The following is a 288,358-nucleotide window of genomic DNA, read 5'->3' as shown; positions in this document are numbered from 1 at the left end:
CTGCCCCTGGTGATGTCACAGATCACGTGATCAATCACATGGGTTACACGACGCACACCGCACTGCTAGTTATCAGCAATTCCCCTTTTTGCTTTATAAGATATTGTGTGAGAATCTTTCCATTGGGACCCTTTGTGTAATTGTGGGTTTTACTAATTTTGGCCAGCTACTAAAATTTAGCCCAGAAAATGCATTTGCATGTTGTTGGAGAAGGTGGTGGTGACATATGATATGGTCCGGTTTGGATAAAGTGGATACACATGTACATCCATCCTGGTTTGACATATGTAGCAGTGCAATAAAAACTCCATTCATCTACATGGGAGACAGACATTGTTATGTACACACAAAGCCAATTTGAGCAGTGACATATTTTTTCAGGCAAAAGCTCATCTAGTGGCATTCTTAAGCCCTTCAAAGTGTATGCTAGTCCAGACATGCACTGTGTGTATATAACATTCACAGTTCTCCATATAGATGAAAGATGGATCTCCTTCACAAGCAATGGATGTCTTACTATTAAGTGACAAGGGTGACAAGTGTCAAGTATGAAAATCCGTCAGCATACAACGTACACCATCCCATATTTCTGCAACAGACCAAAACATTGCTTGACACAGTCATAAGGTTTATGTATAGGCACCAGCTCTGTCTCAGAGCTCTGTGTTGGAGTATATATAAGAGTGATTATATAAAACAGAGAACTAACACCAAAACACAAGCCTAATGAGATCATACAAGTCCACAAAATAACAAAAGACCACCTACCCTTTTGAAAAAATCCATACATGCCAGTCTAGGCCTATATTTAATATCAGTGCATATTAGGACAACTGAATTTTTTTTAACTCATTAATTTTGGTATGTATTGCTATACACAAAAACAAAAGGAAATAGAAAGACACTAATCTGATCAATTAAACGTGTTTAAAAAGCTTAAAAAGCTAATTAGAAATTTCCAGATGTCACAGCTGTCAGTTAATAAAAAAAAACCCACAACAATAACAACAAAATCTAAACATATTTTAACATTTTGTTTAAATTTTGTTTATTATTAATAAAATATACATTGCCTGTGAAACAATATATATTTTTTGTAACATGGATTTATGTAATAGCTAAACAGTTTACCAGGCTACTCCGGATGAATAATTACATTTATTATTGCAATCAGTTTGTAAGGAAATGTGATCTTGTTCCGTCATAAATAGATCTTGTGTTTAGAGAATAGTTGCCATCTATAAATCAGTTTTTTCATGCATTTTAAACAGTGATAAATCCAATTTGTGTTGTCTATGCAAAGTTCACAAGTTCACATGAACTAATAAGCAGCCATTACATCAGTTCCAGAGGCTGTTATTCCAGATTTACCTATTTAATTTCAGAGCCGGTGCTTTTTCTGGAAATGTGATGCTTTAAAAACATGGTTAACCGTTCATTGTCTGAATCCTTTCTACCCTTATGTTAGGAGATTTTGGGGGATTGTTGTTTACATGGTTCCGTTCAGTCATCTGACATGCAACATTAAACATACAGAGAATAGGCAGCCACTTGAGAATTTAAGCATCTGTCTACATGTATTTATAGGTGAAATCAGGGAACTGATGGTTTCTGAACATGCCATGTTTTTATAATTAGACATTTACTCTTTATATTGCTGTAAGAGGAATCATGCATAAATATAGCAATAACTTTTGACACAGTGATGCTTTGTTGTAAGTAATAGCTAATATATTACAGAGAATAAAACAAGGTATAATACATTTTATTTACTGAATTGTAATTTAGATGTACTGATGAATGAAATGATTGAATGTGTTTTAAACAAATCTGAATTCCTTTCAAAGGGAAGAATCAGTTTAATTTGATGAATATAAAAAAAAAATAAAAAAAATGGTTAGAGATGAATGTGGAAAGTTACTGAATCATTTAAAAAGCAACAGTTTTTGTTCTAAGCCAGTGCCCTGCATTAAAGGAAGTGGCTTTGTTTGACACCATGTACTGTACTGTATCAAAACTCTTTGTAGCACCTCATTACAAGCTTACTAGAATGTTTGGAGGAGTGCATTCTGGTTAGCTTGGGCATCATGGAATAGATAAGAACTGTGGCCTGAAGATAAGTCTGTTGCTAAAGACATCAAAAGAAGAGAGATTAAAGTGCATGCACATTTACAAAAGATAGAACACTCTACCAGATTCCAACAATGTAATATTTGCTGACCATCCAGTATATATCATAAAAAATATTTTACTGTTAGCACCTTGAAGAAAAAGTACCGGTGCCAAGGACCATTAAGCAATTTATAGCTAAATATGTATATGTATTCAAAATGACCTTTGTAAACAGACTTGGTTGCCTAAAAGTAGTCTAATTTTTTTTCACAGCACCCCAGGAACCTGGAATATGGAACACTCTATTATTCATATACAAATGAGGCTTCTTAATATAGTACTGGGCCACATGGGGAGTTATGGCAGTTTAGTGGCAAAGTGATGACTTCTTAGCTTAATTTGGTATTTGTATACAATAATGTTTTTATTTAAGTGCTTCTGGAATGCCCTAGAAAAGAAATGTTATACCTGCAAACGCCTCTTATTGGATCAGGAGTCATTTTACTAAGGTCAGTTTGACATTAATGCATGATTACCCTTTGCCCCATGCAAAGAAATTAGGGAGAGTTAATTATGTCATTCAGTCAAGAAGGTCACAATAGCTATTATAATTATTATTAATAATGTTACCAAGGTGGGCTATTCACTAATTCTTCAATTACTAAATTGGCTACTTATGAAATGGAGAACAAATATCAAATATATCAAATACACTTTAGTTTTATTAACTGTTCCTTCAAAAGTTTAGTAATTATAGTTCAATTCAGCTGGTTTAATTTACTGAAATGTATCTTTATAATAAACTATCGTACTCCAGAAATTTGCAATAAGGCTTGTATTGGAGAAGAACCTTCTTTCTAAGTAAAGGCAGGGCTCACTTTAACTTAATTATTCAACTGTTACCAGTCACTGGCTGGTCCTTTTGTTTCCCTGTTAAACTTATAGTCCAGATGTTTAGTACATGTTTTGTAAAATTCCTTGAAAATCATTACAAGGTTCTCTCATGCTGGTATAAAGTCCCATTGATTGTTCATAATTTCTGGCCATCTGTGCCTAACCTATGTTGGAGATGCAGATTGGAACCCAGCTCACTGTTGCACATATGGTGGATGTGTCCTATTCTCCAAAATGTCTGAATTGAGGTTCAACGCGTGATTAATTGATTATCTACCTGCACTTTAGACTTCACTCCTGCCTAATTCCTCCTACACCACACTGCCTTACCTGGATGTCATCATCTAGCATGGATAACTTCTCCAAATTTATCACATTTTGGTCCTGCTAGACGCATTTTCAGACCATGACAGAATATGCCATTATAATGGGTGCCAACCTTGGTCAGTCCATGTAGGATAAGAGATCTCTTCTTTGCATGCCACCTCTACTGGCTTGAGGTCTTTCCTGCCCTAACCATGGTGGTCCATGGTGAGGAGGCAGAGGAGGGGATGAGGAGAGTCTCTCTCCCTACCTCATGCTCTCTCCCTCATCCCCTCTTATTATCCCCCTCCTTCCCTCTCCCATGTCCCCTCTTTCCATCTCCACCCCTCCACAACCCCTTCCAGCTCCCTCACCTCCCCCTCCTCCTTCACCTCCTTCCCTTTTTTCTTTTCTGTTTGGCCTCTTCTTTATATTTTTCGCTTATGTACAACCTCTTTAAACTTCAATAAAAATTATTTGAATTAAAGAGTTGGGTTGTAAGGTTAACAAGAGAAAGGCCTTCAGTTTACAAATAGTTTGGCAGCTTAACTGAAAATTGTATAAAAAAAAGACCATGAGACCATTTGCCATGAGAAAATATACTGTAGAAATGTTACCATGTTTATTATAAACAATACTTGTACTAGAGCAGGGATTGAAATTTCCACTTGCCTGCTTGCCAATGACGAGTGGAAATTATATTGTGTCCCCCAGGGCCGTCTTGCTGAGCAGGCTCGGAGCTCAGGCAGTATCTGTCATTGGCACTGGGAGCCGTCAGACTGCTTAATAGCTGAGTGTAGTGAAAGCAAAGCAAGGAGTGTGTGCTGTGCTCTCTGCCTCCCCCTAGAGTGCAGTACCCGGATCTGTGAGTGAACAACGAAGTACTGCAACTTTTTATGGGGGGGGTGTACGTGTACATGTGTGTGTGTGTTTGTGTGTGTCTGTGTATGCATATACAATTGTACATGTGTCTGTGTGTATGTACATGTGTGTATCTGTACATGTGTCTGCGTGTATGTACATGTATGTGTGTGTGTGTGTACATATGTGTGTGTGTGTGTGTGTGCATGTACATGTGTGTGTGGGTTTGTGTGTATGTACATACATGTGTCTGTGTGCACATGGTCTGTGTATATATGTACATGTGTCTGTGTGTATGTACATGTGTCTGTGCATGTGTATTTCTGTGTGTGTACATGTATCTGTGTGTATGCGTGTCTGTATGTGCCTGTGTGTTTATACATGTGTCTGTATGTGTGTGTGTACGTGTCTCTGTGCTTGTGTGTACATGTTTCTGTGTGTGTGTGTATGTACATGTCTCTGTGTGTGTACGTGTCTCTGTGCTTGTGTGTACATGTTTCTGTGTGTGTGTATGTGTATGTACATGTCTGTGTGTGTGTACAGGTGTCTCTGTTTGTGTGTGTTTGTTGGTGGTGAGTAACTCTAAGGCCTGGCTAGTAGCTCAGGCCTTGAAATTTTAAGCCCTGTGCTAGAGAACTCTGGAGAGAACACTGATGACATTGAAAAGTGGGTACATAATATTCATGTGTTCTGCTATATAGTTTTTTTTTAATTAAACCATTAACTCATGGCAATCAGTAATATTTTGTCTTTTACTTATGTGACTTCAGTAAACTGGAACCTGGAGGTAGAAGTGAAAAGAATGGAAATAATATATTTATAATAAAAATAATGCATATATTAATATATTCAATTTACACTATTGTATGAATTGTTTACATTCATAAACAGTTTGTTTTGACACCTCAGTGTAAATGTTGTTACTATAAAAACAGGCAGTACTGCATTGAAATGCATGAGGATATTATTGACAGAACATAAACAGAGTGTAAACCGAAACCAAAACTGCCTAAGAATGAAACAAAATGCATTCACAAGACTATCTGTCTACATCCAAACAGATGATCATGGTAAACATCCAGAATAGAAGTTCAAACAACCACTTCAAAAACATCCAGCTAATGTGCCATTAAAGTTCAATCAATTCATCTGTGAATTATTTAGTCCTGGTAATTGATTCAAATAGGCTGGATACCTGGACTGTTTATGGATTTCCCAGAACCTACATGAGGACCTCTTCCCAGGATTAGCAAGCTCATGATGTATGTTTGAGGAACTGATTCAGATTCCTGTCATTCTGCACATGTTCTTCCTAGCACTCACGTGATGAACTGTGAGCTACTCCATTTAAGATACTACATTTTTACTAAGTAATTCCCAAAGGACTGCAAGCAAATCCAAGAACTATCAAAGAATCCAGGGAATCCATGAAAAGAAAAGTGACAACAAAAAGTCCAAAAAAACCCTTTGAATTGCGTATTTGTATCAACATTAACCACTTGAGCCCCACGGCAATTCTGACATGACTTACATGTAAAAATCAACATTTTTTTGCTAGAAAATTACTTATAACCAACAAAACAGTATATATATTTAAGCAGAGGTCCTAGAGAATAAAGTGGTGGATTTTGAATTTTTTTTATGTCACATGACATTTGCACAGCGTTTTTTCAAGTGCATTTGCGAAAAAATACTTTAATGAATTTTAATGCACAAAACAGACTATAATACCCAATTGTTTGGTAAAATATAAAAGATGTTGCACCAAGTTAGTAGATACCCAACATGTCATAGTTGAAAATTGTGCAAGCTTGTGGAATGATCACAGACAACAGTACTTAAAAATCTCCATAGGCATCGCTTTAAAAGCCTCCATAGCTTACCAGTTTAGAGTTACAGAGCTTTAATTATTGCTCCCACTATAACGTTCGCAGAGATACTTCACATGTGAGGTGCAAACATCCTTTATATATGCATGTGTGATGTATGTATGAGTTTGCATGCGAGCATGGGAGAATCAGGGTGCTTTACTTTTTTTTTAATTTTATTATTTTTTATTTCATTTTTTAATCACTTTTGTGGCTTTCACAGGGGATGAAAAACATCCCTTGTGATAGCAGAAGCAGTGACATGTCCCCTTTATGATGAGATCTTGGGTCTATTAGATCCCAGGTCTCTCCTCAAAACATGAGATCAAACTCAGGTTGGTTTGATCTGTTGCTTCCACAGGCTGGAAAAGGTCTGTTTATATTAGATTGAAAACAGAAGTGACAAAATACTTGTCGTGTCCGGTTTCATAGACCCTAGAGATGATTGGGGATATTAAGGTCCTCAGTCATCTCTAGGGTTCGCTGGCATAACTGCTGGGTTCAATCCCAGGTTCCCTGATGGGATGGGACAGTTTGGGAAGGAGGCTGAAGGCAGCAGGAGGGGGTAGACCCCTTCTGCAGCATGTAAAATCAATCCAGTGGCTAATTATCCACTTGGATCACTTTTACTTTATTCAGCATCACTAACTAAAAAAAACATGGCAGCCACTGTGATATAATCACTCAGACTTAATGACTTACAGGTACATTGTTGGATGACAAGTTGTAACAGATAAAATTAAGCTAATGTAAACAAATTTAGGTAAAGAATCACATTAATTTTATATTATCTCTGACTGACAAGTTTTTCCTGTGTTTATTCCTAAGGATAAAGGATTTTTATTTCCTTGGCCTCTTATAGAAAAAAAATCAGCAGAACATGTACAGCATGAATGTAGAAAAAAATAACTCTATAAATACTCTAGCCTTTGTTAAGTACAATTATCAGTACAATTATCTAATCAGGGTCAAGGTAAATATCTATCTTTCTTTCTTTAATCACATTATTGGGTATTTGATGTGAACATATAACAGGACAAATAAATTATCCACCAAGTGAGAATGCTTAGATAGAAGATATCTTTGAAATGCTTTCTGCTGAGCACTATATAGTGATAGCAAAATATCTCTGGTACATTGTGTTTTGGCTCTGTGACCTTAGCATCACATCAGCAATAGTTTTCCAGTGTTAGCACATACAGAAAGATTCCATGCTGACACTTACAGCATACCCACATCGAAATGATGCAGCATTTTGTTCTCTGTGCTGGAAAATAATATTTGAATTTTTTATTTTTCAAATTTTTTTTTAATCAACTGTTTGTTGAGGGTCCTATATTATATCATATCCAAAATTTAGCTTGATACATTTTGTAATTTTCTATAATTGCCCCTCCAAATAAAAACATTATGGCTCTATCCATTTTAACCATTAAGCATATGTTCTATAAATCCCAGCACAATGGTCATTCTGGTAAACATATAATAATTACAGAACTTGGATGGGCTTATCATCATGTACAAACCTCAAGACCTTTTTAAAGTTTTCTGTTCCTTCTTATCCTAATGTGATTTTGAGCCTCACTTTCTCCAGCCCCTAAATAGCTGCCCTCCCCAAGTTGATGCATTTGCTAACTAGTGTTGATTATGTATGCAGAGAACAGCCGTTTCATGATCAACCCTCACACTTAAAATCTTTTTTAATGTGATATTGAGCCTCACTTTCTCCAGCCCCTAAATAGCTGCCCTCCCCAAGCTGATGCATTTGCTAACAAGTATTGATTATGTATGCAGAGAACAGCCTTTTCATGATCAACCCTCACGCTTAAAATCTTTTAAAATACTTGTTTTCTGGTTTTGACATGAAAAACATTTCCAATCACTTCTGTTCATCGATTGTTTATTATTCACTTTTCATAGGCAAGCACAAGTTTTCTACAAACATTTCCCAGAACTAGACAGAAAGGGATGGTGTTAAAACTCATGGGCTAACTACCCTATAAAAGCGAGTCCACTAGAATTCAGAGTACAAATAGGACAACTTTAAATAGAGCTACACAGTGTATGTGTACAAAAAGTGATTTACAGATACAATATAACAAGTAAATTTTTTTAAAGAGTTTCTTTTTTTTCTTTAAGAAGGAAGGATTTTTTGCATAGCAATTTATTTTACTTTTATATTGGTCTGACTGCCAGTTCTAAAAAGGCAAACCTTTTAAATTTTCTGAAAGAGTATATATTTTCTCATAAGCAGAAGTCATTTTTAACTTCAAATAGTTTTTATTGAAAGGTTTTTACACAAATGCAGTAATATATAACGTAATACACTGTGGTTCACATTAGAATGAGGTGGTACATAAGGTATGTATAACCTGAGGATGTATTTCCCCACCAGTTGGCTGGGGAAGATGTGGACCTGTTTTCATATTATTGGTAGACAAGAATAAACTAATGTGAATCTAGTGGTTTCGGAATACATTATGAATGGGGTCGGATGGGGATGAAGGAAGGGAGGGGGGGGAAAGGGGGGAGTACCAGTCAAGCGTTATGTACTTAGTAGTAATGATATTATATGGATGTCAATTAATAGAGCAGTTAGGGTCATTGAGCCAACGAGACCATTGGAATTTATGGTATGTGAGGTTTCGGGATGCTGTTCTCTTTTCCATTTCACATTGGTAATTTAGGTCATTGATAAGGGTTGAGAAAGCAGGGATTTTGGTGGACTTCCACAATCTGGTGACATTATTTTTTGCCTCTGCCAGTATGTGGATTATGATAGTTTGTGTGTTTGGGGGAAATTTGTCTATTCCTATATTTAAAAGGGCTAGGGCTGGATTTGGGGGGATGCGGGATTCTGCTATTGAAGAAATTAGTTGAAACACTTTATTCCAAAATGATGTAAGAGATTTACATTGCCATAGTGTGTGAGTGATCGAGCCTAATTCTCCGCAGTGTCTCCAACATTTAGGTGAGTGTTGGGGGTAAAAAAGAGCGAGTTTAACTGGTGTTAGGTACCATTGGTGTAATGTTTTTAAGTATGAATCCCAGTGGGAGCTACACTTGGAAGCTTTGTATGTAATGTTGAAGGTTGCAGAAGTCATTTTTAATATGAAAAATAACTCCATACAAAGTCTACTTTATTTATGGGGCCCACACATGGAACATTTATAGAATTTATATTGTTACGCAAAAAATTGCAAGCTTTTTGAAATTTTGCACACAAGGCTATTAAAATGTGCATTGGTGTTTATTGATATTACAACAAACACAGTGGGGTAGATTTACTATAATGCACTTAGAATCTAGTGCAGCTGCACATGATAGTCAATCAGCTTCTAATTCAGCTTGTTCAATTAAGCTTTGGGAATAAAACCTGGAAGCTGACTGGTTACTATGCAGAGTTGCACTAGATTTTGAAAGCTCCAGTTTTAATAAATAACCCCCAATGTTATTTAGCAGACAATCTTTTACCTTGCAATATTGCTACTAAACAAATCTTTTCTACAATCAAGGTCCTTAAAGGAAAAGACTTGTGAATCTCTGGGATGGTGACATCTTAGAAAGAAGACAATCAAACTCAGGTATTCCAGTCTAAGAAAAGATAATAGAGGTGTGACTAGAAGGTACCCTACCCTACAGCAAAATGTTTGCAAAGTATGATTACTTCTGTTTGTCTTAAGGAGGTCAGTTCATTTGAAAAACACTCTGATGAAAGACATTGTGAGAACAATGATAGACATGCACTGAATTGAAAAAAAAAAGTTGCAGAGGCATTTCTAACAGGCAGTTCATCAGTCCACAGTAAAATAAGGCATTTACTCTTTGCTTAATGATTGCGGTGAAGCTCTTCTGATTTCCATCATCCAATAATGTGCAGACAAAAATACCATTTTTTTCATTTCCCTTGGGTATTCTTTGCAAACTGAGTTTTCACATTATTCACTAACCTATGTTTCCCTTGCAAAACTAACAGACTATTTGCCTTTAGTAAATTAAACCCAATGGAGAAATAAATGAAGGAATTATAATAAAAAGATAAATATCACTTCTGAAACTATGTCCTGTTGACAAAGCAGACAACACTTGAACTCTTTTACTGAAATGCAGAACAAACTTGATGGAGGGAACATTGTGGTTTAGGGTTGCTTTTCTGCCACAGGCTCCACTCAGTTTGATATGATAGGAAACAGATATTTCAGAATTGCATAAAACAGGTTAAAGTAGAATTTTAGGATAGCTTTTAGTTTCCTAAAGTGTAATAGAAGTTGGTTAATGCTACCAGAAGAGGACATAAAACTCCTTAGAAAACAACAACCAGAAAACAAAATAAAACATAATTCTGCAGTCAGAATATACAGCTCATCACAAATGAGATACTGTGGTATGACCCCTTTATTCAAGGAATCATAGAAATGTCAATGAACTGAAACAGTTATATAATGAGGAAAAACCTAAAATTGCTCTTGGTATTAAACCACCACATAAAAAATGTAAAAATGGCCATCAGGAGTTTTATGCTATAATGTGCTAGCATGCACTGTATATTAGCACATAATGACAGACTTACTTGCCACGCAATCTTCTACATGACTGTGATGTCAGTGCTCTCTTCTGTGACAGGTGCTTCCATTTTCTCCCAATCTTTTTTCCGGGTTCAGACTCTCTGGCTGCTTGATTGGCTGGGTCACGATGGCATTACTTCACACGTGCAAACAAGAGTCACGTCTTCATGGCACAGTGTGGTGCTGTAAATGTACACATAAATAAATGCCAATAGGCAGGGGGAAGGGTTTATGAAAGAAAAGGCCAATAGGCTTCTATCATTAAAATCCTACCTGTCAGCTATTTTTTTTTGTTCCAAAAACATTTTTTTAAAGTCAAAGAGCAATATCCGGCTTATAACAGCTTTGCAAATGCAATAAGTCATAAACCATGAAGTCAATACAAACAATAGCATAGACAGAGAGTGTCAGCAAGTGATGGTTCTGATCGGCCGTACAGGAAAATATGATGTGATTAATAGCTACCAAACCCATGTGTGGGTCAGTTACATAACAGTAAGGTATCTGGAGCCTTATTGTTGGAAAAAGGAGAATATGGAAATGTTTAAGGGGTTCTTCAGAAGGATGGAGTTGTTAACTGAGGGGGAACCCTCTAGATCGTGGTTAGTTCATGGAACTTAGTCTGACCTGTAGCCAAGTAATTGAAATCTAGAGTGGGAACATAGAAGGGGGAAAAAAAAGGGGAGGGAAGATAATGGGGGGCAGGGAGAGGAGTGGGAAGGAAAGAATGAATGAGTGGGGGGGGCTTCTTAATCTCTTAGGACAGCAGGTTTTCTTGGAGGCCAAATACTTTGTTTCATTAGGAAGTGCAAGATAGGAAGAAGCAATACTTTGAAAAATCCCCTCAGTGTGCATTCCCTCTGCTCGGCCCCCCTGGGAAAGAGAATAATTTAGATAATTTGGGCCCTGTGCCATTCTTACAAAAAGAGCCGCTTAAACAGAGGCATTGTTCTTATGCAGCAGGCGATTAAGGGGTTACATCGGGTATTTGTATTGTGCAGTTATTTAGAAATGATCTGAGCAGGTCCAGGTGTTTGAACATTTTTAAGGGGAAAATGCGATATCAATTAATTCTTCCATCTCCTTAATTTTACATAAGCAGATGAGTCAGTCAGACACGGACGGGAAGTGGGGTGTACCCCTGTTCACTGGGATGCAAAGTTTAGATGCATTTACTATATTCATTGCCAAAGATTTAAGATAGGTCTTGACGGACAAAGAGGAGTGGTGCAAGAGGAATTGTGCTATACGAATTGTGGGTATAGTCTAGGGTGTACGTAGAAACTGTTAGCAATTTTAATTTTTAAAATTAATTTTTTCAGTTTAATTCTGTTTTGACCCTTGTGTAAGTCTTATCAGAAACGATGAGAAGACCTGAGCTTAGGTTGTTGCTGCTAAATGCAATGGGTTTGTATACCTTGACAGCCTAGACTGTGAATGTTTAAACAATGTGTTCAATAAAAACATGAAACAACAATTGTCTGTATCTATCTATCTCTTTACATATATTTTTTTTCTCGCCTTTTTTGTTTCCTAATAGTAGAAAGAGAAATTTCAAGAAATTAAGCAGAAGGGGATGACTTTAAAACTCATTGAACTAAGATGCATGTTTGATTAAAAAAATATCAACTAATAGCTCCCCTCATGAGTGCAGTTTAAAGAACTCTCTGTTCTGTATATATCTCTGGAGGAATCACATGAAAATTCTGTGTGTCTCAGTTTCAGTAAACGTAAGATGATGAAAGTGCTCTGAAGTCGAGGTTTGTTTTAGAAAAGATCACTGTTTGTTCTTTACTGCTGTGCAGGTTCTAGACAGGGACTTCTGTATCTAGTAACAAAATTGTGCGAGGAGTGATGTATTTTACAGGAGTCACCGCGCAGAGCTTTGTACAAAACTCAAGAAAGCATGGTACACAAGTTCACTATTTCCTTTACAATCTGTCCACATCATGCTTCAAATAACCTCCTGCAGTTTCAGCCTTCAATATTATTGACGGAAAGCTCTTCTGCTTTGGGCAAATCCTCCAGAGGACAGTATTAAAAATACTATGGAATGTAACTTAGTTCGACTAACAAGACTATGAGATCAGAATACAAATGTGCATTCAAAAATAAATTCATTCATTGACATTCACAATTACATTTATTTTACATGTGTTAGCATTTCAGCATTTAACAGAAAATAAAATGTGAATAACACACTTAACACTGCAATATGGGCAAACAGCAAAAAGTATAGTGGAAATAATTTTATAATTTCTGTTTTACCTGGTAAATGATATGTAATTCTTTACAACCAATCCTTATCACACTTTACCCCTTCACCCCCAGAGTCATTTTTTTTTTAAATTTTCACACACTATACATCCCATAGTACATACAGTATTATTATTATATTATACAGTATTTATATAGCGCCAAAAGGGTTTGCTCGGCGCTGTACAATAGCGAGGGGGACAGAACATGAGACAATACAGTAACAATACAATACACGAGGGGTTCAAGGGCCCTGCTCTTTCGAGCTTACAGTAGTCCCTAGCAGGGGCGGACTGACCATTTGAAAATTCGGGCACTGCCCGAAGGGCCCGGGGTCAGTAGGGGGCCCCATGAGATGCCCCTGGTACCTTTTTCATAGGCTTTTTTGAGTTTGGGCAAGGACACAGGGGCCCCATGATCCCCTATTGCCCGAGGGCCCCATGAGTTGTCAGTCCGCCCCTGGTCCCTAGTCCATCCCAGGAGTTAGCAAGAGGGGGTGGCTGTGTTCCAACAAACAGTTGGACTATGGAGAACAAATTTAGCCACCCATTAACAGGAAATTAGATCACAGCAGAAACAAAAAAGGAATTTGGAGATCTGAAGGATGCTGAGAGCAATAGAAAGAACTTTTTGAGTTAAAAATATATAATTGAATAGAATTTTTTTAAACCAGAGTTTGGTGTCACTTTAAGGAGACGTCAGTAGACTTCAGGCCCGTGTTGTCACCCTTGTAGTCTGCCAAATCTCAGTGAGCAAAGATTGTGCTGCTAACCAAGCCAAAGCCATTGAGTTTGACAGCTCTGAGCATGGAAGTGCTCAGAGCTGAGCGCTTGCAGCTTTAGACTAGAAGGGGAAATCAACAAATGATTCTTCATTGGTTCCATGCTGTTCTCCAGCCTAACATCCATCTTGAATGTTTTTGGCACTCGGAGGGATGTGTAAGCCAGGGACAGATATAGGGTAGGTTAGGCAGGAGGTGGCAATTTCACATACATAAAGAATTCATCGGGCAGCTTGTAGTCACCGATATTACTTCTACAGGAAAGGTGGCAGATTGCTAAAAAAAAACCCTCTAGGCTGCTGTAGCAGCCATAAGATTGTTTATATACTGCTGCTGTAGTAGTTATGACAATAGCAACAAAGGGTTGAAGAGACTCTGTCACTAAGTTAAAAAAAGGTTAAACCATAGATAAACAAAGTGAAAATCTTACCGTTGCTAATTTTTCAAAACAATTTCTAAACTCCTGCAAGTTACTTTAGAAATGGATTGAGAATTTGGCTGCTGTTGGAAAAATCTATTTTCTAGCTTCAGTCCATCTCCCCTTACCCTCTGTTCATGTCATAGTTCTCTCGTGTGACTCTGGCACAGGTTCGTGTGATTTCCACCCAGAGCCTCAATGCAGCATATGAGAACACCCATAAAGAATGCCACTGCCCTACAGGAAAGAACTTCAAATTGGGGTTGATATACTAAAACTGGAGAGTGCAAAACCAAGTGCAGCTCTGCATAGAAACCAATCAGCGTCCAGGTTTATTTGTCAAAGCTTAATTGAACAAGCTGAAGTTAGAAGCTGATTGGCTACCATGCACAGCAGCACCAGATTTTGCACTTTCCAGTTTTAATAAATCAACCCCCCAATTTTGTTTATGGAGCTGCCTGCTCCTTGTCTCCGACTCACCACTGGCTCCATTTGCTTTAGAAGTCATGCACTGCTTTGTTCACACTTCTTCAGTCATTGGTCATGTGACTCAAGAAGCCATGTTAAAATGTCAACAAATATCACCTTTCTGGTATGAATGCCTGAGAGCAGCGCAAAGGGACTCCACGTGCAATGTCTGACCTCAAAGACAAAATGGCGTCACAAATCAGTGAAAACAAGTCTTTAGGAGTGCACATAAAAGAAAAGACTGTGAGACACATGGGGGTTTATTTACTAAAGCTGGAGAGTCCAAAATCAGACTCCCTTCTGCATAGAAACCAATCAGCTTCTAACCTCAGCTTGTTCAATGAAGCTTTGGCAATGAAACCTGGAAGCTGATTGGTTTCTATGCAGAAGGGAGTCTGATTTTGGACTCTCCAGCTTTAGTAAATAAACCCCATGAGGTCTGCAGAATCTACAAATATAAAGTAGTAAAAAACAAGTACAGTACATATATAATACTTAACATCTTGCAAATGGGCACTATATATATATATACAGCCATCTGTACAGTCTAGTTCCCTATTGCTCCAGTAGAAAATACCATAACATCTTCACACATCCAAATTTAAACCAGAGCTAAACTTACCTTTTCTTCAATGATCCAAGTCGCTGGCCAGTGCTGACATCTTCTGCTGGGTGCAGGTCTTCAGCCATATTTATAGGCCAGCACGGGATGATGTCCCTCCTACACATGTTCAGGAGTGCAGTCATTTTGGCATACAGGCGTTGTGCCTGAATACAAACTGAGCTGCACTTGTGCTTGTGCAGCTCAGTGTACATTCCAAAGAAGACTGTGAGCAAGCAGATAACTATTATTGCAGCAGAGAAATTACATGTCTCTTTTTCAATAACGAGCCTGCCTGCTTGCAATTTTGACAGCGGAACTTTATTTCTACTTTAATCATCTAAACCTTTGGTTATTTGTCGATGTGGCCTCGTTGTTATCTTCTGAAATACTGTACGGCTTAGCTAAACATCCCTCTTCTATAGTGACTGAAATGTAGAACTATCCAAGCTTTAAACGTCAATTATTCCTGTTTTATAACCATATTCCTGTTCTATTCTCTCTTTGCAACAGTTATTGCAGGCACTACCATTATGTTCCTTATTTGAATTTTTTTAGCAGGAGTGCAGGAGATGATGAGTTTAACATAAGAAGGATTACTTATTGCATGAAGTACAGCTTCAAAATAGGTTTAACAAGCTTACGCTGATAATCATATAAAAGGATTAAAGTGAGCCTGTCTAAAGTGTGGACACGAACATTACTGATATAGTGCAGGTACCTTTCTGTGCCTGAGATATCTGCCCTTGTCAATAAATCAGTTCCTTTGTGCATGGGGAAGAACTTAGATGCTGAGTCCAGGCTGTATGGAGTGCCTTGAATATTTTCAATCTTAGATTTAAAATGTATTTCCAATTTTGAAGTCTAATTTGAGAAAACTCCACAATTTCCTAGATTGTAAGCTCCAAGGAGCAGGGCCCTCCTATACCTCTTGTTTTGAAATGTATTGTTGCTGTATTGTCTCCCGCTATATTGTAAAGCGCTGAGCAAACTGCTGGCGCTATATAAATCCTGTATAATAATAATATATTAGTTATGTGTTTTCATTCACACGGCATACCTACTTTTTTTAATGCATATTTCTTATCCTTTATGTTTTTAGGAGAAGATGTCATGGCAGACTACAAGCATTTCTCAACTTTAGTATGATCTGTCCCAAAAGAAAGGTTTAAGGATGGGTTGAGTTCCTTCTCATTATCATACAATGAGGAAACCCGACTTGTAAATATTTAGAGGATCAAAAGGATTTACAAAAATACAGAAAATGTATGCTGATCTTGCCAGTCACTTCCCGTGAGCTGTACTGAAGAATATCTTCCTTCTTACCTATCTTCTGTTAACTACCACATGCCTTACCCTTAAATGTAATGGAGATGAAGAGATGCAGACATATAGACAGGTGCAGTTAGCCACTTTGTCATTAGATGACTCTGTGCCAGAATAGTGTCTAGTTACAGCAGACAGTGTCATAGGTGCTAGGACCCTTTTAGGTAGCCCAGGGGCAGACTGACCATTTAGGCACTCGGGCACCGCCTGAGGGCCTGGGGTCAGTAGGGGGCCTCTGGTACCTTTCATAGGCCATGAGATGCCCCTGGTACCTTTCATAGGCTTTTTCGGGTGTGGTTTGAGTGTGGGTGTGGACAAAGGGGCCCCATGATTTCCTTTTGAAAGGGGGCCCCATGAATTGTCAATCCGCCCCTGAGGTAGCCCTCCTGCAGTGATATCAGGGGTGAGTCTGCAATCATATTTAAATTTTCCTTTGGGAGTATCTCACCAAAAATGACATTTTTGCAGGGGATGCTAAAAATCTGATTCCTGTCTTGTGCAGATTTTTAGGAAAATCTGTAACCCAATCACACAAGCAGGAAATTAAATTTCAGGGGGGCTGTTGGACGGAGATTCTGTATACCATCTGTGTACAGAATGCCTCCAAGTTGCCATACTACATTGAATTTTACAGAATATTGCCGTGCTGCAGATTGACAAGGTAAGGTAATTTAACATTAAAACATTAAATTACAATATTGTGTTGAAGTTGTATATGCTTTCATTTTTTTTATTTGTCTTTTTCCACAAAAGTGTAGGTACCCTTTGAGTCAGGTGGGGAGTAGCATACATACACTTGGGTCATGGTTGCTGAACTCCCTACACCTATGTGGATGTAGCCTGTACACATAGGCACTGGACAGGGCAAGAGGCTGGGTGGAGTAAACCTGTGCACAGGCAGTGGGAGCTAGGGCGAATTGCAAAAGCTTTTTAAGCCAGGTCAGAGATCTCTGGAGGGTTCCCCGGAGAAAAATACCTAGCAAGCAGATTAATACAGAGAGCACAGTCCTGTGAGTACTAATGACCTTGGGCAGAGGAGAGACTGTAAGAGATATGGATGCTGAGGTGCTACACTTGCTTTCACTTGTGACTACTGTGGGCTATCCACCAAATGTGTTTGACTGTGTAATGTCAAGAGACTCCAGAATGTATGTCCTTGTGATGTGACTGTAATGCCGTTTCCTGAATACCACCAGTAAAGTGCAGCAAAACTACTTTTTGTGTGAACATTCCTTCCTTTGGGATACAATGACTAGGAATGTTATGTGGAGGCCTACGGCAAGGAGCAGGGCAAAAGATGGTGGAGGGTTTGACCTCAACAGGAGGGGCAGTGTTCTAACAGAGCTAGAGTGGAGATAGGGACTTGTGCTTTGGAGCCAAATTCAGCCAACCAAGAAGCCCCTCTTACAGACATGTGTATAGTTCATATAAGAAAATCAGCCTAGGATGACCATCATGGCTTCCTCCATAGATGCAATGGAAAATACAGGTACAGGAAGTGTGCTATTTACAGGATTGTCAGGTGAATATAAATTAAGAGACTTGGAAAAAAACAAATGCAGCCATCACACCAAGGACTAGTAGAATACAATAAATTATTTTTTTTGTTTTGAGTTTAGATAAACTTTAACTCTTTGGTAGGACACACAGTGTTCAAATCTAGTTTGACTTGATATCTGCCAGTACAGTACAGACAAAGTTACTCATGGCAAACCTAGCTCCCCAGCACCCTCATAAACAAGGCGGACTGACCATTCGGGCACTCAGCCAGTATGAGGCCCCATGCATAGGTCCCAAAGTGCAGGTGGGGCCCCTGCAGTCCCCCGCCCAACTGGGGAAATCATGTGTGGAAAGCCAACATCTCCTGCTCCAGCTGCTGCAGTAAGTGCCACCAAATATTGTTTTCAGTTATTTCCCCACCCGCTGCACTGATCACCCACTCTATCCACACACAATCCCCCCTGATTTTCCACACCCCAGTAAATCCCTCCCAAAATACTGAAAGCATGGTCAACATGACAATAAGACAGGTGGCATTTGTAAAATAATACCTAGTGAAGGTCGCCTCTATGTATCCCTTTGATAAGATACTTTGGGAACCATTCACACCAATGTATTGCAATAGAGAGGCAATGCGCCATGCATGCAATAGTGCACATTTGTGCTATTCATTTTTCAATGCACCTCTGATGCCCATGTGTTACAGCAAACCTTAACACATAGTAAAGCACTACCATGTGTTGCCATGTGGTGTGTTGGAACAAATGGTGTCTGTGTGTCTTTATATCCATTGTGGCGCATGGCAGCCAATTTAAATGAATAAGCAATTTACTTTAATACACATGTGCTAATGCACCACAAACTGGCAGTGCCAGGTGCAGTCTAGACATTGCACAGAGTAGCTGGGACTGTACTGCGGCATAAAAGAAATGAACACTTTACAAAGCACTCATGTTTATTATATTGTCTAGTTGAATCAATACAACCTTTTAGGCCAGCATGGGCACATCATAGGAATACATTTGATAGCCCTACTAATTGGTTAGTTAATGTATTTTTCCTGCTGGGAATAAGACTTACCCCACCCTTTCTTAAACAGGGTTCTAGGGAACCCTAGTCTTCCTCCTGTGGTTGCTATAGGTTCCTTAAGCAGTTAACAGATTGATCTCCCACCTTTGCTGACCACCAATGGGGCAATTTTCCACTATCCAACAAAGTAGGGAGTCACTTCTGTAAGGACCAGTAAATGTAAAAGGACATCACAATTTTTACTGCCTGTGATTACTTTTGTGTTTTTATTAATCTTATCATTATACCCCTTCCCACCGCCACCTCCTGGTCCTTTAACCCCTTGGAGCCAGCCCTTTAAGGGTTGCCGAAGCCGAGAGGCGGGGCGGGGTTTTAAGGTCATGTGACCACCGTGATTCGCCGTCACAGCGGTCACATGATCAGGAAAGGTCCCAATCGAAAGAGGAGATCGGGACCTTTCCATGAGTACCAGACATGTGTGCTGGGAGCACGCAGGGCGCGCTCTCAGCACATATGTTTTTGTTAATTAGATGCAAATGTGCGGCCACTTGACATCAAGGCCCAGACGCCGGGAGGCCACACGCAAATTTGAAGAGGTTAAGAGGTTCTAAATGCCAAGATATGGAGGCGGGCATTCCGATTATGTGACCACTGTGATTGACAGTTACAGCAGTCACATGATCAGACAGCTCCTGATTGCAAGTATGCATTGAGAGATATGCAGCACAGGAAACTATTTACATAGGGATGCATATATGCGGCCTCTCGGCTCTAAAGCTCACCTGTCAAGAGGCTGCAAATATGGGAACCTTCAGCAGGAACTGGTTAAGATTGTTACTGAAACAAATTTTGTTGTATAGAGCAAGGGGGTGTTAAATCATCTGCCCTGGGTATCAAATACACTAGGTATGCCAAATTATTTATTATTTTTATTTTTACATTTTCTACAATTAATTGTTTCTGCTAAAGTTCCAGTAGCTGTAGTTATCATTTTTAGCAGGAGTTCCTTGAGTCCTGAAAATTATTTCAAGGAATTCTCCGAGGTTGTGAAAGGTTGTTCTACTTTGATATAATATTCCCACTTGTTAACATAGTATCATTTAACTGTTGTTACTCCTGTTTTACAACAGCATCCTAATAATCCACAACATCCTAAAACATTTTTTTCATAAAATAATCTTTTCTTACTGCCCAGTAACCTCCCTTCATTCTAAAATGTTATTGTTCTAGCAAAGTAATTTCCATCTAAATGGATTAAATAACTTCTGACTGAGGTTAACAGTTTACCTCAAATTATGTTTAGGAACTGTAATTTGTTAGAAGTTAAATTTAATCTAGCTTCTGTCTATCATTTGCAATTCAGTGAATACAGTAGAAGACTACATCAAATGAACTACCAGTACAAGTTTTCTCAATTTGCCACCGAACTGAATCACTTTTGATTTACATATCACAATGCACAGCATTTCCCTTTATGGTTCATCTTTATTCAAATGATGCTTTTACCGTTGACCTTGTTATGCTATTTTCACAATCTAAGAGATTCAAGGAGCCACTGACAGAGCTGGACAGACACATTGATCCACATTCATTGATCTAGGTTGTGTAGAAAAAAAAAAAGAAACCTCAAGCACATCTGCCCATGAACTCGTTAGACTGAGCTTCAAGGTGAGAAATGAAGTTGCTTTCATTAATAAGTTTTTTTGTGTGATATCATTTCTTTAAACTGCAAATTTGATTGAAGAAAACCCCTAATATACAGATTGGATAACTTAAAGTGCAACTCCATTTTTGTTGAAAAAAAAAGTCTAATGTAAGTGTCACTAAACCCACATCATCAAAAACTATCAATAAATGCTGTAATAAATTCTGTTCATACAGACTCAGTCACTATGGGATTCCTTTTCTGTATTCTGCAAAAAAATCTGGTTGATCCTGCTATTCTCTAGCTCCCCCTTCTGTCCATGTCTCCAGTACAGCTGGGGATTTTGCAGACTAGTGTTGGCAGCTACTGCACATGCTCAGTTTTCAGTGAGTTTATATGCTGAGCATTTCCTCTCTATCACATCTGAGTAGCCCATGTGACTATAGAGTCACACATGTGGACTTATACACATGTGGTAATGACACTCCCCTCCCTTCTCCTCCATCTCCACTAACCAGCTAAACACAAATGGGGTGGGATATTACATCTTGATTGACAGAGGCTTTACCTCCCTGTTATACTAAGACACAAGCTTGGGGGGAGACACAGCCTGTGACTGGCAGAAATCTGCCCACACCATGTTATTGCCAAAAAATAATAAATATTTTATTTCAAATATATATTTGTATGATGATTTAAAATAGTTATTGATATGATCAGCACAGTGGCTAAATGGTTAGCACTTTCACCTGGCAGTACTAGGGTTGTTGGTTCGAATCCCAACTAAGGCATCACCTGCCTGGAGTTTGCAAGTTCTCCCTGTGCCTGCGTGGGTTTCCTCTGGGTACTCTAGTTTCCTTGCACACTCCAAAGACATGCTGGTAGGTTAATTAGATCTTGTCTAAATTGGTCCTAGTGTGTGAATGTGGGTAGGGACCTTAGATTGTTCACCCCTTGAGGGTTAGGGACTGATGTGAATATACAATATACATGTGAAGAGCTGCATAAAATGATGGCGCTATATAAGTACCTGTAATAAATAAATTATTTATTTTCACTCTGTATACCAAAGGCTTTTTTTTTATTTTGAACATGTGACCAGCAGCAGAGGGCTGGAAGCTCCTCCTGCTTATGTTTCTATGCAGACAGGCTGAGAAAGAATAGGGTCAGCTGTGTATTGATTAAAAAGATAGATTTTTTTTTCTAAATAAAATACTTACAGTGCCATCATTACATACAGAAAGAGAAGGGTGTCGCGATGAAAAAGCTGCAATGTTTGCAGTGTCTGGATCGCTTTAGAGGTGAATAAACCTTAAACTCAATCTGTGCCCAGATTATGAATCTCTAAAGTGGAACTTCACTTTCTCAATCATCATTGACTTTTTCATCCTTATTCTGCTAGCCTTAGTAAATAGATAGGAAAGTATATTATATTTGTTTGTTTAAACTTTTTTTTTTATTCCAACAATACTTTATTGGAAACAAATAGAACATGTTAAAATGTCAGTATATGGCAGACAAGGCAGTACATAAAGCATTAACTTTAGAATCAGAATATTTGTCAAATGACTTCTGATCAGCAATAGGTCCTTACATCCAAAGAGAACACGTGGTAGCATACGTGGAACAGGTCAGACATAAATGTGATTGGTAAGAACAAAATGTTTGGCAAAGGCTGGAGTCTCATTCCTGTAATGGAGGGAAGAGTGGCTATATGGAATGAGATACCTGCTTGTTCAGGCATGGGCCAAGGAGGTGAACTATTTCCTATGCTTAGAGGGTTCTGCAGGACAAGGCCTAAAGCCAGCGTATGGTATGGAAAAGGGAGAGAGAAAAAGAAAAAAAAATAAAGGGAGGGGGGTTGATGGGATAAAGGTAAAGGGGGTGGAAGGGAGGGGCAAACCTCCTCAGCCTCCTATCCCAGTAGAGAGGAAATATGTTTTGCACTAAATACAATGTATCAGGGATACCTGATTGTCTCCTAAGCCCATATTTAGGACCTTCTCTTACCAGCCCCAAAGGTGGGGGAGTACGGCTGCTAACGCCAAAAAAAGTGTTGTAGGGATGTATTGTTTTTTTCCAGGTTAATGGACAAGCAAGGTGCCTGTTTAAGGGGCAGATCTGACAAAGATTTATACCTGTCCCTGGTGTGGAAGTGAGTCCGACAAGCCCAGGTGTGGGAACATATGGAGGGAGTATCTTTTTTGCTATGCAGATCAGTTCCTCCATCCTTATTTTCATTTGGTGATCTAGCCAGTAAGGCTGTTGTTTTTCATAACAAGCTCCCTTGTAGATGAAGCAGTTAGAGGGATGAGACAAACCATTTATCACAGGCATGGGTACTTACAATGATCATATTTTATTTATTTATTTAAACCTTTATCCCAAAAGGAAAACAAAATTGTTTGCTGTAACTGATTATAAAGTGCGAACTGGAGTTTGGCTTCAATTTGTTAGTGTATCTAAATCTGCTAATATATGTAACACTCCACTCCCTCCATACTGACAATGCTGCTGTCTTCTGTGCCCCCTATGCACTTTCATCCAGAGTGGTGTCTCTTTAATACAGGAGGTTTGTTACTGGCCAGATCACCAGGTGAAAACACTAGGAAAAGCCTAAAAAAGACAACAAATGCAGCTACTACATCTACATTTACTCTGTGTATGTCCAGCTTTACTCTGATTTCACTGTACACGGTGAGCTTCTTACAGTGTGCGTTGGAGGCTGCATCCAGTCAGATAGACAATGGTGGTAAGTATTTGGCACACAAAAAAGAGAGCCCTGTAATTCACACGGAGCAGTCCATATCTAAAACTAATAGCCCTCATATGGATGATCCATAAGGGAAATTCAAAGTCTCTAAGTAAAAAGTCTCTGGATTGGAGTGTGAATATCAATTTGCCAGCAATATAGAGCATCCAGTTCCAACAAGCTAAAAGAGACTCTATAGGGAATGGAAACACAAAGGAACAGCACATCTAAGTGTAGCAATTAGGAAACACTTTAGAGCTGATTCACACATGTATGGTGTGGATTGAAGCTCAGGTTTCACAGCTAATTGATACAGTAGTTGTTCACAGGTTTACGTCAGGTTTACATCAGGTTCAGAACAGGATCAGCTCAGTATTTTATCCTGTTCACACATGTCAGGTTTAGAAACTGTTTCCATTGAAGTCAATAGCCTGTAATTCACACCTGAACTAGACCACACTGCTCAGAAATTGGACATGACTCTTTTTAAAACCGCACTGAATCTTCATGCTAAATCGTGCACTGGACATATGTGAACAGGCACCATAGGATGCAATGTTTTTTCACATGTCATGCGGATTGGATGTAATTCAAACAGCATTTAATCTGCATATACTGTATGTGAACAGGCACTTAATGGTCAAAAGTAAGCAACTGACAGAAATAGGATGAGATTGTGCATATATTGATGTAAATTGTGCAGTGCAGTCTCAGGTGGACCCAATGGGGGTCTCTGCTGCCAAACAGGAGAGCCTGTGGATTCCAGTGTTCCTTGTAATGGTCTCTAAGGCCGAGAGTTGCCGCTGGTCAAGTGATGTCATCACTTCCAGGTCAGCAAGCAAAGGGGTTGGCATGCATTCGGAGTATGCATGTTCCTTCTTCAGGCCTGAAGAAGCTGAAGGAGTTTTATGAGTGACGTCATGCCCCCAAGAGGCTGGAGCTGTCTTAAAGGGGACATCATGGATTCCTACAAGGCATTTTTTACTGCTTATTATTTGGCAGTCATTCTTCTAGTGAGTTTGCATTCTATCTGGTGACTGAAGGTGCACAACTTCCTGGTTGATATCCTGCATGACGGTGAAGGATATCATGGGTATTACTTTTTTTGTTGGCACATTCACTTTTATTATTCAGTAATCAGTATGTGTAAATTGTTAGCACTTACTTGACATAAATACCACCTTTTTTTGTTCTCTTATGTGAGGTTTGTCTTTATGGCAACCTGATACAATACTATCCTTATCTGTTGAAGCCATAAACCTAGAGGAGCTGGACAGAGGCTGGAGTGGATTTAAAGGGGAACCCTACCAATCACTGTGTTTTGTGCTGCCAGTGGTTTTGGCAGCCATTAATTCTGGTGAGTTTGCAATCTGCCGAGTGATTGAGGCTTTGCGGATCTTTAATGGACACACATTTAATTGGTGACAGAGAAACACATTGAAAATGACTTGTTGGCATATTGTATTTGATTTGTTTTGATTTGTTTTCAAATAATAGGGATAATAGGCAAAGGGGTGTCATAAAATAGCATGGGGTGCTGTGTGTTTGTGTGTTTGTGTGGGGGGGGGGGGGGGAACATGTACCAATGCAAAAAACAATAAAACAAAATACATTTATCTGGGAGCAGTGCATTTTTAGCATTTTTAGCACTGTCGTAAAGGGGAAAAGAGTTTTAAATTGAGTTTTAAACAGCCAGGAATTACACTCCAAATAGTCAGTGATTGGTCTGAACTTACATTTGGACTGAACCCTGAGCTCATCCCTAGAGGTGACTGGACCATAGGGATTCACAGAGCAAGGAATCTTGATGCACAGAATCAACACCAGGAAACCCAGGAAAGATTTTGTGAAACCACAAACCTTGTGAGCTGCTATGTTGAATATCTAATGCCCACACCCTCACATAATGTGTTATGATACCATATTTTACCTAAAGAAAAGTGCCGCACTTCATTCTATACAAAATACAGAAATTTCATAACTAGTACATAAAAAGTGAAATTGTATTAAATTAAATTATAAGTGCTCAGTCCAGTGTCAGTCCTGTATGTACATCCATCCACTTTACACCTAAATCACAATCTTCAGTGAAATGTTGATAAGCATATCTTCTTTAATCGCTTGGTCACCATATCATGCTCATATATTATAAGCGATGCGAATACCCTCCACCGGATGTACTCTCACCTGGAGTATATGACCGAACAGTTAAATAAGGTCGTATAGCACTTGCGGCCCTCATGTAGGACTCATAGTAGCATTCCCATTTAGAATAGATCAATCGACTTCTTCTCTTTTGGCTTTATGTACTCCTATGTTGTTCGACCTCCACTCAGCATTCCTCCTCAACTGCACATAGAGAGAGGGAGACCACCAAACATGGCGCTTATCCTTTTAAAACTATTTATTGCCCATTAAAACATACTTCCAGTTATGCACTTACATTTAACAGGTGCCTCAGCGCACCACACTGTTCCACAAAGGTTATATTCAGCATCGACACCGATTGGTATATTTAGCTTTTAGAACTGTATAATTACCACACTGTACCGTGCTGTGAACATCATGACGTCATTCAGCCCCTCCCCTAGGTTCATATTCAGTCCTGAACCTTAGAATAGCACAAATATTTCATGAGATCATGGAAAGATTTTGGTAGGATGAATGGCCAGTTTTTAGTTGCAATTTTCAGGGTTTTACTGAAATGCATAAATGATGTAAAATTTACTTTGTTGACTACAGTAGAAAAGGATGAACAAACTTCGTATTTGTTTGACAGCATAATATACTATTTGCATTCAATGCATGTAAACAAAATGATGATAATCAAAATCCCTGCTTTTTTTTCATGGAAAAAAAAAAAGGAGACAGAACCTATATCAAGTGATGTGTATATAATAAAGTATTCAGCTTAGAATACTCAGGTGCATTACCTAGTTCTACTTTCATCTAAAATCGGAAATTCTTCCACTGATAATTTCCATTTCACTGTATGTTTCCTGTTCAAAATCCCAGCTCAAGTGTGTTGACTTTAATAATTAAACTACAACAACGTATTGCATAACCTTGAACGGGCCAATGAAAAACCAAAGTGAAAAATAACATTTCGAATCCAGGCTTAGATAAAGCAAAGATACATTAAAGGATTTTATGGGTCACTCAAATTTACTTGGTATCTTTGCTAGCGATGAAATATGTCTCTGTGTATTTGTGAAATGATGTAAAAGAACCTAGCTGTAACTCTTTGTAGAGATGCTCACTGCAACTTACAGTATATAATATTTTAGCCCAGTAATACTGAGCTGTTTAGTCTCTTGATGTAATTATGCAGTAGTTGTGGTCCTGGAAATCTAGAGAAGAATTTTAGTGGTTAAAACATTGGAGCAAAACTTAAGCAATAAATAAATAGAAAAACAAATTGCTCTTTATAAGATAACAGGAAAAAACTGATTTTGCTTCAAGGTTCATCTTCAATCCAGAACCTTAGAGTAACACAAATAAGTGCATTTAAAGTACTGTCTTTCAACATTCAAAAAGAATAAAGTGTGCAGAATTAATAAGTATCACAAGCATCTGAATTTCTTAATTGTATCTACTTGCAAAAAAAGATTCTATGCAAAACAGTAAATTAGTGTCATAAACTAAAATAAAGAATGGACATGGTGGTACAGTAAATAGGCACCACCAATAATTATTCTCTTAAAAGTACAAAATAGTTTATTGAATGTACAAGACAAATAAAGAGGAATCACATCCAACACCCACATAATTAAAAATACAGCATCATATATCCCACTAACATTCCCCTCCCTCTAAAGATCTATATATTTGGGTTAGAAATAATGCCCATATACTGTATCAATAAATTACTTAGAATACAAACAATGTTACTCCAATTTAAAGACCCTCGGGACCAATAATATCTTTATGGATCACTAATAAATACATGTACTGTCCATGGACTGTACTCATAGTTTCCACTCCTATGCTTTTGCATCATATCTATATTTGCAATTGTTTGGAATATCTGGCACTTAGGATGCCATTTATTCTGCTCCATATGCAAGTGCAGATTTATAAAAAAAAATGGATCGTATAACATCTTCTTTCCACTCATTATTGGATTGTTCCATTTGTGACTGGCAATATGATAATAATTTTTTACAGACTGACACGTGCAAACAGAACTGATATCTTCAAAATGAATAATAATTGCTGGTAGTAGTTCAATTTTTTTTTATTTTTGCTTACTGCTTATAGTACTAAAATTATTTTTGTGTCATTCCACTAAAAATGCAATTGTATATATTTCAAGGACATTGTCAATGTATGTTTGTACATCATCTCTGAACTAAGGGCAGCGGATTGACTTTTCTACAACTAGCCTATTGAGTTTTTCCCAAACAATCTGTGCCACTGCTATAGTTGGCAACACTGATCATTGTAATCTGAAGGTGGGGAAGTCTCCCCACTATCAGAACACAATAGCACAGTGGGAGGGATTCTCCCATCCACCTCAAATGTATGGCTGGGGGGAACTGAATCACTAACGAAATGTTCATTGTATGGCCAGCCTAAAGAACTGCACATATATTTATTAGTGATCCATAAGAGTATTATTGGCACTAGGGGCCTTTGATATGAGGAATCATTGTTTGTATTCTAAGTATTATATTGATATATGGGAATTGTCTCTTACCCCCATAATTGATTTTTGAGGGGTGGGGGGAATGTTAGTGAAATAAATGACAACATTGTCATATTTTAATGGAATATGTGTTGGATGTGTTTCCCCTTTTTGATGTGTCTTATATATATTTAGTACTTTCAAGAGTATACGTCTTGAAAGCACCTATTTATCAACACTTCCAATCTTTATTTGCGGTATGTGTTTAAAGTGAGGGCACCTTCCCAAGGTATGTGATTTGACCTCTTAAATTTTCAAATCATTTCACATTTTTCCCCCTGTTATTTTCCTTTATAAGTTACTATGAACTAAACCACTTTCCCTTCCATTAAAGAGAACCTGGTATGTCCCAAGAAACACCTAAATGAAAAGTAAAATTGGATTGCAGACAGAAACTCTGTAGTACCTGTGGACACATGTGTCAACAATAAAATATATGTATTGTATATGCGCTAATAAAGCTGTCACATGCTGATCCTAGACTGTACTTAGGGCTTCAACTTTTGGTCAAGCCAAGTCTAAGCCCTGCCCTTGGTACTAATCCAAACCCTACCATTCAATAGTCAAATTGCAGAGCTTGTTCTGGCAATAGAATGTACACCATATTGCCAAAAGTATTGGGAAGCCTGCCTTTACACGCTCATGAACTTTAATGACATCCCTGTCTTAGTCTGTAGGATTCAATATTGAGTTGGCCCACACTTTGCAGCTATAACAGCTTCAACTCTTCTAGGAAGGCTGTCCATAAGGTTTAGGAGTGTGTCTATGGGAATATTTGACCATTCTTCCAGAAGTGCATTTGTGAGGTCAGCCACTGATGTTAGACGAGAAGGCCTGGCTTGCAGTCTCCACTCTAATTTATCCCAAAGGTGTTCTATCAGGTTGAGGTCAGGACTCTGTGCAGGCCAGTCAAGTTCCTCCATCCCAAACTCGCTCATCCATGTCTTTATAGACCTTGCTTTGTGCACTGGTGCGCAGTCATGTTGGAAAAGGAAGGGGCCATCTCCAAACTCTTCCCACAAAGTTGGGAGTATAATGCCTTGGTATGCTGACACCTTAAGAGCTCCCTTCACTGGAACTAAGGGGCCAAGCCCAACCCCTGAAAAACAACCCCACACCATAATCCCTCCTCCACCAAACTTTACACTTGGCACAATGCAGCCAGGCTAGTACCGTTCTCCTGGCAACTGCCAGACCCAGACACATCCATCGTATTGCCAGACAGAGAAGTGTGATTCGTCTCTCCAGAGAACATGTTTCCACTGCTCTAGAGTCCAGTGGCGGTGTGCTTTACACCACTGCATCCGACACTTTGCATTGCACTTGGTGATGTAAGGCTTGGATGCAGGTGCTAGGCCATGGAAACCCATTCCATGAAGTTTTCAGCGCACTGATGTTGTGCTAATCTGAAGGCCACACGAAGTTTGGAGGTCTTTAGCTATTGACTCTGCAGGCAGTTAGTGACTTATGCGCACTGTGCTGACCCTGCTCTGTCATTTTACGTGGACTACCACTTTGTGGCTGAGTTGCTGTTGTTCCCAGTTGTTTCCACTTTGTTATAATACCACTAACAGTTGACTGTGGAATATTTAGTAGCAAGGAAATTATATGGATGGACTTTTTGCACGGGAGGCAACTTATCACGTTACCAAACTTGAATTCACTGAGCTCCTGAGAGCGACCCATTCTTTCACAAATGTTTGTAGAAGCAGTCTGCATGCCTCAGTGCTTGATATTATACATCTGTGGCCATGGAGGTGATTGGAACATCTGAATCCAATGATTTGGAGGGATGTCCCAATACTTGTGTACTTGTTGTGTATGTGTACATGCATGTTATGCATGTGTATATAGAATCTATACTTTTTTCTTTTTTTTTACTGAACTACATTTTATTTTTCCTTTTTTGACTTTAAAGATGTTATAAAAAAGGAGCACATGTGACAGTCTTATCAGAAAATCCTCATAAGATCCTCATGAGAATCTTTATTCATTTAATTCCCTTCAATTATACAATCATGTTATAAGAAATCTTCTTCCTATTAGTTTCATCTGCACATTATTGAGTATACAGCTATAAATTACTGAGAGAACATTATCAACTCCTTTAAAAATGCAACCTAACTATTTCTGCTGCCGTTAATAGCTGGAAAATTTGCTGGTACTCTAACAGTTAACCTAAAGTAAAAAACACAAAACACGTAAACGACCAATCTTAACAGCTTCATTAAACCTGAAGCTGCTAAGTACTGCATAAAAAAACTACATTTTTGTGTAAAATTTCTTGATGGTGATTGGCAGTATCTTGATCACTTCCCCAGGAAATTCACAATCTTAGAGATTAGACTACAAACTGATCATAATCACTTTATATAACAAGTCAGAAAGTTGGTGTAATTGTAATATGCAGGTTTCCAGGTGATTGGACAAAGTTTATGCACATCTGATACCAGCATGAAAATATCTGGGTGCCCTATTTTTAAAAAAGAGTGACTTATAGCAAGCAGCTTTAACTGTGTAGATCTTTACTGTATTGGAAATCTTGTTCAAGAAACAGCAGCAATATCACTGTGATGCACAAAATTCCTGTATCATGGTCCTAAACCCACAAGCAGTGCTTATCTGACAAATAATAATCACATAACCTCTAAACCTGAGCATGCAGCTGCACAGGAAATCTTCGATCCTTTAAAGTGGAACTTTACCTACAACAACTTGATAAAAAATAATGTTCTTTAGCAAGGAACATACATTCCACATTAATAATTATGCTAACAAAATTAGTGTGTGCTATAAATTGCCTCCAGCATTGTTCTTGTTTCTTCTTGCTGGAGACTGCCACTTTGCTGAAGCCCAGAACCCCTAAGCAGCAGTAAATCTTTTGACTTTCAGCAGATCAGCCTCTACATTTTTGGCACAGTGCAAAAAACAAATAATGAGCAACTGAGCATGTGCAGAGCAGGGTGATAACATGTATTACTGGATTTTAAACAGTATAGGCACTTATGTTTATTGTTTTATATAGCTACAGTATACTTGGGAAAAGGGCCAGCATGAAGTAATCTAGCTTCACTTTCACTTAAAATGTTTCTAAACCCAGGACCATACATTCACTATACCTGGTCTCCCACAGTACACAGAACATGGAAGTGCAATTATTTTAGTAAATATAAACTGCTAAATACCTTTTCTCATCAGCAGTTAGAAAAGTCTTGAGACTTCTATCAGTGTTCAGTCGAGCACTGGTTAAAAATTGTAGGAGGAGTTTCCTTTCTGCTCTAGGAGGATGCAGAACTCCTGACCTCTGTCTGGACAGTGCTGATTGTCCCTGTGCTGATCACATGCACTCTCCCAAGAAAAAAAAACTTTCTAGCAATACATGCCAAACTGAGCTTGTGCAGAGTATCTCCACACAATATGTCTTATCAAGAGATAAGGGGGGGGGACACTGGAAGAAGGATCAGAGCAGTCAAGATCAAACAACCTTTTTACACTATGCAGGAGATTAACCCCTTAGGTTCCACAGTGAGTATAACAAGCATGCTTTACTGCACATACTGATTTTACTGTTGTCAGTTTAGTAACACTTTGAGTTTCACTTAACCACTTGCCATCCTGAGGATTTACCCCCCCCTCCCTTAATGACCAGGCTTCTTTTTGCTATTCGGCTCTGCACTATTTCAACTGATAATTATGCAGTCATGCAATTCTGTACCCAAACAAAATTTACGTCCTTTTTTCACACAAATCAAGCTTTCTTTTGGTGATAACCTTTGATCATCTGTGCGCTTTTTATTTTTCGCGCTATAATCAAAAAAAGATGAAAATTTTGAAGAAAAATGATATTTTTTACTTTCGGCTATAAAAAATATAGAATAAACTCAAAGTTAGTTATAAATTTGGGCCAAAATTTATTCTGATACATGTTTTTGATAAAAAAAACTCAATAAGTGTATATTGATTGCTTTTTATGAAAGTTATAGCGTCTACAAATTATGGTATAGATACTGCAATTTACACTTTTTTTTTGCTATACAGCACTGCACTAGTTTAACTGACAAATGCACGGTCATGCAATATGGTACATAAATTAAATTTACATACTTTTTTTCACACAAATAGAGCTTTCTTTGGGTGGTATTTTATCACCTGTGTGCTTTTTATTTTTCACGCTATAAGCAAAAAATTTGTAAAAGTTTTTTTTTTAAAAACTATATTTTCTCATGTCTGTCACAAAAAATATAAAAAAAACTAAAATTTCATCATAAATTTAGCCCAAAATGTATTCTGCTACATGTTTTTGGTTAAAAAAAATCCCAATAAGTGTATATTGATTGCTTTGTGTGAAAGTTATAGCATCTACAAACTATGGTATAGAGAATGGAATTTACACAGCTTTTACTTTCTGACTGCCCATCACATTTCATGAGGTGCGTGCTAAAATACCAGGATAGTACAAACACCCCCACATGATCTCTTTTCAGAATGTAGACATGCTAAGCTATCTGCTGAGAGGCATATTGAGTCCATGGAAGATTTATTTTTTTTTCCACAAGTTTTTGGAAAACGACCAAAATATTTTTTTTTACACAAAGTTTTAATTTAAATTATATATTTCTCACACAAGCCATGGATATATGTGAAATTATACCTCAAAATACATTCTGCTACTTCTACCAAGTATGGAAAGTAGACACCCCAAGGAATTTAAAAAGAGGCATGGTGAGTATTTTGCAGATCTCATTTTTTTCTCACAAGGTTTTGAATTATAAAAAATTTCATTTTCCAAAAACTTGTGGCAACAAATGAGATCTGCAAAATACTCACCATGCATCTTATCAAATTCCTTGGGGTGTCTACTTTCCTAAAAGGGGTCATTTGGGGGGGGGGGGGTTGGTGCTATCCTGGCATTTCAGGGCCTCCTAAACTGTGATGGGTAGTCAGGAAGTGTAATGAGGAAATAAAGCCCTTTAAAAGCCCGAAGGTGCTTATTGGATTTTGGGGTCCTGTACTTGGCTAGACTGCCAAAAAGTCTTTCACATGTGGTATCCCCATACTCAAGAGAAGCAACAGAATGTGTTTTGGGGAGTAATTTCACATATACCCATGGCACGTGTGAGCAATAAATCATTTAAGTGACAATTTTGTGTAAAAACAATATTTTTTTCTTTTTTAATTTTCCAAAAACTTGTGGTAAAAAATTAAAGTCTTCTATTGACTCAACATGCCTCTCAGCAAATAGTTTGGGGTGTCTACTTTCCAAAAAGGGGTCGTTTTGGGGGGTGGGGGAATTTTATGCCCAGCATTAGTTTATGCCACACATCATTCACTTTTCTAACCACCTGAAGACCAAGCCTTTTCTGACACTTTTTGTTCACATGAAAAAAATCTGTATTTTTTGCTAGGAAATTGCTTTGAACCCCAAAACATTATTTATTTTTTAAAGCAGACACCCGAGTGAATAAAATGGTGGTTGCTGCAATTTTTTATGTCACATAGTACTCGCTCAGCGATTTTTCAAACGCAAATTTTTTGAAAGAAATACACTTTTATTATTTTTAATGCACAAAAACACAATATACTGGCCAATTATTTGGTAAAATATGATGGTTTGCCAAATAAATAGATACCAAACATGACATGCTTTAAAACTGCCCTGTGCAATGGCGACAAACTGCATACATTATTTATATCTATAGGCAATGCTTTAAAAGCCTTTACAAGCTGCCATTTTAGATTTACAGAGAAGGTCTAATGTTAGAATTACTGCGCTTGACCTGACATTTGCGGCGATACCTCACATGCATTGTGCAACCGCTGTTTACATACCAGCACAGGGTCAATGCTCGTGCATGCAGGTGCGTGCGGGGGAAGGGGGGCGAGGGTGCTTTTTTTTTAAGTTGTTTTGATTTTTTTTATTATTTTTACATTGTCCCTTTCATTTTTTTTTTATCACTTTTAATGCTATCACAGGGAATGCAAATATCCCCTATAACTGCAATGCGCATTGCCATATATTCTTTTTTGAGAAATCTGGGTTCTGTCAGACACTAGATATCTGCTCTGCCCTTACATTATCTAATCTCACCAAGATCAGTGTGATTAGATGCTTTCCCAATTTACAAATGGTGCTCTTTATATCCTGCGCAACTAAAGTGATGAAATGCTTGTAGCTTCTGATTTCTTAGGCTATAGGGATGATTGGCACCATTCCGGTATCCAATTAGCTCTATGGTCAGCTGGCAGAAACACCGGCTGCATTCTCAGGTTCCCCTGATGGAATGCAACTGCCCGAGAAGGCTGTGGAAGGCAGCGGGGGAGGGGGAGCATCGTCTCCCGCTACTTGTAAAAGCAATCCTGCAGCTATTTAGCCACTAGGATTGCTTTTACATGAAAGCCAATCGCTGGCTGAAAACAACAATACCAGGATGATGCCTGCAGCTGTAGGCATCATTCTGGTATAACCATTCAAAGTCCAGCGATGGACTTGTTGGGTATATATGCTATGTTATTTTTTTTTGTATGCAGCCTGTGGGCTGAATGAAAAAAAGAGAAGAAATTTCTGCCAGAAAAAGTGTGTGGTATGCCCACCATTAGAATATACTGCCCTGCATCCACCCACTTCTAATGGTGGGCACACATTAGGTCAAATGGTACCACATGCGCCAATTCCAAGAATGTACAAATATCTAAATAGTGGCACGCTTGAATAACAATTGTCCACATATAAGTGGTACCCCATATGGAAAAAGGATGACACCAAGTCCCAAACAATCTTGCCACTACTCCCTATGTAGTCTGGGCATCTGGGGGCTCCACGTGACTATCTTTTCCCTTGTAAATCCGAAACTTATATGTATAGCCTTTTGCCCTCTCACAGGTCTTATACATCTTGACCCGATATCTGGCACGCTGGCTGGGGAGAAATTGTTTGAATGCAAGGCAGCCAGAAAAATTAATGAGGGACTCATCAATGCAGATTTTTTGCTGGGGAATACAGACATCTGCAAATTTTTGGTTAAGGTAATTTACGAGGGGCCGAATTTTGTAGAGATGATAAATTCAGGGTCACCCCTAGGATGACAGAGTGTATTATTATTGAAATGCATAAAACACATTATACTCTCATATCTATGCCTGGTTATGGCAGCAGAGAACACGGGCATATGATGAATCGGGTCTGTGGACCAATACAACTGCAATTCATTTTTTTAGTAAGGCCCATGTTGAGGGTTAGGCCCAAAAAAAATTTAAACTCGGAAACCGTAATGGGTTTCCATGCGAATGGTCTGGCAAGGTTTGAATTTGGGTAAATTCTTGTGCATATAAATTGCTTTGATCCACAATCAATGCATACAGATCTTCCGTGAAAAACAGCATCCAAAAATCAAGGGGAGTAGTTAAATGTGCTGTTTCCGGGTTGGGCAGTGAATTGGGGAAGTATGGGTGCTGCAGAATTTGTGGGCTGCCAACTGGGATTTGCAAGCACATCCGGAAGGATACTAGGTGCTCTACGGGCCTGTGCGCAAATTCTTGGTGGTTGCGGGACAATACTTATGCTCTCCACCGCACCAGCTTGTACTGCACTTATGGGACTTGCCACATCACCAAGTGATACTGCAGTGCTAGTATGTGAAAGACCAGGATGCACTAGGCCTCTGGTGATCGCCAGTTCACCAAAAGGTAGCGCGGCACTAGTACTGGCATTCTGCTGCATATGAGAGTCCTCAAAATTTAAGCAAGTGTTAGCAGAGATCAGGCCTGATTCTGCAAACACTGGGGTTTTGTGTGCAATGTATCAAGTGACAGTGACCTGGCACTGCACTTGCAAGGGGAGAAGTGGGTTTAAGCGTAGGGGCTAAACGCAAGTTCTGGCAGGTTCCGGGGCTGATCCTGCTAATGCTGTGTTTCTGGGGACACTATACTAATATGAATGCTGGTATAGTGATGATCTGATCAAAGATATTGATCCGTTCAGACACTATACTAGCAATGGAGGTTTATTGTGTATGAGTGTGTTCCTGGCAATCAAGGAGTTAAATGTGATTACTGGTGTACTGTCGGGCAATCTGACGCTATCTGGGAGGGGCATGAAAACCACGGGAGCGTGTATACATGATTTTGCGCACCCGTGCCACCCTGTAGCAGTATTTCTGCTATAGGGCAGTCAGAAAGCTGCTAAAGATGCGGTTTGTGTTATGGCACTGCCCTACTTTAATTGACAATTGCGCAGTCATGCAACGCTGCACCCAAATTGTACGTCCTTTTTTTCCCACAATTTGAGCTTTCGTTTGGTGGTATTTTATCGCCTGTGCGTTTTTAAATTTTTTGCGCTATGAAAAAAAAAGCCCGACAATTTTGAGAAAAAAACAATATTTTGGACTTTTTGCTATTAAACATTTCCAGTAAAAAAAAAAATTGAAAAATCAAATGTCATCATAAATTTAGGCCAAAATGTATTTTGCAACATGTCTTTGCTAAAAAAAATCCTAATATGTGTAAATTAATTGGTTTACGTGAAAGTGATAGCGTTTACAAATGGCGATATAGATACTGAATTTTTTTGTTTATACTAATAATGGCTGTGATCAGCGACTTATGGCAGTGATCATTGACTTATAGCAGGACTGTGGGACTGTGGCGGGCATTCTGACACTGGGGGGGAACTGACTTGGTGTTACTGACATCCTCAGTGACACCAAAAGTGATCAGTGCTAAAAAAGAGCACTGACACTGTACTAATGGCACAGGGCAGGAATAGGTTAACATGAGGGGCAATCAAAGGGTTAACTGTGTGATGGGAGTGTTTTATTAGGGGGCGTGGTGGTGCTTCACTTTAAGCACACTGCTCTGGATGGCTCTGCTTAGCTATCTAGAGCAGTGTGCCCAAACTGACAGGGAGGAGGACTGTTGGTAAACGGTGCAGCCCTCCTACCTGTCGGTGATCACAGGTAATCACCGGGCACCGACGAGTAATCAATGGCCGGGACCCAGTGATTGACACCAGGGGCCGCAATTGGCAGGCACGGGTAGGGCACGCACCCCCTACCCGGAAATGCAGAATCATGTATATATGTGATCCTGCACACAGGGTCCGCCCTGTAGCAGTAAATCTACTATAGGGCGGTCCTTAAGCAGTTAACCTACACAAGCACAACACTTTGAATGTTTTATCTTTGAGGATGTGCTATCTCTGTGTTTAGTATGTATATAGAGTTTTGCTGTCCAATTGGATCAACACCTTGAGGTAATTACAAAAAAAAACTATGCCCCAATTCTGGTGCACAAGATCACATAATGAGAGGACAGGTCTTTCCTTGTGTTTTATGGCCGTATGGCTATGTATCAACCACTGCAAAGCAAGCTCCAGTTCAGTCTCTTACACAATTAGCCATTATCAGTATGCTATGTGACATAATGAAAGGCGAGGTGATTGATGGAAGCCACATATCACCTTGCATGCTTTCATATGTAGGAAACTAAGGTGGAATGCAGTCTGGGTTTTCCGGGTCACCTTGGCAGTGTGGGTTCCTAACCAGATTTTGCTTTTATCTTGTGACTAGCAGCAGGTGGTATAAAAAAGTAAGGAAGAACTGGAGCAAATGGTTTTTCTGGCCTGGGGCTTAGAGCTAATACCTGAGGGAGCTACATGTGGAAATTGCTCTATAAAAGAAAGGAAAAGGTTTACAAAACATTTGTTTATTTGTGTTGGTGACTGGGTGAAGTTCTTCACCTGTGAGGTAGGAACTTGCACTGTTTAGTTAGTGCCAGGATGGAAAGGATTTATTTTCTGCTTTGTTTTGTTTGTTTGCTGTGTGGCCTTTTAATTAAAACTGACTACAAGTCACAATTTTAAGAATAGTCCTGCTGTTTGGACTCCCTTTTTCCTAAGAAAGGTGATCCCCACGTGAGCTAACCCTCACAGCTGCTTCTTATGTACTACCATAAAAGTTACTGCTCTGCAGAGTTTTAGACTCTTAACCATTTGCCTACTGGGCACTTTTACCCCCTTCCTACCCAGGCCAATTTGCAGCTTTCAGCGCTGTGGCACTTTGAATGACAATTGCGCGGTCATGCAACACTGTACCCAAGCAACATTTTTGATCATTTTTTTGAGACAGATAGAGCTTTCTTTTGTTGGTGTTTAATCACCACTGGGTTTTTTATTTTTTGCTAAACAAACTAAAAAAGACTGAAAATTGTGAAAAAAAAATTTTTTTCTTAGTTTCTGTTATAAAATTTTGTAAATAAGTAATGATTCTCCTTCACTGATGTGAACTGATGAGGAGGCACTGATAGGCAGCACTGATGAGGAGGCAATGATAGATGGCACTGATGGGCATTGACAGGTATCACTGGTGGGCATTGACAGGCATTACTAATGGGCACTGAAAGGCAGCACTCACATATGGCACTGATAGGCGGCACTGATAAGTGGCACTGATAGGCGGCACTGACTGGCACTGATAGGTGACACTGATTGGAACTGTTAGGCAGCATTGATGGGCAATGATAGGTGGCACTGACTGGCACTGATAGGGGGCACTGATGGGCACTGATAGGAGGCACTGATGGGCATCACTGACTGGCACAGATAGGCAGCACTGACTGGTACTGATAGTTGGCACTGAAGGCAGCTCTGATGGGCACTGACAGGTGGCAATTAAGGGAACTGAAAGGCAGCACTTCTGGGGCTACACTGATAATCAGGGCACTGATGATCAGTATAGATGTCCCCTCTGAGGAATGCAGCTTACCGGCTCTTCTTTCCTCATGCGCTGTCAGCTTGAGGAGAGGACACAGCTGATCACATGATAGAGCCTGTGCCATTGGCTCTTTACTGCGCTCTGTGATCCACTGCGTCACAGGGACACAGCACACCACCGATCCCCATGCCATGAGCCCTCCGGAGCGTGCATGCGTGGCTAGAGTGGGAAGAAATGATATAACATCCTCCCAGAATGAGAAAGCTGCCGCCCTCCCATCATTTCCTTATATGCCGGGTGGGAGGCAGATAAAGTGGACCTGTACTCAAACAGGTAAAGATTTGTTATCTCATTGGGAGCATTTATTGTAAAATGAAAATGTCCTTTTACCTTAAATTTCTCCTTATAAATTGCATTACCTGACTGTTTCTGTATCCCCCAAGCTGCTGTGTGAAATCATGTAAGGCATACTCCTGTCTCTGCTATGCTCACAAAATGTTGAGTGCGATTTGATCATTTTACTCTTGCGATGTCTGTTATTCTTTTGAGAGCTTTCTGAAAAGTGCATTGTACATGAGAACCTACAGTGTAAGTTTCTTCCTGCTTCTTATTCATTAGTTCTGCAAATCTGCAGACATCTCTTGCTGTTTCTTAAATCATTATGCTATCAGTCAGCCGGAGAGTGGGTCTGACATCAGGAAGAATAGTCCTGCTGTTCTACCATGACTGCCACCTGCAAACAGAAAAAACAGTATGGCACAAGGCATGGTAAATCAGCCCTGGATAAAAGATCAACTGCAGGAAAACTACAGACTAGTCTGCTAACTAGTCCTTTGGAATTTGAAGGCACAGCTTCCATGGTATAGGTGATATTTAAAGAGTAATTCCACTTTTGTTGAGAAAAAAACAGAGAGAAAGAGAGAGAGAACACATGGACATGACCTCAAACTAGCAGGAGGAAAGTTCAGAATTAATCTTAGAAAGTATTATTTTGCTTGGAATAGACTTCCAGCAGAGGTAGAGAGTCAGTTGCCAGTAAGTGGATTCAGACATGCTTGGGACAAACATAGATCAAAACTCAGGCAAAAAAGTAACAAAAAAAGAAAGAAAATACAAAAACATGTATATATTATAAAAAAAATAAAAATAAAGGACATATTTGATTGACCACTTGGTCATTTTTCTGCCCTCGCTTTTCTATGTTTCTAAAAAAATCATTCTACTCTGGGTGATCAATGAGCATTGCAAGTATTTTAACAAACTTTGGTGTCCTTTCATCATGCAGCGGTAAATGACCGCTGCTCAGTTCTCCAGCATTCTCAGAGAAGACAGTTCTCCTCTGAATGCCTTTTTATGAAGCTGTGTAGATCACTTCTCCGAATGAAGGGAGAAGCGATCTACAGACACTTTCAACGCTGGAAAACGGCTGCTTTTACTATAATCTCGCGAGATTACAGTAAGAGATCAGTCAAACACCGTTTACTAAGCAGCGGTAAATTACCACTGCTTCGTTTGCGGTTCCCCCAATTCTCCACCTCTGGGCTGGAGAATCTGGGGGGAGAACACAGATCACCAGTGAAGGGCTAACATCGCTCCTTCATACACTGGCCATCTGTGTGCTGAGATGATCAGCGGAGAACATGTTCTCCGCTGATCATCTGTTTCCTAAACCACTAATGATCAGAGATCAGCAACGATCCTCAGGATCGCCGCTGATCTCTGTTTCATAAAAGGACACCATAGTTGCAGATTCCTATCAGTTTCTACCAGTTTTGTTCCAGTATGTCCTTTGGATACTGATTCTGAAGGGCGTCTTTGTTAAAATCAGCTGGTGTACTCTTTCTGTTCTAATGAGAAAAGCTACAGGGTCTGCATTACTTTTGATGTATTTAACCCTTGTAGAGTATCTCAGTATAACTAAAATTTCTACTGCAGAGGATGCCTAAAAAATCAACATTGTACAGAGTGCCTCCAGGTTGCAATATGCCCTTTGGATACTGATTCTGAATGGGAGAGAATGATTTTTTATAATCAACTGATGTACTCTTCATGTTCTAATGAAAAAGGCTGCTGGGTCTGCATCCCTTTTGATTTATTTAATTGTTATAGAAAATTTCAGTAAAACTAAAATTTCTATTGCAGAAAATGCCTAAAATTAGACTTTTATCTTAGCGCAGACCTCTGGGAAAAAACGTCAGCCAGTCACTTAAAGTGGTTGCAAACAGACGAACTATGAACCAAGCATATCCTAACTGTGTGAGCTGTGTGAAAGGTGTATCTCTTCTCTCCAATCAGCTCTCAGAGTTTTCCTCAATCAGCTCTGTAGAGTGTAACTTTAGCTCTCCACCCCCCCCCCCCCTTTTTTTCTGAACTCTGAGACACTCTTATAAATAGAGCATTTTGAATGGATGTAGAGAAGAGAAGACTGCAGATAGACAGGTACAACTTATAGGAGGATTTGTTTCATCTCTGTGTATCACCTGAGGCTAGCCACTGCACTGAGTATATGCCAGGCTTGGTTTACACTATTGCGGGTTCTTTGCTCAGGCATGGCAGCCCATTCATTTGAACAGAACCGGTGCATTCAAAGATGCGGCCGAAGGGGAACCGCAGAGTGTAGACCTGGCCTTAGGGTTTTCAACTACTTTAAGCAGGAAATTACATTTCATGGGGTGTTCTGTACATCAGCAGTGTACAGAGCACTTCCAGGTCTCATATTGCATAGTGCCAAATTGCATTGAATTTTACAGAAAATTACAGCTGCTGCAGATTGAAAGGGAAGATTTTTTAAAATAATGCTGAATTACAAAATGCCTTGTGCACAATTGTATATGTAATAATTTTTTTTTTTCATTTTAGAGTGGAATTACCCTTTAAGGGTGGTACCATCTAACTTTGATTACTGTATAAAGCCATAAACTAGCTGCTATGTGGCATTGTATATAAAGGATAGCAGTGGCTGCATAGATTTACTATTATTTCAATTATTAAAACAGTTTCCATATAAGTAGTTCAGCCTTGTCTTTGGCTGTTGTCAGTATTACTCATCCATTAGAATGAATGAGGACATAACGCATACTGTATGGACAACCAGCACACATGGCATCTTAAAGTGGTTGTAAAGGTACAGTTTTTATTTATAAAAATAAAAAGTTATATTTACCTTTTCTGTGCAGCCCCGATCCTCCTCTTCTTGGGTCCCCTATCAGTGCTCCTCTCCCTGCTGAGTTTCCCCATAGCTAGCCACTACTCATGCGTGCTCACTCCTGAGCCGGCTCTGTGCGTCCATAAGGCACAAAAAGTGTGGCTCACTGGCTCTCAATGGCTGTGATTGACAGCAGTGGAAACCAATTGCTGCAGCTGCTGTGTCTGAGCCAAAAAAGAGAGGGAGAGCCGAGAGAGCTTCTGCTTTCAGGTATGTTGCTGGATCAAAATCGGGCTCAGGTAAGTATTTAGGGGGGAAGCTGTTTACAGAAGGTTTTATACCTTAATGTATAGAATGCATTGAGGTAAAATAAAACCTTCTGCCTTTAGAACCAATTTAATCACATAAAATCACGTACCACAAAGAGATGAAAGCAATGGACCACTAAGTTTAAGATTGAGCCCAGATCATATTAATGCCCAGCCACCAGTATTTACTCCATTTATCTGGTTTAATTTTTTCACTGTTGTAAAACAAATATAAAGATTTCAGCAGCTGCTCCTCTGCCTCTGTGTGCAACTTGTGTCCAGGAGTTAGGTTATTACTTCATAGAGGTAAGCATAGAAATGAGTCTATCATAGCTCATGTCCACTCACCAGTCACCGCACAGAACATGTTTAAGTAAAAGACATATTTAACAAACAAAAAGAGAAATGAACATAAACTTTGTTCTCCTTACTATAAGTAATGATCACAATGTTCCTTTGACCCACATGCAGTCCACTTTTTCTGTAAAACATTCACTCATACCTCAAGAATACTCACCTGCTTTACATGTGGCTGGGTATTTTTTAGCTCTGCTTGTTAGTAGCGGCCAATAACATTTAGATACTGGAGCGCAAAAGCATTTTAAATCCTCTTCATCTGTGTTTGTACTAACCTCAGTGGATATCTTACCAAGTGTTTGAATTTGATGCAAGCCAACTCCATAGAGGGAATTCCTTATGATTGCAGCTGAAGGCCAACCACAGCAACAATTGCTTGCTATAACTGTGCAGAATAAAGAGTTATACCATCTTAAAGCCTACATTTAGTAAAAAAAGAAAAATCTAAATATCAATACAAGGGACATTACTTACTATTAATCTGATGTGTCCCTTGTGGTACTGACTCCTGCTTTCCTTGAAATGTTCACCCTCAGACCCCCGACTACACATGTCACCATAATCTTTCAGTGCAGAGGGGGTGTATAAAGTTGAGGGAGTTTTGCCAAAAACTCATCAAGAGTGCCTGACTATGCTTACCATTTCCACCCAGCTTCTCCATTCCCAGAAGCCATACTACAGCTTCTCTTCTCTCAAACATAAACTATGGATAGAGGATGGGCGCTTACGTATATATCATTTATGGGATACATTCTTTTAGTTGTCCTGTCAATTAAGGATGATGTGTAATACGACCACATTTATACTGATGTAGCTGTGTATCCAGATTTATATTGATGTAGCCTTAATTATCTTTACATATTATGTGGCCTCACTAGCTACCATTATTTTTTATGAGCACAGTTGCATTTTCTAGCATTTGTTTCAGTTAAGAAGACCATTTTGCTTGACTGCAGATGAAAATCAATGTAGCTCATTACTCGAAATGTGTTTTGAACAGGGAAATAGTTAATATGCAGCATCTGATGGTCCTGTTTCAAAATCATTGCAAGCACCGCTGTCAGGAAACAAACCAATAAACGTAGCATATAGTGAAGTTAAACACGTCAACCGGGAGAGCTGAACCTTAAACATGCCTAGCTTAGAGAAACAGCAGACCACTTAATTTATTTGGTTTCTCAAGTCTATCACACTAAATTTATATTAGAGAGGTAGTATAGCCAAAATATGAAATACCATTCTCACTTGGATGTACATGACTGAACAAGGCAACAAAGCTGATTATATTAGATTTGACCGTGCATATATATTCATTGATCAAGCAAAGATTAGTGGAAAGAAGAAATAAGTTAAAATGTATGTAAATTCTAACAAGGAAACTCGTGTTACCCCTCTTTTGGTCTGTTCATTATACTATCAAAAGCATTTTGGCATACCATATCTGTTATACAATAAAATAAATGCAAAACAATAGGTGTTGATCCTGCCATAATTCCAGTGAGCATGTTTCTTCCTGTGTGGTTTACTTCTACTTCACCAAAATTATCCCTGCTTAATTCACCTTTGTGAACTACAGGATTCTTCCACACTATGTTACGGAGATAAAAAGAGAGGGAGGTAACCAAAATCAGCAAAGGACCTAGGGTGACAACTCTGCTCCCTCCATAGACACAGTATACAGTACAGTGAGTGAGAATTGGACCCTAAGACATGAAATGTGTTCTCCGGGTAAACATAAATGGAAAAAGCCTGAAAAAAAAGAATGCAGTCACCATGTCCAAGGACTGGTAAGCTGTAAATTTTGTTCTTGGGTTTACATACATTTTAAGCTATAGACTTGCATTAAATCTCATAAGTTACAATTGTATTTTTGCTTTTGATCCTTAGGCATGCTTCAAAATATCTCCAGTCCAATCAATATTCTAAGACCTGGCCTGCGCTATGTTTCTCTATTGTTAGGTGTCAGGTGCAAATCATTTTATGGGGATATCTCTAATACTCAAGGAGTGGGGACTGAAACTGACCATACACTAGTAGAATTTCATGTTTGGAATGTTCATTTTCAATTTATGGGGTCAAATTATTGCTTGTTTTTGACTATAGTAATAAAACGAATTCGAAAGAGTAGGATAGGACTTTTTCTCAAATGAACAAAATTCTTACTGTGAATCCAGTTTTCATTTGGTAGAATCATACATATGATAACAAAACCTGTTTAATATATCTGGGGTTCCATTCAAACAACAGGTCTGGATGAAATTTTAGGGGTTTTTAAGCAAAATCAGTTGATCCAATGATGGCAAGGAAGAATGTTCAAATGAAAATTTAAAGTGTTACTAAACCTACAACAGTAACATCAGTCTGTATATGCAGTAAAGCATGCTTGTTATACTCACTGTGGAAATTAAGGGGTTAATTCTCTGCATTGTCTAAAAACACTGTTTAATCCTGACTTCTTTGATCCTCCCCTTCTTTCAGTATCTCCTGATAAGACATATCGTGTGGAGTCACTCTGCACATGGTCAGTTTGGTGTGTATTGCTAGAGAGGTTTTTTTTTTCTTGGGAGGGTGCATGTGATCAGCACAGGGCCAATCAACACTGTCCAGACAGAGGTCAGAGGTCCTGCATCCTCCTAGAGCAAAATGAAACCTCCTCCTAAACATGTTAACATGTGCTTTGCTGGACACTGATAGAAGTCACTTGACTGCTCTAACTGCTGATAAGAAAAAGTATTTAGCAGTTTATATTTACTAAAATAATTGCACTTCCATGTTCTGTGGGAGACCAGATATAGTGAATGCAGGGTCCTGGGTTTTGTAACACTTTACCTGTGTATGGTCAGATTAAGACAATTGCTGTAAATCATGGAAGTCACTCAGACCAAAGTGATTACCAATAACTCATCTTTAAATATTGTCTAAAACCTTTGCTAAATATGTATATTTATTTTTCATCTAAAACCACCTGCAAAAAGTGAAAAAAATATCCACAGATTTTAATTAATTTCTATAGCAAAAAATCTCTGCAAACCAATATACTACAGGTTGTTGGTCACATAAAGATAGCACAGAATCCACTGACCACAGGATAATTTTTATGAAGTTTAAAACATTTACAAAACAAACTGCAAAACGTGTATATCCTATAATTTTGTATTTTGTTATCAATAAAAAAATGTGGAAAATTATAAGTAAAGATAACTTAAGTCAATACAGTATATCTAAATTCTATTGTTTTTTTTTCCTTTATTGCAAAAAGGCTAATTAATTTTTGAATGATGTCACTAGTTTTAGGTATAATTTGCAAATAACTAAGACATTATTTAACAAGTAATTGCACAGGACACATAAATACAAGACAACAGAGCTGGATATAGTAATCAGTTGACAAGCCTAAATACTATTTTTAGTTAAAGTGGAGAAAATAAACCTGTATAGGCAGGAAAAAGCAATATTTGGTTGTTCAAAGAAAAAAAAAAAGACACCGATGGTAACCCCTGGAAAAATTTATCTGCAAGAGGTTTATATATACAATAGATTTAGGCAACCTAAAATTCAATGAAAAAAAAATATTTTAAATGTAAACCTTTGTTTTGTAAAATTATCACCAGGAGTTCAGGACATACTATTCTCACATTATCTGGCTATGTAATAGTTCAGATTATAAACACATCTAAGAGAAATGAGTAATTAGTAAGAAAGCAGAACTGTTATTTCAAAATATTTTTTACTTTTAGTTCTAGAAAATCTGAATGTGATTAGTAACTCCACTTTTGTTGAGAAAAAAACAATTCCCCTGGGTGATCAATTTACATACAGTGTTTTAAGATATGGATTCTGAATGGGAGAGTCTGGTTTGTTATATATCAGCCAAAATACTCTGGAATGTCTGCATCCCTTACATAGTATAGTGTTTAAGCCTCAGGGAGTATCTCACCAAAGCTAAAATTTCTATTGCAGAGGATGCCTAAAATGTTACTTGTATTTTGGTGTAGACTTCGGGAAAATCAGTCAGCCAATCAAACAAGCAGGAAATGCCATTTCCTGGGGAGTTATGTACACCAACAGTGTTGGTTAAATTTAATATGGCTTGTGTAACAATTCTGTATGTTATATAATTCAGTTGCTATATTTTTTCACGAAAGTGGAGTTATCCTTTAAAGCTTAATTATTGATTATACCTGCACCACTGTAATTTTTTTTATTCTGCTGTTGGTAGTATAGTTTTTAATTTTATTTTTCAATGCCAAAAACCATTAAATGTCATATAAATATTTCAAATAAAACTATTAAAAAACAAAATTAAATAAAAATACGAAACTCTAAACTTATATTAGCCTAGGAGACATGTAAATTAGCATGTCGCAAAAGTAGCATGAAAAAGAGCTAAATATTTGTAATACAGCAATGTAGATTTAAATAGAGAAAAAAAACATATGAGTTGGTTTATGCACATAAAAAAATACATGGTAATAATAATAATAATAAACATAAACAAATATGATTTAAATATATGATGAAAAATGACCTTAAATGTTTATCTGCCTATAGGAATTGAAACATAAATACTACATATGCACATATAGGTAAATTACTCAAAAGCAGAGTAAACAAAGTTTAAAGTATATATCAACTGAAAACAAATTAGTATTTTTGTAGCTTCCCAGTCCTTAGATGTTGTGGTTGTATCAGTTTTCACATTATAGGCTAAAACATTTTCACCAAGCACAGAAAATGCCTTTTGATCTTGCCAGAAATGTGGTGTCCTCACTTAAAAGAATGCACAAAGAAACTTATTTTATTTTGTAATCTATTACTTCCATCAATCCACCATATAATGGGATTACCCTACCCTGGTTCATTTAGCCAAAGGTAAGTTGAATACTCATTGAAATTCGGTGAAAACAAACTTACTGTAGTGGTGAATCTTACTGAAATCTATAAAAAATGTGAATACTTACCTTTTGAGTTTGAAAAAAAAGTCTTTCTTCAGGTAGTTTTAGCAGTGACACATACTTTTTCAGCAAGCTACAATAGGCTCACTTTGACTAGCAGACAGAAAATTGTCCATTACCTATCTGAAGCTGTCTCAGTTCTCGCTGATGCAAAATGTTCCAGTAACAGGAAATTTTCAATCAAACTCTCATTATTAATTAAGAGAGAACATATGATACAGCAGTGTAAAATTTGATAGCAAAATTATTTTTGTTTTTTAGGGAGAATTGGCTGAAATGTGCTAGAAAGAAGAGTGCAGACATGTGCTTTACATTAAGAGTTAAGAGACAGTAACAACATTTCCAGCAACAGGACAGTTTGAGTCAGTGAAAATAGGCCTAACCAATGTATGCCTAACTTTTACTTTTTCTATGAGGACAGGGGGTGCAGTGAATATGACTGATATAATTTGAGGTGGTTTAGGTGCACACTGTTTTTGTACTTTTTTAATGATGAGGTGGTATGCTGTGATTAAAGCTCCAAGAAAGGATGGTAAGTAGTAAGTGAATGATGTACTTTAAAACTTAAAAAAGCCATATGAACAAATAATAAAAATCAAAAACCCCAAAAGTAATAACAACTCCAAAATATTTTACCTAAAAAAGCCTGCATTTGTTAAAAGGAAGCCTTGCAGAAAAAAATTAACCTAAAAAAAATTTCATATTTACAATGAAAAACCATTTTTTTTCGGAGGGGTTGATTTACTAAAGGTAAATAGGTTGTTCCATTTGCAAAAGAATTTTCCCCAGAGCTTAGTGGATGTGGGGAATGTTCACTTTGATCAAAATACCCAATCATATACAAGGAAAAAAATAAACAGCATTTTGCTTGCACATGATCAGATGATGGAAGTCAGCAGAGCTTCACCTCATTCAGGCATACAACTCTGGGAATAATTCCCTTGCACAGTGATCATTCTATTTGCCTTTAGTAAATTAATCCCTTTTCCTTTTAAAATAAATGAAATCCCCCAAACATTATCCTTTGAAACAAAAGCCTGAGAAGCTGAAATAAATGTTTAACCTAAAATAAAGGCCCTATTACTATACAATAATAAAAAAAATTATATACCCTTAAGATTGCCATATTGCCCTCCTAAAACGAAAGCCGTATTGCAAAGAATAAAAATCCTATGGATGAGACAGCAGCTGAAAATGACAGCTGATTATCACATAATAAATTATGACAAAAGTCCCCAATAATAAGATCGAAAAGGCAGCAAAGGAGTGATTTCCAAAGAGGCAGCAAACATTAAAATACAGTTTCCTAACACTGTGATCTATTCCTATGCAGTTTGTCAGCTTTCACTATTGTTTCCATATAACAGCTTCCAAAGCACTGACTCAAAACTGACCCAATTCCCCCATCCACACATTCAATGTGGATGGGGGAATCCTCCACGCTGTATCTTTGTATTCTGACAGCAGAGAGACTTCCCCACCATCAGATTACACACAACAGCACTGCAGTCTATTGCCTATTCTATTGAATTATGTTTTTCCAACAGGGCAGTTGAACAGAAATCTATCAGTAGATCAACTTCTGTTTGACCACAGTGGCCATATATGGATTGAAATTCAACTGGTCCTTGCTGAGCTGGCTGAATTTTGATTCATGTATAGCCAGCTTAAGCCTGCTGGCCATGCAGTGCACTATGTTTTAAAAACAAATCCCAGATGAACCCACACAATCTCAAACCCACATGATCTGCCTCAAACCCGTGGTAGGAAGCAAACCTGAACCTCATTCCTAAAGAGGAACAAAAGCAGACGTGTTTGAAATCCATCCTGTGTGACAACTACGGCTCCTTTTAAAGCGGAGATGAGGATAGACATGAAAATACAGAAAATGTGTTATTCACAGGATTAACAGGTGATAATAGTGGTAAAAAGCCTGAAAACAGAAGCCAGTGAATCTGAGAACTGGTAAGCTGCAATATATGAAACTATTGTTTTGTAGTTTATTTGCTGCAAATTTCTGTTTACATTGGAAGTCAGTAGATTCAATGACTCAAAAGGTCTGTGACAAATATAAACTACCTACCCTTTTTAAAATAATAGAAAATAAAATGAGTGACATAGAAAAAAAGAGAAAGACTAACTGGGATGGCAATATACTGTTTTTGTATAGGGCGTACAGAAAAGTGATTTTTTTTAGCACCTACACTGTCAAAGAAATGTACTATTTATGTACTCTAGTAAAGTGCATTGTAGTCCCCTGTAGACCTAACAAGAAAATGCAATTCTCTCTTTGCAGAAGTTTCCCTACCACTATGCAATTTTGGCACTGTTGTTAACATTTACTTTGGGTAGCATCACAAAGCTTTCATTGTGTAAAGGAAACATATAGAGGTTGATTTATTAAACTGGAGAGTGCAAAATCTGGTGCAGCTCTGCATACAAACCAACCAACTTCCACGTTTTTTGTCAAAGCTTAATTGAACAAGCTGAAGTTAGAAGCTGATTGGCTACCATGCACAGCTGCACCAGGTTTTGCACTCCCCAGTCTTCGTAAATCAACCGCATTACATTTTTATATATTTTTTTTTTTTTATGTCCAGAACTAAATATACATTTTAAAGATATCTTTCTTATTTGTTTTTAGTCAGGTTAAAATGAAATATAACATAGCAAGTATAGCTCTAGGCTCCCAGTACCAACCTTAGCAGCTTTGCTTTAATAAAAAGTGCACAACAGCTCAGCTTGGAGTCATATAGATTTTCACTCACAAAGAGGGAGTCTGAATGCCAACAGCTTCTGCTGTGCTCTCTTTAGAAACCCCCCAAAGTTCTGTGAATCATGTGGCAGGGGTTCACCCTGTATTTCTTTTAATTAGTTTATATACATAGTAAAAATAAATTGTGTGTTTAAAAACTGAAAAGCTAAAAAATAAAAAAATAAATTGGCCAAAAACCATTATGCTTTCCCTTTACCTAATAGGTAACTCTGATCAATGCGGCATGTTGATAAGGAACCCTACCTGACAGATGCCTTTAGGACAACTATTAAAGTCAAAAGATGCTTGTATGTTTAAAGTGATGACATGAAGAAAAAATGTTACCTTCCTGGCCAATCACAAAAATGAACTTCTAATTATTTACATACAACCTGTACAGTCATACTGATGATAGGTTCTTTTTGCTGGAAGTTAGACATTGTCAGCTACTCTAATTGTTACATTTCTATGATAGGCATGAGTTTTTGAGTCTCTGTTGTAGGATAACAAATGAGACAGTGTGCTGCACAACAAATTATAACCACACATAAAATCATGTCTACCACATTATAGCTGGGCATTTTTGACTGAAATATAAACAATTTTCAGAAGATGATTAGAATGAGAGCCAGACTGACATGTAGACCATTTAAAAGTTTGTTCTATGTGCTGTGATATCTAAATGATATATAAATGGTCATGTGCAGCTACATATTGATAATAAATATGCCATTTCAAATAACTGAGTTTAGTCAGTTCAGCAAATTTACGGAACACAAACTAATTGTAAACAAGTTAATTTAAATAAATTTGTTTGCAGTAGATGGATTGCTTAAAAATGGCAGAGACATTCTTATAGTCAGCTTACTATTTTTGATAAATTATTGACCGTAAGTAGGTTCTTATAAAGTAATATTTTTTGTAATGGCTTACATGGCGGCAGGGGTATCAGAGTGTGCCAGAGTTCACACTCCATTAAGGTAGACCCTTATGTTCTAGAGCCATCCACAGCAGTAATAAAATTTAAGGTAGTTAATTAAATAGGGACTCCAACATTATGTATAACATAAAGAAACCATATTACATAAAGCTGGCCCCTACTCTCTTACAGTTTTTTTGGTCACACAATTTTTTAAAATACAATATCTAGATCTTCTTATAGGTACAGTATGGCAGGATGGTTATAAGCACAAAGGGTATTGTAAGATACATATTATACACATATTACTAAAATATTATTGTCTACTTAATAAAAATAATTTAGTTTAATGAAAACCAACATATATCAACTATAACAGGTTTCTTCAATGGGTAATCCAACAATTGCTGCTCTTTTATAGTGTTATGCACTAGCTAAATTTTAGGTGACCAAACATGGTACAGCAAGGTTGAAAATAACTAAATTGTTATATGGATTTCTGAATACAATAAACAAATGGCTTACCATACTCTACTGCAAAAAGAAGTCAATAAGAGTCTATAAACATACTCTGCACATTATCAAGTAACACTTTCTGTATTAAACCAGTATCTGTTTAATCATTCAATAAGTGCTTATGTCAGTTGTTTATTATTTTACTCATTGGATTGCAATATCAACTTTGGTGGATGAAATGGTCATTCATTCTCTACATCTTGCACACCACCTATCTGATTTCTGAGTAATAGCCCCAAAATAGACCTATTTGTATATAGCCAAATTAAGTTAAGCGATATGTCCTAAAACTGAGAAAATAAAAGAAAGATGCTGGTTTTAAAAGCCTGAGCTACTTGCTCACTTATTGAATTAATGCAATAAAGATCCAAACAAGTAACTAAATTTAAGCTATTGCCTTTTAAAATACATTGTGTTTGGTTTGACATCTAGCAAATGACAATTGTTCTGATACATATAAAAAAGTAAACTCTGGCAAAAATTACAACAAACACACTTGAATATGAAAAAATAAAATAAAAATAATAACATTTTAATAATTTGATGATATCTGAACCTTTTGACATGGAAGTAAAAATTAAATTTAAAATGATTGTCCTTATGAGCCACTTGTCTTTAATAAAACATATTACTCTTCATATATATATATATATAGATATATTACAATTTTACCATGAAAAAATATTATCATACACACAGGTAATATTGAAGTGTTTAATATGTGAAATGGTCCTAACTTCAAATCTTGCTGTGTAAAAAATGAATTTGAAAACACTATGTTTCATGATTCGTCTATTAAAAAACATTTCTAGGCAAGATTAGAAGATATATATATATATGTATATATTTCAAGTTTCCACAAAACTATGCTAGAGAAAGATACGTGTAAGTTATATGATTTGGGGCTAGTTTTTCAAAATAGTAATCTTCAGATACATATTTTACAATTTCAAACTGTACAGATTAACCAGTGTTGTTTTTAACAACATTTACAGATCAAATCCTATTTTTAATTTTTTTTTATAAAACATACTTGTAAAATTAAAATCCACAGGATAAAATAAGGAAGATCAAAATATGCCTTAGTAGGTCATAGTGCTCAATCTTGAAAGCTGCATCTTTGGTATTTAGAGTTCCATACAAATTGATGTAGCCTACAGCTTCTTTTGACATGGAGAACAGGAATTGGTCCAGATCTATAATTATGAAACACTATTTAATAATTATATTAACAATAAATAATTTAGGACCTGAATAAATTTTCTTATGTTTTCATCACGTGGGCGGTGTAAATCATTTATAAATCAACTAAATTGTACCACTTTTTCAGAAAATTATATAATATATATATTTTATATTTATTTAGAAGCTTTGAAATAGTACAGTAAACACTTTGCAACACGGTGTATAAACTACAGAATGTCTTCTGAGATTCCATGGGTCTGTGGATAAACAATATTTTTTCTTTTTTAATGACCCATGGGTGAAAAAAACATGATCACAATCTTTCTTGTAAAGTTTGGATAATTTGGGAAACACTTGATCACACAAAAATAATATAAAACAGTCAAGTTTAAAACAGTGATATTGCATTTGTAATGCAGGTTTCTATCTGTACGATTGGCTTCTTGTGGTGACTATAAACATCTAAAGGGCTCAGTGATGTTTTGGAGAAAGAAAGATATATAGTGCTGTAAACAGGCACACACTGATAAGTGAGGCAAAGTCCGTCGCCTCCACAGTTTCAACAGTTCTCCTTCACATTTCAACTCATTTCTCAGGCCTGCTGAGAGCAGAAAGGTCCTTATATTGGACACGTCTTCAGCAGCAGACTTATAATCCTTCTGGGATTCCACACTAGATGGCCAGGATAATGATTCTGTTAAGTTGATGCTTTTGTTGGTCAACTTGTGCAAATCATGCTGCTTCAGTCCAGTAGAAATGACTAGCATATCCTTTTTCGTGCTATGAAAACAAAAAGATAAAGGTCAAAATTCGGTACTCCATCGTGAACACACATTAGATTCAATTTACTAAAGGAATAGAGAACTCTGACTTGTCATAGCTAAGCAGTCATTCACTAGAGTCTAGTGCATATACAGAGGCTATGTTTACTATAGATTAGACATGTACATTTCATTTTGTAAAGAATCAATATTCACCAAAAATTTGATTTTTGGAGATTAGGATGTAAATGACTCTCCAAATGGACATAGTCATGAATGTAAACAAATCCAAAAAAGTTAAAACAAAAGTACTAAATGCATTGGTTTCATTTGGATGATGTGACATGATTGGATAATGTTTCAGACATATGGAAAAAATTAATTCAGTTTTCAAATTTGTTCGATAATTCGGATTTGAGTAAATTTGTGATTTAAATTGAATTTGTATTTGTCACAGTAAGTCAGTTCAGCTCAACAGTGTAATGCAATTCACCGGTTTTAAACATTTTGGGCTGACAAATTTTGCATTATTTATTCTGTTGCATCTGAAAATATTGAACTGTTCAAAATAGTTTTGATATATTTATATCGAATCCACCTGAAATATGTAGAAATCTTCCAAAAAACTGCAAAATGTTTGAAATCTACCCAGACCAAATAATATGCTAAACAAATGCCAAATATAATGAAACAAATCACAAAAGCGAATCAGTTCAACATAAGGAATATTATCAAATGAAAATATTCAATAAACAAATGAATCTGAAACAAAACAAAATGAAAATTTCTGGCATGCACATGTCTGCTATAGATATCCAGCAATGTAAAGAGAAATGGAACAAAAAAGGACTTCATGATTGAATGACCAAAGTGAAATCAGTTTTGCTTTATTCATTAAGCTATGTGGATATTTTCTACTCCCTTAGTAAATCAACCCCAATATGTTACATGTACATGATGTGGTGTTTGACACTGATGAGTTAATATATTAAAAAAGCAATTCTGATATTTCTGTTAAAGTAATTAGGTGTTTCTCAAGAGCATTGTTTATTGGGCTTGTGTAAAAAGAATGCCATTAGTAAATCAGCCCCAGGTTGATTACGAAAGTGCTAATACACAAAAATAGCTAACGCTTTGCAGCAGACTTTTTATTGGATAAAATAAACCACACGCAAAGAATCATATTTATTAAGCAGTGAATGTGACAATCACCACACAGTCATAAGTGGTTATTTATTCTCTGTAATTTAAAACATACACCAAGAATATTTATCAGCCTTGAACATTTGGTGAATATCATATTCATTGCTTTATAAATATGCATTAGACAGAGCAATTTCACTAATGTGAATTAGAATTACATACATTTTAGGAGCACCTATAGGTAAAAATATTGGATGAAATCCTGAGTCACAGGGACAATGGAATAATGAGTTACATTGTGTAGTTTTCCTCCAGTCAAAATTTCAAACATTTTCATTAATTATCTTGATTTTGTTTTTTCATCTTGATAGACTAATAAGACACCCAGGAGGGAGGGAGCCAGCATTATTCTAAATATTTTTAAATAACATGCTAATAGGTCTTTATGGCTTCTGGACATACATACTTTATTTGTGGGTCAGTCTTCTCAGTATATCATGTTATGGTTTATTACACAAATTGCTATTTGTATTCAGCAGAAATAAAACAGTATTTTGGACACATACATCTCAATACAAAGTTTTTTTGGAAATAACTAAAAGCTACCATATTAGTGAAAAAAAGTCATAGTTTGCCCATCACTTTAGAATATGACTTTTTAATATATCTAAAAAAAGGAAATGTCTGTTTTACTTGACAGTGACTAGTATATGATCATTAATTCTAAAAAAAAAATAGGTCTAATCGGAGGTATTAATTGTTAAAGAGGATCTTCATTCCCCTCCAAAAAATGAAAAGTTAGCAGCTACAAATACTGTAGTTGCTGATTTATAATATAAGGGCTTTTACCTGTCCAGGGATCCAGCAATGTCCTCACCCAAGCTGATTCTTCAATCAACTTTGGGTGAAGATGTTAGCATCTTAGGTAAGTTAAACTGGCAGTGAAGTTTTCCAGCTTCACATACAGTTTCCTACAGTACATACGTAACCCATGCTGCAATTTGTGAATGGTCCCACAATCTTGTGGGACCTGTGATGTGTCCCAGAAGGCTGTGGGGGGAAGGAGGATGGGGGAAGTAGTAGCTGGTACCTGTCAAAACCAGGTACCCTTTTCCTCCCCAAAAAGTGGCAAATGTGACAGTGGAGGAGGCAGGATGCAAACAAGCAAGCAGAACTTTCCCTTTTGGGTGAAGTTCTATTTTAAAATGGAACTTAAGTAAATGAACCACTTTACCTCTCACACCTGTACACCTACTATGGACCATAACAATTTTTTTACTTTCTGCTATGACCCTGTTTACAGTATTCAGCCAGAGCTCTGCCATTAATTAAGATAACAAAGTAATACATATATTGTTTTTTTAAGGTCAAAGAAGGATTTCTTTTTGTGATTTTGTCTTGCAAAAACTTTTTTTCTTAATTATTAGACCAAACAGTAGCAAAATTTACAAAACAAAATCTAAAAAAAATCAGTACATTTAATTCTGTAATTTGTCCTCTTTTAAAATTACACTAAAATTATCATTCTGATACAAAGCATTGCAAAGTTTTTTTACAAATGAAATGTGTTTTTTTTTTAATTTTGCACTCTTTTAAATGTGACACTAAAAAAATTAACAAAACAAATGAAAACAAAGAAATTAAAAAAAAAATAGAAATGAGCAAATAAAAAAAAAATCAGCAAGAAAACACTATTTGAATAGAGAAGGAGAAGGAAAAGTTAATTAGAGCCGATTAAGATTATTAAAGGGTTAAAGACAGGCAATTTTTATTTAAAAAAAACCTTTTTTACTTGTCAGGTTGCTTGATATGACATCATCTGCAGACCAAAGCTCATCTATTTGTTACTCTGTATATTTTTATTTCCTGTCTGAACAGTGTTGATAAACACTGAGTCAGACAGCTTTTCTTTTGACAGCAGCAGCTGCTAGAGCTGCTCTATGTACACATCAACTCCCATATTTGATTGATCAGAGCAGAAACGTTCTGGAGGAGGAAGGGGGTTGAGGCAGCAGAGCAGAAGGACTAGAAGCACTACAAATGTCCTATTTATTATCATTACTTTTTTGAGGGCCTGTGCAGAATGTCCAGTGTCCAAAATTAGTTTAAAAACTGCAGAAAGGAAATTTTCTATTGCAGAAGAGATTCTGTATGGCTGATTTAAGTAAGCATTTGAGACTCTTTACTAAAAAAGGGTGACTATTCATTTTAATCATCCAGTCCAGTCATGTAAAATAAGTTTTCAGGAAGTTGCTTTTGACATGACTGGATAGCAGAAATGAAGATTCTCAAATTTTTTAGTAAATCTCCCTCTGTTTGTTTCTTCTGACATAAATGCATATCTCCCTTGACTGCCAGCTCAGAGTACAATCTAAGCATGCCTTGGGTGCTGAGGTAACATTCCCATATGTGAAGAAGTTATGTCATCCTTGCCCAGAAAATCTGGAAGACCGAAGACTCTAAATCCCCAAGATGAATGGGAAAAGTGGAAGCACCTGCAATGGAGTGACAAGAGGCCTGTGGACATAACAACTCTGGAGGGGGACACATTGCAAGGTAATTGTGCCATAATGTGTATTATGCTGGACATTATGGCAAGCATTACTAGGACCCCTAAGATTTGCATATCGCTTAGCTCAAATTTAATAAGAACTTACTTAAAATGTATCAAAGCCAAAACTTTTTTTAGTTTGTGATTGGTTTTCAATTTTTAATGGTATGGCGCTAGAACCCTTGCCATATTTTTAATGCTGTCTGGGTCCTTGTTGGGGAGAACCACCTTCTCTATTTGTCTTGGTGGCCACTGTCACTGGAACTAAAAATACAATAAAATCTGAACTGTTTAAGAGGCCTCAATTTGGAGAGATTATTTCTTATTGGGTTTACAGGATAGTGGACATATACATATTCCCAATGAGCCACAAATTGTGGAAAAGGGGTTTTACCATTCCTCACATTATATAAAGTTAAAAGCATTTAGCTTTACATATATTTTAGCCATAAGCATAATTTAAATCCTAGTATTGTTCTATGTATGCTGCTATTTAAAATATAAAAAAAAATAGCACCATTTGGATACCACATACAACAAGCTAAATGCATGCTCAGAGATAGATAGATAGATAGATAGATAGATAGATAGATAGATAGATGAACCCTATATAGTATATATACACCCTGATCTCTATATATTGCAGGAATTAAGGCAATCAGTTGAAGTTTTGTTTTGTATTATATACTCAGCAAAATTCTCTTACGAATATCTATAAGGCAAATATGTTAAATATATATTAAAAAAAGGTGACTGAGTTTAGTTGTAAGCGTAACAACATAACAAAACTGTGTTCAATTAATGGTACAACAAAGGAATTAAGAGACAAATCTGTACACGTACTTATATGTACTAGTCATAAATTGGAAAAATGTAATTTACAATTTAATAATTGAATGCTTGTATCAAGGGCTAATGGCTGAAGCAGAAGTTAAATACTATAAATTAATTTTACTCAACTTATCAGCATAAAGTTAGCAGGATAAATAAGTTGTTATTATACAAATATAGTATTTTAATATGGCCAGAATTAGGTTACTGAGTGCTGCAGTTACATTTTTAAAGATGGAATTTGCGTTCCTCATGCACTTTTTTCCAAGGTTGTGTTACGCTAATTAAGACTGTGTTTATGCAAACTGATTCCCAGGTGAGTTTTGTAAGGAAGAAAAAAAAAAATCCTACAAATAGGCTTGTGGAAATGCATATGAATTAGGTATGGCTACAAACAATTACACAAAAATCCAGTCTGTTCATTGACCCTGCTAGCTAAACACACAACAGACAGCAAGCATGGAAAGTGTTTTGTTTGGGAAAATCTGGCTGTTCACTGGCGGGCTTTAATAACGTTGTGAAAAGAGCAGCAGGATGTATCAATTCATTGGAAACCAATCAGTTTTCTCCACTCAGAAAATCAAAGTTGGACAACAATTTTGAAACAGACAACAAGTAGACAATTGCTCTTTTGTATTGTGTTATTAAAGCCGACCTTTAACTAAAAAAGCAAGGTTTCTTATTTACTTTGCTCCCCTACCCTTATATCAAAGTGCTGCAAAAATAAGAATGAAAAAACCTGTAAAGAAAAATGTATTTAATATACTTTTTGTCCCTCTGGCTTCTGTCCACAAGGGTAATGTCATGCCCCATCCAGCGAGATCTTGGGAAATGCTGAGTAGCCCATATCTCATGAGAAAAAGTTTCTGCACTGTGTTTGGGCATCATTACTTGTCATCACCCCTACCAGTAGACCAGTAGGGAATACACAGAAAGGTAAATATATTTATTAACCTTTTTTACAGATTTTTTTTTTTTCTGCTTTGCAACACTTTGGCATGGGGAGGGAAGCAAATGTATTTATTACTACTACTAGTATTACCATTATTACTATACAAAGTTTATACAGTGCCATCAGTTTGCACAGTACTTTACAAAATTAGAGTAGACAATACAGTTACAATTTTTTATGTGACCTTTAACATAAACACGTGCGTGTGTGAGGATCTTTAAAAATATGAAAGAATGTCAAATGCACTCCACTTAGCTCCTCCTTTTTTTAACAAAATTAATGAATTGACTACATATAGTAATGACTCCACCCAAAAAACCAACCTTCCTTGATGCACTTTACCACTCCTAGTTTGCTTACAAGTATATGGGATAGGGGACTTCCCCTATCCTTGTGAGCAAACCAGGAGTAGTGAAATGCATCAAGGAAGGAAAGTTTAACATGGAGGCACTACTGTACACAGACGTTCTTTCATATTTTTAACGAAGAGTGGAGATGGACTACAATGGCCAGCACCCAGGATGTCCATGTACAAGAGAAGCCAGTCTTGAGTGGAGCTATGATTCTGTGAATATTTCTGTGAGGATCTTTAGTTTTAGTTTCTGCTCTTTTTGCATTGTATTTCACAGATGACAAAGCAAGTGCCTGTTAAACATGCATACACTAAGTTCTACTTTAAGTAGATCTAAAATACATGTGGTTGAATTATAATTTTCTTTAAAAGATATTTAATTTAAAGCACTACTAAAGAGCTGATAGGGTTACATTTGTTTATTAAACCCTGTTCAAAGCTTCAAAATCATTTTTTAAAAATGTATGAACTTCAGATTCGCAGTGACGTGCAACCTTGCAAAAGAATATATAATCAATAGTAAAAGTGTTTTTAGCCATGCCAAAGGCATCTTCTTGGTGCAGACATTAGAGCTCTTTTGCAATGAATCTGTCTATTATCTTTCATCTTCTTGGACCCAGTGGAGTGTACTGTGATGTGGGATCATGCAGCTGAGTTTTAACAAGTACCATCACCATGTATGACTGTTTCCAAAAGAAAGAGCACAAAAGACATGTGACTGGCAGCAGGACATATTAATCATTACTGGATGGATGCAAGCAAGCAGCTGCATACTGCTGGATTATCATGTATCTCAAGAAATATACACAGTAAATAGTTGGTTATGTTATCTATACAATGAGGGTTCCTGATCATTTCCACAGAGGGGTCTAGAACCTCAAATGATTGTAATTTTTCTCCAACATGCAAGTTCACTGAAATGTAAATTCTCCATTGATTGTCCTATTCAGTGAGAATACAAAAAACACCCTCCCCACAGAGATGAAGGAAATTTTAAGTGGTTTAGGTGCAATTTACCTGTCACAGTAACTGAGGTGCCCCAGCCAACTGCAAAAAGTTGATTATTTTATTCTGCAAAATAAAATTGTTAATGCGGTGGGTTATGTTTTGTTTCATACAAAGATTTATTTTTTTCATGTAGCATAAATGTTTTACAACTGTATTGTGAACAATAGAGAATTAGAAGTATGAAAGAGTCTTTGGTACTGTGTTATTACTTTATGAGGGGGCATTTTCAATAGAAATACTGGAAAAGGTGAGGCATCACCAAGAGCAAATTTACCCTATGCCACAACATTTAAAGTGAAACTATAATGGTTTGTTCAATTTTATATTAGTTTTTTTCCAGATATGTCAAATAAACCTAAACGTCTACCTTCTGTCTTGCATACAGAATTCAAAGTGCTAAATTGCAATATTTCATATTTATTTTAAAGAAAAAATTGTCCTAATCATACTAAATAAATAAAGAATTAGGTATAAAACCACAAAACATTCCCTTAAAGTGGTTGTACAGGGTCATGTTGTTTTCCCTTCATGCATTTTATGCATGAAGGTAAAAAACCTTCATTGTGCAGCTTTCCCTGCAGCCACCCCTAATACTTACCTGAGCCTGAGCTCAATCCAGCGATGTGCATAAGAACAGTGGTTCTCCTGGGTCTCTTTCTCCTCATTGTCAATCACAGACATTGAAGAGGGAACGGGGGGCGTGACTGAGCCACACAATGTGTGTCCCATATACAGATAGAGATGGCTTGGGATCAAGCATGCACAAGTATCCCCAAAGCAGGGGTGGACTGACACCTCATGGGGCCCCCCGGGCAATAGAGGATCATGGGGCCCCTGTGTCCTTGCCCACACTCAAAGCACACCCAAAAAGCCTGTAAAAGGTACCAGGGGCATTTCATGGGGCACCCAAAGCTTTATTGTAGAAATCAATTATAAAAAACATGTTAACAGCTCCATAAAGACAGGTATAGGCATTAATTCCTGATGATAGATTTTCTATGGTACAATAAAGCTTTGGTTCTTCAGCAACTTGGAGTGTGGTCATCCATTCTCTTACAATAGTACTTTGGCTGCTTGCTCTGGGGGCACTCAGTGAGGGGGAGGGACCAGAAGCACTGGTGGAGGACCCAAGAAGAGGAGGATCAGGGCTGCTCTGTGTAAAACCATAAATAGCAGGTAAGTATGATGTGTTCATTATTTTAATGAAAAATATATGTACCTTTAGAACCACTTTAACTCTTAATCCTTGATATTGATCCTCACCCTATCATGTAGCACTAAATTTAATGCCTAATTTTAGCCCTTTATGTGTATCCTCACTTATGAAACCTAAGGATGTATTCACAACCTAACTGTAACCCTAAAGGACATGTAAAGACATGTTAGATTTTGGACAGAGTAAAGAATGGTTAAAGCCACACAAAAAATAATTATTCAAAGTGTGGAAATCCCCTTTTAAACAGTAATCACTAGAAAAATCCTCAGTGGATGTTTTCTGCACTTTTTTCATCTTATGACAACTCAAAATGTTAGATTTTCCTCACTTACAATCCCGGTGACAATTGTTTCCAGAACTATCATGCTACTGGGGCGAAAATCCCTAATGGACACTTAGAATGCAAAAAAAACCTAACAGGGGTTGTAACTCCTCACCACTTCATCCAAGCCAGAGCTAACAACTATTTGCTGAACAAAACTAATACCAAGGACTACTTGGAACAAGCATATTTATCTTAAAGAATACATGCTTTAAATGATATGAAGTTTAATTATCAAAGATACATTCCCTATTATATAATATAATGAATGTATTTTTAAGGTTTTTATTGTTATTATTAATATTATTTTGGCTAAATTTCCAAAATATTATATAACTACTCTATCATTCTCCCTCTGAATGCATGCAAAAAAATTAAATTGTATGTTGCTTTAAAAATAAAATCTCATCAAATAAAATGAATGCCTTCCTTGTTGAAATAGAAACAGTTAAAATATCATTCATTTTTTCCTGCATTGCTTCTATAGCATTTCAGCAATAAAGCCTATTGTATTATGTGGAAAGTGAGAAATCACCAGTGCTCAGATTTTTGTTTTCAACATTTATTTTCCTCTAAATAGTTTTATGCATGTGTCAGGAAATCCATTTTGCTTTAAAATGTGTGAAATAGATGAAGACTCCATGCTGCCTAAGCCATCAAATTCATGTTGTGACAGAACCAGGGAACTTTCATAGCAATAATCCGTTTAAAAATCCTGACTTTAATGTGCAATAATGTCTACGACCACTGCATAGAAACTGCATCGAAACAAATTCCCTTAGATAGCCAAGCTTCAAAGAGAGCAGAAAATCTCTGTACCCTTCTAACCACAACACAAATTTAATCCTGGCATGGCACATTAGCGAGGATTTCCTTACATGGAAATCAAATGTAAGACCTTTCTGTGTGGTGTTACTAAAATACTTTAGGCATGATTTCTACAATCTAAAGCAGAAGAAACATTGATTTGGGGCTCGGAGCAACCAATCAGATTTCAACTTTTGTTTTTTAACCAACATTGGGAAAATTAATCAACAAACTTGACATGTTGTCTTTTGTCACCTTTTGGAAAGCCTTAGGACTGTTGTCAGTGAAAACTTTATGCACATACACTCCGGGTACTTTTAAAATAAAGCTGGCTTCAGAAGTGCCTACAGATTAATCTACCATCTTGGGCATATAGCCATCTACTGACAATGAATCAACGGAAAAATAAACTTCCTCAGTTTTCATATTTAGCATTTAAATATACACTTTTAATGATCAAATATATATGCTAATGTTTAAGGAGGTGGGGGCATGGGAGATCAGTCAAACTCTCCGGGGGATGGTCCCATTCCAGAGGAAACAATAACAGCTGCTGTAATAATTTCAACCTGAAACAGCTAGGGTGGCTTTCTGATTTCTCTTGCTACTACTAGACATGAAGGTCAGAATTTAGGATAATTAGAATTAGAACACCCTTTATCAATTTATCAAAAGTGATATATTAATATGTTACAAAAGGGGGTTTATTTCACCTCTCCCCCCAACATCTGAAAAATTGTAACATGGTTCCAGAATCCTACACTACATAGTACATTTTCACACTACTGTAATACATTTTTGGAAAGTCTTAAAAAATAGAAAATGGTTATAATATACTGTGTATATATATATATATATATATTAAAATAAATAAACTACCTTCTTAAATGTATTTTAAGTGGTATATATAATCCCAAAGAGTGGGTGCCACTTATGGGTCTCGAGGGGTGAAAACACAGTGAAGAATTTATTTTGATGTTTCGACGAGACACAAGCTCATCTTGCTTAAGTTCTGAGGAAAACGAAAATGTTCCTCATCAAAATAAAATCTTTACTGTGTATTCATCTCAGGACCTAAGGAAGATGAGCTTGTGCCTCACCGAAACGTTGAAATAAAATCTTCACTGTGTGTTCACCTCTCAAGTTCCACTCTCTCTTTTTGATTATATGCACTACAGAGTTTGCAGCACACCCGGGACAATTTTTTTAATCTCTGATATCTGTGCACTGAATTATGTAGAAGTGGTATATAAATATGTAACAAAGTGTTTTATTTAACCCCCCAACTTCTGAAAAATTGTGACATTTCGAGAATCCCACATTACAATAACTTTAATACATTTCTGGAAAGTCTTAAAGGGAAGATATAGTGACCAGTGGTAAAAAGGAAAATCTTAAGTAGGATGGAGAAGATAAAAGATGACAGAAGGTTTGTGGTATTTATTAAAAAAAAAAAAAAAAGTATATGGAATTAGAGATTTTTATTTAACCCTTTCAAGATCATTGAGCTGTGGATGGCCAGACCAAATTTCGCAAGGTTAGTGTGTTATGGTTAACTTCATGATCACTCTATGACTAATTTGCCTACCTATATCATTTTCATACATTTTTAAGAGCATATTAGGCTTTATAAATACCTTGTTAATTTTTTTTTTGTAATACCTGCAAAAATTTTTTTTAATGTAATCTTTATAATGATTAAATCATAAATAATCATTATTTCAGTTTTGTTAGTATATATGAAAATAAAAGTTTTAAACAGATGCACACTGCCATCTTCTGACTGGATAGTTTTGTTTGCATACAATCCTCCAACCTGCATGTGATCACCTGATTGGATGCTTTGTTTATCACATGATTAGAAATCACAGTGAATGATTTTAACACATTAAACAATAAATTAATTAACAACTTATCTTAAAAATGCTTCCTTCCCTGTCCCTGTCCTCACATCTTTTTTTGACTAACTTGTGTAATAAAGAGCTGTATACTTACCTATTTTAAGAAAAAGCTGGTCTTGTCACGTGATGTCACCTGTGTCAGTCACAGCCGTTGCAGGGAAGATGAGAGAGCACTCAACAACACCTGGAAATGCCTGGGAGTGATGACATCATACATAGGCTTACTATGACCCATCCATTGTTGGTGTTCCCTCCTCTCCCCGGCAGCTGCTACTGGCCAGCTGCTACTGTAACCAGGGCCACACATATTTGTGTTAAGCTGTTGGATTGTATATATAATGTATACTCCCCCACCCATTCGCCTTACCCCACTCTCACCCCTTCGCTTCCCCTACCCATGATGGTTTCTAATGTTCTACGATTGTGCTTCCTGTAATTTGTTTCTTACCTATCTGGTATACTGCTTGTTTTTGCAGGTTGCACTTATATTTTCTTTTGCTACTAACAAGTTCTGTTTGCTGGAGGTACTTTATATTGGAATAGAATATTGAATGGAAAAAAAATATAACAGAGAGCTCACACGCACATAACGATATCAACCTAAGTGCTTTGGTGTGCTTTTAATATTATTCCAAAAGGGAGTGCATGTTCTTGTTTTTGTTTAAAACAATATATTATTAGTAACAAAATGGCTCGTGAATCAGCATAATAAAATCGGAAACTGAGAACAGGACACATTGGAAGTTAGCTCTCCAATAGTGATAATGTTCTCTTTTTTGTGCATTACTTCTGGATACCCATACACAGTGGTGTATTTACCACAAGGCAAACAAGGCATTTGCCTAGGGTGGCATTTTTCAGGTGGGCAGTGCTGCCCCCAAAAGAAGGGACACACGCAGCACGGGGACCAAGTGGGATCTGAGAGAGGCTGCAGGCTGCTTGATGGTGTACGTAGAGCCTGAATCTTGTTCCTGGGGATGTCCAGAGCTGTGGAGGTGAGTGTCTTATCTCTTGCCGGGGTGGGGGGGGGGAAGGTTGCCAGTGTATGGGGGGCTGGGGCGCTGTTGGTCAATGACATGCTCTCTTTGTGGGGGAGGGAGGTGTTGTCCTGTGTCAGGGTCTCTTCATGGGGGGGGAGCAATTTTTGTGTTGCATAGGGCAGCACAAAACCAAAACACACTGCCCATACACAGTGGGTTAATGTATTAAAGACAAAAAAGCTAACTTTGCAAAGGACATTGCATTTTGCAAGGGAATTATCCCCAAAGCTTAGTGAATGAGGTGAAGTGCTGCTGATTGCCATCATTCAATCGTGTGCAAGCAAAAATGCTGTTTTTTTTCCTTGCACCCTTGGCAACATATTACATTTTACACCTATATGTAGGGTGTAACATTCATCATGTTGCTAAGTACACTCCTCACCCCCAGAAGTCCCCAACCTGTGACAGCATGAAGTGGTTCCTCCACCCTGCAGCTGCTGTAACTTTTAAAATCAGCCTGAAAAAAAGGAATAATTTTATTCACAGAGATCTGTGAATTAATAAACTACAAGTCCTGTCGGCCATTACAACAGATGAACTTGTAGTTGTCAATGAAATATGAGTGTGGTATTGAGCACACTCATAGTCTATTGACTCTTCCTCCAGATTTCTGATTAACTGAAAGCCCTATAGAAGCACAGGCAGAAAGATAGAGGAGCAGTCTGCAGGAGCCTAGCATTACACCCATCATTCACAGATTGTGGGTGCAATGTTTTGCAGGCTCCTGTGACAAAAAATAATAAATGCACATTTTTTTCCCTCCCAAAATATGTGCATTTACTAGTTTTTTCTTTAAAAGTCAACTTAGCCTTTAACCAATTGAGCTCCAGAAGATTTTATCCCCTTCATGATTAAGTAATTTTTTGCTATTCAACACTGGGCTACTTAAACTGACGACAGCACGGTCACGCAATGCTGTACCCAGACGAAATTTAAATAATTTTTTTACACAAATTGAGCTTTTTTTTGATAGTCTTTGATCACCATTGTTTTTCTTTACACTATAAACAAAAAAAGACAAAACATTTTGAAAAAAAAACATATTTTTTCATTTCTGCTATATAACAGATATAATAACATAAAAAAAATCTAATTTCTTCATAAATTTTGTCCAAAATGTATTCTGTCACATGTTTTTGATAAAAAATTCCAATATGTGTATATTGATTGGTTTGCGTGAGAGCTATAGCGCCTACAAACTATGGTATATATACTAGAAATGTTATTGTTTAATTTTTTTATACTCTGGTGGCGATCAGCGACTTATAACAAACTGGGATAGTGTGGCAGGCAATCTGGCGCTAGCGGATGCTGGCTGGGAGGTATACTAACTGACACTGACATCACCAGTGACATTAATACAGTGATTAGTGATAACCTTATACTCTGTCACTATACTAATGACACTGGCTGGGAATGGGTTAACATCAGGACAATAAAGGATTTAAATATCTGCCTAACTATGTGTAATATGTGTATAGTGTGCTGCTTTGCAGGCATGAGAAACTGACAGTTTGCTCCCTTGATTCAGAGCTCTTTGTTGGTTATCAACACAAGAACTCTGTGCATGATTGCACACAGCTGAACAGTAGCTCCCGGCTGTGAATCATTGGTCGGCACTTGCTGACAGGCTGCCACTGTGTACAATCACAGCTGGTGCTGGGCGGGAGGCGCACACACATGCAACCCAAGCCTAGAAGTAGGCGGTGCATTGCCTACAGCCAGCTCTCGCCTGCAGTACAATGTGGCCAGGCGGTCAACAAGTGGTTAAGTTATGTAGAAAATTCAGTTGTAAAGTGCATCTTCCCTTACAAAATTAGCTGCCTCTTTCGCTTTTGTAAATCAACCCAACCCAAATTATTCCAAAGCAATGTGTGACAATGTAACCACACATGAATAAAAAAAGATTATTAGGTATAACTATCAGGGCATAAATTAGATGGACTGGAAAATCCAAAGGAATACAGTTTCTGAATAAAATAAACTTCAAAACCTGCCTCTCAGTGGGGAGCCACAAAAAAAGCATAGTGCATATTAGCAACAAGTGATCCTTATTAACCACTTCCTGTCCGGCCCATGTATATAAACAGCCGGATGGGAGCAGGGGAGGGTTGCCGTTCATAAACGGTGCCCGCCATTTTGGCCTGCATGCTCCCGGGGAGGGCGTGGCACCACGATCCGGTGCCCGCTGTGTTCTCCGCACCGATCGCTGTACGGGGCCTCTGTGTGAGGTCCCGATCATGTGATCACTGATTGGCCAATCAGTGATCACATGAACAGTAGTAAACAAGATGTCACTTCTGACATCATTGCTTACTACTAGTGAAATCTGTGAATGATCACAGAGATCACATGGTACAAGGCTATTCACAACAGCCTTGTACCATGTGACAAACTGTGACCAATCACAGCTCACACAGCCTTTCTCAATGGCTGCAAGAATGCAGCCTGAAAAAATAGAAATGATTGCTTTCACAGCCTTTATGGGTGTAAAAGCAATCAGTGTAAAAAAAAAAAAAATCTTCAGCACCCCCCACAAGTAGTACAGTGTCACTATGGTGACACTGTACTGCTAGGGTGACAGTATGTTAAGAAAAAAACCAAAAAAAAAAAAACAAATAATAATAATATAAGAAAATAAAATAAAATAAAAATGTAAACTTTTTTTTAAAATTATAATTTGTGATTATAAACTAATTTGGGTTATTTTTTTTTACTAAAAAGATAATTGACTCAATTTTGGCCAAGATTTATGAAGAAAGATTATTTTTTTGCAAAATGTTATAAGGAAAACACTTTTTTTTCAAAATTTTTGGACTTTTTCATTTATATAGCAAAAAAATCTCAGCGGTGAATAAATACCACCAAAATAAAGTTTTATCTGTCTAAAAAAAATGCTTAAAAATTCATATGGGTACAGCGTTGCATGACCGCACAATTGTCATTCAAAGTGTGACAGCGCTAAAAGCTGAAAATTGGCCTGGACAGGAAGGGGGTAAAAGTGTCCGGACATGAAGTGGTTAAGGAAATACTCAGACGCCCTCATGTATTAAATGTATGTATTTTTTTAGGGAGAGTATCCAGTGTCCTCTCATTTTTGAGAGGGTTGTTTTAAAGAATTGTCTGCACTACCCTACAAACAACAACATCCATATTTTCTTTTCCCAATTTTAACTTTGTAAAGTTTTATGGAATACATTAATATTAATAAGGCAACAATGTAGTTTAGTATAGTTAGGGACTATGTAGATGGCCTTTTGTTTGTGTGAGATGGGTTTTGCATTCTCATACAAGTCTATGGGACTGCAAATCCATTTGAAGCAGGTAAAATAAAGGTCAGAAATAGGTACATTTTTAGGTCAAATGCACTTGCCAATAAATAGTGAAATATCTTAGAAGAGTCTCAAACTGATGCCATTAACAAGAGCCCTGAATTCATCCACACGAGCCCTTATGCACACTATTTAAAGAGGAGTTCCAGGCTCCCCCCCAAAAAAATTAAATTAGCAGATACTAATGCTATAGCTGCTGACTTTTAATATAAGGACACTTACCTGTCCAGGAATCCAGCACTGTTGTCACCTGGGCTAGTTCTTTCCAGTGCTGGCACTACAAGTAAGGGAAACTGAAAATGAAGAGGGCTTCCTACTGCACATGCGCAAGTTGTGATGTGCATTGTGACTGATACCGTAGTCTTCTGGGACCTGTGGAAAACTGAGGCAGAAGTGGGAGCGAGTTTCTTTCAAAACCAGGTACCCCCTCCCCTAGAAAAATGCCAAACGTGGCAGTGGAGGGTGCAAACAAGCGGAGCTTCTCCTTTTGGGTGGAGCTTCACTTTAACATGGCAAAAAACTCACTACAATAGCACATAGATTTCACAATGAAGTACACCACAGTAACATATAAAACATTTTCCAGCACATCATTTAAAGTTTATCTTTTAATATGTACATAATAAATAATAAAAAGAAAATGCCTGATATTTTTACTCTCGTATCATGTAAAATAAATAGAGAAAGACTATAGTTACAGTGAAAAGATTTGCATTCATTTTTGTTTACAAATAAAAGTGCCCTCACCGTCTGCACAAATGTACAGCAAATATGTAACATTTAGTGCTTAGCTAACAGTTAGAATGTGACAGTTTCTTTGTAAATTTCTATAGATGCCCATGTCCATATGTGGGGGGTGGTGAATAGATTCACTAACAAATGTAAACTTACACTTTAATCATTGAGCACATTAGACATTTGTCAGCAGGTAATTGAAGAAAAAATGTGTGGTCCTGTCTGATGATTCACCCAGCAGAGGAGCAATACATCTAAATAATCATGATCCAGATCAAGTAGGATTCATACCTGGTAGACAGGCTCCTGACGCTACTAGACGAATAATATCGCTGCTGCATCACCTTGAATCTGAAAATCGTCCATCCCTCCTCCTATCACTAGATGCGGAAAAAGCATTCGACCGCATTCACTGACAATTTATGACACTCACACTCCAAAAATTCGGCATTACAAACTGGATGCTTTCAGCGATTCTATCTCTCTACTTCAAACCTACTGCCAGAGTACTAACTAATGGCACACTCTCCCAGCCCTTCTCCATAACCAATGGAACTAGACAGGGCTGCCCCCTGTCACCTATTATCTTTGCCTTACTTATCGAACCGTTAGCAGCCAACCTCAGAGATGATCCCCAGTTCACAGGTATTAAATTTCTTCACAACAAACACAAAATTAGTCTCTTTGCAGATGATATTATTTTAATGATAACAAACCCATACAAATCACTCCAAGCGATACGCGCACATATCCATTGTTATGCAGCGGTTTCATATTACAAACTTAACAAACCTAAATCATCGATATTAAACCTATACACCCCCTCAGCAATGCAAAACCTACTCTCTCAACACTTCCCATTTAAGTGGGAAAAGCAAAATATCCCCTACCTAGGAATTAAACTATCTGCCAATGTTAGCCAACTATATACGGCTAATTACAAACCACTACTCGAAACCATCCCACAGGAACTTAAGAGCTTATGTACAACTAACTTGTCGATGCTAGGCAGAATAGCAACGGTTAAAATGTGCATACTTCCTAAAATACTCTATATTTTCCGTACACTTCCAATCCCAGTACCCTACACCTTCTTTTCTAAACTCCAAATGATGTTGAACAAGTTCATATGGAACTCGAAAAGACCTAGATATACCACAAATCTCCTAATACGCCCACCCTCCAGAGGTGGAGCCGGTCTTCCACACCTAAAATCATACTACCAAGCGGTTCTACTGGACCAACTCTTCTACTGGTGGCACCCCACCGCTGAAAAAGTTTGGACTGTCATGGAAACCTCCATGTACCTTCCACATAATATAACTGACTTACTATTTATACCCCGATTGGCTCAAGCTAAGACTCTACATAAGCATCCCTGCATACAAGCTTCTCTAATAGTCTGGCATGATTTTGCCGCTTATAACCGACTACATAAAGCCAACTTACAAGCTTCTACTCCACTCTCATCTCTCCATTTTATCATTCCCCATTTAAACCTGACAAAATGGGAAAATCTCGGCATACTCCACATTCAAGACATTTTCACCTCTTCTAACCTAGACTCTTTTCATGCCATTCAAAGGAAGTTTCAACTCCCCAATACGGAACAATTCTCCTATATGCGCATAGCCCATTTGCTCCATAAAACTAATATACCACTCAAAATGGGAATCCCTGCAACCGCATACCAATTTTTTCACAGGACCACCTACCCTAAGAAGGGAATCTCAACTTTTTACACACTTATTACTGACACACAATATGCTACACATACTTCGTCTCTAACCAATTGGCGAAAATACTCTCTTTCAACCGCTAGCTCCGCATATATGGGAAAAGACCTTTACCATCACTTTCAAAGCCTCGAAATGCTCTTCCCATTGGGAAACATACCTGAAAATTCTCCACCAAGGGTATTTAACCCCTGCTAAATTATCCCAATTCTACCCGCAACAATCACGGGAATGCTGGAGACTCTGTGGAGACACAGGCACACTTCTCCACTTAATCTGGGCATGTAAATCACTCAAATCCTATTGGAACAAAGTTTTCCAAATAATCACCTCAATTACGGAAACGCCTGCAACCCCAAATCCCGCCCTAGCTCTTCTACACATTGGCATTGAAAAATTCCCCACAAACTCACGTACCATTATTATACATATTTTAGCAGCTGCCAAACTCAATATTACTAGATTATGGTGCTCTACTACTACTCCTTCATTTACCCGCCTCATATCAGATCTTAATCTCCAATGTGAGATGGAAAAACGAATAGCCAGCCACAGCTCCTCCTACCACAAATTTGTGATCCATTGGTCCCGATGGTTAAAAAACCCAAATTGCATAATAGATTTATTACAGATACATACCAAATTAAATTACTCTAATCCATACCACACCGGTGCCCTCCTTCCATTACCCTCCCCCCCCCTGTTCTCTCCTATCTCTTATCCTTCCCCAATTACACATATCCAGTTCCCACTAAAGTTCACAAGACATCGAGTATACCTCTCATGTAAATACAATCAAACCCTATAGTTTCCCTAGCCAGTTGGTGGGGATCCTTCATTCTCGTTTCTCCCTATGTTATGTAATGTGTATATCAAATGTGAACCTTCAAAATTTTCTTCTCATGTCAATGCCTATATACCCTTTTTTCCCTTTTTTTCTTCTGTATGTTAGAACTCCTCAATAAAGACTATTTGAAATAAATAATCATGATCCATTCATGTCTGAGCTGGTTAAATCTTAGGCAGACCATACACGGAGCAGAAATTCACTCAATTCCTGTCTGAGGAATGCCTCTGACCGAGTCACTGTATTCTCCCGGTGGGGGATGTGGAGCCGTCCCCGCTGGGAGAAGACAGTGATTATTGCTAGGCTATACCAGCCACTAGCAATAATTGCATGGAAAATCCATTCAGCCTGCCCATGCGTGGTTTGAATTTCAGCCGGTTCAGATTTGAACTCTCTATAGCCAACCTTAATCCGTGTCTTTGGTTTGGAGATATATAATTGCACATATCTACTGCTCTCTAAAATGCACTCAGGTATGCTAGTTCCCAGATCTTGAAGCCATTACTTTTCAATGCAGTGTTCCTGGTGCCAAGAACAAGCATTAATCACCCTTTAACACCTTTCCTCTTGCTTGAACCCTTAACACATAATCTAAACTCAAAAATAAGCTCTAAGCTTTTAGCAACACTCCTCAAACACTTAATCTTTGATATCTGCCTTAAAGTTAAAATGAAATTAGTGGATAATTTACATGTTATTGTAGTGATTTATTTTTAGGTTATATATTTTTTAAACCCAAAAATAACCTCCAAGCTTTTAGCAACACTCCTCAAACACTTAATCTTTGATATCTGCCTTAAAGTTAAAATAAAACTAGTGGATAATTTACATGTTATTGTACTTGAGGTGATTGTAGCCGTATTAGTGCATTTGCGACAGAAACAATTGAGTACTGTCCGTGATACTTTTTTTATTTGCACTAACATACAATTTTGAGGACAAGCTTTCGGGGAATGTCCCCTTCTTCAGGTCCAAGCAGTACTGATCACAATGTGTTAGCAGAATGTTGGAAGAGATGTAGGAGATGGGAAAAAAATAAAAAGAGAACAGAGATAAGACACAGCTAAAGCAAAGTCTGGGGGGGGGGGGGGGGGCAACACTCACAGAGGCAGTCATGCTTGAGGTTGAGGTGATAGTTATAAAAATGTTGGATTTTCCTCACTCATTATCCAACAGTTTTATGACTATCACCTCAACCTCAAGCATAACTGCCTCTGTGATTGTTGTCCCCCCCCCCCCAGACTTTGCTTTTGCTGTGTCTTATCTCTGTTCTCTTTTTATTTTTTTCCCATCCCCTACATCTCTTCCAACATTCTGCTAACACTTTGTGATCAGTACTGCTTGGACCTGAAGAAGGGGACAATCCCCGAAAGCTTGTCCTCAAAATTGTATGTTAGTGCAAATAAAAAAAGTATCACGGACAGTACTCAATTGTTCATGTTATTGTAGTGATTTCTTGTTTAGGTTTTATATTTTTTTTAAATGTTGTTTTATGTCTGTATAAAGAATTTACCATGAAGCACAGTAGGTCTAGTCCTACAGATACAGAGAGGCAAAGGGCAGGATTTGCTTTGTATAGTTAAAGTCCACACATGTTTTGTGTCATCAATAGAAACATAATAATTTCATATATGTAAGCACTAGAAAAATAAGGAATTATGCAAAGAAAAAAAAGTGAGCTCAGGTAAAAGGTATTATTTTAGGTGCCAAAGTTTGTGTGCTTAGAGGCTACAGTATTGGAAATTTAGCTCTGCCGTCTGCTAATTACTTTGGTTGAGGGACATGCCCCATGTTGGCAGGGATATGAATTGTTCTTTAGTCCAATTGCAAGGGCAATAGCAGTCAGTATTCCTGGTGCACTTAGCTGGTCTTGTTTTCTTCCCTTCTTCAAATGATAATTCAAAAAACATGAAACAAGTTTAGCAATGAATCGGATGAATGGCTGGAAGAGCAGGCTTTTCCTTTACTCCCATTCTTGCCATGTGATAAGAATTTAGTTATCAAGAGGTTAATTACCAGCTCCTTCTCTTTGCTGCATAGAGTATGTCTTTGTATACCTTCTTTTAATTTGATATCTTTATTGCCCCTTACAGATTTAGCTGAATTTTGTGACTACTGTTTGTGAAACCTATTGTCTTATTGGACTTGAGAATTTACATTTTTATAGATAGTCATAACTTTTTACAGACAAAGGTGAAATAATATGTAGGAATACATTAACTTAGAGAAATATACTAGAAATTAAAGATTTTATGCTTCAATTTAATGGTTCACATGCAACCTCTTATATACGGTTTTCAGCTATTTTAATGGTTTGCAGTATTATTACAATTCTCCTGTTCTTATATAGCCAAGTAAAGGTTATTTGTTGCAGGTTACTGAATACCACAGCAATACAATTTTGTTCATTTAACTGTTTTATCCATGTTATAAATCTAGAAGCACACAAAAATGTTTATCAATTTATTCCATGAAGTATTTCACTACTAGAGTGATGGCATTCCATTCATCTGCGAAAATAAACAGCTACCTATTCATTTGAAAAGGGAAGGCACATCTTAGTTATAACAACAACTGCTCAGCTTCCTTTGTATAGGCTTATAAGAGTGTGCATGATTAGTAACCTTAAAGTAAACCTTTACGTGAACCTGTGTCCACCCTATGAACATGCATGTATTTACAGATTGTTAACAAATAATACATTAGTATAAAATAGAAATCTATGTTTAATGGACCACATTCTCCCCCTCCTTGAGGCCCTTTGTACTTTGAATAGTATACATTCTTTTTTCCAAGGGTCTCCATGGCCGGCATGAACACATCAAAGGTCTGGCAGTGACAGTCATTGGACCTACACCAAAAAACCCTTAATGACCTGTGAGTGCAAAGTAGTGTGGTATTACCCCGGGGGGGGGGGTGTTCATGATAGCTGAGACTCACAAGAAATGGGTTGAACGATTTAATCAGCAGGAAAAGGAGCGCAATTTGGCACACATTGGTGGAAGAGTGGACCTTCTGCTCAGGACAGGGCCAGGTTAAAGGTAAGCATGGAAATGAAAATAGGACTTGTTTTAAAACCTATATACTGTTCATCGAGAATATGTAAATATTTGAATGTCCATAACTTGGCCTTTAAAGCTGGCCATGCAAGGCCATATCTTGCCACAATTATATGGTGAAACTTGTTGAATTTTCTAGTGACACTAGTGCTCATCATCGTTTTCAAACCCTAATTGTACTGATATCTACAGGATATGCAAGTACCTGACCACTTATGGCCACCTGTAGTTACCCACTATGTAATGCATGAGGTGACACTTCTAGGACAGGTACAGGCAGTTCCCTATGACAGTAGTAGAGGTAGATGAATAAAACTCATCCCTTTGGTAAACCTTGACAATGTGTGGCATGTCCTCCTGTCTCTCCTCCCATGGCCTAAACAGGAACTCTCATATGTCTCAATCATTAAATTCTGTAGTTTATTTTTTTACAGGTACTTATATAGCATTGTCAAGTTACACAGCACTTTAAATATGTATATTGTGCATTCACATCACTCCATGCCCTCAAGAAGCTTACATTCTAAGGTTCTTAACTTGCATTCACACATACTAGGGCCAATTTAGACAGGAGCTAGTTAACCTACCAGCATGTCTTTGGAGTGTGGAAGGAAACTGGAGTAGGAGTACCCAGAGGAAACCTACATAGACACAGGGAGAACATGCAACCCCTAGGCAGGTATAGTTGAAGCTGTGCTTGAAGAATTTGAGATACATTTTATTTGTGATTTCCACATTCAATCATCCTCTAAAGTCTATGTCCTGTTTTAGTGTGCAGGGCTTCGAAAAGTGGACCCTAGATTAGTTGAATAATATTTTTACTTTTGTAAACATTGTTTACTTTTGTACTTAGTAGTCCCTTAAGAATAAACTTGATAAGACGTGATTGCTTCACACCAGCTGACTCAGGAATACTGAATGACCCAGGAGTTTAGATCTTAATGAATGGTCATTTACGTTAATAGCTGCAAATGTGACCTGCTGATTTGTGATCAGTCTTGGAAACATCTGGATCATCAGCTCAGAGAACAGAAATTGTAATGTGTACTGCTCTGCAAAGGTTTTGTATATTCTTGTGATGAGGAGGCTGCAGCTCAACACATGGCACCACCACTCTATGAAACAGTGCCCCTGGGGAAGTTGCCCCTCCTGCCCCTCATCCCAGCCCTGATGGTCTGTGTCCCCTGCAAACTTTCTGCATTATCTCAAAAGCCCTCCAACTTCTTCAAGACTACAGAATGATTAGCCTTTATGTTTTAGACATCTAATTGTGGGAAAGGGAAGGATAAACACAGAGCAATGTGCATATTTTGCAGAGATGTACAGCATTTTATTTTCAAATTTGCCTTGAAAAAAAATACTACTACAACATGTATAACATTGTTGTAAAAGACTAATGTGCAAGTTTATTTAAAATAATAAAATTAATCAAGCAAATGTTCAGTTGAAGATCCACTTCTAATGACATATTGAATAATATGTCATACAGTATTCACATACCACTACAATACAATGTGGACACTTTTAGGTCTAGTTATCTCTGCTATTTTTACTATAATGTTACTAGGTACAAAATACTGCTCTGCCTTAGATAGGATCTATGATACAACAGAACATATCTTTATTCTATGAATGGGCACTCTTTTGTCAGTTAAACTAAATGTGGATGTCTGAAAACTAAAGTTCTAGCTTTTAGTACTCTTTCGGCTAAAAAAGACACTTTTACAAGCAAACATAGCAACAATGGTATTTTTGTTGGACTTTATTTGCTTGTCACAAGTAAGAACATATGACTGCTGTGCAAGCATGTTGTATAATTCCGAGAAATATTTTTAATGTGGTTTGCCTTTCTCATTCCCCAACAAGAATAGTGTAGCACTGTGGGGATGCTGAAATTTTACTCTAAGTTGTTGACACCTTCTGCCAAAATCAACACTTCAATAAAAAATCTGAAGAAATTGAAAATGGCTTGTTTCCTGCTTCAACATTGATACTGACTCTACCACATAAGAGGGACACTCTCCATTGAATTAAATGCACACACGTTTTACTGACCTTATGTCTTATCCCCATAAACAAGACTAGGATATAAACTGGCCATTCGCCAGAATCATTTTGTTAAAATATTTTAATTTCAGGAACATTTGTTTGTTCTTCAGATTATTAGTGGGGTCAAGTTGATGTTCATTTTTGACTGCAGTGAAGAGAAAATTTAAATGAGCAGGATGGAACATGGCACTGAATGCACTAGTGACATTTTTTGTTAATGTTTGTTAATGCCTGGACAAAGGACAGAGCTACAATCTCTATTGGCATCACCAATTAACAACAATACTAATAATTCAAGTTTAGTTAAAGCCTCCATGCATAACAACTCTGAACAAGAATGCCAGAAAGCAAGTTATAGCATGATTAATGTAATTATATGGTGATATCATCACAATTATACTGGGACTCAATGTATCCTTTCCACAGATCACTTATAATTCTGCATGGCCATATACGCAAACATCGCTGAATCAAAACCTTTTTTCTTCCAAAACATCATTAGTCATGGACCAGAGCCAAACTGATTTATGTTGCAATATATATCATAAATGTTCATAAAGATATAGAAACTTAAAGTGTCATTAAACCCAGACTATGAACAACTCTCGTTACATGTTATATTCTGTAACAGAGTGTTCATGATCATAAAACCACTAAAACATTTGTTTTGTGTAGAGTAAAATATACCTGGTCAATCCTGCCTTCAGCTGTCCCTCTCCTCTTATCTGTGTCCCCACTGCATTCTGATATTGTGTAGACCAGCTGTTGTCATCTACTGAGGATGCTCCAGTTTTAGTTCCCTTTTAATCTCTTCATTTACTCCTTTTTCTTATCTGTGCAGCCCAAATGACTATAGAGTCAAACATGTGGGAGTATACCCAGTGGTAAATGACACTCCTCTCCTCCTCCCCCATGTCCTCCTATTGCTAAACACTATTGGGGCAGGAAAAGAGTATGCTGATTGATTACATTAACCACTTCCCCTGCAGAGGATTTACCCCCCTTCCTGACCAGGCCATTTTTGCATTATGGCGCTGCGTTACTTTAACTGACAATTACGCGGTCATGCAACTCTGCACCCAAATGAAATTTACGTCCTTTTTTTCCGCACGAATACAGCTTTCTTTTTGTGTTATTTGATCACCTATGCATTTTTTATTTTTTGTGCAATTAAAAAAAAAGAACAACAATTGTGAGAATAAAACAATATTTTTGACTTTTTGCTATTAAACATGTCTAGTAAAAAAAATTAAAAAATCTAATTTCATCATAAATATAGGCCAAAATGTATTCTGCTACATTTCTTTGCTAAAAAAAATCCCAATACATGTAAATTAATTGGTTTCCGTGAAAGTTATAGCGTTTTCAAATGGCGGTATATATACTGGGATTTTTTTTTTTACTAGTAATGGCGGCCAACAGAGACTTATAGCGGGACTGTGGGACCACGGTGGGCATTCTGACTCTGGGGGGAATTGACTTGGTGTCACTGACATCCCCTGTGACACCAATGCAGTTATCAGTGCTAATAAAAAGCACTGACACTGTACTAATGGCACTGGGCAGGAAGGGGTTAACATGTGGGACGATCAAAGGGTTAACTGTGTGTTGTTTTACTGTGTGCTGTGTGTGCGCTTTAAACTGTAAGCACATCGTTTTGCATGGCTCTGCAGGATTGTGCAGGAGCTGACAGGGGAGAGAACTGTATTATCTACATACAGATCTTTCCCTCCATCAGTAATGCTCCTTAATCACCGGGTGTCCGCAAGTAATCACCTGCCACGACCCAGTGATTGACAGAGAAAAGCGGAAAGCGGTTCATTAGGAAACTCATAATAAAGTTTTGTTGTAATATAAATCTGCATTATATATAAAAAAATGTTATTGCTAATAAGTGTAAAGTAAAAAAGAGCTTTGGATGCAGATGCTTTCTGATCAAAATGAAAGCTAATGTCAATCATGTTTGACTCCGCCCACACCATATTAATGCACAAAAAAGTACACATTTAATGTGTAATAAAGATTTATAGGGAGCTGTAAAGCAGTGCATTGAATTGCTCTTCTGAAACGGTTTTTTTCTTTCAGTCATTTGACTGGCACAGCACCAATCTCTGGGCTGTGCAGACACAGGATCATACAGTAGAGAGCATCAGCAGAGTCATAGAATCATCTCCCAAAGATCTTTCCCTGCAGACACCAAAGAGCAGGGAAAGATCATTTGACCACACAAAAGCGCTGCAAGAATAAGGTACTTAGAGGATTAAAAAGAAAAGAAAAGAAAAAAAAAACAAAGCACATTGACATAATATATAGATGATTTGTGTGGATGCATAATGGCAATTAACACTTTGCTGTTTGTTATCACTTTAAAGTATAACTAAAGACACTTATTTTTAAGCTTTGGATAGAGAAGTCAGGTTTAGAACCACTATCAGATTTTTATTTGCTGCCTGTGTCCCCTATCACCAGGAATAAAAATGATGGTGAATTTAAAATGTTAATTTTCCATTATAACAGGTTGAGTCTACAGGACAGGAAGTGAAGAAAACTCTCTCTATTGAGACACGAATGATGAAAAATAAAGACAGCGATTTTAACCCTACTCTATCCAACATAGAATAAAAACTGTTTTGGATTTATATATACGTGAAAGCTGAACTTACAGCATAGTGGTTCCTTGGTACAGAAAAAAAAGTATATATTTAAAGTGGTTGTAAAGGCTCAAGGTTTTTTACCGTCATGCATTCTATGCATGAAGGTAAAAAAGTATTTTCTGTGCAGTAGACACCCTAGCTCCCCCAATACTCACCTAAGCCGCCTCTCAATCCAGTGATGTGCACTGGAGTCTCAGCAATCCCAGGACTTCCTTTTCTCATTGCCATTGGCTCCCGTTGCTGTCAATCACAGTCAGTTAGCCATGCAGAAGAGAATGGGGGTGGGGCCAAGCCACGGCTCCATGTATGAATGGAGTAACGGGTGCCCCCATAGCAAGCAGCCTGCTTTGGGGGTACCCAACAGGAGGGAGGGGCCAGGAGCACCGCCGGGAGACCTACGAAGAGGAGGATCTGGGCTGGTCTGTGAAAAACCACTGCAGAGAGCAGGTACATATGATTATTATTATTATACAGGATGTATATAGCGCCAACAGTTTGCTCAGCACTTTACAGTATAAAGGGAGACAATACAGCAATGATACAGCTCAATACAAGAGGGTTAGGAGGGCCCTGCTCCCTGGCGAATATGATGTGTTTGTTTAAAAATACAAATAAATAAGCCTTCAACCGCTTCTGTGCCGCCCTATAGCAGAAATACTGCTACAGGGCAGCACGGGTGCGCAAAATCACGTATATATATACAGGCTGAGGGGGCACGCACAAGCCCTCGCAGACCTGTGGGTGCTGTGATTTGATCCCCAAGGGATCAATCATCTGATTTAGGCCAGTGATGGTCGGCCTAAGTCGGATAATTGATCCCTGTCCTTTCAGGGATCTTCCTGTACCTGTGTTTGCAGTTACACAGGTACAGGAAGTGATGACATCTTCTCTCTCTAGGCACACAGTGAGTAAAAGCAGCACTTTTTTCACAGTTAGAACACTTTAGGACACATTTAACCCCTTGATTGACCCCCCCCCAGTTAACCCCTTCACTGCCCTGTCATTAGTGCAGTGTAAGGATTTTTTGCTGATCACTGTATTAGTGTCGCCGGTGATTTCAGATAGCATTAGCGTCAGTTAGCACCCCTCCTAGATAGCATCAGATTGCCCATCAGTACAACAGTAATCACATTTAATCCTTTGAATGCTAGGAACATGCTCACATACACAATAAACCTCCATTGCTAGTATAGTGTGTCTGCACGGATCAATATCTTTGATCAGATCAGCATTATACCAGCGTTCACATTAGTATAGTGTCCCCAAAAATGCAGTGTTAGTGTGATGAGCACCTGCCGGCACCTGCGTTTAGCCCCTACGCTTACCCCCCCTTCTCCCACAGCAAGTGCAGTGCCAGTAGATCACGGTCACTTGAACACACAAAACTGCAGTGTTCGCAGAATCAGGCCTGATCTCTGTTAGCACTTGCCGATAAATTTTTTTGTAGTGGTTCAAGCAGTCCTTGGCAGCCAGGTGCTCTTTTTCCCATGAGTCCCTAGAATCCATCCGGATGTGCTTGCAAATCTCGATTGGCAGCCCACAAATTCGTTAACACCTGTACTTCTCCCATTCACTTCCAAATCCTTAATTCAGGTGGAAACAGCAAATTTAAATACTCCCCTTGATTTTTTGGAGCTGTTTTTCACGAAAGATCTGTAGGCATTGATTGTGGATCAAAGTAAGTTATATGCGCAACAGTTTATCGCCGCCAACCCAAATTTAAACCTTGCCAGACCATTTGCATGGAAACCCATTACTTTTCTGAATTTAAAGTTTTTTGGGCCTAACCGTCAACATGGGCATTACTAAAAAAAAAAAAAGAATTACAGTTGTATTGGTCCACAGACCCAATTCATCATATGCCCGTGTTCTCTGCTGCCACGGCCAGGCATATATATGAGAGTATAATGTGTTTTATGCATTTCAACGACAACACACTCTGTCGTCCAAGGGGTGACCCTGAATTTGACCGGCTCCACAAAATTCGGCACCTTATAAATCACCTTAACCAAAAATTTGCAGATGTCTATACTCCCCAGCAAAACATTTTGCGTTGATGAGGCCCTCATTAGTTTTTCTAGCTGCCTTGCATTCAAACATATTCTCCCCAGCAAGTGTGCCAGATATCGGGTCAAGATGTATAAGACCTGTGAAAGGGCAACAGGCTATACATATAGGTTTTGGATTTATGAGGGAAAATATAGCCCCCCAGATGCCCAGACTACATGGGGAGCAGTGGCAAGATAGTTTGGGACTTGGTGTCATCCTTTTTCCATATGGGGTACCACTTATACATGGACAATTTTTATTCAAGCATGCCACTATTTAGACATTTGTACAATCTTGGAATTGGTGCATATGGCACCGTGCGACCTAATCTCCGTGGCTTCCCCCATCGGCTTGTAAATACCCCTATATATATCTTAGAAAGGGAGAAAAAGCCTGCTTGAGAAATGAGGAACTGCTTGCAGTGAAGTAGAAGGACAAACAGGATGTTTTCGTCCTGCCTTCCATTCACGCAGACACGACCATCCAAATTGCCATGGCAGCTGGTCTTGTTGAAAAGCCCCTCTGTGTCCATGACTATAACCTTAACATGGGAGGGGTGGACTTCAATGACCAGATGATGAAACCATACTTATTTTCCCAAAAAGTCAGATGCTGGTACAAAAAAATGTCTGTTTATTTATTTCAATTGGCTCTGTATAATGCTTTTGTGCTTTACAAAGCAACTGGATGAAATGGATCCTTCCAAAAATTCCAGGAAGAGATCATCACGGCCCTTTTGTATCCAGAAGGTGGCTGTGGCTCAAACCCCCAACATATATGCAGTTAGCCGGCTGCATGAGAGGCATTTTCTGGTACCCCAACCAAAAAGACACCCCAAAAAAGATGTTGGGTCTGTAGCCGACATAAAATTAGGCATGACATCCGCTTTTTTTTGTCCCTCTTTTCCTGGCCAACCTGGTCTCTGCCTCAAGGACTGCTTCTATCACTACCACACACTAGTGGACTATTAGTATAGGGTACAGCATGACACAGTTCAGGGCACATATTTACACAGGGTCTCGAAAGATGTTAGGTAGTCAGGAAAATTGCATTTTGAGAGACCCTACAATCTGTTTTAAAAAGTTAAAGCTTAAAAAAAAAAAAGTAAAAAAAAGCATAAAAATAAAAAGTACAAATCCCCCCCCCCCCCCAAAAATTAAAATGTTTAAAAATCAAGACTAGGTATAGTTTTTTTGTTGTTGTCGTTGTTGTTACCATTCTACTGTTACAATTTTACTGTTTTCTTTGCAGGAATGCCATTCAGCTGCAGCACTGACTTGTTTATTCTGACAGAAACAGGGCCTTGCTCTCAGAATATACAGTACATAAGTCAGTGTGGGCAGTGCTGTTGGGTGAGATTTTTCATCCGCAGTTAAAAAAGATCATATATGCCGAAGCATGGGGGCCTGGGGTGGCCAGTGGGTGGATGGCCCCTATGCTTCAGCATATGTATTTTATAATATTTGTTGGCACATTTCATGTGTGATCATTAGAAGAAGATGGATGCAGGGAGGTATATTCTAATGGTGGGCATACACTTTTTTTTTAGCAGAGATTTCTTCTCTTTTTTTTCATTCAGCCCACAAGCTGCATACAAAAAAAAGGACATAACATATACACTCAACAAGGACCAGCAACATATTGGTACCTCACTGGACTTTGAGTGGTTATACCAGAATGATGCCTTCAGCTGCAGGCATCATCTTGGTATTGTTGTTTTCAGGCGGTGATCAGCTTTAATGTAAAAGCAATCCTAGTGGCTAATTAGCTGCAGGATTGCTTTTACAAGCAGCGGGAGAAGATGACCCTCCTCCCCAGCTGCCTTCCATGGCCTTCTTGGGGAGTTCCATGCCATCGGAGGAACCTGAGAATGCAGCTGGTGTTTCTGCTAGCTGACCATAGAGCTGATTAGAGACTGGAATGGTGCCAATCATCTCTATAGTCTAAGAAATCGGAAGCTACGCAGGATAAACAATGCCATTTGTAATTTGAAAAGCATCTAATCACACTGATCTTGGTGAGATTAGATAATGTAAGGGTAGAGAAGATATCTAGAGTATGATAGACTCCAGATTTAAAAAAAATAATATATGACAATGCCCATTGAAGTTATAAGGGATATTTGCACTTCCCTGTGATAGCATTAAGAGTGATAAAAAAATTAAAGGGACAGTGTAAAAATAATAAAAAAAAACAAAATAACTTAAAAAGCACCTCCATGCACGTTCGCTCCTGTGTGCGAGCATTGACCCCGTGCTGGTATGTTAACAGCTGTTGCACCATGTGAGGTATTGCCGCGAACATCAGATCAAGGGAAGTAATTTTAGCACTAGACCTACTCTGTAAATCTAAAATGGTAGCTTGTAAAGGCTTTTAAAACGTTGCCTATGGATATTAAAAATGTATGCAGTTTATCGCCAATGCACAGAGCATGCACAGTTTTAAAGCATGTCATGTTTGGTATCTATTTACTTAGCATACCATCATCCTTTATATTTTACCAAATACTTGACCAATATATTGTGTTTTTGTGCATTAAAAGTAAAAAAATGTATTTTTAAAAACAATTTGCGTTTGAAAAATCACTGCGCGAGTACTATGTGACATAAAAATTGCAGCACCCACCATAATATTCACTAGGGTGTTTGTTTTAAAAAAAAACATATCATTTTTGGGGGTTCAAAGGAATTTCCTAGCAACAAATACTGATTTTTTTATGTGAACAAAAAGTGTCAGAAAAGGCTTGGTCTTCAGGTGGTTAAAAGAGTGAATGATGTGTGGTATAAACTTTTAATGCTGGGTATAAAATGCCCCCACCCCCCAAAATGACCCCTTTTTGGAAAGTAGACACCCCAAACTATTTGCTGAGAGGCATGTTGAGTCAACAGAAGAATTCATTTTTTAACCACAAGTTTTTGGAAAATGACAAAAAAAATATTTATTTTATACAAAATTGTCACTTAAATGATTTATTGCTTACACATGCCATCGGCATATGTGGAATTACTCCCCAAAATACATTCTACTACTTCTCCGGAGTATGGGGATACCACATGTGAGAGACTTTTTGGCAGTCTAGCCAAATACAGGACCCCAAAATCCAATAAGCACCTTCAGGCTTTTAAAGGACTTTATTTCCTTATTACACCTCCTCACTACCTAACACAGTTTCGGAGGTCCTGAAATGCCAGGATGGCACCAACCCCCCCCCCCCCCCCACTCCCCCCAATTGACCCCTTTTTGGAAATTGATAGGGAATCAATCAATCAATCAAGGAATTTGATAAGAAGCATGGTAAGTATTTGACTAGGCTCCCAAAAAGTCTTGCACGTGGTATCCCCATACTAGGTAGAAGTAGCAGAATGTATTTTGAGGTGTAATTCCACATATACCCATGGCTTGTGTGAGCAATATATCATTTAAGTGACACCTTTGTGTAAAAAAAATAATGTTTTGGTCATGTTTTGTCCAAAAACTTTTGGAAAAAAAAAATCTTCCATGGACTCAATATGCCTCTTAGCAGGTAACTTAGGGTATCAACTTTCCGAAAGTAAAAGCTGCGTAAATTCCATTATCTATACCATAGTTTGTAGATGCTATAACTTTCACACAAAGCAATCAATATACACTTATTGGGATTTTTAACCAAAAACATGTAGCAGAATACATTTTGACCTAAATTTATGACGAAATTTTAGTTTTTTGGATATTTGTTATGACAGAAATTAGAAAATATCAGGTATTTTTTCAAAATGTTTGGTCTTTTTTTGTTTATAGAGCGAAAAATAAAAAGTGCACAGGTGATCAAATACCACCAAAAGATAGCTCTATTTGTGTGAAAAAAGGACGTAAATTTTGTTTGGGTACAGCTTTGCATGACCGTGCAATTGTCAATTAAACTAGTGCAGCACTGTAAAGCAAAAAATGGAGTAAATTGCAGTATCTATACCATAGTTTGTAGACGCTATAACTTTCACACAAAGCAATCAATATACACTTATTGGGATTTTTTTTACCAAAATCATGTATCAGAATACATTACGCCCTAAATTTATGACTAACTTTGAGTTTACTATATATTTTTTTATAGCTAAAAGTAAAAAATATTTTTTTTTTCAAACTTTTTGCTCTTTTGTTGTTTATGGCGCGAAAAATAAAAAGCGCACAGGTGATCAAATACCAGCAAAAGAAAGCTCTATTTGTGTGAAAAAAAAGTACATAAATTTCATTTCTCAGTTAAGTTAGTGCAGTGCTGTATAGCAAAAAATGACATAAGTTGCAGTATCTATACCATTGTTTGTAGATGCTATAACTTTCACACAAAGCAATCAATATACACTTATTGGGATTTTTTTTACCAAAGTCATATAGCAGAATACATTTTGGCCTAAATGTATGACTAACTTTGAGTTTACTATATATTTTTTATAGCCGAAAGTAAAAAATATAATTTTTTCTCCCAAAATTTTCAGTCTTTTTTTGTTAGTTGCGCAAAAAATAAAAAGTGCATAGGTGATCAAATACGACCAAAAGAAAGCTCTATTTGTGTGAAAAAAAGGACATAAATTTCATTTTGGGCACAGCATTTCATGACCGCACAATTACCAGTTGAAATAGTGCAATGCCGAATAGCAAAAAAAGGCCTTGTCAAGAAGGGGGGTAAATCCTCAGGATGGCAAGTGGTTAATATCACTTTAAACTTGCTTACTTTTGACCAAACTTCCCTTTTAAAACCCAGTGACATCATCACTGTAAACAGAATGAGTCTGCTATGCCCATGCACAGTGAGGAGGGAATATCAGAAGTGGTGATGTCACTTCCTGCTAGTATTCATCACCCTTCTTTGAGACTACAATTCCCATTCTAGCAATTTGTGTGCTCAATGGGCAAATTTGTAGGCGGGATTGTGGGCATGTTTTTGATTAGATGTGTGCTACTCATAAGCTTCTAACTGCCTATATCGCCACAAGGTGCTCTGCAGTCCCTTGTTTATACATAGGCGGTATTAATTATTCGTACATCAAAACAGGTTATATAAAGCTTTTTTTTAAGTCATTTTTTAAACCCAGTATTCGAGTTCCCTAAAAGAGCACATGCATTGAAGGCAGTTACACATTTTATATCATTTTATATTTACTTTCCAAAATGTCTTGCCTGCTCCTTGCAGCTCGATATTGCATTTGGCTTTGAGGTGAGGTACTTACACTCAGCCATATGGCCTGCCAATTTCAGATGTGGATGAGGGTAAAAGACAAGTAGTTCTGTCAGCCAAAATGTATGAAATCATAGGGAACTGATGGACCAGGAGTTTGTCAATCAAACAAAGCAAGTTACAGCAGGCAGATCAGACCAGGAGTAGGAGACTTCCAGGTCCTCCCACTAACACAAGGGTCAATGCAATTATGTCACTGCAAAAAAAACTACATGGGGGGTATTACAAGACCAGTGGCTGGGGTAATAGCAGGCATGGCAGGCTCTGATCTTATTAAATGTAGACGTATTAAAGGGACAGGGGCCTTTTTTATAAAAGAAGAAAGAAAAAAGAAGAAAGAATGAAGCCTTCATTTCTCAGTGCCTGGTTAACTGTACATTGAAACTAGATGAAATTCCTTAAAGTTAAGGAAGAAACTTTTACACACATGTAATAACAATTTCTGCCCAGAGTTCAAGGTAATTTTACAAAGTTATTAAACTGGACTTTTAGACATGTATTGATATACAACTTTCTTACCCCTATTATGTTCCATTTTTCCATAATGCACATACCATCCAAAGACCAATTAGCAAAGTAGACTCCAAAGATTAAATACGCACTTGCCAGGTGCTCTTATTTTATGGCTACTAAAGGACAGAAACTGGTTAATTTCCAATAAATGAAACAGTGCTAAAGAATTTCATAATCATTTAACCATAGCCTCAAAGAACTGCATACCACCATTCCTAATGTGTAACTGGCTTCAGTGTGTGTGTTCCTTTTAGTGAACTTGAACAGCCAGTTGGAGGTTACTTCTATAAAATTCTGGATCTCATCACAGACAAAAAATGCTGATGAATATGTGCTACAACCAAAAAAGCTTTTGAACCTTCTGTGAGAGTTGTGAAGATTGACCTTAATGTTAATGTACAATTTAATATGCATTATAGATTTTAATGCTTAAGTTTGAGAACCAGCTATACAGCCGATGACATCATTTTGTAGAGGTTCATTCTACTATAGGGACCAGTAAAGCATACAAAACTAAAAAAGAACATCATGACTTATTCCTAACCGAAGTGATTTTTCCAGAAAGGTCTATAGCCTAATTATTTATTGTAATGGGAAGGATATACTAAAACTGGATCATGCAAAATCTAGAGCAACTCTGCATAGAAACCAATCAGCTTCAGGTTTTATTCTCAAAGCTTAATTGAACAAGCTGAAGTTAGAAGCTGATTGGCTATTATGTACAGATGTCCCAGATTCTGAGAGCTCCAGTTTTAGTAAATCTTCTCCAATGTATACATACGAGTTGTAAAGCAATGTACAGACAATAATGAAAAGTACAATGCACACTCTTAAATTTAGAAGAAATGCAATGATACATATTAGGTATGAAAGCAAAAAAAATACCCAATCGCTGCTCACCATACAAAGCTGTCCATTATGTAAGTGATAGCAATCTCAGCCAGATTCAGCCATGACCCTGATGCATTTTTCCCCGCCTCTGGGGCTTACTCATGGAGGTGACCACTTCCATGAGAAAGCCCTGGAGAAAGGGAAAAATGTGTCTGGTCGTGGCTTAGATGGAACTGGCTGAGGCTGGCATCACTTACATAATGGACAGCTTTGTATGGTGAGCAGCGATTAGTGTATTTATTTCATAGCTTGCATAAAGTTGAGACCCAAATCTCTATGTAGGTTCACATTACATACTAGCAGGGCTGTGGACACGGGGGTACCACCAAGCCTCCTGTACAGGGCCCAGGCCAACAGGGGAGCCCAGGCAGCTGGGTGAATCAGATGTGGGCAGGAAGGGTGATTGGCATGGTGGGGGGAGCAATTACTGGAATAATCCCATGTATGGCTCTTTCTGGAACTTCTTCTCCACTCCTTTCCGTCGGATTTTAGCTGTTGGAGGGAGAGCCATACAGGGGATTGGTTCCTGTAATTGCCCCCCCTTTGCACTCATCACCCTCTTTGTGCATCATACATTTCCCCTGCTGCTCAGGCACCTCTGTATGCCCCTCCCCTGCAGTGCTTCCAGCTTCCCTCCTCTCCTTCCCACCAGCAAGCAAACGATAGGATCCTTCAGGATGGAGAGTGGGGGAAGGGTCCAGAATATATATTATTATTTTACAGGATTTATATAGCTCCAACAGTTTGCTCAGCACTTTACAATATAACGGGAGACAATACAACAACAATACAGTTCAATACAAGAGGGTTAGGAGGGCCCTGCTCCTTGGAGCTTACAATCTAGGATCACATTAACCAGCTCCTTTCTTTCCCAAATGAACAAAATGAGTGATCAGTACCAGTCACTCACTGTGCTCATTCATAACTGAAGCATAACAAATTGTTTTCCTTTTGGGGGGGGGGGGGGGGCTATTAGGTTGGCTGTTTGGGTCCCCGTGGTTTCTAACAGCAGCCCTGCATACTAGGTATTAAAATGTATGTTAAGGTTGTATATAAAATGTAGGCTTAAAAAAACTACATTTATCCACAGATTAATGTATAAATTAATACATGCCAGCAATTTACTCTGTGCCCTTGCTTTTTCAGTATATAATCTTTCTACACTAAAAAAAAACAAAACACAGAACAAATCATTCTATCATTCTAACAATCATGACAATTGAAGGTTATATTAATATACTGTACAAGCATCATTTTATATAATCTTTATACATTTTTTAGGACATCAATTCCCATAAATGCACCAAACGTATTCTTTAAATTGTCAGTACATAACTTATTGTCACACGTTTTCCTTTTACCTGTTTTACATGCTTTATATGCAATATTTTATAGTTAAACAGCTAAGGCAAGCAAGGTAGGCTGAGCTAAGAAAGTTATAAATATTGAAACTTTCATAATCAGATTCATAGAAATACATGTAAAACAGATACAACCTATTTCATAATAAATACCATTATCTTTTATGGGGGATAGCATTATATTCATTAAAACCTGTGAGTGCATTATGAATTGATTGCATATTTTAAGCCTACTGTATATATTTACCTTAAAACTTGTTATATTTATGAAAATGAAATATGAACATATGTGCCGAAATTTAGATTTATTATCCTGCAACCTAAATCTGTGATTGCAACAGAAGTGTAAATATTGCTTGTGTAGCCTGATCAAGCTTTAAGCAGAAGAAGAGAGAGCGGATAAAGAGACTATACACTGATCTGAAAAATGTGTGTCTAGGTGCTGCATAAACAAGATTGTACCCTCTGGATCTGAAACCTCACATCTATATATGTTTGTGGGCCATCTTTTTCCAAAACTGTGAGCATTAATAAAAAAAGTATCACTACAATAAAAAATCATTGTTGCATCTCCCAGAGAGCCGGGTGCACACAGCCCTTTGTCCTATGCAGATTGGTGCTCTGGTTGGAAAATAAAAGCATATTTGTATTTTATGTTTGTCCTGACTGTAGTTCCACCCAGGTCGATGCCCAATTTATGGGAATTCCCAGTTACAGACAGCACTGAACTCCCACCTCTAAGTATGTGTTTGTGTATGTATGTGTGTATCCAATGAAGGTGCAACAGGAGGCTGCTGAGAGAAAGGGATGTTGTGCATTTCTGCTTTGCTTTCAGTTCTTCTGTAGGACAGACAGAGCTGAACTGGATAAATAATAATAGTAAATCCATAAAAGGAAACCATAAAACAATGATATGTTCTAGTGTCCTTCCATAACTCAAAAAAGAAAAAAATCAAGAACCACAAAGGCCATATCTAGTACTGAATAATAGTAAATGATCATTCAGTGCTGGGATAGCTGTCTGATTGATTTGCAGCTGGCAGATAGCTCATACAGCTCCTCTAGTGCTGAATTATTGTTTACTATTGGGAATAAGCTGCAAACCACCAGAAGGATTGGAAAGGAAATAAATGCTATACTTGTGCTACAAAGGAGAAATAGAGTTTCCTCTATTCCTCCCTTGTGTTTATAGCAGCCTTCAGTCCTCTGGGAAGGCTTTCCACAAGCTTTCAGCATGTGTTTGTAGAGGTCTTTGCCCATTCACCCAAAAGAACATTTGTAGAGTCAGACACTACTGTTGGGCCAGAAGAGCTAGTTCACAATTGGCCTACCAGTAGATTCCAAAGCTGTTCAGCAAAGTTTTGGCCATTGTCCTGTGCATTTACCTGAGATCTTTCACATCATACTCATCAAACCAGATATTCTTTGACATGGCTTTGAGCATGGGGGCACAGTCATGCTAGAACAAAAAAAAGGCCTTCCCCAAACTTATCACAAGGTAAAATGCACTCAGTTATGTGCATTATCACTGGAAATACACAATGATTTTCAAGATTATCCACATACTCATGTAATGTAGGTGTGGTTGTCAGGTATTCACAAACTTTTGGCCACATGGTTTTGTACAACAAAATAGTGGGGATTAATTACTAAAGCTGGCGAGTGCAAAATCAGGCTCACTTCTGCATAGAAACTAATCAGATTCCAGGTTTTATTGTCAAAGCTTAATTGAACAAGCTGAGGTTAGAAGCTAATTGGTTACTATAAAGAAGCAAGACTGATTTTGCACTCTCCAGCTTTAGTAAATAAACCCCATCAAATTCTGGCATGAGAGCATACGCTAGGCACAACATTAAAAGCTGTTACAAGGAGCATTAAATTAATTTTCTATACAGATGGCCTCTGCAACCTATACTTGCCCAAAACATTATCTTGTCAATTTCTTTTCAACAATATTATTAGTTTACACATAGCAGCAACAAAAGACTAGGAAAACTGTGGAATAATGCAATGAAAAGTTGTAGACAGTGATGCTTCTCTACATTTCTCTTCCACTGTATTGAACAACATTGCCTTGGGTGCACTTGTTATAACCAACAATACGCATGTACTTCTATAGAGAGGCTAGTTATATTTCATTAAGTTCACTCTAAAAGCTGGGCTGGCTCAGCTGCTAATTGATGGGATTGCTTTCTGTGAACTATATTTTGACAAGTCCTGTCAAAAATAGTTTATTTAGAATTTAATGGATTGTATTCAATGTGAGCTGAAACTTCCTATTCTGTTAGCATGTTTATACTGCAGGGCGAACGTAAGGCTTTCCAGACCTATTGCTTACAATGAATAAAGGCATTTTTTTCTTTTGTAAGGAATCACAGTAAAGTGATAAATTAACTTCTGTCTGTTCAGATCATGAATATAATTCTACAGCTACCTCTCCTTCCTTTAGATTGTAAGCTCCATGAGCAAGGCCCTCCAATTCCTTCTGTATTGAACTGTATTGTAATTGCACTATCCCCCTTTAAAGTGCTGCACTATAAATCCTGTATTATAATATTTTAATTAAGGCATTCATGTATACATTCCATACAACACTAAAGCAAATTAAAAATATCTAGAAATGTGTATTAATGTTTAATAGAATGACCACATTCATTCGCAATCTGCTAATTTTATAGTGTACATATGAGCCACAATTCATTTATCCTCTTAAAGATACTTCTGCCAGTTTGGCTACAACCCAAAAATCATGATCATCCATGAATCAGGCAAACTGGAATTTAAACGTTTAAGCAGCTTTACCTGTGCCCATATAGGGATTGATTTATTAAAATGGTATAGGCTGTTCACTTTGCAAAGTGATTGTTTACCTAGCTTAATGAATAAGGTAAAGCCATATTCACTTTAATTATCCATGTAAATGCTAGCAATTACTATTTTTTTCCTTACATATTATTGTGTATTCAAAGTGAACTCAGCTTTACCTCAATAACTAAGGTGAGTAAACATTCATTTTGCAAAGTGAACATGCTTTACCCCTTTAATAAATCAGTCCAATAGTTTTTCTAACATGGCAGCCAATTGTCAGAAAGGGGAATCAGATCAGTAATCTTTGGATATAAAAGTAATAGGCTAGTGTACAAGTAAAAAACAAGACATATAATACTGTATATGAAATATCAATAAAATCACCTTTCAGATGAAGAGATAGGAAATAATCTGCCCACAGTCAGTCAATGGCCCTCATTACGACTAAGTTCCCATTCATACTGTTGCAGTCTGGTGCTTTACATTAATATGCATTGCTGGCAGCTTATTTATTGGGCTTGGCCACACCTAAAATTGGACATGCACCATTTTATGCAATGCAGAATATCACAATGCATGTAACTGTGTTAGAAACGCTGGGGTGCCATTAAAACTTTATGGCCCAGCACCACACCAAGACACATAAGATACACTATGTTGCCAAAAGTATTGGGACGCCTGCCTTTACACGCACATGGACTTTAATGGCATTCATGCCTTAGTCCGTAGGGTTCAATATTGAGTTGGCCCACCCTTTGCAACAATAACAGCTTCAACTCTTCTGGGAAGGCTGCCCACAAGGTTTAGGAGTGTGTCTATGGGAATTTTTGACCATTCTTCCAGAAGCGCATTTGTGAGGTCAGGCACTGATGTCAAATGAGAAGGCTTGGCTCGCAGTCTCTGCTCTAATTTATCGCAAAGGTGTTCTATCAGGTTGAGGTCAGGACTCTGTGCAGACAGGTCAAGTTCCTCCACCCCAAACTCATTCATCCATGTCTCTTTGGACCTTGCTTTGTGCACTGGTGTGCAGTCATATTAGAACAGAAAGGGGCCATCCTCAAACTGTTCCCACAATGTTGGGAGAATTAAATTGTCCAAAATGTATTGGTATGCTTACACCTTGAGAGTTCCCTTCACTGGAACTAAGGGGCCAAGCCCAGCCCCTGAAAAGCAACCCCACACCATAAACTTTACAGTTGGCACAATGCAGTCAGGCAGGTACAGTTCTCCTGGAAACCACCAACCCAGACAAGTCCATCGGATTGCCAGACAGAGAAGTGTGATTCCAGAGAAAACATCTCCACTGCTCTAGAGTCCAGTGGTGGCATGCTTTACACCACTAAATCCGATGGTTTGCATTGCATTGGTGATGTAAGGCTTGGATGCAGCTGCTCAGCCATGGAAACCCATTCTATGAAGCTTTCTACACACTGTTGTGCTAATCTGAAGGTCACATGAAGTTTGGAGGTCTTTAGCTATTGACTCTGCAGACAGTTGGTGACTTCTGCGCACTGTATGCTTCAGCATGCGCTGACTCCAATCTCTCATTTTACGTGGCCTACCACTTCATGGCTGTTGTTCCCATTTGCTTCCACTTTGTTATAATACCACAATCAGTTGACTGTGGAATATTTAGTAGCAATGAAATTTCACGGATGGACTTTTTGCACAAGTGGCAACTTGTCACGGTACCATGCTTGAATTCACTTAGCTGCTGAGAGCGACTCATTCTTTCACAACTGTTTGTAGAAGCAGTCTGCATGCCTAGGTGCTTGGTTTTATACCCCTGTGGCCATGGAGGTGATTAAAACTCCTGAATGCAATGACTTGAAGGGGTGTCCCAAAGCTTTTAGCAATATAGTGTATATTTGCAGCTTTTGGTCACTGGTTACTGCACTGAAACAGTGTAAATAGACATAAGGGCATATTTTGTAAAGTAGTGAATGTGACATCCTTTTTAACAATCACAGGTAGTAATCATTCTCTTTAAAGCGATTGTAAAGCTTACATTTTGTTTTAAATAAAAAAATAAACATGCTATTGATGGTATTGCACAAAGTGAATTCGAACTAGTGCTTCTTGGACCCCCCAGCACGCTTGGCTCCTAATCTTCTTGGTTCCCCACCATACGAAGCTGCTTCCTATGGAGGCGCACCTGCAGACTCCCTCTCAAGGAAGGCTGCATCATTAGACACACTCAGCAGGGCTTGGCCCTGCCCCTTACTCCCTCCTCACAGGATTTGATTGACAACAGCAGAGGCCAAAGGCTCCCACTGCTCTCATTTAGTCCTGTGAAGAGAGGAAGAGACAGCAGCACTACTGCACTTGGGCACAGCACTGGATTGAGATAGGGCTTGGTAAATATTTAGGTGAAGGGGTGATGCAACCAATGAGACTTTTTTTTACCTTAATGCAGGAAATACATTAGGGTAAAAATGTCTTACCTTTAGAACTTTAATTTAAAACATGTACACTAGACAGATTCACCTACAGTGATTTTTTTATGGTGAAACTCACATTCAGTGCTTTATAATTATAGAGTAATTCTCTTACTTCCTAGGTAAGCATTACATACACATGTGTGAGCGCCCTGCCTATTGCAGATGGAGGTCTATGTGCGCTTGAGTTGCCAATGGTTGAGCATACTTGGCCATGAACACATAGTTATATTTTAAACATATTTGTCCATCTGCACATATAAACAGCAATATGGAGCATATATCATTACAGTCAACTCGATAGAATCGCTGCCATCTGTTTCTCCCACTACGAAAATGTGTAAACCATATTCACAAGCAAGTTTAGAACACATTTTTGTGTAGGTTGCAGGAACGTAAAACACCTGTTCAAGAACTAGACGAAAAAAGAAAACATTGAAAGGGGGTAAATTATTGAAGACAAAAGCTTGGTGCAATTGATTTTATTATCAGGTTAATAAAGTATTTAAAAATTCTTCTCACAATCTAATAGTGGTGTCACTAATGAGCACAAATCATTAGCAATTAGACATAAATGGATTCAATCATTCTATAGTATTTTCTAGTATATACGGTATATATATATATATATATATATATATTTATTTATAATTTCTCAAATAGGAAGATTGTTAACCTCCCTGGCGGTATTCCCGAGTGTAGCTCGGGGTAAAGTTTCAGTACCACAAGCGGTAACCCCGAGCTACACTCGGGAATAACATGCGGCGCTGCTCCGGGATCCCTTCTGCGCTTACCTTGTCCTGCGCTCCCGCGGTGTCCCTCCTGCAGCGTCCCCGGCAATGTAATCCGGCGGATGCCGGCATCTGTCTTCTGGGTTCCATCCCCTGTGAGCGTCGGAACGTACGGGGGATGGAACGGCGGGAAATTTGAAAATGACAAAAAGCGACATTCACTAAAATCACATAGTAAAACATTACTGTATCAAACCATTTCACATACATTTTGTCCCTAGTGCTTTGTCCTGTGCCCTGCCTGCATTTTTACTGTTCTTATTGCCTGGAAACTGAGAAAAGTCCATGGTGTCCAAAAAGCGTCCCTTTAGGTCAAAAGCAGTTTTAGACCAGCTAGAGAACAGTGATAGTAAATCAGAAACACTTGCAGAATTAAATGATAATGATTCATGGGAAAATTCGTCATCAGACACTGAAAACAATTTTGCGACTTTGCTCAGTGATGTGCGAACTTGGCGCTATATTTCAAATTTCAGTGTTTTTGGTTTGATTATATTATTGAATTAAATTTATTATTATTATTTTTTATGATTATTTATTAAATTATCAAGTTTTATCATACCCGGGATGTTTACTAGACTCTTTTTCAGACAGATTTCAGTGAGTTATTCCTAAGAATTACAGGCCTACAATATAAAATGCCAAATTTCCATGCAAAATAATGGTACCACTTTCAGCACCAAAAATTGGAAAATATCATACCGCCAGGGAGGGTAAAACTAAGACATTATCGCATGTTAAAATTGTCACATTTTATGGTAATTTCCTCCAGTGTTTCTATTATACAAGACTGTCTAGTGCCTTTAAAGTAAAGTACAGTTGAGATATGTCTTTTTACCTGCCAAATGGTAATATGGTTCATTGGTTTAAATATTTTTTGCTTGTACGAACTGCAAGATATTCAGCCTGCAGACCTTGTTTAAATTTCAAACCTAATTGAAGTAGACTGTAAAATGAAACCTGACTAAAAGCTATGGTATTTTTCAAATAAATAGGCTTAAAAATGGAATGGAAATGAAACCATCAGTTATCAGAAAAAAAATGAATGGAAAAAGGTTAGCATGGTCTGAGTTTCACCAATACAACTGTGTTCTGAAATAAGGCTATCCTGTATATTGTGCAGAGATATACCAAGCAAGTTGCAAAGTAAATCAGGTACCTACTGTATCAAGTGTTTTTCCAAGGGGCTTGTTATACCCCTGATGCTCATGACCAGTCTGTGGAGTAGATGAATTAATTAAAACTGGAGCACTTAGAATCTGGTACAGCTGTGCATGGTAGCCAATCAGCTTCTAACTTTGATTTATTCAATTAAGCTTTGACAATAAAACCTGAAAGCTGATTGGTTTCTCTGCAGAGCTGCACCAGATTTTGCACTCTCTTTTTAGTAAGGCTCAGTTCACATTAGCTTTGTCAGCAGGCGTCAGACAGGCATTTGGGAAGCGTTTTTAATGCTTCTCAAATTCCTATGAAAATTCTGCACATGGCAGCACACAGTGCTGTTCACACTGAAGCGTTAGCATCGCGTCGCGTCAAAACTGACGCCCTGTGTCCAGTCAGGAGGAGTTGAAGCCTCCCATTCAAGTCTATGGTGCTGCTGTGTGGTTGCAAAGTGGTTGCGAGGCGGTTGAAGAGCGTTAATACCATTTAACTTCATTATAGGCATTTGTGGTGCGGTTTTAACGCTTGGCAAACGCCTATCAACCGCCTCAAAACCATGCATAGGGCGTTTGGGGAGCATTAAAAATGCTTCCCAAATGCCTGTCTAAAGCCTGTGAAACGCTATAGGGGCGTTTGGCAAGAGTTCAAAATAAAGTCAAGCGTGAACAAGCCATAAATCTCCCTCTGTGTCAATTGTCAATTTCCTGTTTTGCCTTGCCTTCTCCACTCCCACATGGCTGAGCTTTCAATCAGGTCACTCCCTCGCAACTGATACCGCTTTCCAGTAGGTAGGAAGACAAATTATAAAGACATTAGTAAAAACTAAAAGATAACCTTTTTTTGCACAGTTTAAATAGACATATGTTAACTGTCTTATTTTCCAAAAGATTTGTTCATTCTGTATAGCCATTTTGGGGTTTGTATGTCCAAACAGCACAGCCATACAAGTTTATATGATAGTTTTAGAGAGGTGTCACCTCTCCATCCACAGACTTTTTGTTGAACACTGAGAAGTTAAATTTGCTCACTCTTTTCTCCCCTTGAATGACATCTGGTGCTGCCCCTCTCTCTCCTAGTCTGAGTGCTGCTGTGCAGGGGATGATAGGAAGCTGATAAGAAGACAGGCTCGAGTGCTTATGTTAAGTATAGATACATTTAGTTATTTTTAAATGAACAACTACATAACTCATCCTCTTAGATTGTAAGCTCCCAGGATCAGGCCCTCCTTTCCCTCTTGTATTGAACTGTATTGTTGCTGTATTGTCTCCTGTTATATTGTAAAGTGCTGAGCAAACTGTTAGCGCTATATAAATCTTGTATAATAATAATAATAATTTTCTATATGAACTTTGTGCTTAAATTTAACATAAAGAAAGATAGATTGATGAGAAAAAAAAGTGGCATATTGAATATTTCCTTACACTTTATAGGTCTATTTACTAAGAAAGCATATTCTCACCAACAGTTGAGTATGCAGTAAATTAAACTTACAACTAATTGCAATTACTTGATTTACAATTGTAATTTGATAAAAGAGTGACAATTGTGCTACATCAATGCAACAAAACTCTTTCTTGTATAGTCTACAGCTGTCTGTATACAGGCAGACTGGTCCAACTAACAAGTTGGGGACAATCCACAATAAAAACAGCTTTAAAGAATTTTATAAGGCATAACTGGTAATTAATATACTAGTGCTTCTCTTATATACATAGCTAAAACATCATAAAATATATCATCTGCGCCTTATAAAAAAATCATAAACATCAGTCCAAATTATAGAAGAGTGAGAAAACCCTCATGGTTCAAGAATACCACCTGATCCATTACCGATTACTTTTTTTAATTTAATTTTAATTAAAAAGAATAGACTAGTGAGCTATGAATATGTAAACCCCCACCATTCTAATGCCATCCAAGATGGCCTTTAGTAGGGTAGGTCCTTTAAGGTAGAACAAAATCCTCCTATTCTTTTGTAGCCACAATAGAAGCATTCTAGGCTCTATTTAGATCTGCTGTACATGTGGCTATGATACCAGCCATTTAAGGGCTTGAAAACTCGTTTAAGAGATGTCAGCTGTGAAAGATGTAACTAAATACATATCTTGAATATAGAATACACTTTACCTGCCTTAGAAGGTAGACAATAAATTAAAACACTGCCCAAAACTGCATTGGTATGTTTGTGCATGGAGATAGAGGATACGTTCACCTTTAGTAACATGTTACATGTTACACCATTATTTAGAGAATGTTGCTTAAGAGCACCTGCCCACCCCCCACCTCCTCCCATTTAACAGTGGGCAGGGGACCGAAAAATCTAAAAAACAGCATGACTGTGTGGGGCTCCACTCACACAGCCACATCATTCATTCACAGAGTTTTGTGAATGAATGAACTACAAGTCCCATCTTCCACTGCAGCAGATGGCTTTTAGTTCTCAATGGACTATGAGGGCACTGTTGAGCACTCTCGTAGTTCATTGACATTGTCTACAGCTTTCAAACAGAAAGCCTGTACAGGGGTATGGGCCAAAAACTGTAGGCAGTGTCTGCAGGAGCCTGAGATTGCCCTCATGATCTGCTGATCACGGGTGCAATGCTCTGCAGACTCCTAGAAAGTGAAAAAATAAATAAATGCACATTTTTTGCCTGCACAATATGTGCATTTATTATTTTTTTAAAGGTGAACTTAGCCTTTAATAAGATTTGCTGAACATTTCTAACTTGAGCTTTCTTTTAAGAAACAGATAAATTGGTGGGGTTGGTTTCGCTAGAAGAAATACCCTAAAAATAAATATTTTGTAGCATTGGTGCTCCAGGTTTACAAAAAGGGAAAAAAACACAACCGCATTAAATACCAGAATCTCTGCACATTTTAATTTAGCAGATGGGAATCACAGGAATAGATTGGGTAAACTGCTGAAAACAAAGTTTCTTAAAATTTCTACTCTATTCCATATTTGGGCCATTTCTTTGGGTCAGGACAAAAAAGTAGAATAAACATAGACCTGCCCATAGCAACCAATTACGATTCTTGTAGATTTTTCCATAAAAAGGACAAAGCTTGATGGGTTGCCATCAGAAACCTTTCAAACTTTGGTTTATTGCTTCACCAATTGAATGCATCATCCGCATTATAGAAAATCTATGTCCCCAATCCAGTGCTCATTTTCTGTTATATTTTTCAGGACAATGGAAAGTCCAATGAAAGGGGAGCAATTGTTAGAATCAGATTCATCTGTCAGCCTCCAATACATTTGTCTGTCGCTCTCTTTGCTTTCAGTAATAAAATGGTTGCAAACTTTAGCCTGTTCTACTGAACAGATGATTCTTAATAGCATTTTCAATGTTCATTTAGAAATTGTACATATGCTAGAATTGTGAAAGGTGGCATGACATCTACAGCTGTATTTCATGAAGCATCACAGACATTTGTTTTCAGCACAGTCTTTAGTAGTCCTGTTCATCTGAAACACATAATACAGCATATTTACACAAAGGGATTCATTATTATCATAAAGGACGCATCTTACTCCTCTGCCAGGGACAAAGCTAAAGATGAATGCGGTGTTTATATCTCTGACTAATAATGGCAATGAGACATACACAATAAAGAACAAACAAAGTGATTGAGAGGGGGACTAAGGACAAAAAGTCCAGGTTTGTAGAAATTGTAACACTGTGGATAAAAAAGACTTTTAAACTCTGCTGTGCTCAAAGTATTTGTTGAATTCAGCAAAGCAAACAGGATTAAGAAGAAGCTGTTATATAAGCAGAGCCTAAATGCAAAATAAGCGAACCGCACAAGATCGTGACAAGGAACAAAAAGACAATCCTAAAATGGCATTGACCTAACCTTATGTATATTACCACCATTTATGGGATTCTTTAGAAATTCTTTATATACACACAAACATAGAAAATCTCAGCTTACATGCACTGTACTTTCCTTCTTTATTAACAGCCTTATCATTATCCCTACTGAAGGTTACAAATAAGATGCTTAGAAATGATGCACAATATTTAGAAATATTAATTTCTCTTCCAAAATAGTGGTTTAATTTCCAATTTATTATAGGATTTTATGATTGTCTTGAGTCCTGTAAAATTCATATAATTGTTGAAATATAAGTTGCATTGTGTTATTTTAGCTAGTTAAAAAATGAATGTATGTGCTATTTTATTTCACTTATTCATTTTCACACGGAAATATTTTCATTTGCACATTTATTCAATGAATAATAATTTGTACGGAGAATGTGTCTGCTCGTGCTCCCTCTGCTGGACATTTTGATGTTTATTCCTTTGCAGTGTTCAGGATTATAAAAGGAAAGAGTGCCTGGGGAGGATTAATCTGTAGAGAGCTAATAAGAATCATTTTCAGTTTTATTGGCTGGTGGGTATAGTGTTCCTGAGAAATAATTTTGTGAATGTATAACAGTTGTATTTATGGCTGGCGCTAGCTGAAATTGTCACTCATTTTTGTCTTATTTTTTCCTATTATTGTTGGTTCAAATATCAGCAATTGAATGTTTTTTTTTGTTTTTTTTGCAAATGGTAAACAGCTTACTACTATTAATATGCGTAAATCCACCAGAGTCAGATTGGAGGCAGTAATGTGATCTCTAAAATATGTTATGGGATTTAATATTATGCATGACAAAGGCATATGAGAGACATGCCCGAAGGGGAGGTCATGCTGCTAATAGCTACAAGGCAAAATGTGATTCAGAGAAAATATAGGACATAAGGCTTGCCAAGATTTAAAAGGAGCCATAGACAAAAGAAGATATAGAATGTTAAAGGAAAATTATAGTATTGTGGAATATAGACCCCAGAGTGCAAGGCTACTCTGAAATGAATGCACATATTTATTTCTGTAGAATATCGTACACATAGGGAGAGGAAGAAAAATAAAGAAGGAGAAAGATAGAGAGAGAGAGAGAGAGAGAGAGAGAGAGAGAGAGAGAGAGAGAGAGAGAGAGAGAGAGAAAGAGAGATTAGGGAGACCATATTTTTATAAGTGAACCTCACGATTCAGGAAATGCTTATGAAGATTGGGAACTCCCCAGAGGGTGATAATGAGTGCCCCCGGACATCAGAGCTTGTTGGATGTCTATGTGAATGTGCACCAATCCATAAAACATAGTGCAGATCAGTATTACCCCACATGCACTGCTGTCATTTCCATCTAAGTATCACAGTGGATCCACTGTTCCAGTAACACAATGCACGGCAGACAGATGTCCCCTCGATCATTCCTAAGGAGACCTCTGTGCCTCTATGGCCACTCCAAGAGACAGATTGAGATAAATAGAGAGAGACAGAGAGAGAGAGAGAGAGAGAGAGAGAATGACAGAGAGAGAGAGAGAGAGAGAGAGAGAGAGAGATTGATTGATAGATTTGCTGATATATGAATAAGCATTAAATAAAAAAAAAGTATATAGTGGAGTTATAACATGAGTGTACAAATATATGTAATGTGCTGTGTAAATTGACAACGCTATACAAGTACCTGTAATGAATGAATGAAAAAATGAACACATTATAAGCCCAATATAATAGATCTTTCCCCGGTGCTTCTCGCATGCAACATACAAAATTAGTGCTGAACATAGACAGGCATAACTAGGACAACAGTGTACTTTATATTTTTAAAGTGCTGTTTTTGGACAAAAGGCCCCAGGGACATAACTACTGATCAGGGGGCTCCATAACATAATTTTGATGAGGCACCTCAAGGACATCTCTACTGTCATTTAAATTAAAGTGGTTGTAAACCCTTCCATATATCCAGTGAAGTAACTGGCCCCAGGTGACGCACAGAGATGAAATAAATCCTACATATGTTGTACCTCTTCTCTACAGATGTTCAAAGTGCAGAATTTATACAGCATACCTGAGCTTCCAGAAAGCAGGGGGTGGGGAGCTCAGGTTACAGTCTGCAGAGCTCAATTAGAACTGATTGGATGGAAGGGACGAATCCCCTTCACACAGCACACAGGAAGAGAGCTGAGACTGTCAATCACAGGCTGTGTGCTGAAGCTCCATCCCCTGTCAGCTTATTGCCTCTTGATGTCAGGAAATCTTATCAAAAGTGACTCTTGCCGATAGCAGAGGAACAAGGCATCAGAAAGAAATGACACGTAGTTCTCTTAATTGAGACAAGTACACATTATAGAGGGATATGCATTGTTTATATTTCATGTCTGAGTTTTACAATCACTTTTAAAATAAAAAATAACATAATCACTATATGATCTACTCCCACACAATAATCACATTTTATATTGTAATAGTAGCTTGCTAGCACTGTCATGTGTTTCCAAATTGAATCATATATACAGGCGTACCTCAGTTTACGAACGCCTCGGTTAACGTAATTTTCGGTTAACAAATGAAAATCTATTGAAAATGATGCCTTGGTTTACAATTTTTTTTCACAATGCGAACGGATTAATTGGTTTTCAATGCATTTACGATTTTTTTATAAAATCATGTCCCTGTACAGTACTATGCCTTTAAAGTGCACTTTATAAAGAGTTTTGAACAGATAAAAGACTTATTTTTAACTTTTTTTCTGACCTCTGGAACGGATTAATTGGTTTTCAGTGCATTTCCATGGGAAAACCGTGCGGTTTACGAATTTTTCACAATATGAAAAGTCCTGCAGAACACATTAAATTCGTAAACTGAGGTACACCTGTAGCCCTAAATACAGTGCAACACTACTTCACACCGAAATACTTCCTGTCTTTGAAGGAAGGGACTTTTGTTGGGTAAATATCCTTGGAATATGCGTACTTCTGCACAAGTCACACATGCAAATATTGCATTTTTTTTTTAATGGATGTTTTTTTTTTCTTTAACCTATGCTGAAAACTATTAAAACATTTTGTTAAAAAAAAAACATATTGTTGACTGAAAATTGGAAATTTGGAGAACTCATAGGCATTTACTATCTGACTAAGGTCCACTCATATTTTGGTTGATTGAGTAATTTTCTTGGTAGCTATATAGCTCTGCCTATCTTTCTACCTATATTGCTCATGTACTTAATTTCTTTTCTCTTTCTTTCTTTTTTTACTTTGCATGGTTGTACCATTTGAAATATACATTACAGACATTCCTTGTTCCTGTTGTATATCTTACTTGATGTTGTACTGCCATTTTGTAGTCTCTTGACAAAAAAACAAAATAAAAACATTTGTAAACAAAAAAAAACATAGTGTAACTAAATCATTCAAAATTTCAAAGGGAAGTGAAAAAAATCTCCAGCATGAAAGTAATTTAAATACAGTTGATTTGCAGGGATAATAATTCACCAACCCTGAGAAATAATGATCACATAAAATCCAGAGAAAGTCCCATAATGGTGCTCCAATATTGTGTTGTTTACAATTGCAAACACAACTTCCATGTCTCCCTTATGTGAGCCCCCCCTGTACACTCTATGTTCTCACCTTGAATGTTGACTCACAGGTCATATAAGTCAAAAACAGCCTTCCCCACCAGGGGGAACAATGCTTTAGGTTTCAAAAGTTCCTCCTTCCCTCCAGTGGTCTTCTATTTGGAATGCCTCCCAATTCCTCTGGTTCCACTTACATCCACTCAGAATATAGAAATGGCTTTCATAATGCTACTGTTAAACTATTACTTTAAAAGAAAAAAAAAAACATAAAAGCACTCACATTTTCATGTGAACCAATTCTCCGATAACATAGATAATGTCTCCTTATGAGACATAATAATCAGTGCACAACGCTGAGCCTGTGCACTTCCTAATTGTTGCGATGACGTCACAAACTCTGCCCTACATGTTGCGTCACACCCACATGACTTCTTTAGGGAATCTCTGCATACAACACAAGTGTATTCAAATTACCTTAATGCTGAGGATTTTTCTTTGAAATTTTGTATGATTTAGTTATAAGAAGTGTTTTGGTGTGAAGTAGTGCTGCACTATATTTGGTATTATTAACATAAATTATGTCTAGATCAAGGACATGTAGCAGGGGAGCTATCTGCTTACTGAGTACATTACTAAGGACATTAAAAAATTGTCATGGAAGAGGGGGGCACCAGTGCAAGAAATTAACTATTAACGTTCACTTACCAGCTAACTACTCTGTCCTTAGTAGCTTACTAGCCTGTTTCAGCATCCCAGATATCAGGACCTCAGTGTAAATTCTAGACTCCCCCACCCCTTCCAACATCATAGCAATCAAATGCTGAAAGAAGTATAGTCATCAGGAAAAAAAAAAGTTGAAGTAGCAATGATTATGACCATTACAATATTTTATAAGTAATTTTTAGCAGCCCTGCACACAATTTCTCTGGAACCCTGATACTAACTTCTTTAGTCCTCACACATGCAGACAGAAAAAAAACAATGTGTTTAGATCTGCATGGATTTATTTTTTTCTGGATCTGTCTATCGAATCCAATACTATATGTCCCTGTATATGGAGGTGTCTTGATCTGTTTATTAAAGCAGAGTTCAGGGCTGCAATCCTGAAATGCCCAAGTTGTGTAATAATAAACAGTATTTTGCCCTTTTCATCCTGCATGGATGTAAACTTTTGTGTTACTGTTTCCCTGCATATAGAATGCAGCACAATACACTCTATTGGAGAAACAAAGGGCACTAGGTGGCAGAAACTAGGAGGCAAGCTGTCTAGTATCCTTTTGTATCTAGGAGGCAGGCGACACTATTGACCGCCACTTTTTCCTGCATGTAAATTATAGTTTGTAATCAGCGAATGCCACCACTGCTTGCTACACACAACTGTTTTTGCATGTCAGTCCTGAATGAATGGATCACTCATATGGCAGGGCCTGTCATTCTGTGCATGCACAGCAGCCAATAACTCATTCAGAGTTGACATGTCAACACAAGAGGGTGGAGCCTAGATGGTTCCCAATTAGGTTCACTCTGACAGCCGGTGGAAGGAGTCTTTTACTGTCTGTAAAAATTACAGACTGGGTCAGCACAGTGGCTAAATGGTTAGCACTTCCGCCTGGCAATACTAGGGTCGTTGGTTCAAATCCCAGCCACTGCACCATCTGCCAGGAGTTTGCATGTTCTCCCTGTGCCTGCGGGGGTTTCCTCCAAGTAATCTGGTTTCCTCCCACACTCCAAAGACATGCTGGTAGGTTAATTGGCTCCTGTCTAAATTGGCCCTTGTATATGAATGTGAGTTAGGGACCTTAGATTGTACGCCCCTTGAGGGTTAGGGATTGATGTGAATGTACAATATATATGTAAAGCACTGCATAAATTGATGGCACTATATACAGTAAGTACCTGAAATAAATACATAAATTAGATTGTAAAGGTAAGAGCCAGGTGGGGCATTGTGGGAAGGGGCAGGGGGCAGCATGGTTGCATATTGCAGTTCCCCATCAGATCTGCTCTGACAGCCAGTGAAAGGCGCTGTTTCTGCTTACAGGATGTAAAACTGTATTATCAGTAATACAACCCTGTATACAGGATTTTGCTATCAAAAATCGGCAACGTGATCCAGCACTAACAGGCCTGTTTTATAATACCCTGTGCATGAGCCCTTAAACTGTGAGATTTTGCAGAAAAATAAACAGCTGTCAGTTTATAGCTGATAAGACAGTTTTGGATATTTATAGCCTGATAATGACTGTGTTAGGAATACTGCATTAGTTTCAGTGCTACCGGCTGACTTCTGTACAACTAGTCTGTCAGATTCTCTCTGCTCGATCAGTGCTGCCCTCTACAGTTAGCAGCTCTGATCAGTGTATTCTGACGGCGGGGTAGTCTCCCCACCATCAGAATACAACAACCCAAGGGGGAAGATTTCCTCCATTCCTATGTGTGGATGGGGGAATCGAGGTTGGTTGAACATAAAAAAAAGACTCGTCTATGGGTTGCTTAAAGTTACAATAAACACACATTGTTTAATATACATTATCCCTTCTATTTTGCATATGGATGGCGGCACTGTAATTATTTTAATTAAAACAAAACATCTAAGTACCCTTTTCCTAATCTATATACAGCTGTCACATGACCCAGCTCCTTCCCAGTCTGTCTGCAGGGAAACATAAGCAGAAGGAGATCCTAGTTCTCTGCTGCTGGTGACATGTTAAAAAGTAAAAAAAAATAGCCTTTGGAATACAGTAGTATTGGAGTAAATATAAATAATTCATATCTATAAACTGTTTTAAATTGTCATTCACATACAGTATATACTTAAAATCAAATCTTTATTATTTTCTGGCAAGAACATGATGGGGGCATCTTTCTGCCAGTCACAAATTGTGTCACACCCCTCCAGCCAGTGTCTTCCCACATGGAAGAAAAACATGTTTTAAATATACTTTTAAAATATTCTTCCCAAATATATTGGCATATATTTGAAATACTACAATTTTGGCCATATTCAATCTATTAAAAAATAAATAAATACATTTTATATTATTAAAATATATATGAAAAATATTTTTAAAAATACATTTTCAAACATATATCTTGGAAAATACATTTAATCTACATTTTTGGAATGCATTTATTTCAAATATAAAATTACTTTTTTTATATGTTAAAAAAAATCTGAAGAATATATTTTAAAAATATATATTTTAAAATATATGCCGATAGAAAATATATTTAAATTTACATTTTTTAGAATACATGTTAAAATATATTAGTGTAGGCCAATATATTGTAAATATATGTCACATATATAATTTTTTTTTCTAAATATATTGGAAATATATTTCTCTGCCATTTGGTTTAGAACAAGAGGGGGGGGGGTGAAGTCTCCATCAATCAAGATGTAATATCCCTCCATCATTGTGTTTAGCTGATTAGTGGAAGAGTAGGAAGGGAGTGGGCTGTCATTCACCACTGTGTATACACCAACATGTGAGACACTATAGTCACATGGGCTGCTCAGATGTGAAAAGGAGGAAATGCTCAGCATAGAAACTCATTGAAAACTGAGCATCTGCAGAGCTGCCAACACTGCTCTGCAAAATCCCCACCTGCATTGGGGCAGAATGGGGAGATAGAGAATAGCAGGATCAACCAGTTTTTTGCAGAATACAAAAAACAAATCTCATAGTGAGCAAGTATGAACAGCTTGTAATACACCATTTATTGATAGTCTTTTATGATGTGGGTTTAGTGACACTTTTAGGCTGTGTATATCAACCATTGATCAGTGTGTGTGCTTAGGCCAGAAAACATCTAGCCTCCAGCTGAATGAACCTCAGGGGCGTATTTACCATAAGGCAAACAAAGCATTTGCCTAGATCGGCATTTTTCAGGGGGGCAGCAGCATCGTTCAGGGGGGCAGCAGCATTTTTCAGGGGGGCAGTGCCACCCCCCAAAGGAAGGGATGGAAGAAGGGATACATGCAGCATGGGGAACAAGTGGGATCTGAGAGAGGCTGTAGGCTGCTTGATGGTGTATGCAGAGCCTGACTCTTGTTCCCGGGGATGTCCAGAGCTATGAAGGTGTCTTCTTTCTTGGAACATCTGGGGGGGGGGCATTGCCAGTGTATAAGGGAGGTGGTAGTGGAAGGTAATCTCGGGTGGGGTGTTGTTGGTCAATGTCAGGCTCTCTTTGTGGGGGAGTTGGGTGTTGTACAGTGTCAGGGTCTCTCTGTGGGGGGGGGGGCAATTTTTGTGTTGCCTAGGCCAGCACAAAACCTAAATAGACCATTGTTCCTTATGGTGATATATGCATTAACTACTAGTTTGATAGCAAGTGCTCTAATTTGCTTTTTTTTTGTGGTGAACTATTACTGACATAAAAGTTACAGTATCTTCTATGTTCATTCTATATATATACTTATCACATACATCCATATGTAGATGGGAACAATGACAAAGTATAGGCACCTTGACTAAAATGACATAATCTTCTATGCAGCTAGTGAACCCTTAATCCTGGGTACCATCCAGGGGCGGACTGACAACTCATGGGGCCCCCGGGCAATAGGGAATCTTGGGGCCCCTGTGTCCTTGCCCAAACTCAAAAAAGCCTCTGAAAAAGGTACCAGGGGCATCTCATGGGGGCCCCTACTGACCCCGGGCCCTCGGGCAGTGCCCGAGTTTCCAAATGGTCAGTCCGCCCCTGCATCTATACACAAAACTTGGTATTCTTGAAGCTAAGCTCGTCGCTCCCATGACGCTAACCCTGTACGTTCACTAATTAACATTCAAATATGAAATATTATGTTGGCTATTCAAGGGCTTCATCAGAGCAAGTATTCAGCTTTTGATCATATTGTCCTCAGACCACTTGTGAATGAAGATTGTCATATCTAATGCAGATGTACCTCTGAAAAGATGTTTTGGCCAAGCTACTTGTGTAATGAGACCTTTGGACATATGGCATGCCTTCTTAGTACAGTAAATTGGGGAGAAGCTTGATTTAATAGCATTAAAGTAAATCCAGTTTGCATGGAAACTGATTGATACAGCCTTTATATTCTCTTAAAGCAATTCACATTACTATACATATATGCAACTGTTTTAACACAACCATGGCTATATTAAATCAGAATTCCATCTCAATTGGTTGAGAAAAGTATAATTTTGCAGAATCCATTTACATTTAAATCTGAATAAAATAAGCTCTGTGAAATAAACTTTACATAATTCAACATTTTGCTTAGAGATAAACTTGGGTTTTTATTGAGTTTTTTAATAAGGGTGGCACAGTCTGTTCATTCACTGTTACGTACAATAGCACAAAGAGCCCATTTTTATGTTTGCCGTAGTCATAAGAGTCGTTTGACATGTGATTCTGAAATAACATGTTCCGAATCAGCAGGAGCTGACATATAAGTCTGGGTCATGAGTCACGCAACAAAGAGAAGCCATTTCCTATTTATACAGATCTGATATAACAAATAAGAAAATTAAATTATATGGCTGCTTAGTCATAAAGTCTGACAATAATAGAAGTCCATCAAGTTCAACCTTTCACAGATCTTTTTTTTTTCCTAGCTAGTACAGAAGAAGTTGAAACACCTTCTGCAGCCATTACCAAACTGCCTCAAAGGGCAAACATATCTTCCCAACTTGAAAATGTCACTCGGCACTCTCTCTCGAATTCTGACCTGTTCTTAATATATACTCCTAGATATTAAAGGCCTCCCGACTCTATTATTCACATTTAATGATAGAAGCAGCCACAGTCTATTAGTTGAATTTGGAGTTGTATTATGGGTTACATCAAGACAGTTACAAAACAATACCCGTAAACAAAAGAAACATCGATTCTCAAACTAAACTGCATTTAAGAAGAAATTCCACCCAAAACAGAATAGGAATCCCCCATCTGCAACCCCGGTCAGGACTGTAATTGGCTGAGATTCCTAAGTTGCCATTTTTGAGTTTCTGTTTTTTTGGAGTTGTTCCATCTTACACCTGTACTAAAGATGAAAAGGAATCTCTCTGCTGCTATTTCGAACACTACTCCAACCTACATGGAGGAATGGAATCAGAGACTCATTCCTTCTCTTTCAAAAGAAGTACTTAAACATATTGTAGACACTACAAAACTGCTCGTACAGCAAGAAAAAATTGTATAATGAGGTGGAGTTACTAAAGGCAAATAGACAATTAGACAAAGTTTTCCCAGAACTTAACCACTTGCCCTCCAGAGGATTTACCCCTCTTCCTGACCAATCCATTTTTTGTGATACGGCACTGCGTAACTTTAACTGCGCGGTCATGCAACACTGTACCCAAATGTCCTTTTTTTTCCCACAAATGGAGCTTTCTTTCGGTGGTATTTGATTGCCTCTGTATTTTTAATTTTTTGCGCTATTAGGAAAAACCGCCAATTTTGAAAAAATAATAAAAATTAAACACATCCAGTAAATAAATTTGAAAAAAAAATCAAATTTCGCCATAAATTTAGGCCACAATGTATTCTGCTTTTTTTTTATACCAGTAATGGCGGCAATCAGTGACTTATAGCGGGACTGCGGGGGGGGGGGGGGGGGACTGGCCAACTGTCACTGATATCCCTAATAAAAAGCACTGACACTGTACTAATGACACCGGGCATGAAAGGGGTTAACATCTGGGGTAATCAGAGGGTTAACTGTGTGCTGTTTCACTGTGTGCTTTATACTGCTTTATACGGTAAGCACACGGCTTTATACTGTAAGCACACTGCTTTGTATGGCTCTGCTATACAGAGCCATACAAAGCAGCGTGCAGGAGCTGACAGTGGAGATATCTCTATTGTTTACATACAGGTCTATTCCCCGTCCTTGGCACATGGTGATCGCCAGGTGCCAGCAGGGAATTACTGGCCGGGATTGACGTGGGGTAAGGTGCATGCACAGCTCATGCATGCCCTCTACCCGTAAATGCGAAATCACATATATATATGTGATTTTGTGCACCCATGCCGCCCTGTAGCAGTATTTCTGCTATAGGGCGGCGGGAAAGCAGTTAATGAATGTGGTTTCACTTTGTATAGAATACCCAATCTGCGCAATGAAAATAAAAAAACAGAATTTTTGCTTACACTTGATTAGACGATGGAAATCAGCAGAGCTTCACCACACTCACTAAGCTCTGATGAAAACAAGTGCAACTGTACTTGGAAAGTGCACAGTCTATTTACCATTAATAAATCAACACCAAGGTCTTAAAGAGCATTAAAAAATATATATTTTTACATACTTCCTACAGACATTCCTATATGTTTAGTTTTTTTTTTCCAGTGTAATCACTGACAATAAAAAGATGTCTGCCACAAGTTACTCAGGAAGTTTTGAGTCATATTATAGAAGTAAGGAAATGGGGTACTGGGCCACAATGTGATGCCTCAGCACTAATTGAGTAACTTTAGAGAATGTTCACTTTCCAAAATGTGTGTCACCTTAGCTTAAAGCGGTATTGACCCTTCAGTGTTTTTGTAGCTTAACACATTGAGAACACTAATATAAACATTCTCCAATAAAGTATTTGTTAAAATTCTTACCCAAGCACTTGCAGTTCACACCTTTCAGTGCTGCTTACTCCTGTTCTTTTAATGCTACTTTGCTAAACTTCACAGGAAAGAGTTAACGGTGGACAGTGCAGTCTTGAGCCAGTCCGCTATTGTGGAAGAAGCAGAGGCGTGCCTTGCCATTCCATGCTGTGTGTTTCTATTGATGCACACAGTCAGGGGTGGACCGACCATTTGGAAACTCGGGCACTGCCCAAGGGCGCGGGGTCAGTAGGGGGCCCCATGAGATGCCCCTGGTACCTTTTTCATAGGCTTTTTTGAGTTTGGGCAAAGACACAGGGGCCCCATGATCCCCTATTGCCCGGGGGCCCCATGAGTTGTCAGTCTGCCCCTGCACACAGTGTACAGAGACTCAGCTCTAGTCCCTGCATGCCAGTGGTGTATTTAGGTTTTGTGCTGCCCTAGGCAACACAAAAATTGGCTCCCTGACACTGACCAACAGCCCCCTAACCCACGAAGAGAGCCTGATATTGACCAACAACAACCCAGCCCCCCTGAAAAATTCTGCTGCCCCCCTGAAAAATGCTGCCCTTTAGCTTCTGGTAAGTACACCTCTGCTGCATGTAAGGGTGGCTTTATCAGATGCTTCAATAGCAAGCAGCCACCCTGGAACAGAAGACCTGGGGCTGCAGTCATGGGCCCAGCTTAAACAGAAACATAGACAAGGATTAAAAGATAAAGAAGCTGCATACTCAGTAAGTGATTCAATCAGCTGACAAAAGTGCCTACAAATTTGGGGTTTAATATCACTTTATGGAATAATAAAATGTGTGTGTGTGTGTGTGTGTGTGTGTGTGTAAAGGTATGGCTTTTTTTTTACTTTGCTCCATGCAAGGCTTTAGCCATTCTCACTCATTTTCTAATATGAAGGTCTGTGGCCTCCTTTGAATATTCTCCCATTACTTACATTTCAAAAATATATAACAACTGAGAATAGTGTTTCTATTATCTCAATATCATATTTTCTAAGACAGTTATCCAAAGCTAGTCCAAAAGCCAACTATAGTACCGTACTTCAGCCAGGCCACAGAATATTCCATCTCTTCCTTCTTGTCTGCATTAATCCATGTGAATAGTTTTATCTTTAATAACTTGCTATTACCAAAAAATGTATTTGTCTTTTATGTAGTTAGTACATGTAATAATATTATTCTGTTTATGGATTCCTTTTTATTTTATATACCTTTATTTGTTACCAAGTATACATGCAGACCTAGCTGTCCAGCTGCAGGGCTTGGGACAAGCTCATGCACACTTGCACACTTGACATTTTTACAGCTGCTGGTTTTGGCTTTTGACATTTTTTTCTACAGCCAGTAAACTCCCCAGCATGTTATCATATGTGTCCATGCACACATAGATTGTAATCAATGTTTTTTTGGCAGGGACATTTTTTTGGCTGGAAAAAACCCCAGAACTAGTGGATTTCTAGAGGATTTTTTTAACTGTAAAAACACTTTAATGCTTAAAAACGTGACAAAATGCGGTAAACCACTGCAAAACCGGCGTTTTTGGAAGGTTTTTTGACCAAAAAAATGTAATAAACTAACAATAAAAAACTCAAACACAGAAAAATGCCGCTAAACCTGGCAAAACGCCACTAAATGCTAATTCAAAATGCTAAACAAAGCTGAAAAACTAACGTTTTTAACATGATTTCCACAGCTAACGTTACCAGCGTTATCAAAACGTCCAATGTGCATGAGGACTAACACTATCAGTTTCAGTAGTAATTGCATCAGTATATATTTTTGCAAATGTTAAAAGCATAAGAATAAAGTGTGACCATTGTGTGCATCTTTTGCAGTGTAATAGTTTGTCCCAGGCCATTTTACTAGGGGATCATATATTGAATATTGTCAGTATTAAAGTGTTACTAAACCCACAACAGTAAAATCAGTCTGTATATGCAGTAAAGCATGCTTGTTATACTTACTGTGGAACCTAAGGAGTTAATCCTCTGCATTGTGTAAAAAGACTGTTTGATCCTTTCTTCTCTGTTCCTCCCCTTTTTCAAGTGACTGCCTCTTATCTCCAGATTTAACTGTAGGCATGCACATGCTAAGTTTGGTGTGTATTGATAGAGAGGTTTTGTTTTGTTTTTTTGGGAGAGTGCATGTGATCAGCACAAGGCCAATCAGCACTGTACAGACAAAGGTCAGGGAATGTGCATCCTCCTACAGGAGAATAAAACTCCTCCTACAAGCTTTAGCTAGTGCTGGGCTGGACACTGATAGAAGTTACAAGACTGCTCTAACTTCTGATGAGAAAAGGTATTTAGCAATTTATATTTACTAAAATAATTGCACTTCTGTGTACTGTGTACTTTGGGAGACCAGATATAGTGAATGCAGTGCCCTGGGTTTAGTAACACTTTAACCACTTAGGCTGCTTTCACATGGATCCATTTTTCTACCACTTTTGCATAAGAAAGAGCAGAAGAAAAACGTGTGACCATGTATTCCTATAGAACTCAAAACACTGGTCAGTTGTGGATCCGGTGCATTTTTCAAAAACCTGCTTGCTGCATTTTTGGTGCGGTAAAAAAAAAACGCATCAAAGACACTCCTCCCCTTTGAAATCAATGGAAAAGGTGGCGAAAACACATCACAAATGCACCTGCATTGTGTTTTTGGTGTGACTTTTGAGTCACATGTCCTTTGCCATGGATCAGTGTGAAAGTAGCCTCATAGTTATTGGAATAAAATATTTTTCATGATGGTGCACCTTAAAGTAGTTAAGGAATCACAACCGACTGCCCCCCGCATAAACATGCTGTGCCAGGGCTCATGATCGTCATCTTTCCAACCAGTATATAGACTAAATTTTTTTGAAAAAAAATAAAAATAAAATAATAAAAATCACCCGAATAGTTTTTGTGCCGATCTTTGGGTCCCTGGCACAGCATGTTTACAGATGGGAGGGGCAGTCGGTTGTGATTTTTCGCCGGTCTTTGGGTCCCTGACACAGCATGTTTACAGGGGGGGGAGTCTGTTGTGATTTTTTTGCCTTTTTTTTGGTCCCCAGCACAGCATGTTTATGGGGGGGGACAGTCTGTTGTGATTTTTTTGTTGGTCTTTGGGTCCCTGGCACAGCATGTTTATGCGGGGGGCAGTCGATTGTGATTCCTTACAGCTTTACAGAGAGCTACCCCTTGTGCATGTGTGGGGGGAAGAACTTTTGGTGGATCGTCATGGCGATCTGAATGGACGTGGGAGTGGGTACCCCCCAAAAAAAAGTGCCAATGCAGAACAGGAGGGGTAAGGAGGGCATTAAGTGGAACTTCCGCTTTAAGGTGAAGTTCTGCTTTAAAGACTGCACTCTAAAGACTAAATAGGCTCATGATCGTCATCTTTCCAACCAGTATATAGACTACATACACTCCATCAATAGTTATAAGCCAACTATTGGCACGTTGTCTAATATCACTATTATTTTGCATAGAGTAAAACCAACATTTTTTTAATAAAGTGTTCCTAGGTTTGTAGCATTATCTAAAATATCCAGTTACCAGCTCAAGTCACTCTGAGTATTATTTATGAACTAGGTTTCTAAAAACAGTTGGGAACACCAGTTCATTTTCATTCCACAATTGTATATTGTGACAGGCCACCCTTCAACACCCATCACAACATCTTGGAAGAGAGGAGGTGGGGGTCAAAGGAAGGAGGCGGTAGAGCGATATTCACACATTCACATGTCACCTGACACATAACAACTCTTATTTATGTCTTACAAGTAGCAACTATTACAAGGAACATTTGTTGTTCTTTATGGTGTTTACAATATGTTTCATCGCATTATTTTGTGCCTGCCAGTCCATCATTTAGAGGATATGCATCCATTATATGTACTTTCCTCTAGTACTGTCGCTTGACCTAGTCAGTGTCTTGTTTCCTCCCAGCAGTCACTGAATTCTATGTTTAGAGCACTATGGGTCAGAGCGAAACACACCAGTACAATGACTGTAAATCAGAAACACAATGTTTTGCAAAATGTATACAAACCATTAGTAAAAGAAAACAGACAGAAATGTATAAATGTTATGTTCCTTCCAAATACAATTCAATTTGAGTTAAAAATTATATTTTTCTAATTAATGGGCACACACTGTATAAGTCAGGAGCAATTATAAATATATACATATATATATATATGTAAAGTTTAACATCTTTTTAAGTCAGATAAATAAATGTTGTATATAAATATTCTTTGTTTTCTGTTTTACAGGTAGCAAATGCAAGCACAGCGCACCAGGGATTCAGATAGCTGGATTACTGCAGTACTCTGAACAGCAGGATTTCAGCTTATGAGTCAGCTAAGTGACTCAGAGGAGGGGCACAGTTCCACTTTTCTGAGCAGAGAAGTTGCCATGTAGACTTAGTGCTGAGCTTTCTTATTAGACAGCACAGCATGCACTACACACACTGAACCATTGAAGCACTTTGTATTAAATGTTTTAAAGTTTGACTTTTTTTTTGTAATACAATTCATGTTTTATTAGTAGCCTGTTAATAAAATTAGAGCAGAATATTTTTTATCATTCATTAAACGTTGGTGGTAAAATGTTTGTGCTTGAATTTCCAGACCTGCACACATGCCACTGGCACTATGGGAAATCCCAATTTTCCTATTGGTGTCTGAAACTTAGCTCAGCAGTCACTGTCTGTACTTAAAGTGATTTCACACCTCAGACATGAAATATGAACAAAACATATCACTCTATAGTGTGTACTTGTCTCAATCCAGAGCACTAAGTGTAATTTCTGCTTCCTGCTTCATTCCTCAATCAGCATGAATCAATTCTGACAAGCTTCACTAAGAGAAAAAAATGTAACAGGGATCTCCAGCACACAGTCTGTGATTGTCAGCCTCTGCTCTGTTCCTGTGTGCTGTGTAAAGGGGGGCCCTTACCTCCAATCAGCTCCCAGAGCTCTTCTCACTGAGCTTTGCAGTGTGTAATTTCAGCTCTTTGCCCCATTTTCTGAAAGCTCAGACAAGCTTTTTTAAATCCTGGACTTTGAAGGGATGTGGAGAACAGAAGACTTCAGATAAACAGGTACAACTTATGAAAGAGGATTTGTTTAATTTCTGTGTACCACCTGAGCTTAGTCACTTCCCTGGATATATGTAAGGGTTTACAGCCACTTTAACACCTTCCCGCCTGGCCTATAACAGATTGACAGCTAGGCGGGACACTCCTCCTTGTGACTGGGCATCATATGACGTCCTGTCAAAAGGAGCCACTCATGTGGCCGAGGGGCCGTACAGCGGTGTGATCTGTCACCAGCTGTGACCACGGGACACAGCCAATTACATATCACTACATCGGCCTGTTGCCAGTTTCATATGACCTCTGTGACCAATCACAGCAGATCACATGTCAATTGTATACAATGGATGCTTTCCTGCCATGCCATCCATTGTATACAATTGTGTTGTTAGCTGTGATTGGTCAAAGCAGTCACATGATACAGACAGGGCCAATCAAAGCCCATCTGTATCATGTGATGAGCTTTGCCCAATCACAGCTAATCACAACAAAAGACTGGATGAATCAGTTTCATTCAGTAACAATGATTGCAAATATCAATGAAATACATTGATATTAGAAATCATAATGTGTAAAAAAAAAATCCTGATCACTTGCCCAGAGTAGATCAAGGTTACTATGGTAGCATTGTATTGCTTTGGTCGCAGTGTGTTGAAAAAAAAGAAAAAATAATGTAATAAAAAAATAAAAACAATAAAAAAATTGAAAAAAAAAAATTATAATTATTTTTATTTTTTTTACATACTGTCACCAGTTAGTGCCCCTGATCACTGCCACACCAGTTATATAATAATTCTGTACTGGACTGGTAACATATGTGAAAAATAAAATTGTTCTTTTACTTTTTTTTTAATTTCTACATTTTCCAAAAAATTGTTACAAAAAATGACAACCTCCAAAAAACTCACCATGCCTCTTACTAAATACCTTGGACTGCCTATTTTCCAAAAATTGATAATTTGGGGTATTTGTTATATCCTAGCGTTTTCAGGCCTCAAGAAATAAGTTGGGCCGTCAGTACATCAGGATTGATCAATTGCCAGATATATATACCATGGTTTGTGGATTCTATAACTTTCCTACAGACTAAATAATATACACTAAATTGGGGTATTTTCACCATAGAAATGTAGCAGAATACATTTTGACATAAATTTAGGAAGAAATTTTATGTATTTGAAAATTTTATAACAGAAATGAAGAAAAAAATTTTTTTTTCAAAAGTTTCAGATTTTTATTGTTTATTTAGCAAAAAATAAAAAACTCAGTGGTGATTAAATACCACCAAAAGTAAGCTCTATATGTGTGAAGACAATGATACGTTTTTTATAGGTAAAGTATTGCATGACCGCACAATTGCCATTCAAAGTGCGACAACACCGAAAGCTGAAAATTGGCCTGGGCAGGAAGGGGGTAAAAGTGCCCGGTACAGGCGCGGACCAACCATTTGGAAACTCGGGCACTGCCTGAGGGCCCGGGGTCAGTAGGGGGCCCCATGAGATGCCCCTGGTACCTTTTTTCATAGGCTTTTTTGAGTTTGGGCAAGGACACAGGGGCCACATGATCCCTTATTGCCCGGGGGCCTCATGAGTAGTGAGTCCGCCCCTGGCCCGGTATTGAAGTGGTTATAGTACCTTAGATTGTACGCCCCTTGAGGGTTAGAGACTGATGTGAATGTACAATATATATATGAAAAGCGCTGCGTAAAGTACCTGAAATAAATAAATAAAGTGGTTGTAAACCCAGTGAAGTAATTTGTCTACACAAATTGTACATGTTTATCTGCAACCATCTCTCCTGTACTGTGTCCTAAAACACACAGATCAAAGGCTATTTTTCAGCAGTAGAAGGCAGAGGGCAGGGATACAATGTTGCACACTGCACAGCTCAGGTAGGAGAGATTTGATTGGAAGAAAGGGACACACCCACATCTTCATAGCACACGGGAAACATGCACAGCAGAAATGATCAATTGTAGGCTAGGTGATGGAGCTCTCCTCCCCTGTCCCCCTCCATGTCTTGGGAGTCTGGGAAACCTTTCAGTAGTAAACCTTTCAGTAGTGAGTCATGCAGACAGCAAAGGAACTGGACAGCAGAGAGAAATGACACTCAGTGCTTTGGGCTGAGGCAAGTACACACTATAGACGGATATGCTTTGTTAATTTTTCATGTCAGTGCTTTACATCCACTTCAAAATGTCACTTTTGGATAGACTGGTCCTTCCAAAATAAATGTGATCACAAAATACTAAAATGTAAACAGGTTTGTGTTACTAGGTTTTAAGAGAGGTGCAAATGTGATCTAATCATGTGCATTTGAATAAAATTTTGATGTGTTAGGATGTGATGTTTTTATATTTGCTGTTTCCAAGGATACCTCAGGTGAAAAACACCCGACCAAGACGTTCTTCATAACTCCCCCATCAAAAGTGCAGGAAAACATGTTAGCATATATTTATACGCTTTTCTTTGTGCTTTTGATGTGTTTTCATACATACTAGTACAGTCAAACTGCATCATGCAGAATTCTTTTTTAAATGCAGCGTGAGCCAGCACACCTAAAGAGAGACATCTGAACAGATCTGTTGACAGTAAAATCCAGACAAAATGCACTGGTGTGGAGAGAGTCTCAGTATATCACTCATTTAACACAAAACACAACAAAATATTGCCTACTCAAATCCAATAAAAGCACATTAAGTCAGAGTAAGGAAAAATGTGGAGATAGGAGGAACAAGAAGGACTAAGGATGAAAAGGGCACCAAGGAGGGAGGTAGAAAGTGAAAAAATGGGAAGAAGTTATGGTACAGCTTTACTTCTAAGAAACAGAACAAAAGACTGTGTGGTACAAAAGCATCCTATGGGAGGAGAGTGATGAAATCCAAATCAGTACTTTACGAGACAGCCCTGAGCAGTGTGTATTGATGGAGACAGATAAAAGGACTGTCAGCAGGCCTGAAAACACTGAAATCACAAAAGCAAAAAAATAAAAGACAGAGACAAAATAAGGGTAAAATGCAATGGGCCACACTTTGACTGTCACAATGAAACAAAAAGATGTGAATTTGACAATTGTGTTTATTATTTTCTGAAACAATAAATATATGCACTATGATGCAAATGTCTTCAGTGCTCACATCAAATTCTCACCATTCAAAGTAGCACAAAAAAAAATGACCAATAAAAATAACTATATACATGATCCCCCACCCCAAATACAAAAAATACATATTATAAACATAATAAAATAGAAATATTAATGCTTACAACAATCTAAAAAATCCTACACATGTACAGAAATTGTACAAAACATATTTGCTTTTGCTTTGGCAGCATTAGCAAGTTAGTCTGTAGTGTATTACAAAACAGTTTCTCTACATTCAATTGTTTCAATCTAACTGAAAAACATTTTGATGGTTACATACATAGTATCCACAGTTTTCTTTGATTGCTTTTGATTTTAAAGTGATCAAAAAAGGATTTTCTTTTAACATTAAATAGGAAATGTAAGTGAATTTTATTCTGAGAACAAAGCGAATTGCAACTAAATTTCATTGGCTTCTTTCAGGAACAAAAAAATGTATATATATATATATATATATATATATATATATATATATATATATATAAAATATGTTTTTTTTTCTCAGGAAAAAGGGAACAGAACTCCTCCTTTTGAGTCACCCCCTTTTTCCACCACCTACCCACCTCCAAGCACCATCCTTTGGTCCTCACCCCAACCTCCATGTACCACCCCTTTAGGAGAATACAGAATCAAGTATTATGTTGTGATGGTAAATAATTTGTTAATTATAAGCTGTAAATTATATCCCTTGCAATCAGCAACAATACACCCCCTTTCAACAATAGACCCCCCTCCCCCAGAAACAATAGACCACCTTAGCAACAAGTTACCCCCTAGCAAACATAGACCCCCACAAGAAATTACTCCCCCTCAGTAATAGACCCCCACCAGCAGCAAATGATCTCTGAGCAGTCAGCATGAATAGACCCTCCAGCAGCCAAAAACAACAGACCCCTACTCAACAGTAGATCCCTCCCAGCAACAACTGACACCCCTAACAAGATATCCCTGTTCAGCCTACATCAATCGACCCTCCAGCACACCTCAGCACCCCTTGCCATTCCATACATTCAGTGCTGGAGGTGCCGGAACCGAGTTCCGGCACCTGTATATACTGCGCGTGTGTGTGTATATGTATATATATATATATTAAAGTGCATATTTGTGACGCTATAATGCAAAAAGTAGACAAAATATTTATTTGCAAAAAACGGATTATTCATACTGTACATTTTTTTACATGGATCTTTTGAGAGCTCTCAAGAATTTTAGGATGAACACACAAATCTTGACTTCGACAAACAAAACATATGGCATCTGATCAAATGTAAATACCTATAGTGGGGTATCTTTTAGATTTAGTGTGACAGGTACAACTACTGTTCTCTAGCATGTCAGATAAAAAGACCAATTACAGCTAATATATGTTCATTGAAAGAATCAGAACATCTATTTTCATTATTGCAAGAACCTGGTTTTACCTTGTGATTTGTCTGATTGCCTATAGATTGGTACTCTGACTGGGCAAGATAGGGCAAATGCTCTGCACCAATCAGAGCTATGCTGCAGTGCACATGTGTGTGCTAAACAGGGTACATGTTGATAGGACAAGAGAACAGAGATGCTTAAGTAATGATTTTCCAGGTTACTGTTGCTGCCCTTTCTACTTCTTGATGGATCTGTGCTGTAGCAGAAGACCTAGCTGCACTTTTTTTTGGCTGAGTTGCCTAGATTACCAACATGGTTCAACAGAATTGAAGGCCAATCAGTAAGTAAAATAGTTCCTATATATTGTATATATTTCAACTGCTTATTTAGCTGCTTGCCCAAAAGTCAGCAAGGCAAGGGTTTTAAAGTACCCCTCCCAAACCCCCGAAATTTTATCACATTAAAAAACAAAGGTTATGTCTATATTCCTAATCCTCATTTGCAGCAAAGTATTGTTATCCAATACTGCAGGCATTTGCAAAGGTGTCCAGTAATCCATAGCAAGATCAGGTTTCAGCGGATACAGATGTCAGACTAATTAAAGGTTTTTGACCATAATATCTGGCTGTTAGAAATACTGCACTTAACATATTGCTCTTTAAAATTAAATAAGGGCCACTAAGAATCCATGCATAAAGTGTTCTTACATCTTTTTCAATGTACATTGAATAGAATCCATTTTTTTTTCATTACATTTTGGGACATGCAGGTGCAGTGGAAATTTAAGACTGTAGGTAGATGCAAGAATATAAAAAATGTGAAGGTTGTCTCCCATGTATATACAGCGCTGTGCTCTATTTACTGAGATTCACAGAGATTATGTATTCTGTACAGATTAATTGTCTGCCCTATGCTGGCTGGCACATTTAAGACATTTACTGCAATCTGATTTGCAAATAGGCACAGCCTAATTTTTCTATAGTAGCCCCCATCATTTACTTCTGTTAGATCCTTGCTACGACTGTTCCAGTATTTAAAAAAAAAACAAATAAAATTACATGGTACCTGTTTGAGAACCCTGTGCATAAAAAAAATAATAAGAAAATATTATAGCAACTCTGGCACAGGTAGCCAGATGTGCCTGCAAACACCTGCAGCAGCCTACCATAACACCCAAATATCGGGCTGTTCTGAAAGACAAAACTCTGACACTTCCAGAATAGTTTCTAATTTGCCCACACCCAGGGCCCATGCTAGACTATTTTGTGCCCTAGGCACCCTAAGCAAGACCAGTGACTTGTGCCCCCCCCCCCCTCCAAAAAATAAAAAATAAAACTTCAACATTTTTTAAAACAGTAGAGAATGATCTAATATAACATACTACATGCATTCTCCATACACTCTCTATACTCACAGCACACTCCATGCATTCCCCATACACCCCCTATACTCACAGCACACTCCATGCATTCCCCATATACTCTCTATACTCACAGCACACTCCATGCATTCTCCATACACCCCCTATACTCACAGCACACTCCATGCATTCCCCATGAACACCCTATACTCACAGCACACTCCATGCATTCAGTAGCCTCCATTCTAATTTTTTCCAGGTCTCACCATGTCCCACCCATATATACCATTGTGTTCCTCATCCTCTATGATATCTGGGATGTAGTAGCTTTCCTCTGACATGTGACCCACCTGTCACACTCTGACCTTCAGCTTTCGGAATGTTTTCTGGTGCTTGAACAACAACTTTCCCCATACAAACACTTGCATTCTGGCAATTGTGCCGGCCACCCCTACACAGGGGACGATGCTGGCCATGGAGAACTACATCCCAGAGTGCAGTGCATGGCCCCATGTTCTGCATTAGGCACTGACTGGCTGGGAGAGAAGTCAGTGCCTCTGTGCCGGGATGGAGTTGGATCCTCTGCGGGTTCCTCTGCAATGAAGCTGTTGTGCAGAGCCAGACTTCAGCTTTTCTCTGAGGGAGAACCACCGAGACCAGACAAGGTCCGCTTTCTCTGGAGGGGGAACCCAGGACAGCAATGTTGAGATCCTGTTTAGTGTGATCTGTATACCAGTGGCCATTGTTGCACGCTAGGTGGCAGTGTGCCCTAGGCAGCTGCCTAGTTTGCCTATTGGCAACACTGACCCTGCAAACACCTACCCCTCCTCCAAACTTTCCTTAGTAGTTAGCATTCCTACCTTGCAGCACTAGGGTCCTTAATTTGAATCCTGGTCAGGAAACTATCTTCATGAAGTTTGCATGCTTGCCCTATGCTTGTGTGGGTTTCCTTCGGGTAACCCAGGTTCCTGCCACACTCCAAAGACATACTGGTAGGCTACCTGGCTCTTGTCTATAAACTGTCCCTACTGTGCCCAAGATGGCCTCCTCACCATTTATTCCAAACAGCAGATGAAGTGCTTTGAGTCCCAGTGGAAAAAAAGCCCTACAGGAAATATTAATTAATATTGGCCGATCACTATGATTAGGGGCATGAGGTAGGAAGGGGTGTGCAGGCCTAAACACTACCAAAAAGTATCAGAGATTTGTCTGTAGGAATAGCCTAACCTTTAGGCCCCATTCACACCCATACAACGTGCTTATGCAAAAGTAGCTCCTGTACCTTTTTTTTGACAGTGAGCCTCATGCATCTTTGTAATGCATGTTTTGGAGCATTCTGTTTCTTGACAAAATACGTGTCAGCTAGCTGTTTCTGGGGTGTCATTAAGCAATAATATTTGCACCATAAGTGAAATGTGCATTTTGGCACCTTAACGGGAACACATGCAAACATGCCCTAGATTGTAAGCTCCAAGGAGAAGGGCCCTCGAACCCCTCGTGTATTGTATTGTATTGTTACTGTACTGTCTCGTGCAGGGGCGGACTGACCATTTGGAAACTCGGGCACTGCCCGAGGGCCCGGGGTCAGTAGGGGGCCCCATGAGATGCCCCTGGTACCTTTTTCATAGGCTTTTTTGAGTTTGGGCAAGGACACGGGGGCCCCATGATCCCCTATTGCCCGGGGGCCCCATGAGTTGTCAGTCCGCCCCTGGTCTCGTGTACTGTCTCCCATTATAATGTACAGCACTGAGCAAACCGTTGGTGCTATATAAATACTGTATAATAATAATAATGATAATAATGTTCATTTCTGCATTCATTCCCAGAACACGCAAGTGTGTGAATGGGGCATTAGGCTTATGAGCAGGAACTTGGAGACTGCTGCAGGTATGTGCAAGCACCTCTTGGTCCCTGGGCTTTCTACCTGAACAACAGGTTATTTATTTATTTTATTGCTTTATTGCAATTGCTTTATTGCTTTATTCCCAACTTTTTATAATGCAGAAGTATAGTTAAAAGAATTTTGATAACATAATACAGTAGGAAACACAAAAAGCATGGTAAATGTATACTAATGTTATAAGCTGCAATCATTTTTATAATTGCATTAGAAATGTTAGTGATTTTGTAGATATATTAAGAGTCTGGTATGCATTTTCTCAATCTCTCTCTCTTTATTATTATTATTGAATAAATGGAATAAATAATTTAATACTCTTAATAAAAAAATAATTGTACAAAAGTGATTCATACTAAATATACAAACAGATTTGTGTGCATAGCCTCCTTATTTCACAAATATTACAGCACAGATGAACTAAAAAGGAAACATTTCTGAGATTTTGTAGAAGGTGCCTCACTTTTCTGGTACCACTGAGAACTGCCTGCACAAAACATCAAGTGAAAACCGCGTCAGAAAATAAATTAGCAGAGTTAAAGGTTGATGTTTCTTAGTAGTAACTTAAGGAAACAAAGAAGACTTTACAGTGGGGAGCTACGGTACTTATTTCAAAGGTGCTAAATTTGTAACAATGTAAATGCAAGATGAGATAATTCCTTCTGAAGTGCTACAACGAACTCTTCAATATGTTATAACGGGCACACAGCAATTTTGATTGCAGTGGCTTTATCACAAAAGGATGGTTTTAGATATAAGCAACTCTTTTCTTTCTAAAAGGATCACTAAATTACAAAGCAAATAAAGTGCAAAATATAAGCAACCCCCAAAATCCAGGTCACTTTGATATACAAACCTTGACTCAGGCTTGGCAAAAATTATGCAATTTTCTTTTCTTCAACCTCAAGGTGAAGGAAAGCAAATCAATTGATTTCAACACTTACTGGGGCAATTCTCTCCATCAGAATTCAATGATCACTGCTGCTGGCTGTAACCAGCGACAGTGATCCTACGAAAAAAAAAAAACAACAACATGCTGGTTGTACTAAAGTCAATCGATAGATCGACTTCAGTACAACCAGCCTGCCCATAGATGGATCAAGATTCGGCCAGTTCCTTCTGAACTAGCTGAATTTTGATCTGTCTACGGCCGGCTTTACTTGTCTAAAGATAAGAGCTGGACTAGGACCCCCTGATCTCCCACAAGTTTTTGTTGGACACTGAGGCTGCCCTTTAACTGGAAACCCAATGGGGAGTTGATGGCCAGCTTTTGGCTTTTTTCCCAAGATAGGTTAAATTTGCATACCAAAGCATCCTAGGTTTCTGGGGTCCTGGGGGCTTGTGAAATAATAACACATATGTGCAGCAACGTGAAGAAGCCTGTACTTCATTTACACATTCATCAATTAGTGTAAATGAAGTGCAATCCTTTTAACACTGAAAAGGGTTGCTTTCAGATAGTTAATAACAGGTTACAATTTTCAGCATACAGAATGGTTGTATTTTTAGTTCAAAAGCAACTTACTTTATTGTTACCTTCAACTACTTTTATTATCATGCTATCAGTCTATACACATGTAAACATACCTGTGGCTTACACTCTTTCAAATTACTTTAAATTTTAAAATCCTAGTCAGTTTCCACCTAGAAAGGGGGTGAAAATGCATACTGCCATCATGATGGAGGCACAACAGTTAATTGCCAAGATGTGTTTTATTTTACCATATCCCCTTCCTTTAAAATACACAGGGAATCATTTTGCAAGTGGTCATGCTGATAAGACACTGCTGAGCTAGTCACTAGTGAACATGATTCAGTGAGAAACATGGACGAAGCAGGTATGTAACAATAAAATAGAATTCCTTTATCGCTTACTGTGCCACAAAGGAGTACTTGTGGCATGTACTCTCCTGGTCCCCATCTTTGGTACAGCTCTCTTGCAGTGCAATGAATGGATTGGGACTGTTAATTGGCTAGATCAACTATAATGCAGGCCATAGAAGGCTCAAAAACCGACTGTGTTTTTGTCCAATAAACAAAACATCAGTCGCTCGTTAAACCGACGTAACCACCAATTATTATGAAAATCGGCCGACCAAGTCATAAACTTCACCCCATATAACAGGCAAAACTTCTGTTCTTTCCAGGTCACGGCTCATGTGTATATTTTTTTCGTAAAAACGATCGTACGATTTGACCATCATTGATGCGAAAATCGGTAGTTTTCCACGAATTTTACAACATGACCGATAATCCAAAAGTGGAAAAAACATGAAAACTGGCCGACGAAGTAACCCACCAACAGTGTGAAAATTGGCCGATTAATCTTTCAGATGAAAAATTGGCCAATTTTGAAACAGTCTATGGCCGGCATAAATAATGTTGTACCAGATTAACAAAACACTGTTCCTATCACAATAAGAATTATGTTAAAGAATATGTAAACCCAACATGTCATATTCCTGATATATGCCTTCTATAATATGTATGAAAAAATATTGTTTATATTGCTTCCTTTGTGTGAAATTCCTATTGTTCCTGCCAGTGCTTTCCTATTAAAAACTGATCACACTAGGCAGGAGAGCAAACCATGGTCAGTTTTTTTAGCTGTGCTGGAACTCAAGCTGCTCTCCTCCAATGATCAGACGTGTACTGACATGCCCCTTCTGCACAACCACTCACTGGGAAGACCAATGTGCTGCTGTTTCTCCTCCCCTAACTGTTATGCAGTGAAGAATAGAGGGTATGTGATCTTTTTTAAAAGAGAAGGTAAAAAAAGAGTATTTACCATGTTTTTGGTATCTATACATAAATGTGTTGCCTTTCCTTTCTATTTTAAATGGAATAAGTGGTTTTACAAAGTGAGGGTTTACCAATTCTTTAAGACTATTAAAGATAGTTATCTTCTCTTTGTTATAACTAGTGCCTATAGGCCAATACAGTGCAAAGTTTGCTAGACTGCCTTTAATTAGAAAACCTTTGCTAACCTGATTGTGTGGCCTACCACAACCTCAATCTATTAAAACTTGATTTATTTCCTCAGATATTGTATTCTCCAAATGATATATCTCATATTTGTATCAAATCAATGCACTTCATTTTAGGCTTCCAGCAGAGGTAAGTCTATGCAGTAAGACAATATTTAAGGTGCTCTTTTAATAAAGGTATTTAAGAAACTAGACTATCCAGGAGTACCTGTTTAGAAATACAATAGGTTGGTCTATTCCTTAACAATGGTGTACAATGGAAAGGTAAACCTATTCTAAGTTGATTAACTTTGTATCTGTACACATTCTTCCACAGATTTTATGTTGACATTTCTGGTATCACTTGGATATTTGATATTCATATATAGATATGACATTCATGAAATTCAACTCTTGGAAAAAAAAGAGGCATAATTACATTGGCTTTTGAGCACTGACTACATTCCATTGTGAAACTTTTCTAGGTACAGATCATTGTTGTCTCCTCTCAGTGCTAAAAGAGAATTTAAATGACTAAGGTAAAAAGATAATTTGGAGTTTGATTATTATCTGACATTGCCTATAAGTACCATTTGATGAATACAATTTATGCAAGCATGTTTCTTTCATACAATGTGCATAGATATCTTTTTTTGAGATGACATGCAAAGTACTTACTCAGATATGGTGGCTTGTAAGGCGCTCTGGTGCCAGAGAGTAGGCCATCCAGCTCCTTCCTCTCCTGCGTACTACCTCCTCCATTCCCATTGCCCACTCCCGACAGCCCTTGTAATGCCTTCTCTTTGCCAAATGTGGAAAAAGATCTCTCCCCTCCTGGAGGCACCTCAGGTGCTTCAAACACTTCAGTGTCCGGAACTGAGTCCATGCCGGGCACATGAAGGTTACTGCGGTAATCTGCCGCCTGGCGGCCATCACCGGAAGGTACAAAAGAAGGCATCCAGCAGCGGTCCGAGTGGCCCAGAGCTTTGCACTCTTCTGTGCAGTTGGAGAACAAGTCAGCACCTGTAATAGTTACAAAACATGGTATTAGTAGGCATCAGAAACAGGTTTTCAATTATATTGTGCTTAGAAAAGCAATTGAACCAAATTTTCCAACTCCAGTAATATATTTGCATAGTGTCCTTAAGTTGAAAGTGGGAAACAAATGTGCACATTGTGAATTTTTATAAATAATTGCTTTACTTTTTTTAAATCCCATTGGATGTCATGGCTTTGCAATGGATTACAAAGTGCTGGTAGGGAAAATGTACAATTGGATAACTTGGGAATTCCAAGAGCACTGGCTTTCTACTTAACATCAGCTCCATGAATGCTGTGTAGTAACCTTTAATTAACTGATTTTCCACTGTATGTCACCAAATCAGATAATGCTAATTTTTGCCCAGTGCAGCAGTGTCTTAATTAATTGTAAATAAAAGCAAGAATACAGTGTGCCAAAATGCATTTTCATTTTAAGGTCTTGGTTAAGTCTAGAATAAATACAACATGATGAAAACTCAATCTTTAGACCTCCAGAAAGGTGACAGTGAAAATCAATTAATGAATGGCAATTTCTGAGTGTTTAACACGTATACTCAACAACTAGAGTATTGATAGACATGAATAAAGAGTTTTCATTATGTGATTGCCCATAATCTTTACTTTGATGATATTTTTTATGGTTTGAGTGAGAAAATTAGCTATTAGCTATTGCATCTGCTGTATTCAAGGTACATTTGTCGCATTCTGCATATGTCTCATTGCATGATGCGTATTGTTATATAACATGGACTTTGAAAATCATAATTAGCTCATTCTACACTGCTGTCTTGAACAATGTGTCATGGGATGCCATAATTCAGTAGAGATAGTAGAGAGTCACGCTCTCTTGAAAGTGTTCTCGCCGGGCCGGAGCCTCAGCGCACCAAAGAGGTCAAAGCTAAAAGCTGATGTATTCATATTTACAGCAGACGTCTGGTGTGTCCATATGGGGAGAACAATGTGTAAAATGCCAAGGATAGGATGTCTGCGGAATAGTCTATACAGCATGTCTGTGTGAAAATGCAAATATGTGAAGAAGACTCATTTTGATTTTTTTTCATCTAAATTATATAAAGAATAGCAAAATGACTGAAATGACCACAGGCAGCTGTTTAACCACTCATTTGCAATTTAGTCTCATTTGACAGCATCTTTTTATAACTGCAACTAGCATATATTTAAGCAGATTTCTTTCTTTTTTTCTTTCTCTCTTTTCCATTCCTCTCTTCTTGCTACCTTAGCCTTACTTTTTTTCACCTTACTACGTTACTTACAATCTTTTTACTACCTTCTTTTCTTTTTTTCTTTCCCTCTTTCTTTTTTCTTTATTTCTTTCCTTCTTTTTCATTCCTCTCTTCTTACTACCTTACTTACAATTTTTTACTACCTCCTCTCCTTGCTACTTTACTTACTACCTTCTTTTCTTTCTTTCTTTCTTTCTTTCTTTCTTTCTTTCTTTCTTTCTTTTTCTTTCTTTCTTTCCTTCTTTCTTTTTCATTTCTCTCTTCTTACTACCTTAGCCTTACTTTTTTTTTTCTCTTTACTACCTTACTTACAATTTTTTACTAGCTCCTCTCCTTGCTACTTTACTTACTACCTTCTTTTCTTTCTTTCTTACTTTCTTTTTTTTCATTCCTCTCTTCTTACTACCTTAGCCTTACATTTTTTCTCTTTACTACCTTACTTACAATCTTTTTGCTACCTCCTCTCCTTACTACTTTACTTACTTACTTACATTCTTTTCTTTCGTTCTTTCTTACTTTCTTTCTTTCCTCTCTTCTTACTACCTTAGCCTTACTTTTTTTTCTTCTTACTACCTTACTTACAATCTTTTTACTACATTCTTTTCTTTCTTTCTTTCTTTCTTTCTTTCTTTTTTTCTTTCTTTCTTTCTTTCTTTCTTTCTTTCTCTCTCTCTCTTTCTTTCTTTCTTTCTATCCTTCCTTTTCATTCCTCTCTTCTTTCTACCTTAGTCTTACTTTTTTTCTCCTAACTACCTTACTTACAATCGTTTTACTACCTTCTCTCTTTACCATCTCCTTACTACCATCTCTCCAGAAAAAAACATTTATATAGAGCATTTTTGTGCATTTTTAGGAGAGTTAAGCTTTTTTTTCTGCCTCTAAACACTGAGCTTAAAATATGCCTCTAAACATACTAATGTGCATGTACACATAGGAAAATTTTAGTTTCTTCTACAGGCAAAATGCTAACCTTCTCTAGAAGCAGCATTTTTTAAGCCAGTGTGCATGGACCTTTAATATTTTTCCATTTTTTCTTTCTCTTCTTATTTATATCAAGATACCCATATACACATTTTATGTATGTATGTATGTATGTATGTAATCTGTCCTTCACTCTCCCCTTTTTTTTATTATGTATCTCCTAGATTGTATTGAACTGTATTGTTGCTGTATTGTCTCCCGTTATATTGTAAAGCGCTGAGCAAACTGTTGGCGCAATATAAATCCTCTATAATAATAATAATATTTGTGAAGAATGCATGTGTGGGATTCTTTCTTACTTTTCAGATTTTAATTGACACTGACCAAAGTGATAAAATTGTAGGAGCCACCTACCTCTACATCGGACTTTCCTAGTGAAGGGTTCATATATTGCTTTGTTTTCCATACACCTAACATTTGCAGCACATCTTCTGTTATTGTGATTGAGCGAGTTCCTGTTGCAAATGACCATGATTAGCTAAATTCAGTGTTCGTGTAAGGTGAGATGTCGATGCTGATACTATTGACAGATCTCTAGATCTCTTCCTGAAAACACTTGTGCTTAGCAACTCCTGGCAGCTGTTCTCCCCCATGTCCTTTAAACCTATTAAGACATTTTAAGCGACAAGCTGCATTCTGAATGATTGATTTCATTCTGCCTTATATAATTTGAACAATGTGTCTATTAAAGATTACAGACAGTGCATTATTCCACTGTGGTGCAGATACATACTCATTTGTCCTATCTTCCTAATGATGTTTGCGTATACTGATGCAATATACTATGTATCTGGAGGAAAACACAGACAATGCACCCAGGAGTTTGTTTTTCACATATCTAACCTCAATTTGTCACTGGCTTCAAACATTTGCTAGCTGAAAGCACAGTGATGAGATGTTAGGAGTGCTGAGGCTTATGGCTGCTGATTGATTTGCACAAAGACATGCACTGTGGGGTTGTTTATAAATCGGGACTGTGCAGTAATGCTTGTGTACACAATACCATATGTATGCTAATGCGCCTTCCCATGCCAACTGTGTATACAGAGCTTTACATAAATATTATACAAGGCACAGTACAAGGTAGGGGAACCACAAACAAACATTGCTTTGTTTGTTCCAAATAGGAAAAGCGAAAATAGATTGAAAGACCTTTATTTCTTATTTTTTAATCTGTATTTAGATTTTCAATTTATTAGGCATTAACTTGCTGCTTTTTATCACTATTATTAATCTATTTTATCATGCAGCAAATAGTTTGGTTTATTCTAACACAAACTGCAAGCTTCCTTATGTCAACAAAGTTTTCATATTTATGAGGGTTGCATGAGGAATAATACATTTCAATTCACAGTTCCTTTCTGTCCAGGAATCCCATGAAACACTGTTGTCAAAAATAATATAGTTTTGTGTACTTTTAAATGTGAAGCTGAGCATGTTATAAGTAGCAGGTTAACATCATATGACTTTTGCTTTTTGCGGTCCATTAATTAATTTTTTTAGCTTCTTGAAACAAAAAAAAATTCTCCCTTGGTGGTAGTTGTGCATTAAGTAATGCCTCTCTAGCTGTTTGCTCATGATACCTACTTAGTATTCCACCAGTGCTCCTTTTTCTAATTAGATTCATAATGTTAACTGTCCTGTGTCATCCGTGTGCCATAAATGCACTATGTAAAAATAAAAAAAAAAGAGCAGAATCATCAACAAGTGGTAAAGGGCAGCAAATGGAAGAGCTTTTATTACAGATTAATCTCACTTTGTAATGACTTTTATTTTAAATTAAGCAATGTAGCACATAGTAAGTCTGCCTTGAATTCTAACCTTCCATTGATAATAAGTATTCAGAAGTCTGGAAATAAATTACTGATCAGTGAGCTGTTGAAGAATGCAGACGTGAACTGCAGCTGGGATTAAAGAATCGGAGAGGAGTGGGGAGAGGGGGGAGCATACAAGGAACATAAAGCATTTTATACAGAAACCGACAAGTTCAATCTTTTATACTTTGTGGTGCAAATAAAAATAATAAGAAGAGAAGGTATAAAATAATTGGAGAGGTTTTTTTCCCCATCTAATCCTTTCTTATAAATGATCATTGACTGTGCTTCACGATTAACAGTTTTTTGACAATTTAGACATGGGCTTGAAAGAAATATCAGTATGAATTATGAGGAGCAGAGGGTTACAATAAAAAAAAAAGGGATAACTAGACAGGCACATCTGAGAGATGCAAAGAGGTACAATATGTACTCTAGATAATTAGGATATATAAGCATTATAGAAAGAAAGAAAGAAGGAAGGAAGGAAGGAAGGAAGGAAGGAAGGAAGGAAGGAAGGAAGGAAGGAAAGAAAAAGAAAGAAAGAAAGAAAGAAAGAAAGAAAGAAAGAAAGAAAGAAAGAAAGAAAGAAAGAAAGAAAGAAAGAAAGAAAGAAAGAAAAAAGAAAAAGAAAAAAAAAGAAAGAATAGATACATATTGGATGGATAGATAGATAGATAGATAGATAGATAGATAGATAGATAGATAGATAGTTTATGATTACCAGCTGTCAGGTTTTATTAGTTTAACAGCAAAGGAAACAAGGTCTTTAAAATAAATTACAGATTTTAAATCAATGTCTGCAGAATAGAAATGTATGCAACCAGTGACATCTATTCATGAGACATTGTTCCCGCTCCCTGAGAGAAGGGCAAAGGGCTTGAATCTGCTGGTAGGGAGAGGGTGGGAAAAATGGCTTGCGAACAGACTGAGAGATGCATCCGCTATACATCGGGTGGCTGCTGTCTAGATCCTAATCTAGAATCCAGCTACTTAAAAGGCTTCATTTAATTCATTTAATAACTTGGCCCAAAGAATAGTGATGGCATAATGCACAAGCAGCTAGTCACAACAAACCCAACTAATTTAGTAAAAGGCGATTTGTAATCGATTGCTATGGGTAGCAACACATTAGTGTTATCTGCTGTAAAAATTAATAAGACTATTAGCCCGCATATTATGCCAATAATTTATAATGATATAAAAAACTGAAATATCTAATGCTATTTCATCGAATTGTTTCACTGCTGTGCAGTCAACTTCAGGGACAGATGCCAACACTGATGCGATGCCAAGGGGTCATGACCTGTAGTCAAAGGGTCAGACCATGGCCTTATAGACATAAGATGAATGAGGCTATGTCATTTAAATCTCAACCAATCTTATAGTGCCAGATACAGCTAGTATACTGATATAAGTCACAGTTGTGTGAAGTAAATTGGGTGCTGACATTTTACTAAGCTCATTAATAAGAGAACTAACAATTACCAATCAGTAATGAGTTCATTGTCATTTATTTGTCTTTAATTTATATCACACACTTATGTGGACTACGGAGTTAAAAAGGGAATTAAATAATCATATGAAGTCAGCGGAGTAGCTTAGCAACTGCTATTTTATAATTAATTCCCCCAAATTATCTTTCCCTCAGTGCAATTCACTTTACTGCCTACAGATAACTAACCATGTCTGTTAGTGATTGCCATCAAATGTGTTTTGGTTTCCTCATTGATAAATGATTGATATTATGGCTTTATGGCCTTGCAATTCATAAACTCTGATACCACATTATGGAAATCACTTGCATGAGCCTGCGTGGCGAAGCAGGGCCGATCAAGCTGCTAAGCTCAGCCTAAATTATTTCCAAATGAGTTGTCTAACTCAATCATTTCATTATGGTGAAGGTATTTAAACTGAAACTCTATTCGCTCCTATCACAGGAAGATAACTCTAGTCATACTCAACATTCCTGAATTGTAGATTCCCATACACCGTGTGGGACTGAAAGCATGTCTGATTTAAAAATCACACACCATGATGCTCAATAAGCCACTGAAATGTTGAACATATTAAACCAGAGCTCTAGACCACTGACCAGAGAAATTGAGAGACTACCATAGACAAGGTATAAATTAATGTCCACTCACTAAATGGACCATAAAATTGCCAAGATGAGCAAATTATCTGAGATCAATGACAATATAGGTGCCATATTTCTCTATAGATATATATGCTAAGTTAGAGCAAACATCACTGCTTCTCTAGAAGCTAGAAGTCATAGATTTTACAATAGTATGCCAGAGTCAACCACAGCTGGGGATATAGCTGGCTGCATGTCATAAAACAGAAGAGCAGTGAGGCTAATATCACTTGTACCCACTTAACACAACTGGTATACCATGTTACTGGTACTTCCTAGAAGAGCCTGTAAGGGAGCCGAGGCAAAGCACCTGTGGCTCTCTCTGCTTACTCAAGGAAATAAATATGTTAGGTATTATACATTTACTGATCTTCAAATGCTTCACAGGTTATGCATTAACCACTTATGTTCCAGTAAGGGAAACAGCAGAAAGGGAAGACGTATGCAAAGCTCATTAGTGGTTGCCTAAAGGTTATCACTTGCTTATATAAACAATAGTAAAAGAAGCAACAAATGACTGACCACAGGCGATGCTTTGGCTGATTATTCACCATTTGGCTGCATTTTACCTTTTAACTTTTTCTTTTTAACTAAAAGCAACAAAGAGCAGGCAACATGCACCTTTTATCTTTGTTTCCTTTCTTTATCTCAGTATGTATACGCTGACCTCAGTTTGGCTTTTCTGTCTCTGTAACATCTTTCCTTTATATATATTTTTTTCTTTTCTTTTCTCTTTTCTTTTCTTTCTTCTCCTTTCCTTAACTACATATCAGAAGCACCAGACAATATCAGGGTATAACTTATCAAAACTTGCAAAGAACAAAATACCTAATACTGGTCGTAGTAATAACAATACCATAAAAATTCTACTAATAACATAAAAACACGCGTGGTTTATTTTGTATCATAAAAACTCTATTTACAAGACTTGTGTCGTTCTTTTGTCTGGGTATGATTCAAATAAATACTCACTGTCTACAGGTGAGTGAAAACACAGCATACATCTAAAGTGTCTGTTCAGAAGCTGTTAATGGTTATTCTGCTGTTTATTGGTTTTGCCTTCTGGGAGTTTTAACATGAATAAATAACACCTATATTCAGCTTCAATGGGGTGTTAACATCCTCCCTAGTGTCTTCTTCCACTTCATTTCTCTTCTGATGAGTCTGCAGTTTCTATTTGCATACACTAATCTGCTGATTACATTTTCTTATATTTTAAGTTATTTTAATATCTCTATCCATGTACTACCCTTATAATGACTTGTTGCCTATTAAGGCATCTGGGAGCCAGGCCTGCTTACGTTTAATTGCACATTTTTTAATTAGTCGGCTGCATATATTTTCTGTGTATTGTTGATCTGCATAACAGATGCCAATTAAATATTGTACGCTCCTTAATTACAAACTATTATTCTGGTAAACTAACCCCTTTTAAGCTTCGCTGGGTTACCAGCTTTGAAAACCTGAGAGAAAAAACGTAACAAAGTCCGACTACTGTCTGCTGCTAAATCCTATTCAAGCTCTTACATTAATAACCGGCTTTATAATAAAATAGGTCGAGACAGATCTCTTTAAGTCAAGACAACAATAAATCAGAGCCCCACATATAGGGCCCAAATAAAGGATTCTCTGTGCTGAATGTAAACTTCTGGCAAGCCTTAGTTAGTGTGCAGTTTCCCAGACACTAAATAGACGCTCTGTTCACTTTAGCATGAAGTCCCACAAGGAGCAGCGACCTCCAGGGATTCTTGGCTCTCCTGAACTCTCATTAGGCCTGCATATTAATGACTTGTAAAAATAGAAGGGGGCCTGGAGTGTAGCCTTTTCTATTCAAAGGATTTCCCATCATTGGAGCTCACATACAATGCAGCAAACTGCACACAAGGCAAAGGCCAAGACACAGGCTCTCATATCTCCAGCAACGTCTGCTTCATAAACTCAGCCTGGTGTCTGCTACTAGCCAGGGGTAATAGTGTGGATAACACTGCACTGGGTGGAAAGGGGAGGCGAGAAAGGGGACAGCTGGAGAGTGCATTTCTATAGACACTGGCTGCAATTATCAGACACATTCAGGATCATGGGAGAGAAGGATTCGGAGACATAATCCTCAAAAGCACCATATCGAGAGTGCACACAAGACAAGCAAACCTGTTACGCTATTGTTGAAATGACAGCCACTAATTATTTGACATTGCCCTAGCTAAATATAGTGTCAAATGTGCATACAGCTGATATCTATCTATCTATCTATCTATCTATCTATCTATCTATCTATCTACCTATCTATAGATACACATACAGATTGATATATAGATATGGATAGGTAGCCACCTAGACTTATCAAAAACAAAATAATTAGGACATGGAGCAGGTGAAATTCTTCATAATATACTGTGACAGCTCTGCATATGACTCTGTTAAAGAATGACTGGCTAATCCAAGATTAGCTGGATAATGTGGATAATGCCAAATCAATCTTATAGTATTAGCATTAGCATTAATGCATCAAATTCAGGAATCACTTATTTGTGTGTGCTTATTTTTATATATTAAAGCTGATTTGTTATAACCAGAAAAAAAAAAGATGTAATGCCATTGCTCATGGAAACCAACACAAATCCATATACCTGTTTCTCAAGTTAAAGCCAAAACATCCTGGGTTACAGTTTTAATATCCAGTGTTTTTACTGAAATTGTGTTTTTTTTTTGTTATGTATAGAAAACTTTGACTGGTATACCATATGTATTTATGACACTTGATGTGTGTAAGTCTTGCAATGGAGGGGATAAAGGACCAATTTTGATTTGTACTCTCATCAGACTTACCAGAGGATTGACCTCGATTAGTGGCGTCATGATCACTGTCTCCTTGTTCACTGTCTCCGTGCCCACTATCCTTAGAGCTTACTATGTCTGCTTCCTGGAATGCAGAACTGCAAACACAAACAGCACAGCATTGAGAAGAATGAGCAAATCAGATATTCTTCTGCCATCCTATGGACATTTTGGGAGCTGCACTGAATAGCTGTTTAGATCTACAGTATGCTAGCAATACAAGTGTTACTTTCCCCCTCAACAAGATGACACAGACAGGATATATCACAAAACAGCAAGGCAGGTGAGGGCAAAACAGCAGAGGAAGTGTAATATTTCACACAGCTTGTCTGTTATTCTCTGTCACTTCTAAACCTCCACGCCACCAACTCAGGAATCTGCAGGAGTTCTTTGGGGCAGCACTGAAATATTTATCCTTGAATCTAGGACTCATTAACCTTGGTGTTCTGGGGATGACCTTATATAAATGGAAATTTATTTTTATTGACAAAATGATTAATACCACGTTACTAGCCACACTAATGTCCACTGTGCAGAAATAACACAAATGAATAAAAAAAAAAAAATGACACGCCCAAGTATATTCCATACCTGTTTACCCGTCGTGGTCTGTCAACTAGATAACTGAGTTCAGTGCGTTGATGTTTATTCTAAAAAATAAATGAGACACAATTGGACTCTAAATGTCACCGCAATATGGAATATGAAACAGCTCGGAGCTACTGGGTTGGATGATTGATTAAAGAGTATACAGAGATGTCTAGGCCCCCAGCAGTTGGAGCATATAAAATATTGAAAGTGCTTCTTTATTCAGTGAGCTGGGTTCAATGGCAGAATATATACAAACATAAAAGGGCAGCCGCATCACCTAACGTCCCCCCCCCCCCCCTTCTACTTTTCCCTCCCCTTCTGGAATAACCAGAAGTAATGGCATTTCTTGAGCCCATGATAGACACATGCACTTATTACTGTGCTCACAAACTGGGTGGGGATTACAGCAGACATACTGTACAAGTCTCCATGTACCAATATCAATGATTGCAGGAGATGAAAGGTTTCCATATATAGCATCAATGCTAAGGGCTTACAGAATCAAAATAACTCATCTATGAATATATTTATATCAATAGAATGAATATAACAATTCACATCTCCGACATATGACGGAATCATTAAATAAACGCTTTGACTTTTTCTTATATTTTATGATGCTCATACACTGTTCATGTGCCACAGATTAATATCAGCATATATCAGTGATCTGCTGCATAAATATTCGCACAGGATTTTACAGAGATTACTTATGAGCAGCAAGGAAAAGATTTCCAATAAATCAATCAACAGATGAATCCACAAATGGTGATCAGTTTAAGGTGTCCCTGCGCAGACAGATAGCTCTCTAATTTCTCAATGCCAGGCTGGGCTCATTCACATTCAAGCAGTGTGAGCTGCGCCTGCAACAGTTTTCTAAGGGAATTCTAATGGCAGATCCTGATGGAACAAGAAATCATACAGCACAGCCAGCCACATTCCAGCCATACCAAGTCACAGTTCCTGCTAATATATTATTATGATCATCAAATGGGCAATTCTAGCAGCAGTAAAGGCTGCAAAGATTTAAGATGGACTATGCAGGGGTTTCTAGAATGAATCAACAACATCTAAAAAGGCAAAGTATGACAGGGACAAGCCATAAAACAAGGGGATTTGGGTGGATTTCTAAGAAAGCAGATGATGGGACTCTAGACAGAGATGTCAGGGATTTGATCTTGGTAAAGGGGATTTGCAGATAACCAAGGCTCAGTAACATCTGGTTACAAAGAGGAAAAGTTCTGTAAGGCGTTAACCTATTAAGAAGAGAGGGAAAGCAATGGGTGCAGAAGAAATGGACGTGACATAAATAGGAAAGTAAGTGGCTTACCTCACTGGACAGGATGCTGCCATTAGAGATGATATCAGGCTGTTGGTCAGCATAACCTGTGACTATAGCCCCGCAGGGGTTGTGCTCGGTGTCTGTGCTCCTGGAAGGACTGCAGGGCTTGAGGAACATGAGGTCGGTTTTGGCAGACTCTGGGGTCAGGCAGACCTGGTAGCAGTAGTTCTGGTTATGATGGTGAGAGCCGAAGCTGCCAGACTCCTCCACTGGCACTTGGGTAGCGCTGGGCACGTTGGAGCTCTGCACCAGCATGATGTCTGACTTGCTGAGCTTTTTCTTGCGAGCCCTGGCTTGCCTGCTACAGCAAGAGCAGCAGCACATACAACAGTCACTGGCCAGGCAGCTGTAGATGTTGAGTTTCTTCTCCTTCTGACACCTGATGGCCAACACTATCATGGCCAGGAGGAAGATGAAGGAGACTGAGCCCAGGGCGATGATGAGGATGAGGGTGAGGTCTAAGGCTGTGTCATTGAAGCGGCTGCTGGGCCTTTGCTCCCCACCTTGTCTCTCTACGGAGCTGTCCACTATCTGGACCTGAATGAGGGCGGTGGAGGAGAGCGGCGGCTGTCCATGGTCCCGAACCTCCACCACCAGCTCGAAGGGTCTGTGGGGATCCCTCTTGCTGGTGATCTTCCGAGCGGTCTTTAGCTCCCCGGTCCTCCAGTCCATGCGGAACAGACTCATGTCATTGCCCCTGAGGATGCTGTAGGTCAGCCGGGCATTTTCCCCTTCATCGGAGTCTACAGCCACCACACGGGTGAACAGGTAGCCGGGCTCGGCGGTTCTGGGCAGGAGCTCCTTGGCAGTGCCATTGCGACCTTGGGGGGACACTATGGAAGGAGCATTGTCGTTCTGGTCTACTATGACTATGTTGACGGTGGCATTGCTGGCCAGAGGAGGACTTCCCCCGTCTCTTGCCTCCACCATGAAGCTGAAGTCCTTCAGCTGCTCGTAGTCAAAGGTGCGCAGGGCATAGAGGTAGCCGTTCTCCGAGTTGATGGACACATAGGTGAAGACGGACATGCCTTGGATGTCACACTCCAGGATGTAGTAGGAGATGTCGGCATTGTCCTCTTCATCCTTGTCGGTGGCGCTGACCGCTGAGATGTAAGCCCCCGGGACGTTGTTCTCGGTGACATAGACGTTGTAGACCGCCTGGGTGAAGCGCGGGGCATTGTCATTGACATCGGCCACCTGGACCTGGATGGACTTGGTGGAGCTGAGCGGTGGAGAGCCCTTGTCCCTGGCCAGCACCGTCACCGTGTAGGCAGACACCAGCTCCCGGTCCAAGGTGCCATCGGTGACAATGGTGTAATAGTTCTTATAGGACAGCTTGAGCCTGAACGGCACGTCCCCCAGGATCTCACAGTGGATCTGCCCGTTCTCCTCCGAGTCCTTGTCCGTCACGCTGAAGAGGGCCACCACCGTGCCGGGAGGGGCCCCCTCGCTGACCGCCTCCTTCACCGTGCTGAAGCTGATCTCGGGTGGGTTGTCGTTGAGGTCCAGCACCTTGACCAGCACCTTGCAGTGAGCGGGCACGGCGTTCGGCCCCAGGTCCTTGGCTTGGACGTACACCTGGTACATGCTGCTCTCCTCGTAGTCCAGCTCGCCCGTGATCTCCATCCGACCCGTCCTGGGGTCAATGCTGAAGATCTCCCTCACCCTCGGGCTGTTGTGGCTGCTGAAGGAGTAGACCACCTCCCCGTTCTGACCTTCGTCCAGGTCGGTGGCATTGAGTTGGATGACCAAGGTGCCCGGGGGGGAGTTCTCGGGCAGGGGCACGGTGTAGATGGACTGATCGAAGACCGGCACGTTGTCGTTGGAGTCCAGGACTTTGATGGTGAGCAGAGCGGTGCCGGTACTCTGAGGGATGCCACCATCCATGGCCGTCAGGACGTACCTGTGTAGGGCTTGCTGCTCCCGGTCCAGCTGCTTCTTCAGCACCAGCTCGGCGAACTTGTTGCCGTCGCCCTGGGTCTGCACGTCCAGGGTGAAGAAGCTGTTGGTGGTCATCTCGTAGGTGCGCAGGGAGTTGTTGCCCACGTCCGGGTCGTAGGCGCTCTCCAGAGGGAAGCGGGTCCCCGGGGTGGCGCTCTCCGAGATCTCCACTTGGATGTCGCTCTCGGGAAAAGCCGGTGGGTTGTCATTGATGTCCAGCACCTCGATCTCCACTCGGAAGAACTCCAGAGGGTTCTCCAGGAAGACCTCCAGGTGCAGCAGGCAGCTCGGGCTCTGCTTGCAGATTTGCTCCCTATCAATCTTCTCCTTGACATAGAGCACCCCGTTCTCCAGGTTCAGCTCCAGGTAGGGGCTCCTGGAGTTGGGTGCAGTCTGGAAGCGCCTGCTGGACAGCTTTGTAATGTCCAAGCCCAGGTCCTCAGCGATATTCCCCACGAAAGTACCATGGTCCCTCTCCTCCTGAACCTTGTAGGCGAGCTGGCACAGCACTCCATCCACCATGCACGCCAGCAACAAGAAAACAATCATCTCCAGGACCAGAAAAACAAATCAAAAACAGATGAATGGAAAAGTAAAAAAGAAAAAAAAAAAAAGAAAAAGGAAAAGTGCACTTGTTTTATTCCTCCCACATCCAGCCTGTGGTCAGTGTGCAGCAGATGAAGTGAGACATCCCCTCATCAGGATTCAGTACAATCCCCCTTGTTTTATTCTCCTCTGCCAACCATAAATCCCAAGTCAACAGTCCCGGCTGAATGTTCTCACATAGTCCTTTCCATGACAGATCCGCACATGCTGTCTCTGCTACAGATTTTTAATCATTGATGAACATCAAGATTCAAATTCAGGAATAGAAAAAGACACCAAAAATGTGAAAAAATTAAAAAAAAAGACTGAAAAGGTGTCCCCCTTTTAATTCCTGTAGTCCCCCAACTCCATAGATTCCATAGTGATCCTGGTGAGTGGTGTGACTTTTCTTTTTATTTCTCTATATTGGGAACCTGTACTGAGCTGTCCCTGCTCCAGCTTCTGTCATCTCTGCTGCCAGTGTCTGAGCGCCCAGCTCCCAGCTTAGCTGTTTTTGCGCAGCGCCCTCCTCCTGCCAACCAATGGGAGGCCGGAGATGACCAGGGAGGCGTGGTCTGCTCCCGGCACGTCACTCTATTAGCAAAGCGGCGTCATACGAAGGACTGTGTGTGTGTGTGAGTGTGTGTGTGAGTGTGTGAGTGTGTGTGTGCGAGTGTAGAGAGGCCACTCTTTGCCTCCAGGGGTTGACATTAGGAGAGCGGGGTAGAATGGAGAGGACGGGGACTGGGAGCCTCTGATCATCACTCTCGAAAAAGTCCTCCCCCCTCCTGTTCTCTGATGGGAAGGGGAGCCGACTGCTGGAGGACCCAGCACAGGAGGGACAGGGGATCAATGACCTGTGTGCGGGATGGGATGCTCCCATAGACCGTGGCCACGTACTCTGAAAGTTAGAAGGCGCTCAGGCTTCCATTCCCTGCACGCTGTAATTACAGACACAGGCAGGTATCACTCTACACGCCATGGTCTACGTTACCGCTACTCCTCTACAGCCGATCATACGTTATCTGATGAGGAAAGTGACCTGTCTGCACCAATGACTGCTCAATCCTCCTTCTAGCATCATCGCTAAACCTCCTTCACCCATCGTCTAATGTACCGTATATGTGGGAACATACCGATCATTTATCTACCTGTGTGTCACATGATCCATCCATCCATCCTCTATCCATCAATCCATCCATCCATCCATCCATCATATGCAACTACATTCATCATCTAACATTCAGCATTTGTTATAATATACGGCTCTGTTTATCTATGTGTCTATCAAACCCACCCATCCATCCATCCATCCTTCATATATAACGTTCCTTCATTCATCATCTAAGATGCAGTATATGTGAGAACATACCGATCTGTATATCATCCATCCATCCATCATATATAACTTTCCTTCATTCGTCATCTAAGATACAGTATATGTTATTACATACCGATCTATTTATCTACCTGCATATCATCCATCCGTCCATCCATCTATCCCTCCCATATAACTTCCACACATTCATCATGTAAGATACAGTATATGTGTAAATATACCAAAATATTTATCTACCTGTATACCATATCTATCTATCTATCTATCTATCTATCTATCTATCTATCTATCTATCTATCTATCTTACCTATAATTATCTTTTTCCTTTCCCTTCCCCTTCCTTCCTTCCTTCCTTCCTTTTTCTTTCTTTCTTTCTTTCTTTCTTTCTTTCTTTCTTTCTTTCTTTCTTTCATCTATCTATCTATCTATCTATCTATCTATCTATCTATCTATCTATCTATCTATCTATCTCACCATTATCTATATATCTCTTATATCTGTCAATTTATAAATCTAGTATTTACCTTTCTTTCTTTCTTTCTTTCTTTTCTTTCCTTTCCTTTCCTTTCCTTTCCTTTCCTTTCCTTTCCTTTCCTTTCCTTTCCTTTCCTTTCCTTTCCTTTCCTTCCCTTCCCTTCCCTTCCCTTCCCTCCCTTCCTTCCTTCCATAAATCTAGTATTTAGCTATCTTTCTTCCTTCCTTCCTCCCTTCCGTTCCCTTCCCACCTCCCTCCTCCCTTCCCTTCCTCTCTTCCTTTCTGCCTTCTTCCTCAATCATCTCCCCCTCCTCTCCCCTATATATATATATATATATATATATATATATATATATATATAAATAGCTGGAGGCAGCTCACGTTTATCTTTCGGAAAGCACACGAAGGCAGCCCGGGACACAGGGGACATTGCTGGGATTTCTCAGCACCATGGTGACATTGCACTTAGGACATTAAAAGGTGTAACACTGTCACTTGTTGATGTGAAAACATCCTCCGAGGACACATCTGAAATAGAGACCTGGGGGAGGCCAGCTGAGATGTTACATCACGGGAGGGAAGCCTTCCTCTCCTCCTGGGGATGATGGCTGGCACATCGCACGGGGAAGCACCGAGCACCAGCGCAGAGTCGGGGGAGCCGAGTCATGGAACACACGTCATCCAGAGGGCACAGGGCTCTATACCCGCCACCGGGGAGCAGGGATCCCTCCACTACTACCAGCCAGGGGGTGGCTGAACCACACACGCTCCACATATATATATATATATACATACATGAAGCTCATTGCTGTGGGTTCCTTTGCTGTCCAAGCAGATCCTTCGATACTTATATCAATCAGATTATTGGTTGGATGGTTATAGTGCTGTAGCTAGAAGCAGTAGCACATTGAAGCTGTGCATACACTATGCAATCTGATTGTACAATCTCCTTTGTGCAATAGGTGGACACAGTTGAGCAATCCAATCAATAAGGGTTGATTTACTAAGGCTCCTTTCAAACTGATCAGTTTTACTTCCAGTTTTGCTTTAAAAAAAATCAGGGAAAAAAATGCATGACCATTAAATCCTTTGGAACTCTTCACACAAGCCCTGCTTGCTGCATTTTTGCTGTATGTTTTGTGTAATAAAAAAAGCTCACCAAAAACGCACCCTTCTTTTGAAAGGAATGGAAAATGCATCAAAAACATGGCAAAAATTCATTAAAAACGCAGCTCCCCATTGAAATAAATGGAAAAATGCACAAAAAACACCGGAAAAAAAAAATTAAAAAAACGCACCCACTATTGCATTTTTGGTGCATCTTTTGAGCCACATCAAGTGAAAAATGTACCAGAAACGTGGCAAAAACACAAATGCATTTTTACTGCATTTTTGCAACCCAGCAGTATGAAAGTAGCCTAAAAGAGAAGAGTGAAAAATCTGGTGTAGCTTTGCACAGAAACCGTTTTTTTTTCCGTCAAAGCTTAATTAAACAAACTTAAGTTAGAAGCTTGATTGGCTACCAAGGTGAGCTGCAAGAGATTTTGCATTTCCAGTTTAGGGCTGGATTCACACTATAGGGGTGCGGGAAATCACATGTGCTTGTGATAGGAATCACACTGCATTCCTGTTCAAATCACATGCGATTCTTTGCAGTACATTCATTTTTATGGGCTAAATTCGCACTGCACACACATGTAAAGGGTGCAGGAATCTTTTTTTTTGCCACACAGGAATTGGAAAGCATGAGTGATCCAATTCTTGCAATCACACTGCGTTTTGCGATCCTTTGTGGGGTGTCATTATTTAACATTGACACCAGTGGCAGATCGCATGAACAAGATGTGATTTCAATGCTGTGCGGGAAACACTCAGGATTTGCTGCATTTCCCACACTGCATATAAGGCTAGGTTCACACCTATGCAGTTTGCGTTTGATGTGTTTTTGCAGTGCTTTTTGCGGTGCATTTTGCATCTTTGACATGCATTTTTGACACGTTTTTGCTGTGTTTTTGCTGAGTTTTGAGGGGATTTTTTCAGCTTGTTGCTGAGCAGAATAAAACACAAAATGCACCAAAAAGCACACTACATGCTTTTCTTCAGCATCTCCATTGAAGTCTATAGAACAAAAAATGCAACATTTTGCATTTATATTCACATTATAAACTCAGTCCAGATGTGTTCCGGATTTGTTTCTGCATGTGCGTTATTTCCACATTCTGAGTGTGTTTTTTTATGCATTTTTATGCGTTCCAGTGCATTTTTTAAGCATTCCAGTTCTATTTTTCCCCTCTCTTTTTCTTCATTTTAACCTCTTGGTGCTAGCGCCTCCCGGCCCTTTAAGAGTTTCAGAAGCCGGGAGGCAGGGTGGGGTTTTAGGTTCATGTGACCACCGTGATTCACCGTCACAGCGGTCACATGATCGGAAAAGGTCCCAATCGAAAGGGTAGATCTGGACCTTTCCGAGAGTAGCGGACATATATGCTAAGAGCGTGCAGGGCGTGCGCTCTCAGCACATATGTCACTTTTAATTGCACGCAAATATGCGGCCACTCTGCATCAAGGCCCAGATGCCGAGAGGCCACATATTTGCGTGCGATCGACGTCAAGGGGTTAAATTGGGACATGTGCATTCCAGTGTATTTTTGATGTGTTTTGGTGCGTTCTAATGCATTCCAGTGTGTTTTTGATGCGTTTTACCGCGTTACAGTGCAGTTCTGTGCAGAAAAAATGCAGCATGTTCTACTTTTTTTTTCCACAACCAGAACGCACTGGAACTTCAAGCACTGATGTGAACCATGACACTGACAACCATATAACCTACTTTCTGTGAATTTTAGATGCAGGAAAAAAAGCAACTGAAACAGATGCAGTGTGAACTGGCCCTGACCCTTTCCAAAAAACACACCAGGTGAAAACGCAGAGATGTGAACCTGTTCTATAGCAAATCATGTTAAATGGACTGCTGTACGTTTCTGCAAAGCGCAGCGGAAAACACATAGGTGCAGGGGCGGACTGACCATTTGGAAACTCGGGCACTGCCCGAGGGCCCGGGGGCAGTGGGGGGCCCCATGAGATGCTCCTGGTACCTTTTTCATAGGCTTTTTTGAGTTTGGGCAAGGACACAGGGGCCCCATGATCCCCTATTGCTCGGGGGCCCCATGAGTTGTCAGTCCGCCCCTGCATAGGTGTGAACCTAGACTGAAGTAAATCAAACCCAGGCAGGTAGGTCCTTGTATTATGTTTTTTAATGCTTTTTTATTTTCAATATTTACTACACTTTTTTTTACAAACAAGCCACTTAAAGCAGAGTTCCACTCAAAAGCAGAAGCCTCCCCCCCTCCACTGTCATAAATGGCACCTTTTGGGGGGGAGCGGATACCTGTTTTTGACAGGTACCCACTCCTACTTCCGACTCAGTTCACCACAATAAAGTGAGCCGGACGTTCAGCCCCCTCCTTCCTCTTGCAGTCTTATGGGAACTTTCACAGGTCCCAGAAGACTGATGGACCAATCAGGAGGCTCAGCGTGACTCGTACATGCGCAGTGGGCACCCGGCTGTGAAGCCACAAGCTGTCACAGCCTGGTGCCCACAACTGAGATGCCGGCGCCGTGGAGGAGAGAAGGAATGGAGCAGGTGAGTACACCACTGGACCCTGGGACAGGTAAGTGTGTGTTTATTAAAAGTTTTAGTAGCTGCTGACTTTTAATAATTACAGAATCGGCTGGAAGTCCACTTTAATAACAAAAAGGGAGAATAAACAGCACAGTGTTCATCCTTGCAGGACATAGTTGAAGGTAGATCTGAAGGAGATTGTGCAATCAGATAGTACAGTGTATGACCACCTTTAGATGGGCAGACAATCTTCTATGATCTAGATCAAATCATCATTCATGTCATGGATGACACCTAGTAAGTGCACATTCTCCATTCACTGACAATAAGCTGTGATGGTAATGGCACACATGCTGTACAAATCAGTCACAGCACAGTGGAAGTCTAGGAGTCTCCTGTTGTGTTCTGCTGCTAAGAATCACATCCTTGTCACCTTGCCTGCAGGGTGCCATGGGATTCCCTGTGTGCCAAGCCCTGACTATTATGGGATGTCAGTGGCAAGCAGACAGGGAGGAGGTATAACCCAGCCAGCTATGATCTGTCTGATGGTGACTCAGAAGGAGGACTTGGTAGCCGCTCTCACCAATGCCACCCAGTAAAACAAATAAATGTGTTTAAGGCATGTTAATCGGTGGGCGTCATTTTTTCCGCATCAAAAATCTGTCTTGAAATGAATAGAAATGCACTTAGTAATATCTGAAAGTCTGTAGAGGAAAAAAAGACTAGTTATTTATAGAATACACTTTGTTAAACATATAATAATACTGTAATAATGGGCTGTGCTGCTGTCACCCAACCATACCCCTCATGGGAAAGTCTGATTACATTCATACATACCTGCCTTTTATTACACCGGCCCATTTGGCTTCAATAGGGAGCAGCAGGGACACGGCTTGTATTATTTCATATTCTTTACTACATTGAGTAAAATATAAGGCATGTCTGTCAAGTGAAATCACATTGTGTGCTTGGTTTTCTCCACCACCCCAGCAGCAGCAGGAATGGCATTGATATGAATAACCCCCAGTATAGTCATTAGGAAAGAGGGGACAGAGCTTGGAAAAACTCTACCAAGGATTCATATTAAACTCTCAGTTTTTTAAGCAGCTGGTTTAATCACATAGGCTAGGTTGACATTACTGCATGCTGGCAATGCGAGTACAATTACGTGTGTCCCCTGTGTGCAAGTGAAATTTAGCAGGCTCATAGGGCGCCATTAATTCTTTATGGCACCCCTACGCATCAGCAAAGCACCATGCCGTTCTGTGAGACACAATTTTAAATGCAGAGTTGGGGACTTCTTTCCTTGCATTTTTTTGGCTAGGACAGTCTATTTATTTCAGTGAATGCAGAGCGCAGCCTCACAGGTGTGACCACATCATACTGAGTATGCAAATTCTTTATTTGTTAAACCTTGCCTAAGTTCCAGTTTCAGATGGTGCCATGCCCACTGTCCTGGTTTCCAGTTTTGGGGTGGCTCTTTTCTCTTGCAACAATCTATGGAGTCACCCTTGCATCCAGGGACTGACGTTGTGTCTCTCTCTACACCAGGGGTCTCCAAACTTTCTAAACAAAGAGCCCATTTACCATCCTTCAGACTTTAGGGGGGCCAGACTGTGTCCAGTAGGAGTGAACAATGTCCCATCTTTGGTTCTCCATCGTTGGTGTCAGTTGGAGGAATAGTGCCTCTTTATTGGTGTCAGTAGAAGGAAAAGTGCCTGATTGTTGGTGTCAGTGAAAGGAATTATGTCTCATTGTTGGTGTCAATAGGAAAGATAGTGCCCTGTGGTTAATATCAGTGGCAGGAATTATGCCCCATCGTTGATGTCAGTGGGAGGAAGATATAGGCCAGATATAGGCAAGCAAAGGGCCACTTCCGGCCCCCAGGCCACAGTTTGGAGACCACTACTCTACACTGTGTCTATCAAAAGAAACACACAGCCCTGGAGCTTAGGATGGCAAGGCACACCCCTGCTCTTCATTCCTTCACCCCAATCTTTACTTCAAGCTAATAGACTGAATGGAGACCTGCACTGTCCACTGTTAAGGCTTGATTCACACCTGTGCGTTCGGTGCATTTGCGCAGGCACATCAGCCTATTTCGCTTGAATGGGCTGCTGTAGCTGCAGGAAAAATTGATTAACTGGTGCACTTAGAATCTGGTGCAGCTGTGCATGGTAGCCAAGCAGCTTCCAACTTCAGCTTGTCCAGTTAAGCTTTGGCAATAGAACCCAGAAGCTGATTGGTTTCTGCGCAGAGCTGTACCAGATTTTGCACTCTCAGATTTTAGTAAATAACCCCCTATTGTTTATATGTATGGGGGTGCCATTACGAACGATTGGCAGCCCAGCACATCTGCCCTGACTTTTGCCTGTGGGTGGTTGCAGGTGCAGGAACAGATGTAATTCCAACACCCGAATAAGTGTGAACCTAGCCTAACTCCTTCCTGTGAAAACAGGAAGTTCAGGGAAGCAACACTGAAAGAGATGATAAACACTGAGGGTGTATTACAAATGTAAATAATGCAGTTCTGCATTATGGTTACAGAATACTATGTCACAGGGGCGGACTGACAACTCATGGGGCCCCTGGGCAATAGGGGATCATGGGGCCCCTGTGTCCTTGCCCAAACTTAAAAAAGCCTATGAAAAAGGTACCAGGGGCATCTCATGGGACCCCCTACTGACCCCAGGCCCTTGGGCAGTGCCCGAGTTTCCAAATGGTCAGTCCGCCCCTGCTATGTCATGTAATACATCAGCTTTCTTCAATAAATTGCTGCTGTCGACATTCTCACAAGACCTGTCGGAAGGTGTCATTCTATAACAAAGATCCAGCGGTAGTGTAAGGAAAGTGTGCACTTAGGCTGACCATACACTATACAATTTAATTGTACAATCTCCTTTATATCTACCCGCAGCTATGTTGTACAAGCAACTGCCTGGTTGGACACAAGCCAGACAGATTGTTCAGGCTTATGTTCAAATTACATAGTTTTGGTAAATCTAAAGGAGATTGTACACTAAGATTGTATACTGTATATACTGTACAGGGGTGTCCCTAGGGTTGGTGTCACCGGGTGCGATAACACTTGGTGACACCCCCTCCAACGATCCCCGCAGAATGGATCGGATCTGTGGATTGAGCATAATAGATTGGAGTCCGATCCATTATGCTCCCCAATCTGCAGATCCGATCCATCCTGCGGGGATCGACGGCTTGTTTTACAACTTTCCTTTTTGTGGAGCAAGTCTGGTGTCACCCCCTAAGGTAGGTGTCACCCGGTGCGGCACACACCCCCTGCACCTGCCTTGGGACGCCACTGATACTGTATACATGGGTGGACTGACCATTTGGAAACTCGGGCACTGCCCAAGGGCCCGGGGTCAGTAGGGGGCCCCATGAGATGCCCCTGGTACCTTTTTCATAGGCTTTTTTGAGTTTGGGTAAGGCACAGGGGCCCCATGATCCCCTATTGTCCGGGGGCCCCATGAGTTGTCAGTCTGCCCCTGACTGTATAGCAATCCTATTTCATCTTGGGGGCGACTAGCTACTGTACATGCAACCCTGGTGTTTTAGTGCTCCCGAGAGTACAGGTGCAGTGCCCAGCACTACTGCATGCAGCTTGTCAAAGTTGATGACAGGTTGAAATAATAAAAAATATATATGAATAAGCTACAAAAACAGCCTATAGCCCCGTGCTTTGAATGATGGAGAAAGTGAAATCCCAACAAAATATATACATAAAGTGTAACAGAACTTTCATTTTAAATAAAAAATAAACAAATATATGAGTAATTAAAACTTCCTCATAACAGCACTCAGTTAAATTAATTTTACCCAAAGCAACAAAGGATCATATATAAATCAATAACACATAAAGAGAAAAGAAATAAAGAAACTTCCACTAAAGTGTGCAAAGTGTGAAATAAATTTCAGTTAATTTCATTGCTGTGATATTCCTTTAAGGTTGTTCAATTCACCATCATTGTGATCCTCCAGTGACTAACACCCCATCAAATTGAACACTCACAAGATACTAATGAGTAACCAGCAGTGGAAAATCAAACTCCTTGGTGCTGAATGATTACAGGACTGACAGTGGGCTATTCCACCTCAGTATCACAGAACAAGATCACCATCCATCCAATAAAGTATTGATCACTCTTCTTCTGATCTCATCATCATCAAGATTAATCTTAGTAATCCCCAACACTCTTCTGAATAGGAATCCCGCAGCAACGGTCATGTGATCCGGCCATGTGGTGCCGGCGTTCATGCTGACAGCACAGATGGTCAAGATCTGACGCGGTTCATCATTCCGTCTTCCTCCTAGAGGAAGTTGGAATGGCGAAACGCGTCCAATCGTGACCATCTGTGACAGGGATTACTTGAAATAAGACTGCTGATTGGTTGTTCTGGATCACTGAAGTATGTACTTTAGTAAATGCTTTTCTTCTTACTGAATAGATCAGAATGAATAAGATCCTCTGGGATTTTAACTCATTACTACTTAGTGAGCACAAGTGTCTTTACTAAATCAAACTGCAGTAACCCATAGCAACCATCAGATTGTATTTCCCTAGCTGAAAAAGTATTGTTAATTGGTTGCAGTGTGTTACTGCACTGTGCACACCACCCATTGCTCTTGGGTAATTAAGCAAGGTAGTATACTGCTCAAAACAATTAAAGGAACATCAGATCTCAATGGGGAAAAATATCATGCTGGCTCTCTATACTGAAATGGACTGGGAAATGTGTTGCGAACGTAAGGATGCCCCATCATTTGATGGAAATGAAAATTATCAACCTACAGAGGAATTCAAAGACACCCCAAAAATCAAAGTGAAAAAATTATGCAGCAGGCTAGTCCATTTTGCTGAAATTTCATTGCAGGAACTCAGAATGGTACTCAGTAGTTTGTATAACCCCCACGTGCTTGTATGCATGCCTGACGTTGGGGCATGCTCCTAATGAGATAATGAATGGTGTCCTGGGGTATTTCCTCCCAGATCTGGACCAGGGCATCACTGAGCTCCTGGACAGCCTGAGGTGCAACCTGGCGACGTCGAATGGACCGAAACATATCCCAGAGATGTTCTATTGGATTTAGGTCAGGCGAGCATGGGGGACATTCAATGGTATAAATTCCTTCATCCTTGAGAAACTGCCTGCATACTCTCGCCACATGAGGCCAGCATTGTTGTGCACCAGGAGGACCCCAGGACTCCACCAATGTAGGGTCTGACAATGGGTCCAAGGATTTCATCCCAAATGCCTAATGGGAATCAGGGTGCCATTGTCTAGCCTGTAGAGGTCTGTATGTCCCTCCATGGATATGCCTCCCCAGACCATCACTGACTGACCACCAAACCAGTCATGCTGAACAATGTTACAAACAGAATAACATTCTCCATGGCTTCTCCAGACCCTTTCACATCTGTCACATGTGCTCAGGGTGGACCTGCTCTCATCTGTGAAAAACACAAGGTGCCAGTGGTGGACCTGCCAATTCTGGTGTTCAATGGCAAATGCCAACCAAGCTCTATGGTCTGGGCAGTGAGCAATGGGACCCTTAGAAACGCACCCGGTGAAAAAGCGCAGATGTGAACATGTCCCATAGGAAATCATGTTAAATGTATTGTACTGTGTTTCCGCAAAACGCTGCAGAAAATGCTTTGGTGTGAACCTAGGGTAAGACCTTATGGGATTCATTCTTTTTAAGAGCTGCTAAGCACAGACTTATTTGATAAGACACTATAAAGAGATATAGGGGTTGATTTACTAAAACTGGAGAGTGCAAAAACTGGTGCAGCTATGCAGCCAATCAGCTTCTAACTTCAGCTTGTTCAATTAAGCCTTGAGAAAAAAAAATGGAAGCTGACTGGTTTCATCGCAGAGCTGCACCAGATTTTCTTGGCTTTCGGCAGTTGGAGTAATAGAAAAAGATTGCCAACTGGTGGCTCAGGGTAAACACACTTTACAGATCACTCATTGGAGTGAACTTATCAAAACTGGAGCAGAGAGAACAGAAGCAAGTGTTCATGGCAACCAATCAGCAGTTATCTTCAGCTTGCTCAGTTAGTTTTTGGAAATGAAAGCTAGAAGCTGATTGGTTGCCATGCACATCTGCTCCAGATTCTAATGTCAAATATTTCATATGGTGAGATCAGGCTTCACACTCTACATTCACATCTGAGATGCGGGCTCAGCTCATCTCCAGCAGATCAACAAATTGTACTGACAACAAGAACGCCATACACCATGATACAAAAAATATTTTTCGCTTTATTAATATATCCTGCAGGAGCAAATTCTATTCTAAATCAGCCCATAGATTATACAATTTCCCTTCCTTCCATCCATGGTGGAAGGAAAAAAAAAGATTGATTCTCCCATCAACACAGTCATTGCTGATGGGGAAATCCTCACTGCACCGCTATTGTGTTCTGCAAGTGGGAAGCCTTCCTGTCGGCAGAACACAAAGATCACTGCTGGTAGCTATAGCTGTCGGCAGTGATTGCATGCAAAAAAATCCGACAGGCTGATTGTACTGAAGTTGATGGATGGATGGATGGATGGACTTTAGTACAACCAGCTTGCTCATAGATGGATCAGCATGAACCGGATGAGATTTGATCCATCCATGGCTGGCTGTGCTAGGCACATTGCTTTCAGTGATTGCTCCCGATTCTGGCCTCTCCAGTGTTGATACATTCCCCTCATTGCTATTTGTTAAAAGCATGTATAAGACTTTATGGGATCAGTTCTTTAGCTGCAAAGCTGAAGTTTAGGTATGACATTTTATAGCATAGTTACATTCAACCAGCTTGGACCAATGCAAGTCTTTTACCCTGGGATCTGTGTGAAAGGTGGAAATCACTGTAGTAGGCACCACTGCTAGAGTGATTGCCACTGCCTCCCGCTCCCATGCCCCTCACTCAGCATTGGCACCATTCACAAAACGCCATGCATTTCTCTTAATGACTGCAAGGAATTCTCTGAATGGATGAAGGTTGCGAAGCTGGATGGTGACAGCATGATCTCCACCTAATCCGAACAGAGAACACTTTGCATTCATTGAAAAAAATGCAAGGTGTTCTGGAAATGGTGTCCATAAATGAGCTGCTGTGATCACTATGTGAGCAACAGGACAGAGACACAGGACCCAGGAGCGGTGGCCACTACAGTGATTTCAGCTTCCATAGAGATCAGCCAGGTATGGTACAGCTGAACCAATGTACTTATGTTAGAAAATGCATAGCTAAACTTCAGCTTAAATTGGATCTAAACATTGAGTTCTGTGGAGAGCACAAGCAACTGTGACAGTTATTAATCATAGCATGCCTTGAACTGTTTTAGGGCCAGTTCACACTACATGTGTTTTACTGTGCTTTTTTCTGCATCCAAAACGCACAGAAAGTAACTTTTATGGTTGTCAATGTCATAGTTCATATCAGTGCTTGCAGGTTCAGCGCATTCCGATTGCAGAAAAAAGTAGAACATGCTGCATTTTTCCTGCACAGAACTGTACTGAAACGTGGTAAAACGCAACAATAATGCACTAGAACGCATCAAAACGCACCAAAAACACACTGGAGCGCACATGTCCCTATTTAAATTGAAGAAAAAGAGAGGGGACAAAATTAATTGGAACGCATCAAAAACATACCTTAACGTGTCAAAAACACATCAAAAACGTAAAAAAATGTGCAGGCAGAAACACATCCAAAACACATCTGGACTGCGTTTCTATAGTGTGAACTGACCCTTAGAGAACAGTTAAAGTGGTTCTAAAGTCAATGGGTTTTTTTTACCTTCATTGATTTATTATTATTATAAAGGATTTCTATAGCACCAATGGGCGGCACAGTGGCTTAGTGGTTAGCACGTCTGCCGTGCAGTAAATGGGTCATGGTTCAATTCCCAACCATAGCACCTCCTGCATGGAGTTTGCATGTTCTCCCTGTGCCTGCGTGGGTTTCCTCCGGGTACTCCGGTTTCCTCCCACACTCCAAAGACATGCTGGTAGGTTATTTTGGCTTCTTTCTAAATTGTCCTAGTTTCATCCCTTGCCATGCGGGATCTCCTGCATGGTAGGGGTTGGGGAAAGACCTGGCAACCTACCATGTAAAATAATTGCAAAGAGAATTCCTGGAAAAAGTCACTTACGAGTGACGGTCCATGCAATCGCCAAGGGTTGGATACGACTGAATGGATAGATAGAGAGAGATAGCACCAGCAGTTTGTGCAGCACTATATATACAGTACAGTGTCTGTGCCTCCCCCCTCTGCTTAACACTTCTCTGCCACACCTCTCTTTCCCCTCTGGCAGCCACGCTCTCCTCTCTACTTGTATTCACAGGCTTTACTGAGCGCAGAAGGTGAGAGTGGGGGTAAGGCGGACTGTGTGTGTCTGTGGATGCACACAGCCCATTTTGAGAGCACACTTGCATGGGTGTAGGGACTGATGTGAATGTACAATATATATGTGAAGCACTGCATAAACTGACGGCGCTATACAAGTACTTGTAATAAAAAAAAAATAAGATACACCTCCTCTTTATTAAAATTTAAAAAAAATTACTTTACAACTGCTTTAACCCCTTCCACCCATACCAGCAATCCTTTAAGTAGTTCGGAATGCCCGAGGGGATTGGCATTGGCAAGATCATAAACTGGTCTGACTGGTTACTGATCTGTAGCCTGGACCGAGGCACAGTCTGGCTCGGCCCTGCCCTCTACTCCCTCCACCCACCCATCAGTCCTAGTGCTGAGAGTGTGCAGTGAGTGTGCTCTCAATGTATAAACAACACCCACCCAGTGACGCATGCATGGGTGCATGGGCGTATTTATCACAAGGCATTTGCCTAGGGCGGCATTTTTCACTGGGGCAGCACCGCCCCCCTGGAAGAAGGGACGGAAGAAGGGACACATGCGTTTTCGGAACTAGTTGGGGTCTGAGAGAGGCTGGGGGCTGCTTGAATCTCGTTCCTGGGGATGTCCAGAGCTGTGAATATGTCTTTGGCTGGGAGGGGAGAGGTCGGTGTATGGGGGTGATGGTAGCGGAAGGCTCTTTCGGGTGTGGGGGGATGGGGTGGTGTTGTTGGTCAATGTCAGGTTCTCTCCCGGGGGCAATTTTGTGTTGCCTAGGGCAGCACAAAACCTAAATACACCACTGAATGCATGTGTGGAGCATGTGGGGGCGCAAATGTCTAGCTGATACACATATGTGTCAGGCGTTCGTAAAGGGGTTAAATGGGTGGGTTTGAAGGTACATGTGACATTGGAAAAGGGCATCCATTCTACAAGCTGCGATCATCACATTCGTTTGGCTCTCAGTCTATCATTTCTAATTGCTAGCTCTTCTTCACATCAGCATTTCCTATGATGTCCCCAGGCAGAGGGGTCCCTGTGCAGAGCAGTCAGTGTGTGTGCGCTGCCATCTGATGATCAGACATGATTGGAAGGAAGCCTGGTGATAGATGCCATTTACTTTGGAGGAGATTTCAGAGGCACAGCAGATCATGGAGGTGATGAGCCTTGGTGCAGGTATGGCCATAGGGAAGTTTCATTAAAAAGCTGGCTGCTCCTTCCTCCTGCTGGGGACACTTCAGATAACAATTTACAGACATTGCGACATTTAAGTAAACAAGATTGAATCAATTCCTTGATATTAAAAAAGGCACGCTTTATGAACGCAATATGCTGTGAAATCTACCTTCTCCCTCTAGTGAATATCTCATATTGGCTGCAAATTCATACAATAGATTCAATTGATTGGAGATTATCATTGTATCTGCTGGAGCACAGCTATGGCAGAGTTCTGCAATCGTGGATTTAAAGCGCCCTCTAGCGACCACTCGAGTGCACTGCAGAATGCTTTTTTCTTTCTCTTTTTTTTTTTTTTTTATTCTTCCCCATTTTTCATTCTAGAGATCATTTTTACTGCTGCTTCTCTTCCAGCCTTCCTCTAGGGCTTATGTAAATGCATTAATCGGTTCAGGTGAGCTTTATCAGCTATAAATCCACCTTTCTTTTTTACTGTAAAATGTATGGGCTGGCTAGGAATATCATAGATTTTATTTTTTTTTTTATATCAACTGTCAGTAGAATGGATTATTTTCTTGGAATGTACACAATGGGGCTAATACTAATACTAATTTACTAAAACTGGAGCAGACAGAATTTGGAGCTGCAGCTGTGCATGGCATCCAATCAGCTTCTATCTTCATCTTGCTCAGATAAGCTTTGAAAATGACAGCTAGAAGCTGATTGGTTGCTATGCACAGCTAGTAAATCCCCCTCTCAATGTATATTTTCCTACATCGGCATTGTTGTAAGAATTTAACTATCGCATCGCCTTCGCGCGAGGGAATACGTGATCGGTGAGTACGTTAGTGCTTGAAATAGCTTTTTTTTTTCTTGTTTGTTCCTTTCGACATTGGTGTTGATTGTGCATGTCTGTAATTAACTCTACGATCGATCAGCGGTTTGATACATTGTTTTAACAGCTTCTTGCTGGGATTACACTAAAGGCTGTCTGAAGAAAAAAGGCAAATGAGAAGAGTCTTATTCACGCTCTGCTGAGAGCTGAGATCTCAGCTGAAAGGCACAATACTGCTGGTAACAGGAGGCAATGATACTGATGAAGCTCGTTATATCTGCGCCATCCTCAACCATCTCACTGTCCACCCACATACCAGAAGTGACCCACCAAATGCTTGGCCTCTTTTCCCAGCATTAGACTAATATTCTGGCACGCACACAACTGATCCTTCTCTAGTGATGCTTGTTTGTTCCATATTGTACAAGCTGAACTATAGTAGATGTGAAGCTGTCATGTATGAGGACACAGTTCTGGCATCAGGTGTTATTTAAACAGTTGCGGCTAGATAGCTGGTAATTATCCCATAGCTAGTACTTGTGAATTCACAGTGATTTGAAAAAAAATCTGATTTTGTTTCCGTTTTCCACAATTATCACAAAATCAGTGCATACCCCTACAACTGGCATTGGATTGGCACGAAAAGTCCAATTGCAACCCCACTTTGGGGGCTTGATTAACCACTTGCTACAGGGCACTTTTAGCCCTCATGCACACTTGACGTTTTTACAGCTGCTGTTTTTGGATTTTGACCTTTTTTTCTACAGCTAGTAAACCCCCCAGCATGTTATCCTATGTGTTCATGCACACATAGACTGCAATCAACGTTTTTTGGCTGGGATGTTTTTTGGCTGGAAAAAAACCCCCAGAACTAATGGGTTTCTAGAGGAGTTTTTAGCTGTAAAAATGCCCTAATGCTCTAATGCTGAAAAATGCGGTAAAATGACACAAACCAGCATTTTTGGATTTTTTTTACCAAAAAAGCTAAAAAAACACAAATTCGGGAAAACTCCGCTAAACGCTAATGTAAAAACGTTGAAAAATGCTAAAAGACTCACGTTTTTAATGTGACTTTACACAGCTAATGTTACCAGCGTTATCAAAATGTCCAGTGTGCATGAGGACTCACCCCCTTCCTGCCCAGGCTAATTTTTAGCTTTCAGTGCTGTCACACTATGAATGACAATTGTGCAGTCATGCAACATTGTACCATATGACATTTTTATCATTTGTTTTCACACAAATAGAGCTTTATTTTGGTGTTGTTTAATCACCACTGGGGTTTTTATTTTTTACTAAATTAAAAAAGACAGAAAGTTAAAAAAAAAAAAAAAAAAAAACTTTTTTTTAAGTTTTATTATAAAATTTTGCAAACAGGTAATTTTTCTCCTTCACTGATGTGCGCTGATGAGGCTGCATTGAGGGGCATTGATAGGCAGCACTGATGGTCATTGATCAGGCTGCATTGATAAACTGCACTGATAGGCGGCAATGATTGGCACTGATAGGCAGCACTGAAGGGCACTGATAGGTGGCACTGACTGGCAGCACTGATTTTATTATTTATTACAGGTACTTATATAAGTGCCATGAATTTATGCAGAGCTTTACATAGATATTGTACATTCACATCAGTCCCTAAACATCAAGAGGTGTACAATCTAAATTCCCTAACTCACATTCATACATACACATACTACATACTAGGGCCCATTTATACAGGAACCAATGAACCTACCAGTCTTTGGAGTGTGGGAGGAAACCAGAGTATCGAGAGGAAGCCCAGGCAGGCACAGGGAGACCATGCAAACTCCAGGCAGGTGGTGCCATGGTTGGGATTCGAACCAACGATCCTAGTACTGCCAGGTGGAAGTGATAACCATTTAGCCACTGTGCTGCCCACTGATGAGTACAGATTGGCAGCACTGCTGGGCACTGACTGGCAGTACTGATGGGCACTGATTGACAGCACTGCTGGGCAATGATTGACAATGACAGGCAGAACTGCTGGGCACTGACTAGCAGTACTGATGGGCACTGATTGACGGCACTGCTGGGCAATGATTGACAATGATAGGCAGCACTGCTGGGCACTGTTGGGGCTGCATTGATAATCAGTGTAGATGTCTCCTTTCACACTCGTCAGTTATAAGCAGTACTATCCTCACGCAGCGTGAGGAAAGTGCTGCAAATAACCGTCAAGTGTGTTTATATCTTGAGAAGCTGTGATTGGTAAATGGCCGATGTGATTAGCCCTTTACTGTGACATATGATCAGCTGTTTCCGAAGGACACAGCAATCACAGAGAGTGCCGGATGACCACAGCAGTGGGCACATGAGGGGTGCGGTTCTGGGAGGTTGTTATATGACACCCTCCCAGGGGCGGACTGACCATTCGAGCACTCGGGCACTGCCCGAGGGCCCGGGGTCAGTAGGGGGCCCCATGAAATGCCCCTGGTACCTTTTTATAGGCTTTTTTTGGTGTGCTTTGATTGTTTACAGAATGAATTTAACTTAAAGTATATGTAAACCCTTACCTTGTAAAACAGCCCATTTAGTTTAAAATAGAAATGAAAGGTAAAACATTTATGTATAGATATAAAAAATATTATATACACTTTTTTCCCTTTTTTTACAAGTGATGACTTACCCTCTGTTCTCTGCTGCATAAAGAGCTCAGGGAGGAGAAACAGCAGGACACTGATCATCCGAGTGAATGGCTGTTCAAAGGAGGTGGGGATGTCAGGACAAGTCTGATCATTGGAAGAGAGCAGCCTGAGTTCCCAGCATAGCTAGAGAACTGACCAAGCCGTGCTTTCATGACTAGTGTTATCAGTTTTTAAAAGGAAAGTAGAGGGTACAGCAGGAACACCAAAGATTTCAAGCAAAGGAAGCAAAACAAAGAGAACAGGATATGTTTTCATACAATTACATGGTACAATAAGCACATATTAGGAATAGGAAATGTTGGGGTAACAAATTATTTAAAGCATTATTAAACCCAATAACAAAAAGGTTATATGTTGCATCTTACATTACTTAGATATGTGGCTGCATTAGTTTCACCTGCTGATTTGTCCAATAAGTCTGTTATATTTTAACTCCCTTTAACAGATCAAGCTGTCCAGCAAAAGTGACAGTTAGAGGGTTGAAACAAACCATTTACCACTGACAGAGTTGCTTACAATGATTAACTTTTATTTATGTAAAATCTTTATCCCAAAAGAAAAAAACTGTTTGCAGTAACTGCTTATTAAGTGTGAGCTGCACTTTGGCTTTCATTTGTTAGCCCTGGTTCACACTCTGCGCATTCTCGTTCAAGTCACATGCGATTCAGTCTGGTGTGATTTGAGCTCATTCATTTTGAATTGGCTCAGATCACACTGCATTGCACCAAAAGTAGTGCTTGCACTAATTTTGGAAACCCACTGCAACCGGATTACAAGGTACTTTTGTACTATGGAATTGGGTGCAGGTAAATGCGCTGCGTTTGTGACCTGCGTTTGGTGTGTTGTTACCTTAGCTGCATGGAGAAGGTTTTTTACCCTAGTATAGAGAATGAATTCTATCTTTAGATTCACTTTAATCCATAGATTTCTTTTGTTCAGTGTTCAAACTGCATAGATGGAGGAATCACCCGATTCAGGCTATTGTATTCTGGCTGCTGGTGCTAAAACAGTGCCTGCATTTTACTGGATGTGACCAGTAAAAAGACCACAGTGTTGTGGCTGGACGGTTGGCTGGATATGTGAGCTACTCCCAGAGGCAGCAATCAATGATGTTTACCTCGTTCCTTTACTTCAGTGCCTCATTGAGGGGCTGGGGGCTGAACCCAGAGTGGCTACTAACATGTGCTGGCCCTTCACCAGTTTGGCTGAAGCTGCTTATGAAGCTGCGGTTGTTACTGATGACCAGGAAGAGCCAGCCTCCTACTGTTTGTCCAGCTCCTTTGAGGTCATTGTGCAGAATCTGCTGGAGACCATGGACAAGTCTGATGGACACCAGAACAACCTACGAAGTGCTGACTATGAAACTCTAAGTGAAATAGTCAAGAATAGTGCAAAGGGCTGCTACCCTGCTGTTCAGAAAACCACACTAGTGATAATGGAGAGACTACAGTAAGTGCTTCAGTTGGAGTCCCACATACAGAGTACATCAGAGAGGACCTAATTCAACGATATGCAGTCTCTTCTCCCCAAGATGCACTTCAGATATTTGATGTAGTGATGGCTTCCATGCTACGCATGTTTCACAGTACAGCTGGTTCAGGAGGGGTACAAGAAGATGCCCTAATAGCAGTGAGCACTCTGGTAGAAGTGTTTGGAGCAGAATTTCTGAAGAACATGGAGGCATTTAAACCTTTTCTTGTCATTGGCCTCAAGAAGTATACAGAGTATCAGGTGTGCCTGGCTGCTGTTGGGCCTGTAGGAGACCTATGGCGGGTTCTGCAAAAAAACATATTACCATTCTGTGATGAGATTATGCAACAGCTTGTAGAGAATCTGGGGAATGAGAATGTTCACTGCTCTGTAAAGCCACAGATTATGACATGGTGGATTACCTAAATGAGCTGAGTGAGGGCTGTCTTGAGGCCTATACTGGAATCATCCAGGGACTCAAAGGAGACCAGGAGAATGTGCACTCTGATGTGATGCTAGCAGGGGCGGACTGACAACTCATGGGGCCCCTGGGAAATAGGGGATCATGGGGCCCCTTTGTCCTTGCCCAAACTCAAAAAAGCCTATTAAAAAGGTACCAGGGGCATCTCATGGGGCCCCCTACTGACCCCGGGCCCTCAGGCAGTGCCCAAGTTTCCAAATGGTCAGTCCGCCCCTGGATGCTAGTACAGCCACAAGTGGAGTTTATCCTGTCATTTATGGGGCTTGCCTTACTGGAGATTTATGCACAGCATTTGGAAAGGACGTGGTAAAGTTTGTGGAAACTCTCCCAATGATCCATGACTTGCTAACAGAGAGTAGACGATCAAAGAGGAACAATCCAAAAACACTTGCTAGCTGGGCCACCAAGGAACTACGAAAGCTAAAAAATCAAGCCTGACCATAACGGCTGGGTGAAGCTTTGAAAAAAAAAAAATTATATAAGCGAGAAGTGTGAGCGGTTACTGAATGTTTGAGAGTGAGAGAGTGACTGAGTGAAGCTTCAAACATACTACATGCATAAACACGACCACAGCAGTGCTGTGAGAAGAGCAGACTTCCTGGGTGAAAGGGGGTGAGAGCTGTCACTTTGTCCACCCACCAGCTGAGAGGAGCAAGGGCCTGTGGGTCTTCACCAATTCTATGTCTGCTTGCACCACTGCCTTGTGGCCAGGGCAGAGCAGAATTGACTGGTGTAACTTTATATTATAGTTCATTGTTACATCTGTTTTTTTTTTTCTTTCTTTCTTTTTTTTTTCTCCAATGCTAGTTGCTGTATAAAGATACGCAGCCGTGGTCTGTTGCTGCATTGCCTATCACCTTAGTGCAAGGGGATCTGAGAGAAAGGATTCTCAGAGTGAGTGTGTGTGAGTACAGAGGTTTAGCAGTGTCTACAATCTGAGCTTCATACAGTTTATTCTGGTTCAGAAGAAAAGATGTTCAGTGTTCCAAAAAGCTTCTGGTACCATCAGGAGGAGCATTTTTTTTCCAGGTGCACAAGGCACAAATTTCTAGATTTCAACATTAAGGTCTGTTTCTCTAGGCTATTTAATTTTTTAACTGTTTTTCTTCCAGAGACTTGCACAACACAGGTGTTTCTGGCAGGGAAGCAGTTAAGGGAAACACTGGCTAGGACGTTTAGTCCCGTAGTAAAACTAAAGCCTGTAGCGTAAATCTACATTTCTCGATCTGTGAATCAGACCGGGAGTTAAGAGTTGGAAAATATGAAATCATCCCACAGGTACCATGCAGAATTTTTATATCCTTTTTGTAATACAACATTGAAATAACTGTGGAAAACTTGGGGGGGGGGGGTGCTGTCCACTTTCCCCACTTTCCCTCTACCCAAGGGTTTAAAAGCAACCCTGTCCCTAAAACGTGCCAAAGAAGAAAAAAGAACTCCGAATGTGAAATGACTCCTTCCTGCATCCAGGAGGTGCAACACTACTACGCATATTGTGTTCTCTCTGTGGCTTGTAGCAAGCCCCTCTCTTGGCACTGAAATGGTTACTCGGCAATGTTTGAAGTACTTCTCGCCCTACATACATTGGAAACAGACATTTTGGTTATTCAAGAGGCAGCATTCTGAGTACATGGAGACTAAAGCCCTCTAGGCTTAATGGTCCTGTGTAGACAGATTGGCTGCATTGTATTTTAGCGCAGCAAACAAAATGGCTGTACAGTAGTGTATGGGTGACCCAGGCATAGATGAATTAAAACATTGATGCTACAGCGCGTGCAACCTTTATTTCAGAGACTAATATGATATTCGATTTCCTGCACTTAAACATAAAGGAAAACTAATTAAAATAGTCAAAGCGAAATGGGGAGGAAAAAAGTATATATTATAGATACTGACTGGATGTATGTTAGACCATGGCACTCGTACAAGGTTCTATTTTTTCACGGCAGTTAAACATGAATAAAATGTTGTCAAACATTCCCTGAAAAAAAAAAAGAAGAACCCCACCACCTGCACACCCCCGAGGCATGTGTCGGGTACGCTCTGTGATCGCTGTAACCCTTGGACACAGGTGATCACAGATAGAGGTAAAGGGTCACTCACTATGGCCCTTTACCATGTGATCAGCTGTGTCCAATCACTACTGGTCACATGTAAACAGACTTGCTGGTTATCAGTAGTTCTTTTCTTACATGTTGTGTCTATGTGAGGAAAGGAAAGCCAATTACTGGCAAGACTGTCAGTACAAGGTTTAAAAATGATAATAAGAGCACTGATCATCAGTGCCCTGATCATCAGTGCAGCCCTATCAGTGCCAATCTGTGCCCATCAGTGCAGCATATCAGTGCCACCTATAAGTGCCCATCGGTGCCACCTATCAGTGCTGCCTATCAGTGTCCATCAGTGCCACCTTATCAGTGCAGCCTCATCAGTGCCTGCTCATCACTGCCCATCAGTGCCACCTCATCAGTGCCAACAGTGCCGCCTCATCAGTTTAGCCTCATCAGTATCAATCAGTGCAGCCTCACCAGTGCCCATCAGTGCAGTGTTATCAGTGCCCATCAGTGCAGCCTCATCAATGCCCATCAGTGCAGCCTCATTAATGCCCATCAGTGCAGCCTCATCAATGCCCATCAGTGCAGCCTCGTCAATACGCACAAGTGCAGCGTCATCAGTGCCCATCAGTGCAGCCTCATCAATACGCACAAGTGCAGCGTCATCAGTGCCCATCAGTGCAGCCTCATCAATGCCCATAAGTGCAGCCTCATCAATACGCACCAGTGCAGCGTCATCAGTGCCCATCAGTGCAGCCTATCAGTGCCCATAAGTGCAGCCTCATCAGAGCATTCCAGTGAAGAAGAAAAATTGCTTATTTGCAAAATGTTATAACATGAAACTTAATTTTTTTTTTCAAAATGTTTTTTTCTTTTTTGTTTGTTTAGCAAAAAATAAAAAAAAACCCAGTGGTGATTAAATACCACCAGAAAGCTCTGTCTGTCTAAAATCCATCTACTGCTGTGTGCTGGCAATCAAAAATAAAGCAGACCTGATGCAGAACTAGTCTTTTAGGTCCCCATCAGGCTCGTTGTACCCAGTGACAAGTCATTTCCCAAATATTGCCAAATGTGTCTACGGAGAAAAACACGTGAAACAGAAAAACAAAAAATTTTGCTTGCCTATGACTGGATGATTGAGGGAAACACAGTGCACTATTAGTAAATCAACCCTATCATTTGTATTTTTATGTTTTCGCATGTAAAGATCCATTCACTATCTTCTAGGAACTGCGATGATCTTTAACCCCTTCATGACAGAAGGTAAAACTAATCTTAAAGAGGAGCTTCGGTCATGTTTCCAGAAATTCAAAGTCAACAGCTACAAAAACTGTAGCTGCTGACTTTTAATAAACAGACACTTTCCTGTCCAGGGACCCAGGACTGTCCTCACCTCAACAAGTTCTCTGCCCAACTTCAGGTCCCCGGTGCCTCTATGTTAACTCCTTGTAGCTTTGCAGTCACCTTCTCATTGCACATGGAGGAGCCACGCTATGTTATCAAATACTAGTGTATTTGCTCCGATGGCCTAGGCAGTCTGACGGGAAGTATGAGTGTGTACCTGTCAAAGCTAGGTACCTGAACTCCACCTAATAAAAAGAAAAAGAAATATGGCAGATGAGTTCCGCTTTAACACCTAGAACACAGTTTTGCAACTTTGACATGTGTTAGTAAAACTGTATGTATCATCACAACTACTTAGTGAATCCAGGTGAATTATACCTCATTTTTTTCAGGACAAATTGGGCTTTCATTTGGTGGTAAAATGTAATGGATAGCATCTGATTTTTTTAATTATCAAAGGAAATCGGGCACAAAATAATAATTAAAAATTTTTTTTTAAGGTAGCTTTACATTTTTTGCTATTACCATAACCTCCCAAAAAAAACCCAAAAGAACAAAAAAAAAAAATAAATTCTTCTGTCCTGACAATCGCAGTAATACCACACATGTGCATATTATTGTCAGATATGTTCTTAAGTAAAAAAAAAAGTTGATTTTTTTTTAACCCTAACATTGACTTTAAGCCTAGGTTCACACTATGAATCACACAGGCTTCTTGCAAAGGGAGGAAGAAAGAGTTTTTTGGTTCTATCTCTTTAGGTGGATACAAGGAGACTCATCCATAGTGCCAAACAGGAGCATGCATTTACAGATGGTTCCATGTGACCCTGTAAGGTAAAGGAGCCACCCTAAAAATGAATTTTAAGAACACCTATGAATCACACAGGCTTCTTTCAGGGGGAGGAAGAAAGAGTTTTTTGATTCTATCTCTTTAGGTGGATACACGGAGACTCATCCATAATTCCAACCAGGAGCATGCATTTACAGATGGTTCCATGCGACCCTGTAAGGTAAAGGAGCCACCCTAAAAATGAATTTTAAGAACAGTGCCCAGAAGACTAGCTAATTCTGCATGGATAGGAAGGGGATATACAAGAAGGAGCAGCAAAGTTGGTTATTATTATTTAAAATGTAGATAGTCCCAACAGTTTGTGTAGCACTTTATAATAATATAAATATTATATTATAATAATATATATTATTATAATAATAAAGGAACAGAGAAGAGTTACAATACAATTCCGAGCATCTGAAATAACTTATAAAAATATAAGCTTTAATATCATTTTAATGTTTTAAAAAACTTGTTTTTGCATTTACTATGTAATTTTACATGTACTTATGGATAGCCGTACTTGCTTATTACATACCAGTACTATGCTTACTGCTTTGCAGCATTCTCAAAGTACAGTCGCTCCAGAGCTTAGTAAATAAGCAGAAGCTCTGCTGACTTCCATCATCCAATCATTTGCAAGCAAAATGCTATTTTTTTTAATTTTCCTTGCAAGTAATTTGGTATTCTTTGCAAAGTGTAGATTTGCCTCATTTACTAAGTTCTGGAGAAACTGCACTTTTCAAAGTGCATGGTCTATTTGCCTTTAGTAAATCAATCCCATTGTCCTTTACTGCTCCATCTCATGATGTATATCCAATGACCTGGGATTGATATGTGTGGCTGATATCTTATCTCAGCATTTGAGGAGCAATTCTACATCACTGAGAGCTCCATCTAGTGACCAATGTACACATTTCTGTATTTAAATTGTAACAAAAATATGGAAGAAGATGCGTGTATTAATGTAAAAATCAAACATCTCTTTAAAGCATAACTTCACCCAAAAGAGGACGTTCCACTTGTTTACACCTTCCTCCCCACCTCCACTGCCCCATTTGGCACTTTTTTGGGGTGGAGGGAGAAGCGGGTACCTGTTTTTGAAGTTTGTCCTTCCTCAACAGCCTACTTCACAGTTCCCAGAAGACTAAGGGACCATTCACAAAGCACAGTGTGCTTCACACATGCTCAGTATGAAACCGGCTGTGAAGCCGCTAGGCTTCACTGCCATTTACCCTTACTGAAGAAGCCGGCACCTGCACCCAAAGCTGATTGAAGAATTGGCCTGAGTGAGGACATTGCTGGATCCCTGGACAGGTAAGTGCCCTTAAATTAAAAGTCAGCAGCTAATGACTTTTAATTTTTTTGGGGGGAGCCTAGAGGTAAGGACTAAAAATCTGAGTCAGACTATGCATTCACTGAAAGCACACTTTATTACCTTTTAAAACCCCACTCCCACTCTAACAGAATAAATAAAGCTAAATCCCTTTTTTAATTTACTTGAAGATGCAATCATATGACGCTGGAACTGGCAGCAGTAAGGGATATAGACAGGTGACTTAGGTGAGTATGCCTGCTTTAACCAGGTAAGAGGTGTAGAAAGAGGGTGGGAGATACAGTAAAAAATAGTTTTTGCCCAGAGTGTAAAGTTTTCTCTTCCTTCTTGTGTACTTTATATCAGAGTTCTACTACTACAATGTACTGAATTTGGTTTGCTCTGTGCTTAAAAAAAGTTAGCCTAAAATGACCCACCCATGCTGCTTTATATGCCATTATCATTTTTTTCTTGGAATTACAAAGGCTGGCAAATGTTCTGTGAATTCATTACCACAAATAAGATAATGCAATTGCTGTTCTTTATGCCCTGTGATAAGAAAACGGTTTGTTAACCTATCTACGCATGGATAACTGACTGCTTGCAGTGGTTTAAATGACTTGAAAGCAATCTAACTCTAAATCCTCTTATTATTACACTGTGTGCACAGAGCTTGGAAACAGGAGGGTTTTTCTCTCTTTTTTTTCAAGAAATAGGAGGTAAAATGGAGGTTTGGATCTTGAACAGTTCTTTCCTTGCTGCAAACGCTCAGCCATTCTAACGATCTTGACATGAAGTGAAGCAGCCATGCTGTGTTCACATATCAGACAAGCAGGGGGCAGCGACAACAAACATAGATATTTCAATTAGAATCCACCTTCAGGGGCCATACCCACACACTTTAATCCTTCACAAGGTATCATCTCTGCAGGGACGTTTAGTAGTGGAGGTGTTAAGAGCAGGACCATTTCAGAATGGAGCAATTATCTGTATATATTCATAGGGTGCTTTCTAGGTTTTTGAAGAACTGGATTTAAATACAGTTATTAAATCTTTTCTTCTTTCCTCCCATCTGTCTAATTCTCCCTTTCATTCTTCTCCTGTCTATCTATCTATCTATCTATCTATCTATCTATCTATCTATCTATCTATCTATCTATCTGCAATATCTATCTATCTATCTATCTATCTATCTATCTATCTATCTATCTATCTATCTATCTATCTATCTGCAATATCTATCTATCTATCTATCTATCTATCTATCTATCTATCTATCTATCTATCTATCTATCTATCTATCTATCTATCTGCAATATCTATCTATCTATCTATCTATCTATCTATCTATCTATCTATCTATCTATCTATCTATCTATCTATCTATCTTACTATCTATCTGCAATATCTATCTATCTATCTATCTATCTATCTATCTATCTATCTATCTATCTATCTATCTATCTATCTATCTATCTATCTGCAATATCTATCTATCTATCTATCTATCTATCTATCTATCTATCTATCTATCTATCTATCTATCTATCTATCTATCTATCTATCTACCTACCTTCAGTATCTATCTATCTATCTATCTATCTATCTATCTATCTATCTATCTATCTATCTATCTATCTATCTACCTACCTTCAGTATCTATCTATCTATCTATCTATCTATCTATCTATCTATCTATCTATCTATCTATCTATCTATCTATCTAACTACCTTCAGTATCTATCTATCTATCTATCTATCTATCTATCTATCTATCTATCTATCTATCTATCTATCTATCTATCTATCTATCTATCTATCTATCTATCTATCTGCAATATCTATCTATCTATCTATCTATCTATCTATCTATCTATCTATCTATCTATCTATCTATCTATCTATCTATCTATCTACCTACCTTCAGTATCTATCTATCTATCTATCTATCTATCTATCTATCTATCTATCTATCTATCTATCTATCTATCTATCTATCTATCTACCTACCTTCAGTATCTTTCTATCTATCTATCTATCTATCTATCTATCTATCTATCTATCTATCTATCTATCTATCTATCTATCTATCTATCTGTCTATTGTCTATCTGCAGTATCTCTCTCTCTCTCTCTCTCTCTCTCTCTCTCTCTCTCTATCTATCTATCTATCTATCTATCTATCTATCTATCTATCTATCTGCAATATTTATCTATCTATCTATCTATCTATCTATCTATCTATCTATCTATCTATCTATCTATCTATCTATCTATCTATCTATCTATCTATCTATCTACCTACCTTCAGTATCTTTCTATCTATCTATCTATCTATCTATCTATCTATCTATCTATCTATCTACCTATCTATCTATCTATCTATCTATCTATCTATCTATCTATCTATCTGTCTGTCTATTGTCTATCTGCAGTATCTCTCTCTCTCTCTCTCTCTCTCTCTCTCTCTCTCTCTCTCTATCTATCTATCTATCTATCTATCTATCTATCTATCTATCTATCTATCTATCTATCGTCTATCTTCAGTATCTATCATCTTGCAGTATCTATCTATCTATCTATCTATCTATCTATCTATCTATCTATCTATCTATCTCACCATTATCTATATATCTCTTTTCTTATATCTGTCAATTTATAAATCTAGTATTTAGCTATCTTCCTTTTCCTTTCCTTTCCTTTCCTTTCCTTTCCTTTCCTTCCCTTCCCTTCCCTCCTCCCTCCCTTCCTCTCTTCCTTTCTGTCTTCTTCCTCAATCATCTCCCCCTCCTCTCCCATATATATATATATATATATATATATATATATATATATATAAATAGCTGGAGGCAGCTCACGTTTATCTTGCGGAAAGCACACAAAGGCAGCCCGGGACACAGGGGACAGTATCAGTATCTATCTACCTGCTGTATCTATCTATCTATCTATCTATCTATCTATCTTTCCATGTTTTGCTTTTTTTGGTATTGAATAATGTTCTTCTTGTCAGTTTTAGCAGCATATGCATGACGTCTGGGAAAGGAAAAAAGTTGATACCTGTATTTTTTTCATGTCATTTGCTTGGTAAGCAGGATAAGGAAATTGACAGTTGTGGATTTGAGAAGGTAACTGCTGCTTCACAGAGAATAACTATAGCTTAAATGACTGCAGATAACTGAATCCTGTAGGTGTATATCAGCATCTCACATTGCTGTGGAAGAATTTTGCTCTGCTACTATATGCAAAACAGCTTATAGCATACCTTGCAAAAGAGGATCTCATTATCTCAGGACTCCTCTCCTTTATAACTTGTTGTATAATAGTAGTACAAAAACATACCTGTGGGGAAAAAAGATGCTTACATGACCAACATCTTCCGCTTATCCTTTAAGCAAGATTCTTGGAGAACAATCAGTAGCCCAAATCTCGTGAGATGATGCTCCAACCTAGTGCAGGGGTATTTTCTCATGATATTTGGGTTTCTTATCATTCTCAGGCTCTCACCAGAGGATTGTAGCATCACACTCATCAAGACACCAAAGGCAAAAACCAAGGATCAGGTAAGTATACATTCTAATTTTTTTTCTAGCTCAAGGTCCACTTTAAAGCCTAACTCCAGCCAAAATGTTAAATGTTTTGGGCAGAGTGGGAAAGAGATTGAACCCCTCTCCGACTTTTCTGTGGTCTATGACTCCATTAAAGAGAATGACTTCAATGTGGTCACAGACAACAATAACACTTCTTTTTTGATAGAATAGGGAAGAGTTTGCCAATCCCAGATACTGCAGCCAAAATTTGGAGAGTTGCTACAGCACATTCATTTCTACCTTTGCAGAAAACAGTGAGCCGGTCATACATGGGTCAAAATTCAACAAATTTTTCGTCCAAAAATCAGACCTAAGAATAATCAGCAGATTTTTGCTCTGTTAGTTGGTCAATGGACATGGACGATTTTCGTGGTTCTTCCCCTTTTCGGTGACCGGCATGTTGGAAAATTCGTCAAAAACAACCGATTTTCGACTCAATGATGGTCAAATCATACAATAGTTTTTCCAAAAAGAATATGCGCATGAGCCATGACCTGGAAGGAACAGAAGTTTCGCCTGTTATATGGCGTGAACATTATGACTTGGTCGGCTGATTTTTGAAATCATTGATGGCACCATCGGATTACCGAGCAAACAATGTTTTCAATTTTTGGACGAAAAATTGTTCAGAATTCGACCCATGTATGGCCTGCATTAGGTGCGGCTACTTGTTAATTGATATGCTATAGGCTTTTAAATCTGCAGTGACAATGCTGATATCCATGCTCCCGGCAACATCTTCTTATCCCACTGTAAAGTAAGCAGGCATAGTGTACACAAGAAATAACATTGCTTTAAATTTAGTAGCAGTGCAGCAGAGTTGCCCCCATCACAGGAAACTCCAAGAGGGAATGTCACTGTTAGCACAACCATGTTTTTATGAGACTTTGCGGGGGGGACTAAGTGAAAATGGTAAGTGCACATGTACCTACAAGTAAGCACATTTTTTTTGAATATGAGGCCATAGGTCTACTTTGAGGACTAAGCACAACCACATCCCTTCATCTGATTCTGGCTAGAGCAGGGGCGGACTGACCATTTGGAAACTTGGGCACTGCTCGAGAGCCCGGGGTCAGTAGGGGGCCCCATGAGATGCCCCTGGTACCTTTTTCATAGGCTTTTTTGAGTTTGGGCAAGGACACAGGGGCCCCATGATCCCCTATTGGCCGGGGCCCCCATGTGTTGTCAGTCTGCCCCTGTGCTAGAGCTATGATAAATTCATTATTGATACTGATGTACTTATGTTTTTCTGTATTATTGTCATTTTGTCAGAACCAGGTGATCTTACAGCACAACTCCTGTGCCCATAAATGGGATTTAGGCCTCATGCATGGGACATTTTTGCTATCTCTCCTAGACTCCTTTCCTCCTGGCAGCAGTATTTTGGCAGAAAAAAACACTTGGCACTTATAAACACATGTAACACGTTTAGGCATGTCAGGCACTTGGGTGTTAATTCATTTCATTGGCCAGAATAATAATTTATTTTGACCATTGGAATGAAAAAATGCTCAAGTGCACATTTCAACACGTTTAAACGCGTTTTCATGTGTTTAGGCGCATCAAGCATTTTTTCTGCCAAAATGACGCTGCTGGCAGTGTTTTATTTTTGTTTGTTTGTTTGCCTCTAAATGTCTATGTGTGCATGGACACATAGGTTAACATGCGGGGCATTTGGGGGCATTTAGAGGCAGAAAAAGAAAATGAGAGACGCCCCTAGGAACAGCATCAAAAATGTCCAGTGTGCATAAAACCTTAAAGTAAGCTCTGCGTGATTAGAAGTTTGATTACACTTATCTCTAGTAAATCTCCCTGTCTAGTATCAAATCTTTGAGAGCAAACATTCTAGCTAGCCCATTATTTCATACAGATTGTTACAAAGTTTCTTATGACCTGCTAAGAAAATAAATGAATGAAACCATAGAAAAGAGGTGTTGAATCCTATGTCACAGAACTCTAAGGACTCGTTCACACATGTGTTGATTATGAAGAACAAAACAATGCTCATTAAAGCACCCATAGCATTTATGGCATGTTTATGACTCTTTTTAGTTGTGTTTTATAAAGCACTGAGAAAGGCTTTAAGAATGCTTGATAAATGCCCATGAAAGTGTTGCTTCTCTACTGGGAAGTGCTTACAGGGGAAGTGATCTAAAGGAAATGATCTACTTTGAAACATGGATAGGTTGTGGTGTGATAGCAAAGATTTTGTGGATTCTCTGCAAAATGGATTCATATACTTTGATCTCTTTGACACGTGCCTTGGTTCAGCTCAACTTTGCTGAAACAGAAAGCTTTACCACTGGCAATATTGCTGGCTGGCTTTATTTTTTTGAGAACAAAAAAACAGCGCTAGGACTCCATTGGATGTCAAAAAACACAGCAGCTAGCATGATACCATAATACATAGTATAATAAACATCACAAAACAATAGTGCAGTGCTAAAATATATTAAAATGAAATGTATGTACTATACAATAGTGCAATGCAAATATATGAAATTTTTATGTCTCACCATTAATTGAAAGAATAAAAGAATCCAAATGTGAAGCCAGAAACTGTAAATTCAGTGGTACTTCGATTATGAGGGAAACAAAAGATGTGGATGTCAAACGCCACCAAAACTTCTTAATGATGAACCACCCAGCACCTCGGTGTACAACAAAGGGAGGCTTACCAGGACCATATGACCCCCAATTAAGAGTGGTCAACCAGTACTTGTATATCAATCTAAGATATCCAGCTTTCCTCAAAAAAACACATGTCAAACGATGGTGCTGCTGCATTATATCAGATCACTGTGCATATACACCTGGTTGGACATATTATCATGAAAAAGAAAAAGACAGGCTCCCCGTAGTGTATTCCAGATTAAAATACCAATTCAATGTGGTAAATGCACTTACAATGAAAAGAGGACAATCAGGCACTTCATATCTTATGAACAACTGGTATTCCAAAACCTAAGATGGCTGCAGCGTTGTTACATATGTGTAGTGGCGTGTGTTCCATCTCTACCCTCAGGCACTTCATATCATATGAACATATGCCTTCTGGGCAGAGACGGAACACATGCCACTACGCATATGTAATCCCGCTGCAGCCATCTTGGTTTTTGGAATATGAGTTGTTCATATGATATGAAGTGCCTGAGGGCAGAGACGGAACACATGCCACTACGCATATGTAATCCCGCTGCAGCCATCTTGGATTTTGGAATATGAGTTGTTCACATGATATGAAGTGCCTGATTGTACTCTTTTCATTGTAAATGCATTTAAGGAAACTCTAAATTATTTTGTGGCTGGAAGCTCCAAAATGAAGACAAAATGAAGACATGACAGAGCCAATGAGTAGGTGTAGTTTCCCAAATGTTATCCTGGATATTTCTTCATGTACATATGTCCCCTCCCGCTGCTTGTAATAGCAATCCAGTGACTAGTTAGCCACTTGGGATGCTTTTAGAAGACAGCCAACTTGTAGTTGCAGGCATCATTCAGGTACAACCACTTAAGGCCAAATGACGTACATGTACAAAGCTCCAAAATGAAGACAAAATGAAGACAATGACTGAGCCAATGGGTAGGTGTAATTTCCCAAATTATTTCCTGGTTATATTTTTTTAATTTCTTCATATACTAAGACATGTACCCCAGTGACCTATTTACCAGTAGGGGTAGGGGGTAGCAACTACCTGTACTCACCATGGGTAGGTGAATTAGACATGAATTCCTCCATATTCTTTAATTTCTCAGTGATCACTAATGATATTGAAGTGTCTGGTGCCCATGAAAAATTGACCTTGGTAGGTGGTTGGGCCCTCTTCCTAAAGCAAGAAACAGTACTGAGAGGTGCATACTGCCAGGTATGACTTGAAGACCAAGCCCTTTTTTGGAACTTTTTGTTTACACGTAGTAATCAGTAGTTTTTGCTAGAAAATTTCTTACAACCCCCAAATATTATATGTTGTTTTAAAGCAGAGGCCCTAGAGAATAACTTGGTGGGTGTTGCAATATTTTAATGTCACACTGTATGTATTTACGCAGTTTTTTGGAGAAAAATACACTTTTTTGAATTTTAATGCAAAAAAACACAATACATAATCCATTTGTAAAATATGAAAGATGATGTTATGCCAAGTAAAGCAAAGGCGAATGACAATTTTACTTTCTTTAGGCAATATTTTAAAAGCCTTTACAGCTTACCACTTTATGTTTACAAAGGAGGTCTGGTGCTAGATTTACTGCCCATGATCTGACATTTGTGGTGATACCTCGCATGTGTGGGACGATTGCTGCTTCCATGCATGACCAATGCATGTTTTCATCTTTGTGCACAAGCATGGGGGGATGGGGGCACGTTACATTTTTTCTTTTTCTTTTAATCACCTTTATTAATCACCTTTATTGGTGTCACAAGGAATGTAAACATCCCTTGTGACAGCAATACGCATGTGACAGGTACTCTTTTTGGAGAGATCTGGGGTCAATAAGATCCCAAATCCCTCCTCTGCCAAGATCAGTGTGATCAAATGCTTTTCATTTTAAAAAATGGAGTCATTTACATCCTGGTAAACCTGAAGTTATGTAAGATCATCTCTTCTGGTTCCCTATATCATAAAACCAAACGAAGTGGTTCAGCTCTTTGTTCAGCTATATGATCAGCTAGCAGAAGTGCTGGCTGGTCGATTGGGTGTCCCACAGAAGACAGTGGGGGGGGGCATCCCCTTCTGCTGCTTGTAATAGCAATGCAGCGGCTAGTTAGCCACTCGGATTGCTTTTACAAGATAGCCAACTGCTGGCTCTTAAAAAAACAGTGCCGGGATGTTGCCTGCAGCTACAGGCATCATCCAGGTACAACCACTTAATGCCAAATCATGTACATGTACGTGATTTGGCATCAAGACGTTCATATAATAGTTAACCGACACACTCATTACCCTCTTGCTACATCTGGTGCTGTGATGCTGTCATCAGTAAAATAAAAGGGGAAGGACTTTTTTTAAATTAGAAAAGAAACTTTAGAAGAAGGATAACAAATACAACATAGATCAGATTGGGTTTTGCAGATCAAATAGATACTTGGTGGAAATCTACTGTCCACAAATCAACCTAATATCAGCAGCCTGGCAGTCTTTATAAAGTAAAGCCCTATGTCATGCAGTAAAGTATTGTCCAATGAGATCTCAGCCTAAAATACAAATAGTAATGTGGCTGGTGAAGAAAGCACGTGTTAGAAAAGGATCATAATGTATCCATCCTGGCCAATATGGTTTTTAATGCTTTCTTCCATGCCTTGAAAGTTTAACTTTACCTTGTCTTGGGTAGAATTTTCCTTTGAAAAATAAATGCTTTTTAATTTTTTTCAGAATTTTATAATGCAATATAAAAGTTATTTTATAAAATCAATCAATGGGTAACATTTATGACAAGTGTTGTTGAGACATTCTGTGTCAAGTGCCTTTCAAAATTCCTTTAATGCCTTTTTATCTAATTAACCATCTTGTTAAAAGAATTCAGTTTGACTTTCAAAAATATACTTTTCTTCTCTTTTATAATTACTTTTGTAATGTGTCTTGTACCTTTCCTTTATCGATTGCAATGATTGCACTAACATGGCTCTACAGTATGTACATTTAAACATAATGTACTTTTTACCTGTACAAGGACACTGAAGCTAATATATTTTACTTCCATTTTCTTTCTTCTTTCCTTATGATTTGATACTTGTGACTCAACTTTGTAGTTATTTTGCTTTATTTTTTTATTTAGGAACAACAATAAAAATGGGTGCAAAAGATTTAAGAAGTAGTAATTATTTTATTTTTTCACTTTTTTTTTTAAAGATATGCTTTACCCTCCTGACCATTGGGTGACTGCATTTTTGAGATTTCAAAAGCCCAACTTCAGGATCCGGCTAAGTTTGCAGTTACAGATGCTCTTCCCAGGCTCTATTAAAATGACAAATTGTAAATCAGAATGCCTTACTTTTTTTGTAATTCTAGAATTTCACCCTCCACTGACGTCATCATGTCCTTTTGAACAATGTGTACTTCCATGTGCCAGGAAGAGGGCTTTCTGTCCTTTCACACATCACATCCATGCAGGGAAACCATAATGCAACGGGAAATGCAGGACATTGTGGATTGAGTGTGTGGGCAGAGCTTGCGGTTGAGATGAAGGTGGAGTTTGGGCTAACATGAGGGCTGGGATGGGGCAGAGCTGTGGCTACTGACACATATGCAATGGGCGGGAGATTGAGACTCCTAAGTTCACCCACTGCAGGGAGTGGTGATGTACAATGTCATCAACTGCCTTCATAGAAATACTAGACCAGATAGAGGGCATAGGGACCACTGGTTGACCAAAATTGATGTGCAGGTGAATCAGGAGAATAAAAATAGATATATCTTGTTCAATATCTCTGTTAATGCATGCAGCACCACATTTGTTCAAGGTAAGAAAGCACAATTACAGATATTAACTACTTGCCAACCGCAGATAGCCGAATGATGGCTACACTGCGGCCGGCTGGGAGGGCACCATATGACTTCCTCCCAGAACAAGCTCTCCTGCACACCTCCGGGGGACGGATGGACACAGCTGATCACGTGATGTGGTAAAAGGCCAATCACAGCGGCCTTTTACCACGTGATCAGCCGTGTCCAATAACACACTGATCACCCGGAAATGCAATTGCCGGTTCTCGGCTGCACTTTCCTTACGCTGTCAGAGCGTGAGGAAAGTACTGCCGAGAACCGGCAGTTTTCAGAGCAGGGATCGGCACCAATCATCAGGGCACTGATGATCAGTGCCCTGATGATCGGTGCCCATCAGTGCCACCCACCAGTTCCGCCCACCTGTGCCCAGCAGTGCGCCCACCTGTGCCCAGCAGTGCACCCACCTGTGCCACCCAGCAGTGCCACACACCTGTGCCCAGAAGTGCCACCCACCTGTGCCTAGCAGTGCCACTCACCTGTGCCCACCAGTGCCACCCACCTGTGCCCACCAGTGCCACCCACCAGTGCCCATCAGTGCAGCCCAGCAGTGCTGCCAGTCAGTGACACCAGTCAGTGCCCAGCAGTTGTGCCAGTCAGTGCCCAGCAGTTGCTCCAGTCAATGCCTAGCAGTGCCGCCAGTCAGTGCCCAGCAGTGATGCTAGTCAGTGCCACCTATCAGTGCTGTCTATCAGTGCCGCCTATCAGTGACACCTCATTAGTGCTGCCTATTAGTAGTGCCTATCAGTGCTGCCTATCAGTGCCCATTAGTGCCGCCTATTAGTGCCCATTAGTGCTGCCTCATCAACGCACATCAGTGAAGGAGAAAAATTACCTGTTTGAAAAGTTTTAGAATAGAAACAAAGAAACTTTTTTTTTTCACATTTTTTTCAAATTTTTTTTGTAAAGTGCCCAGCGGAGATTAAATACCACCAAAAGAAAGCTCTATTTGTGAGAAAAAAATTATTAAAATTTCATATGGGTACAATCTTGCATGACCGCGCAATTGTCAAAGTGCGACAGTGCTGAAAGCTGAAAATTGGCCTGGTAAAGAAGGGGGTATAAGTGCCCGGTAGGCAAGTGGTTAAAAAACATTCCTGCCCAAAGTTCAGCTTTAATCATATGCGAACATGATCAAATCTCTAGTTGTCTTGAATAAGGATAGAGTTGGCACAATTGTAAATCCTAGGGGGCTGCCATTCCAAAAAATAAATATCTATTCAATCCTCATAACAAAGAGGCTTTCAAAAGTAGCAACCCTATACTGTAGCAATATATATCGAACAAACTTAAAAAAATGAATTTATTCATCACAGCACATTTAAAAATATACGGGTTATATTGACATATGTGGGTTAAGAACAGGAATGACGCTCAGTTGCACAAAATGGTTATTATATACATGAGTGTCTCAAGTGACTGCTTATATAGCTTTATCATAGTAGGTGTCCAATTTCACAGGCAACAAATTTCAGTCAACGCATTTCATAGATAAATCCATTTCATCAGGACCAGTAGTGAAAGGGTTACAAGACATCCAAAAATTCCAACTGAAATGATTGCAGTGGTCTCACTTAGTCTATAACACAAAAAAATACTGTATAATTAAAATGACATATAATAACATATTTTTCTCTGCAGATCATAAAACGATAAACAGCAATTCTTACCAAGTACTCTCTTAGAGTATCATATGTTTAGGCCAATAAGTTAGTGAAAACTATTTCAACAAAGAGATAGCTGAACTCCTATAAGGGACCAAAAGAGTGAAAAAATCCTTCTGGGGGGAGAGAAAGAAAAAAGGTATATCAGGAGAGAAGGAGATGTAATGCTTACATTAAGGCAATTTGCTCCATGACTTACAAAGCTATGTTACATAACACTTACCAGAACTACATCTCAATATACCCCCCTGCAGCATGCCCTCCTTTCCCACCAGCCTGTAGTGCTTATTATTATTTTTTAATTTGTTTTTTTCTTTCATATGATTTTTAATATAATTTTTTACATAGGAACAATGAAAAAGGCATAAAGCATTTCTTTTTTCTTCTAATTATCTTTTTTTTTTTTACAGATTTGCCTTATTCTACTGGCCATCAGGTGGCTGCATTTGTGGAATGAGCAATCATATAAAGTCATCCGTGCATGTGATTAAATAATCTGGTATTTTTACAATCTGTAAATTGTAGTGGCAATAAAGAAAAAAAAATAAAAATAAAATATATATACACCCTGTTCCAAAATAATATGCAAATTCTATTTAAGTATCACAAAGATTAAATATTTTGTTTTTCAGTTTAACTCATGGATGGCATTGTGTGTCAGGGCTCTTTTGATCACTGAAAACAATCTCGGACACCTGTGATAATTGGATTGGCCGGTGAGCCAATTTAAGGAAAAACTACTAAAGGAGGGTGTTCCACATTATTAAGCAGAGCACCATTTTCAAGCAATATGGGGAAGAAAAAGGATCTCTCTGCTGCCGAAAAGAGTGAAATAGTTCAATGCCTTGGACGAGGTATGAAAACATTAGATATTTCACGAAAACTTAAGCGTGATCATCGCACTATTAAGAGATTTGTGGCTGATTCAGAGCACAGACGGGTTTGTGCAGATAAAGGCACATTGAGGAAGATTTCTGCCAGATCCATGCATCGGATCAAGAGAGCAGCTGCTAAAATACCATTACATAGCAGCAAACAGATATTTGAAGCTGCTGGTGCCTCTGGAGTCCCACGGACATCAAGGTGTAGAGTCCTCCAGAGTCTTGCAACTGTGCACAAACCTATTCAGCCACCACTAACCAATGCTCACAAGCAGAAACGGCTGCATTGGGCAGAAAAACACATGAAGACTAATTTTCAAACAGTCCTGTTCACTGATGAGTGCCGTGCAACCCTGGATAGTCCAGATGGATGGAGTAGTGGTTGGTTGGTGGACGGCCACCCTGTTCCAACAAGGCTGCAACATCAGCAAGGCAGTGGTGGAGTCATGTTTTGGGCCGGAATCATGGGAACAGAGCTGTCCGGCCCCTTTAGGATCCCCGAAGGTGTAAAGATGGCCTCTGCAAAGTATGTGGAGTTTATGACTGACCACTTTCTTCCCTTATAGAAGGAAGAACTATGCTTTCCGTAATAAAATAAAAACGCTGTCAGAGCGTGAGGAAAGTACTGCCGAGAACCAGCAGTTGTCAGAGCAGGGACTGGCACCGATCATCAGGGCACTGATAATTAGTGCCCTGATGATCGGTGCCCAGCAGTGCCTCCCACCAGTTCCGCCCACCTGTGCCCAGCAGTGCGCCCAACCTGTGCCCAGCAGTGCATCCACCTGTGCCTAGCAGTGCGCCCACCTGTGCCACCCAGCAGTGCCACACACCTGTGCTCAGAAGTGCCACCTACCTGTGCCCAGCAGTGTCACCCACCTGTGCCCACCAGTGCCACCCACCAGTGCCCATCAGTGCAGCCCAGCAGTGCTGACAGTCATTGCTACCAGTCAGTGCCCAGTGGTTGTGCCAGTCAGTGCCCAGCAGTTGCGCCAGTCAATGCCTAGCAGTGCCGCCAGTCAGTGCCCAGCAGTGATTCCAGTCAGTGCCACCTATCAGTGCTGTCTATCAGTGCCACCTATCAGTGCCGCCTATCCGTGACACCTCATTAGTGCTGCCTATTAGTGCCGCCTATCCGTGCCACCTTATTAGTGCTGCCTATCAGTGCCGCTTATCAGTGCTGCCTATCAGTGCCCATCAGTGCTGCCTATCAGTGCCCATCAGTGCAGCCTATTAGTGCCCATAAGTGTTACCTCATCAACGCACATCCGGGAAGGAGAAAAATTACCTGTTTGAAAAATTTTATAATAAAAACAAAGAAACTTTTTTTTTTCAAATTTTTTGCATTTTTTTGTTTATAGCGCAAAAAGTAAAGTGCCCAGCGGCGATTAAATACCACCAAAAGAAATCTCTATTTGTGAGAAAAAAATTATAAAAATTTCATATGGGTACAATCTTGCATGACCGCGCAATTGTTAATCAAAGTGAGACAGTGCTGAAAGCTGAAAATTGGCCTGGTAAAGAAGGGGGTATAAGTGCTTGGTAGGCAAGTGGTTAGGACTTGACATGTTTGGTATGTATTTAATCACTAAAAAACCCTATCTTTTATATTTTACAAAAAAATTTACAAAATTAATTTTTGTGTATTTTTTCCTGAAGCTATGTGTTTGATAAATAACTGCACAAATAGCATGCAGCAAAAACATTGCAACTCCATCATTTTATTCTCCAGGGTCTCTGCTTTTTGAAAATATATATTCTTTGGGGGAGTTTGCTGTAATTTCCAGAAAAAAAGGCAGATTTTAATGTGTGCAAAAAAAAAATAAAAAATTGCCCTGGTAGATAAGTAGTTAAGGAAAGTAGAAAAAGTGTGATGAAGGGGGGTGCTTCCATTGGTTTCTGGGCTCCTCTGTTCCTCTGGAGAGCCTAGGATCATGGTCAATGGCTCCTACAGTGAGAGCAAAAGGTGATTAAGGAACATCAGCTCCCCAATCCTCCCTGCGACTAATGAACCCAGAAGTGATGTGTATTATGTCACTTCCAGGTTCACAGCTGTCATTCCTTGGCTCCTGTAGCTGACAATGCAGCTAATCAAACATAATCTATGCTTGATTAGCTGCAGTGGAGGGCAGGATAAACATGGTGGGGTCTAAGAGGAACTGTCACTTAATGCTTTAACTAGGGGGCAGAGGCGGACTGACAACTCATGGGGCCCCCAGGCAATAGGGGATCATGGGGCCCCTGTGTCCTTGCCCAAACTCAAAAATGCCAATGAAAAAGGTACCAGGGGCATCTCATGGGGCCCCCTATTGACCCTGGGCCCTCGGGCAGTGCCGAGTTTCCAAGTGGTCAGTCTGCCTCTGTTGGGGGGGCTTGTTAGCCCCCTTGTGATGGCAATAAAGTTAAATAAAGGAAAACATTTTAAATGGTAAAAAAAGAAATTTAAAGCACCCCCCATCACCCCTGTACAAACCCAAATTCTACAGTATATCTAAACATAAATTACACTACAAATGTGAGTTATCACCACAAGCATTGGAGCAAATGCAATAAATCTAGAACCATATACCATGGTTAACACTAAACTAGTAACCTGTAAAGGCTTTTAAAGCATTGGCTATGAACAACTTTGGGTACTAGATTTTATTGCGATTTCATGGGTGTGGACAAAATGTAAGGCTTGACATGTCTAGTATCTAATTACTTGACACAAACCCATCTTTTATATTTTTTTAAATTAAGTATAACATATGTGTTTGTTTGCACTAAAATTCATTTTAGTGTATTTTTCCCTGAAACAATGCGTTTGATAAATAGCTGCGCAAAAGTTGTATGACATAAAAAAAAATTGCAGCTACCACCATTTTATTCTCCAGGGTCTATGCTTTCCGAAAAAAAGAATTTGAAGATTTGGAGGAGGCTGAGAGCAATCGAAGGTACTGTACTTTTTTTCAAGAATATACTTGAATAGATTTTTTTTTGCTTTTTAGTTTGAATTTATTTAGTTTACTATAATTTAAGGTTAGTAAAACCTAATTTCATATTGTATGCAGACAGTTGATATGGCAAGCAATTGCTATTGGTTAGTAATCATCGAAGGATATAAACAATAGCTGCAGCTGATCATGCAGCTGCTACAAGGGAGCAATACAGGGGTCCCAGTATAGTCTGCTTGCATTATGAATGAATCAAGAACATTCGGTAAATAATACGAATAAAATAAAAGCCTACACAAGTCAGACAAATGTATCATAGAATAATCTAATACACTGGATGGTCTGCCAATTTAATTCTCAGATTTTTACATGTATTTGAATAATATGCCAGCAATGTGATATCAAAACAACAGCAGTGTTTTCACATTGACTTTGAAACACTGATGGTTATTGTAATCTAAGCCCTTTCTTTTTTGCTTTTTTAGAAAAACTTGGTTCAGTTACACAATATAACTACGCTGTGTACAGTCCAGTAACCCATAGCAACCAATTGTTATCTTTTAGACAGGACAATGAGATAAATTATTATAATTGAATTGTATTATTATCATTTTCACATTGCATTTGTCTTGCTAAGTGTAACCCCAGCCTAAATGGGTATTTACAGAAAGTGGAGCAGGGTTAGAACCCTTTTAGGTTTTAATTACAGTCTGCATGATCTAACGTTGTTAATAAGAAAGGAACTAAGGCCTCATTTACTTGTGTTTTGCTTTCTGAAGAGCAATAAACATTGAATCACTCTTCAGAGGGCATTTGGCAGGCAGTGAAGGCATTTGAAAAGCACCTTTTTTAACGCTTAAACCCACATGGACATACACATGGTTAAGGGAATATTGTGGGGCACACCGATTCAGTCGAATGGGTAGCATTCAGTGCGAAATACTGCTTATGAAAGAAACACATATGAAAGAAAAATACACACATATGAAAGAAAAATATATTTGAAATATATTTAAAAAATATTCTTCCCAAATATATTGAAATATATCTGAATATATATATATATATATATATATATATATATATATATATTTATTTATATTTTTTTTTAATATATATTGAATATGGCCCAAAGTGTAGCATTTGAAATATTCAATGTGTATTGCTCTTCAGAAAGCAAAACACAAGTAAATGAGGCCTTAGTTCCTTTCTTATTAACAGCGTTAGATCATGCAGACTGTAATTAAAATCTAAAAGGGTTCTAGCCCTTGTTAAAGTGTGGTAAAATATATGTTAAAATTACTTTTTTATATTTTTAAAAAATACGAAGAATATATTTAAAAAATAAATTTTTTAAAAAATATATATCTTTTAAATATATTCTTCAGATTTTTTTTAACATATGCTTTTTAACATATATTTTTACATATATTTGTAAATGCATTCCAAAATTGTAGATTTAAAGACATAAAGTATATTTGAAAATGTATGTTTAAAAATATTTTTCATATATTTTGGAATAAAAATTCATTTCAACATAAAGTATATATATATATATATATATATATACTGAAATATATTTTGAAATATTTTGAATATGGCCAAATTTGTAGCATTTCAAATATATGTCAATATATTAGGGAAGAATATTTCTAAAATATATTTAAAATATGTTTTTCTTCCATGTGGCAACAGCAGGGATCATTTTTGCTTAAGGTGAAGCAGTGTGGAGGTTGTAGAAATGTGGCCTAAATGCACATTTTTAATTCCCCCACTTCCCAAGTGCAAACCTGACTTTAAGGGAAATCTCCAACAGACAGTAGTAGAAAATGTTCCATAATTGCACCCATGCGGGCATGTTTAAATGAACAGAAATGGACAAAGAAAGAGCGACAATGACAAGTACACAAGGTTCTCCTGTTCAAATGGTCAAGTGGTGGGTGTTTGCTGCTGCCATAAATACAGTAAGAGACTTTGTATTTCCTGGAGTTCCACTTTACCAGGATAATTGCTAAATGTCATAAAATACATCTAAGAGTTAGCACAGATTTGCATTAGCAAATCCACGGCCCAGTTTTAGTAAACATGATATATGGTGAGTCACAAAGTTGGAAATGATGGTATTGCTGCCATTTAAAAAGTGCTAACATCCAGCACACAGAGATGTATAATGTAGTATACAGAGCAAGAAAATGAGACAACTGGGCAATGGACATAAGAGTTTGATTAATTATTTTCAACCTCTTTCCAATTCCCACATCTGGTTGGATTTATGTTTTTTGAAAGTCAAGGTATGCCTTTGACCCACTAAGTCTGTTGCTAGCTACTAAAAAGAAACTATAATGTTTTTTTTTCAACTGTATGCTATTTTTAAAGTGGTTGTAAAGGCTCAAGGTTTTTTTTTTACCTTTATGCATTCTATGCATGAATGTAAAAAACCTTTTGTGTGAAGCAGCCTCCCAGTCCCCCCTAACTTACTTAAGACCAATCTTGATCCAGTGATGTGCACAAGAGCCTTGGCTCCCCTGGGTCTCTACCTCCTCATTGGCCACTAAAGCAGCAGTAGCCATTGGCTCTTGTTACTGTCACTCACAACCAGTGAGCCATGGAGAAGAGAGAACAGAGAAGGGGTCAAGCCACGCTCCATGTGTGAATGAACACACTGCCCCCATAGCAAGCTGCTTGCTATGGGGGTACTAGGCAGGAGGGAGGAGCGTCCATGTGCATGCTTGTATATACTGTACATGTGCATTCTTGCTCACCTAGTCAGGCTTCCATGTCCAAAATATGAGCGTTTAAGCACATGCCTAAAGTGTTACTAAACCCACAACAGTACAATCAGCCTGTATATGCAGTAAAGAATGCTTGATATACTCACTGTGGAACCTAAGGAGTTAATCCACTGCATCCTCTGCATTGTGTAAAAATGCTGTTTGATCCTGACTTCTCTGATCCTCCCCTTCCTCCAGTCTCCCCCTCTTATCTCCTGATAAGACATATCGTGTGAAGACACTCTGCACATGCTCAGTTTGGTGCATATTGCTAAACAGGGGGGGGGGGGAGAGTGCATGTGATTAACACAGGGCCAATCAGCACTGTCCAGACAGAGGTCATTGGTCCTGCATCCTCCTAGAGCAGAAAGAAAGAAAACTCCTCCCACAAGCTTTAACCAGTGCTCTGCTGAACACTGATAGAAGTCACAAGACTGCTCTAACAGATGATGAGAAAAGGTATTTAGAAGTTTATATTTACAAAAATAATTGTATTTCTATGTAGTGTTTACTGTGAGAGGCCAGATATAGAGAATGCAGGGTCCTGGGTTTAGCAACACTTTAAACTGAAGAAAAACCGTGCTAGGGCTCACAAATGTAAAACAATACATAGCAGGTGACACAATACTCTAATATGTGGTACACACAAATACATTAAACAATAGTGTAATGATATAAAAATTACAATATTTAAAAATTTCAAATCATAAAAGTATATATAACATAATCATTATAAAGAAAAAAACTTACTCAAAAATTACTTAAAGTGCTGAAAAGTGTAAAACCAAAAGTCCCAATTGAAGAGCCAAGAGGTAAATCAAGCAATCTTCGATAAATAACAAGAGGACAGTTGTGGATCCCAACAGCTTCTAAATATCCCTGTAGAAAAGCTGCACACCAGCTCAGTATGAAAAAGAGGTGGGCATGCCGAAGTTGGGTGACCCCCAGTAATAACTGGTCAAACAGTGTTCTATGCACTCCACAAGGATATCCAACTTCTCCCAAGCACTTTCCTAAACAACTGCACAGCTATGCTCCCACAGATCAGTGTACAATTGGACACATTTGCTGTGACATCATGACAGAAAGAGTGAAACACTCTCCATAGTGTAAACCAGTAGAGTATGCAGATCTAATAAGGTGTATGCACTTACAATGGATAGATGGTAAACAGGCACTTCAAATCTGTACAGATTGTTTTCCCAAAACCAAGATGGCCTTGGCTAGTTCATGCGTTCGCAATGACATGTGTTCCAGCTCCACCCAATGCGTTTTGTCACAGGCAAAGTCATCAGGGTCACAGTGCCCCTGATGACGTCACCTGTGACGAAAGCAACAAATGAGCACCATCTCTCTGACAGCTAACAAGAGGTTGCTGATACTGGTTTTCTAATCAAAACGTCCAACAATACTTTTTCACTTGTTGAATCCCTGTGGTTCCTATGAGCAAGTAGACAAAAGGGAGATGTGTCTTTTCTCACACTTGTTCAGCTCTGTTTTCTCTTGGATAGCTCTTAGATGAATTTAGACAGACTATTCTTATTCCTATATACCTGTAAGAGATCTATGTATATTAATCCAGAAACCTGGTAGTCATTGGGAATGTGAAGGCTTCCATGCTTTCCTTCTGAAAATGCATATTGCCAGGCTGTCATGCTGCTCCAGTTGTTTTAATGCATTTTGCAGAACTGACCCATGACAGCCATGTAGATCATGTGCTTTAGTTTCCATTCCTTTATACTTTCTTAGCTGCATAATTGTTCCAAGTCAGTTAATTGACTGAATCCAGGAACAACCAGGCAGCTCACATTGCCTTCCTGAAAAACAAAAAACAAAAAAAACAGTAGAACCCTAGAACATTTTGCATAGATGCTGTTCTTTTTAATGCCATAAACAATAAATGTTCTTGTTGATATATGTACTAGAACCATTTTCTCTAGGGACCTGTCAGAAGTTTGTAAACAAGGGTTGTTAGGGCAGCGGTATGGCAGACCATATCTAGGTATAAGAACATTAGGCAGAAAAATACACTACAAATATGTCTCAGAAGAGGTGGGTTTGTAACACAGAAAAATAATTGAAGTCAAAGGTTTTATGCGTTTTATGGTATAACTGTTGTAAAAAATAGGGAATCTTGAAAAAGAAAATACAAGGACTAGCTGCACACAAATAAATATGGCCATACAGTGGCCATTTAAATGTTTCAAAAAAGTCAATTACATTTTTCTTTTGGAGTTGTTTGTTATACATTTACCTGCTATAATAATGTGTACAGTGTGAGAATTCTAGTCACTCAGTATGTTTTAATATCTCTACATAAGCATTTTCGGCTCTTCATAGATAAAACAAGCAAAGGCAGTAATTAAATTTAGCTGCAAGATGCTAACTTTTTATAGCCCTTTATAGCTCTTTATGGCCTATACTGTGAGACAAAACATAGATTGTTTCATTTTTCTTAATACTGTATGCATTATAGCCCAGTGTGAACTCTAGAACTGCTTCTGGGTTTTGAGAAACAGACATCAGTGATCAGATACATGATAAGCCAGGTGTGCAAATATATTTGAAAGCTATGTTCACCCATAGCATGATTTTGTTGTTAGATAGATTCAAGCACATTGGTGTATTTTTATATCTCACAGGGGACTCTGATGTGGACTTCGTGTTCACATGTCCACCAATTTGCTGCCACCAATGCAAGTTCCTCTTGGTATACATCAGTGGTTGTCAACTAAGAAGGTATATGGGGCCTCAAATGAGGCTCCTGATGTCACCAAAGGGCTGGATATAATACCAAAGGGCTTCATGTGGCCCTCAAACCGCAGGTTGGGCATCAGGGATATACATGTCGGAATCTTTTGGTGTATTACTTTTGGCAAAGAAACAGAAAGATTACGCCTGCACTTGATGCAGCTGAATAATCTTTCTTCTGCAGTCCCTACTAGGTCTCTAAAGTCTAGTTCACACAATCATAAAATCGTATGAAATATATAGTTTTTGAAGCAATCGTACGATAATCTGATCGTTAGTACACAGCTTTCATCCAAAATTATTTGAAGGGACAAGCACGAAAATATTTCTTACACGAAACCAGATCGTACGATTTTTGTTTAACAAGTAGTTTTCATCTGAAAATACAATACAAATACATTACATCACCTCCAAATTTTCTTTCTGTCCTAGAAGAATTTTCATAGCCTTAGTATCCTCTTCACTTTTGATATGAGACTAGCATGCAAAAAAAAAACAAAAAAACGATCATTCATCCAATATTCTCTTCCTGTGTACAGGACTTAAGAATATTGTGGGAGGTTAAGTCCATTAGGGTATACCTAGGGGCAGACTGACAACTCATGGGGCCCCTGGGCAATAGGGGATCATGGGGCCCCTGTGTCCTCACCCACACTCAAATTCACACCGAAAAAAGCCTATGAAAGGTATTAGGGGCATCTCATGGGGCCCCCTACTGACCCTGTGCCCTCGGGCAGTGCCCAAATGGTCAGTCCACCCCTGGGTATACCTGATCAGGGGTGAACTGACAACTCATGGGGCCTCCGGACAATAGAGGATCATGGGGCCCCTATGTCCTTGCCCAAACTCAAAAAAGCCTATGAAAAAGGTACTAGGGGCATCTCATGGGGCCCCCCACTGACCCCAGGCCCTCGGGCAGTGCCTGAGTTTCCAAATGGTCAGTCCGCCCCTGTATCTGATATAAGATACACTGACATGGTAGGCAGGGTTGGTTAAGCACTGATTAGCATTCCGTTGCTAACATCCAGACCTACATCTAACTATGCCTTCTGCAGTACTGGGGCAGCATAAAAGTTGCATTCAGCTTAAACATTTGCCTGTGGAAAAATAAATCTTTTTCTAGTCACCCACATTTCATTTGAACTTAATTTTTATGCACACCAGTGCTTTCGGTATGGAGCAGTCTGTATCAGTACTACCACACATCAGTGCAATAGGTATCTTTACTGTAGAGCCTGAACTAAAATGCAGGGCCCACTTATTACGTAATGCCTTGTCAAAATATTTTATTATATCAGTTAATAAAAACACATGTAAAGAAAAGTTAGAAAATATACCTACACTGGGTATATTTACTTTAAATCCGTCTTCAGCACTGGAGAGGGTGAAGTCATACACCTTTTGTAGATCCTGCAAATGCTTAAAGGCATTGTATACTTTCAAACATTTTTGTTGTTTTAACTAGGTATTAGTGTAGTTACAGTATATTCTCTGTGTAATGATGGGCTCACATGTAGTGGCTGCAGTTTGTAGTGTCATAACTGATCAATTATGTCCATGCATTCATTGACTTAGCTTGTCCCTTTTTGTTAAAGGGACAGGCAATTTCTTGTTCTGGGTCACACAGCATCCAGTCAATGCCTTGCCATTTTTCTGTGATGCATCATGAATGTGGGAGTGCTAATATAATGAAACACATTTCTTGCCTTCATCTTGCCTTCTGCCTGTTTGTGGCTGTGTCAGATCTAATTACTATGTCGCTCTACTGCAGAGCAGTAGAGAGACCCAGGAATTGTGGGATATGTAATTTACTCACAAAAAGTGACAGTTCTTAGACTACATACAGAGTTCATTCAAATAACATGTTCATTGCCATGCCACATGCTTCATATCTGGCCACAACAGAAACTTCTGACAAAGGAATGTGAAGATTTACTGTGTTATGGGCTGTGCAGACAGAAAAGCAAATGGCACCATGAAACTAAATAATCAATGGACATCCTATGTTTACCTTTAGGTTTTCCTGTAATGCGCAAAATTATTATTATTATTATTATTATACAGGACTTATATAGCGCCAACAGTTTTCTCAGCGCTTTACATTATGAAGGGAGACAGTACAGTAACAATACTGTTCAATACAAGAGGGATTAGAGGGCCCTGCTCCTTGGAGCTTACAATCTAGGAGGGAGGAGATAGTGGTACAAAAGGTAATTATCTGTGGGGGATGGAGTGGTAGGAAGAGTAGATGATTCCAGTATTAGCTGGGGTCGGGGTAGACTTCCCTGAAGAGATGGGTTTTCAGAGTGCGCCTAAAAGTGAGCAGAGTAGGCGATAGCCTGATAGATTGGGATAGGGAGTTCCAGAGGATGGGTGAAGCCCTTGAGAAATCCTGGAGACGAGCATGGGAGGAGGAGACAAGGGAGCTAGAGAGTAGGAGGTCTTGCCAGGAACGGAGAGTACGGTTTGGGTGGTATTTCGAGACAAGGTGGGTGATGTAATTTGGGGCAGTGTTATGACTGGCTTTATACGTCAGTGTTAGTGTTTTGAATTTTATCCGTTGGGCAATGGGAAGCCAGTGGAGGGATTGGCAGAGAGGGGTGGCAGATACAGAGCGGTTAGTAAGGTGGATGAGTCTGGCAGCAGCATTCATGATGGACTGAAGAGGGGATAGCCTGCGATGAGGTAGGCCAATGAGGAGGGAGTTACAATAGTCGAGGCGTGATATGATAAGGGAGTGAATGAGTTGCTTAGTGGTTTCCGAGGTTAGGAACGGTCGTATCTTGGAGATGTTGCAGAGGTGAATTCTACAAGATTTGGACAGTGATTGGATTTGGGGGTGAAAGGACAGATGGGAGTCTAGGATTACACCTAGTACCCTGGCATGAGGGGAGGGACTGATGGTAGTGTTGTTGATCTTGATGGAGAAGTCGGGGGGGGGGGGCACGGGCTGGGGGGATTACTAAGAGCTCAGTTTTGGAAAGGTTGAGTTTGAGGAAGTGGAGTGACATCCAGTCCGATGTAGGTAAAACTACATCCCCCAGAGGAAGCTACGAGTCCCTGTAGCGCAACGCGTAGGGGAGGGGCAGTGACGTCACCACGCATCCGTATCCAGACACGGCGAGTATTGACAGTGTGCTCAGGCACACCGACAAGGCTGATCTCACTGCTATCTGCGGTTGTATATATATGACAAGTGCATCTTATTTTAACAACATGTGAATTCATTACTAGCGCATAATAAAGTCCTTTACCCCGGATAAGACACTATGTACCTCTCTTTCTTTTCCTTATGACCCATACGAGGAGAGCTGGATTAAGGAGAGTGCTGAGGAAGGAGAGATCTCGTTTATCACAGTGATTCACTGTGCAGCTCCTATTGTATACCATTGCAGCTATACAGCACAGACTGTTACAGAGGAGAGTATATTGAATCCATTCTTTTGTTGAACTTATATGGAATTTGATACTATCTCAGTGCATATGGGACCTTTTATATACAGCTTAAGGTCATAGCTGAATACTCCACCTTTTTTATTTGCAATTATTATTTTTTATATTTTTTATTTGCAATTATTTATTATTTTTTATTTTTTTGTAATTATATTTAGATTTATATAATTATTGGCACAAGGTGTATTTATGCACATTCACGGTGAAAATTGAGAGAGATTATTATAAATTTGTTTTATTATTATTTTAAACAATTAATAGAGCGCGGCACCCAATTTATTGCTATTTTGTTGATGCACACCACGTGAGGGTGAGCAAGGACGCCTGCAACATATTATATTGTTTATATATACACATATATATGTATCCTTCAGTGGCTCACAAGTAAATTTTACACAAGATCCAGTCCGATATGTCACTTAGTAGGTTAGTAATGCGATTGGAGACTGAGGGGGTGAGGTGAGGGGTAGTGAGATAGATTTGTGTGTCGTCGGCATAGAGATGGTAGTTGAAGTCCTGGGAGTTTATCAATGCTGCAATAAAATGCTCTAGTACAGTACAAAAGCATTTTCTTGAGATTTGGAATCCTCAGTGTTACAAGTATCTTGTCAGAAGCTGGGTGTAAGGTATGTGTATACTATACTACAGTATATACTGTTAAGTTTGCCTAAATCCCTGCACCACTCCACACTAGGGCATGAATGCATCTAGCAATATATTTCTCTTATTTTCTTTCTTTTGGTCAGTCAATATTACCATTAAAAGTGTTTTCTTATACTTGTTGGACAAGTGTATAAAAAGTAGCTGTTCATACAACCATGAGGCCTCATGCACACAGGACATAAAAAATTAAAAAAAAAACTATCCTAGCAGCTGTCCTCCTGGACAGATTTGCAGAAAAAACTCCTGACGCTTGTAAAAGTATCGAATGCGTTTTAAGCGTTTAGACGCGTTTACAAGCGTCAAGCGCTTGGGTATTAATTGATTTAATTGGCCAGAAGGATAATTTATTCTGGTCACTGAATTAAATTAACGATCTGCTAAAACACTGCTGCTCCTGGACACACTGGCCCTGTTTTTTTTTTTCTGCTAAAAGACTATGTGTGCATGGACACATAGAATAACATGGAGGACCATTTGGAAACAGTAAAAAAAAAAAATGCTTGACGCTCCTAAAAATGGCTGAAAAAATTACCTGTGTGCATGAGGCCTAAATATTGTGAGCTGATAACATGCTGTGCTTTCTACCTTAGGGCTGTTATCAGTTAGCATTGTTCCCTGCAAACTCTGTAGACTATAAAACACCTCCCTCTGTTATGGAGAAGAAAGGGATGATTTATGTAGTTTTAACACAGTGTTACAGTATGTGGTCCTAACACAACCATCATATGTAAGAACAGGTAAGCTGCAATACTATCAATTTTTGTTCTTGGGTTTAGATACACTTTAAGGTTTTCATATATTATACTCAGATAGTGTGACCTTTGGGTTTACCCCTTTCTTAGCTACTGATATTTGCAAGCATTAGCAGACACAAGACAAAGATCCCTGGATGATGGAGTGAAAGTCTAATGCAGGAAATACACATTATCACAAATGGTATTCCAGGCAAAACATTAGGATAGGCCATAATCAATGTCAGGACTGCAAGCATTAGCCAGGATGGACAACAAATAGGCAAGGTTTGTAACAAATTAAAGTATAAATCCGGTCAAAACCTAAGCTTAAATGTACTCCCACCCCATTCTAAGCCATATGCTAGGTACCTTCACACATGGAAGAAAAATATATTTGAAATATATTTTAAAAATATTATTCCCAAATATATTGACATATATTTGAAATACTACACTTTTTGCCATATTCAATATATTTCAAAATATATTTCAGTAAATATATACTGCATGTTGAAATGCATTTTTATTACAAAATATATGAAAAATATTTTTAAAAATACATTTTCAAATATACTGTATGTCTTTAAAAATACAAATCTACATTTTTGGAATGCATTTACAAATATATGTAAAAATATGTTAAACTGACTTTTTTATATGTTAAAAAAAATCTGAAGAATATATTTAAAAAATACATATTTTTAAAAATATTTTTCATGTATTTTGTAATATATAAAAAACACATTTCAACATTATTATTATATAATATTTATATAGTGCCAACAGCTTGCTCAGCACTGTACATTATAATGGGAGACAGTACACGCGACAGTACAGTAACAATACATGAGGGGTTCGAGGGCCCTGCTCCTTGGAGCTTACAATCTAGGAGGGAGGGGATAGTGGTACAGGAGGAAATAGCTGTGGGGGGATGGAGTGGTAGGAAGAGTGGAGGAGATCGGCAAATAGGTGAGGGCAGGATAGGCTTCCCTGAAGAGATGGGTTTTCAGGGTGCACCTTAAGGTCAGGAGGGTAGGTGACAGTCTGATGGATTGGGGTTGTGAGTTCCAGAGGATGGGGGAAGCCCTGGAGAAGTCCTGGAGACGGGCATGGGAGGAGGAGACCAGGGAACTATAGAGAAGGAGGTCTTGTGAGGTGTGGAGAGTACGTTTTGGGTGGTAAATGGATATCAGGTCGGTTATGTAGTTTGGGGCAGTATTATGGACAGCTTTGTACGTCAATGTTAGTCATTTGAATTTTATGCGTTGGGCAATCGGAAGCCAGTGGAGGGATTGGCAGAGGGGGGTGGCGGATATGGAGCGGTTAGTAAGGTATACATGCTGTATATATATGTGCGAATCACATGCAATTTACCGCACTGCATAAATGTGAACCTAGGCTAAAGCCCAATGGAACCCTCTGTATTTATTTTTGTAATGCAGTCACATTGCATATACAGTAATAAATATGCAACTCTTTTGTTTTTTTATTTTTTAGTTCCTTGGTGCTGCAGCAAGGGCTAAAATACCCTGCGCTGACCACAGGTTGGAGAGTCACTGCTCTCCTGTAAACGACACAACGCATTTCACACTGCTCCAATCAATAGTGCTCCACCTTCCTAAGCAGCACTGTTGATTTGAACAGTGTGCAGGGAGGGTAGTTGGACCACTGGAGACCTGGACTGCTGCTTGTGTGTGAGAGCAGCAGTCTGACTATCCAAGGTACTGTCAGCATGGGGTATTTTACCTATTGCTGCAGAACTTAGGAAAGAAAAAAATAAAGAAGTAGCATATCTACTACTGCATATGCAGCCTGACAACATTACAGTAATAAATACAGAGAGTTCAATTGGACTTTATGGTCAAGCTACTGTAAAATATTTACTCAGTGACTTAGGTGCCAGGGAAAGTCACTGAAGGACCTTAAAGCTCGGATACTGAGCTTTGTCCAAATGTACAGGCGCACCTTGGTTTACAAACACCTCGGTTAATTAAATTTTCGTTTTACGAATGAAAAGCCATTAAAAATAATGCCTCCGTTTACTAATTTTTTTGCAACATGAACGGATTAATTGGTTTTCAATGCATTTATGATTTTTTTAAATCATGTCCCTGTACAGTACTATGCCTTTAAAGTGCACTTTATAAAGAGTTTTGAACAGGTAAGACTTTTTTTTAACTTTTTCTGACCTCTGGAACAGATTAATTGGTTTTCAGAGCAGTTACAAATTAATTTTTAATCATGTCCCTGTACAGTATTTATGCCTTTAAAGTGAACTTTATAAAGAGTTTTGAACAGATAAAAGACTTTTTTTTTACTTTTTTATGACATCCGGAACGGGTTAATTGGTTTTCAATGCATTCCTTTTTGAAACCGCGTTTCGGTTTACGAATTGTTCGCAATACGAAAAGTCCCGCAGAACGCATTAAATTCGTAAACCGATGTACCCTGTAGTACACACAGAGAGTAACTTGCTAAATGATGGCTAATTACATTTACTTCTTATTGAAATAATTTATAAATTGAATAGTTTTCCCACTTAAAAATGTGTATTTTTTTGTACCGTGGTATAAAAACTATATTTATACAGAGATCCACTTAAAGGTGTTATTCTTAAAGCAGATATTTGGGTGCAGATGGCCAACTTCCCACTGCTCTACGAATGAGTTGCACACGAGTTATTTTAGCAAATCTGACAGTTTATGTTATTTAAAGAGTTTTTTTGTGAAAGCAAAATAAGATGATTAAGATAATTAATACACTGGGGCTTTTTACTGTTTCTGTGATCCATTGCATTGTGTTGTTTATTTACAGCACAGCATGCACCATTTTTCCTGTCAAACTGGAGTTATTTTGTCATTTAAATAAAACAATGCAACAATATCAATGACTTTGGGTCATTTTTTATTTATGCAAGATTTGCTTGCAAAAAAATGTATATAAGCACTGTTATGAAAACAAAGACATAAAAAGTTAACTGCATTTTATATAACATCTGATCAGTATATTAGCATATTTAAGGTGAGATTTACTAAAACTGGTGCATTCAGAATCTGGTGCAGCTGTGCATAGTAACCAATAAGCTTCTAGGTTTTATTGGCAAAGCTTAATTGAACAAGCTGAAGCTAGAAGCTGATTGGTTATTGTACACAGCTGCACCGAATTCTGTGATCACCAGTTTTAGTTAGTGTTACTAACCTGCATTCACTATATCTGGTCTCCCACAAGGGGCGGACTGACAACTCATGGGGCCCCCGGGCAATAGGGGATCATGGGGCCCCCTGTGTCCATGTCCACACTAAAAGCACACCCAAAAAAGCCTATAAAAGTTACCAGGAGCATTTCATGGGGCCCCCTACTGACCCCGGGCCCTCGGGCAATGCCCGAGTGCTCGAATGGTCAGTCCGCCCGTCTCCCACAGTACACAGAACATGAAAATGCACTTATTTAGTAAATATAAATGGCTAAATACCTTTCCTCATCAGCAGTTAGAGCAGTCATGTGACTTCTATCTGTGGCTAGCAGAGTATTGGTGAAAGCTTGTAGGAGGAGTTTTTATTCTACCCTGATTGTCCTATGAGGCTTCATAACCCCTGACCCTCTGTCTGGACAGTGCTGATTGGCCCTGTGCTGATCACATGCACTCTCCCGATGAAAAAAAAAAACTCTCTAGCAAAACACACCAAACTGAGCATGTGCAGCTTGACCCAAAGGCTCTGTACTGTCAGCAGATGAATTGGGGACAGTAGAAGAAGAGAAGGATAAGAGAAAACAAGATCAAACATCCTTTTTTACACAATGCGGAGGATTAACCCCTTAGGTTCCACAGTGAGTATAACAAGCATGCTTTACTGTATATACAGACTGATTTTACTGGTGTGGGTGTTGTCTTCAAGGGGTCAAGAGTGCGCTACATATATTTTTAATTTCTCGCACAATGAGCAGACATTACTTTGAAGAATTCATTGACTGTAATCTTAAATTATACAGAGACACTATGAGGGAGATTAAAGTATTACTATAATGTCAAAGTAATGTCTACTCATTGTGCGAGAAATTAAAAATATATGTAGCGCACTCTTGACCCCTTGAAGACAAGATAACACCTCCAGAGGCAGGGAGTGAGCTAGCATTTACCCCAGGACTGAGTCCATGGCTATAATGGGGGATTGGAACAGAAATTGGGCACCAGTCACTTTTGGTCTTTTCAAAGTTTTAATGTTGAACTTGGAAAGAAAGTAAAAGAACAGAGGGTTAGGGGCCTCAGATACCACAGCAGATCACTTACAGACTCTTTGGATCTAGAACAAAGTCCAGCTTCACAGTGTCTGAACCTTTAAGGCGACCTGGAAACACTGAAAGCACATTTTCAGATTCTGGTGCATCCTCCAAATAAGTCACCAGACCCTTCTGAGAGATAAGCCTTCATCCTGGCTCTCTCCAGCAAGGGGCCTCCCCCAGATCTTCTCACCCTGGCTTGGCTTTCTCCAGCAGGGGAAATACAGCCTCAGGACCATCTCAGAGCACATAGACCCCAGATAGGCTTCTTGGCCTAAGCACAGAGCTTTCTCCAGCATCACCTCCTCAGGCAGGAGGGCTAGCATATAGCCTGCCCCTCTCCCAGCATGCACTAGTGGCAAAGAACCTCCTACTGGGCTGAAGAAAAAAATATTCATAACTCAGCTTGTTGGTGAAATCTCATACTATGGCCTGTGGTATCAGTGACAACTACTGGTGACAGTGAGAAATACACAACCCAGCTGAGCTTAGGGAAAAGCCAGGTACAATCAGTCTGAGCTGCCTACAGCCCAGCCAAAAACTAAATTTGCATAGCATCCCAAATTTAGGACCAGGGAACAACATCCACCCGCTTCTAAGGGAGATGATGTCCTCCGGTTCTGTAAGAAAAATAACTCTCAATCCTGAGAATACGTATCTGAACCAAAAATTGGATAGGGAAAGGGAAGGGTAAAAAAGGTGAGGAGTAACAAACATTTTTCAGTAGTAAAACAATGTTTTACATCAGATATGTCACGGGAACCTCACTATCTAACTAACTACTTCCCCCCTAGCAGCTTGATAGTAGGTCTGTGTTACCTGAACAATAAACAGGGTTACAGAGAAAAGAACATAACAGCATTACTGACCAATTTGGAGTAAAGCCCCACCCCTGCGAGAGTGACACTTTCTTCCACGCTTAAATGCAAAATGCAAATGAAGAAACTGGTCCCATGTACACGGGACAATTCTGAATGATGGAACCTGACTGCTGGAAAACGTAGGTTAAAAAACATCTGTTTAGCCGCGTTTGCATAACATGTTTATGCGCGTTTATGCACGTTTGCATTTAGAAGCGTTTTTTTTAAAGATAAGTACAGGAGAACCTCCCAAATGCCCAGAATGCACTGAAAAGTGGTAAATGATAAACTATTTTAGACTGTTTCAGAGAAATACAGAGAGTAGAAGCAGAGACAGCAGTATGTGTTGAGATTGGCTTAGGTGTGAGTTGCTCATTAACATTTCTTTTGTTTCCAAGGGTGGGAAAGGTGCCTGGTGGAGTGAGTCATTAAGGCCACCTGGCAGAGGGTCTTCATGAGGAATTTGAGGTGTGAATGGTCACTAACATATCTTTTGTTTTCAAGGGTGGGAGAAGTCTGAGGTGTGAATTGGTCATTACAATGTGTGACAAGCATGGTAGGAACATTCTGTGTTCAGTGTTTTGTCCATTTGAGTACTTTGAAAACGCTTTGCATGCATTTTTCATGATGAAAAAAGGCTCTGGACAGCATTGGGAACTGGAAGAGTTAAAAATAAATTTTCAAACGTAAATGCTTATAAACGTGATTTGCCGCGTTTAGCTGCGTTTAGCCATATTTACAAGCATTTTGCATTTGAAACGCTGATAAAATCGACTGCTGAACGCAAGTTTTCTGCGTTCAAAAAAAACGACTGTAAACTTAAATGCCTGCAAATGACTATAAACGAAGATGTGTACATGGACACTTAGGAAAACATTACGGTGAGTTCAGGGACTGCTGAAAAAAATGCTGAACAGCTCCTAAATGTGAATTCATCATCTGCAGTGTACATGAGCCCTAAGAGTCCATCCCTAACTCAAAGTAGCTTAACCACCATCTAGTGGCGGACAAGAGTATGACATGAGTCCTTTATGACAAAGTACTGAGGTCACACACAGTAGCAAGAATCTTGACCAAGAAGATTTCAATTCTAAACCTAACTGACAATCTACGCCATATTCCAATCAACTCAAACACAACGTTTCCAGTCTCTATTCAAAGGACTGGAGGCTCTTCTTTAACCATATGCCTACCGGGCACTTTTACCCCCTTTCTGCCCAGGCCAATTTTCAGCTTTCAGTGCTATCACACTTTGAATGACAGTTGCACAGTCATGCAACACTGTACCTATATGACATTTTTATCATTTTTTTCACATAAATAGAGATTTTATTTGGTGGTATTTAATCACCACTGGCTGTTTTATTTTTTGCTAAATAAATGGAAAAAGACTGAACATTTAAAAAAAAAAATGTTTTTCTTAGTTTCTATCATAAAATTTTGCAAACAAATCATTTTTCTCCTTCACTGATGTGTGTTGATAAGGCTGCACAGACGGGCACTGATAGGCAGCAATGATGAGCGATGATAGGCTGCACTGATGGGCATTGATGAGGTGGCACTGATAGTCAGCACTGATTGGACCTGATGGGCTATACTACACTGAAGGGCACTGAGGAGGCGGCACTGAGGAGGCACTGAAGAGGCTGCACTGATATGTAGCACTGATGGGCGCTGATTGGCAACACTTAAAGGCACTGACTGGCAGCATTGCTGGGCATTGATTGGTAGCATTGCTGGGCACTGATTGGCATTGATGGGCACTGATTGGCAACACTGATAGGCACTGACTGGCAGTATTGCTGGGCATTGATTGGAAGCATTGCTGGGCACTGATTGGCATTGATGGGCACTGATTGGCAACACTGATAGGCACTGACTGGCAGTATTGCTGGGCATTGATTGGAAGCATTGCTGGGCACTGATTGGCATTGATGGGCACTGTTGGGGTTGCACTGATAATCAAGGCACTAATAATCAGTGCTCTGATGTTCAGTGTAGAAGTCTCCTTTCGGACTTGACAGTTATAAGCAGTACTTTCTTCAAGCTGTGACAGTGTGAAAAAAGTGCAGCCGGTAATTGTCAACTGTGAAAGCACTGGCTATGATTGGACACAGCTGATCATGTGGTAAACGGCTTTTTATTGGCAATTTATCATGACCTGTGATCAGCTGTGTCCAAAGGACACAGCAATCATAGAGAGCGCACCCCCCACATGCAGCAGGCATGTGGGGGGTGCGGTTCTGGGAGGACTTCATATGACGCCCTGCCAGAACTGGATGACTGTACTGTCATTTGGCTATAGCGCGGTCAGGAAGTGGTTAATTCAAGCAGGAACAAACTGGCAGTCCACAGCAGCTCTCGTGACATGGATTCAAAGATTTCCTCCTCAGATAAAGTCAAAAACTAAATTTGCATAGCAGCCCCAGTTAAGAATTAGAGGGCTACAGATAATAATACCATGTTTGAATAAATAATATTTATGACAATTGTATGCCTCTTTTTATTCACGGTAATGCATTTTCCTTCACTAAAATTACATATTAATACTTGTTTTACTCTTTTTTATTTTTATTACTGACTGTCTACTATGCTCTTATAGTGTGCTAAATATAGAAGCAATTATTGAAGGAAGGCAGAGTGTCATTTCAAGACTTGACTGATGAAAAAGAAGTGTCTGATTGGACTACGATTTTACTGGTTACATGGTATGTTCCTGTTGTCATAACCTTCCCATATCATTAGTCCCCCTCTTTCTCTCTTTCCTTTTTTGAATTCATCAGAGACACATATAAAAAAGCTTATTGGAAAATCCAGAAAAAAAAAACACAGTGCACATTATTTTTATTTGTGTGATCTTTGCCACTAAAGTTTACAAGGTAGGTCAGCTTGGCATGTCCCTAGGGGTAGTTCAATCAGTGCTATCTACACAAGCACAATCAGCCCATTGATTGAAAGCAAACCTTGAGAACATGCTCTAATACACACACACACCTTTGAAAAATAAAACTGAGATGCTTGGTACAGTTTACAGAGTGTCTACCTGCAATATATATATATCTATTGCATAAAAGAAAAAAAACATTATTTTTTCACATTTAAACAAGTTATTCATCTTATAAGTGTTATTATATGTGCTAAAACCCTGGTGTTTTGCTAAAGGGTCTACTTATTTGCTTCCCACTGTCACTGTTAAGCTATTTGGCTTCTTTTTTTTTTTTATTTTGCTACATGAGTTCACTAAATGCCGTCTTTTTATTCGTAAATGACTTTTTTCATTAAAGTAGCATTCATTAATATGAGTAAATTACTTTAAATAATGCCATCCTACCACTCAATTTAATGGATTAGCATGTCATTATCTTTCAAAAGCATTTCTGTATGCCACTTTCATCTTGAAATATTTATCCTAACCAGTCGCCTCTTGTGTTCTCTGTGTGAGGTGAATGATGCTTGTCGCGCATCTCAATTTTCTTGATTACTAAATATGGCCGATTGAAGGTCAACAGTCTTTTATTAATAGAAACTATGTAGCTGTTTGTTCTGTAAGTGTTTTTTTCATCAGAGATGTATATAAGCAATTTTGTTTATCAATGTCTTGTTTGCCTAATTTATTTTTTGAGAAATACTTCAATTTGACCCTTACTGTGCTTGGTACTTAAGGTAAACACCTCTTAATTGTTAAGATATATATAAGGATATCGGAGGCATGGCATGCCTTTTATGGACCCCAGTGCAAGTTCAGTGTTATACTAACAGCAATAATTGCAGCGTCACTGATTCTGGGCTTCTCCAAAGTTTCATTAGTGTCGTAATATAGATATGTTTTTCAACAATGTTTTACCATTGCTATGTAATTGCACAATAAAAGACATTTAAAAGAATTAAGTATGAGCATGTGTGCTAGTAAGATGAAAGTAACTAACTGGTGAAAGGAAACACATTGTCCTCATATAACATAAGGGTCTAGCTTGTTGTGGTTGGTTGTGGTCACATCCACAAACTTATATTTTCAATTGGGTCAAACAGTTTGTTGCAATACCTTAAAACCTAGTTTTACAGTAGTTATAAGCTGTTTTACAAGACATCTACAGTGTTGAATTCCATGGCCTGTTTTTCAGTAGAACCAATATGGTACTTACACGATCCTGAAAGTACCCAGTTTGAGGTATGAATGCCACTATACCTCTGAAGGTAAGCTGTGGTATCTGTAACAGAGCAGTCAGTAGCAGATCCTTTATGTTCTGTACATTGTGAGGTGTAGCCTCCATGGTTCGGACTTGTTTTTCCCACACAGCCCACAGGTGCTCAATTGGATTGAAATCTGGAAAATTTGGGGGATAATTCAACACCTCAAACTCATTGTTGCTTTCTTCAAACCATTCTTGAACCATTTTCACAATGTGGCAAGGCACCAGGGGCGGACTGACCATTTGGAAACTCGGGCACTGCCCGAGGGCCCAGGGTCAGTAGGGGGCCCCATGAGATGCCCCTGGTACCTTTTTCATAGGCTTTTTTGACTTTGGGCAAGGACACAGGGGCCCCATGATCCCCTATTGCCCGGGGGCCCCATGAGTTGTCAGTCCGCCCCTGCAAGGCACATTATCTTGCTAAATGAGGCCACTACCATCAGGGAATACCCTGAATTTCCATGAAGGGATGTACTTGGTCAACAATATGTTAAGGTAGGTGGTACATGTCAAGCAACATCCACATGAATGGCAAGATCCATGGTTTCCCAGCAGAACATTGCCTAAAGCATCACATTTCCTCTACTGGCTTGTCTTCTTCACATAGTGCATCCTGGTGCCATCTCCTCTCTGGGTAAGCATGCACATGTACACAGTCATCCACACAACATAAAAGAAAGACCATTGTGGATGGTTATGAGACTGACAAGATATGTAAAAGTTTACCAAAATATTTTAAATCAATCACTCCACAGTAAGGAAATTAATCTACAAGAGGTACATTTCGAAGGGCTACCACATCATCCACAACTAGCTGGCCCAGCAAATTAAGACCAAGAGCTGACCTTTTTTTTCATTCTTTTTATTGATTTCCAAAAATAGTGTAGTACAAGGTAAAAATAAAAACAAGAGAGCCTATGGGCTACATTATAAGAAGGTTAGACTACAGTTGTCTACAGTAACAAGTGAAAACAAACGTTATAAATAAAAAATACAAAGGATACAAGTATTTATATATTAGGTCTGACAAAAAGTTGAAATACATATGCATTGCATATTGGAAGACCTCAAAGCATCTTAAATAGAGAAAGGACTCTCAGTTAACTTATCATACCAGAGTTTCCAATCTGAGTCAAAGATAGCCCTAGTTCCTCTTTGGTTAGCTAGCAGACTTTCATACATGTGATGTGTACACACAATCTCAATAGCTTCTGATAGATTGGTTATAGATTTGACTTCCATCTTCTTGTTATAAGAATCCTGGCCTCTAATAAAATGTGTGTCACTATAGAACAGCAGAATATTGGAAATTTCTCATTGCCCAAATTTAGAATTGCCAAAGCTGGATTTGGTTGTGTGAGCAAACCACTAATATCAGAAATGAGATGAACGATATTGTTCCAGAATTTAGTGAGGGTTCTACATGACCACAGAATGTGCATGAGTTGACCTATACAACCACAGCCTCTTCAGCACAGTAGGGAGACTTTTGAAACTTGGAGATTCTATAAGGGGTAAGGTACTAGCGTAAAGATGTTTTTTTGTGTCAGATCCAAATGATTAATAAAGTTAGACGCTTTATAAATTGCATTAAAAGCAGATCTCCATTGGACTGACGAGTGGTTTACCCCCTGATCAGCTTCCCATTTCATGAATGGGAATGATTTTGGGAAACTAAGTTTATCCTGCAATAAATTGTAAAATAGTGATATACCTTTAGAAGGATAAGGGTCAGAGTTGTAAATTTGCCAACTTTTGCTACGGATAGTTAAAAATACATTTATAAATGGAACCATTGTAAACACAATTTGCTGTACTGTAGTTATGAATGAACACACTGAGTGATCGTCCTGATCATTCACTGTGTTCATTCAGAAAAGGAAGAGGCTGGTATAAATTATGTATTTACGGCCCTCTCCCCCTCCATCCTGAAGAGATGCTTGTGTGCCCGCAGCAGCTGGTGGGATGGAGAGGATGGATGACGGAAGCACTGCGTGGAAGAAGGGGGGGCACAGGCAGCAGGGAGGAATCAAATGTGAAGGGGAAGGTGAATCTGCAGGGAAGGTGATTGCTATGGCAGAGGATAAATTAAAGGAACTGATCCCCTGTATGTCTCTCTCTCTCTGCAGCAGCTGAAAGCCGACAGGAGGGATTCCAGCTTTCAGCTGCTGCAGAGAGAGCCATACAGGCGATCAGTTTCTGTAATTGCTCCCCTGCCACAATGATTACCCTCCCTGCCCACATCCAATTCCCCCTTGTTGCCTGGTTCCTCCTGCTGGCCTGGACCCTGTACAGAAGGACTGGTAGTAATCCATTTTCAGCAGCCATGCTCAGAAACTATTAGTGCTTTTATCTTTAGCTATTGGCATGCTGACAGACCATATCTTTTCTTGTCTTTTTACACATACAGATAAGTATACCCACGATTTAAGTCCAAACCCTTTGATAAATACTGTAGGTGAGTCCATTGATTACCTCTGGGCAAGGTTATGTTTTCATCCCTCAGCTACATTATTAACAGAGAGCAAGATTTTTGTTCTGATGTGTATAACTGTGCAGCAATATATGTTGTTCTGTTATATTCAGCTCAATATAACCATTAGTTTATTAATATTTGATGTTAACTAGTTTTGCTTTTATTTTTTGATCTCTTTTGATTGCTTTTGATCTCATTGTAGTCCATTTTTTCACACATTGAATGTATAAAGCTGAACCAAATATTTTTTTGGGCTATGTTTTAAACCTAAATGCTTATTATTATTTTAAATAAAGGGGTTTTAAACATTTGAGGTTTATTTACCTTAAAGCATTCTCTGCTTTAAGGCAAAAAATAACCTTTCCATGGTAAGCTTGCCCCAGCCCCCTTTATACTTAAGTTAGCCTATTTTGATCCAGCGCTGTACCTAAAAGCAGTGCCACTGCTCTCTCTCTCTTCCTCCTCACAGGACATGGAGGCAACATGATTTTATATTTCCACTTGCCACTGCCTGCTTTTTCCAAGTTGGTAAAGAGCAGACATCCAATAAGTGAAGGCTTCCCCTGCAGCTATGCCCCCAGTACAAGGGATCACCAGCAGGATTGCAGTAACGAGTTACAAGGGATCACCAGCAGGATTGCAGTAACGAGTTTCTCTGCACTGCCTCTTCAGGATGGAACATTTTAGGCTCGCCCTTGGATGGTGGCAGTAGATCTCCCAAGATTTTCCTCATGTATAAGGGAGAAGTAAAATGCTCCCCTTAAAGCCTCCCACCAGTTTCCTCCTCCTCCCTGCCAGTACCTCAGCTCTTCTCTTCCCCACTGTTAGCACCTCAACACTTCTCATTACTGCCAGCACCCCAACACTCCTCTTCCTTCTTACCACCATCGCCCCAACCATTCTTATCCTTCTCAACTCCAGCACTCCAATCCACCTCCACCTGCAACCTTCTGCCTCTGGGCAATTCACATGCTGGTGGAAGGTAGGAATGGCCTTCTATACAAAGTAGTGGCAGCTGACCTATAGGCTTCTGGGTTGACCTTTTGCCTTCTGGGCAAAAATTAGTGACTGAGTACCTGACACTGTGCTGTAGCATAGGCCACAAAAAGACATAAATAGAGTATCAGGAAAAGCTGGCATGAAGATGATGAGCATGGGTGTGATTGTGTGAAAATGTTTTTCTGCTTCTACAATAGCAAAGGTCTGTGAACTAGGGATAGCTGCCTCAAAAACATTCCACCAATTCTTCATAGCCAATTGACTGGAATATGTGAAATTAGCAGAGAAGGTGGAAAGGGGTACTCGAGCAGGACCAGAAAGGCAAGTGGCTGCTCTGCACCCTTGAAGAAGAGGAGGAGGAAAAGGGAACATGAGCAGCACAGTATAAAAAGTGGCTGCTAAGGAAAAGGGCACATTAACAGGTCCAAAATAAATGGCTGTTATGTGCCCTTGAGGATAAGAGTGCATTATCAGGCCAAAAAAAAGACTACTATGTACACTTGAGAGGGGAGAAGGAAAGAAAAGAGGGCACTAGCAGGCCCAGAGTAAATGACTGGACTGGCCAGGAACATTTTAAATTACATAAGGGGATGGGGGGGGGGGGGGTAGCAGCACCAAGAATGTGGGCAATAAAAACACAGTTGTTATGCACCCCAAGGGAGGAAGACGAAAAGGGCACATTAGCAGAATATTTATCGTCTGACTTATATGACTGGGGACAAGTGAACAGGGATTCTTGCAGATCACAGGATGCAGAACAGATCTGGCAAGTGCTGTAATTGACATCTTTGCTAGTTTATTATAATGCTAGAGAATCCACAAAAATCTGTAGTTTTAGAGCAAATATGGATAGACTGGGTCATTGGTGCTCATAATATTAGAATTCATGAATTGCATGATCATCCACACGTTACACACACGTGTATTTTGAGGCAAATAAGTACTGTGTAATCTGCTGAGAAAAAAAGACATTTTCTAAAATAACTAGATTAGTTACACACTGAAAACAGATCAGATCATCTCTAATTTTTTCAAATAAACCATTTCATGTGTAGATAGATTTCTAGTCAGCTGACTTTATTTGCCAACTTTTGCTTGAAATCCAGCATGTCAGCTGATTGAAACGTTCCACTGTAGTTAAATCTCACATGAAAGGTCTTAGTCTTATGCCATCAGGCGTTGCTGGGCATTGTGACAGGCTTGCATCTTCTATCTAAAACCTTGTTGAGGATTTAGCCACCCTAAAGGATCTCTGGAGTAGGATTACTCAGCTTAATTTTCTTTATCTTGGTTTACAAAGTCAAAAAAAGAGAGATCTTGGCTTTAAGAGAATTAATAACCACTCTTCCTGCAGAAAGATTACTGAAATCAATGATGTGATTAGGATTGTAAATAAGAAGTACAAGACGACGCCATTACAATCAGTCTCCTGTGCTAACAGGAAGATGTGTGAGTCTTACTGATGGGCTTATGGCTAAAAATCCTCCATCAAACATTAAAGTCAATACAGAACAATCTCACAGATTAATTACGAATCCTGATTAGGGTTATTTGTGATAGAGGACATTGCTTTCTATGTTCCCTGTGGGTTTCCTCGGTAATTGCAGTTGTGAGAAAACAGGGATGTTACAGTTGGGTTAGTAAATTTAAACAACTGAGGTGTTAGTGGATCAGAAAAATAGGTCGAGCACAGTAACAGAATGCTCTCAATGCCAAATAAATGATGCAGACAAATTGGGAGCAGCTTTTAACACGTAAAGTGAACAGGAGTTGTTCAGCTGGATTGTATTAAGTCTCAAGACTGTCATTTTACCAAGCTGTTTGCAAAGATTTACCAGTAATTAAAATGCACTTGGACATTGCCCATTATTAACACACAGTTATCTCTGACAGGTGACATTCTAATAGACAGTATTACTAAATGCTAAAGAGGTCATTTGTTAAAGTTGTGCTTGTATAGTAGGCTCATCTTCCAGAAAGTCCTGTCTCAATAAACCTTGTCACTGGAAATCATAAAGCATGTCACAGACACTCTTTAGAATTCTGACACTCCTCTGCACAACAGCATTTGGTGCTAATGACAGATAAATGTACCTGTTGGGAGCGGGCACATGAATCTGCTGCATGGAGAAGGGTGGCACTGAGGTTGGAGTGGCTATATCATTTACCCTCTGCCCTCAGTACATGTTCAGCCCCTTGCTACCGTGTTTCCCCAAAAATAAGACACTGTCTTATATTTTTTTGGCTCAAAAAAACACACTAGTTCTTATTTTCGGGGTAGTTCTTATTTTTTAAATGTCCAGGTGTGGACAGGGGGTGCAGAGGTGAGCTGCAGGCAGTTGTGGATGAGGGTTACTCTGGAGAGGGACGATTGATGACAGTTGTGAGCTGCAGTCAGGTGTTGCAGGGGAGACTTGACAGGTGAGTTTCAGACAGGGTGCAGATATGAGCCACAGACAGGGTGCAGGGGTGAGTTGCAGATGGAGAATGCAGAGGTGAGCTGTGGCCAGGGGGTGCAGAGCTGAGCTGTGGCCAGGGGGTGCAGAGCTGAGCTATGGCTGGGGGGTGCAAAGGTGGGTTGCAGCTCAGCTCACCTCTGCACCCCCCCCCCCCTCAGCTGCAGCTTACCTATGCACCCTGTCTGCAACTCACCTGACTCAATTAACCTCTGCAACACCTGACTGCAGCTCACCTTTGCACACCCCCCACCTCCCCCTCCACTGCCCTCATATGGTTAGCCAGCTTTGCAAAACACAGCTGTCAGCAGCCGGCCCCTCTCAATTGTAACTCCCGTTTCAGGTCCTATCTTCCCACACAGTGCACCAAGCGCACTTACTCACCGCTCTGCCTCTTCCCCACTGGTCGGTGATCACCCCTGGGGCATCGGCTTCCATGCATTAGGCTGCAGGAGGAGATGCCCCACCCCTAAACACACTGCATACTGCACCCACAGATATCTGTTCCTTCCCTGTCCCACAGTGAGTACAGAGGTAGGGAGGTACTGTGGGAGCAGATGGTGCTGTCACTTCAGCCACGCTTCTGTGTTTATAAGAGACATTAGATATGGGTGTGCGCAGGGCCAGTGCCAGAGGTGGCGGAATAGCGTTCCGCCATGTTCCAGCTGAAAAAAAGCCCTGATCACAACTAGGTCTTATTTTCAGGGTAGGTCTTATACTTTAGCAATTCCCAAAAATAGCACTAGGTCTTATTTTCTGGGTAGGTCTTATTTTAGGGGAAACAGGGTAGTTGGACACTGCTGGCTGTGCAGCCGACAGCAACAGATTCCTGACCCCAATCAGCTGCCAGCCAGGAGACAACTGAAAATATACAAAGTGGTGGGGATGCTGGTGACATCATTGTCCAAATGTGCCCATTGCCGTGTTTGGGTAATGATGTCACCATCCTCCCACCCCTTTTTTTACTTGCATTTGCCAGACAGGGAATCTCCCAGCCAGCAGCTGTATTATTATTATTATTATATAGTGTTTATATAGCGCCAATAGGTTTGCTCAGCGCTGTACAATAAAGTGGGGGGACAGTACATGAGACAATACCGTAACAAGACAATACACGAGGGGTTCGAGGGCCCTGCTCTTTCAAGCTTACAATCTAGGAGGGAGGGGGTAGAGGTACAGGAGGAAGTGGCTGTGGGGGATGGAGTGGTAGGAGGAATGAAGGAGAACGGCTGTTAGGTGAGGGTGGGGTAGGCTTCCCTGAAGAGGTGGGTTTTCAGGGAGCGCCTGAAGGTGAGGAGGGTAGGTGACAGTCTGATGGATTGGGGTAGGGAGTTCCAGAGGTTGGGGGAAGTCCTGGCGAAGTCCTGCAGTCGGGCGTGGGAGGAGGAGACCAGGGAGCTAGAAAGTAGGAGGTCTTGTGAGGAGCGAAGGGTGCGGGTAGGGTGGTATTTGGGTATCAGGTCAGTGAGGTAGTTTGGGCCAGTGTTATGGATGGCTTTGTATGTCAGAGTTAGTAATTTGAATTTAATGCGTTGGGCAATCGGGAGCCAGTGAAGGGATAGGCAGAGGGGGGTGGCAGAAGTGGAGCGGTTGGTGAGGTGGATTAGTCTAGCCGCTGAGTTCAGGATAGACTGAAGCGGGGATAGCCTGCGTTGGGGTAGGCCGGTGAGAAGGGAGTTGCAGTAGTCTAGGCGTGAGATAATAAGGGAGTGTATGAGTTGTTTAGTGGTGTCTAGGGTTAGCAAAGTACGTATCTTGGAGATGTTGCGGAGGTGGAGCCTGCATGAATTTGCTAGTGATTGGACATGAGGTTGGAAGGAAAGTTTTGAGTCCAGGGTGACACCTAGGACTTTGGCTTGCTGGGTGGGATTGCTGGTGGCGTTGTTGGTCATGATAGGCAGGATGGGGGGGTGGGGCGTGGGCTGGGGGGTAAACTAGGAGCTCGGTTTTGGAAAGGTTTAACTTGAGGAAGTGGAGCGACATCCAGTCTGATATGTCATTTAGGAGGTGGGTGATGTGGGCGGAGACTGAGGGGGTGAGGTAAATTTGTGTGTCAGGGATGACTCATTTATTGCTATGGCACCAATGGACAGGTGCATCATAGCAACCAGGAAGCCCTTAGTGGGAAGCTCTCATATTTAGAACAAAATGCCCCACTCTGAGCACTGGTGTCTCTTTCTATGCCAACCCACCAATTTCATTTATTTATTTATTCCAGGTACTTATATAGCACCATCCATTTACGTGGCACTTTACACATATATATTGTACATTCACATCAGTCCCTAACCCTCAAGGGGTGTACAATCTAAGGTCCCTAACTCACATTCATACATACACATACTAGGGCCAATTTAGACAGGAACCAATTCACCTACCCACATGTGTTTGGAGGGTGGGAGGAAACCAGAGTACCTGGAGGAAAACCACACAGGCACAGGGAGAACATTCAAACTCCAGGTAGGTGGTGCCGTGGCTGGGATTCGAACCAGAGACTCTAGTACTGCCAGGCGGAAGTGCTAGCCACTGTGCTGCCCGATTTTTTAGATCTTTTAAAATTTGTTCTAGCCATAGTTTATTTTTGTCTAACTGGCAGTGTAAAATGTGTGTTTAGGTGATAAATGTACATGTTTCTCATATCAGCATATTCTATACACGGCCAAACATGTAGTTTGGCCATTTTGTATCTCATTCATTGGATATCTGACTTAATGGTTAAACTAACAAACCATTATATGTAATGCAATTGATTGAGGGGGCTGAAAATGAACAAATTATATTATAACTATGAATGAGCAAATGGTTGTGACAAAACTTTGGCTGTTCAGGCGTTCGGTTAAATGCCCAAACGTTTGCTAGTTTTTCTCCGTTCGTTGGGAACCAAGTATCATATATAGAAATGGTATTTTTATGGCTTCTATATATGACAGTTGCTGCTGTCCTGCTATCAATGGCTCCTAAGGAAAGTCAGTGCTGGCACCGGCTGCATCCCTAGCAACCGACGCTGTCACTGGCACATTGATTACATACTTAACTGACAAACCGTCACTTAAACTAACTATCTAACTAACTAACTAGCTAATGTACTTAAACTAACAAACCATTATATGCAATGCAATCGATTGCACAGAAGATCTTTACACATGATAATACTTTTGAAGTGAGACAAACACTGCTTGAACTGAACCCAGTACAGTTTGATTCATCCCTAGTTATAACCTGGTTCAGTAATGAGGATTGAACTGAACAATGAGATGTCAAAGGGGTATGTGGTACTATTGGGGTGGTGCAGAATGACCCCGCAAGCAGCATGGCAGGCTAACATTTCAAACTTGAGGCACATTTTTGTCAAACAACCTGTACTTTCTCTTAAGATAAAAAAGGTACTGGATCCCCCTCAAAATCTATACTAGACCCTTACCTAGAGGAAAAGGGTATGATATGGATAAAGAGGGTGGCCCCAGGCATAAAAACAACACAAAAGAGACATGGAGCCCCCCTAAAATGCATACCAGATTCGCATCCAGGAATATAACCTGTCTGGCTAGGAAAGAAATAAACATGATCATCTATACCTTTTCTCCTGAACTATTCCAAGGCACATGCACTCAACAACATCATCATCATCATGTCATGACAAACGACATCTGAATGACAAACAAAACACATGACATGACAAAACACAATGACCCATTCCATGACAGCCCTTTCCCACCAACTGCTGAAGGTCAAAAAAATGCTTGGGAATGCTGACTGAGATCATTGGCCAAAAATTGCTATGTTTGGTCAATGATATCACATGAATTGCCCGCCAGCTTGTTTATATTTTGAAACAAGCCAGTGGGTGACCAGAAGCTGTCATTTAGTGGTGGTAGTAATACCACCAGAGGTTCAGACAGGATAGCTCAGGCTCTGCAACAGCCAGAGGTATAGGCGGGATGGGGAATTGACCTAATCTGTCCAGTTAGTTCTCCCATTTGGTGGACTATAAACAGTTTGGGTTGCATGAGTTGTATGAGATAAACCTGAAACTGACACTGATCCCTACTCCTTCACATCTGTTTTTACAGTTTCTTGTTTCTGTTATGCAAAATAGGCAGACATATTGCACCAATGCAACCTTTTTAAGTTCAAGTATGAGTACCGATACTTTTCCTCAAGTACTCGCTGATACCAATTACTGATACCTATTTTTAGTGTCATGTGAAAGATTTCGACTAATGAAAAATTATTACTGTTTCTTTATATGTATGAAACAAAAAAAACATTTTTATTTGCTTGTCAAAATGTTATGAAAGCTTAAATTTCACAGAACATGTTTAAATTATTAAACACTGTGTACATGAATGAGGTGATGCCACCGCCATAAAAAGCAACAGACATGTAACAGGACTCAGTTCTAGAAGTACAGCAAGGGATATGTAATAGGACTCACTGCCAGAAGTACAGCAAGGGACATATAACAGGACTCACTGCCAGAAGTACAGCAAGGGACATATAACAGGACTCTCTGCCAGAAGTACAGCAAGGGACATGTAACAGGACTCACCACCAGAAGTACAGCAAGGGACATATAACAGGACTCACTGCAAGAAGTACAGCAAGGGACATATAACAGGACTCAATGCCAGAAGTACAGCAAGGGACATGTAACAGGACTCACCACCAGTAGTACAGCAAGGGACATATAACAGGACCAGGGGCGGACTGACAACTCATGGGGCCCATGGGCAATAGGGGATCATGGGGCCCCTGTGCCCTTGCCCAAACTCAAAAAAGCCTATGAAAAAGGTACCAGGGGCATCTCATGGGGCCCCCTACTGACCCTGGGCCCTCGGGCAGTGCCCGAGTTTCCAAATGGTCAGTCCGCCCCTGAACAGGACTCACTGCCAGAAGTACAGCAAGGGACATATAACAGGACTCACTGCCAGAAGTACAGCAAGGGACATATAACAGGACTCACCACCAGACGTACAGCAAGAGACATGTACCAGGACTCGGTTCTAGAAGTACAGCAAGGGATATGGAACATGACTCAGTTCCAGAAGTACAGCAATAGACATGTAACAGGACTCACCGCCAGAAGTACAGCAAGGGACATGTAACAGGACTCACCAATAAAAGTACAGCAAAAGACATGTAATAAGACTCAGTTCCAGAAGTACAGAAAGGGACATGTAACAGGACTCAGTTCCAGAAGAACAGCAAGAGACATGTAACAGGACTCACCAATAAAAGTACAGCAAGAGACATGTACAGTAATTAGACTCAGTTCCAGAAGTACAGCAAGGGACATGTAACAGGACTCAGTTCCAGAAGTACAGCAAGGGACATGTAACAGGACTCACCAATAGAAGTACAGCAAGAGACATGTAACAGGACTCACCAATAGAAGTACAGCAAGAGACATGTAATAAGACTCAGTTCCAGAAGTACAGCAAGAGACATGTAACTGCACACACCAACAGAAGTACAGCAGGAGACATGTAACTGCACACACCAACAGAAGTACAGCAGGAGACATGTAACTGCACACACCAACAGAAGTACAGCAGGAGACATGTAACAGGACTCAGTGATATAAGTACAGCATGGGACATGTAACAGCACTGAGGACACACCAACAGAAGTACAGCAGGAGACATGTAACAGGACTCAGTGATATAAGTACAGCATGGGACATGTAACAGCACTGAGGACACACCAACAGAAGTACAGCAGAAGACATGTAACAGGACTCAGTGATATAAGTACAGCAAGAGACATATAACAGGACTGCCAGAAGTACAGCAGTCAGCAAGGGACATGTACAGCAGTCAGAGAGGGACATGTAAAGCAATCAGCAAGGGACATGTACAGCAGTCAAAGAGGGACATGTAAAGCAATCAGCAAGGGACATTAACAACAGTCAGCGAGGGACATGTAATGGGGTGAACATAGCCCACTCTGCCTCCACGCTGACATCACTTCTGGTATCAGTTTCAGGTAGTACTATACTCATGCAAATGCCTAGTATTGGTACCAATACTGATACTGTTATAGGTATTGGTGCATCCCTATTTTATATTAAAGGTCGAAGGCTAATATATGGGCTTTAGGAACATAACATATGGATGGTGATCTGTAACATCAATAGGGACCACAAAGATGCTTATTTCAAGTTTGTAGGGTTCAGTAACAAAAATTAGGAAAGATATGTTCCAGTCAGTAAATCTTTTTTTATTAGTATGTTTGCTTGGAATACTTGTACAAGCATTTAAATTATCACATAACTATATCTTGATAATGAGACCTTCAAATCAAGAGGCACTCAAGTATAATTAAAATCACTTTCAAAATGTTATTTCTGATTGTTGTTAAGCAATTGAACAAACACAATTTATTTCAAAGACACGTCTTTACAGTGCAGGTTAAACCTCATCACTCACAAAACTTTTAGAAGAAAATAAAATAAGGAAAATAATAAATCTCATTCAGATGATGTAGCTGTAGATGGGAAGTGAATGGATTTGTTAAGATTACAACACATTGTTTTCAGCTTTTTAAGCTTATAGAATATCAGTCAAAACAAAAATCAAAATTCTCATTGGATGTAATTATGTTGACATGGTAATTCTTTGTTTTAAAAGTGAATTTCAGGAGTCCATTTAGTGAAAGGGAAGCTCCAACTCTTCCCTCTCCCAGCTGCTTTACTAATCCCCAACATTTAATTTTGCTTTTGGTCACAGAGCTTTTAGGATGATTGCGTATGTTAAGAATCATGCCAGAAGCAAACCAGTGTGGTTATTAACATGTTTGAAGGTTGGCCTTTGATAGGCTGAAATGATCTGTTACCAGTTATTCTAAAGTGATTGTAAACCTCAGACATGAAATATGAACAAAACACATCCTTCTATAGCGTGTACTTGTCGCTATTCAAAGTGTGATTTCTCTCTCTACTGCCTCCTTCCTCTGGTATTTGTATGAGTCACTTCTGACAGCTTTTCCAGACTCCAGGAGATTAACCACTTGCCCTCCCGACCAGGCCATTTTTTACGTTACTGCATTGTGTTACTTTAACTGACAATTGCGCGGTCATGCAACGCTGCACCCAAATGAAATTTACGTCCTTTTTTTCCCATGAATTGAGCTTTCTTTCAGTGGTATTTGATCCCTTCTGTGTTTTTTTTGCGCTATAAAAAAAAGACTAACAATTTTGATAAAAAACAATATTTTTTACTTTTTGCAATTAAACATGTCCAGTAAAAACAATATAAAAAATCAAATTTCATCATAAATTTATGCCAAAATGTATTCTGCTATATGTCTTTGCTAAAAAAAAAATCACAATACGTGCAAATTAATTGGTATACGTGAAAGTTATAGCGTTTACAAATGGCGGCATAGATACCAGAATTTATTTATTTTTTACTAGTAATGGAGGCGATCAGCGACTTATAGTGGGACTATGGGACTTTGGCAGGCATTCTGACACTGGGGGGGGAACTGACTTGGTGTCACTGAAATCCACAGTGACACCAATACAGTGATCAGTGCTAAAAAAAGAGCACTGGCGTTGTACTAATGGCACTGGGCAGGAAGGGGTTAACATGAGGTGCGATCAAAGGGTTAATTGTGTGCAAGGTGTGTTTTACATAGGGGGCAGTGTCTGTGGGCTTTACTGTAATCATACTGCTCTGTTGTGCACAGTCATCCACAACAGTGTGCCCGAGCTGACAGGGAGGAGGACTGTTAGTAAACAAAGCAGTTCTCTTCCCCATCAGAGATGCTTTATCGGATTATTTATTATTGAATGTGTCAGAAGTTCATTAAAAACTGTTGATAACAGCAGAATAAACAAATCCATAATGCGTCATACTCATGCTATAGTAAATATAGTAAAGAAACATATCACAAAGCAAAGAAATTAATACATAAAACAAGCCATTGCCCACTCACTAATTTTTAAGGGGCACACACACAAGGTCAGGATCTTCAGATAACAGTTAAACCTGAGTGGTCCCTGGTGCAAATTCTAGACCAGCAGTGCCCCACCTGTATCATCTAGCTTTAAGACATCTCCCCCCATTTTTCTCTTTTTACAGACACCTCAGATCTCTTGGGGCTGCTGCCTCTAGAGAGAGCTCCATTAAGACAAGAAACTGCAGTCTTGGTCTCAAAGCTTCTGGGCTGAGGACCCGGGAGGTTTGCTAGGGGGATTACATTTCCTGGCTGATGCTGCACTGCAGTCTGGATCTGGAAAAGGATCTAGTTAATCTCCATCACTTAGGCTCTACCTGCAGATGCTGGGTGGCAGACAGCTTCTGGAATACTGTAAGTAAAGACCTTCTTGGGATGAAGAGCTTTGCAAGTGCCATAAGGGAACTACAGTAAGTGCCAGAAGTGGTTTTATGGACTACTGCTGTAGGATCCTAGATACACTAGCCATTCCCTGCTACCCCCAGAAAAGCTGGTTTTGCAAGATTAGAGAGAGGTTTGTCCTCCAATTGTTGTTACTGATCGTGTTGGATCCAGTGACCCTAAACTCCTTTCCTGTTGAAGTTCTTAAGCAGTGAATACTAAAAGACATCCCTTAGACCTAGCCTGAATTATTGGTGTGTGTGAGACTGTGTTTGTCTAACTAGCAGCCTAAATATTACTTTGTCTATTCTCAGCAACACCTCCCGGGGTGAGCACTACATTAGTACCAACTTTAGATGTGGATAGACTTTGGAGGGCAATTGATTATGAAGACTGTAAAATAATCAATGGTATACAATGAGAAGTAACACATTCAACACATGAACAAAAGTACATACCAACCAACCAACCAACCAACCAACCAGATTTAGAAATAATATTTACTTTACCTGTGGTGTACTAAATATAGTATATCAGGTACAAACCAGAGCATATACAGTACAGTATACCCTTATGGTTTAGGAACAATTGGAAAAAAAACAATATCATTATACAGTATACTAATACATTTTGAATGAAAGTATTTAGATGGTTGATAACAGTTTAATTTTTGAAGTAGTCATACAAAAGTGAAGAAAAGCTGTATATTACAATTGTTGTCAAACCACTGTTGTTTTCAGTTCAATCAGATGTTTTAGTCTACTTTTTACTGAGTGAAAGGTCATCTAATATATTTCTTAGCTGTGTTCTCTCTTCTTATTTCATTCACTGGTTTGACATGTTTTTGCTTCTTTCCTTTGGTACATAAATATTCTTTATTTTATCAAGCTTTGTAATGAGTCTCCAGAGGGCCCACCTAATTTTAGAAGCAAGCAATGTTCAGGAGTGAGGGATTTTTCCACATCTAAAAGCATAGGATCTAAATGTAACTGCCATTTTTAGCATGTTGCAGGGAATGGAAGTAGGGAAGGGCTAAAAATTAAACCTGAAACTTGACTGGCCTTACACAGTTGTCCATAAGTTGAATATGTTGCTCTCATTAGTAGTGATGAGCCATTTGAGGTACGCTCACTGAACTTTACCAAAGCTTGGATTCTGAATCGGCTGCTCACTGCAAATTACAAATCCCTAGCTGACTGCCGATTGTAAACAAAGGGGTAGGTATACTCGCTGATGTTGTAGACCAAATATGGTCATGTCCATATTTATTCCATGAGGTTTCATGCTCAGGTAAGGTCATTGTATAGATTTTAGGGGGAACCCAATGCTTTTTTTTCTGCTTTTTTCTTTTCAAGGGTTCCCTCTTCAAGGCCATACCAGACCTCAAAGGCCAATGACTCCTTAACTAGCCTGAGTCAGAAACTATCACATTTGGCAGCAGTAGTAACACCACTCATAAATCTTTCACTTCTTGCTGCAGCCTGAAGTACAGTTAGACCAAACATCTATTTAATTTAGTCTCAACCTGAATCTCTACACATTAGTACACTCAGGCCATAAGCAGACTTTGCATTTTTTGTGTGCTGTTTATGTTGCTAGGCTAGGTGGACAGCTTACTATCATACTCAATTGGCGCATGAGTAAGAACTGAAGACAAATAAGTATATGAACTAGTATGAGAATTTGTCACTCACTAAAAAAACAATAACTTCGAGCATCCATACAGGAGATACACACAAAATAGTAAGGCACGTATACTCTCATGTATATGAACAACAATTACAGTAATAATGCCATATTAACAATACCATATAAAAACATTTTAGTAATGATGAATAATAATATCCACCCCCCCCAAAGTGGAATAATTATGTGCCAATAATACACATTAAATAAAAGTCTGTATAAAAGTCCATATGATCCGGAAATGTTGGTGCTTAGTGAACCAGAGACCAAAGGATAGAGAGAGTCCGTCACCTTTCACCCAATCACTCACCCTCTTACCGGAAGATTTGACCACCCAGAGGATTGGTCAAATGAAGCAGATATCAGGCCCAACAGATGTACCATATAAATCTCACAGGCGATCCAGATGATATACAAACTATTCTCTAAAAAGTAAGATCCCAGATGGCAAGTAACTCTCCACGAAGTAAATACCACAGAAGGAAAGAGTAACCGCTCATAGTGTAGTATTTTAAAACAGATAATACAGTTTATTCACAGTAATGCACTTACAATCAAAAAGGTAAAAAACCAGCTTGTCCATACAATGCTTTCATCCAACCAAAATGGCCACAGTCTGTGGAAGTGCGCGCCCCTGACAACGTCCTCTGTGTGACAAAATGCATAGGGTGGTGCCTACCACTGCCACGGTGTTAGCTGCTCCCTTTTATTTGATTTAAAATTTCTAAGCGCAGGTTTTCTGTTTAACAACATTTTAGTGTATAAAGATATAAAACATTACTAGACCATTGTTACAATCTGCTTTTTATGTGTATTTTTTAAAGAGACCCTGTAGCCAGACTATTCATTTTAACAAAAATCTTTCCATAAGATTTACCTCTAAAAAACTACCTTGTGTAAACGTCCAAAAGCCCTGAAATTGCTGCTGACTGCAGCCACTTGGATGTGATGTCAGCAGCACCAGCAGACGCAGAGCTGTCACTTAAGTCACAATCTATAGTTTTCCTCTTTGCTCCTTCCCACTGGTAGCTACATAAAAGGCTATGCAGGGAGATGTGGGGAAGGGCAGAGGAGCTAGGCTAGCACAGACAGCACTTCAACACTCCTAGAAGAGGAGAGGGCTGTGACATACATGGTTGGCAGGGCTGTACTAGGGAATTGGCTTTCCTAGAATAGTCAAATTTCCTAGCATGTTTATGGAAAGGAAAAACATTGCAGGTATGCATTTGAAATACTTGATTTTCTGTATTTTACCTGAAATGTTTAGATTAGTGCCAGGATATCTTTAAAAGTGTTGCAAGTAATTTTCCCCTTACAGACCTGAAAGTCTCATTTTACAAAATGACTCTCATCACATAATTTTGAATTGTGAAACATCAGCATACAGTTGTTGTATGCACCATTTTTGTGTTGCAGCTAGCCAAATCAATATGTGTCTCTTGAGAAATCAGAAAGTGTCATTTTATGCAGTTACTGAAGTCACAATGTTTTAAATTGATTGCCAGACAGCTGTTTTAAGCCAGCCTTCTGCAGTGAGTCAAATAATTTTCTGTCTCCACACAAAGCAGAAATCCTCATTTTATACATTTATTGTTGTTCCACTGTTTTTTGTTGTGCAACAAGACCTGACAGCTATTGCAAGCTGTTTTTTCTTGTGTTTTAAAAGTGGTGCAGCAAATCAAAGTTTTATATACTGACATTGCCTTGGTGAGTTATTACCTGACTCTAATGGCAAATAGACCGCACAAGTAGCACAATGCAAGTGAATTTTCCCTAGAGCTTAGTGAATGAGGCGAAGCTCTGCTGATTTCCATCATCCAATCACAGTAAAGCAAAAATGCTGTTTTTTGTTTTTAATTTCTTTGGTATGCAATCGGGTATTCTTTGCAAAATGAATTTGCACCACATTCATTAAGCCTTGAGGAAGATTATCTTGCAAAATGAACAACCCATTTGTATTTAGTAAATCAACCTGTATACTACAAGCTGATTTTTCTGTGCTTCAAAAGTCTTGCAGGCAACTTTATATTTACGTTCTGTGCATGTCTGTTAACAGTAAAAAAAAATCAAATGAACTAGAAGGAAACCTGATGTTTGAGGCACCACATGTGTACTGAAAGCATTTTTTTTAGAACAGTTACATTTTTTGTACATACAGTAAATACCTAAAAAAAAGCACTTGAGGGCTTATTTACACACTTAAAATGAACTAATTCATGCTAGAGCTTATAAATTTGAAACCCAAACTCCATAGACCAGTTTTTTTATCCCCCTAGTATGGTGGTGGTGTTTTATATCTTCGTGCTGGTTCCACGGTGGATGGATGCAACTTAACATGTTTTGCGCCTTGTAGCAGATGCTGTTTTTAGAAGTAATATAGAGGTCTATCTATAATGATTAAAAACATATGTTATAGTATTCTATATTATAACAACATAATATTAATCTACATATATGCATCTGAAAATTGTTACTGCATACAATGATTGTTTATTCCCATGCCGTTTCACAGGTGCAGCCAATTAATCCCCTGAGAGGTGAATGCAGGGATAACTGGAGAAAAAGGGGGGGGGGGGGAAATGACTCCCCTTATATCATCCACAAAGGTGCAAATGTAATTCACCATCATTTTCCATATAATGGTTTATCCATATCCACCAAGTCAGCCCCAATTCATTCAAGACTGAAGATCACTGCCCCTGTGTTATTAATACCCTTACTTGATTCACTCTGGGTTGGGTTACTGGATAAATTGGGTTCAGATCTTTAAATTTCAGTGACTTAGGGGATTCCAAGAAAAGATGGCTAAAGAAAGGGATAGAATTGAGATACTATCATATTATTCGACCGCATACACTTCACTTCACTCCATCAAAATCATGATTTGACACTTTATGATTTTACCTTTTTATCCCTTAATGCATAGCACATCAGTGATTCCCAAAACGTTAAATTAATTGTTTATAAAAGTAGTAAGGATCAGATACATTTCCATTATATCAAGTTCAATTGGTAAGCATTATCTATCAACACCTAGTTATTTATAGATCGGCATAAAAGACAAGAAGGGCAGGGGAAAAAAACAACAAAAATACATTGTTCAATAGTATTTTATTGTTTGCAGGGCATATAAGGGGTTTATTTACTAAAGATGGACAGTGCAAAATCTGGTGCAACTCTGCATAGAAACCAACCAGCTTTCAGGTTTTATTGCCAAAGCCTAAATGAACAAGCTAATTGAGATTGTGGGACATTAATTTATATGAATGCATTTTATTTCTTACTGATTGCTTCATCATTATATATTTACTAAGACATTATGTACTTTGGTTATCAGTTACACCTTTGTTGGTTCATATACAGTATATTTAAAGAGGAAGCACAACATTTTTGTATTTATATCCATTCAAGTCTATCTCTATTATACTCCTAATAAAAAAGGTTTATAGCTCAGGTTTTCATTCAGTTCTAAAGCTGATGTTGCCTTTAAGTGGTGGATTGACTAGGCGTTTTTAGGCACGTTATAGAGGATGCCATTTTCTTTCCTGCAACCATGGGTTGCAACAGTGTTGATGGGGGAATCCCTTCCTTGGAGCTATTGTGTTCTTCCGGTGGGGAGCTATCCCTGAAGAGAGAACACAGTGATTATTGCTAGTGGCTATAGCTACTGGCAATAATCCCATGCTTGCAATTTGACATGCTAGTTGTACCTAAGTCAATTGAATGGATCTACTTGGGTAAAATCAGGCTGCCCATACATGGATTGAATCTCGACCTGTTCCCGCTTAACTGGCCAAGATTCAAACCATCTACAGTATGGCCAGATTTAGGCAGAATCATCTTATCAAAATCTTCACCCAAATATACATGTAGGGTCATAGTTATCTTTTAAGAAAACAAAACAATGAGGGTGAAGGAAGATAGCCATAGCCATAGACTAACTGGCTCTGCCTGGGAGCCAATTCCTGAAATTATCGGCAGATCTGGGACTTTGCAGAGATTCTTATGAGTTTTTGAAAGTGCATAAAATGTGGGCGCTATTTGAAATTTATATTCAAATATTCCATTGTATTTTTATCAACATAACATATCCCTAAAGGGGATATGTTTCTGTCTGTATTTTCAGTGCCCCCTTAAGCTGACTTGATATTAAATGAGACTTGCAAGGTCCTTAGCCCATAAGGGGCTGTTGCTACTGATCCACAAAGATTGACCGCTTTCAAGCAAAAGAACAGTCCAGGATGTGTTTCTGTAAACAGGAAATAAGCTGTCCATGTGCATTTATTCAGTCAAGTCAGGCATCCCATAATCCCTAATATCCTATCCAAGTTTTTTCCCTAATAAAATAACACAAATCAAGTTCATGGACTGATCACTGACTGTGAATGCAAGCGTGGAAAATGCATGTTGCCTGGCTGTGCATAGCTTAGGGGATCTAGAAACACAGCAGCCCTCTAGAGGGTAGCGCTACATTGTCAAAATATGGAATTCTATAACTTATGTTTGTAACTTTAACCCCTCTGGTGAAATTCCCGAGTGTAGCTCGGGGATAACTTTCAGTACCAGAAGCGGTAACCCCGAGCTACACTTGGGATTACACTGCAGCATTTTTCTGGGATCCCTGGAGCACTTACCTTGTCCTGCGGTCCTGCGATGTCCCCCCATGCAGTGTCCCCGGCCATGTTCTCCAGCCGATGCCGGCATCCGTCTTCCAGGTTCCATTCCCTGTGAGCACCTGGACGTAAGGGGGACGGAACCGGTGGGTATTTCAAAAATGTAAAAATTTGACATTCACTCAATACACTAAAATCTGATAGTATTTCATGACTGTATCAAACCATTTCACATACATTTTGTCCCTAGTGCTTTGTCCTGTACCCTGCTTGCATTTTTACTGTTCTTTCTGCCTGGAAACTGAGAAACGTCCATGGCATCCAAAAAGCGTCCCTTTAGGTCAAAAGCGGTTTTAGACCAGCTAGAGAACAGCGATAGTAAATTAGAACCACTTGCAGAATTGAGTGATAATGATTTGTGGGAAAATTTGTCATCAGACACTGAAAATGATTTTGCGACTGAGCTCAGTGATGTGCGAATTTGGCGATCTGTTTCAAATTTCAGTGTTTTTGGTTTTATTACATTATTGAATTACATTTATTATTATTATATTATTTTTTATGATTATTTATTATATTATAATTTATGATTTTGTGTTTCAAATTTTATCATACCTGGGACGTTTACTAGACTCTTGTTCTGACAGATTTCATCGAGTTATTCCTAAGAATTACAGGCCTACAATAAAAAAACAACATATTTCCATTGAAAACAGAAATACTAACATAATCAGACCACTAGGGAGGTTAAGAAGCTAAAAACATTTTGCAGCCTTTCTCTGCATACTGCTTATAAGGCAACTAAATATTCAGTTTAAGTTAGCCAAATGGATTCCAGGAGAATCAAAACAAAAGGTTTTCAATGTCTAACAGCTTGGATAGAAAAATCTGTCGTCTGTCAGCAACTGCAGTGTCACCCAGTTCTCTGTGCGAAAGCTGTGGTCTCTGTAGGTCACACATGTCCCCTACTGATAAGTCCCTAGCTTACCACATTATCCATGTTAGTGGGACTTCAGTGTGTATTGAGCCTATCTACCTATCAATTGGACAGTTGCATGATTGAGGTGAAGGCCTTGCTGTCAGCTTTGGCGGATGTATTGAGCTAAGATATGTGGATGGGTCTAATTTTCAGATTTGGCTGATGTATTGGTGTTCCCTAATGTTCTCTAGCTCGGATAGCATGTCAGGGAACCACACTCATGCCAAGCATGATGTCACACATGAAACCTGCTAGGCTGTCATGGGGAAATGCAAAAGGAGAGATATGAGGTAACTGTACTCTCTCCTTTGTATTGAAAGTGCTGTACAAACTGTTGGAGCTGTATAAATCCTTATTAACCACTAGCCTACCGGGCACTTATACCCCCTTCCTTACCAGGACAATTTTCAGCTTTCAGCGCTGTCGCACTTTGAATGACAATTGCGCAGTCATGCAACATTGTACCCATAAGATATTTTTATCATTTTTTCTCACAAATAGAGCTTTATTATGGTGGTATTTAATCACTGCTGGGTGTTTTACTTTTTGCGCTATAAACAAAAAAAGAGCAACAAATTTGAAAAAAAAAAGGTTTCTTTGTTTCTATTATAAAATTTTGCAAACAGGTAATTTTTCTCCTTCACTGATGTGCGTTGATGAGGCTGCACTGATAGGCAGCACTGCTTAGCACTGATAGGTAGCACTGATGGGCACTGATAGGCAGCACTGAAGGGCACTGATAGGCGGCACTAATGAGGTGGCACGGATAGGCGGCACTGATAGGTGGAACTGACAGGCGGCACTGATGATGGGTGCTGATTGTCATCACTGACTGGCGGCACTGACTGGCGGCACTGCTGGGCACTGACTGGCTGCACTGCTGGGCATTGACTGGCGCAACTGCTGGGCACTGAGTGGCAGCACTGCTGGGCTGCACTGATGAGCATTGGTGAGTGGCACTGATGGGCACAGGTGGGTGGCACTAATGGGCAGAGGTGGGTGGCACTGATGGGCACAGATGGGTGGCACTTATGGTCAGAGGTGGGTGACACAGCTGGGTGGCACTGATGGGCACAGGTGGGTGACACAGGTGGGTGGCACTGATGGGCAAGGGTGGGTGGCACTGCTGGGCACTGGTGGGTGGCACTGCTGGGCACAGGTGGGTGGAACTGGTGGGTGGCACTGCTTGGCACCGATCATCAGGGCACTGATCATCAGTGCCCTGATGATCGGTGCCGATCCCTGCTCTGACAACTGCCAGTTCTCTGCAGTGCTCTGCAGTACTTTCCCCACGTTCTGACAGCGTGAGGAAAGTGCAGCCGAGAATCGGCAATTGCATTTCCTTGTGATCAGCGTGTCATTGGACACGGCTGATCACGTGGTAAAAAGCAGCTGTGATTGGCCTTTTACCACATCACATGATCAGCTGTGTCCGTAGGACATAGCGATCACGGAGATCACCGGGTGCGTGCCCCGGGGGGTGCGCAGGAGAGCGTGTTCTAGGAGGACATCACATGACCCCCTCCCAGAACTGGCCGGTCGCAGTGTAGCCGTCATTAGGCTATCTGCGGTCAGCAACTGGTAAATAATAATAATCATAATAATAATACTATTAATAATAATAATTAACAATAATAATATTGTAATAAGAGAAGCCTGGGTCCTCTCTAATTTGTTGAGGGGGGCTCCTTCACTCCTGTCTGTTCTGGCTGGTGGCAATGTGGCATCCATTTGGCAGGTGCATTGGGTAAGAACATGTAGAGTTAGGCTGTTTATTGGAGGATTACATTTTGTAACAACTGTCAGTGTTACTTTTTATTACAATACATTTATCCTCATGCATTATGCTCACTCAATTAAACAATTTTGATTTTCAAGCTTTGGATGAGCCTTCACAGACTTTGACAGCTTAATACCCAGTTAGGAATAACCTTTTGTGAATGGTGTTTGATAATCTACTCCTTGGTAAAAAAAAAAAAATTCTGATTGCTGTTTTCTATGTAATCAGTATTTGTAATTACCAGGGAATAATGAGACTTTATAATATATAGCTGTAAGATATATATGTTTAAGATATGAAGATTGTACTTTAAAGATCCTTATATCACCTGCTGCCCCCTTCTCCCATTTTTGTCGTGTTTGGATTAGTGCCTGACTGTCTGAGTATAAAAACAGAATTGTAAATGGGAATATTAATGTTATTTACATAAGTTATTAGAATGTTAATTTGTGCCTTGTATATATTGCTAATTTATGTTAAAGATATTTTTAGCTCCACTACAACCTTTTTTCCCAAAAGAAGAAAATTTAATATCTGGGTAATGCATTGACACTAATGTATAAAGAAAAAGAAGATTTCTCTGTTGCCCACTGAGGGAAAAAGCTTGATGACAAGAACCAACATCAGGTTATACTGCTGCCAGCAGGATACTTGGACCCTAAGAACATAGAAAACTGAAGGCAAGTCCCCTTGAAATTATAACCCATTCCACCTCATACCTACTAAGTTTTGCTTAGTGTCCTTAGAAGAATGTATGCCTTTTTTTCTGCCAAATTTTTAGTTTCAATTAAAAGCCTTTTCTTCTATTGACAACTACTGGTAGAATCAGAATGGATATTGGAAATCCCGGGAAGTCTCTCAAGTTATCCAACAAGTGCAGTCGACAGCAGGGGCGGACTGGCAGCTCATGGGGCCCCCGGGCAATAGGGGATCAGGGGGCCCCTGTGTCATTGCCCAAACTCAAAAAAACCTATGAAAAAGGTACCAGGGGCATCTCATGGGGCCCCCTACTGACCCCGGGCCCTCGGACAGTGCCCGAGTTTCCAAATGGTCAGTCCGCCCCTGGTCGACAGCTAATACCTGTCTGTGTTCCAGTTAGCACAGGAATCTATTTTAGCTCTGGCCAGTGTGTGTCTGGGAATTTCTTGTGGCATTATTGGGGCCAGAGCTGCAGCCATGTTTCTGTACTTGTGTCTGAAGACTCATTGTTGTGAGTTCCTGGTAGATTTTATATGGTGTTGAGGTTGTTCCTCTGTTACTGAGGCTGTATGTGTGTTATTTGCTGCAGAAGCAGCTATAGCATATTGGTCATTTAGAGCAGGAATTAAAATTCTCCTTTTACTTCTGCACTTGTCTTATACAGTATTTTTGTGTAATTTGTAAGCTGACCACACTGAGGTCTCTTACTTTTTATTTTCTATGTTAGCATGCTTGACTCTATGAATGGAAAACCTATTTCTCATTCACTCTTAAAGCGGAGTTCCACCCAAAAGGGGAGGTTTCGCTTTAATGCTTTGTCCCCCGCTACCCAGTAAGGATTGGCACCTTTGGGGAGCGGGGGGGGGTACCTGAATTTGACAGGTACCCGCTCCCACTTCCACTGCGATCACCTAGGCGATCGGAAGCGGAAGTTGTCCTTCCTCCCTCCCTCCCTGTAGTCTTCTGGGACACATGACAGGTCCCAGAATACTACAGGGCCATTCAGTGCTTCTCGCGCATGCACAGTGGGCACCTGGCTGTGAAGCTGCAAGCTGTCACAGCCAGGTGCCCACATTAAAGATGCCGGCGCCAGGGAGAGAAGATGGCTGGTGAAACCAGCAGTGGTGAGGACAGAGGGACAGGTAAGTGGCTATATTTTATAATATTTTACAAAAACTGTAGCTGCTGACTTTTATTTTTTTTTCAGCTGGAACTCCGCTTTAAGCTGTACAAAAGAGAGTAGTGAGCACCTACTGTATATTTTCTGATGCTCCCAGGTACTGTTTATGCACAAACCACCGATTTAAATCTTCCAGTAATGGCACTTGAATAAACATCTCGGGGAATAAGCACACTACAAAACTTTTTGCTGTGAGGCAATCCTTGCTTAATGTAGACTTTGAAATCTTTTGCTAGTCACTCCTAAGCACACAATCTAACTAGAGATGTGACCCTTCCAGCAGACTGCCAAAATTTAAATGAGATGGACTTGTGTCTTTTTTCAACCTGACTAACCATGCCATAGTGCCATGACTATAATGTCACTCAAATCATATTACTCAATAGTATGCCTTCTATTGAGTCAATCCTAAAGCTCTCCAATTAGTAGAGCTCATGCTCTTTTATGATTTGAGAACTTTGGCTCTGGCTCAGCAGGAGGTGTGTTCTATCTCTGCAAAGAGATGATTGCTTCCACACAATGAGCAAGGACCCCACTCTGTAGCATGCTGGCAGCACAGAGGGATCTCCATTCAAGGTGTGGCTACTTTTAAGGAAAGCAAACTTGAGGAAGTTGCACACCTATTGTTTTGATGCACTTGGAACGTATTTAGTTGATTCAAACTGAAAGTTGGATTGGGCTTTAATCTAGCCCATTAATCAGTTACCACAACACTGTCATATTCTTACAGGTTCCACCCCAAGATGGATTAAGCCTGAATAAAACTATAGGCAGAGTATAAGCTTCCTGCCCTTCCTTATCTTTTTGACTGATATTGCTAAGCATTGTAATAGACACAGATAAGCTACCACACTTGGATTGTCTGTACTGACATAGTCCTATCAGACATAAACGGCCAACAAGCGCATCCCCTCTTGGGAAGTAACAGACCAGTGCACAGCTTTGCTCAATTGCACTGCAACCCTGGCTTACCTAGGACATTAGGATAGTATTTGTCTGGTATTTGTGTCCAGTATTCAGTTGAAGGCTGTAGAGTAGTCAGCAGTAAATCATGATTGAAAAATAATGTTTTCAACATTCACATCTCTTGCTACATTGACAGTTGAGTAATTATCTCACAGTATAACACAAAAATAAAAGGTACTCAAGTTATATGATTAAGTATGGGTATTGTGCTGTCTTAATCCTTTCATCACTACTGAGTTTGGGACTTACACAGAGAATATATACAACCAGTTAAATTGGGCTTTTGACATTTATTTACTAATTGTTCTGAGTCAGTTACTTGGTGAGTAATGGAGGAAAGATTTCTTTGTTGATTAGGCAGTTTGGATTTTATTGTGTCTGCTTGGTAGTGTTTTGTTGATGTCAACTTCAGCATTAAATAGGGTGCCTTTGAAAGTGTTAAGTAATGTAAAATATTACTTTAGTTTTAATTACCGAGCCCCAACCTCTATTTTAAAATGCTGCAGTGATAATGTCTATTTAGTTTAGACCCCAAAACAATAGCTTAAGAACATTAATGGAAATGTACATTTGGAACAACAGAACAGCTATTGAATGCAGAAGAGTAAAATGTAGAACTATATGATAAAATATATTATGAAAATAGCAACACTTAATTCAAATAAAACAAGTGAACTACCAAGCAACAGTCCACTACCTATAGGCTCTCTGCATTTTTACATAAACCTCTACAAGAATTTCCCAAGAAAGATTATGGTTAAATAACAGCCACAATGCCACCAATGGTCTAGGGTTGTGGGGAAGAGACCCTTGTCCTCATCAACTCTGACAAGGTAACTCTCCATGCTGAGGGCATATGGACTGGCCCTTTCCTGGCCACCCTGGCTGTATTCCAGATAAGGGCCTGATATAAATTTTGAGAAGGACCCCATGTTGTTTTTTTTTTGTTTTCTTGTTTGGGGTTCCGCTTCCCGACCACCCGCCTACAATTTACTGCAGATGGGCGGTAGCTGCAGGCAAAGTGACGTACCCATACATCACTTTTCTCTTCCTGGTTTAGAGCGCATATGCGTGCGCTCTAACATGGACGCCTGCTGTCATTTGTTGTAGGAGGTGTATGTCAGCAGGTCTCAGACAGTGATTTTGGCTGGGACTCTGCCGATTTCCTACAGCAAATGGAGATGCAGAGCTGTGCCTGTATTTGTAAATACAGGCACAGACTCTAGCTGGTTCTTCTTTCCCTGGAACCATTGAACATGACAGGCTTTATAACATTTGGCCCCTCATAAACCACCTCACTGAGAAATTTGCAAATGTGTATACGCCCCAGCAAAACATCTGCGTTGATGAGTCCCTCATTCACTTTACTGGCCACCTTGCATTCAAACAGTACTTCCCCAGCAAGCGTGCCAGATATGGGATCAAATTGTATAAGCTCTGTGAGAGGGCCACAGGCTATACATACAAATGTAGGGTCTATGTGGGAAGAGACAGCAAACTAGAGCCCCCCGAATGCCCAGACTACATAGGGAGCAGTGGCAAGATAGTTTGAGACCTGGTGTCATGTTTGTCCCGTAAGGGGTTCCACTTATATGTTGACAATTTGTATACAAGCATGCCAATATTTAGACATTTGTACAATTTTGGAATTGACTCATGTGGCACCTTGCGACCTAATCTCAGGGGCTTCCCACAGGCTGCATAAAAAAAAAGAACATGGCATATACACCCAACAAGGACCAGCGACATACTGGTATATCACTGGAGGCATCATCTTGGTATTGTTTTTTTCAGCTGGCGATTGGCTTTCATGTAAAAGCAATCCTAGTGGCTAATTAGCTGCAGGATTGCTTTTACAAGCAGTGGGAGATGATGCCCCCCCCGCTGCCTTCCACTGCCTTCTCGTGCAGTCCCGTGCCATTGGGGGAACCTGTGAATGCAGCCGGTGTTTCTGCAAGCTGACCATAGAGCTGATCGGTGACCAGAATGGTGCCAATCATCTCTATAATCTAAGAAATCAGAAGCTACGAGCATTTCATCACTTCAGTTTCACAGGATATAAACAGCGCCATTTGTAAATTGGGAAAGCATCTGATCACACCGATCTTGGTGAGTTTAGATAATGAGTCTGATAGACCCCAGATTTCTCAAAAAAGAATATATGACAATGCCCATTGAAGTTATAGGGGATATTTGCATTCCCTGTGATAGCAATAAAAGTGATAAAAAAAGGGACAATGTAAAAATATTTAAAACATCAAATTAACTTTAAAAAAAAGCACCCTCGCACATGCGTGCTCAAGCGTTGACCCTGTGTCACTATGTAAACAGGGGTTGCACCATGAAAGACCTCCTCTGTAAATCTAAAATGGTAGCTTGTAAAGGCTTTTAAATGTTGCCTATGGATATTAAAAATGTATGCAGTTTGTCGCCATTGCACGGAGCATGCGTAGTTTTAAAGCATGTCATGCTTGGTATCTATTTACTCAGCATACCATCATCTTTTATATTTGTACCAAATTGGCCAATATATTGTGTTTTTGTGCATTAAAAGTTAAAAAAGGGTATTTTTTTCAAACAATTTGCTTTTGAAAAATCGCTGCGCGAGTACTATGTGAAATACAAAATGTCAGCACCCACCATTTTATTCACTAAGGTGTCTGATAATGTTTGGGGGTTCAAAGTAATTTCCTAGCAAAAAATACAGATTTTTTTCATGTGAACAAAAAGTATCAGAAAAGGCTTGGTTTTCAGGTGGTTAGAAGAGTGAATGATGTGTGGCATAAACTTCTAATGCTAGCCATAAAATTCCCCCACCCCCCAAAATTACCTCTTTTTGTAAAGTAGACACCCCAAACTATATGCTGAGAGGCATGTTGAGTCAATAGAAGAATTTTTTTTTTAGCACAATGTCAGTGTCAGCGTGGTGATGTGGAGAGAACCAGCATGCAATGCGATGCATTTTGGGGAATGTGCGAAGCCAATGGCAAGCACGCTCCCTTCTCAAGCATAGGTTGATGTAATGGGAAGAGTATGTGCATAAATAGGGGAATTTCTAATGAGCATTATCGATTGAAAAATTAAGCTTATGAATGAGGACATTGTGGATGAAAAATAAAACTATTGGAGGAAGAAATTAAATGAAGAAGCAAAAATAGAAGGAAAATAGAAAAAATAGGAAAAATTTTACGAAAAAATAAAGATAATAATAAATATAAAAATATAAAATAAAAAATGAAAAAGATGGGAAAATGAAAAAATACAAAATGAAAAAGCAAAAAAATGAAACATGAAAAAATAAAACATGAAAAAGTGAAAATAAAGATTAAAAATAAATAATAAATAATAAAAAAATAATAAAAAGAAATAAAATATAAAAATATATAGCAATAATAGTAGTTATTAAAAATTGGTAAAAAATTGAAAAATTATGATAGGAATCTACAAGCATATACATACATAAGATTGTATAAATACATTCATATATATATGTATATGAATAAAAATGTATAAAAATATATATAAATATATGTTTACATATTAAGGAAATTTGTTACCACATTTACTTCATTTACATCAAATGCTAATGGTAACTGTAACGATAATTAAAAATGCAATAGATTGGTAATTAATAAGTAGAAAATGAACATAATAGTATAATAATAGGAATAAGAATAATAATAAATCAGTAATAATAACAAATCATGATAATAAATTAGGCTGTAGTGATTTGTTAAGTGAAGGATAATGAAAAATAAATAATGAAAAATTAAAACAAGAGCATATTGCGAATAGCCCATTATAAGATGGTACTAACATCTAATTCTTCATTGAGTCCACCCAGGGATAATGTGTCTAACATAAAGATCCAGTATGTTTCTTGGGAACATAACTTTAGAAAACATTCAGATTCAGAAAGATGTTTAGGTATGGCTTCTATAATCCAAACGTTTAAAGCTATTGTGGATTTCTGGTGAAATTCTAAAAAATGAAGGGGGACACTGTGTTTGTCCTTACCATCTTCAATCAGTCGAAGGTGTTCACCAAATCTAGCACTCAGTGGTCTGATGGTTTGGTCTATATATAACAAGCTGCAAGGGCAAGTCAGACAATAAACTACATAATCAGTAGAACAGTTGTAAAAATCACTCAACGTATAGGTTTTACCCTTGGTGGTAAAGGTTTTTTGTCCGTGCTCTACATATTTGCAGGTCTTGCATAATGCCTTTTTACATTGATACATGCCCTTTAATGGCAGTAAACAAAGATGGTTATTAGTAAACGAAGGACAATTGTATTTGCTAAGGGCTAATTTATTCTTAAGACTAGGAGCCTTCCTATAGGTGAAGCTGGGTTTATTATCTATAACATTCTGCAGCTGAGGGTCTTGAAGTAAAATGGACCAATGTTTATGAATAATGGCTTCCATTTTGCGATATTGTTGGTGAAATCTGGTTGGATTTCGGTTGGAATTGGATGGTTTATTGTGTTGATAAAAGGAAAACGCCTTTTCCACCAGAGTGGATGGATAACCTTTATCTGAAAACTTGTTTTTTAATGTTTGACTCTGCATGATGTATTCTGAGTCAGAGGTGCAGTTCTGTCTCAACTGGCAGAAATGTCCCTTAGGAATATTTTGTATCCACCTGGAATGATGGCAGCTGGTGTAATGTAAATAAGAGTTTCCAGCTATTGGATTAAAATAGTTTCTGGCATTTATGGTGTTGTTGGTATGGTACAATTCTAGATCCAAAAAAGCAAGTGTGTCTTTGTGATGGACTGAAGTAAAGGACAGGCCTAAGGGATTGGAGTTACAGTGGGCCATGAAATCCTCAACCTGTATGGGAGTACTGTCCCAGATGATCTGGATGTCATCTATATAGGGTCCATAGTAAATTATATGTGTTGTGAAAGGATTATTGCACCAGATGTAGTTGTCCTCCCAAAAGCTCATGGTCAGGTTAGCATAGGAGGGAGCGACATTTGCGCCCATCGCAGTGCCATGGATTTGGAGATAAAAATCACTGTCAAAAGTAAAGTAATTATGTTTAAGGCAAAAAGATGAAGCATTGGTGATAAAGGACGCTTGTTTGGGATTAAAAGAGGGATCCATGGATAAGTTGTGTTGAATGGCAGTGATCCCTACCTCATGTGGTATGGACATATAAAGTGAATTGACATCCACGAATACCCAACAATAATTGGACTCCCAGGTATATGGTGCCAAAAGTTCTAACAAATGTGTGCCATCTCTGATGTAGGACTGTTGAGCTTGGGCAAGGGGTTGTAGAAAAATGTCTACATATTGTGAAAAACCGCTGATGATGCTTTCAGTAGCCGCCACAATCGGTCTGCCTGGGGGGTTTGTTTGGTTTTTATGGATTTTTGGTAAAAAAGTAACAGTATGGAGTGCTATAAAAATCTCTAAAAAAAAAAAAAGGCTACCTGTTTGTCTATAATACCATCTTGTAGAGCTGTATTAACTAATGTTGATGTCTCAGGTTTAAATTCGGGTAATGGATAATTTTTGGCATGTGTGTGTGTCAGAAAGTAGCCTGAATGCTTCTAGTAGATAGTCAGATGTATTTAGGAGGACAATACCCCCACGTTTGTCTTCTGGTTTTATGGTGATATTCAAATTATCTGTTAAAGTTTTTAAAGCCTCTCCAACTCCAGAAGTTAAGTTCAGAGAAGGATATCTGGTGACGAAGGGTGATTCACATAATTTAGTGAGTTCCGAGTAAACTACTCTGTAAAAACTTTCTAGATAAGGACCCTTGGCATGTGATGGGTAAAAAACAGATTTGGGTCTTAAAGTGGTATGTGTAATAGGTAAAGTATTGTTTAGATCCTAGGTGCAAAAATCAGAATCTAAATCACTGGGAAACATCTGAATAGGAATCGGAATAAAGTTGTTCCAGGAGTTCAAGGCATTCCAAATCAGCAGATGTAGGAGAACCAGAAGTGAAACAATTCTGTGTGTCAGCATAGACTGGATTCTTAAGCGACTGTATGTGAAAAAATCTTTTAAGGGTTAAATTGCAGACAAATTTATTTAGATCTTTAAAAAGAGAGAATAGGTTGGGTGGGGAAGTAGAGTGAAATTGAGACCTCGATTGAGTAGGGAGAGTTCCATGTCTGACAAACTTGAGTGGATAGATTAAAGATTTTTATAGTCTGCGCTGTTTGCTCTTTTTGTGTGTTTTTAGGTTTCTTGGGTCTATTTCTACCATCTCTACAGCCTCTTATGTGTGTTTTCTTTTTAGTGAGTTGCTGAGAGGGAAGCGGAGTCCTAAAAAAGAAGAAGAATTACAAGCAGAGGGATTAGGTAAAGATGTATTGTGATATAAAGTTGTATTAACAGATGGAGTAGAGATAGAGGGGTAGGACGATCAGTATTGGTATTGATTTTTCTGATGTCAGTAGTGGGGCTAGGGGTAATATGGGCATCTTGCTTTGGGTTGTCCCCCTTAGATGGAGAGGTGTGTGTACTTGTGCATGGTAGTACTGAACCAGAAAAATTGTCCATCCTCAAGAAATTAGCAATCAGTTCGCTGAATATTATTGTGCACTCTACAATTTACAAGAAGACTCTCACACACCTCAACCTACAGTTGAAGATATACACCATTTCCTACTGAACTTAAACCTTTCTAGTCTTTCAGAAATGCACCTCTAACACTTAAACGCGCCCTTTACAACAACAGAAATAAAAAAAAGTCACTGCGTCCTTTCCTAATGGAAAGTCTCCGGGTCCAGACGGCTTTTCCAATAAATACTTTAAAATCTTTTATACAACATTGTCTCCCCATATGGAAAAAGTCTTTACTAAAGCTGCTTCAACCTCCACATTCCCCCCAGAGATACTGAGAGCCTATGTGGTTATGTCACCCAAACATGGGAAAGAACCCACCACACAGGCCAACACTTCTAAACACAGACATCAAAGTTTATGCTAAGCTATTAACTAAACAACTAACAGGTATTATTCCTACTTTGGTGCAACAAGACAAGATGGGGTTTGTGAAGGGTCGACAAACCTCTTATGCCACTAAAAGGATGCTGAACATTATATAGTATGCTGAACAAACCCAAACGCCTTCGCTGCTGCTGTCCATAGACTACAGAGACAGGGTCCAATGGCAGTATATGTGAATGGTATTATCCAAGTTCGGGTTCCAAGGTCCTATAATGTCTGCTATCTTAGTGCTGTATTCATGCCAAACTGCACAGGCTCTTATCCAAAATATTTCTTATCCAAAAAAAAGTCTTCTTATCCAAAATATTTCAAATTTCTAACAGGACTAGACAGGGGTGCCCTCTTTCCCCTACCATGCTCAACTTAATGATAGAGCCCCTTGCAGAAACGATTCGTTCTTATCATAAAATCACTGGCTTTCAGTTTAACTCCAGGCCACATGTAATCAATCTGTTTGCAGATGATGTAATTCTTCTGACCAACCCACTGACCTCCCTCCCTCCATCATGCCCACCAGGTACTATAGAATTTCAGTGCTGTCTCCTACTACAAAGTTAATTTTGAAGTCCCTTATACCAGACCTTGGTGTAGAGGCGGACATTAGGCAACCCTGTGATAACACCCTGGAGAAGGGACGAAATGCGTTGAAACAATTTCCGGTTCCGACGGGGGCTTTGTGACGCCACTTCCGGTGAGTGGAGTGCACGCTGGCTGCGGTGCTCCAGAGCCATTTTGTTGGAGAGGAGAGCACATCCCCATAGACTGCTGCCAGTTAACTTTCTACAGAACAAGGATTGATGTGATCTGCTATCTAGTTGGAAGTTTACATTTATAAGGCTTGACACATAATTTTAAAATGTGAGTGCAATATGTGCATCGGTTTTTAATTATTAAAAGTTTATGCAGTGTTACACTATTAGTGTTTCTGTTATCTCTTTGCATTGCTATCTATCTGTGGATGATCATTTGGAGGTCATCAGGCAAGGATTTCCTGAGTGGGATTCATTTGTGGAGAATGTATCCCACCTTTAAGCTTGTTTGATTTTTAAGCCATACCAACTAAGAGTCCATTCCATTTGGTGAGTGTGGGCCAGATTGGACATCACGGATGGTGTGGGTTTTCTGATTGGAGCACATTATTTCCACCACTGATTTGGGACTTTAGACTTTATTATTTATTTATTATATTTTTTTTATATATTTTATATTCCCACATATTTGTTTCACTTGATGGAATTTATTATGTAATATTATATAGAATTTTTTTGCGCTGTGGTTTGGCCATATTTATAGTTGATGTTTTTTTTCATCTATGAGCAGCAGCATTCATTTATTAATTTATTAGGTTTTTGGCATGGGTTTAATTTATTTCAGTTGATATTTATGACTACTACCTGGCGGTCAGGATGGACCAAATTAAACATTGGTTTCGTGGTACTGATGATCCACTGTGGCTTGATGTAGAGATAGCCCTAGCTCCCACCCATGATTTATTTTCTCTGCTTATGGGCAATCTATAGATGGCATGGAATATCTCTACTTCACTTCCTGCAATACAAGCATCTCTACTGGCATGGAGATTTCTGCACAATCAACACACACGCACAACAACAATAGAGGATTACAAATACCCCCTACACTTGCTAGAAGCCATGATACCCATGCTCTCCACAAATTTGCTATGCAGCCATGGCTTAACTTCGATAAATGACCTCATGAGTGAATTCAGACCTAAAATGTTAGAAGTTCCGATATCAGCGTTCGGTCTCCTGAGAATGACACACTTCACACGCTCTCATATCCTACACTTTCTAAGTAAACATCCTATTTTCAGAACACCACACACACCACAAAGCATGGCAATTGTACACCTCCAAAAAAATCTATCAAGAAAGGGATATCCTTCTTTTTTAATATGTTACAGGATAAACTGGAATTCAGAAAGAAAGATCCAATCCTGAAGTGGGAAACGGACTTACACACCTCCTTCACCCCAAACCAATGGTAGTTAGCTTTTAGGGAAATTTATAAAGCAACGCATTGTGTTAACTACTGGGAGGTGATGGTCAAAATCACTAATATATGGTACTACACCCCATACAGGCTAGCCAAAATTCTCCCATCCATGTCCTCCCAATGCTGGCATCAATGTGGTCAAGTGGAAAACTTGCCACATACATTTTGGGAGTGCCATAGCTTAAAGAGCTTCTGGAAACAGGTTTTCCTGCTTCTATCCTCAATCACGGGGATTTTTTATTTCCCCAAACCCAGGTCTAGCAATCCTCAACCTTGGTATCAATACGTATCCACGCCAATTCAGAGCTGTTGTTTCTCATGTACTATTAGTGGCCCAATCACTTGTGCTTCAAAAATGGAAATGAAATGAATCCCTTAACATTTCAGACATAATGATAAGAGTACAGTAAAACCACACTTATGAGCACCTGTTGGACATCAACTGAATAGTGCAAGTGCATCATTTAAGCACACTTAGGCAATTTGGACAAATAAATATAAATATATATGCTTGGGACCATCAATGTAGTTGTTGGGATGGAGAACAGCGGTAGTATTGGAAGTGAAGTATAAGCCCTGGAAAAAATTAGCTTACAGCACTCACAGGTTCAGAACTGTCAAACCCCAGCTGATATGGCCAGGAAAGAAGCTGAGAAACTGTGTGTGCTGAATAAGTTCAACATAGTACAGAGTAGACATTAGAGGGTCAAATATTTCACAAATGACTCCATAAAGAGAACTAGCCACCAGCATCAGCACATGCCATCCCACAGGAACTTGCCATTACCCTTGTGAGAACAATACAGTTAAAAAAGTTTAAAAAATAAAGTTTAAACTCCCTGTCCATATGTATATTCATATACAGTCATGGCCGAAATTGTTGGCACCCTTGATATTTTTCCTGAAAATCAAGTATTTCACACAAAAAAGGTATTGCATTAACACATGTTTTGCTATACACATGTTTATTCCCTTTGTATGTATTGGAACAAATATAAAACAGAGGCAGAAAAGCAAATATGACATAATGTCACACAAAACCCCAAAAATGGGCTGGACAAAAGTATTGGCACCCTTAACTTAATATTTGGTTGCACACCCTTTGGAAAACATAACTGAAATCAGTCGCTTCCTATAACCATCAATAAGCTTCTGACACCTCTCACCCGGAATTTTGGACCACTCTTCCTTTGCAAACAGCTCCAGGTCTCTCTTATTGGAAGGACACCTTTTCCCAACAGCAATTTTAAGATCTCTCCACAGGTGTTCAATGGGATTTAGATCTGGGCTCATTGCTGGCCACTTCAGAACTCTCCAGCGCTTCTTTGCCATCCATTTCTGAGTGCTTTTTGACGTATGTTTGGGGTCATTGTCCTGCTGGAAGACCCAGGATCTTGGACGCAAACCCAGCTTTCTGACACTGGGCCCTACAGTGCGACCCAAAATCCTTTGGTAATCCTCAGATTTCATGATGCCTTGCACACAGTCAAGGCACCCAGTGCCAGAGGCAGCAAAACAACCCCAAAACATCATTGAACCTCCACCATATTTTACCGTAGGTACTGTGTTTTGTTCTTTGTAGGCCTCATTCCGTTTTCGGTAAACAGTAGAATGATGTGCTTTACCGAAAAGCTCTATCTTGGTCTCATCTGTCCACAAGACGTTTTCCCAGAAGGCTTTTGGCTTACTCAAGTACATTTTGGCAAACTGTAGTCTTGCTTTTTTATGTCTCTGTGTCAGCAGTGGGGTCCTCCTGGGTCTCCTGCCATAGCGTTTCATTTCATTTAAATGTCGACGGATAGTTCGCGCTGACACTGATGCTCCCTGAGCCTGCAGGACAGCTTGAATGTCTTTGGAACATGTTTGGGGCTGCTTATCCACCATCCGGACTATTCTGCGTTGCAATCTTTCATCAATTTTCCTCATCCGTCCACGACCAGGGAGATTAGCTACAGTGCCATGGGTTGCAAACTTCTTGATAATGTTGCGCACTGTGGACAAAGGCAAATCTAGTTCTCTGGAGATGGACTTGTAACCTTGAGATTGTTGATATTTTGCCACAATTTTGGTTCTCAGGTCCTCAGACAGTTCTCGTCTCCTCTTTCTGTTGTCCATGCTTAGTGTGGCACAGACAGACACACAATGCAAAGGTTAAGTGAACGTCTCTCCTTTTTATCTGCTTTCAGGTGTGATTTCTATATTGCCCACACCTGTTACTTGCCCCAGGTGAGTTTACAGGAGCATCACATGCTTGTAACATTCTTATTTATCCGCAGTTGTGAAAGGGTGCCAATACTTTTGTCCAGCCCATTTTTGGAGGTTTGTGTGACATTATGTCGAATTTGCTTTCTTTCCTCCCTTTTTTTGTTTTGTCCCAATACACACAAAGGGAATAAACATGTGTATAGCAAAACATGTGTTAATGCAATACGTTTCGTGAGAAATACATGATTTCCTGGAGAAATATCAAGGGTGCCAACAATTTCGGCCATGACTGTATGAATGCAAACGTACACATTGAATGCAAATGTATATGAAAAGCTGCACATTTAAGTTATTGTGGCACACGCTGTGAGAGAACAAGGGCCGTGATTTACTATTAACTCTTAATTGATAAGCTGTAAGAGTGTCAGCTATGGGCAATTTTGAGTACTGTAGATTTCCACTGTTTAATGGGCATCTACAAGTTTAAAACTTGACACATTTGGTATCTCTTTATGTGACACAACCTCATATTTTGTATTCTACCAAAAAAATGGGTATTTTATTGTGTTATTGCTCTAACTAAAATAAATTTGAGAGTATTTTTTATGACATAAAAGATTGCAATTACCACCACTTTTTCTACAGTCTCTGCCCTCAGAAAATGTGTAATGTTTTGAGGGTAATATTCAGTTCTAAATTGCAATTTTAACATTTTAAGAAATAATAGCCCCTTCAGTGAAAGAGTTAAAATGGGGAAGGGTTAAGCTTTAGGAACTGTTTAACAGGTAATGGTAACTTAGGGGTTGGAAAACTTGCGGTTTGGACACAGGACTTTCTTTTTATATGTGTTTTGCAATGAAAGCCTCATGCAGAACTACTGTGCTTCCTGGAACTGGAAACTATTGTACCACTTCTATCTGCCTTGAGTTCAATTGAATGTACTGTCAGGCTATATCACCAGTAATTGCTTTACTCTAGACATTGCTTTGGACGCTGTACATTTTTATTTATCTATTTTTGTGTTAGTTTAGATTTATTCTTTTAAAAACAGTTTTGTTTAACACAAGTCTAATCTCACACTCAAAAATGAGAGCTCGGTGACCTTTCTCTTTTAGCGGCAATGCATATCAGCTTCAGCTGCTATTTCTGGATGTGGCGTTCTCATCATTTAATCATGCTTGATTAAACCTTGAAATAGTAACCTTGAATAATCCTGCTATTTCCATAGCATTTTTTTTTCTTTTTGGTGTCCCTTATACTGTAGTTGTGTATGTTCTACAAGATACATATACTACAGTGTATCAACAATTTCCATAAGAATGTGCAAGCTGGGTCATACAATACTTCAAAGTGGGAAGACTGAATTATAGTCTGGCAGTGGCATATATTTGTGGATCAACAAATAAAGCTAAAAGGTGCTGGCCTTATATGCAGGGGTGTATTTACCACAAGGCAAACAAGGCATTTGCCTAGGGCAGCATTTTCCAGGGGGCAGCAGGAGGGACACATGCAGCATGGGGACCAGGTGGGATCTGAGAGAGGCTGCGGGCTGCTTGACTCTTGTTCCTGGGGATGTCCAGAGCTGTGAAGGTGAGTTTCTTTCTCTCTCTCGCCGGGAGGGGAGTGGCCGGTGCATGGGCGGCGATGGTAGTGGAAGGCATTCTCGGGGGGGTGGGGGGGCAGGGGTGTTGTTGGTCAATATCAAGCTCCCTCCATGGGGGCGGGTTGGTTTCTGTCAAGCTCTCTCTGGATGGGGGGGGGGATTTTGTGTTGCCTAGGGCAGCACAAAACCTAAATACACCACTGCTTATATGGGCAGAACTCTTGGCAATTTCATACTTTTCCTACCACCATGATCCTTCCAAAAAAAATGAACCCCTTTTCTATGGCAAAGCTTTCAGCTGAACGGAAAGTGCTTTCACTAACTAAACACAATCATTTTTGCTTGATGGAAATCTCTCTTTGCATATTTATCACCACCAAGGTGGAGATCCTTTGTAAGCATGGAAAAAGAACAAATGTAAGTATGAAAAACAACCAGCTCCAAGTGGTTCACAACAAAATAAACTAGTCACAAATGTTACAAACTAATTTTACTTTTTCTTTTAAATTTACCAAACTATGTAATGTGAGGACCTATCTAAACAATCCAATGTTACTAGATCCAAATGACATTTAACAAGATCTAAAGGACATGGTTAGTTTAAAGCTCCAGCTTTAGATTCAGTTTAAATAGTTTGTTTGGGCCACGCTGGCCCAAACAAACTATTTCCCTCACTAGCATGGCCGCTGGATGGCTACATTCAGTATACAGCAGTGGGTTCCAGGTGCAAGGCAAAACCTTCCTGTCTCACACCAGGAACAAAATACCATTGCTCTGAGCAGCGCTTGGCCAGTTGGAGATTGTGGCATTATCAGCCCGCCTCTCTGACCTAGTCAGTCATAGGAAGCTTTGTATTCATTGATAGAATACAAAGCTACCTATGAATGGTTGAGGTCTGCTATTTTGTTCTGGATATAAGACAGAAAAGTCTCATCTAGAATCTGGAACACAGTGCTGTATACTGTATATAGTTGAGGCTACATACAGTTTATACAGTTTCATGTATTCTAATGAGGGAAATCATTCATTTGGATCAGCTTGGCCTGAACAAACTATTTAAACTGAAACTATCAGCTTTAAGTCTCAAGGACTCTTCAATAAGTATGTATGAAGGTACAGTTAATCCCTATGAATGCATCAGAAAAAAAAGCAGCATTCTTTTCCTTTTCTGACCTATGACTGATCCTTAGTCACAGCCAACCCATTGTGCCAAAATAAATAGATTCTCCCTTGTCACCTGCTGTGCTTGATGAGCTTTGTGCTTAACTGATCCCCCCCCATATAGTGTCTCTGGACTCTGCCCTACTTAACTCCCTCGACTAAGGGGTCTGACTGTGAAGCACTTATGCCCGAGGGGCCTATAGGTGCCTGTATGGCTTCTTCTCTTCTATCACTTCTGTCCTCTGACTGGCCAACTGATGGGAGAGTTTCTGGCTCAAGTCGGGGGTCAAGGAGGACCCCTCCCTCCCACACCTACCCCCCTCTTACATTCCCCCCTTCCTTTTTTTCCCACCTGTCTTAATATTGTGTTTCCTGTGCTGGCGAAGTTCAGCTCCTGGGAGGGCCCATTGATGGGGTGGCCCAAAAAGTCACTGCTTATAACTCCTCCATGATGGCTATTCCCTCTATGGCTTTCCCCCTTTTCTTGTGCATTATCTCTCCCTTCTAGGAATGTGGTACCAGACATCTTTTTCCTTCCCTTTTTGTTTTGTTTGATTATTTTTATTACTTTGTATGGATGACTGGTTCTTAGGTCAATCCCATATGGACATTATTCACTTGCCCCACCCCCATGTTTCATTGAGTTGTCTGTTGCTATTTCTACTTACCTGTTGGGGTACTTACATGTAATTTCTGTTTCTTAAACTTTACATCTGCTGTAACCCTCTTTATGCTTGTATATCTTTAAAAATGTGACACTAGGCTATATGCCTCTGAATTTGCATTTTGGCTTTGAATTGTTTGGCAAATAAGAGCCTATCATATGTTTGATACTCACTTCCAATAAAAATGTTTTTGGTAAAAAAAAAAAAATAGGTTTTCAGTTAAAAAATTTCTTCCTTGCACTTACATGCCTAATCAACAGCCACACCCCTTAGTGCAGAAAAAGAGAAGACATATCTGATCAGTTCTTGTTATTGGGGTCACTGGGTCTAAGTCTAGTGTCTATTGTATTGCACAGCCATACTTAAGGCACCTTAAAAATGGCTATAACAAGAACGTGATGGTAAAGCTATGAAAATGGAGAATATCAGGTAAATGTTTATCTGAATAAATATATTTTCCTTTCCTATTTTGGGCTGGGCTACATAATTGTATAGGTATAGGCAAGGAAAGGAAAGATAAAAAATAAAATCTATACATTGACATAAATATCATAACTATGCATATACAGGATCATATAGATACATACACAAAAATGTCTATACATATGAAACTTTCAGGTAAACAGACTAACTGTATATCTTATCCAAAATGTAAACCAGATGGTATCCTGGTCTGCAAAGAAAAAAATCTATTATAATTCCTATTACAGGAAATCGTATTGTACATTTCCAACTCACTTTAAGCAGAATACTCTTTCAATTCCATAAAAAGTAAACAACGAAAGCATTCTATTGTGTTAGTCTAGCTATGACTAAGAAGCCATTATAAGTCTGAAACCAGCATAAATGGCTGTTTTTTATTCTGACACATGAAGTTATGGACATTTAGCTTGCTACACATTCCTTAAAAACTTAATCTAAATACTTTGTGAGTGTGTAGTATGCTCAGCCCCTTCTCCTCCCCTGTAGCTTTCTAGCCTCTTATAGCAGCAATTCCTGACCGTCATTTTGACAGCACAGAGTTGTTTTATTTTATTTATACAGGTGAAGTTTATTTGTTTTTGTATAAATTGAAAGTCAGAACAGCATCTGCGGACTTAAGAGGAATTATGATGAAGCAATATTAATATTTCTTCATTGTAACGTTTCTGGTTTATTCACTCAGGGGTGACCATTGATCTACATATGAAGTTGATTAAATTAACCTTACTAGTTAAAAAGAAACAAATAAATGAATAAATAAATGAATAAGTATAAACTTGTTTAAAATGTTCCTAGGTAACTCCTTAGTAACTAATTTAAAAACTCTAATAATCCCTAATTAACCCCTTCTTTCCTTTTTCTCCTTAGCTGATATTTTGTGGCTTTTTTTTCAGTTTTTTTTTTACCATTAATATTTAAAAATATTTTAATTAATTTGTAAAAAAACTTAATTATGCTTTGCAATAGAAACAAATATTAATGCAATTATACACAGGAGAAATTATAGAATTAATTTGCACATTTTAAAAAAAGGGCTGTTTTATAACTAACACAGGCCAAACTATAAAAAAGTGCTTTGTTTTTCATCTAGTTACATTTTTTGTCTATTGACTGCATAAAAAAATATTTTTTTCAAAACAATATTGCAAAAAAAGCATTGCCTGCACTGAAAAAAAAACAATATACTGTATGCATCACTTCAGTAGGCCCATAGTTGTGGTCAGGGAGTGTATAAGATGTTAACTGGAGCAGATGTGTAGCTCTGGAGTTCTTCCTATTGACCATTCTTCTAACCTGTAGAGACTACTGACCCTTTCTGGGCGCTCTCCATTTTCCTGCTGGTTGACCATGAAAAGGGAAGGAATACTGCTACCCGTCATCGTGCAGAAGACTATGAAGATTCCTGAGGAGTGGCTAGAACAAATTTGCTGGGCTACACCAACATAATGAGGCAGATGGAAACAGATGCTGCTGAGACCATGAAATCAGCTAATTTGTCAGCCTTCATGAAGGGCTGCCAGGCCACACTTACCTCTACAATTTATTAACTGCAAGTGGACTTCAGTTTGATTTGCCAGGACACAGACACATTTAGGGATCATCTAGGGGCAGTGAAACAGTGTTTTAGCAAAGCAGAGGACACATTGTGTGATAATTCTTCTGTCGCTTGCACTCTCCAAACCGAGGTGAAGTACCTGGAGTGCAGGGCTGAAGATTTTGGAGAATCAAATCAATCAAATGAGCAACCTCTGCTTAGTAGACTCCACAGAGGGTGAATATTTAATACATACCCTGCTTCCACAAACTCTCTTTTCAATCTTATTTACAGTGGATTATACCCATCATATGCCAACACATGTGGCCAACAAGGTATACCACAACGTACAGTATTTTCATTTGCAAGAACAGAAACTTTGGAAATTGGGACCATATCCTCAGAGTGGCAAAAGCACAGGGTGAACTCTATTTTGGCAATTATGAACTACTTTTATTCCTAAACTATTCAGTGTATGCCCCAAATCTCTAGAGATCCTTCATGCCATGAAAGCCAAACGCTGCTCCAAAGGAATTAATACAGTATTTTTTTCCTACTCGGAGTGGATGTTCACATCTGGATGTGAAGGCTACATAATTCTTTGTGAATCCAGAGGAGGCTTTTAAATAGCTCCAGACCCTGTGCAAGTATTAATAACTCCTATGTTTTTTCTTCCTTAAATACTGTCACCACATCCAGGTATTAGATCCTGGGTGGCTAGGCTTGGATACTAAACCTGTGGGGAAGTATTTGTTTCTAGATTGAGCTTTCTGAGGAGTGAACTAGTGAGTTGTGTTTCTTTAGTGCTTGCCTCACTGTTATATTCCATAGCTGGGTGAAGAGAACTACTGCATCACTTGGGGTCATAACTTCCATGTGCCCATGACAACCAACATGGGGATGGCAGCATCACCCCACTCCCTGTGCTATTCCATGTTATTTTATGGCAGGAACCGCTTGAGCTCTCTGTGCTTTCCATATTGCACCACCCCCTCAAGGTCTCCTTGAGTGCTCTGAATATGTGAGTGTTCTGACCTTAACTGTTCAATAGTGTTACTATTTTAAATTATTCTTATACACCAAGCCTAACAGTCTAGCTTTCACTTGAAGTGGTCCACAGAAACTGTCCTTCTAAAACTCACCAATGACCACTTACAAACTGCTAAAAGCAATGGCCACTACTTTGTACTCATACTATTATACTATTTTGTTACCTTTTATAAAGTTGCACATCCACTTTTATGCAAAAAACTGCACCCCCTTGGTCTCCAAGACTTTGTTCTTTCCCTGTTCTTCTTCTTTGTATATAGGTGCTCCTTCAGTATCACATACAATTCCATTGCTCCTTTCTCTTTCCATAGGGGTCCCCCAGGCATTGTCCTCAGATCCCTTCTATTCTTTAGCTACATCTCCATCTTTGACATACTATATACGTATGGCTGTCACATCACTCTCTAAAGGCCCTCTGCTCATGTCAGGGTGTTATGTGTAACACTGGACTTTGAACTCTTCTTTTGGCCTCACATCCAATCACTGTCCAAATCTTGCTGCCTTCACCTCCATAACATTTCTAAAATGTAGCCTTTCCTAACCAATGGCATTATCATGTTACACATGCGTTCTCTGAGTGTTTGCCTTTAAATAATTTTGTCCCTACCTCACTCTTCAGCTAAAACATGTTCTATGTAGTTAGCCCTCCCCCCCCCCCTTCTTCTTCATGGGTAGTCTCCATTTTATTCTCCACATGCACTGTATTCTGCTGCAGCTAGACACACCATAATTTTTTGAACCAATACATTCATTCACTGGACTAGTTAGAGATCCCACTTGCAGTGTTTAGACTGGGGAGGCAGAACTGACATCACCAAGATACCGACAGTATTTGCACCCTTGCTATCTTTCATCTTAACTATATTGCAACTCCTTCCATGTTGGCTTACTTTTATACAAGCTATCCCACTTCAGTTTATAATGAATTCTACTACCAGACCCATCCACCTCACCAACCATTTAGTGTCCATCATTCCTCTCTGCCAGTCTCTCCACAAATAAAATTTTAAATACCAACCCAACAGCAACATGCAAAGCCATCCACAACTCTTCCTCAGGCTAAAACACCAACCTTATAATAGTCCCCTTCACTCCTACCAACACCTACTACTCTCTAGCTCTTTTGCACCTCCTTCCATGTTCATATCCTGGACTTCTCCAAAGCCTCTCCCATCCTCTAGAACTATCTACCCCAAACTGTCTGGCTGCTTCCTGCTCTGTTAATCTTTAAGCAATCCCTAAAAACTCACAAAAGCCTAACAACTGAAATTTAATTTACTTTATCGACTCTTGTATCCCTTTCCCCTCTTTTTTTTAGATTATAAGCTCTGGTGAGTAGTGATGGGCCAAACATTCCCCTGTTCAGTTTGTGGTCGAACAATCGGAAATAACAAAAGTTCAACCGCAAATTTCAAACCAGGACAATTCACTAAGCATTATCTTACTGCATCTGAGTATACGGTAAGATAACGCACAGCTACTAAAATATCGCATGAGTTAAATTATTAAGTTATGTGGTATTTTAGTAGTGGAAATATTCTTTAATGTTTCAGCTGTCAGCAAGGTTTTCCACTGACAGGTGAATGTAAAAAGAATTGCCCGCAATTAAAAAATAAGCAGAAAAATGGTGTGTGGTCCCTCCCCCATCCATACCAAGCCCTTCGGATCTGGTATGGATTTTGAGGGAAACCCCCATGCCAAAATTAAAAAAAAAAATGGTGTGGGGGTCCCTCCAAATTCCATACCAGACCCTTATCTGAGCATGCAGCCTGGCAGGTCAGGAAAGGGGTAATGAGCGAGTGCCCCCCTTTCTCCTGAACCATACCAGGCCACATGCCTTCAACATGGGGTGGTGATGCTTTGGGGCAGGAGGAGACATGTTGATGTTAATGGGGACAAGGGCCTCTTCCCCACAGCTGGGGCCGGTGGTTGTGGGGATTTGTGGGAGGGGGGGCTTATCAGAATCTGGAAGTCCTCTTTAACAAGGGCGCCCACAGATCCCGCCCCCCCATGTGAATGAGTATGGGGTGCATGGTACCACTACTCATTCACAAAAAAAAAGTATAGTGCAAAAAATAACAGAAGACAGTCTTTGACAAGTCCTTTATTAAAAAAAAAAAAAAAAAAAAGTCCCCTGAAGTAGATTCAGCATCAATCATGATGCCAGCTACCACTGCCGACCCAAGAAAAAGAGAAAAAAAACACTCCGCTCTTGATGCTGGCTCCCAGCCACCTGACAGTTCTTAAATATCTAAGGGGTAGGGCCACCCAGTGATGTCAACCGGCTCACCTCACCCCCTTATGACATCATCATGCGCTGTGAATATGGTCAGGTGCATTACTTTGGCCAATCACAATGCACTTTCAGAACATGAACACACAGATGGCCTAGGTTTGAGTTGAACTTACGTTTGACTCAAACATTAAGTCCAACATTACTGGTGAGCAGGGATCTTCTAACTGACTTGTCTTGCATTGGACTGTAACTGTACTGTACTATGATGCATATCTCCATTTAGTGGTCAAATGCTGTATTTTCAATTTTGAATCAATGCCATAGTTCAGAATTTGCAGTAATTCTCAATGCATTTTTTTAAACAATTAGCACAGATATATGCAAGGTGATGTGAGTTATGGAAATATAAAGTTAATACTTATGTTTTGCCAGTTTTATCACGTTGGTATCATAAAATATTGAGCTCATGTATGTTACACTTCAAAACCTGGAACAGTAATGAAAGAGAATGCATTACAATAATGTCACATCTGTCAACAAGCAAATCCATTCATAGCAAACTATTCTGACAAGTGACTTAGAGTTTGATGTCAAGAAACCAATTCCATTCATGGCATTAAAAACCTTTACAATCTTTCTTGAATAAGTGAATTGTATGCTACAAGTTATTTAATACTAAATTTATAGAAATTAAACATTAATTAAATTATCTACTGAAATAAGTGTTCTACATATAGCCATCTTATTATCACAATCATTTATACAATGTAAAGATGCTAATAGTATCAATTAAATTGCTTTTCTGCACTAGTTGAACCACAGGTTATACATGTTCTGTTGATATATGACTGTGCTATATCCTCTCTTTGTTGTTGTATTATATGAATCAACAGTGTATGAAGTTTGAGAATACTTTGTAAAAAATATTTACTTATGATAAATGAATGGTTGCAAAAAATAAAATAGAACTTTATACTTCAGCTGTTTTTTATTAGGAGAAATGCTGAGTCTGAAATGGAATTTTGCAAACCAGAAATATAATTCCTTTAAAAAAAACTGCATGTATAAGAATGCTCTTTCACTAATGTGGAAGTCATCTGGATTACCATGGCTATTAAACATGTATGTAAACGTCCGTGACTACTCTTCCTTGGGATCCTTTGAATATAGGACTCAGGAGGCATTTGAATATATACAAGCAAAGGGGACAGGACATAGTGTTCTCACATGCTCTTATATATGGGTGAGATTTTTATTCTTCTCTGGGTCCATGGGTGAGAGATATCTTCTCCCTTTTTGTTGATGTTTATAAATAGTTCATCAAAAAACACATGCAGGTTAAGCTCCAGAAAAGTTTTACCCCTTCATGACCAGTCCATTTTCTTTGCTATTTGGTACTGCACTACTTTAACTGGCAATTGCACAGTTATGCAAAACTGTACCCATATGTAATTTATATCATTTTTTTTCACAGAAATAGGGATTTTTTTTTTATTTTTTATTATATACACAGAAAAAAAAAAAAAAACAACAGCAATATTTTCTGTTATAAAATATATCAACTAAAATTACATTTCTTCATAAATTTAGGCAAAAATCTATTCTGCTATATGTCTTTGTTACAACAAAATCCCAATAAGTGTATATTAATTGGCTCGTGTGAAAGTTATAACATCTACAAACTAAGGTATATACAGTAAGTTTGAAAATTGATCAATTCTGATTTACTGATGGCCGATCTCATTTCTTGAGGTCCTTAAAATGCCAAAACAGTACATATACCCCCCAAACAAGACAATTCAAGGTATTTAGTAAGAGGCATGGCAGTTTTTTGAAGTTGTAATTATTTTTTCACTATTTTTTTTTTACATACCATCACCAGAGCAGTACAGCGACATCATATGACTGGTGTGGTGATGATCAAGGACACAAACTGGTGAGAATATGTAAAAAAAATAATAAATAAATAATTTTTCATGCAATTTGTTTAATTAGAATTTTTTATTTTATTACTATTTTTTTAAACATTTTTTTCATCAGAGTAGTTCAGTGTCACCACTGTACTATTTTGGGGGTGATCAGAGATTTTTTTTTACACTTTGATTGCTGTTACAAAAAATCAGCAATATTTTGACCTGTCATGAATGGGTTACATTCATAACAGCTGTGATTACTAGTGATCTATGATTGGCTACAGCTAATCACATGGTACAGGGTGCTGTGAATGGCCCAGGTTTCATGTGATATAGGAAGCAGAGTTGTTATGAATAGGATTAATTCACAACAGCTTTGTTGTCATTGTGATTATGTGATTGCATAGCTATCACATGATCCATGGGTCACTGAAAGGTTCCCCAGTACTGTGAGCCGCAATCCCCTGTGTCCTGCAGAGAGGCGCTTGTAAACCTGTGCAGGTTGGATGACATACATGTACGCGATCCAGCCTGCACGTGTCGCCTGATTGCAGTAAATGTACTGTGGGTGTTTGGCAAGTTCAATGACTGTGATCTGAAGCATCATCAGACATCTCAAATTACAGGCACATTGTACAGAGAATATTGGAGTGGCTCTGTACCTTTTGATCACAGTGAATAAAATTTTATGAATGAACATATCAGCAGAAGCAGCAGCAGCAGCAGCAGCTTGATGGTGAATGGTTTTAGATGATTGTTGGAACTTTTTTTTAAGCCCAACTCCAGGAAAAGTAAAAATCCTCCCTTGCAGTGGGGCTGCACCAGCACTGCAAGGGTGAAATGCTCACTTAGGTCTATTGGCAAGAAAAGCTGTTTTATTTAATAAGTTATCCATTTCCCCAGCAGACAGCACTCCCCTATGCTCAAGTGGTGGGCTGTTCCTTGGCTTCCTCATGTGCAATGCAGGGCTACAGGCCCTGCATCAGTCTTGATGACATTAAGGGCATGAAACCTCCAGAGCATAGGGGAAAAGAGGCTGGGCAGAACCAAAAGATGTAAATGAGCATATAACCCTTGCAGTGTGGGGGCGACCTCATTGCATGGGGGGAATTTTACTTTCCCCAAAGTTCAGCTTTAAAATAGTTATGTGTTTTTTAAGACATGGAACACATACAAATATATTAGTCATATTAAAGCTGTTGCCATTACAAACTCCACTGGAAACTTTATCATTACAGCTTTTATAGATGTAAGACATGTGGAGTTATTTATGTAGCATGCTGCACTGGTAACTTGCTTTATGTTGCATAAACCATCAGGAGACAAAAATATCTAGCATAAGAATATGTAAAAAGTAAAAAAAATGTTTCATGGGCTCATAGGAAACAATACTTCAATTCTTGTAAACAGAAGCACATTTAATATACATAATTTAACTTACTGTCAAGACATTTGACTTTTATTATGTTGCTAAACTGTTTACGCTCTACTAAGTATCGTTATTAGTAAAGCTCTTTGTGATCAGCAGAAATACTATAACAGTGATTCTGGAAATTAAAATAAGGAAACGATTTAGTAAATTGATCTCTAATGACTAGCTGCTGTATATTGCTGTAATTTTAGAAGCTGTTCCATTGTTTCTGCTGTAGTGTTTTTTGTTGAATATTATGTAATTTGTTTCCTTGCCTTAGACCAGTAGTGATTATAATGGTCAGAATGTTAACATGAAAATAAACATAAAGGAAAAAATGTAGACAATGTGCCTTATACATAACATTTTTTTCGGGGCAAAATATATTTTTTCAGCTGTGTTCATTTGTATAAGTATAAAAGTAATATATATATATATATATAATTTATTTTTTTAACATTGTATTCCTTTTTATTAGATAATAAAAAAACTTCCTACCATGGATTTAGGTAAGTATTTGGACAGTTACTTTAAATTACTGTGGCAATACACTAGAGGGGATGGATTGTTTGTTGAGGGGAGGAAACTTCTCTGGCCAAACTTCAACTTTAAGGGTCTTTTTTAGAGATGAGCGAATTATTCAAAAATTTGGTTCGGCTGATTCGCCGAAGTCGCGGAATAAATTTGCTTCGAGCCGAATATATTCGCTGCGAATTTAACTTATAAAAAGGGTGTTTCTAGGCTTCAGAGAGCCTTTATATTAGTGCAGAACACTGTACCTTTAATTTAAATGCCCTTGGAGTCTGCTGGGGAAGAGAAATAATACTGTCAGTCAGTATGACATGCAGATGATCTTAGAATCACCGCATACTTCACTCATTTGGGCAGTCACGGGGCCAAAACCAGAGTGTGGAGCCACAGTGTGGCGGTGGAGGCAGCAGCAATGGGAGGCCATACAGCACCCTATGACAAAATGGAACCCACCAGCAGTGCGAGGAGACCTGAAAGTGGCACATGGCAGAGTGTGGCGATGGAGACAGCAGCAATGGGAGGCCGTACAGGGACCCATGACACACTCTGGACCTGGCAGCAGCATGAGGAGGCGGTACAGGGGCCCATGACAGATTACGGGCCTGGCAGCAGCATGAGGAGTCGGTACGGGGGCCCATGGCAGATTACGGGCCTGGCAGCAGCATGAGGAGGCGGTACAGGGGCCCATGGCAGAGTGGCGGAGCGTAAGCAGCTAAAATTGAAGGCCATACAGAGGCCTATGTTAAAAAGTCCCCCCAGCAGCAGCGTGGGGAGACGACTATCAAGAGTCCAATGGCAGAGTGGCGGAGCAGAAGCAGCTTCAATTGAAGGCCATACACAGGCCTAGGTTTAAAAGTCCCTCACAGTTAATTCCAATAACGAAATCTACTCCTCCGTGCAATCTACTTACGAGACCCTGGGCAGGTCTGGGTCCAATTTGTGGTAGAGACTGGTTTTGTTCAGCCATGCTTGAGCGAGTAATAACAGGTCTGTGCTGCCCTTTGGTGTCTGGCTTAATGCGCACAACACTGGACGTCCCAGCGTTTGTCAACGATTTGCCGTTAAGTGATGCAAACCCGCTGAACCACGTTCATGAGGAGCCGGTACAGGGGGCCATGAATCAGTATGGACCTGGCAGCAGCGTGAGCAGACGACAGAGGCACATGGCGCAGGGTGGCGGTGTAGGCAGCATTATTCTGAAGCCATACACAGGCCTAGGTTAAAAAGCGGAAGCCGTCAGTAGCGTGAGCAGACGACAGAGACATATGGCGCAGGGTGGCGGTGGATGCAGCAGTATTCGGAAGCCAAACACAGGCCTCGGTTAAAAAGCGGAAGCCGTCAGCAGCGTGAGCAGACGACAGAGGCACATGGCGCAGGGTGGCGGTGGAGGCAGCAGCAATGGAAGGCCATACAGCACCCTATCACAAAATGGAACCCACCAACAGTGTAAGGAGACCTGAAAGTGGCACATGGCAGAGTCTGGCGATGAAGTCAGCAGCAATGGGAGGCCGTACAGGGACCCATGACACACTCTGGACCTGGCAGCAGCAAGAGGAGGCGGTACAGGGGCCCATGGCAGAGTGGCGAAGCGTAAGCAGCTTAAATTGAAGGCCATACAGAGGCCTATGTTAAAAAGTCCCCCCAGCAGCAGTGTGGGGAGACGACTATCAAGAGTCCAATGGCAGAGTGGCGGAGCAGAAGCAGCTTCAATTGAAGGCCATACACAGGCCTAGGTTAAAAAGTCCCCCCAGCAGCAGCGTGGGGAGACGACTATCAAGAGTCCAATGGCAGAGTGGCGGAGCGGAAGCAGCTTCAATTGAAGGCCATACACAGGCCTAGGTTAAAAAGTCCCCCCAGCAGCAGTGTGGGGAGATGACTATCAAGAGTCCAATGGCTGAGTGGCGATCCAGGAAGTCAGCGTTGTGATTGCAGATGCAATGCAGAGATTCTATGAGGTGATGCCGTGGGTGCGAAGAAGATCATATACCGTCGTACTTCCATCCATAAGACGGAACAACCTGCGAACCGGGAGCTTTATTGCCCTGACCCGCTGAGCAGCTTCTGGGATACCCAAGAGGCCCATGGCAGAGTGGCGGAGCGTAAGCAGCTTCAATTAAAGGCCATACAGAGGCCTATGTTAAAAAGTCCCCCCAGCAGCAGCGTGGGGAGACAACTATCAAGAGTCCAATGGCAGAGTGGCGGAGCGGAAGCAGCTTCAATTGAAGGCCATACACAGGCCTAGGTTAAAAAGTCCCCCCAGCAGCAGTGTGGGGAGACGACTATCAAGAGTCCAATGGCTGAGTGGCGATCCGGGAAGTCAGCGTTGTGATTGCAGATGCAATGAAGAAATTTTATGAGGTAATGCCGTGGGTGCGAAGAAGATCATATACCGTCGTACTTCCATCCATAAGACGGAACAACCTGCGAACCGGGAGCTTTATTGCCCTGACCCGCTGAGCAGCTTCTGGGATACCCAAGAGTTTGGCTTCTGTGGGGAATATGGTTGAAAACTGAAACTTAAAGGCATGTTGACGGAAGGGCACCAGTGTCAGTGCTCCGGAGGGAATATAGCTTCAAAGCTGACACTTAAAGGTATATCGACGGTCAGAGACCACAGGAAGTGGAGCTTGCGTCTTAAATCGACTGAATGTGGCAGACGTGAAACGTCTACGGGCCGTATATGAAACGGGTTGTTCCTCTTTCTGGAATAAGTGTTGGAAATGGCCACTCTTTTTGGTGTGGCGTTTTGTCTATTTAATTCTGATAACGGACTCTACTCCTCCGTGCAATCTAGTTACGAGACCCTGGGCAGGTCTGGGTCCAATTTGTGGTAGAGACTGGTTTTGTTCAGCCATGCTTGAGCGAGTAATAACAGGTCTGTGCTGCCCTTTGGTGTCTGGCTTAATGCGCACAACACTGAACGTCCCAGCATTTGTCAACGATTTGCCGTTAAGTGATGCAAACCCGCTGAACCATGTTCATGAGGAGCCGGTACAGGGGGCCATGAATCAGTATGGACCTGGCAGCAGTGTGAGGAGACCCGAAAGTGGCACATGGCGCAGGGTGGCGGTGGAGGCAGCAGTATTCGGAAGACATACACAGGACTAGTTTAAAAAGCGGAAATCGTCAGCAGCGTGAGCAGACGACAGAGGCACATGGCGCAGGGTGGCGGTGGAGGCAGCAGTATTCAGAAGCCATACACAAGCCTAGGTTAAAAAGCGGAAGCCGTCAGCAGCGTGAGCAGACGACAGAGGCACATGGCGCAGGGTGGCGGTGGAGGCAGCAGTATTCGGAAGCCATACACAGGCCTAGGTTTAAAACTGGAACCCAGCAGCGTGAGCAGACGACAAAGACGCACATGGCAGAGGATGGATCTGGCAGCAGTATGAGAAGGCGGTACAGGGGCCCGTGGCACAGTGTGGTGATGGGGGCTACAGCAACTGGATGCCAGAAAGTGGCCGATAGGGCTATATACTGCATGGAATTATAAAGTTGTAAAGACAGCGGCCTATAAGGCTATACACACTATAGCAATCATGACTTGATTGACCATTGGCCTATAAGGCTATACACAGCATGAATATCATGACTTATTCTGAGAGTGGTTTGGAAGGCTATATACAAAAAGTAATTCATGAGCTGTCCGGACAGCGGACAATAAGTACATATATACAAATCAATTCATCAGCTGTCCAGCCAGTGGCCTCAAAGGCGACACATATAGAAAGCAATTCATGAGCTGTTCAGACAGCGGCCTCTAAGGCGACAGATATACAAAGCAATTCCCGAGGTGTTCAGGGAGCGGCCTGAACGGCTAGGTTATTACTAAATATATTTTTATGGCCAAACATCGGCCTATAAATAGATGTCTACACAGTGACAAAAAATTATGTCGCCAGACAGCGGCCCCTAAGGCGACAGATATACAAAGCAATTCCCGCGAGCGCACAGGGCCCACAGTGTCTGAGGATGGACGTTGGCGCAGAAAGGCAGAGACCAACTGACTACATAGGTGGTTTTTATAGTACTTTATTTTGGCCTCCCTCTCAGCAGGTGTGAAAAAGGCCACCATTTTTGAACGGTAGCGAGGGTCCAACAAGGTGGACAGCCAAAAGTCATCCCTCTGTCTGATGGCTATTATTCGGCTGTCGCTACGCAAGCAACCGAGCATGCTATGGGCCATTTGTGCCAAGGAATGCGAGGGACTCCCTGCCTCCATCTCCACAGCATACTGCCACGGTGCGTCTGGGTCCTCTGTCTCCTCCTCCTCCTCTACCAGATGCTCCTGCTCCTCCACTCCTGTCCGCTGAGTGGAAAAACCACCCATTTCACTCAATAATTCCTGAGCACCAATGTCCTCCTCTACCTCCTCCTCTTCTTCCTGTCCTGCCCCCACAGGGGTCATGTGGCGTTGAGATCTGTGCGCCACGTCTACCGCACCCTGACCAGCCATTGTTAACAGCATTTGTTCCAGGACGTGCAACAGAGGAATGACGTCATTCATCCCATAGTCCTGCCGACTCACGAATAGCGTGGCCTCCTCAAAGGGCCTGAGCAAGCGGCAGGTGTCACGCATGAGCTGCCAATGGCTGACATCTAAGTTACACAGGGGAGTACCTTTATCCGCTTGTAACATTAGGAAATCGGTGATGGCCTTTCGCTGTTCGTAAAGGCGGTCTAACATATGTAGGGTTGAATTCCACCTTGTTGCAACGTCGCAGATCAGGCGATGCTGTGGAATTCCGTTCTGCCGCTGCAGCTCAAGGAGGGTGTGCTTTGCGGTGTAGGAATGGCTGAAATGCATGCAAAGTTTACGTGACATTTTAAGGATGTCTTGCAGTGGGATGGTGGATTTTAGGAACCGCTTGACAACCAGATTGAACACGTGAGCCATGCATGGCGCATGGCACAACCTTTTTTGACGCAGAGCAGACACCATGTTCTTTCCGTTATCGGTCAACACGGTTCCGATTTTCAGTTTGCACGGAGACAGCCATCTGTCAATTTCTCTGTTCATTACACTGAGAAGTTCCTCCCCTGTGTGACTACGTTCGCCAAGGCATACCAGGTGCAGCACAGCGTGACACCGTTGCGCCCTGCACATGTGATATGCCGGTCGGGTAATGGGACTTGGCACGGGGGTGGCGGCTGAGGACACGGCGGAAGAAGAGGTGGTAGAGGCGGACATCTTTGCTGGACCAAGGACGTGCAAACGTGGAGGCAAAAGCGGCGTGACCTGTCCAAGTTGCTGGTGCGGCTGTGCCGGCACCACGTTCACCCAGTGGGCCGTAAATGACATGTACTGTCCCTGACCGTAGTTACAGCTCCACACGTCGGCGCTGCCGTGCACTTTGGCAGAGACCGACATGCTCAAAGACTGGTCCACCATCTCTTCTACATGTGAATGCAGGGCTGGCACTGCCTTTTTGGTGAAGAAATGCCGGCTTGGCACTCTCCACCGCGGCTCGGCACAAGCCATCATTTCTCGGAAAGGTGCTGAGTCCACCACTTGGAAAGGGAGGGACTGCAGCACCAGCAACTTGGACAGGAGGACGTTCAGCTTTTGCACCGTCGGGTGCGTGCTCGCAAACTGTTGTCTCTTGGAAACGGATTCCAAGAAAGACTGCTGACGGAATCCGTGAAGAGGAGTAGCAGGAGAAGGAGCATCTGAACGAGTGGAAGATGCCAACGAGGGACAACTCCCCTCAGCAGAGGTGTTGGAGCCTTGACTGGCTGATAGAGGGCGATTGACGTCGGGTGACGGAGCAAGTAACGGAGCGGGTGATGGAGCGGGGGCTGGGGCAGGCAGAACCGCCGTATCTTTATCACGGTTTTCCCAGGCCACCGAATGGCGACGCTGCATATGCTGACGCAACGCTTTCTGGCCACATAGTCGACATACGGCTACGTTTACTTCCTCGGGCGGCTTGACGAAAAATTGCCACACCGCCGAGTAGGAAACTTTGCCCCCGCTACTCCTCACTGGCTGACTGCTACTTCCTCCGTGCACACCGGCACCACTACTGGCCGTGGTGGTAGGCTGCAGTGGAGCTGGTGCTCTACTCCGTGGCCGTTTGGCTCCACTGACACTGCTGCGACCCTGCTGCCTCCTGGGCAACCCACCGACTGTTTTGCTCGCTGGCAAGCTGGCACCCTCTTCTCCTGATGATGCGGAAGCAATAGCCTGATGACGACGAGGCTGCCAAGTGCGATCAGCCTCATCATCATCAATTAGGGTCTCCGCGTCACTACTAGCCCCCTCGGCTGCGTGTGGGTCAGGAGACAGACCTGTCTCTAGACCGGCTACCGAGCCACTCTCCTCGCCACTACTTCTTCGCCTGGCTGCTGAAGAGGCGGATGTCTCCCCCCGTTCCTGACCGCCCTCTGTTAGCTCTTCCTCACTGTACAGTGGGGCTGAGCCCACAGCATGCGATACTTCGCTTGGTGAGGGAACACCAAAGGACAGGGGCAGGTCGAGGACACGTGATTTCAGTGGGCTTGCTCCCGGGCCATGCCAACTAACGGTTGTGTCTGACGTACCCACCGACCGTTGGCTGTAGGTGTCAGAGGTGACCTGGGAAGAGGAAGACGACCGAGTCAACCAATCGATGACGGCAGGGTTGTCGGTGGAGACACGACCGCTGGATGACACCGGGAGCACTGGCCTCTGGCTGCGACTAGTGCTGCCTCGACCCCTTCCTCTACTGCCACATAGTCGACATACGGCTACGTTTACTTCCTCGGGCGGCTTGACGAAAAATTGCCACACCGCCGAGTAGGAAACTTTGCCCCCGCTACTCCTCACTGGCTGACTGCTACTTCCTCCGTGCACACCGGCACCACTACTGGCCGTGGTGGTAGGCTGCAGTGGAGCTGGTGCTCTACTCCGTGGCCGTTTGGCTCCACTGACACTGCTGCGACCCTGCTGCCTCCTGGGCAACCCACCGACTGTTTTGCTCGCTGGCAAGCTGGCACCCTCTTCTCCTGATGATGCGGAAGCAATAGCCTGATGACGACGAGGCTGCCAAGTGCGATCAGCCTCATCATCATCAATTAGGGTCTCCGCGTCACTACTAGCCCCCTCGGCTGCGTGTGGGTCAGGAGACAGACCTGTCTCTAGACCGGCTACCGAGCCACTCTCCTCGCCACTACTTCTTCGCCTGGCTGCTGAAGAGGCGGATGTCTCCCCCCGTTCCTGACCGCCCTCTGTTAGCTCTTCCTCACTGTACAGTGGGGCTGAGCCCACAGCATGCGATACTTCGCTTGGTGAGGGAACACCAAAGGACAGGGGCAGGTCGAGGACACGTGATTTCAGTGGGCTTGCTCCCGGGCCATGCCAACTAACGGTTGTGTCTGACGTACCCACCGACCGTTGGCTGTAGGTGTCAGAGGTGACCTGGGAAGAGGAAGACGACCGAGTCAACCAATCGATGACGGCAGGGTTGTCGGTGGAGACACGACCGCTGGATGACACCGGGAGCACTGGCCTCTGGCTGCGACTAGTGCTGCCTCGACCCCTTCCTCTACTGCCACGTCTGCTCACTCCTGAAACATTGCCTCCTCTGCCACTCCTCTGCGTGTTGTCTGACATACTCTTTAATTCAATAAGCACCCCAAAAATAAAAACGGATTTAACTCTTTGAACGTACAATAGTGGTTGTGAAGCAGAAAGTCAGTTTATTTAGCACAATCGGTCAATTGCAGCTTGCCGTTGGCTGGAAACTGTACGTTTAGGTCACTGGAATGCACTAATCACCCAAAAAATATTACCGCCAGCCGGTGTGTAAATGGATTTAACTCTTCGAACGTACAATAGTGGTTGTGAAGCAGAAAGTCAGTTTATTGTACACAATCGGTCAATTGCAGCTTGCCGTTGGCTGTAAACTGTACGTTTATGTCACTGGAATGCACTAATCACCCAAAAAATATTACCGCCACCCGGCGTGTAAATGGATCTAACTCTTTGAACGTACAATAGTGGTTGTGAAGCAGAAAGACAGTTTATTTAGCACAATCGGTCAATTGCAGCTTGCCGTTGGCTGGAAACTGTACGTTTATGTCACTGGAATGCACTAATCACCCAAAAAATATTACCGCCACCCGGCGTGTATATGGATTTAACTCTTTGAACGTACAATAGTGGTTGTGAAGCAGAAAGTCAGTTTATTTAGCACAATCGGTCAATTGCAGCTTGCCGTTGGCTGGAAACTGTACGTTTATGTCACTGGAATGCACTAATCACCCAAAAAATATTACCGCCACCCGGCGTGTAAATGGATCTAACTCTTTGAATGTACAATAGTGGTTGTGAAGCAGAAAGTCAGTTTATTTAGCACAATCGGTCAATTGCAGCTTGCCGTTGGCTGGAAACTGTACGTTTATGTCACTGGAATGCACTAATCACCCAAAAAATATTACCGCCACCCGGCGTGTATGTGGATTTAACTCATTGAATGTACAATAGTGGTTGTGAAGCAGAAAGTCAGTTTATTTAGCACAATCGGTCAATTGCATCTTGCCGTTGGCTGGAAACTGTACGTTTATGTCACTGGAATGCACTAATCACCCAAAAAATATTACCGCCACCCGGCGTGTAAATGGATCTAACTCTTTGAACGTACAATAGTGGTTGTGAAGCAGAAAGTCAGTTTATTTAGCACAATCGGTCAATTGCAGCTTGCCGTTGGCTGGAAACTGTACGTTTATGTCACTGGAATGCACTAATCACCCAAAAAATATTACCGCCAGCCGGCGTGTAAATGGATCTAACTCTTTGAACGTACAATAGTGGTTGTGAAGCAGAAAGTCAGTTTATTTAGCACAATCGGTCAATTGCAGCTTGCCGTTGGCTGGAAACTGTACGTTTATGTCACTGGATGCACTAATCACCCAAAAAATATTACCGCCACCCGGCGTGTAAATGGATTTAACTCTTTGAACGTACAATAGTGGTTGTGAAGCAGAAAGTCAGTTTATTTAGCACAATCGGTCAATTGCAGCTTGCCGTTGGCTGGAAACTGTACGTTTATGTCACTGGAATGCACTAATCACCCAAAAAATATTACCGCCAGCCGGCGTGTAAATGGATTTAACTCTTTGAACGTACAATAGTGGTTGTGAAGCAGAAAGTCAGTTTATTTAGCACAATCGGTCAATTGCAGCTTGCCGTTGGCTGGAAACTGTACGTTTATGTCACTGGAATGCACTAATCACCCAAAAAATATTACCGCCACCCGGCGTGTAAATGGATCTAACTCTTTGAACGTACAATAGTGGTTGTGAAGCAGAAAGACAGTTTATTTAGCACAATCGGTCAATTGCAGCTTGCCGTTGGCTGGAAACTGTACGTTTAGGTCACTGGAATGCACTAATCACCCAAAAAATATTACCGCCACCCGGCGTGTATATGGATTTAACTCTTTGAACGTACAATAGTGGTTGTGAAGCAGAAAGTCAGTTTATTTAGCACAATCGGTCAATTGCAGCTTGCCGTTGGCTGGAAACTGTACGTTTATGTCACTGGAATGCACTAATCACCCAAAAAATATTACCGCCAGCCGGCGTGTAAATGGATCTAACTCTTTGAACGTACAATAGTGGTTGTGAAGCAGAAAGTCAGTTTATTTAGCACAATCGGTCAATTGCAGCTTGCCGTTGGCTGGAAACTGTACGTTTGTGTCACTGGAATGCACTAATCACCCAAAAAATATTACCGCCAGCCGGCGTGTAAATGGATTTAACTCTTTGAACGTACAATAGTGGTTGTGAAGCAGAAAGTCAGTTTATTTTGCACAATCGGCAAACTGCAGCACCAACTGTGCACGACAGCCACCAAAAAAAAAAAGGGTGTATGTCACTTTAAATTTTCGATTCTTTGATAGCTGTGGCCCTAAGTAACGATTCTGTGTCCCTGAGTAATGATTCTGTGTCCCTGAGTAACGATTCTGTGGCCCTGAGTAACGATTCTGTGTCCCTGAGTAACGATTCTGTGTCCCTGAGTAATGATTCTGTGTCCCTGAGTAACGATTCTGTGTCCCTGAGTAACGATTCTGTGTCCCTGAGTAACGATTCTGTGTCCCTGAGTAACGATTCTGTGGCCCTAAAGTCTCTGTGGCCCTAACTCTGTCCCTTAATACACACAGGTCTGTCTCTCTTGAATGACCGGAGGCTAATGGAGAATTCTAAGATGGCCGCGATTTATAGTGCTGGCTGGCTGCTGATTGGCTAATGCGATCACATGTCATGAATGCATTATGGGTCAGCGCGCCTTGTCTGCGCGCCTTCCCAGAGATCCCCGCCCCATCTTCTCTGTCCATTTTCTCCGTCGCCACACATGTCGCCGCCATTTTTGGGAAAATTCGATTCGTGCATCCGAAGTTTGCTAATCTTCGGATTCGTCGCGAATAGAATTTTTCCAAATCTTCGGAACGAATTCCACTTCGTCATGTTCGATTCGCTCATCTCTAGTCTTTTTGTAAATTACCGTATAGAAAAATCCTAACAAACTTCGTCAACCCTTAAATAATAATCACCCCCCCCCCATTTACACTTCATTTCTAAGATGAGGATAAGAGGATAGGATAGGATGAGGATAAGAGTAGTATAAAAGAGATGTCATTTTTTTATGAAAAAACAAAAATTAAATACCGTAGAAGAATTTAAAAAGTCTTATTGGAGAAAGGAAAAAAGTAATTAAGGTTTATATGGTTTACTTCAAAGTAAAAGCTAATAGAAGGGAACACAAAAAAGTAGTCTGTTTAGTATGACTATGAAAATGTTTTAATTCTGCTTTCTTGCTGTGTTGAGGTTTCTGTTGTGTGATGACCTATGTTTGAAATCCTTATTGCACAGTTCTGCCATTCTCATTTTATTTATAGTTAACAGAAAATATATTAATAAATGTTAATACATAATAAAAATGTGGCCACTGCAGTTACAAGTAATTAAAAAACACCAGCAGTTTCACTAAATATGTTTCTGTGACCCTGCTTGTAGAATTTATCAAATTTCTGATTTCATTCTTTAATTTTTATTCTTTTAATAATTTAAAAAAACAGTAACCGTCCTAGAGAGAAATCAGCCCAGCATAAAATGATATTGGCTAATGTTGCATTAGTAAGTGTGTGGGCCCAATGCTTAGTTGATAATAGTATATATACAATATAAGATTATGGCAGATGATTCATTAACCATTTCCCACCTGGCCACTGCACTCAAACGGTCAGGTGGGATCTTTGCTGTTCTGAGGGGATGTTTCTCTACGTCCCTCAGAACGTGGGCATGCGTATGGCTGTGTAGCTGCGCAGCTGCATGCTCTCAGTGTGCCTGTGTCCCCTGGACATAGTGCAACACCACTCGGCAGAAGGGCTTTGTGATTGGCCCTTCTGATCACATGATGGCTGTGTCCAATCTTAGCCATCATGTAATCTAAACATGGCTGCCTGTCAGTTGATCGGCTTTGCTTCTCCTCACACAGAGCACACCAGTGAGGAAAAGCAGAGCTGATTTGTGTTGCGAGCAAGTGAAGAGTGAATTTTCAAGCACACACACACTGAGCACCCAGTTAGTGTCCCACCACACATCTGTCACAATGGTCATCAACATATGTCAGTGTACCGGTGGTCATCCACATCTGTACTAGTGATTCACATATGTCACAGTGTACCAGTGGTCATCTAAGCTTGGAAACAGCCCTCTGTGCCTCTAGCACAAGCAAAGAAAAAAGTTACAGGCATACTTCAGTTTACAGATTTAATTCGTTCTGCGGGACTTTTTGTATAACAAAAAATTTGTAAAGCGAAACGCCGTTTCCCATAGGAACGCATTGAAAACCAATTAATCCGTTCCTGAGTTAAAAAAAAGTAAACCCTACTAAAATACCATATGAGTTATTTTATCAAGTCAAGCGGTATTTTAGTAGTGACAACCATGTGTTAATATTTCAGCTGTCAGCGGGGTTCCTCACTGACAGCTGAATGTAAAAGAATTGCCGGCAATTAAAAAAATAAATAAACATCATGGGGTCACATGCGTGATGTCCCCAGGTGGCCCCGCCCCTTACCTATTTAAGACTTGTCAAACCACCAGAGCAGGCAGACGGCGGTATCCATCGTCGGAAGCTAAGCCTTTTTTTTTTATTCTTTTTTTCAGGTCGGCGGCGGGCATCGTGATTTACCTTGGATCTACTGCAGGGGACATTCTTTTAGTTTTTTCTTTTAATAAAGGACTTGCCAAAGAACGTGTCCTGTCTTTTTTTACACCACGCTTTTTGTTTTTTGTGAATGAGTATCGGGACCATGTACCCCATACTCATTCACATAGGGGGGGCAGAATCTGGGGGCACCCTTGTTAAAGTGGGCTTCAAGATTCCGATAAGCCCCCTGCCCTTCAGATCCCCACAACCACTGGCCAGAGTTGTGAGGAAGAGGTCCTTGTCCCCATCAACACCCCCAAAGCACCCCCCATGTTGAGGGCATGTGGCCTGGTATGGTTCATCGGGGGGGTGCTCGCTCATCTCCCCATTTTTCCTGGCCTGCCGGGCTGCATGCTTGGATAAGGGTCTGGTATGGATTTTGGGGGGGACCCTCACAACATTTTTTTTTAAATTTTGGCATGGGAGTTCCCCTCAAAATCCATACCAGACCCGAAGTGCCATTTTTTTAATTTGTTATGGTGCCAGTTTTTAAATGTTATTACCACTTTTTTTTCCTTCACTATAGCTCAGAGATTCAGCTGTCACTTCCCCCCAGCTAAAAGAGAAAGTTTATTTTTAGTTTATTTTTTCAAGTTAAAAGAAACAATGTTTCCTTTTAGTTTTTTAAAAGTAACAAAGCTTCCTTTAACTCTGGGAAAAGTGACAACTCTGTGAGCTATAGTGAAGAAAAAGAAAAGCCGGCATTGCATTTAAAAATCAACACTGACATACACTTTATATTGCAAAAAAAATTTGTAAAAAAATTGTAAACTGAGGCATTATTTTCAATGGATTTTCATTCGTAAACCGAAAATTACATTAACCTAGGCTTTTCTAAACCAAGGTACACCTATTCCTGGATCATTCTGCATGAAAACTTGCCAAGCATCCTACAAGACAGGGTTAAATAATTTGAAAATACCTGGGAACCTTTGGCTAAATATCAAAATATTTCCTTTGAATCTTGCTGTAGCCCTAGAGGTCTACTAGGGTGTTTGTCTCTCCAATACTTAGTCCAAATCTGTTGCTATATTTACGTACTTTTCACTTTCTCTTGTCTACTTTTCTTTTTCCTTTTTATTTTCTTGTTTATCCTGGATATTGGGGTCATTGTTGTTATACTGAAGACTCATATCTGAGGGCTCAATGCCTTATGTATGGTTTTGGATATGCTATACCCATTAAACAATATGTCTTATATTCTATGTTGATACCGTAGACTCAGGATACTGTTTGTAATGTTGAAAATGTACTGAAGGGGTAGTGACGCCCCAGGAGAAGAATTTCATTCCTTTGTCTAGATGTTGTATATGCTGTGGCTCCTTTTGTATGAAAAGTTCCTTTATATACAAGAGACAATAAAAATATTGAGAGTAAAATATGAATTTAATAGGGTTTTGTAGTTTGTGGTGCTTAGATGCATTGTAGTTCCACTTTTAACGGCTTTTTTTTATGGATAGTGGCCTATTTTGCTTCCGTGGGGAGAAATAAGTTGCTACCCCCTCCCCTAGTGAACAGGTAAAAGAATCTGCATTCCCTTTATCCATTTGCTGCAATATTAATAGCAGAAAAACATATACAACATTGTTTTTTTTATGTACCGTATATACTCGAGTATAAGCCGAGTTTTTCAGCAAATTTTTTGTGCTGAAAAACGGCCCCCTCGGCTTATACTCGAGTCAACGTCTGCGGGATGACATGCCGTCCCTGTCATCTGGACACACCCCCGGGATCAATCCTCGCCGGTGATTGGCCGCTGGAACTGTAGCTCAGGAGAGGCACACAGGCGCCCAATCACCAGCGAGGAGGTGGAGCTTGGAGAGGAGGAGCCGAGCGGCACCGCGAAGATCGAGCGAGTAAAGAGGAGGAGAGCGGCCGGAGAAGGAAGACATCTGACCGGTAAGTGTGTACCATGGGAGAGGGAGGGAGCAAGCGAGCCCAGGCTGGAGCAGGGGTCAGCAAGGTAAGTATCATTGGTGTCAGTGGGAGGAATAGTGCCCAATCATTGGTGTCACTAATACCAACGATGGGGCACTATTCCTCCCCCCACTGACACCAACGATGGGGCACTATTCCTCCCCCCACTGACACCAACGATGGGGCACTATTCCTCCCCCCACTGACACCAACGATGGAGCACTATTCCTCCCCCCACTGACACCAACGATGGGGCACTATTCCTCCCCCCACTGACACCAACGATGGGGCACTATTCCTCCCCCCACTGACACCCCACAAATATTCATGTGATTTTATTGGTCTCTATCTTTATTTTTTACATTGACTAGTAGGTGCCTCATTTCCCACCCTCGGCTTATACTCGAGTCAATAGTTTTTCCCAGTTTTTTGTGGTAAAATTAGGTACCTCGGCTTATATTCGGGTCGGCTTATACTCGAGTATATACAGTATTTTATGCTGGGGAGGGATGAAGTTCAGGACCAACACAGGTCCAAGGCAAACCCAGACCATTCACAGTTTGACCTAAGACCAATGCATAGATAAATTGCAGTAAATGTAAACCTTTACAGCATGTCCTGTAGGTAAAATGTTGCGTCTTTGTCAATTTGAGGGTGGGGTCTACATCTTAATACTGCTGATGTCATGCAGCTTAAGTTTTTTCAACAGAATTTTTAAATGGTGAAAACAGTGGAATATTCCTGTGCAATGTTCTTGTTTTCCAAGACAGGGTGAGTTACAGGCATAATATTGTGGGAGACAGGGGCAGGGCATTGTTGACCCATAACACAAGGTACTAAAACAAGGACCTTTATTTCAGGACCACAGAAGTTTTTTTCATAACGTTAGCCATTAAAATAAAGATTGGCTTTCCTAGTGATGTTAGCACACTAAAACTTTTATGAGATTTTAGTGGTTGGGTATACATATACTTTAACAAGCTATGATTGAGTTCTTTGAATTGCAGTGCTGGGGTATATTTTCTTATTTGCCTTGAATGTGTGCACAGATTTGTACACCCAAAAAGCCTTTTGAGGGCCTTTTTCTCCCTGCAACAACTGATTGATAGCTAACTTTTTTAGACACCTTAGATACTTTTTAGTAATTATAGTATTTTTCATTTTTGAATTGTTTAAAAAAATTATTTCCATTTATATCACTCACATTTACCACACCCTCTATCCTCATAGACAACATAAAGTTTAGGCATATAGTGGTTGGTCCTATGATCCTTGATTAAAACTGTGCTGCTGCTGGATCCTTTTTTATAATTGTTTCTATTGTAGCCCCAGCCTGTGTCCCTACTGTACTATGTCTCTAGTAAACTGAGCTTTGCTAGAAACATTTCTCCTGCTGCTAGCCAAATTTCTAATACTGTGTAATTTGTAGTTTTTCAATTCTTGCAGTAAAACACCTGCCTACATGCCTTGTGTTTACTATATTTTGACAATTCTTCTTTATTAAAAGTGTCCTATTCCTGGCCATTTTTGTACATTATGACTTTTAGCTTGAGGTGATTAGAGTGCACCAGGCAGTTGTTGCTAACAGTCTGTTCAAGAGTTGCCTAATTTGCGGCACCTCACTGCATGCTTTGAAAAAGAAGTAAAAACACTGTGCATCCAAAACACCACACAAACCAAACCCCAGGTAATTAAAAGTCAGCTTTTTAGTCAAAAAACATTACCACTTTGATTGGCTCATTTTGACATGACACGTGCAGTTGGCCAGGCTAGTACCTCAAGTGCATATTGAGTTACCTTCATCCAATCGCATTTGCAATGAATATGATCTCTTGAAAGGATTTAGTTACAGCCTTGCCATCCCTGCCCATGTTCACTTGAAAGAAACAGCATTATGAGAAAAATTTTGGCTGGATCTGGACCAGTGTTTGACTCTCAGCTCTTTTTTATCTTTTTTTCAGAAACTGTTGGTCTCTCACTTCTTGATTAAGACCCTTGTATGGGGAGTCTCCCCTTTAGAGATAACATTTATTTGAGAACACCCATTTAAACAACACCTTTTAGCCTCATTAGAAACATTTCTTTCTCTGCTATCATCTATGGTAATTCATGCAGCCATCAAGAATAAGCTGGGTTCTATCCTCGGACCAGTTCAGCAGAACCTGTGGGAAGCTCTCACATACTGTAATGTCATCCCCACTGGCCCAATCAGCTGCAATCAGGGCATTCCCAGCCCCATAGCCGCATGTCAAAAAGGGATGGGAATGCTTGTGTTATCATTAATCTAATATGGCCACATTTTATGTTAAATGTGTTTTTTTTCAGCACTTCACCTAAAAAAAGTTCATGCTTTAGTTTCAGGGGTATAATTGAGGTTTCCATAATTGTTTCTAATTTTTTGTTCATAAGAATTTTATGGAAGTTTTCAAAAAACACAGGAAAATCACATTAAGAAAGAACAGGTGGGCTGATGCCTTACTTAATATAGGACGTGGAAAACAACATTGTTAATGCTATACAACTTAAATACAGGAACATATGAGATACATAATACCAAGAGCAATAGAATTTGTCAAAGGGTTCCTGTCCATGAGACACAATTAGTATCATCAATTGTAAAGAAGCTGGTATGGACTTCTCAGAGGTGATCCGGCCTCACTTGTATCAATACATGCCTTCAGAATGCTGGAAAAAAGTAAAACAGATTCTGGGTATTATATAGAAAGCAGACCCAAGGTCTGGTAAAGCATGAAAAAAGGGGGAGGGGAGAGGCAGAGGAAGAGAGGGGGTTAATTTTTATTTTTATTGGGTCTTTTGAATTAGGGGTGCTCAAAGCATTTTCACTTGTCTATGACTGTCACGATCACGGCATCAGACCCCAGACCTTCTCACCAAACTCGTGACCGGAGGACTGGCTGATCTAAAACTGCGGTGTGACGTGCATAAGAATATCACAGACAGCTGCACCCTGCACAACGATTCTCCAGCTAAGGGACTACAATCTGTGCCTGCAGTCTGAATGCGCTTGTTACTGGGTCGGGTGAATTACGCAACTAACCCTCTACTGCCACCACCCCCTTTTTGCACAGAGAAAGGGAAACTCTCATTATCAGTTAAGACACTATAATGATTGAAATAATGGTCTGTATGACACAGTCCGCAGGCCCGTTATACAGAAATTAAAACAAACAGTAGCGACTCTTCAAAGGCAGGGATTCGTAAATTGCAATTAAGAACTATAGGAACAGTTCAACACTTTCAGAAAGAAAGATTTATTACTAAAAGAGTCAAACAGGTGCAATAAAAAATGTTTACAAAGAAGATGTAACTAAGATATATATATATATATATATATATATATATATATATATATATATATATATGAGGCACAGCAAAGAGATAATAGGAAGGAAGTTAAAGGGCTAAGTTACTTGCCAGTACGCCTTGGTTTGTAAGCAGATCTACGTTGCAGAGCGAAAAGGATCTTCCCTGGTGGTATATTGATGGTAAAATTGGGAGATCAGTTTAGCTTAACTTTTTATGCCTGCTAATCTGTATTTTAAAGTCCCCCAGCCGGGGGGGTGGCTCTGAGTAACTGGCCAATACCCTGTTTAGGGAGGGATCATCGGGCGGTCTCTGCATTAAAACCAACATCTGTCATAATTCATGATATGAAACATAGGGGACAAATTGACTTGAGGAATGTTCATTTAATTCTGTCACCTTACGCTGCTAGGTTTTATGTGGTTAGAATCTCTTTCAAGTCCAGGGAAAAACTACCTTTCTCTCTGTTACGAGGTGAGAGGTTACACACTTCTGTGGACAACCGGGCTCTGTCTCTATGGGGGGGTTTTGTAGCTCTGGGCCCCCTGCTGCTCTGCCTGCCAGTGACTTTTTTTAACACACACATCTGTCACTGTGCCTCTCAGGAAGGGAGGGGGAAGGAGAATAAAGGATAAATGAATACTTTTAATAAAAAGGGGGACTCTGTGTCCATTTCTGATGAGCAAGGTTGCTACAATGACTATTTGTTCTTGGAGCTGCCTTTGTTTTCAGCACTCTGCTGCATCATTTGAGGCGAGTGTCTGAGCTGGCAGTCTTATTTTTTAGTCATAGGGACAAGGTGGTGTTAGACCTAAGACAAATACCCAATTTGCTTTGCTGTCCTTACCTGTATTTGCTTTAGCATGGTACAGATGAACTGAGAAAAACACACATTTTAAAACAATCTTTAAAATATTCAATTTTAAAACAGTAAATATGTAATGTTTTGGGTAGGAGTCAAAATATTTCAGCACAGTATTGATAACTTGTTCCATGATAATGTGCAGAAGTTTAAAGAGGCATATGATTTTGCATTGCAAAGCTTTGTAGGAGCAGCTCCTCAGTGATGCCAGTTAGCATAAAAATACCCACACTCATCCTCCTCATCCCTCACTTTCTACCTCTCTCTGTCTGAGAAGGAGTTTGAGAGGGTTACCTCATGGCACATCAGGTGGGGACGAGGATCAGCATGAGGCAACATGCCAAGGGTAGGCTAGAATCTTGCCATAAACCTTCTAACCCTACCCTGCTATCTACAGCAGCATCCTCGACAAGGCAAGTGTCTTTTTCACACCTGCTGGAGCTGAAGAACAAAATTGCCCCCCAATCACCTATATGCACAGTGTCTCAATGCTAGCTTGCCAAAACTGCTATTTTTACAGGTGCTCTAATTCTAGCTGGTGGAGTCAACTAAAGTTCACCAGTTTATGGTCTGTGCTGCACCACAGTGGCAGGTACCCAGATGTAATTTTTTTGCACAGAACCCAATCCCTTCCCTCCACCAGAAATCAGAAGGTAATGTATCCATATTGCTGGACCATGTGGTACAGCAGCAGGGTCCACATAACCAAACACACATAGTCCATTAAGGACATGACAGCTACTTTACTGTCCACTAATTATATGTTCTTGTGGCTGGGAAGGATGCAGGATGGGACACACATCTGGAGCTGGTGCTGCCACCCCTGCCCTGTGCCTTGGTGATGAGGACCATCACTTCTACATTCTCCTCCTCAATAACCTCATTTGATGACTCCTCAGAACCACTATCTACTGCCACCTCTGCTGGCCTGCTGCTATTACCAGCTCCTTCCACCACTGCTGACCTGCCATTATTTCAAACTCCTGCCACCTCTGTTAGTCTGCCACCATTACCAGCCCATTACAACTCTGTTGGCCTGCCTACGTTATCAATTCCTGCAACCTCTCCTGTCTGGATACCATTACGAGCTCATGTAGTCATGTGTGTTCCTTTGCTCATTCACTGTAAAGGGGCTGCACAGTTTTTCTGCAGTTGGTCCGTTGCTGCCACATTTCTGGTGTAAATAATGCTCTGTTTTGTTTGCAGCCTATTTCAGCAATCAAAAATATTTGTAGCTATTCCCTCTCAAAATAAATGCAATACAATTTTTATTATGGAAAAAAAATCACTTAAACTCTTCCTCTAACATGCTGGCCTAATTAAATACTCTCCAGAGAATGTCTAATATTTCTGGTTATTGTCTCTGGAAAAAAAACACTTAACTTTTATTTCTTGGCTAAAACATGCCTCATCTCTCCCTCTAAAATTGTGGCCTACTAAAGCTGGTTGCATACAGATCATCAATTGTAATTTTTTTCTGGGTATTGTTTGTAAAATATTATACTCTGATTTTTCTTTTCAACATTTATTTTGGGGGGCACAACACATCAGACGGGCAGTGTCCTCATCACGCTAGGTGAAGCTTAGATACCATTTTGTAAAGTCAAGAACGCTAATAGCCTGTGACATGCCTCTGAACTTTTTAACATGTGAGTGGAATTTTAACTTTCTTATGGAAATAAACTAGCAGTCTGCACTATTGGATGTTTCTTTGCTTCCTTTTAATATATCTATTCATGGGAGCTTAGTAATGACCAGGTGAATGCTGAAGAAGATTGTGGTCTCTAATATAAAAGCACAATTGACCCTCCTTTTGCAGTGGGGTCCATGATATAAGGTGAGGAGATATCCATGAGGTGTGGTGAAGGGCATGGTGGTGTTTGTTCATGCTGAAGAAAGTCATATTGTTGTTCTGACAAGAATTATTCTATTGATTGAAGATTGCACAAAGATTGGTTGGTGTATGGGACGCTTACATTGGACTATATTTTTTTGTTTATATATATATTTACAGTATATTTGCACATTCACAAAAGGATACTGAATACTGAGGAGATCTGTTTATGATAAAAGGTTATGGTATGAGGTTGTATGATATTTAATGTGCTATGTCACATTGGAAGCGCTTCACCAGTATTTGATTAGGATTCAATTTTAAGTCTGTGTTTTTAAGACTTTACGCAGGATTCCATGAACATCCCATGAATTTAACAGATTCGTTCATTCCTTATGCTGGGTATTGTTCAAACAAAATCACACATAAGATGAATATTCTTTGTTGCAAATCTACTTATCTTACCCACAACACTAGGCTCATGGGTCAATATCCCTATAACAAGGAAGTGCCCCATGCCATATTGAGAGACCTATATGTCCTCTAGTACCAGGTAGAAGCTACAGAAGGGTCTGTTCTTTTAAAACACCAGCTGAGTGGTTTTCAGTTCTTCCATACCTTGCAAGCCCATTATGTCCAGCAAGGACAACTACCTTGCTACCCTTTGCCACAGGGAGTAGCTAAAAGAGTCATTAAGCCTTTTTACTCATTCAATGGTGTAGAAGAAAAATACCAAAGTTTTTAAAATTTAATGTTCAATTAACCCTTACCCATTATTACACAAGTTTAAAATTCAAAAGTGAAATCTTTTGGATTCAATTTAATTCTTCGACCTTGTTTTCAGTCTCACTGTGGGCCCTATGTATTGTTTCGGCAACATCATCTATCCCTCTGTGAGTCAAATATGAATTTGCCAGCAGTTCACTTACTTTTACAAAACCATAGTTTATTCCCCTACAAATTCATCACAATCTGATAGCTATTTTTCAAATTCTCAAGCATAGTTTTGTTCATACACCTGTACCTGAACTGCAAACAGTGGCGCGACAGCTTGCCCTACTGCTCTAGTCATCTGATGTAAATACTAAGGATAGCCCATGGACTGGGATAAAAGGAGCAAATAAAGACAGTTGGCCTTGGGGAGCAGGATGTTTTAATGTGGTTCTGTTCATATTTCAAACTTCAGAAAAGTAAATCTTGCACATTACTTTTGGGAGGCTAAAGCACAAGACTGAATGGTCCAGGAGAACCGACAGGTAAAATAAGATGATGTCTGTTACCAATCTGTAGCTTTATTTTTTTTTCATATGAGGATGCATTTACTAAAGGGAAATAGACTGTTCACTTTGCAAGGGAAGCTGCACTTTGCAAAAGAATTTTCCCCAGAGCTTACTGCATGAGGTGACGTTCTGTTGACTTCCAGCATCCAATCATGTGCAAGCAAAAATGCTGTTTTTTAATTTTTATTGCATGTGATTGGGTAATCTATGCAAAGTGAAATTGCACCACATTCACTAAGTTCTAGAACATTCCCTTATACTGTGCATCTTCCCTAGCAAAGTGAAACATCTATTTGCCTTGAGGAAACAAACCCCATGGAATCAGCTTTAAGGCTAAAATAACTCTTAGAGTAGAGCAGATAAACCATTTTATTTCTAAAAAAAAGCTTTTACTGGAATTTCTATAGTTATATGTACCATTTATAATGAAATATACATCAAACTTTTGTTGCAAGAACAATGTCATGAGAGAATTGTAAAAATCAAAGAATATTTTAAAGTAAGAAATGCTTTCTGGCAGTACCTGCATTTGTATTGTAATGACATATTAGAATCACTGAGGACAAATCACAACGCTTAATTGTTATTATTAGAGATGAGCGAATTATTCAAAAATTCGATTCGGCTGATTCGCCGAATTTGCTGGAGAAATTCGATTCGATGCGAATTTATTCGCTGCAAATTTAACTTATTAAAAGGGTTTCTAGGCTTCAGAGAGCCTTTATATTAGTGCAGAACACTGTACCTTTAATTTAAATGCCCTTGGAGTCTGCTGGGGAAGAGAAATAATACTGTCAGTCAGTATGACATGCAGATGAGTGCCGTCGATCTTAGAATCACCGCACACTTCACTCATTTGGGCAGTCACGGGGCACGACGAAGAAGAAGAAGAAGAATGAAAAGAAGAAGAAGAAGAAGAATGAAAAGAAGAAGAAGAAGAATGAAAAGAAGAAGAAGAAGAATGAGAAGAAGAATGAAAAGAAGAAGAAGAAGAATGAAAAGAAGAAGAAGAAGAATGAAAAGAAGAATGAAAAGAAGAAGAAGAAGAATGAAAAGAAGAAGAAGAATGAAAAGAAGAAGAAGAAGAATGAAAAGAAGAAGAAGAAGAATGAAAAGAAGAATGAAAAGAAGAAGAAGAAGAATGAAAAGAAGAAGAAGAAGAATGAAAAGAAGAAGAAGAAGAATGAAAAGAAGAATGAAAAGAAGAAGAAGAAGAAGAATGAAAAGAAGAAGAAGAAGAATGAAAAGAAGAAGAAGAAGAATGAAAAGAAGAATGAGAAGAAGAATGAAAAGAAGAAGAAGAATGAAAAGAAGAATGAAAAGAAGAAGAAGAAGAATGAAAAGAAGAAGAATGAAAAGAAGAAGAAGAATGAAAAGAAGAAGAAGAAGAATGAAAAGAAGAATGAGAAGAAGAATGAAAAGAAGAAGAAGAAGAATGAAAAGAAGAATGAAAAGAAGAAGAAGAAGAATGAAAAGAAGAAGAATGAAAAGAAGAATGAGAAGAAGAATGAAAAGAAGAAGAAGTAGAATGAAAAGAAGAATGAAAAGAAGAAGAAGAAGAATGAAAAGAAGAAGAATGAAAAGAAGAATGAAAAGAAGAAGAAGAAGAATGAAAAGAAGAAGAAGAAGAATGAAAAGAAGAATGAAAAGAAGAAGAAGAAGAAGAATGAAAAGAAGAAGAAGAAGAATGAAAAGAAGAATGAAAAGAAGAAGAAGAAGAATGAAAAGAAGAAGAAGAAGAATGAAAAGAAGAAGAAGAAGAAGAAGAATGAAAAGAAGAAGAAGAATGAAAAGAAGAAGAATTCCAGTACAGCAAAAAGTGTATCTGCAGAGAGCTCCGCTATTTCTGACAGTTCTCTGACAGTTCCTTTACATTTACAGCGGTTGAAACATTGTATCTATTTATTTCCGAATAAAAACATCTGTATCCTAAATGGAAACAAATAGATACAATGTTTCAACCGCTGTAAATGTGAAGGAACTGTCAGAGAACTGTCAGAAATAGCGGAGCTCTCTGCAGTGACACTTTTTGCCGGCTGATCCGGGAAAATTCGATTTGTGCATCCGAAGTTTGCTAAAATTCGGATTCGGTGCGAATCAAATTTTTCCTAATATTCAAAACGAATTCCACTTCGCCAAGTTCGATTCGCTCATCTCTAGTTATTATATTAACATGTTCCCCATTAAAAAAATTGCATTATTAGTTAATATATCTTTATCCATATATTTAGATAGTCTAGTAGTGGTAAGTAGTCTCTTTTTTTTCTAACACAAAGCTTTTTTGTTGAAAGTTACTTATGGAAAGTGTCAGTTGTATGTATTTTATGTATATTTTTAAATGCAACCAGTGTAATTAACTAAAACCTTATACAAACTCTTTATATCCACATCTTGTACTTCTCTGTCTAGTAGAACTCTGAATGAGTGGGAAGGAGAAGCACTACATGCTACATGATCATAGGAAGAGAGAACAGATGGAAGAGTGTATGCAATCACAGACCTGAACAAGGAAACCTACCCATATTGCTTAACTGCAGTAGAAAAAAGGCCGCATGACTGACTATATTGTCTGATTTTAAGTCTCAGGACTAAATGAGCAGAAACGTTAATTATTTCACAACTAAAACAGCACCTATATGTGATTTTCAACTGTGTATATACTGTGTGCTTATATGTAACTATACTGTCTCAGTTTTTATAACTGACATTTACCATGCTCCATATGTGCTTGTCCATCTGTATACAATGTATGTCTCTTGAACTGATGTACACAACTGTAACTGAAAAATAAATATTCTTTTTATGTAAACAATGTTTTGAAGTTATACAGAAGACAGATATTAAATTGTATACACTGTTTTATTCCAGATTTTAAACTTTTATCATTTGTATATTTTTACAAACAGTATAATTGCAAAATTCTTTAATAAAATGTAAAAGGTAAAAAAAAGTCCACAATTTGCCTTAAATTCACTCTGGGGCAAAATCCCTAAATTCTTCAAACAGCCTATAAAACCTCTCCTCAATAATAAAGCCCCAGGTTCTGACAGACTTCTATGTTTCTAATATAGGTCATTCCTCCATATTTTCACACCTTATTTGTTCACTTTTTAACTGCCTCCCACCCAACCACTGTACACAAATTGCCAGGTAGGACAAGCGCTGTTCTGAGAGGACGTATGGGTGCGTACTCCCACTCCCTTAGGGCCACATAGCAGCACGATTCTGTGATAGTCCCTTGGACACAGCACACCACAGATCAGGACATGGGCTTTCTGATTGGCCCTCCTGATCATGTGATGGCTGTGTCCAATCACAGCCATCACAAAATGTAAACAAAGGCATGTGCCTCTGTATTGGCTCTTCTTGTGAGAGCTCAGTGAGGAGAGCGAGAGCGGATTGCTGCAGCCTGTCAGGGATCTGTGCGCAGCTGCTGATTTTACTGTGCAGTTACATACAGATCCCACACAGTGCAGTCATCTGTCACTGTGTACCAGTTCACATCAACATTTGTAATAGTGTTCCATTGCAACATCAACATCTGTCAGTGTCCCACTGCAACATCAACATCTGTTAGTGTACCTAGTGGACCGCCAATATCTGTTGGTGTTCCCAGTGGACCTTCAACATCTGTCACAGTGTACCAGTGCACAAAAACATCTGTCAGTGTACCAGTGTCCCAACAACATCTGTCAAAGTGCACCAGTGCAAAAATACATCTATCACAGTGTACCATAACACATCAACATCTTCAGTAGCATCCCATTGTGACATCAACATCTGTCAGTGCCCAATTGCAACATCAACGCTTGTTGGTGTCCCTAGTGGACCATCAACATCTGTCAATGTCCCTTTTGAACTGTAAACATCTGCCGGTGTCCCTAGCAGACCATCAACATCTTTCAGCCACCCTCTTGGACCTTCAGCATCTGTCGGTATCCCTAGTGGACCATCAACATCTGTCAATGTCCCTAGTAGACCATCAACCTCTGTCAATGTCCCTCTTGGATCTTCAACATCTGTTGGTATCCCTAGTGGACTATCACCATCTGTTACAGTGTCCCAGGCCAGGTACTAGTAGTGGGGTGTCATGTCCACCATAAAGAATTAGGGCCCATGCATGGGGTATCCCCTTACTCAGGAGGAGTAGCAGAATGTCAATTTCCCTAGTGAACCGTAAACATCTGTCAGTATCCCATCCCGTTAGACTGTCAACATCTGTCGGTGTCCCTAGTGGACCGTCAACATCTGTTGTTGTCCCTATTGGACCGTCAACATCTGCCGGTGTCCCTAGTAGACCATCAACATCTGTCATTCTCCCTATTGGACCTTCAATGTCTGTTGGTATCCCTAGTAAACCATTAACATCTGTTAATTTTCTAGTGGACCGTAAACATCTGTCAGTATCCCAGTGGACTGTCAACATCTGTCGGTGTCCCTAGTGGACTGTCAACATCCGTCGGTGTCCCTAGTGGACTATCACTACCATCACCATCTGTTACAGTGTCCCAGGCCAGGTACTAGTAGTGGGGTGTCATGTCCACCACAAAGAATTAGGGCCAATGCCACATGGGAGTAGCAGAATATGTTTTGAGGTGTAATTCTAATTATGCATGTGCTGTGTGTTAGAAATATCTTAGAAATTTATAATTTTGTGCAAAAAATAAATTTTCACATTTCTCAAAAGCTTGTGGCAAAAAATTACATGTTCAAAAGAGTTTTTTTTCAGCAGGTAATCAGGTGTAGTTCATTCTTACTGACATAAATCTACATCACTGAAAAATGTAGTTGTGGGGCTTTCTTTGTGTAACCGCTACCCGTCTGGCCCATGTATATAAACGGCTGGGCGGTGGCAGTGCAGGGTCGGGTGGCCATTTATAAACACCCTCCCCGCACCCTGCTTGTGCGTGCTCCCTGGGAGCGCGCATCACTGCGATCTGGTGCCCTCTGTGTCCTCCGGACACTGTGGAATACCGATCGTCGGACAGGACCTCTGTGCGAGGTCCCGATCATGTGATCACTGATTGGCCAATCAGTGATCACATGCAGAGTAGTAAGCAAGATGTCACTTGTGACATCATTGCCTACTACATGTGAAATCTGTGAATGATCACAGAAGTCACATGGTACAAGGCTATTCACAACAGCCTTGTACCAAGTGACAAGCTGTGACCAATCACAGCTCACACAGTAGTTCTCAATGGCTGCAAGAATGCAGCTAGAGAGAAGAAGAAATGATTGCTTTTACATCCTATATGGGTGTAAAAGCAATCAGTGTAAAAAAAAAATCTTTATCACCCCCAGGGGCAGACTGACAACTCATGGGGCCCCTGGCCAATAGGGGATCATGGGAACCCAGTGTCTTTGCTCAAACTCAAAAAAGCCTATAAAAAAGGTACCAGGGGCATCTCATGGGGCCCCCTACTGACCCCGGGCCCTCGGGCAGTGCCCGAGTTTCCAAATGGTCAGTCTGCCCCTGATCACCCCCCACAAGTAGTACAGTGTCACCATGGTGACACTGTACTGCTAGGGTGACAGTATGTAAAAAAAAAAAAGAAAAACATAAATAATAATATAAAAAAAAAATTAAAAAAAAAGTTTAAAAATTATACTTTTTGGTTATAAACTAATTTGGGTTATTGTTTTTTTACTAAAAAGATAACAGAATAAATTGTGGCCAAGATTTATAAGAAAAACACTTTTTTTCAAAATTTTTGGACTTTTTCATTTACATAGGAAAAAAATAAAAATCCCACTGGTGAATAAATACCACCAAAATAAAGCTTTATCTTTCTAAAAAAAATGCAAAAAAATTCATATGGGTACAGTGTGATAGCACTGAAAGCTGAAAATTGGCCTGGACAGGAAGGGGGTAAAAGTGTCTGGACTGGAAGTGGTTAAAGGAGTTTTTCATGGTGCCAGTGTATTTTATTTTTTGTGACTGAGTAACCAGGGGGGTACTGCGAACCCCTTACTCATTCACATTGAGGGTGGATATTTTGGACTCCCCTATTTTAAAGTGGGCTTTCAAGTCCTCCCCCCACAGATCTCCACAACCACAAGGCCAAGGATGTGGAGAAGAGGCCCTTGTCCTTCCTCATTTCTGCCAGCTTTTCTGGCTAGCCAGGTTTAAGTCTGGTGCTGATTTTCATGGGGCCCACACTTTTCATCTTTTCTTTTTTTGTCTATGGCTCTCTCTTAAAATCCATACCAGACCCTCATCAAGGATAAAGGTCTGATTCTGATTTTGGGAGGACGCCACAGTGGTTTTTTTTTTCAAAATCATCATTGATTTTTATGGTGCGCTATAGCAACGAATGGCCCTGAGACCACAGGCGTCTTAGCAACTGATGATTTAATTGGCTGCTTTTTTATGGGCCCCACTTATAGGGGTTTATTTACTAAAGCTGGAGAGTCCAAAATCAGACTCCCTTCTGCATAGAAACCAATCAGCTTCTAACCTCAGCTTGTTCAATGAAGCTTTGGCAATGAAACCTGGAAGCTGATTGGTTTCTATGCAGAAGGGAGTCTGATTTTGGACTCTCCAGCTTTAGTAAATAAACCCCATAGTGTCCAACAGACATTTATCTAAGATAAGGATCCAATATGGATGAAATTAATCCTCTTTTTACAAACAGAGTGAAATGTTGTTTACAGAATATACAGTATGAAGAAAATGTTTTTCCATTCAGTGAGGCGCTGGATTTGGAAACTGAAAATGGAAGGCCTGTCTATAAGGAATTATAAACTTGCTTGATGAACAGCTCTTTAGCTTGAAGTACTACAAGTCCATTTTTAGCTGAACACATGCAGACTAAGGAAATGCACATGAAATTTGGTGAACAGTGTGTATCTTTCAAAATATTAAAGTTTTTTTTCGCAATTGCTATTAAATGTAAATGTTATGACAGCCTGTCAGCAGTTCATTCAAACAATCTGACAAATGTACAGGCACTCTAATAACTAGCCTAACTGTAAGTTACAGATGCAGAATGGTACTTACATACAGTTGCAAGAAAAAGTATGTGAACCCCTTGGGATTACGTGGAGTTTTGCATGAATTGGGCATAAAATGTGCTCTGAACGTCATCTAAGTCACAACAATAGAAGAACACAGTCTGCTGAACATAATACTACACAAACATTAGATGTTGCCATGGTTTAATTGCACATAACATGTAAATATTCACAGTGCAGGGAGGAAAAAGTATGTGAACCTTTGGACTTAATAATTGGTTGACCCTCCTTTGGCAGCAATAACCTCAACCAAACGTTTTCCTGTAGTTGCAGATCAGACCTGCACAACGATCTGGAGTAATTTTGGACCACTCCTCTTCACAAAACTGTTTCAGTATAGCAATATTCTTGGGGTGTCTGGTGTGAATCGCTCTCTTAAGGTCATGCCACAGCATTTCAATCGGGTTGAGGTCAGGACTCTGACTGGGCCACTCCAGAAGGCGTATTCTGTGCTGTTGCAGCCATTGTTTTGTTGAATTACTTGTATGCTTTGGGTCATTGTCCTGTTGCATCACCCATCCTCTGCGGAGCTTCAGTTGGCGGACAGATGGTCGTACGTTTTCCTGCAAAATGTCTTGATAAACTCTGGAATTCATTTTCCCATCAATGACAACAATCCGTCCAGGCCCTGAGGCAGCAAAGCAGCCCCAAACCTTGATGCTCCCCCCGCCATGTTTTACAGTGGGGATGAGGTTTTGATGTTGGTGTGCTGTGCCTTTTTTTCTCCACGCATAGTGTTGTGTGTTCTTCCCAAACAACTCAATCTTGGTTTCATCTGTCCACAGTATATTTTGCCAGTAGTGCTGTGGAACATCCAGGTGCTCTTTTGCAAACTTCAAACGTGCTGCAATATTCTTTTTGGACAGCAATGGCTTCCTCTGTGGTGTCTTCCCATGTACTCCATTCTTGTTTAATGTTTTCCTTATTGTAGATGTGTCAACAAAAATGTTAGCATGTGCCAGAGATTTCTGTAGGTCTTTAGCTGACACTCTGGGATTCTTTTTTACCTCATGCAGCATTCTGCGCTGTGCTCTTGCAGTAATTTTTACAGGACGACCACGCCTAGGGAGAGTAGCAACAGTGCTAAACTTTCTCCATTTGTAGACAGTCTGTCTTACCATGGGCACATGAACATCAAGGCTTTTGGAGATACTTTTGTAACCCTTTCCAGCTTCATGCAAGTCAACAATTCTTGATCGTAGGTCTTCTGAGAGCTCTTTTCTGCGAGGCATGGTTCACATCAGACAGTGCTTCTTGAAACCAGTAAACCCAAAACAAATGTGTGTTTTTTAAGGGCAGGACAGCTGTCAGCAACACATCCAATATCATCACACTGATTGGAGTCAAGGCTGGCTCACTCCTGGCTCCAATTAGCTCTGGGAGAAGTCATTAAGCTAGGGCCTCACATACTTTTTCCTCCCTGCACTGTGAATGTTTACATGTTATGTGCAATTAAACCATGGCAACATCTAATGTTTGTGTAGTATTATGTTCAGCAGACTGTGTTCTAATGTTGTGACTTAGATGACGTTCAGAGCACATTTTATGCCCAATTCATGCAAAACTCCACGTAATCCCAAGGGGTTCACATACTTTTTCTTGCAACTGTATGCCTGCAATTTCAAATACAGAAATAACACTAAGAGCATTTAGAGCAGTAAAGCAACTGTCTGACACACTTCTAAACTATAATTCATATTGTCTTTCTCTATCAACACTCATTCTCTATGCAACAGCAAAAGAAACCCTTTCTCACCCCTCTCTCCAGTCCACAACACATAAAATGACAAATTGCTTGTTACAGGAGACACGAGATGGCTTTATCATTTTGTTCACCTGAGTATTTCTTATTGTTTGGCATATGCGATTGGTGTTTCACCGCGTTTCTCTTTGGCACATTGTATTTCTTTGTACAATTTGTATGTTTTGAATTTTTTCTCAATAAACTTTGTGGAACAAAAAATGACAAATTGCTTTGGTAAGATGAAGTTTTCAAATGAAGAAGTACCAGTTATTCACCCAATGGACTGGCCACAGTTACATTACTGTAACATACATGTTTCTTAGGACACTTGCCACCCATCTGGGGGAGACAATTAGATTGCCAATTTTACTAGGGAGCAGGGGCGGACTGACCATTTGGAAACTCGGGCACTGCCCGATGGCCCGGGGTCAGTAGGGGGCCCCATGAGATGCCCCTGGTACCTTTTTCATAGGCTTTTTTGAGTTTTGTCAAGGACACAGGGGCCCCATGATCCCCTATTGCCCGGGGGCCCCATGAGTTGTCAGTCTTCCCCTGCTAGGGAGCATGCACTAGCCAACTAAAAAAAGAATAATCAAGCACAAAATTAAACTTTAAAACACAAACAAATCAAAATAGATCTCTAGTCACCATTGAAACATGTAAATTAAAAGAACAGTTGGTGTTAAACAAGACATGAGCATGGTTCATGGAATGGTATACTCAGGGCATGCTTAAAGCCTAACACCAGATTTTAAACTATTTAAAGACACAAGAAACCTGGAGTTCAGCTTTAAGGGTGATTTCCATTCCACTGCCTTCACATTCAGTATGTTCAGCATGAGGGATCAGCAACCATGCTTGAAAAAATAATTTCAGTAAAATAGTAAGAGGTGATAATGTTGAGGTTTAAAATTAATATTTATTGTATTATGTTGTGATTAAAGAAAACTATCATATAGATTGCAAATTATATCTATTGGTTTTGTTTACTTTGTTTTAAAGTGATATGAGCGTATTGCCAGGATTTCAATATGCACAATCAATATATAATATATTATGCACAGTGCAAAAATATTATAAATGGAATTATTTTTTCATAGAGATGTTGAAAGGTATTTTATTACTCATTAAATGATTAATTGATACATTGTATGATAATTAAAAAAATACTCAACATTAAAATCGTATGAAAACAATAAGAAAAAAGAAAAATCACAATAAAACTTTTATCGAGTCAAAACATAACAGGCAAAGCAAGGATACAATGTTCATCATTTACACAAAAAAAGTAAATAATTCCACAACTTAGGACACAATGTTGCATCACAATAAAAAAGTTAGACATATCTGATGAAAAAATCAACATTGTCCATGCATATCCACATTCCAAGAGTGTAAAGAATGTAAATGCATCCATATCAATAAAAATTATTTTAATTGGTTTTTAGGGAATATGGGCATGGAAATACCCTGTTACAAGAAAGAGAACATACTGAAAAGACTGGACACTATAAAGAGATATTGGAAGCAATGGCTAAAACTGTATTACTAAAATGTAAGCACAAACCGCTATCATTTAAAATATGTACAATATTACCTAATAAAAGATCAGGGTCAGAATAAGGCAAAAAATACACATGTAGTCTACTTATTAACTTGGAAAAAAAAAGTTGTTTTTTTTAATATACCTGAGACACATGGATACTTTTAAAAATCTACAATTCTGCATAGTTACATTTTCCTTTTTTACCTTTCCAATGTTCAGGCACATTCCATAGTTATTCCCATCATCTGATAGAGCGTCAGATTTTATGCCACAATGTAAAATTTCAACTTTCATTTATTTACTTTGTAAGTACGTGCACATGTCTTCTTCATCTGATTCCTCTCCACCACATCCACCAATGTTGTCCATTGTAGAAATTAGCGCTTTCTAATGTTTTTTTTCTGTGGAAATAGATTCCAAGATATAATAGTTACTTGTGTACCTGTGTTGAATTTGAATTTGATGTGTTTTGCATTTTTTTTTAAAGAAAAATGTGATTGGGCTGATATACATTGGTTACATTTACAAAGGCAGATATCTTGTTAGCTATGGTCCTATTTTGAATAAATTTTACATCTGAAGCAATATTAAATGCTGCAATAATATCTTGAATGTTTTTGAAGTTACAAATATTAGCATAGCAATTTCTCTTTTTTACATTTGTGACACTTTTAAAGTTTTTGCAGTGCGGTATTGTCATTTACTTGTTTGTTCAGAAGCTTAACTGAGGAATACAAAGTAACATTATTGCTACATTGCATTTACTCTGTTTTATTCTTATGCAGAATAAAGGGCTACCTTTGCCCTGCATGCTGGGTTTACTTACTAAAACTGAAGAAAGCAAAAACTGGTGCAACTCTGCATAGAAACCAATAAACTTCCAGGTTTTATTGATAAAGCTTAATTCAACAAACTGAGCTTAGAATCTGTTTGGCTACCATGCACAGCTTCCCTAGATTCTTAGTGCACCACTTTTAGTAAATCTACCCCATGATGTCAATTAGGGCTCATTCATACAAGCATCTGGGGGAGGTAAAAGAAGGTAGTTGAGCTTCCTGACCATCCACCTAAACAAAGCAATGCTACAGCTCAGAACTGTACCCATGTCATGGTACAATTTGATATAATAAACAGAATGGTGCAGTGTTATTCTGTTTATTATATTGCATTGTCCTGATTTAGGTATAGGATAGGGTATTGACTGCTTATATCATTATTCCTTCACTCTCAGCAGCGCAGGAGGATCTCCACCTACTATGGTACAATATGAATTGCATATCACATTCGGCAGGTAGTACTGGTGCTGAATGCAATCTTTTGAAGTGAATGGGGCCACACCACAACCAGCCTCCAACTGCATGCAATGCACATAGTTAAAGCATGCTGGTCCGGCATTTTTGAATGTCAAAGCCTGCAGTGAATAGGTAACATATGACTTCTTCACCACCTGTCAAGCAGCATAGCCACATACAGTCAGGTCCATAAATGTTGGAACATCGACACAATTCTAACATTTTTGGCTCTATACACCACCACAATGGATTTGAAATGAAACAAACAAGATGTGCTTTAACTGCAGACTGTCAGCTTTAATTTGAGGGTATTTACATCCAAAACAGGTGAACGGTGTAGGAATTACAACAGTTTGCATATGTGCCTCCCACTTGAAAAGGGACCAAAAGTAATGGGACAATTGGCTTCTCAGCTGTTCCATGGCCAGGTGTGTGTTATTCCCTCATTATCCCAATTACAATGAGCAGATAAAAGGTCCAGAGTTCATTTCAAGTGTGCTATTTGCATTTGGAATCTGTTGCTGTCAACTCTCAAGATGAGATCCAAAGAGCTGTCAGTATCAGTGAAGCAAGCCATCATTAGGCTGAAAAAACAAAACAAACCCATCAGAGAGATAGCAAAAAAATTAGGCGTGGCCAAAACAACTGTTTGGAACATTCTTAAAAAGAAGGAACGCACCGGTGAGCTCAGCAACACCAAAAGACCCGGAAGACCATGGAAAGCAACTGTGGTGGATGACCGAAGAATTCTTTCCCTGGTGAAGAAAACACCCTTCACAACAGTTGGCCAGATCAAGAACACTCTCCAGGAGGTAGGTGTATGTGTGTCAAAGTCAATAATCAAGAGAAGACTTCACCAGAGTGAATACAAAGGGTTCACCACAAGATGTAAACCATTGGTGAGCCTCAAAAACAGGAAGGCCAGATTAGAGTTTGCCAAACGACATCTAAAAATCCTTCACAGTTCTGGAACAACATCCTATGGACAGATGAGACCAAGATCAACTTGTACCAGAGTGATGGGAAGAGAAGAGTATGAAGAAGGAAAGGAACTGCTCATGATCCTAAGCATACCACCTCATCAGTGAAGCATGGTGGTGGTAGTGTCATGGCGTGGGCATGTATGGCTGCCAATGGAACTGGTTCTCTTGTATTTATTGATGATGTGACTGTTGACAAAAGCAGCAGGATGAATTCTGAAGTGTTTCGGGCAATATTATCTGCTCAAAGATAAAATAGTAAATATATAGCGAGCGCTCAGAGAAATCAGCAGCTGGAACACTTCAAGGGATCACCAGACCTCATAACATAAATATGATATATATATATAGTGCAGCGCTGCGATGTGATTTAAAATAATATAAAATAGTTCATCAAGTCTTTAGTCACAATAATG

General features: G+C 39.7%; 1 protein-coding gene, 2 long non-coding RNA genes and 1 pseudogene across 6 annotated transcripts; 3 read left to right on the top strand and 1 right to left on the bottom strand.

Moving 5' to 3' along the window:
• Positions 1 to 45,808: 45,808 nt before the first annotated feature.
• Positions 45,809 to 143,235, bottom strand: PCDH10 (protocadherin 10). Of its 3 annotated transcripts, XM_089672206.1 has the most exons (6): positions 140,215 to 143,235; positions 138,885 to 138,943; positions 138,285 to 138,391; positions 128,917 to 129,261; positions 60,520 to 60,573; positions 45,809 to 53,692 (listed from the first exon to the last, which is right to left on the bottom strand). In XM_089672206.1, the coding sequence occupies exons 1-5, from the start codon at positions 142,714 to 142,716 to the stop codon at positions 60,569 to 60,571; spliced, it is 3,018 nt and encodes a 1,005-aa protein (XP_089528332.1). In that variant the 5' UTR covers positions 142,717 to 143,235; the 3' UTR covers positions 45,809 to 53,692; positions 60,520 to 60,568. The 3 variants fall into 3 exon arrangements, with proteins under 3 accessions (XP_089528332.1, XP_089528331.1, XP_089528330.1); XM_089672205.1 differs by lacking the exon at positions 60,520 to 60,573; XM_089672204.1 differs by lacking the exons at positions 45,809 to 53,692; positions 60,520 to 60,573 and adding an exon at positions 125,612 to 125,759.
• A 15,003-nt stretch (positions 143,236 to 158,238) lies between these two features.
• On the top strand, positions 158,239 to 278,220 carry LOC149467139 (uncharacterized). Of its 2 annotated transcripts, XR_016312010.1 has the most exons (6): positions 158,239 to 158,567; positions 184,233 to 184,292; positions 202,405 to 202,510; positions 236,433 to 236,494; positions 253,901 to 253,931; positions 266,104 to 266,479. It is a non-coding gene; the product is annotated as an uncharacterized LOC149467139 (long non-coding RNA). The 2 variants fall into 2 exon arrangements; XR_016312009.1 differs by lacking the exons at positions 253,901 to 253,931; positions 266,104 to 266,479 and adding an exon at positions 277,776 to 278,220.
• LOC149467140 (uncharacterized) lies at positions 158,693 to 181,049 on the top strand. The gene is made up of 2 exons (XR_016312011.1): positions 158,693 to 158,805; positions 180,889 to 181,049. It is a non-coding gene; the product is annotated as an uncharacterized LOC149467140 (long non-coding RNA).
• On the top strand, positions 162,026 to 163,887 carry LOC149467141 (importin subunit beta pseudogene; annotated as a pseudogene).
• Positions 278,221 to 288,358: the final 10,138 nt, after the last annotated feature.

This window comes from Staurois parvus, unplaced genomic scaffold, assembly GCF_062004578.1.
Source record: "Staurois parvus isolate SC_StPar_1 unplaced genomic scaffold, SC_StPar_1.0 ptg000122l, whole genome shotgun sequence".
NCBI classification, from domain to species: domain Eukaryota; kingdom Metazoa; phylum Chordata; class Amphibia; order Anura; family Ranidae; genus Staurois; species Staurois parvus.
This window is presented reverse-complemented; position numbering and strand designations above follow the sequence as displayed.

Bases quoted from the DNA above. Each gene is read 5' to 3' on its own strand.
- PCDH10 (XM_089672204.1), bottom strand. From the start codon at position 142,716: ATGATTGTTTTCTTGTTGCTGGCGTGCATGGTGGATGGAGTGCTGTGC. The intron at 138,944-140,214 runs GTAAGCCACTTA...TTTATTTTTTAG, and splicing joins GCAGCATCCTGTCCAGTGAG to AATAAACATCAACGCACTGA. The intron at 125,760-128,916 runs GTAAGTACTTTG...TGTTTTGTGCAG, and splicing joins TTACAAGCCACCATATCTGA to GCAGTTCTCAGTGGTACCAG.